The sequence below is a fragment of the Lemur catta genome, chromosome 4 (genome assembly GCF_020740605.2).
Source record: "Lemur catta isolate mLemCat1 chromosome 4, mLemCat1.pri, whole genome shotgun sequence".
NCBI lineage: Eukaryota > Metazoa > Chordata > Mammalia > Primates > Lemuridae > Lemur > Lemur catta.
The window spans coordinates 80,345,500-80,576,930 of NC_059131.1; the positions used below are offsets into that span (position 1 = coordinate 80,345,500).

At 38.4% G+C, this 231,431-nt stretch overlaps 3 protein-coding genes, 1 non-coding gene and 1 pseudogene across 12 annotated transcripts; 4 read left to right on the forward strand and 1 right to left on the reverse strand.

Moving 5' to 3' along the window:
• The first annotated feature begins 805 nt into the window (after positions 1-805).
• On the forward strand, positions 806-11,662 carry SULT1C4 (sulfotransferase family 1C member 4). Its single transcript, XM_045550354.1, has 7 exons — positions 806-1,166; positions 6,763-6,888; positions 7,380-7,477; positions 7,770-7,896; positions 8,098-8,192; positions 9,313-9,493; positions 10,410-11,662. Exons 1-7 carry the CDS (start codon positions 998-1,000, stop codon positions 10,520-10,522), a joined length of 909 nt encoding a protein of 302 aa, XP_045406310.1. The 5' UTR covers positions 806-997; the 3' UTR covers positions 10,523-11,662.
• Positions 11,663-34,698: 23,036 nt separating this feature from the next.
• GCC2 (GRIP and coiled-coil domain containing 2) lies at positions 34,699-77,076 on the forward strand. Of its 2 annotated transcripts, XM_045550356.1 has the most exons (23): positions 34,699-34,784; positions 35,146-35,202; positions 35,981-36,065; positions 37,183-37,250; positions 44,677-44,781; positions 45,354-47,831; positions 48,551-48,623; positions 51,051-51,151; positions 51,255-51,353; positions 55,610-55,729; positions 56,170-56,334; positions 56,639-56,743; positions 57,708-57,870; positions 58,329-58,429; positions 58,525-58,602; positions 59,218-59,355; positions 60,389-60,510; positions 61,963-62,139; positions 65,558-65,775; positions 67,740-67,934; positions 69,043-69,182; positions 70,927-71,128; positions 75,453-77,076. In XM_045550356.1, the coding sequence occupies exons 1-23, from the start codon at positions 34,779-34,781 to the stop codon at positions 75,521-75,523; spliced, it is 5,067 nt and encodes a 1,688-aa protein (XP_045406312.1). In that variant the 5' UTR covers positions 34,699-34,778; the 3' UTR covers positions 75,524-77,076. The 2 variants fall into 2 exon arrangements, with proteins under 2 accessions (XP_045406312.1, XP_045406313.1); XM_045550357.1 differs by lacking the exons at positions 69,043-69,182; positions 70,927-71,128; positions 75,453-77,076 and having other exon boundaries at positions 65,558-65,779; positions 67,740-67,905.
• A 17,901-nt stretch (positions 77,077-94,977) lies between these two features.
• Positions 94,978-227,494, forward strand: LIMS1 (LIM zinc finger domain containing 1). 8 transcript variants are annotated; one of them, XM_045550365.1, is made up of 10 exons: positions 94,978-95,135; positions 208,543-208,702; positions 213,468-213,534; positions 215,045-215,165; positions 215,595-215,744; positions 217,582-217,732; positions 218,153-218,245; positions 219,525-219,573; positions 221,242-221,317; positions 224,810-227,494. In XM_045550365.1, the coding sequence occupies exons 1-10, from the start codon at positions 95,104-95,106 to the stop codon at positions 224,922-224,924; spliced, it is 1,014 nt and encodes a 337-aa protein (XP_045406321.1). In that variant the 5' UTR covers positions 94,978-95,103; the 3' UTR covers positions 224,925-227,494. The 8 variants fall into 8 exon arrangements, with proteins under 8 accessions (XP_045406321.1, XP_045406320.1, XP_045406322.1 ...); XM_045550364.1 differs by lacking the exon at positions 224,810-227,494 and adding an exon at positions 221,494-221,683; XM_045550366.1 differs by lacking the exons at positions 94,978-95,135; positions 224,810-227,494 and adding exons at positions 146,544-146,882; positions 221,494-221,683.
• LOC123637658 lies at positions 127,867-127,973 on the reverse strand. Its single transcript, XR_006735006.1, has one exon. It is a non-coding gene; the product is annotated as a small nucleolar RNA U13 (small nucleolar RNA).
• LOC123636651 lies at positions 141,113-142,718 on the forward strand (annotated as a pseudogene).
• Positions 227,495-231,431: the final 3,937 nt, after the last annotated feature.

Here is a 231,431-nt window from a genome sequence, read left to right on the forward strand (position 1 = left end):
ATTAGAGTGTAAGGAAGGAGATAGAAAATGCTAATAAGTAAACAAGAAAAACCAAAGTTTGATAGCTGCTCTAAAGGAAAGGTGCCATGAGCAAGGAAATAGGAGGGACCTAGTTGAGATGAGGTGGAAAGTGAGGGAAGGCTTCTCCAGAAAGACAACATGTAAGCTGGGACCCGAAGAAAGACAAAGAATCACACGAGAGCCAGACACAAGAGCCAAAGAGAGTTCCAGGAGAAGGAAGGCGGCATCCGTGCGGGAGGGAGCCTGGGGTGCTGCCAGAGGGAGCCCGTGTGGCATGACCTGGGGTACATGCGTGAGACATACATGTTTTAATAGCTGTGATGACACGCCTACTGATATTGTAGACTAGCCTACAAAAGGAAGGGAACCTTCTCCAGTGGAGCATTATTTATTTTACTCTTAAAAAATAACAAAGTTGCCCCTTTGGGGTGTTTGTGCTAAGAGCTCCAGGCAGAGGGCCTCACTGTTAACAGCCCACACAAAGGTCCCTGCAGCCTTTCAGGGAAGGCTTTCTGTGTTGAATCTGTAATTCCACAGGCAAGTACCCTGCAACTTTTTAATTGCTTAAAATCAAACAATTAATGAAAGTATTGGTGAACTATTTTATGAACACAAAGAGGAGGGATATAAAAACGTGGCACTAACTCTTTTTAACTGACAGAGAAGAGCAGGGCTGGAGCACTACTTAGCCATCAGAATTTGTCACCGCCTCTGGTGTGATGTAATAGCCAAGCCGGGCAGAGGGCTGGGGCTCAGTAGGAAACACTTGTGCAACAAAGTCCTAAACAACAGTTATTATCTGGAGCTGGAGCCAGGAAGCCTGTAGTTTTCCTTCCTGTTTGCTGGCAGGCAGCAGACGCTCCCAGACAGGACTGGCCTGAGTGTTGCCTTGTCCAGACCATATCAAAAATGCAGCTTTGTGCTGACTGAGAAGTAACTTCTTTTCTGGAACAAGATTCTGATTTTTCTGACACTAATGACCTCAAACAAGATGGAGGATTTGAAATTTGATGCAACAGAGCGCCTCAGTTTTGACTATGTGCAGGGAATTCTTCAACCCACACCCACCTGTGACATCTGGGATCAGATCTGGAATTTTCAAGCCAAGCCCGATGACCTGCTTATTTGCACCTATCCTAAAGCAGGTAAGTGGAAGGGTGTGGAAGGGAAGGGGAAAAGTTAGGAAAGTAAGTGGGAAGGATATAATATTCATAACAAAATAAATAAGTTGATCTGGGTTTAAGTGGAAAACTGTTTATTGGACAGAGTCCCATGGCTAAGACAAATTACTTGTGGAAACCGAAACTACACAAAAAATGTTAAAATGACCTACAAATTTTAAGAATTTAATTTTTCCTGTGATGCACATATGTTTTTACTTACCCAGGAGAGAGTAAAACAGCCAAGAGCAAAAGGGTAGACTTATTTATTTATTCGTTCCCAATCTAGGCCATTATTGCAGATCTTGCAAAGAGCTTTGGGTGTGCAAGCTAGAAAGGGGATCCTGAGGCTGATTTGGGAAAGAAATAGGGGAGATTGGGTTCTGCAATGCTGATTTCACCTCAGTGGCCCTCAGGAGCCCGCCCAGCTCAGGGTCGGAGAACTATTCTGATTTCCACCTTCCTTCATGGTAAGTTGTAAACCTACTTCCTTATTTCAACAATCAGTTTAACAAAGTTGTCTGTAGGAGTAAGACTAACTTGAGCCCAGCCACATCATGAAAATTTGGGGAGGAGCAGGGGGAAATAGTTCTCTATAGATATCTGTGCATATCTACGTATTTACTAAAAATACAGTATTTGATCCACACTCAACTTGCATATACATTTGCTCTTCACAAAATCAAGCCTGCTGCCAATAATTCCTGTTACACATATACACAACCCCCAAAAATCTAAACCTCAGCATTTTCTGAGACTGTTCAAACTCCTTTTATGTCTTTATTTCTTGAGATCCTAACAGAAGACTCTGTAGGCATATGGAGGCCTTAGTCTCCTCTCTGTCCTTTGGTTTCATATTGGTCCTAATTTTCCAATCTAACTCATCAAGAGCCCACTTAGGACCAAATTTTTTTCCAGCTATTTGTTTCTCTTTATTTACAGTTTGTGTTCTATGCAAATCAATTCCATAACATAAGAAGTTACTATGACTCAAAGCATAAATATACAAACACAATATACAATCCCAAATATTATAGATGTAAGGCATCCAGATACACATTCACACACATGGTAGCTTCACATCTGTTCCAACTGGTTGTTCCCATGTGGGCTTTTAAAGACAGGAAAAAAATGACTTTGGTCATCAAAACTACCACAGCCATGTTAGATGCTGGAACATCTAAGCATCAGTGTGTGATCATGTGAACAAAAGATTTCAAGGAGTGTCTATTTTTTAAAAGGTTCCTGTGTGTTGAGGCAGTTGTAAAAGATTCACTGCAGAGGCTGGCCATGGTGGCTCACACCTGTAATCCCAGCACTTTGGGAGGCCGAGGCGGGAGGATCACTTGAGGCTAGGAGTTTGAAACCAACCTGAGCAACATGGTGAGACCTCGTTTCTACAAAAATAGAAAAGTTAGCCAGGTGTGGTGGCACATGCCTGTAGTCCCAGCTACTTGGAAGGCTACTTGGGGCAGGAGGATTACTGGAGTCCAGGAGTTTGAAGTTGCAGTGAGCCATAATGCCCCTGTACTCTAGCCTGGACAACAGAGCAAGACTCTGTCTCAAAATAAATAAATAAAGATTTACTGCAGATTTAAGCCCACTTTTAGGCTTAGGACCAGGTTCTAACTACCTAAAAATATTGACTGATAATGAAAAGCACTCCAAGTGCTGCTATTCTGATCCATAGTTGTTGTTTAAAAGAAAAAACAAAACAAACAAAAAAGGCATTTACAGAAAGAGTATAAAAGTTTTCATGAATTTCATGCAAGTTGCCCTCCAGTCTTTACTTCCTAAATACTGGGTTTACAGTTTTTGGCTCCTTCACATTTTTGCCTTTTTAATTTTCAAACATATGCAGAAATAAAAAGCACTTTGAAATTAGTTGAGGTCAATGCAATTCTACTCTTTGGAATCAGTGTAGCTAAATGAATCTGGTGTTCTTGTTGAATGGCAGTAGGTGATGGGAAATGCCTACCATTTGACTCTATAAGGATAAGAAATAGGTGCTCATGATGCTTGGACTTAGGGTAGATTCCAATCTATCACTGCCCCGGCATATCAATTACTACATTGTAAAAGGTCAAATCCAATGTCAGCTGCAAAGTCTCATAGGAAGAAGAGTTCAGTTCCCAAGAGAACAGCGATAGCTTAACAATGTAAAACTTCATCTATACAGGCATTAAATTAGTATTGCTGAAACAGTACATTGCGGATTTACAGTAACACCTGGATGATCCTTCTGATGTACATATAAATAGAATCATGGAAACTTTCTGTTTTACACCCTTACAGAATTAATGGACCAAATGAAAACAGACTCTCTATTCCACATCACATACTTTATTTCTAGACAAGATAAAATCTATTCTTATTTTAAGGTAGTTTGAAGTGTCCATATTTCTTAAGGCACATTCAAGGAAATCATGTCTTAACGAATTTTGGATGCTGCCTCTCTTCATCTTATACATGAATCTCCAGAAGACTTAATATTGGCATATATCATCTAGTCAAACCCTTTACATGTTCTTCAAACCAATCAAATTTGGGACTCTCAACATTTTCTGTGTCAATAAAAAAAGGCGTGGAATCAATAGATTCAAGGAAGACCTGTTTTTTTCCTTGCCACACTGGACTTCTAGATGCCATTTGGATTGGGTTTAGAAAATGGGAAAGTATAGATGTTTCTTGGCCTGAGTCTTTTACTAGTAGAGATGTAGAAGAGAGAGTGAGACCACGAGGAGTCTGGCTATTGATGGCAGGGCACAGCCAGCCATGTTGCTGGTGGCATTAGCTAGATTTGGGGCAGCGGAGGTACTCTGGGAGGAGTTACTTGAAAATGTTACAACAGTTGTTTGATTTGAATAAATCTGTGTGGGTAGGAGCAGTGCCAGTAGCAGAAGGTCCAGCACAAGCATAGCCACAGTTGCTCTGCCCATGTCCCCTTTGTTGGTGCATCTCGTGGGATGCTGACTGGGTGGAGATCCACTGGTTTTGAGCAGGCACAGGCAAGGTGCCAGTTTCAAATTTCTAAGTGTAAATGTCTAAAAGTAGCCACTAGTGAGGATCACATCTCACTGTCTTAATTTCATCCACAACTTGACTTGATTATCATTTCAGTACACTGTTTACTAATTAATCTTTTCTCTACCTGCCAAATGCGAGCATTAAGATCTGGGTCACTTAAGTTTTTCATGGCATTAATGGAGTTTCAGCAATTCAAAAAACACACTCAAAAAATAAAATGCTTCCCATCTAAAGTAATATTTAATCATCACTAAAACCTTACACATTAATGAAGGCTATTTTTATTAGAGGGAAGAAGAAACAAGCAGAGATGGCAAAAATAGTCTACCCTAAATTTCTAAAAGAATAATAAATACTCTGAATGAACCAAGAAAAAAATATATCATAGCATCACTGACCTCTAAAGAATGAATTGAGAAGTCATTCAATTCATTCCTGAAACTCTAGTGATACTTGAACCTGCCCTCATGTTAATTCATGGCTATAAATTCAGAGTAAACACAGAAAACTAGTATAAACAGCTGTAACATTCTTGGAGTAGACAGCGAAAGAAATCCTAGCCCTGTGCTCTGTAATTAAAGTTAGTGCCAGAAAATATAGGAGACTAACTCATCCAGGATATAAAATGTAATTTTTTTTTTTTTTTTTTTTTTTGAGACAGAGTGTCTCTTTGTTGCCCTGGCTAGAGTGAGTGCCGTGGCGTCAGCCTAGCTCACAGCAACCTCAAACTCCTGGGCTTTAGGCGATCCTACTGCCTCAGCCTCCCGAGTAGCTGGGACTACAGGCATGCGCCACCATACCCGGCTAATTTTTTCTATATATATTTTAGTTGGCCAGATAATTTCTCTCTATTTTTAGTAGAGATGGGGTCTCGCTCTTGCTCAGGCTGGTCTCGAACTCCTGACCTCGAGCGATCCACCCTCCTCAGCTTCCTAGAGTGCTAGGATTACAGGCGTGAGCCACCACGCCCAGCCTTAAAATGTAATTTTTAAATTGTTTTCTAACCTATGCCCTTATTGTAGACCTTTAAAAGCACTGAATAGAGGATATGGGAAAGGAAGTCTATAATGAGAGTTGCTGCCAAAGCATATAGGAAAGATCAACCCAGAAAACCATCCTAAAATAACCCAACATCCTCCCAACCTGGATTTTGCCAGAATGTCCAGCATAATAGATCTTCATCAAAGGGTGAAGATTCAGTTGGTAGCATGGTATCACTATACCAGTCAGGATCAGGGTAAGACACAGACAGATTGAAGCTCAGGGACAAAGGCCCTTCTACTTGTGGCTGTAATGACAGTGGTGATGCACCTTCTTGGGTTTAGGGAAGTGGGCTGTGGAACTTGGAATGGCCTCTGCAAAATTTCTATCTGTTGGAGCTACCATCAGCAGCCACCACTTAAGGAAGGATGACATCTACCTACCTTCTGCCTTCCAAATCTCAGGCTAATTAATGCAACTCATTGGCAGAATCTAAACAGCAATCAGAATCTTAGTGGCAAAGGAGTCTAGGGAAGACACTTTTTAGCCTTTCAGCCCCTGAGAGAAGGCGAAATCAGAGAAAAGAGTGAAAATGGATATTTGTGCTAATGGTTAATATTAAGTCCAAGCACTAATCATTCATTCATTCAGCCAACAAATGCTAATATGCTTAGGAAAAAAGACAATTTGAAAACCACATAATCATTACTCTACAGGAGATTACAATCTGGTAAGAAAGACCTCTTATTCTGCCTTTCTTTGTTTTTTTTGTTTGTTTGTTTTCCCTATAATTTAGCTGCATTGTCCTTAAGAAAGGCAGAATGTCCATTGCCTACAGCAAGGATGTAGAAACAACCCAAGTGCTTGTCAATCCATGAGTGGATTAATAAAATGTGGTGTATGTATACAATGGAATACTACTCAATTATAAAAACAACGGTGATCTAGCACCTCTTATATTTTCCTAGATAGAGCTTGAGCCCATCCTTTGAAGTGAGGTATCACAAGAATGGAAGAATAGGCACCACATGTACTCGCCATCAAACTGGCACTGACTGATCAACACTAAGGTGCTCACACAGTAGTAATATTCTTTGGGGATAAGGGGGTTGGGAGTGAGTAAACTCACAACTAATGGATGTGGTGAGCATTGTAGGAGGGGAAGGGCACGTCTCAAATCATGGTTGGGATGTGGCAAAGTCATAACATGTAACCAACATGTTTGTACCCCCATAATTTCCTGAAATTAATTAATTAATTAATTAATAAAAAAAGAAAGGCAGAACGTCATGATGGAAAGAATATAAAGATGAAAAAAAGAAACAATTAAAATTAATGGTTGTGACAGAAAAAAAATAAATGTATATTTATCAAAGTCCATGCCAAATTGGAATATGTGTATAAAAATTCATATTATGATAACATAAAATATAAATAGGAAATGATCTCTTCTGAATTCCATTATAAACCTAGCTTTAAAATTCACATAGATGTTCTAACAAGTATTTGATCATATTTTAAAGAATGTAGTATACTAAATGTCTATGCATTTGTATCTTATGTGTGGAATAAGGAACAACATGGACTCAGGAGATGGTGGACTTAATACAAAATGATGGTGATGTTGAGAACAGTAAACGAGCACCTATTTATGTACGATTTCCTTTCATCGAATGGATAATCCCATCCATAGGATCTGGTGAGTATGAAACAGCCACACTTAACTATAATACTTAGAGTTTTTACTACCAAATTACACTTCTCAAAATTCTAGGCATTCAAACAATTATTGATGGGTTTTGTAGCTTTGTGGTTTTTTAACTGTGTCTGGCCATTGCTATATTACAGACATTTCCTAATGGAGTTATTGTTTATATGGCAAGTTAAATTTTTATTCTCTAATTAGAAATTAATTTTATTTCACAAGGATGAGCCCAAATAAGATAACCATGGTAGAAGGGTTTGAATTTTTTAGGTTCTTATTTATTTGGTTGATTGTGATGGAGAGGAATTGTTCTAGCCAAAACATGTGTTCATACGCTAGACTCATTCTCTCAAATCAGATCTACAGATAGTACAGTATTCTTGTAGATGCCTTGAATCGTTCCTAAGGTAGTAATAATGGAAGCTGCAAGATTTTGAAGCAAATAGAGAAATATAGTAGAAAATGATTGAAAACCAATTTTGCAGGTTTGGAACAAGCTAATGAAATGCCCTCACCACGGACCCTGAAAACACATCTTCCCATCCACTTGGTCCCGCCATCCTTCCTAGAGAAGAACTGTAAGGTGAAAAACAAAAGGAATTCAGAGTTGTACTCCTTAGAACAACCTTAGAGTAATCTTTAATCAATTTCCTTTTAAAACACTTCACTTGTTAAAAAAAAAAATCCAGCTCCGTACAATAATCAATATGCAAATTGACATAAATTCTTTACATCTCCCATAAAAGCCAGGATCACAAGAATGTAACATCAGAAAAACTCATTTGTATGAAATGTATCCACTCTAATGTCTGGGCAATAACTGTATATAGATCTAATCCTGTTTGTGCTTCTTCCCTTTCTCCCATCATTCCCAGATAATCTATGTAGCAAGAAATCCCAAGGACAATATGGTGTCCTATTACCATTTCCAAAGAATGAATAAAGCACTTCCTGATCCAGGAACATGGGAAGAGTATTTTGAGACTTTTCTGGCTGGGAAAGGTAAGAGAATTCAGCTTTTATTTCCTTCCGTTTTCAAAAGCCTCAAACACCCTACAAGGAAAGAATCATTTCTTTAGACCAGTAGGGGTCTGCCTTCTTTAATGTGATACTCCCTCTCTCTTCAGGGATTCTCCTTGCAGTATAATATTTGTGGGGCTGACTTCTGTGATTCATTGCCCTGTTTTTCATCCCATCTTCCAGTGTGCTGGGGCTCTTGGTATGACCACGTGAAAGGATGGTGGGAAGCCAAAGACCAGCACCGCATTCTCTACCTCTTCTATGAGGAAATGAAGAAGGTGAGGGCAGTGCCATCTAATACGTTTATCAGGGGTTCCTGACGTCCCCGATAAAGACAGCATCCCCAGGCAGAATGCATTGCAAGAGATGAAAGAAACACAGACACAGACCCAGGAATAATTTTAAGAGTGTGGGGAAATCAGGGGGCCACCAGCACTGCAGTGCCAAGGTGGTGCTGACTGAAACCCAGCACTTGCTTTTTATTCTCTTTGCCATGCTGCAAAATACAATGATCTCATGTGAAAAAATCATGGGATACAATGAACAAAAGTCTTGGGGCTCCCCCAAAAATCACAAGGTGTCCTAGCTAATTACCTTCTCCTTTCTAGAAGTGAAAACACATAATTCTTTAGTAGATACAACCCTGTCCCAAGGTAAACTAACTAATTTTATCCCAAACACATGCTATGTACATAGATAGCAATCTTTAACTTCAGTAGCTGCAACCCGTTTGATCAAGGAACAAAGAAACTACCACTGGGAGACTAGTTTTACACTAACTGAGGCATTGTGGAGAGAAAGGGAGAGAAGGAGCTTGGCCCAGTGTTCTAACAATGGAAGCCTTAAGACCCTTCTCTCGGGCTAAAATATTGCAATCTACCTATACAGCCATGAGAAGTTTTCATGTCAGGCCACTCTGTGGCTTTTCAGGCATGAGACCCCTTAGGCTCTGAGGTTGGAGCATGCTTTGATGTACCCCCAGATCGCTGATATACGTCCCCCAACTAGGCAGTTAATATCTGCCCTTATTTCAGGCTTCTGCTCAGGTAATTCCTTCAGCTCCTCTCCTCTCACAGCCTCAGACATAATATCCCTAAATCCCAGTGGTCTTAATCCCATCATATGTTCTCATCGAACTGTAAAACATTTAAGTCATAATGTGTTGACCCCATCAGGGACTCAAAGGAAAAAACGTGTAGTAATTCCAATTAATAAAAAAGAGAACAGATAGGTCATCATGTTAAAATGACTCATTTCTGGAAAGTTGAGCATTTGTATGACTATTTTTTTAAAATATTAATACATTCCATGTTACTGGTTACTGTCATTAATGCATTTTAACATTCTTTTTAAACTAATTATATTAACTGTTCACTTTTCTTTTGACTCTGATCATAGAACCCAAAACATGAAATTCAGAAGCTGGCAGAGTTTACTGGAAAGAAACTAGATGACAAAGTTCTAGAAAAAATTGTCCATCACACTTCATTTGATGTTATGAAGCAGAATCCAATGGCAAACTATTCTACAATTCCTACTGAAATCATGAACCACTCCATTTCTCCATTCATGAGAAAAGGTTTCTATATTTTCTTTTGGTCATAATCTTAAAAGAATTGTCCAATATTTCAGAGTATTTGGGGAGTTTTCTATGGTTAGGAAAAATAATATCTTTAATGAATGATTTGGGGAAAAGAAGTATTTAAGAAACCACCAATGAAATGAAAACAATATTTAATTAGCCACTATGGGAGAGTAAGATTTAGTGTATAAATATAACCACCTAAGTTCTGGCTGATAAGGTGAAAATACACAGAATTAAGTCAGATGGGTTAAAGAATCCATTTTATAGGAGGCCCTATGTTATCAGTTAGAGTCATTCATTCACAAGGACTTACTGAGGGGCTTCTACGTGCCAGGCACTGTTCTAGGCACAGTGTGGAGAGGTGGAAAAAACACAAAAATTCCTTCTCTCATGGAAATTATATTTGAGTAATAAGAAAAATAAGGAGAATACACAGGATGATAGATGATGGTAATAAAAATAAAACTGGAAAAGGTAACATTACAATTAGAAAATCTGGGGACTCTTCTTTATTCTTCCTCAAAACTATACCTCAAGACCTCCCAGAAACAGGCCCTTCTTGATCAGCTTATAGCATGGGAGCTACAGGCATGAGCAGCCACCATGATTAGATCTGCAAGAGGGCACAGAGAAAGATGAGAAAGCCGCCCAGGCCTGCTGTTTTAACATGGTGGTCTCGTTCCCTGACTAATGTGGCTAGGCAGGTAACAGGTTCTCCCTGTCTCACAAATCAGACAAGAAATTCTTCTTCCCCTTCAGCATAAGAAAGTCACAGGATAGCAAGGGAAATTTTTTGTCCAACACTGCCATTCCTGGAAGGTGGAAGAGAAATGACCACACAGAAACAAGAGGATAGAGAAGCACAAACTCCTCCAACAGCTACTCACTCTCCCACATGACTGTGTTTCAGGAGCAGTGGGAGATTGGAAGAAACACTTCACTGTGGCTCAGAATGAGAGATTTGATGAAGACTACAAGATGAACATGGCTGACACCAGTTTAACTTTCCATTTCCAACTTTAGTAAGGAAAAAAAAGAACTAAACATTTCCTGGTTATTATCCAGTATATTTGGGTAATAACTCAAACCATAAAACTCAGACCAACTGATATTGGATTCAGGTTCTCAGACTAGTTGCTGATTGTGTTTGCTCTTGTTCACTCTACTAAAAAAATAACATAAAATAAAAAGACAAGTGATAGAGGTAGCAGAGGTTAGGGGCAAGGTGGAGACTGGAAGCAGGGTGGTGATGTGGAGGGAGGGAAGCTCAATAACTTACTAGCTACCATCCTGTATCACTGCCAATTAGCATTACATTTAAGTTTTCTACAATCATGTGTTAACATATTTAAAATGCTTCCCTCCTCATATGAGAATATACTAATGTTTTCAGATTAAGTTTTGGTTCAAGTTAATTTTTTTAAATGCACCACTAAAATGTATAAATAGTGACTATTTCTTCCAGAAATTTCTTGGTAGCCAAGTAACCATCAAGTGACTCAGTTTCCTCTTGGAACCTTCCAATTCACTTCAGGGCCCTAGTGTAATGCATCCGTCCCCATCCTCACCAGCCTATACATTAAACTGAACTCACTCTCCCACCCCCAGCTAATGTTACAGTCCACTCCTGGAGTCACCTCTTGGCTCACGTTTCCCATGCCTCCACAATCATATTCTAATCCATCAACAATATCTGTCAGGTTTAATCTATGAAGTCTTTTATAGTATTTTCATGTAACCATTCATTGTTTTCCTTCTATTTATATAGCCATCCTCCTGGTTCAGAAACTTCTTACCTCTTGCCTAGACTAGTTTAATGGCTTCCTAAGTCATTTCTCTGTTTTTCACACAGTTAGTAAAGTAATTTTCCTAAAACAAGATTCTAATTATGTTGCTTTTTAGCTCAAAATCCTTCAAGGACTGAATTTTCACTACCTGAAAGATAAATCCCAAGATTTTATCCATGAATTCAAAGGTGGCTATAACTACACGACTCTAACCTTCCTTTACAGCTTGATTTCATCTTCCAAATCACTCCATATTTCAGCAAATTAGCCTCCTCCCTGGGCCCTGATCATATCTTCCAGGTTCCTACGCCTCCTGTTTTATTTACACCATGCCACCACCTGGAATTTGCCTTCCTTTCTTTCTACCTATCCAAAACATATAACACACTTCAATAACCAGCTCATTCATCCTACAAATACTGGAACCTGAAAAGCATGCTTGCTTCTCTGAAGTCCTCTACACTTGAGATAATTATTTTGTGATTAAAATTATATTATAGCATTATCTTGTATTTCTGTATTTCCCTCTTACACTTATTTAAATTTTCATTTGTTTATTTTTTTCTCCAAGATAGGTCATTACTGTATACCTCACTGCATATCAAACAGCATATAACATGCTCAAATATAAGTGGCTGAAAAAACATATCAGTCAAGGAAATTATAAAAAGTTAACTTTTTATATTCCAAGTAGTTTCTAATAACTGCTATCATCAATAGCCACGCTATCCAATATACTAGATAATAGCTACACATGACTATTTAAATTTAAATTAATAAAAAACTAAATAAAATTAAAATTTAGTTCCTCATTTTCACCAGCCAAATTTCAACTGCTCAGTAACCCCATGTGGCTAGATGCCATTATATTGGACAGTGCAGATTCTAAAACATTTCTATCATCAGAGAAAGTTCTATTGGATAAGCCCCTTTTTTTTTTTTTTTTGAGACAGAGTCTTACTCTGTTGCCCGGGCTAGAGTGAGTGCCGTGGCATCATCCTAGCTCACAGCAACCTCAAACTCCTGGACTCAAGCGATCCTTCTGCCTCAGCCTCCCGAGTTGCTGGGACTACAGGCATGTGCCACCATGCTCGGCTAATTTTTTCTATATATATTTTTAGCTGTCCATATAATTTCTTTCTACTTTTTTTTTTAGTAGAGACAGGGTCTCGCTCTTGCTCAGGCTGGTCTTGAACTCCTGAGCTCAAACAATCCGCCCGCCTCAGCCTCCCAGAGTGCTGGGATTACAGGCATGAGCCACTGCCCCCGGCCCCTTTATTTTTACAACAACCCTTTGAGTTTGGTATTATTATTCTCACTTTATAGCTATGAAAACTAAAACTAAAGTTCAGAGGTATCAGGTAAGTTGCTCAAATGACAAATGTTGGAACCCAGTTTCAAACACAGCTCCAGTGGCTCCAAAGCTTGGGTTTTTAACTGCTCACAACAGAGTTTCTCCCTCCTGTTCCTGCTACAGTCTCACCACAGGTGTCCATCATGACCACTGTTCACTAAAGACTGCCCAGCATGGTCCCCGAGCCAACGAGAGTGCGTATGGGCAAGATGCTGGCTATTCCCTATTCGTGATCAAGTGAGCTTAGCAATAGTCTACTCAAGGGCTACACCATTCCCAATGTCTAAATGCTCTGAAGTAGACAGAGCCCTAAGTCCACAGCAGCCTCTCACTTGGCACCTATTGCATGTGCTCACTTTTGAAATCTGCCCTTTTAAACCTTTATATCTCTAAGGTTCCCCCCTGGAATTGGGTATAGCAGAGATCTGCAGAACCTGATCTCAATGTGGTGCATTCTATGGTTGTGTGCCAGTTCTCCCCCGTCATATCACCACTCTCCAGGACTTTAAAGTCCATGACATGACCTGCCTTTGATAGACAACTCAGGGGAAGTGGGCTGGAGTTCAGCCAGTGGCTTTTAGACTTTTGACCTTACTCTCAGGCTACACCTCTTACTTTCCTGCAAACCCCCTCCATACTCCCAGCAGGCAAACCAATCTCTATGCTTTGGTTACTTAGCTCCAGCCCCAACTAGACCAAATCAAACTGATCTTTACTTGGCCTGTCACTCAAGTCTTCTGAAACTAGTGATTAGCATATTATACTCTAGATTTATTCAAGATTATTTCCATTTCATCAGAGAATTACAATAATGCATTTAGACTTTGGAACCCTTCTAATAACACTGAGTCTGTAAAAACAGGGTGTACATCCCCTGTTTTGTCACACCTGAGTAATAACCTTCGACCCTATGGAGGAAGTCTGGACTTGAACCAAGAAAATCAAAGCTCATGTGTAGAGATGCAAAAAGTAAACTACTGCAATAAAATATCAGTATTATGATTCTATGTAAAACATTTTTAAAAACCCATATTCTTTAGCAATGCTAAGAGGAAATTTGGTGTGACTAACAGGCCTCATGAGGTCACCTGGCTCCTGTCTACTGATGAAGATTATAATTTTAAAAATAAATACATGTCATACTAATTCAAACTTAAATCCAGTGTCACACAAATAAAAATTCACCCTACGATTAGAAATATACAATGAAACAGAAAATTAGAAAGCAGATGGTTTCTGTATTACCTGACTTGAAGCGCTAACAGAAACGGTAGCATACTTTGGAGGCCAGGTTGGATGCCACTGAGAACAAAGGAGGTTGTTACAGCACGGGAGAGATTGCAGTGTTGGAGAGAGACACCAGGGGGAGCAAGAGGTTAAGAGTTCCTGATTTAAAAAAAAGAAAGAAAAACAGGGACAAACCTCTTTAACTGGGAAATTTCAGAAATTAAAGTCTGTAAAACTGGAAGAGATAATAGTTTTCTTTAATGTCGAAATCTCAACAAAAGATCACAGGCATAAAAAGACACAGGGAACCACAGCCCAATCAAAGGAACAAAATAAATCTCTAGAAACCAAACCTAAAGGAATGGAGATCTATTAATCACCTAAGAGAATTCAAAATAACCATCTTAAATATGCACAATGAGCTAAAAGATAACACAGAAAGACAATTAAATAAAATCAAGACAACGATGCATGAAAAGTAAGAATATCAACAAGGAGATTAGAAACTATTATAAGAACGGAACAAATTCTGGAGCTGAAGAATAGAATAACTGAATTTAAAAATTCACTTAGAAGGGTTCAAAAGTAGACATGGTCAGGTAGAAGAAAGAATCAGTGTAATATATATTAATATAAAGTGTACATATAATATGTAGCATATTTTATATATATATATATATATATATATATATATATACACACACATATACTATGATGTTTTTACATCTTAAAAAACCTTCCTGGCTGGGGAGAGACTGCCCCTCCTGGAGTAAGCCAATTCTTAGAGGTAACAGGGCTCAGCCAGGAGAGTACCTTTGATATACAAACTAATAAATCCAAAGCCATGCCTTCTCTATCTGGCCCATATACCACAGGAGGCAGGATTCCTCTGCCTTAGTCATCCAGGGCCAGGTACCAAACAACTAGAGACCACCAAATAACTTAGATATCACCAAAATTATTCAAACTAGCAAAGCTTAAGCTTCTTATTCTGCCCTGCCTTGTCTTTTTGGGGTAAATAAACCCCAATAAAGGCTCTGGCCTAAACCTTCCCCTCACTCCTATTTTCTGCCTCCTGACCACCTAAGTGGCCCTGCATGGCATGCTGTGCCCCCTTTCCTAGAAGCTGTGAATATAATAAGACTTGTTTTTCTGAGCCTCTCTTGCATCAACTCTTGTGACCATATCTGACTATCACATAAAAGAATACAAAACAATCAGTGAACCTGAAGATAAGTCATCTGAAATTATTGAGTCAAGGGGCAAGAAAGAAAAAGAATGAAGAAAAGTAAAGACAGCCTTAGAGACTTGTGGGACTCCGTTAAGCACAACAACTATGCACTATGAAGTTCCAGAAGTAGAAGACAGAGAGAAAGAGGAAAAGAGATAATTTAAAGAAATAATAGCTGACAATTTCACAAATCTGAGAAAGTAAAATGAACATACAAATTCAAAAGGCTCAATGAACTCCAGCTAGGATAAACCCAAAGAGATCTACTTTAAGACATATTATGATAAAACTACCAAAAGTCACGGACAAAGAATCTTGAATGCAGCAAAAGCAAAGCAACCCATCAGATACAAGGGAACCTCTATTAGATTATCAGTAGATTACTCTGCAGAAACCTTGCAGGCCAGAAGGAAATACAATGATATACTAAAATAACTGAAGGGAAAAAAACTGCCAACCAAGAATACTATACAGCACACTGTCCCTCAAAAATGGAGAAATTAAGACTTTCCCAGAAAAACAAAAGCTAAGGGAGTCCATCATCACTAGACTTTCCCTAAAAGCAATATAAAGGAAGTCCTTCCAGTTGAAATGAAAAGATGCTAGTCAGCAACACAAAACCATATGAAAATACAAAGCTCATGGTAAAAGTAAACATATAGGCAAATATAGAATCCCATAGTACTGTAATGTTGGTGCGCAATTCACTTTTAATTCTGGTATGCTCTTTAAAAGACAAAAGGAAAAAAGCCTATAAATCATTGTTAATGGATACAAAATATTAAAAGACATACTTTGTGACATCAGTAAATAAAGTAGGAGGGGCACAGATATAAAGGAGTAGAGGCTTTTATGCAATTGCAGTTAAGTTTTTTATCAGTTTAAAATAACAGATTGTTATAACTTTAAGATGTTTTATGCAATCCCCCATGGTAACCTCAAAGAAAATATACATGGAAGATACACAAAAGAAAATGAGAAGGAAATCAAAGAATGGCGCTACAAAAAAAAAAAGAAAAAAAAAACAACAGCAACAAAGCACAATGGAAAGCAGTAAAGGAAGAAAAGAGGAACAAAACAGCTCCATGACATACAGAACACAATTAACAAAACAATAGTAAGTACTTCCCTATTAGTAATTACTTTAAATGTAAATGAATTAAACTCCCCAATCAAAAGACATACATTCGCTGAATAGATAAAAAAAACAAGGTCCATCTTTATGTCCTGCCACCACGTGGACCCAGTCCCATACCATATCTGATTTGCTTTGTCGCTTATTCTGGCCCCTCTCAAACCACAGAGCCACACAATACTGGCCAGGTAGACACAGCCCAGCTGAGAGGCCAGAGAATAGGAAAGCCCTTGACGGTTCTGGCCTGAAGGCTGCATCTGTTGCATGGTGGCCACAACTGCTCAGGCTTCTGAGCTTATAGGTACACTACCAGGAGGAGTGTTATGAAATGAACATTGGTTGCCAGTCTCTGTGGGGAGGCAGTTTGGCCTCAAGTGGGAATGGCTGGGGTTTGGGTGTTGCCTTTAAAAGAGATATCTACATGTCTTGTTCCAGTTTGCACTGGGAAGAATTCAAAAATCTACCTGGCTCCCTTCACTAGTTTGCCCTATTTGTTTGGGCTCATTCTTACTGAAATCTTGTCCCATCAGCTCGGGAATGGGATTCCCCTGGGAAGAAAGCATTTTTCTGTTATGGGAAGCCCAGGCCATTCATCTTATGGCAGGCAGGTAACAAGTGCCTGGTGAAATTGCCTGAAAACAATCACCATTTTTCCATCTCCCGCCCCCTAGCCCTGTATAGTGTAAAACTTGATTAAAGTGGCATTTGACAACCATTTGAGAGACAGAGAGAGAGAGACAGAGAGAGAGAGAAAGGCCAAGAGAAATTCATTTCTTGCCTGCCCAGACTATGGGTCACTTCCACGGTTAGACCAATGACACAGATATATTCCTCTACAATAGCATAAGCCAACAAGATTTGTAAGGAAACAAATCTAAACAAACCAGTTCAATTTAAGAATAAACACCCAACAAAATAAAGCCAACTACTCAGTAAAACTTAGGAGAGAAAAAAATTAAACTGAATTACTCTGAACTTACTGAATAATAAAACCAACTGTATATGTCTTGTCAAAGTGGGTAAAATGATATTTATTTTATAATATAATTTATCTTCAGAAGCAGAACAAGAATGACCTGGCCTTTTTTTCTTGTGGCCAAACAGATTTATACTGTGTCTAAGAGGGTCAATGACAATCAACGTGTACCTGAATATGGCTTACATAATAAACAATCTTGACTTTACCTTTATGCAAGAATGGTAGCTTGCTAAGAAAAACAAAAACCTGAAAAACAGGTTCTTGTGAGAGCCAGGTGTCCAGAGCTAGACAAAAGGAGAATCACGGAGGATAGATTTCAGTTTAGATTAGGACAAAATCCTGAACCAAAAGACTGAAAAGATAGTTTGGGTACTTGAACAAGTGTCGTGGAACCAGAAAAGACTGAATTTGGAAACATGATAAAAATGTCAAAACCAAACCAGTAACAGCTGATTCTAAAGTCAATCTTTGAATCACTTCCACATATGATTACCTAACAGGTATGGAGTTTTCACCAGTAGACTAGAATCATCATTGTCTCTAGAACTGTATTTAATATTGTTTTCAGAAGGCTGTATTCAGGCCAGGCGCGGTGGCTCACGCCTGTAATCCTAGCACTCTGGGAGGCCAAGGCGGGAGGATCGCTCGAGGCCAGGAGTTTGAGACCAGCCTGAGCAAGAGCAAGACCCAGTCTCTACTAAAAATAGAAAAAACTAGCCGGGCATGGTGGCACATGCCTGTAGTACCAGCTACTCGGGAGGCAGAGGCAGGAGGATGGCTTGAGCCCAGGAGTTTGAGGTTGCTGTGAGCTAGGCTGACGCCACAGCACTCACTCTAGCCTGGGCAACAAAGCAAAACTCTGTCTCAAAAAAAAAAAAAGAAGGCTGTATTCAGCCCATGCTGATACAATCAACAAAATAAGAATAGGAAGTCTGAATAGGGTGAGGCAGGGAGCCTACTACCTCTTACAACACGTTGTATGCCACATTGTATGCATCCTTCATAATGTTGGATTTAAATAAATACATACAAGCATGCAAACAAGAGACCCCCACGTTATTCCCACAAGAGACCCCCAAATTCTCCTGATCTGAATGTGATGAAGGAGGTAAATCAGCTGGCAACCGTCCAGAAGACAGTCATCTGCTCACACTCAAGGACACTCTTTCTTCTTTAAATTACTACACACACTCCAAAAAATCTTGCATTGTTTATACCATATTGTTTTTAACTATTACTCCAGTTGTTTAGAAATGCCTTTTTTTAGGCCTACTGAGTTTTGATTTACAAATCACACACAACCACAACGTGTAAATACCACATGCAATTTTAGATCAGATGGTGTCACAAATAATTACCAAAGTGTCTTACTAAGAATAAATAAAGTACATTAAATGGACAAATGTTCCCCAAGAATCTGCTATGTGCAAAGAATTGTGTGGGGCTATCCCAGATATGAAGAAATATCAACAAGACAGATACGGTCCTTACCTTCATGGCTCTAAGTGCCACCTACCTGGGGAAGTTCTTAATATTATTAGAAATCATTATGATTAGGAAATGAAACCAAGATTTAAAAAATATAGAGGAACCTAACATGGATGTAGTTTGTTTTATACTAAGATTACATGGCAGAATCAGGACAATAAGCTTTCCTACTATAAGAAAGACAAGAAGTGATAAAACAGGTCAATAGTAATTTAAAGATTTGAATCTCATGCTCCTAACATTAAAATTACCAAAGTATTAAAAGTTTAAGTTTATGCTTGTTCCTTTATTTTGAGCCAGTGCACATAAATGTACTTGATCATAGCCAAAATACTGCATGTGTAACTCTTGCTTTTCCAGGCCATACCAACTAGGGGGAGAGCAATTAAGGAACAGCAGTGGCAGTATAGGAGGTAACTAAACTAATTTTGTCTCTGAATCACTTTATTACTCTGTAGCTTTGAGTAACTTACTTAATCTTTTGTGAACGGTTTCCTTGTCAGTAAAATAGGAACAATAACAGTGATTAAGAAAGAATACAGGCCCTGACACATACTGAAGTATTTAAGAGTGAAATGATCATACCTGGAATTTACTATAAAATATTACAAGGGAAAAAAGGCACATATAGGAACCGGGTGACAACAGCCACAAGTTGGTAACTTGTTAAAGCTGGGTGATTGGGTATGTGGGAAATCAAGTTTTGTGTATGTTTAAAATTCCATAATAAAAAGTTAAAATAAATATACAACACTTAATAATAATAAAGCAGGTTCTGGGGCTAGACTGGGTTTTAATCCTAGCTCTTCTGTTTGCAAGCTTTTGACTTTAGGCAATCTACATGATTGTCTTTAACTTTCCTCCTCTGTAAAAGGAATATAACAATAATACCTACCTGGGTTTTTATAATTATTAAGCTAAATGAAATAATCTACTTGGAGTTCATAGCACAGTTCCTCGAAAATAGTAACTGCTCAAGAAATGTCATTTTTTCCCCCACCAATACTAAGACTATTTTACTAGATTTTACTACATTTACTGGGTTCTTTTAAGAAGATTTTTTGACTGTGGAGATCCTATTTTGCTGGGTTTGGTAGTGGGATGCAATGTGGGCTGTGAAATAGCCCTTAATTCCCAAATACAAAATGGACAGATTGGACAAGACAACAGGTAGGGTCCTTCCAACTCTTACATTTTACGACTCTCTGTCTAGGTGACCTTTGGAATTCCTTCCAGTTTTAGCCCACGTGTTCTGCTATGTGTACAGTATTTATGGGAAGCAACTTCCTGTTAATCTCCCTGTATTTTTCTCCAGCATCCACTATAATACCAGTCACATTTAATCACTTGTTGAATAAACGAATGAACAAATTAGTGGAAAGAGTGACAAATGTAATCTCCTTGTAAAGGTCCTTTGTTGTGGATGTCTACCAGTAAATTACCAGAATCTAAAAATCATTAATATTAAATGTTAGTTGTAGTTGTCAGTTACAGGGTGTATTTTGACACCAAAATTTGTATGTTTAATTCCTAACCCCTAATACCTCTGAATGTGACTATATTTGGAGATAGGGTCTTTAAAGAAGTAATTAAGTGAAAATGAGGTCATTAGGGTGGGCCCTATTCCAACATGACTGGTGTCCTTATAAGAAGAAGATAATTAGACACAGGCACACATAGAGGAAAGACCATGTGAAGACACAGAGAGAAGACAGCCAGCCATCTACAAGCCAAAGAGAGAGGCCTCAGAAGAAACTAACCCTGTTGATACTTTGATCTCAGACTTTTGTGAGAAAATAAATCTCTGTTGTTTAAGCCACTCAGTCTGTGGTATTTAGTTATGGCAGTCCTTCCTAGCAAACTAATACATTGTCCAACAGTGAATTAAAGAATCTAAAAATTGTTAATATTATATGTCAGTTGTATCAGTAAATATTGTTTTGAGCTGCAAGTAGCAATAGCACCTAACAGTGGCCAAAGCAAATAGATTTTATCTTTCTCCCTGATGGAACATCTGGAAATAAGTAGATAACAATTTGATACCAAGGCTAGAGTCTCAGTGATTTTCTTGGCCTTCTCCTCATGATCAGGAGATGGCTGCCATAGCTCCAGGGAAGAAAGGGGACACCAGTCCCATTTATACTCTCCAACAAAAAAGCAAAATATTTTCCAGAAACCCTCCCCAAACAGACTTCCTCTTACACCTCATCCCCCAGAACCAGGCCACCCTAGTTTTAAGGCTTAGACCATTCATGAGCCTGAGCTCTGGGTACCCTAATCCTGAATAAGGTTGGGGTTCTCTTAGCAAGGACAAGAGGTAGAGATAACAAGCAGATAGCTGACAATGTCTGCAACCTGCCTTTGTCATCTGCAGATGTCCACACTGTTCCTCTGCCTCACCACTTTCCTCTTTGCTGCACCCTCAGGATAGATGCTTCTGGTGCACACTAATGACCCATCTAACACTCTGACCTCACAGATCTGCAGCCTCCTCAACTGCAGTGACCTTCATCAGCCCTGAAATTCAGCACCCCATCGACTCCTAATCACTCAGAAATGCCTCACCCCAATATTCTGAATTCTGAGCTTTCTCGTCTGGGATCACAGTGTCCTTATTTTCAAAATTTATTATTCCCACACTCTTAACAAAACCCTCTTTGCCTTCTTTGGATCTCAACTGTATCGATCCCTCCTTCTTTTCCTACCCTCATCTCCATTTGGCTTCTTTCCCTAACCTGGGTTCTGTGGTTTGTCCTTCCAAAGGTGCCTTAATCACCACGCTGGACTCCTATGCCTTTACCATTTGCTAGGCCTACTTTGTGAAACTATAAAACTGCACAGTACCCACTCCCATCACCTTTCAGCTATTAAGACTTGTTAAAAATTATGCTGTTAAAAATTATGCTAACGGCCCATGACTGTCTTCTATCTAATTTCAGTTGGAAACTTGCCTCTCTGCAGTCCTTTCATTTATCACCTATCAATTCTCTATCAAATTTCTCACAGCAACTGTTTCAAATATTTTCCACTCATTTCAAGGCTTGAACTTACTCAAATCAGATCACCTTGCTCCCATTTTATTGAAATCAAAGCATACAAGTGCCCACAACTCATTTTCCAGAAGGGGTCTAGCTATCCCCCAAACTTGAGACATATATCCACTGTCTTCTTGGCCTCTCCATTTGGATTTGGATGGCACATATGAAATATCCTATACAATTATTAATATTTTTGAATGTGTCTTATGTCTCCTACTGTTCCTTGAGGGAGGAGACCATATTCTACTCATCTTTGGATCTTCCAACAGTAACTAACATAACAATTAGTTAACTACCAAACTAAATTCCTGCTTTTCTCTCAATTCTACTCTCTTCCCCCAGCCCCCGTCTTTGTTAGTTTAGTACATGAAAATGCCATTCTTCAGCATGGGTCAACAAAGTTTCCATGGGCATTAACTTTCCAACACTTCCCAGCTGTGCATGCGTACAACACATGCTGAGCAGGTTCCTGGAGCAAGAGCATTTTGGAGAAGCCCTAATGCAGGAAGTAAGAGGTATAGCAGCACAGGTCTGGCAACAAGTTGTCAGGCTGTACCCATGCAGAGGTGTTTGAAGTCTGCATGATACTGATGGCTGCATCAGGGGCTGAGTACAGATGAAGCTGGAAGGATTGGAATGCACATGTCAAGAACTGTAGGTTTGAGATTTTATCCCACTTACTAGCTAAGTAATCCTGACATGGTTTCATAGACACTGGTGGAAGACACCAGACTCTTGCCTCAAAGACAAAGGACTTTTTTTTTTATTAATACTTACAGTAGTAACCAGAGTAACATTTCCCTCAACCCCAATTCCCACAGGCAGTGAGAAGACTAATTCTTAGCAGTGGGTTGTATTATAAGCAAGGATCCCCTGAACTTAAGGAGCCCTAATTTTTTATAGTGGCCAGTAAGTATGCCTGCCCTTTTCTTCAGAAAGAGACATTATCTCTCTTTTAAAGCTGTTCACCATACATTCTTTAAAAAAACAATCCAGAACAAAGGCACATGTCTTATAAAAGGTGTAGTACTGTGAGACCCATAGCCCTAGTTACAATAAACAGAATCTCTCTCTTTTTCTCTTTCTCTCTAAACTTCTCCTGCCCTCCTATCACCTGCCAAAGGAGAACTCTAACCTGCCTGTGGGTCACAAGACCCTCATTCCAGAGAGGGCTCTGCCCCATTCCCTAGGGGAAGGAAGGCTGCATAGAGAGACCAAGAAGAATCTGCTCAGACAGGACTCGCTGCATTTCCCCAGTCTATTAGCATTGAATCATACCCTTTATGTCCACTCACATTTTGACACAGTTGTCCGTGCTTCAATCGTGCCTATCCAATAGAATGTCCATAAAATGCCCAAGAGGACAGGGTTCAGAGAGCTTCCGGGCAGGTGAACAAGAGCTCACCCACACGCCAGGAGGGTGGCACACCCCAACTGCACAGGGACAGAAGCTCCTGTGCTCAGGGCAACTTCCAGACCTCGCCCAGTCCTTTAAAATATCCTTTGTAATAAATGGGTAAATGTAAGTAAATGTTTCCCTGAGTTTTGTGAGCTGCTCTAGCAAATTAATCAAACCCAAAGAAGGGGTTATGGGAACCCCAATTTGGAGCCAATCTGTCAGAAGTTCCAAAGGCCCAGAGTTGCTCTGAAGGAGGGGGCAATCTTGGGACAGCACCCTCAACCTGTGGGATCTGAGGCTGTCTCCGAGTACATAGTGTCAGAAATGAATTGAATTAGAGGACACCTAGCTGGTGTCTGCTGCTTAGCCTGTGGAGAAAAACACACACGTTTAGTCACAGAAGTCTTCTGTGTTGATTGTTGTTGTGGAGTAACAGAACAGAAAAAAAAGCCTTTGTTTTTTCCTCTCACAGTGGGGGGGCTAGAATAATCCCTATGGTGTGAAAATGGAATTTTAGGTATCAGTATAAACTCATAGTTTTTACTACACAAATAATAGATGCCAGTGTGTGTGTAGACCTATATACACAAACACATATAAATACACACATATACACATATTTCCTACTTCTGTATTAGTTCCCTATTGCTGCTATAACACATTACCACAAACAGTGGTTTAAAACAACACAAATTTATTCTCTTACAGTTCTGGAGGTCAGAAGTCTAAAATCAAGGTATTTGGCAGTACCGTCTGGGGACTTCAGAGGAGAATGTGTTTCCCCATCTTTTCCAGCTTCTAGAGGTTCCCTACGTTCCTTAGCTTGTGGCCCTCTTCCTCTGTCTCCAAAGCTAGCATCTTCTCTTCTCTTTGACTTCTTCCCTTCCTCTTATAAGGATGCTGTGACTACAAACAGGCCCACCAAATAAGCCAGGATAATTTTCCAACTTCAAAATCCTTAACCTCATCTGCAAAGTTCCTTTTGAATGTAAGGTAATATATTCACAGGTTCCAGGGTTAGGACATAGGAAACCATTTTTCTGTGTACCACAATGTGTGTATACTTATACATACACATATATACACACATACATATATTCCCTAGTTATTCCTCTTCTAGGCTGAGAGGTACTAGAAGCAATGACACCCAGTAGCAGTGAGCACACTGTTTCCCCAGCTCCTGGTTTTTAAATACTGTACTCCATTAAAGGAACCAGAGCTCCTCAGAAAAATGCTTGATTCCAGGACTGGGGTGTGGGAAGTATAAGGTTAACCTAGACTATCTTTTTATGCCAGAAAATGAGAAAAGGATCTAACAATGATGGTGACATGTAAAAAGGACATGGAAGTGTGAAAGGTCTCCCACTGGTCAAATCTGGTACAATTCAAACATCAAAATAAATAGCATTAATAATAAATCATAGCTCATAGAATAAAATAATCCATGAACTCATAGTATTATAAATAAATTAATAAATAAGTAAATAAACAAAGAGGGGAGAGGGAAAGCTCTTTCCTGCAGTAGAACGACTAATAAATTTAGGAAGAATGATGAAATCAGAAACTCACCGTAAGAATAATAAGTATTTCAGGCAAGAATTGTCAGGAGGTGCTAAAACTGGTGTATGAAAGTTTAATGAGACACAGGATATCTATATAGTGTCAAAGCATCTCCCACAAGATACTTATTAAGTACAAAAGAAGGCTGGGTGTGGTAGCTCATGCCTGTAATCCCAGCACTTGAGGCCATGAGTTTGAGATCAGCCTGGGCAATATAGCAAGACCCTATCTCTACAAAAAATTTAAAATTTAGCCAGGCATGGTGGCACGTGCATGTAGTCTCAGCTACTTGGAAGGCTGAGGCAGGAGGATCACTGGAGTCCAGGAGTTTGAGGTTGCAGTGAGCTATCATGATGCCACTGGGTGACAGAGTGAGAGCCTGTCTCTCTCTCTCTCTCTCTTTCTCTCTCTCTCCCTCTCTCTCTCTCTCTCACACACACACACACACACACAAAGGGGAAAAAAAGTAACTTTATAGTGAAGAAAGCTGATAGACACTACCTTAACCAAACGGTCACGGTTAACATCAGCAATAATGAGACATATTGCATATGCCTCCTGACATGACACAACATGGCTTCACTGGTATTTCTGACAAAACTGCATAAGGAGTGAGGAATGAGGCCAGGGACAGATCCTTCCCTCACAGCCTCCGAAGGAGCCAACCCTGCTAACACCTTTGGACCTTTAACCTCCAAAACTATGAGATGATACATTTCTGTTGTTTAAGCCCCCGTCTGTGGTGTGGTACTTTGTTAAAGAAGCCCTGGAAAGCTAATAAAATAATTATATAACCTCATATGCTAAATGCATAGAGGCTCAAGTAGAAACTAGAATTCACCAGTGTGAACACTTAAGAATCATGGATATTTCAAAAGTGTTACAAAAATTTACTTAATAAATTAAAATATAACGCAGGCTGGCTAGAGCATGTTCCTGTGACTCTACAATATAACACCATGTAGCTAATATTTTCGTGTCACAGAGAAGGCATTGCACTGAGGGTCAGGAATCGTCAGGTACTGGTACTGGCTCTGCCCCTAACCATTTTGTAGTCTTTAACAAGTACCTTAAACTCAGTTTCTTATCCTGTATAATAAGGGGCAAGAGGTTAGATCAGAAGAATTATATTCACTTTTAAGTAGTAAGTATATTAAAAGTAAATTAAAATATATGATGTGGGTTTTAGCCATATCAATACAATTTGTGATGTACTTTTTCATGCTTACCTTAAGAGTTATAACTGAAGCTCTAGAAAACCAAGGACTGATTTTTTTTTTAAATAAAACTCGTTAGTATACTAACAAAAAAAGATCAAGTGTCTCTCTGGGCCCTAAGTAGCAGATGCATTTTAATAAACTCTTCTGGAGAAAATGGAATGGTAGCACCATGCCAAGCTGGTAAAGAAGATACTTAGGCAAGGCCTGGCAATGTCCTCAAATTATGAGAGTAGTGCTGGTTAACATAAAGCAGTGTCCGTCTGGTATACAATGTGCCCAGTATAACATATATTATTGACGAACACATTGTTCCTATTTTCTATTTTCATAACATGTTCAAGGTGATTTTTATTGTCTTTTTTAAAGATTTTCCTATATTTTCCAGATGTTCTGCAATGAACCTGTTACTTTTGCAATTGGAAGGAAACATATTCATTAAACAGGTAATGGTTAGGCTCATTAAGGTAATATGTATCTTAAAAATGTGAACTAATCTGTTGTCCAGAAAATGTGAAATATAAAGAAGAGGTTTTTTTCTAAAATCTAAATAACGTTTTTGCTAAAAGTTTAAGAATATGAGAAGATTTCAGAGTGCTCACAATCACTTCATAAATAAATATTCACTAATTTGCCTAAAGTATAAAAAATGATAAATATATTTACGGGATTTCAACACTCACTGTAACTAGTGAGGTAAGAAATAGACAATTTTTTTCCTTAAGAGGAACAATAGCAGAGGCTCTCAGGTGGTCAAGAACATTATGCCTGCCTCCATCAACTCACAGAATAAAATCCCTAAACTATGACAACCAGGCAGGCAGATGGCAGTGAGCTGGAGCTGTGCAGGAGGTTGCTGGTGACCTGAGGGTTAGGGGTACACTGGCCTTCCTCCTCCTGGGGACCCCCAGAAAAATACTCAATTATACCCCACCTGCCATTGCAACTCAGGACAGTGTTCCCAACACAATGCAATGGAGGACTGTGTGAGGGGAGGAAGATCCAAGGGAAGAAAAGAAAGGCTCCTTCAGTTTCTTTTTTTTTTTTTTTTGAGACAGAGTCTCACTCTGTTGCCCGGGCTAGAGTGCCATGGCGTCAGCCTAGCTCACAGCAACCTCAAACTCCTGGGCTCAAGCAATCATCCTGCCTCAGCCTCCCGAGTAGCTGGGACTACAGGCATGAGCCACCATGCCCAGCTAATTTTTCTATATATATATTTTAGCTGTCCATATAATTTCTTTCTATTTTTAGTAGAGATGGGGTCTCACTCTTGCTCAGGCTGGTCTCGAACTCCTGAGCTCAAACAATCCACCCGTCTCGGCCTCCCAGAGTGCTAGGATTACAGGCGTGAGCCACTGAGCCCGGCCTCCTTCAGTTTCAAGCGTGAGAAGGTTTCTACTGTGAGAACATCAACTCTTTTGTAGCTATTCATGTAGCCGCATTCCTGGAATATAATTATTTCTTACTGTGTTTCTCTGAGAAATTTTTATGGGATTGGAATGAGTGCAGTATCTGGTTAACCCACTATTTTATTGCAAGTGATTTCTTCAAGTTATTAATCAAAATGGGAATCTACCATAGGTTTCTCATAACTTGAGGCACTATTTTGCCATGGCATTAAAGTAATTTGGGCCATTAAAAGCAGTGTACACTTTGGGATTATGTGTATGTATATTTATATATATATACATTTATGCATAATATATATGTTATACACGCGCACACACACACACACACACACACACACACACACACACACACCCGCTGTTTACTCTAACTTCACTGTGCATGCCCCTCAGCCCACCAAGAAAGCTCATAAAATCAAAGCATTCATTGTATTCCCTTCATCCCAGGAACAGTGAGTCAGGAAAGTTAAGGGGTTAAAAAAAAACCCAACAACTCTTTTTTTAACTTACTTTTAGAGATGATGCTGTTTTATCCTCAAGTATGAAGAACAAAATTTGAAGGCACTGGAAGATTAGAGGAGTTGAAAAAGAATGGGATGACATACTGAATAGCTTTCCAGTCCAGCCTAGTGACATGTGTGTGTGTGTGTGTGTGTGTATGCATAGTTTCAATGCTATATTTGAATTGTCAAGTTAAAGCAAAAAAGCATAAAAATATTGTAAAGTTACCTTGGAATGATCGTTGTGTTGGAGCAATATCCACAGATCATCTCAATTAGTATAAGAAAAGTAGCTGTAATATGTAATTTGGGGGCCTCTTTGAATGAGGAGAAGAAATGAGCTTCAATGGAAGAGAAGGGAGATTAAAGCAGCTGACTTCTAAGGTATCATCCAATCTTGAGAGTGAAACACCGAAGGTCTGTATAAAAGGACATGGCCAACTCTAGAGCCAAATTAAAGAGGCTCCTTCCCATAAGCCAAGAATGGAACAATCTGAACACTGGGAAGGATAAGAGCTGAAATGGACTGACATTCATCAAATATTTCTAACCCTATGAATGTTGAATGATTTAAAAAAAAAAAAAAACCCAGGTCACTTTTGGAGAATTGCTTTGAAATTCATTGCTTTGAAAACTAGTAAGTAAAGTGACAGTCAAACATTGATCCTCAGAGTAACAAAATTATTAATGAGGGGAAGTTTCTCCCTAGAGAAATATCTCAGCTAATAAATTAATAAAGAATAAAGAATCAGAAAATCACCATTTTGCAACTCCTAATGAATTAATGGATTCAGGCATTGATCATCAGTTATTGCTCACCTTATAATACAACAAATTTTAAACATCTCCTGATGGAATTATATCATCAACTCTGAAGTATTCTTCACACACACACACACGTGCACACACACAAATGAGAGTCTCATCAAGCCTTTAAATTTAACTAGTAATTTATAGGAAAAGGGGCATGGTAAATGAGACCATGGAGATACGATCAGCAAAATCCAATTGTAAGAAAGCCTTCAGGACAAATGACTCAACTTCTTTAATAACAGCAAGGAATAAAAAAATACATAGGGAGAAACTTCAGATTAAAAAAGACTTAAGAGATATAAATCCAATTGCAATGTATGGGCTTTGCTTAAAATCCTAAGTCAAACAACCAAGCTCTAAAAGAATATTTTGTTAAGAAAATCTGGCAAATGTGAATACTAATTTGATGCATGATGATATTAAGAATTCACTGTTATTTGTATGATAGTGGTATTGTTCTACTTTTTAAAAAGTGTCTTTGTCTTTTAGAGATACATTCAAAAATATTTATAAATATAAAATGACACGATGTCTTGGATTTATTTCAAAATAATGTAGGAAAATTCAGGAGAATAATAGATGTGCATAGAGGTAAAACAAGATTGGCTACAAGTTGACAATTATTGAAGATAGAAGATGAATATAAATGAGTGAATATACATATATTTGGGAAGGTAGAGAGAGAGAGAGATGGATGGATGGATAAATGGACGGACAGATAGATAAAAGGATGTGGCCATCTCCTTGGCCATGTTACCCCAGTGGAACAGGGACCCTAATAAACAATACCACGTCTTTTGGGGCCACATTTAAAGACTTAAATGTAATTAGAATGTCATCTGAGGGTACACAAAGTAAACAAAATTAGCCATTTAATGATACAAAGGGAATACAAAAAGAATAGGGGAATTTTCAGAAATGTAGTGGACTGAGGCAAATCATATTTTTTTATTTCACCAGACCCTCATTTAATTTTTATAATAAAGATATACTGGTGTTATAAAAGCAGAGGGCTTTTTTCATTGCAGAGGCAGAGGCTTGATAAAGGACATCCCCACAAAACCTACAGCTAACATCATACTCCATAGTCAAAGACTGAATGCCTTTCCCCTTGGATCAGATCAAGGCCAAGAATGTACACTCTCATACTCCTGTTTAACATAGTATTAAAAGTCTTAGCCTATGCTATAAGGAAATAAATAAATAAGTAAAAGTCATACATATTGGAAAAGAAGAAATAAAACTGTTCCTCTCCTTAGATAACAACTTTCTACATAAAAAATCCAGGAAAAAAAACTATATTAAAAAAAAAAACCTCCCACAACTAATAAGTGAGTTCAGCAAGGTCACAGGATACAAGACAATTTGGCATTTCTGTACATCTTTCAAGCAGAGAAACTCATTTTTTTATCTGGACTATCTTTTCAAGGACATTATACAGCTGAAATAAATGGTGTTCTCAATAAGGGTACAGAACTTTTGGTGGCTCATAACACTAAATATAAATTTGGTTGAGCCCCAAGCAGTCACCACTCTACTCAAAACACAATGGAATATAATATAATGCCTGTCTTCTCAGATGAAGCCACTGTCTGTTCTATGCCACTGATCCCTCCCTCCTCCTCTATTCTCTCAGTTAATTTTGTTGTCATGAAGGGAAGCAGCCTCCATCTGGAAATACCCTTGGGTTTTAGACTCATTGCCTCCCTAGCATGGCTACCAGGTGCATCCCTCTTGAAAAGCAGCTTTTAGCTCACCACAGAGCTCTGGTCAAATTGAATGCCCCGTGAATCTCTGACCTGATACTCCCATTCATGGGTGGCTCTATTCAGACTACATAACTAACAATGCAAGAAGGCCCACAAAACCTTGCTTGTCAAATGAAAATGCATATTCAAGAACACAGGTGGCCTGGCTCCACTGGCTGTAGACTTCATGTGAAAAAGTGGCAGCTATATATATCTTGGGAAAATTTTACCCCACTCAGCCATATGAGCCAGTGCACTGGCTCAATGGGGCCTTCAGTTCACAAAGATTCCCCTAAATCCTGAGCCTGGCTTGGCTAAGCTGAAACTTTGTGGTTTCTATGGAACTGCAATACCTTTCAATCTCAGTGCCAGCTCTGCAGAATCAAAAATTGATGTGGTACCTCCACTCAAACGAAAGAACTCAAGGCCCTTATCAGAGATCTGGCCAATACTCCCTTGATGAACTTTGCTACATGTTTACTGACTCTTGGGCTACTGCCAAGGGCTTAGCCATTGGTCCACCTCTTTGAAAACTACGGACTGGCAGATTAAAGATACCCCTGTATAGGGCTGTGAACTGTGGAAACAAATTACAGCTCCTGATTAAACTTTCAGGGGCCCTCCTGTAGATGCCCACAGGAAGGGCCCAATGTCTGATCAGACAGACCAGAATCAAGCTGCTAATTGAGCCTGCACTGCCCTGGTTGCTAATTTACTGCTGCCTAGATCCATCATCACATCAGACATGACAACATCCACCACGGCAGACAAAGCACAAAGTAAAGGACACTGTTTCTCTGCAGAGGCTGTCACTGCATGGCAGATTGTGGCTCCTGCCCAAAGTTGTTCTGGATCATAAACATTAAACTGGCAGACTGACTATATTGGAGCTTTGACCCCTCCCTGGCTATCGGTGGTGCCTCATGATCATTGACACTTTCTAAGGTTACAGTGATGCCAATTCATCCAATCAGCTAACTACAATCACATTTTTGTTGCCCTGAAACTAATATTAATATGTGTCATGTGTCTGGTTTGTTGGACAATTTGATACCTGACCAGGATACAGATTTTATTGCAAAGCTACTCAACAATGTGTTGATAGTCAAAGTATCCAATGAACCTTCCATGCTCCCTGCCATCCATAGGCATCTGGCATTGTTAAGCATTGGAAAAGGGTCCCTAAAAACCAACTCAAAAAGGTTTTTGATTGCTTCCCTCTTCTCATGGTCTGCGCCTCTTACTCAATCAGTTGGTCACCAAATACAGCTGTCCCCAGAATTAGATCATCTCCTCTCAGTGGTATTCTGAGTAATAATCAGGATGATTATTAGAGTTAAACATATACTTACTACAGAACTTAACAAGTCCCACTCCTAGATATTTACCCCAGAGAAATAAAAATTTATGTTTGCACAAAAACCTGTACATTAATGTTTATAGTGGCTCTATTCATAATCACACAAAATTTAAAACAAACGCAAATATCTTACAGTTGGTGAATGGATAAAGAAATTGTGATACTGGTCAGCCACAATGGCTCATGCCTGTAATCCTAGCACTTTGGGAGGCTCAGGCAGGAGGATCGCTTGAGGTCAGGAGTTTGAGACCAACCTCAGCAAGAGTGAGACCCTACCTCCACTAAAAATAGAAAAATTAGCCAGGCATGGTGGTGCACACCTGTAATCCCAGCTACTCAGGAGGCTGAGGCAGGAGAATCACTTGAGCTCAGGAGTCTGAGGTTGCTGTGAGCTAGGCTGATGCAAGGCATTCTAGCCCAGGTGACAGAGTGAGACTCCGTCTCAAAAAAAAAAAAATTGTGATACATTCATACAATGAATATTACTTAGCAATGAAAAGGAACAAATTATTAATAAATGCAACACCTGGGATGAATCACGAAGGCATTGTGCTGACTGAAAGAAGCCAGTCTCAAAAGGTTAGTACCGTATGTTTCTGTAAACTAAAAATAAAATCCTAAGCCCCTTCCCACACTGACTGAACGTACCACCTCTTAGCCAAGGGAACCCCAGAAAAACCTTAAAACTGAGTTCTCAGCCATGGAAGGGAAGGGAGATAAGACACACCTCCGTACGCTCCCATTGATTTAGAGTTTAGACTCAACAGCATTAATGTTAAAATAGAGATCACAAAAATGACAAAACAGATTCTTCCTGGAAATAAAATACTAAATTACAAACAGGACTTAAGGCCATGAAAGGCAAAGGTTAAGTCAGTCCTTATAAACCGTAAAATCTCATTAAACACTTTTTTTTATTAGCCTGGTATAATGTGGCTTACTTCCCAACCTGACTCTGGTATAGCATCACATGACAGATAGTAGACCTTCTTCTCTCAACTCAAGCATTCCTTTCTTCTAATTCTAAGCTTTATGCAAAGCTTCATCTCCTTAACCAATTGCAAATCAAAGAATCTCTGAATCCACCTATAACCTGTAAAGCCCCCCCCCCACTTTGAGATGTCCTGCCTTTTCAGCTGAACCAATGTATACTTTCCACATATTGATTTATGACTTTATATGTAATTCCTGTCTCCATGAATGTATAAAACCAAACTGTAACCCAACCACTGCAGACACACTTTCTCAGGCACTCTTGAGATTGTGCACTTCCAGGCCATGGTCACTCTTATTTGGCTCAGAATAAATCTCTTTAAATTATTTTACAGAGTTTGGTTTTTTCCATTAAAACTTCCATTTATGTGTTACTCATGATAAGACCAAACTATAGTGATGAAGAATAGATCATGGTTTCCAGAAATTAGATATGAAAGGAGAGTGTGGCTATAATGGACTAGTGTGGGGGATTTGGGGGCATAATAGAGCTTTTCTGTAACCTGATTGTGCTGGTGGTTATAAGAGTCTATATATGTATTAAAATTCAAAGAACTGCATGCCAAAAAGTCCATTTTACTACATGTTAATTGAAAAAATAAAATAAAAGGTGGGGAGAACTATAGTCTTCAAAAATGTTAATTGAAATGCTCCAGATTAAAGGAGCCTGAAGAGATAATGACAATTAAATGCAATACTTGATCCTTGACTGAATTCTATACTGAAAGGAAAAAAATGCTATAATGTCCTTTATATCAACAGATAGAACAAATATCCCTGAAGCTTCCACTCTGAGCTTACTCAAAACCTGGAAAAAAATTAACTAGTGATCTTAAATTCTTTTCTACATTAATTAATAGATTCAATTAAGTATTCATAGAGTGCCCAATATATACAGGTAATGTACTTGATGGAGATGAGACACCAGAAAATCCTCTTTTCCTCTAACACTGCTCAAAGTCTTGAATTTTTCCAATACTATTTGCCAAATCACTTATCCACTCTTCTTTAATAGTACTTTCTGCCATGAAAACATTACAATTTTAATTGGCTCTTAAGAGTTAAGTTTCTAAAAAGTTGTCCAAGACTGTTTTTCCAGTCCAGTAGGAAAGTTATCCATTTTACAACATTGCACAATGTCTGGATTTATGGACATTTTCTCAAGCCATCTCATTACAGAGAGATTTTTTTTTTCAAGTTGGAAAACTCTTCCTCCCAAAATATGTGCATGCTTTACAATAACAGCAAACCCCAATGCTAACTGGCTCACTTAATAAAAGGAATTTATTGACTCACTGATCACTGATCAGGACTCCAGTTTCATTCCTCTGCAGCTGCCTGGGCTCTGCCTCCTCCCGCTTATCAATTTCCTCCTCAGGCTGCCTTCTACTGTAGTGCCAAATGTCTGCCAACAGCAATTAGGGCCGTATGTTTCTTCAGTCATATCCAAAGAAAGAGAAAACATTATCACTGAACCAAAATATTTACCAGAATTCCAAACCTCCTGACTGTATGTATGTACATCTTAGATCATATACCATCCCAGAACCAATCCCAGCCAAACAGCAGGGGCGCTACATACTGTCAAAGAGAAATAGATGTTTAGTGAGGAGACTGGTAGACACCTTTTTGGGGAGACCTGTCCTCCAATACAATGTTCTCATCACCCTTCCAAGATTTTACAGATGTGGAAACCGAGGCCCGAGGGGTAATCTGCCCACGTTCCCACTGACAATAAACGGCAGTGGCAGGCTTCAAAGATACCCCATGGGCCCAGGGCGGCGGAGCGCTCACACTGCTCCGGCCCGGGGAGGGCGGCTGCGCAGAGAGGGCAAGGCTCGTACCGGGAACCGCCTGCCGGACGCAGAGGCGGAAGCGGAAGCGCCGCCGGGCCGTAGCCATGGAGATGCGGGGGGCGGGGCCGCCCCGGAGAGCGCAACCTTTGACCCGCAGTCGAAGCGACGTCAGAGGTGGCGGCAGACTACAGTGCTACCGCGACGGCGGCCGGGCTGCGGGGGCTCGGGACCGCGGCGGGTGCGAGGCGATGGAGGTAACAAGGCGCGGGCGGCCGGGCTGGGGCCGGGGCTGGACCCACTCACCAAGCCTTCCGTGTCGAGATGTGGGACGTGGGAGCGGGCCCCGCGGGAGGGCACGGCATCCTCGCCCTCGGTGCCCGCCTCCCCTTCCGCAAACTCTGCCCCTCGCGATTACCTGTCCCCGTAGAGCCCGGTGGGTACGGTTTTGCACAGTGACAGTCACTGCCCTCATTCTCTTTCTCACTTAGAAGCCTTTCCTCCACTTCCTTCCACAGAAGGGTTTTTGTTAATACCTGTTAGGTTCCACGCGTTCTCTCTGGAATTATTAATAGGAAAAGAGTTCTTCTGACACCTGGGTTTGATTTTGTTTTGCAGGATCCTGTTCAAGATGGGGTGGCTTCACCAGCCACCCCTGGGCCCGGGAAATCTAAGGTGAAGAGAATACTTGACTAGCAGACTCCCCGAAGAGTGGAAGGGTGATGAATTGGAAAACTTTGGCATAGGAAGAGGGCTGGCCTATTTTTAAAAAATATAGCCCTACTCCAAGGGATCTCAATTTTGATTTACACAGTTACCCATCTATTTCCTGTTTCCTCCTTTCTTTTTTTGAGTCTCCTGATACGGAAAAGACTTGACTTTTTGTTTACTTCCTGCTCCTAGTTCACACTGCTGAGAGATCCTGCAACTTTTCAAATACTAAACAAAGCAGTCTAATTTATGAAGGTTTATATAGTGGTGTGATGGAAAGGAAAGTGACATAGGGTAGAAATCAAGAGACACTTGTATAGGCTCCAGTTCCTACATTGTGAAAGAGAGTTGAATTAGTCAATTCTTATGGCCCTGTACGAAGTTTAACATTCAGCGATTCAGAAAGATAGTGGTTTATTGCTGAGGTTTATTGTTTGCGTTCCACGTTTCAGGCATTTGCCTAAGCACTAGCTAGGTTACTGCATTTAAGCTTCCTGGTAACCATGAGATAGATACTGTTGTTATCCTCATTTTACAGATGAGAAAACTGAGACCTAATAATTATTCAGTTGAAGTTGTATTTGTTAATTTTTTAAATATGTGGAACGAAGTACAGTATTTGGTTGGCATAAAGATGTATTCAGTAGAATGTTTTTATTTTTAGGCAGACCTTATGTTTCTTTTTTGTGGTATACTAGAAGCATGAGTTATAACAAGATGGTAACATGACCGCATCTTTCAGCTGGAAACATTGCCCAAGGAAGATCTCATCAAGTTTGCCAAGAAGCAGATGATGCTAATACAGAAAGCTAAATCAAGGTGTACAGGTATTGGGTTGAAAATACTCACCTTGGCCACAATCTCATTAAATCATTCTTTAAAAAAGCAGGTTTTTTTTAATAGTGCATTGGCTTGTTTTCTTTATTTTCCAGTGCTTTCTTTATACATTTTAGACAATTTGGTAGAATCTGTTATTACTTAACATCCTAACCATATACGTCTGATTTTTTAATTATCCCACATCTCTAAACAGCAGTTACCTTTGGGTTGTTAAAATAAAGTAAGGGAGGAAGATTTTAAAAGTTTGTTAAGCATTTTTTTCCTTCATAAGGATTTTAGATTCTTCTGAGTAAAATGTTTTTTTCTAGAGGAGTCAGTTGAAATGTTAGAGACACAAGGTTGTAAGCCCAAAGAGATTTAAAAAAAAAAAGGAGTCCTCAAGTTAGGTAATAAAAGATTTCCATTCATGGAAATTTGAAGTATATTTATCTGATAAAGTTGATTGATTCCCTGTTCAGTTTCCTTTGCTTTTTTATTATACATGGGTGAGCTCTTGAATTTCCAGTGACTTACAAAATGTTAACTGCTAAACCTAAAAGGTAAAACTGACTTTGTACTAGAAAAGGACAAATTATGTTTTGAGAGGTTGGATCACCTTGTAATAAAGAGGATAATTTATTTGGAAAGATGTCTACACAAGATGTAGACATGTGTTGATGAAATATTTAAATTAGCATGCTTAATATGGGGTTGTTGCTTTAAGATTATACAGTAAAAAGTATTTACAGCTGAAATAATATGATGTCTGGGATATAATTCAAAGTTATCAGGATGGGTAAGAAAAGCAGAGAAAAAGAATATGACTACTGGTTGGGAGAAAACAAAATTGGCCATGTAATAATGCTGAAGCCTAGGAATGAGTGCAATAGAGATTAATCATACTATTCCCTTTAGTTTTCTATTTGAAGTTTTCCATAATAGAAACGAAAAGAAAAGGTAATATTATTCTGTGAGTGAAGCTAATACTTCCTCAAAGTGTCTGCTTCTTACAGATATTCTAATTTGTAGGTTTTGGGGTTTTTGTTTTTTTTTTAGAATGTACTTATCAGTTTCTTAGTAATTATTTTCTTCATTTCTGAACTGGAATCATTTATAATTGTTTAGAATTAGAGAAAGAAATTGAAGAACTCAAATCAAAACCTGTTGCTGGAGGAACTGACGATATTACTAAGGTAATGAAACAGCTGTGAATATTGTTTTAATTGGTATTTATTTACTTAGAGGAAATGTCTAATGACAAATAGAATTTCTTTGAGAATTGCCAGCCTGCTAGAGGCTTTCTGGCTTTCTGTTTCTGCTCTACCACTTCCTTTCTGGCCTTCGTTGTTTTTTTACCTCTCTGATTCACCATAAAAACAGAGGGTTAATGACCTCTAGGTCCTTTTCTTTTCTTAAATTATTGTTCTTTCTTTTTCTCACATACTTTCTAATTGTGGTGGTTTTCTGTCATGGTCTTCCCCACCTCCCCTCAGAAAAACTGGCCACACTTAGGACTTCAGTGATTTGTAGATATACTGTATATAATTCTATGTATCCTGAAACATGACTACTGACCTAGATCTCACAGTTGCATTTCTAGCTGCCTGGGGAAAAAAATTCCACACGGATTTCACTTATCATCTCCTCAAACTCAACACAACCATATCCTCTCCCCTGTTTGGGTTAGTGGCACTACTGTTTTTCATGCCTTTTAACATTAGAGTCACTTTAACTTTCCTATGTCCTTTATCCTGTACATGTGTTAGTCACTAGAAACCTATTTGCTTTAAGATATTGCTCCAATTTATCTTTTTCTCTCCATTTGTATGGCTGTAAAATACACTGTGTCTTACTTGACCTATTAATATTTTAATAAACATCTAAATGGGGTTTCTTTCTCTTTTTAGTCTTACAGACTCCTGCCAGATCACAAAATACTTTTCTTATTCCCTGTTTAAAAACCCGAGTTGCTTATTCTTATTTCCATTCCCTTAATGCTAACTAAAATACTTTTTCATTCCTCCACTTCGCCTAAGCTTCCTTAAAGTTTCTTTTGTTTCTCAGAGCTCTCCAATAGTGTTTTGCATAATATCCTTTGATTATATATTATCTTATTTTCTGGTTAGGTGGCTTCCAAGTTGTGAGCAGTGGGCCACTGAAGGACTCTCAGAGGGTTGCTACAAAGGGTCTTTAAATCCATATTCCCACGCTATCATTTTGTTCTTTATTTTGCTACAACAGTATATGAAGCTTGAATGAGTGCGATTTCAATTCATGATGTATGGTTTCATTTAAGTATTACTGTGTTCACTGTTTTGTTTCTATATTTGGTTATTATATGTTTTCTTAATTGTTGATAGCTAATATACAACTATGTGTTAGTTGAGGAAGAGTGCTAACTCCACCCAGACTGCCTGACTCAGGTCTTTAAATCCTTGCCTTTCCACTGATTACCTATGTGACCTTGATTAAGTTTTTTAATTTCTTTCTCTATGACTCAGTTTTTTCATCTGTAGAATAGGGATAATAATACCTACTATTTGTAGGGTTGATGTATTAAGTTAATACATGTACAGCACTTAGAACTGGGTCTGTCTCATAAGTGCTCAATAATTGTTATCTCATTATTATTATCATGTATTATTTCTGAGGGATGTGTTTTATACACACATGTATACATACATACATAAACACACACTAAAAGGAGGCCTTTATATTTTATAAAAGAACCACAGAGTCTTTCCTGATTTTTTTTGTCAGTTAACTCTAAACCCTTAAAATACTTTCTATAAAATTGCATTTCAGAATAAGAACATCTAAATATCTGCCCTGTTTCCTTCTTGTCACCAATCAATGCATTCTCATTGACAGAGGAGCTCTCTCAAAACTACTCCTAAAGACAAAACTAGAAAATTTCTTCAAGCTAGCAAACTTTACCTTTCAGGTTATTTTTTTTTTTTTGGATATATTATATTTGTATATATTTATGGGGTACGTGTGAACTCTTATTACATGGGTAGAATGTGTAATGATCAAGTCATGTTATTTAAGGTATCCATAACCCAAATATTTATCATTTCTATGTGTTGGGTACATTTCAGGTCTCCTAGCCATTTTGAAAAGTGTAACACATTGTTGTTAATTATAATCACCTTACTCTACTATCAGACATTAGAATTTATTCCTTCTATCTAACTGCATGTTTGTATACCTTAACCGATCTCTTTTCATACCTCTCTCCCTATACACCCTTCCCATTCTCTGTTATCTGTCATTCCACTCTCTACCTTCATGTGATACACTTTTGTAGCTCCCATATATGAGTGATAACATGTAATATTTGACTTTCTGTGCCTGGCTTATTTCATGAATACTATTCATGGCTATATAGAATTCCATTGTGTATATATACCACTTTACTTTATCCATTTATCTGTTAATAGGCACTCAGGTTGATTCCATATCTTGGCCGTTGTGAATAGTGCTGCAGTAAACATGGGAGTGCATGTATCCCTTTGATGTATTGATTTCTTCTCCTTTGGATAAATACCCAGTAGTGGGATTGCCGGATCATAATGGTAGTTCTCTTTTTAGTTTTTTGAGAAATCTCCATACTGTTTTCCATAATGGCTCTACTAATTTACATTCCCACAAACAGTGTAGGTAGACATTAAGGATGTTCTATACATCCTTACTAACATCTGTTATTTTTTGCCATTTTAATAATAGCAATTCTAATTGGAGTAAGATGGTATCTCATTGTGGTTTTGATTTGTGTTATCTCTAATGATTAGTGATGTTGACCGTTTTTTCATGTATCTGTTGGTCATTTGTATGTCTTTTGAGAAGTGTCAATTTATGTCCTTTGGCAATTTTTTAAATGGGATTTCTTTTTTTTTTTTTTTTTTTAACTGTTCAGTTGAGTTCCTCATATTTTCTGGATATTATTCCCCTGTTGAATGAGTAGAAATGGGAAATAATTTTTCCCATTTAAGAGGTAGTCTCTTGCTGTATAGAAGTTTTTGGGTTGAACCCCCTGGGGTTTGTGGGACCCAGTGTGAGCTCTCTCTTTGGAGCAATGCCTTCATGTGGCTTCTAGGAAGCTCCCTATGTTAGTTTTGGTGCCCACAAGGGTCAAGGGGCTCTCCGTGGCTAGGACTGTAGAAGTCCATGGCAGGAATGTGAACCACTGGGGTCTCTCACTTGCCCATTCCCCACATTAGGGAGTCTCTTCTAGCTCCTAGCCCCCAGCCAGTCTCTGCTTAGCAGACTGCCTCACTTCCTTCTCTTTTCTTGCTTTAAGTGTTTTCTGTCACTTCTCTGTTGAATTCCAGCATTCTCTCTCTAAAGTTTCATTGCCAACCTGACATGTTTGACTTTTAAATATTAATAAGAAGAATAAGAAACCATTGTTTCCTATCTCAAAATTTGAGGTGCATGGTATTATAGTCAACTTTTGTGCTGCTTCTAAATGCAAGAGGCAGACAAAAATTACATGTTAAGAGACCTGAATTTCTAGTACATGTCACTCTTAATTTCTCTTTTTAAGTTAAAATCAGATTTGTATTTCCTAAGAAATATTGTCCATTCTGTGCATCTAATCTTTAAGGTTTTTATAGCTGTTTTCATTTAGCCTCTCTCTATATCTCCTAAAACTAATTATTTAATTTAGGTTTCTTCTACTTACCAATCAGAAGTTTATGTTGTAATACTATATATAAATTGAAACAACTAATTTTAAAATTAAAATTGTTTTAACCAAAGTAATATGCACATGATTTTAAAATAATAGTAAATTCTATATAACTTATAATACCAAATAACTTCTGGAAATTATTTCTGTATTTCTAAATATGCTTGTACTGCTATTCCTTGATTTATCAATTTTAGACATTTATTAACTCTCTTTTATAGCAGATGAAAATTTAGCTATCTTTCACCACCACTCCTACTTTCGAAATAATCAAACAGGTCAAATAATCTCTTTTACCTTTTCTTCTGGGCATCTGCCTTCTGAAGCTTTCTGTCTTCCTATGCTAATTAGGTCTGGATGTTCTCTAGATCTGCTGCACAAATCTCTTGGATCTGGCGTTTTGTGATACTCCTATGAACTTCTACACTGCTTTCCTATTTTGTCTCCACTATTTGGTAGGTCGCGTCATCACTTACTGAGTTAAGCATCTCATTTTGATAGAGCTCATCTTTTTGTAGCTTCCTAAGAATGGATACATGGAGGTAAATGTTTGTGTTGTCTTGTATTTAAATGTTCCTTTTTTCTACTCTCACGTTTGAATGATAGCTATTACTTGATATAGAACTTTAAATTTTTCTACATGTTTTGGTTTTGTTTTTTTAAACAACAAAAATTTTTTTATTAGTAGTATTTATTTCACATTAGAAGTTTGGAGGTAGCAGTTCTCAGGCTGGTCCAATCTCCCAGTGATGCTATCAGGACACAGATTCTCTTCATCCCTGTCCTCCTGCATTCTCATCCTACTGACCTAGGAAATCAGGAGTTTAAGGTTTTAGCTTCTGTACTGTCCCTTGAAGAGGTAGGCAAGGAAGAAAGTGTTGATTATAGAGGTTGAAGGAGACAGTCTAAAGAGTATGCCACCGAACTTCCTAGAGCATTCATCTAGAATTTGTATTTTCATTCCAGTTTTCCAGTTTAAGAAATGACGTCAACTTTTAATTTTTACACCATTGTATTGAAATTTCTATTTCAGTGTGAAATACTTAATTTCAAAGAGGTCATTCTTTTTATCTGAATATTATTTTTCATATTATTATTTAAAGATTCAACACATTCTGTTATCTTTCTGAGGAAAAAAATTCATGGTGTCTTCAAGTTCTGCTTCTTTTGCATTGTTTCTGTTTCCTTCATATTTAATTATTTTCAATGTAATCACCTGTGATCCCCAAAAAAGCTAGGATCTAAAGATAATATACATCTTTCATTGTAGTCTCCACCCACTTCCTATTCCACCCTTCTAGTTTCCCTCACCCAAGGTAACCATTTTCCTAAGGCCCATGTTCATCATTCCTTTTTATTTCCTTTTATGAAGTCTTATTGCATTTGTAAGTATCATTTTATATTTTTTTATTTTAATTTTTAACTTCACTGAAAGAGTATCATATTGTTTGTAATGTATTAGGCCTTAATACATTAATACTTAATATTTTTCTAAAGCTCATCTGTATCATTGCCTGTTACCATTACTGCTATAAAATATGCCATTATATTACTGTAACAGTTTATTCATGAACTACACTATTGATGGGTATTGGGATAATACCCAAGTTTATACCATGGAGTACAGTGCTATGAACTTTCTTATATGCATCTCCTTTATAAATATGCAAGGGATTCTCATAGGTAAATGGGTGGAATTGCTGTATCAAAAGTTACATGAAGGTTCGGCTTACATATAACATGAAGTTACATGAAGGAGATAATGTCAAACCACTTTATAAAGTATTTGAAATAATTTACAGTTCCACCAGCAATGTGCAAGAGATCCTATGGATCTATATGTCTTCTCTAGCACCAGATATTGTGCATTTTCATTTTTGCCAGTCAAATGTGTGTAAAATAGGTCACTGTGGTCTTGATTGAAATTACTCTTTCTCTGTCCAACAGTCATTTTCTCAATGGGCCAGTGAGGCTCTTATTGGTTTGTAGAATTTATACATACATACACACACACATACATACATACACATACATGTGTATATATATATTTTTTATATATATTCTTGGTTATATGTGATGAACATCTTCTTTACTAAGAATTTTAAAGCTATGTTTTTGACATTTAAGTCTTAATCCATTTGGAGTTGATTTCTTTTTAATATAGTATAAAGGTTTTTTAAAATATCAATAACTTGTTTTTCAACCTTAATTATTAATAGTCTTTCCCCATTGATCTAATATTATAGTTCAAAACATGCTTGAATCTGTTTCTGGATTCTTTTTTTTTTTTCTTCCTATTCTACTGGTTATTTTGTCTGTCCTTTTGCCAATACTATATTGTCTTCATTATTTTTCTATAGCTTTATAGTAAATTCTGATATCTGGGAGAGTAAGTCCTCTCTCTGTTCTCTTGTTCAAAAGTATCCTGGCTATACTTGGTCTTTTACTTTCCCATATACATTTAGAATCATGTTGTCAGATTCCATGAAAAATCTCATTGCAATTGATTGGAATTAGATGGAATCTGTGAAGTTTTATAATGTTTCCTGTGGAAGGCCTTTACACATCTTTAGGTAAAGTTATTTCTAGACTCTTCGTATTCTTTGATACTGTTGTAAATGGTGTCTTCTTTTTACTTATGTTTTCTAATTGTTTGCTACTAGTCTTCAAAATGGAACTGACTTTTGTGTATTCATCATATGTCTAGTTACTTTGTGAAACTATTAGTTGTTTCTAATTACCTATAGATTCTTCTAGATTTTTTGTATAAAGGTCATATCATGTGCAAACAAAAATTATTTCTTTTTTAATCTTTATGCCTCGTGTCTTTTTTAAGCTTTATTTCACTGGGTAGGATCTTTAGTACAATGTTGATTAGAAATACTAATAGTGGACTGTTTTATTTAGGATTTTTTCGTCTAGATTTGTGGTAAAAGTGGGTCTTTGATTTTTCGTTTCTGTAAAGTGGATATTGGTTTCAAGTTATGCTGATTTTGTAGAATAACTGGGGAATTCTTCTTCTAAACGAGTTTGTATGAAATTAGAATAATATGTTCTTGAACATTTGGTAGAACTCACCTTAAAACCATCTATTCCTCTTGTGTTCTTTGGTGGACAATTTTTAATTGCTGGTTTGGTTTTTAGTAGTTTAGTATTATGCACTTTAATTTTTTTATTGAATCAGTAAAGGTGTATTTTTCTAAGAATTTTTACCCATTTCACTTCAATTTCCAATATTATTGACAAATAATTGTTCAAAGTATTCTCTTTAACTTTTTAATCTAAGATTTATATGTAGATGTGTTTCCTTTTTAGTTATATTGTTTGTGACTTCTGTCTTTTGATTAGTTTTACTAGAGCTTATCTATTTTGTTATATTTGTTTCAGAGAATTGACTTTTGGCTTTTTAATCTCTTTTCCATCTCATTAACTTACTCTTCTGTTTAATTTCCACAGAGAATAAACCTGTCGCTGAGGGAGGACAGACATAGGTTATTTCCTGCCTATTCTTCTGACTACTTCCTATTCAAATTGTTGACCAATCTCCAGTTTTTGAGCCCCATGCTTACACCACGTTACACCTCCCTTGACAATGTCTGGTAGCTCCAATTCCTGAGCATTTCCTTTCTGAAGAGTATCTTCCAGCTTCTCATATGTGTTTTCCTTGTGTAGGCCCTGAGATTATAGCTTTCTTCCTCTTTCTGATTCAGTTACTTCTCCTCCTTCACTTTTAGTTTTCTAAAAATGTGTTGAAATTTCTCCTATTCTCTTGCCTTTTTTCTTTTCTGTTTGTTCTTATGTTTATGCCTTTTTAAATCTTTTATTCTCCCTTTAGCATGGTTTAGAAAAGGTCAGGAGATAATTATGCTTATGGTCAATCCATTATTTTTGACCTCAGGCAAACAAATCATCCTATTCTAAAACAGGCATTGACTGAACGTCTAGATGCTATTCTTCTGGAAAAAGCAGAGACTGAACAGCAGTGTCTTTCTCTGAAGAAGGAAAATATTAAAATGAAGCAAGAAGTTGAGGTAAGGTAACATTTTAATGTTTTTTCGTTTTTTACTAACTTATATGGTGTAGTCATGAATTTTAGAGCTAAGAAAGAACTTAAAAAAGCATCTAATCAGATTTTAACTTTTTATGGACAAAGAAACAGAGATTAAGAATTAAAAAGAAAAATAACTGAAATCACCCAACTGTGCAGAGATAGAGGGAACATTTACTTGTTGCATTGTTAATCTTCCTATAGTTGTAATGTCATTCTTTAATAAAAATGAAAAAAAATAAGTTGATTTTCACATATGACTCCAAATACCATTATATATTTTAGTTCTAGGATACTCAGAAGCATGTTTCTATTTTCTTGCCTATTAGGTCTGACCTAATTTGAGTAATAGATTTAGTATTGCTGATATACAGTCGTACTTAAGGTAGGCAGAGCCTAAGCAGAATTTTGGGAATCTGGGTATCGTATTTCTCTAAGTACATTACTGCTCGTTTACTTTGCTTTGTAGTTAGCCTGTGGCTAATTATTTTTCCTGAGGGCAGGGGTTTCTTTTGTCTTACTGAAAGAATTTCATTGTGCTTATTTTTGTAATAGGATTCTATAACTAAGATGGAAGATATGCAAAAGGAGTTTGAACAATCTCATAGAAACTATGTGAAAGAAATTGAAAATTTGAAAAATGAATTGATGTCAGTACATTCCAAACACAGTGAAGATAAAGCTAGCTTACAAAAGGAACTGGAAGAAGCAATGAATAAACAATTTGAGCTTTCAGAACAACTTAAATTTCAGAGTGGCTCTGAAGGTGATCTTAAAAGACTACAAGAAGAGATTCAGAAAATTAGGCCAGCCTTTGAAGAGGAAATTTTATATCTGCAAAAACAATTAGAAGCTACCACTGATGAAAAGAAGCAAACAATTACTCATCTCCAAAAAGTCATTGAGGCCAACTCTCAGCATTATCAGAAAGATATTAATAGTTTACAAGAAGAGCTTTCACAGTTGAAAGCTACGCACCAAGAAGAGGTGAAAGAATTGATGTGCCAAATTGAAGCGTCAGCTAAAGAACATGAAGCAGAAATAAATAAATTAAACCAGATAAAAGAGAATTTAGTAAAACAATGTGAGGCAAGTGAGAAGAACATTCAGGAGAAATATGAATGTGAATTAGAAAACTTAAGGAAAGCCACCTCAAATGCAAACCAAGACAGTCAGATGTGTTCTGTGCTCTTGCAAGAAAATACTTCTTTAGAACAAGTAGTAAGTGAAAAAGTCAAACACCTAGAAGATGCCTTAAAAGAACTGGAATCGCAACATAGTATCTTAAAAGATGAAGTAACTTATATGAATAATCTTAAATTAAAATTTGAAATGGATGCTCAACATATAAAGGATGAGTTTTTTCATGAACGGGAAGACCTAGAGTTTAAAATTAATGAATTATTACTAGCTAAAGAAGAACAGAGCTGTATAATTGAAAAATTAAAATCTGAGTTAGAAGATTTAAATAAACAATTTTGCTGTACTGTAGAACAACATAACAAAGAAGTGCAGAGTCTTAAGGAACAACATCAAAAAGAAATATCAGAACTAAATGAGACATTTTTGTCAGGTTCAGAAAAAGAGAAATTAACATTAATGTTTGAAATACAGGGTCTTAAGGAACAATGTGAAAACCTACGACAAGAAAAGCAAGAAGCAATCTTAAATTATGAGAGTTTGCGAGAGATTATGGAAATTTTACAGACAGAACTAGGGGAATCTGCTGGAAAAATAAGTCAAGAGTTTGAATCAATGAAGCAACAGCAAGCCTCTGATGTTCATGAGCTCCAGCAGAAGCTCAGAACTGCTTTTACTGAAAAAGATGCTCTTCTTGAAACTGTGAATCATCTCCAGAGAGAAAATGAAAAGTTATTATCTCAACAAGAATTAGTACCAGAATTTGAAAATACTATAAAGAACCTTCAAGAAAAGAATGAAGTGCACTTACTTAGTCTCAGTCAAAGAGACATCATGTTACAAGAATTAGAAACAAAGATTAGTTCTCTTACTGAGGAAAAAAATGATTTCATAAATAAACTAAAAAATTCTCATGAAGAAATGGATAATCTCCATAAAAAATGTGAAGGGGAAGAAAGGTTGATTATAGAACTTAAGGAGAAAGTGGAGCAAACTGCTCAGTACAACAATGAACTAGAACAAAAGGTAAATGAATTAACAGAAGGACTAGAAGAGACTTTAAAAGAAAAGGATCAAAGTGACCAAAAACTAGAAAAACTTACGGTTCAAATGAAAACTCTCTCTGAAGACCAAGAAGCATTGTCATCTGAAGTGAAATCTCTTTATGAGGAAAATAATAGACTAAGTTCAGAGAAGAACCAGTTGAGCAAGGATTTGGAAGTTCTTCTGTCTCAAAAAGAAGGAGATGTTATCCTTAAAGAACATATTACTGAATTAGAAAAGAAACTTCAGTTAGCTGTTGAAAAGCAAGATAATTTAAATAAACTGTTTGAAAATGAGCAAGTTCAGAAGTTATGTGTGAAAACTCAGTTGTATGGTTTTCTTAAGCAAATGGGGTCAGAAGTTTCAGAAGAAACTGAAGAACAAGATGTTGTAAGTGTCTTACATGCTGTAGGTGAATCTTTAGCAAAAATAAATGAGGAAAAACACAATTTAGTTTCTCAGTATGACAAAAGGATATTTGAGTTAGAAAAAGAGATTAAGTGCCTTCAAGAAGAGAGTGTAGTTCATTCTGAAGAACTTAAGTCTTTACTAAGAGACCATGAGCAAGAAAAAGTTCTCTTAAGAAAAGAGTTAGAAGAAATCCAGTCAGAAAAAGAGGCCCTACAATTTGACCTTCTAGAAATGAAGAATGCTAATGAAAAAACAAGGCCTGAAAATCAGAATCTTTTAATTCAAGTTGAAGAAGTATCTCAAACATTATATAGCAAAAATGAAATCCATAATGAAAAAGAAAAATGTTTTAAAAAGGAAGATGAAAACCTAAAGCCATTATTAGAACAAAAAGAATCTGAGTTGCAAGATTTGAGAGCAGAGTTGAGATCTTTAAAGGTACTACTAATTTGAATTTTTTTGTTTCAAATAAATTCTTAGTTCCAGTCATAGACTAGAATATATATGTTAACATTTTTACATTTCAGTGTCAGAAGTGAATTTTTAGCATTTAAACTCGAATGATAAATTTCTGAAAGTGTATTAAAGATTTTCATGTTTTATATCCTGCTTATTACATTGATCATTTTTTTGGTTTTAGGTCACTTTAAAATCTTGAACTTACATAAGATTAAATGATGCATTTGGGGTTTAAATGTCTTGGTCAAAAGTATATTAATCACTAGCAAAACTACAACTAAACATGAAAAAACTTGAGTTTCAATTCTTGTGTGATATACATAGTGTTAATATCTTTCTTAAAGAGCACAGTTAAGCAAAAAGGTGGGCTATAGTGGTATTTTCTTTGGTTAAAATTTTAGGGTTTTTCTCAAAAAGTCATATTTTGAAATTATGGTAAACTATTATTACATATGTATTTGATGTGTGTCAGGTTGTTCATCTTTGCCTTGGGTACTATTGTTTACAGTAAATACCATATGCCTGGTAAGGTCAGTATTACCTGGTCTATCAAGGGAAGAAAAAAAACTGTTGTCCAAATTACTTTTTGTAGAAATTCTTTTTGATGATGATTTTCTCGTGCTTAACATGATGGGTAGTTCGTCATGGGAAATGAATTCTGTTTTTGGTCTTTGTTTTTTTCCCCGTATAAAATTTAGGATTCCTTAGGGAAATCACCTTCTGTAAAAAGTGATCAACTCTCTTCAGTAAAAGAGCTGGAAGAAAAAATAGGTAACTATGGTTTTACAATTAATGTTGTCACAATTAATTAGAGAAAGTTGTTTGTGTTAGAGTAGATTGAGAACTATAATAGCCAATTGATGAGTTGTTAAAAACGCAATAAGTAGCTGTCTTTTCCTGATGCTCCATTCTTGCCCCTCTGCCATCTGTTTGCCTTCCTTTTCAAAAGCTTCGCTTTCTATTGTTTGATCTAAACAAAAGACTAGTGTGTTTCCATTTATAAATGGTTCCTTGATTGTGTTTAGACTTTTCATTCGTTTAACAAACTTTGTTTGAATACCCAACTATCTTAGACACTGATTAAGGTACAGACCATGTGCTCAAAGTGCTCACTGCCAGAAGAGGCTGTAATTACAGTAGTTTGTGATGTTGGAGTGCTGACAGCACAGGAAGTTGCCTCTTTTGAGTTAGGGAAAACATCACACAATAGGGTTTTCAGTTGGATCTTGAAGAATGAGAAATTTGACCCAAGAAGAAAGGCATTCTGGCAAGAAGGAACGGTGGGTGCTTATATGTTGACAAGTGTAACATCAAGGAGCATACCAGAGAAGTGCAGAGAGGTAGAAGCATGCTCATAAATGCACAAATGCGATTGATATGCAGAGGAGTTGGGAATTTATCTTATCCATTTGTTCCTCTTAGTAATATTATTGGGTAGCTCTTTTATTCCCATTTATAAATGAGGAAATGAAGACTTAGAAGTGTTAGGTAATATGCTGGTAATTACTCAATTTGATGCTCAATTATTTTGGAGTAGTGGGGGAGTTGAAGAGTTTAGAATGGGCCAGTGTTCTATTAATATGATGGGTGATTGGGGTGCTCAGTTTTAGACAAATTAAGTTTAAATACCAATCCAAGTGGAGATGTCTTATAGAAGTCTGTGCAAATCTGGAGTTAAGAAGAAAGAGCTGGGCTAGAGATAAAAATTTGTAGTTAAGTAGGGAGCATTAAAAGCCAGGAGATTGAAATCATCAAGGGAGTATAGAAAAAAGATGAGGACCAGAAACATTTCTCCATCGTTTAAAGATGGAGAAAATAGAAACAGCAGAGGAGTTTGAGAAGGAGCAGCCAGTGAAGGAGGAAAACCTGGAGCGTAAAATGTCTTGAGAGGTAAGTCAAGTGAAATGCAAATACAAGAAGGAAAAAACATTTAACCAAGGCTAAAGTTGCTGATGTGTCAAGTAAGGTGAGCACTAACCATTAGTATAGCAACATAGAGGTCAGTTACCATGATGTGCTAGAGCCAGAGCTTGATTGCAGAGGGTTCTAGAAAAAAATGAGGGAAAGAAAATTTGAGAGCATGTATAGACAACTCTTTCAAGGGGTTTTGCTATAAAAAAAAGAAGAGATGGGACAATATCTAGAGGGCAGTATGGTTCATTTATTTTTTTTAGAGAGAGAATAACAGCATGTTTGAGTTACTTAATCTGTCTCATCATGATCTCTGCCCTAACCTTTTTCACTGCTTTCACTATTTGTTCCTGACCTTAATTTCTTGATGATATTTTCCTTGTTGCATGTTTAGAAACTGTTGGGAAAAATCCACTAGAGAGGGGGGAATTGCTGCAGCAAAGGGGGGAGAATTGCTGCTCTGATACCTGAGTAGGTGAGGAGGTGTGGGATGAAATGCAGAAGTGGAACAGTTGGCCTTTGTTACTCACACAGACACCGTGGCAGCCACAGGGAAGGTACAGGTGTGAGTAAATTAATAGGCAGGTACAGAAATTAAGATCATAACTGAAGTTAAGCAAAGATACCAAGAAGTAAAGTCCTGAACAGTGGAGTTCAAATAGGGGAGGTGGCTAAAGAGGTTAAGGGAGAGATCAAGATTGGATAGGTGAAACATATTACAGATTTAATCATAAAAATCAGACCCATCAACCAAGAGGAGGAGGAATGTGCCTGTGGAGCATAAATGTTCATCTGCATCTGATCTCCTCTACTTGATCTGATTTGCAAACTGTCACCTAAAGTCCTAGCATACCTGCATTTCCAAGAAATTTAATGTTAAAGGTGTCCTAAAAGCCTCCTCAATTTCTAGAAATTTATGAAATGGCTAAAAATAGTAGACTGTTTTGGAGGATTAAAGAAAATGGAAAGAGGCAGGAGATTCATTTGAGCCCAGGAGTTCAAGGCTATGATGAGCTATGATTGTGTCACTGTACACCAGCCTAGGCAACAGTGAAACCCTGTCTCTAAAAAAAAGAAAATGGAAAATTTTTGCATTGTTTCCTCACATAATGAATAATTTTCACTTTTTAAAAAGGTAATATTTTTGCTGCTTATTTTGATTTCAAGTTGCCAATTTTGTATTCCAGAATAAAAGTCAATTTCTAGGGCTTAATAAGCAAGTAATTTCAATATTTTCCCTTTTTTCTTTTTGTGTTTATATATAATCTTTTCATTTTCTATTTTTAGGAAATCTGGAAAAAGAATGCAAAGAGAAGGAGGAGAAAATAAATAAGATAAAATTAGTTGCCGTGAAGGCAAAGAAAGAACTAGATTCTAGCAGAAAGGAGGTAAGCTGACTTAAAAATGCAAGATTCAGGAATCTCATATTTTAGGAGACTAAGAGTTTTCTGTCCCCGAAAAACTCTTAACTTTACTGTGTATTTGAAATAGGTCCAGACTGTAAGGGAAGAACTTGAATCTGTTCGGTCAGAGAAGGACCAGTTGTCTGCTTCTATGAGAGAGCTCATTCAAGGAGCAGAAAGCTATAAGGTAAAAATAGTCATTCTAATAACAAGTTATGTTCACAACTTTTAAATCAAGGAATGTACTAGAAATGTAAAACTCTTATCCATAAAATAACTCGGGGTTTTTTTTTTAGTAAATCTTTATTTTTTTCTATGTTTTGTGCAATGTAGTAGAGTCTTAATATCAACATTTTAAAGTAGTTAAGCTTTAAATAGTGCCATTTGACTATTTTTTTAAATAAAATTCTATTTTGGGATTTCCTAATAAAATCACTAACAAAAAGATGGCTATTATCACCGTAATTATTTAATATCATTCTGGCCAAGTAAATAAACATGAAACTTAAACAAGCTGTCTCACGGGAAGGTGAAAGCATTGTTATTTGGAGGCAATATGTTTGTCTACCTTAATAACATAAGGATCTATTATTAAAAATATAAGAATTAAAAGTACAATAAAATCACTAAATGTAAGATAAATGTCATTACATTTCTTCATGTATTTATTCATTTGCTGCATATTTATATGGTGAACTAAGTTCTAAGTACTGGGGTCGATGGTGGTCCACCAAATAGACTAAATTCTTATCCCTTTAGGACTTAAATTCCAACAGCAATAACAGGAAAACAGACAAAAGTACAAGATGCACACTTGTAGAAAAGTATGGTATGTAGGGAGAAGAGAGTGAGCAGTAATCAAGTGGAACTTAATGGAAAGAAGAAAATCCCATAGTAGCCAAAAAATAAAATTTTAGGAAGACCTTTAATGAGAAGTTTTGGCACTTAATGAAGAAAATTATGAAACTTATATAGGATGACAGAATATTAGTTGAAGTATTAGATCCCAGATTGGTTTTAAATTCTAAAACAATTTCATTTAAAATTCTAGGGTTTTTTTTTTTGGTAGGATCTTGACAATTCTAAGTTTTAAATGGAAAATAAACTAGCAAGAACAGCTAAGATTTTGAAAATGAAAAGAGAAAAGTGTTATGTTGCTCACTAGACACTAAAATTTATTACAGAGCTACAGTAACACAGAATTCTGATGCAAGAATCAGACAGATTAATGTAGCAGAAGAGATAGACACTTCTACATAACAACAGCAGACACTTACATGCCAGGCTCTCTTCTGAGCACTTTATGTCTTAATATGCTTAATTCTCAAAACAACCTGAGGATGTATGTTAGCATCACAACTTCACAGTTGAGGAATCTGAGGCACAAAGAGGTAAAGGATTAACGTCCCAGACTCAAAGTTCTTAAGAGATTTCAAGATCACAGAACAAGGAAGAGCAGAGCTGATTTGAATTCAGGCTGTCCTGGGATCTGTTTTTTCATCAGCTATAATAATACTATGTCAGTAAAATTTGGAAAGGGAAGCCAATGAAGAAAGAATTAGAAATTCCTTCTCGGGAATTAGTCAGGTTTTTATTTTACTCCACACACCAAAGTAAATTCTGCATGGATTAAAAAATTTTGTAAAGAATGTTTAAAACCTAGAATAAAATACTTGATGCTTTAACTGACTTCTGGATACAAAAGACATAAAAGCAATTTAAGTAATTACAAAGGAAAAGATTTATATAATGGATTGAACTTTATGAAACTGGTATACTTGATCTACCTCTAGCAGAAATTAATAAATCAGATTATAAGATCTCCTAAAATGTAAAGAAGCAAGCTCCTAATGTAACTTGCTCTAAAAGACAAAGGAAGCCCATGTATAATTTTTTTTTTTTTTTGAGACAGAGTCTCACTTTGTTGCCCAGACTAGAGTGAGTGCTGTGACATCAGGCTAGCTTACAGCAACCTCAAACTCCTGGATTCAAGTGATCCTCCTGCCTCAGCTTCCCAATTAGCAGGGACTACAGGCATGAGCCACTATGCCCAGCTATTTTATTGTTTCTATTTTTAGTTGACTGGGGGGGGGGGGGGGCTTGCTGTTGCTAAGACTGGTTTCGAACTCCTGACCTCAAGTGATCCTCCCACTTCGGCCTCCCAGAGTGCTAGGATTACAGGCGTGAGCCACCGCACCCAGCCACTATGTATAAATTTTAGAGAAGTGTTTTTTAAAAATGAATTTATAAGATTTCTCTATGTATTCAGCATACTAATGCTTTATTGTATTTTCATGTAAATTTACATTTTCCTATTTTCATATGAAATTTACAAATGAAATATGACAAAGGATTTAAGGTAGAGTCAGAGGTTCAAGAATGTTGATCACTTTTTAAAAAATATATATAACTAAGCTCTATTAGGTTCCTCAGGGAGCTGCTTTATAAAGATACTGAGTAATTTTGTGATTTACTTTTTTGTTAAATCATTTCTTTTCTCATTGTTTATATCGCTTATAATAATTTTTATCAGTTTATTAAAAGATCTGAACACACAAGAGTCTTGAGAGACAATAATTTGTAATTATTCAGATGTTTAGAAGTATCTACCCTACAAAGCATCAAGGAAAGTAGACCATTGCATGCATAATATTCATTTTTTGTTCCAAGACTCTCCTTAGGAATAATACGTGATTAAAGTCAGAATTTCCTGTAGGGAGCCATTATTTACTAGAATCAGCCTTGGCATAGCAATTCAATTTTACAGCTATTGACAACTATTAGAACCATAATGAGTAAAAATGAAGAAGGCTAGATAGAGTATAAGATAATAAAGATCTCTGATCTTTAGAAGATTCCACTACACAAATACAAAACAAGTACAAAATCTTCTCTCTACAGAAAAGGAAAGATACTAATGATTTCTCAGCCCTGTATTCATGTGTACCAGAAAGTAACAGAATCCTCAGACAAATAAACATGGACAAATGAAAATATAAGCAAGATTCTAGATTGCCAGTTCCTGTGTTCTGCCACTCAAGTCACTAAATGGGCAAACCATAAAATCAAAATTCAGATTCTAACACTCAGCCCCCAGCTGAGTCAATTAATTGACTATGTATAAATCAGAATTGGAAACAGACTGGGCACAGTGGCTCATGTCTATAATCCCAGCACTTTGGGAGGCCAGGGCAGGATGTCTTGAGGCCAGGAGTTCAAAACCAGCCAGGAAAACATAGCAAGACCCCCGTCTCACAAAAAAATGTAAAAATTATCTGTGTGTGGTGGCACATGACTGTGGTCCCAGCTACTCAGAAGGCTGAGTCAGGAGGATCACTTGAGCCCAGGAGTTTGAGGTTACAGTGAGCTATGATCAAGCCACTGTACTCCAGCCTGGGTGACAGGAGACCCTGTCTCTTAAAAAAAGAAAAGAAAAAAACAAAATTACCTTGGCCAAGAATCAGATTTGGCAAGCAAGATCCAGAAAGAATGTAAATGCCACACTAGACCACCAGAGAAGCCTGGGAAGGTAAGCCAAAGACTCTGTGGTTCCAGGTCCAGATAAAGTCTACTTCCAGGCTTCACAATCCTTGGTTCATGCAGTTTCTTGTGTTTTACTTGTAGCATCTCAGTGGGACTCCCATCTCAAAAAAAAATAAGTAAACTTTCCATGAAAACACAAACATTTTGCTAGTTATTTTGCATGCACGTTCATTTTATGAGAAGAACAGTCAGAAGTTGTCTAGAAACAGAGGCAAAAACAGGATTTATAAGGAAGAAGGGAGGAAAACAAAAACTATAGGCAGTCCGGAAACAGTGAATCTCTTTTACATATTTGAGGGAGTAAACTAATCAGCTAATGTGTAGCAAAATTCTGGGCATTCTGTCCTTGAGTAGGGCAATGAGGAATGTCAAAGAGAAAAATTCAGCTGGTTTTGGAGTCTTCAGATAATATTGAAAGTTTTGCTGCAAAGTGTGAGAGACTAAATTTATGTAATAAATCCCAGTGTTCTTCCATTAGCACCTCCACCTTATATTAGACCAGGCCTGGAATATTTGCCTCATCGGAGTTCTTCAGGTGGAGTTAATAGGTGTCCAGATTAAACTTTTTATCCTCCCCCCTTAAATTTTATTTGCATTTCAGAAGTTCATTTTTGTTGATAAGTAGAATATTTAACCTTGGAGCTATTATATTGTGTATGTTTAAATTTTTTCCCCTTTAACATATTCCTCCCATTCCCCAATACCATAAGTCATCTGAATTGTGCTAATTTTATTATCTAATGTCAATTAGGTATTCTGTCAAATGTTGAACTTGGGTAAATATTTTAAGCATCTAGGATGGACTCATAAACCTTGTATCAAGGTGGCTTGATAATATAGTCTGACCTGTTGAATGCATAATAATATCCCAAAGTTAAATCCTTCTGTCTTTTATTAAAGAATCTTTTATTAGAATATGATAAGCAGTCAGAGCAGTTGGATGTGGAAAAAGAACGTGCTAATAGTTTTGAGCATCATATTGAAGACCTTACAAGACAATTAAGAAATTCGACTTTTCAGGTAATTTAAAATTGAGTAAGTTCAGAAATGAAAATGATAATAAATATATTTTAATGTCAGTACTTTTTGCATAAAAAATTAATAAATAGCCAGAAACAGAATTTCTTCCCCCCCCCAACCCCTGTTGAGAAAAAAATATAACAAACAACTAGCAACCATTCTGTCTCACTTATTACTCTAATCTCACTTCCCCTGGGTTTTTTGTTTTTTTCACTTGTACTGTTTGCTCTGCTGGTGCATCTGGTCTCTTATAAGGTCTGCCATGTCAGTATTATGATGATAGTTTTTTAAACTCATTTTTAATTTAACATTCTGTGGAATTGATTTTGAAATCTTCATTTTTCACACTATGCCAATATTCTTATTAATGTACCTTTTTAGTCTTCCTCTCCTGTATATATTTTTGCATGTTTACGGTAATGAATGATTTGTAATTCTAGTGTGAAAAATTAAATTCTGATAATGAAGATCTCCTGGCTCGTATTGAGACATTACAGTCTAATGCCAAGTTATTAGAAGTACAGATTTTAGACGTCCAGAAAGCCAAAGCAATGGTAGACAAAGAATTGGAAGCTGAGAAACTTCAGAAAGAGCAGAAGATAAAGGTAAAAACAATCCTGTGTGTGATTGATTCACATATACATAGTGATGTGTTTATCAAAATATTATTTAAATGAAGGAAACACTAAAAAGTAACATTTGTGAATACAGGAGAGTTCATTACTTCTTTATGTATGCCACCTACAAATTTGAGAATACAAGCTGTGGTTTTGGTGTGTATATATTTTAAATATTGAAATATTACCAAACTTTTTGTATTTTAGAGTGTCTGATTTATTTATAGTCCCTTACAAATACCTTTTTTAATGTCTATTGGATTGTGGAAGTTGTTTTTATTTTTAATTTTAGGAACATGCCGGGACTGTAAATGAACTTGAAGAACTTCAGGTACAACTTCAAAAAGAAAAGAAACAGCTTCAGAAAACCATGCAAGAATTAGAGCTGGTTAAAAAGGTAAAATAAAACCCCAGAATCAAAACTGATATCAATATTCACATTGTTAAACTATTCTATATACATTGAAAGGAAATACTCAAAAATGTTATTTGTGGTACTAAAATAATCCTTTATAAATTGCCTCAAAAAATTGAACATTTAACTTCTTTATCTAAATACCTGTCTTTTCAGAAGAATCTAGGTTCACAGATTCCAAGATTTTGATTTGGTATTTCGTTTTCTGTACGTGGTTGTCAAAGTTGCAGTTTGTGTTATACTTAGAACTTTGGCTAATTTTTCTCTGCTTTTTCAAAGATTAGGCTAAAAAGAAAGGTACTGTAAGTGCCACTTAAAATACTAATATTTTATAAATATTATAGTTAACGAAAGTTATAATGAAGTATAACAAAATTAAGAAAGTTGAGTTAAACAATTAGAAAATACTTTATTTTATAAAATTAAAAACAAGGGCCAGACGCGGTGGCTCACGTCTGTAATCCTAGCACTCTGGGAGGCTGAGGCAGGCAGATCGTTTGAGCTCAGGAGTTCAAGACCAGCCTGAGCAAGAGCAAGACCCCATCTCTACTAAAAATAGAAAGAAATTATATGAACAACTAAAAAAAATATATAGAAAAAATTAGCTGGGCATGGTGGCGCATGCCTGTAGTCCCAGCTACTTGGGAGGGTGAGGCAGGAGGATTGCTTGAGCCCAAGTCTTTGAGGTTGCTGTGAGCTAGGCTGATGCCATGGCACTCTAGCCTGGGCAACAGAGTGAGACTTTGTCTCAAAAAAAAACAAACAAAGAAAAAAAAAAGAACTAGGAAGTATCCAACTTCTCATTTCTTTATTACTGTGTAAACTATTTTTGTGTTACAGAGAAACATAATAGAACCTGTTTATTCCTCTGGCATCATTTTAGCAATTTCACAATGAAATTCAATGATCTGGTATCATGTAAATCTTTTATTTATAAAATGTGCAGGATGCCCAACAAACCACATTGATGAATATGGAAATAGCTGATTATGAACGTTTGGTGAAAGAACTAAATCAAAAGTTAACTAATAAAAATAGCAAGATAGAAGATTTGGAGCAAGAAATAAAAATTCAAAAACAGAAACAAGAAACCCTACAAGAAGAAATAAGTGAGTTAAACAAAATTCTCTTTATCTTATATTTATTTCATCATAACAGAATTTTAGCGGGGAGGGCATTAGTTATTTATTTCACTAGTCTTTGCTAATCAGGTATTTAACACAGTGCTAACTGTTAAGGACCAGAAGGGGTGTCAAACCATTTGCCAGTAAGATGTTTATAGTCCACATTCACTCACTTAAACATTTCTTAAGTACTTTGCTGATTCCTGGTCCAGGTGACATGAGATTGGCTTTGTGTTGGTAATTGTTAAAGCTAGGTGATGAGTACAGTAGAGTACTATTGTACTATTACCACTACTGTCATATATGTTTGAAATAGTTGATAATAAAAAGCTAAAACAGGTTTCTTTTAAAGGTAAATTAATATAAAGAAAAGACTCATCATTCATATATTTAAATTCACTCATAAAAATTTTCATCTCTTGTGAAATTATTTCTTATGCTAGCTTCACTACAGTCTTCAGTGCAACAATATGAAGAAAAAAACACCAAAATCAAGCAGTTGCTTGTGAAAACCAAAAAAGAACTGGCAGATTCAAAACAAGCAGTATGTTAATTTCTCAGTTTCATATTTTAGTACTTATTTCATAGTTTATTTATGAATAACTTTTTTTTAACTTAACCAAGATTCTCATTTTGTAGGAAACTGATCACTTAATACTTCAAGCATCTTTAAAGGGTGAGCTGGAGGCAAGCCAGCAGCAAGTAGAACTCTATAAAGTAAGTTTCTTTTTACTTTTTAAGATTTAAAAAAAATTTCCATGTAGAATTAAGGTACCACTTAGGTATTTTTCTAACTACCCTATGAAGATTTATTCTTTAAGGATATTTAGAAAGATTCCTCAACATTTTGAGGAAATAGAAGCACTAAATCAAGTGTGGCATATAACTGGAGTATACTGTTTAGCTCAAGCTAGATTATTTTCATGTATTTGAAAATTTGTAATACACTATACTATAGGGCAAAATAAAATAAATATGTATCTGAACTTAATGATTATTACAGTCATAAGTTTATAAAATAGCTTTATAAATTTATATTTATATATTTTAAATATAATATCTTGAGGTATTTAAATGTTAAATATGTAATCTAGAATATTCTTCATGATTTTTTTTTGATTAACGTTGGTTTAAGAAACATTTTAGTGAGAAAATGTTCTACTCATATTATCTGTACTCTTTTAATAATGATAGGTAAAAATATTCTGCTCTTTAATTATGTCCCTTACATACACTTGTGTCTCAAACCTCAAGTTTGAGTTTTAAGGAAAATCTCTTTAATCAGTGAAGATCTGATTTGCTAAGAGCTAAATTTAAAGATTTTGTCCCCAGATTCAGCTGGCTGAATTAACATCTGAGAAACACAAAATCCACGAGCACCTGAAGACCTCTGTGGAGCAGCATCAGCGCACGGTGAGCGCGTACCAGCAGAGAGTGACCGCGCTGCAGGAAGAGAGCCGCGCTGCCAAGGTGTGTTCTTCAGGGCAACAGTGGCCGCCACGGGTGTTTTATTACTGGCCGTGAGCCCTTTACTCGAGGGCTGAGCTCTCCCCTTTTGGTGTTTTGCTGTTAAGAGCACTTACTAAATGAAGGCCTGGTTCAGCTCACCTGATTCTAACCCCAGTCCCATGCCAACCCTAACCATCCCTTGGATCACTTTTTTTGCTAAAAGGAAAAATGAGCATATTTCCGTTTCAGCCTTATTTTGCAGTTTGTGTGAGAAAGTTACTCGTTTGTAAAACTTTTTTTTATTAGAAAAGTGTTATAGTTCTTTCTGAGTGCTGAATGATTATAAAGTAACATTCTAATATTAATAGAATGACTGTGGGGTCCTGCTTTTTCATCTTCAATATACAAAACAGTAGTTAGAGGTGCAGATCTTATCTAAGCAATCTTGGCAAAAGTGTCATGAGAGTCTACAGATCATTTCAGGAAAGTGGAAGACCTGGAACTTAACTTTTACTGCCCTATTTTGAAAACTGAAGTTCAAGTAACGTAATTTCTTTGGATTAATTTTTCTCATCTTTATAAAAAGAGGGGGGATATCATAAGTTAAAAATCTATATAAAGTTCCAAAACCACATAGTGCCATTATAAAATTTATGGGTAGTAAATTAATCTACAGGGTAGACCCCATGGCAGAAATATGTCAGTTGTCAGAAGCTTTTAAAAAGTGTAAGACCTCCCAACATAAATGATAAATGTTCAAGGTAATGGATATTCTGATTACCCTGATTTGTTCATTACACATTGTATGCATGTATCAGAATATCACATGTACCCCATAAAGATGTACAGTTATGTATCAATGAAAACAAAACTTTTTAAGTGCAAGGCCGACAGAAGTGTACTTTTCAGCAAAGTTAATCAGGGGGTTAAAAAGAATGTCAACCATTTTCCTCATTTTCAAAAACAGATTTTCATCTCAATCTGTTAATCTCTGAGAGAAAATAGGAGGGTTGTGTTAATAGAAAATTTTTTCTCTCTCTTTTAAATGTTATAGGCAGAACAAGCTACTATAACCTCTGAATTTGAGAGCTACAAAGTCCGAGTTCATAATGTTTTAAAACAACAGAAAAATAAATCTGTGTCTCAGGCTGAAACTGAAGGAGCTAAACAAGAAAGGTAAAGTCTAAATTAAAAGAAACATGCAAGGTTTTCTCCCTGCAGTGCAGGTTCTTCACGATGTAGATTGAAAATCCTATTTTGAGTTTTTAACTGTGGAATTTTACATATGATTACCAATGAGAACAGACTTTCTTGTTTTCACTGCGCCTCCGGTTAGTAACAGGGAACATCACTACGAAGGGCACTCCTGCAGACTCTAAAAGGTGTTAAAGTGAACCATAAGCCAGGATATGGATGGTCTCCGACATACAGGATGAAAGCTCAATCTTGTCTTAGTAAGATCTGGTCATAGTAGAAATACAGGCATTAAAATTGTATTATGACTAGTTTTAACAATTTTGTAAATTTAGAAGTAAAAGAAAAATACTTTCTTAATATATTTACTCACCATTAATTAGATTACACAGAAGTTGCTTAAAAATATTTTACTTATTTCAAAAAGTTTTAAATTAAGTACTAAATCTTGGTCTAGAATTAAACTTTTCTTAAATTTATGGCCATCTCAATTCTATTTGAATAGTATATATTGTTTGCGCTACTTTAAAACTGGCATACGAGATCCCTTTTGTAAATTAATAAAAAACATACTGTAACAAAAGATAGAACATTCCATGATATTTGTGGTGTTTTTATGAGTTAGGGGTTCAGTATTCAAAGCAGTTTTACACCTGGCTCCTACTGTTCTAAATAATATTCATTTTTTCTGTAGTGTTTGTATGTTTGTTTCTGCTACTTTTCGTTTAGGAATCTATTAAATATGGGTACTATAGACTGAAACCGTCACAGATTATTTTCTCTCCAATAGCTCATTATAAAGTTAAAGTTGAATAAATATAAAAATGTCACCATTTGCAAGAGCCATTTTTGATCATGCCCAAAATTTGGGTTCAAATTATTTGAATGTAAATGTCTTATGTTCCTTCTACTTTCTTATAAATTTAATACATTTTGTAAAAAAATAGGCTAATCATGTACTAATTATGGATTTTAACTGTTTCCAGTTAGTTTTTTATTCTAAGTGCAGAAAGACTTACTGCTTTTCTTCAGGGATTATCTTTCACTGTAACTTGGTCTAACATATTCTCATAACAATTAGCTTAGAACTGTGTGATTCTATTTTAACTAATGACATAGTCCTATAAGATAAAATGGGCTATTTCAGTGTCACTTAATGGTCTACTACATTTGAATATGAACTTTTAAAATTTAGAGAAATTTTTTGTAGATTTGTGGTGCCAGATATTTAAAATCTGGCTATAACATCTTTTGTATTATATTTAATCTAGTCTCTGAATTCCTCTGATTATTATATTTCCTTTACAATTATCCATAGTAATAGTAACAGTATGACATTGAAATATTAAAATGATTAAAATATATTTATTTGAAACTACAAAATCGGGTTCACCACTTTCAAAAAATTTTTAAAGCTGTTTATTTCTGTTTTAGGGAACATCTGGAAATGCTGATTGACCAACTCAAAATCAAATTACAAGATAGCCAAAATAACTTACAGATTAATGTATGTGAACTTCAAACATTACAGTCTGAACATGATACCCTGCTAGAAAGGCACAACAAGATGCTGCAGGAAACCGTGTCCAAAGAGGCGGAACTCCGGGAAAAGTAAGGTTGCTGGCAGCACTAACATTGTACCGGGCAGCAGCCTATTTCTTTGTTGGAGCTTTTAATATGTTGCTCCTTGGGGTAAATACAGATTTGAAAATAGAAAATAGACATTTCTAAAGGCTTGGTAACTTTGCTTTATCTAACTTAAAGCTTCCCCTTTGAATTGCTTTTGTAATTTGAATTTTTAAAAACAATTAATGTTTATCTGCTCATCCAATATTGTGCCTCTCCCATAGCCTTCATGGCCAGGATGTTTCTTAAAAAAAACAAAACAAACAAACAAAAAACCTCACTACTTTCCAACCCAGGTATCAAATTATAAGCATGTTTCTTTCTAGGGGAAAACATTCAAATATCTGCTGACTGAAAAAGAATATGTAACTTATCTTTGCAACTCTGTCTTCAACTTGTCTTATTTTTTAATCATTATAATACTCTAAATAGACATTAGGAGTATTAGCAGAATAAATAGATTATTGTGAACAAGAAACTTTGAACTCCTGTGATAAAGAAATTGGATAGTAATATTCATTGTATCTTTGAGGAAAAAAATTCTTCATTTGAGCATTTTTCATCAAGGGTGTTAAAACACTTTTCACATCCCAGATATGCTTATAATAAATATCTAATCTTATGCTAATCTGAAAAGGGAAAGCACTTGAGTTTCTTGGGCTACACTATTGAAAGGGTGTGGAATTCATATGTTGGGGGAGAAGGATTTCTCACACAGAGATTAGGATAGAAAAAAGTACAAAGTTTATTAATTTCTCCATGAGAGAGAGAGAGAGAGGAGGGAGTGGCTACAGCACATGAATGAAGAAGTGAAAATCCCAGGGAGCTGAGGGAAAGTTATTCGGAGTTTTAAAGGGTAAAAAAATAGCTTTTTTTTCTCTGCTTCAGATAATAGAAGTGGAAGCAAAGTTGTTGCAGGTGTTCTTTATTTTTCTCTTCTCTCTGTGAGCCTGGCTTATCTGAGTCCTTGGAATCTGGTTTTTTGGCAGGAATTGAGGCAGAGAGCTGGAGCAGGGAGTTTGTATCCCTACTGTCCACTTAGGGGTCGCTCTTCAAGGCTGTGAAAATGAACTCTTACAGATGACAAGTTAGGCCACAGATGTTTAATTAAAACAAAAGGCAGTTGTGCTTTGGGTTTTCTCTTCAAAGGGACAATTATGTGTTGTGAATTTATTTCTCTTTCTGTTTGATAATTTATTTTTCTGTTAGATAGGTTATTAGTAAGGCCACCTTTCAATTATCTGTTACCAGTATAATTTACATGTTAATCATGTAAACCAAAAGCTTCAGGGAAAATCTACCAATTTTCTAACTATCACCAGGGTTTACCATGAGATTAACTTAGACATAGTGATGCTTGTGTGATACTTACATAAGAAATTTTTAACACTTATTCTTCACTCTAGAAAAGTTACTGCAAATTACATTTCTAACACAAAGTACAATTGATGCCTCTAAAGTAATTCAATTATTCAATAAATATTCCTTCAGCACCTAAGTGTCTCCTGTAGGTACTGGAAACTTTTCACAGCATTTTGAGGTATCTTTAGGAATCTCTTTTTCCTCTTCTTTGGAAATATTAAAAACTAAGTAGTATTGTTACTGTCTATGCCCTAGTATGAAGAAATAGCCTTTTCATTATGTATTTTCTACTTTTTAAAATTTTTTATGTTCCTACTTTCTCTGTGTGAGATTGTAAAAATGACTCTAGGGGAATGTGCTAATTATGCCAAACAATTAATGTCTGCATTACCCAGAGGCTTCAGTTTAACACCCCAGTAACAACAGGAACAAAGCAGTGACCATCAGCACAGTCATTCAGATGCCAGATGGCAGGTTCAAGCATCTAGCTTTCAAGTAGGTAAATTCAGAAATGTTGTTGGTACTGCCTGAAAACTAGAAGCTTTGCCTTACCTCTAAAATGTAACTTTTATCCTCCTTAGAAAATTTTTGTGATTGCCAATGATCCTTCCTTTACTTTGTTGGTAGATGTTGGAACAAAATGCTTGTAGAAAAATGTATATACGCATTCTTTAGACTCATTAATCAATATGAACTTGGCAATTAGAATACCTTTTCTAAAATATATGGTATTTTCATTGCATTTCTCCCTTCAGCCACTAAATCCTGTTTTAAACGTTGTGTGATATGCATATGTGTAGTAGGTAGAAAAATATCTTGGAAAGGCACACGCCAAACTGTTAACAATGTTTATTTACCCCTGGAATTGGGATTTTACACTGCTGGGGATGGGAGTGACTAAAGAAGGGCTTTTACTTCTTTCTCTAAATACTTCTGAATTATTTGAGTTTTTATGAGAGAGTACTTGTGGATCCCTTATGTAAAAAGGAAGAATCTACACCAAACATATAAAACATGAAAACTACAAGTAAACCAGTAAAAGTAGTGATTCCCCAATTGTAGATCCACTGGCTAATTTCAGGCTGACTCCATAAAAATCACATTGAGAACTGCTGAAAGTGAATCCTAGGACCACCAGTGGAAGTTCTGATTCATTGGCTATAGCCTGAAAACTAGATGTGTGTATTTCCAACAAGGAATCCCAGCGATTCTGATGTACAGCAAGATTTGGAAATAGCTATAGTAAACCAAGTCCTTGGGTTTGTTTGATGTTAATTAACTTAAAAATGGGTACTTTATTTTATTTTTTTTTTTTTTGAGACAGAGTCTCACTTTGTTGCCTGGGCTAGAGTGAGTGCCGTGGCGTCAGCCTAGCTCACAGCAACCTCAGACTCCTGGGCTTAAGCGATCCTACTGCCTCAGCCTCCCGAGTAGCTGGGACTACAGGCATGCGCCACCATGCCCGGCTAATTTTTTTGTATATATATTTTTAGTTGGCCAGATAATTTCTTTCTATTTTTAGTAGAGACGGGGTCTCACTCTTGCTCAGGCTGGTCTCGAACTCCTGACCTCGAGCGATCCACCCGCCTCGGCCTCCCAGAGCTAGGATTACAGGCGTGAGCCACCGCGCCCCGGCCGCGGTACTTTAAAGTTGTTTTTTTTTTTATGAATTGAAAGAAAGTGGGTTTTTTTTTCATGTTTTCAGAGTAAAATTAATTTATGCTATAAATATAGTCATATTTTCTGATGAATCATGAAGGAAATTCCTTGTCTGAAGAATGCAACACAGTTTTTTAAGTGAGGTTCTTCATCTGAACTGTGGGACATAGAAAACAATTTGAACTAGATGACAGCCGGTGTCAGTTCTATTATACGTAAGTTGTTACGTAGCTAGTACATTATAGATATTTAGGAGAGAAATTGATTTATATATTCAGTAGATGCCTTAGAGCTGTTATAATTCTCTTGCAGAACTCAGATGAGAAAGTCAGTATATAAAGTTGAAAGATCTTATATGAACTAAGTTCCTCTCACCTTTCAGGTTGTGTTCAATACAATCAGAGAACATGATGGTGAAGTCTGAACATGCACAGACGGTGAGTCAACTAACGTCCCAAAATGAGGTCCTTCGAAACAGCTTCCGAGATCAGGTGCGGCATCTGCAGGAAGAGCACAGAAAGACAGTGGAGACTTTACAGCAGCAGCTCTCCAAGGTGGAGGCACAGCTCTTCCAGCTGAAGAATGAACCTCCCACAAGAAGTATGTATGTACCCAAGGAAGTGTTAGTTCATGTTTTCATGTGTTTACATCACTTAAATCAGTGGTCCCCAACGTTTCTGGCACCAGAGATCAGGTTCATGGAAGACAATTTTTCCACGGACTGAGAGTGGGGGAGGGCAGGGGGGAGGCAGAAGTCAGGCAGTGATGCAAGCGATGGGAATGGCTATAAGTACAGATGAAGCTTCACTCACTCGCCCGCCTCTCACCTCCTGCTGTGTGCCCTCCATCCCCACCCCCGTTCCTAAGTTTCACGGGTGACAGTTTTTCCAACGGACCAGAGCTGGGGTGGGGAGGGGTGGAGGTGTGACAGAGCTCTGCGGCCCGGGCCCAAACAGGCCACAGACTGGTACCAGTCCATGGCCCAGGGGTTGGGAACAGCAGACTTAAATACATTCTTCACAAATTCTTAAGAAAGTAGAAAATTTACTAGGTGACAGCCAATGTCAATTCTGTGATAATGAATTCCAAAATTTGCTTACTGGGAAGATATTTGAACCATTTGAACCCTTCTTGATTATGCTTATAGAAGCCTGTATAGCCTCTGAGAATACTGATTTTCATGTATTTATTACCCTCCATGTAAAGGAATATGTCTTTTTCTCTGACTTAAACATACTCTGTCAGTCTCATATGTCCTAATTCTAGTATTCACTGTGTCTGTTTGGTGTTCTCCATTGTTAATCATCACATATATCTATTTTTTAATTAGAAACATTAGGGATAAAACAAGGAATTTAGAAACACTCAAGCAGTACTAAGCTTGTAGAATTGTTTGGCCAATACAGCTTCTTCTCTTCCAAATTTCTAACTAGTTGGAATTTTAGTTCAGCTATACCCAATATCTTCCATTCTACAGAAACAGATGGGAAAGTGTCAGGCATGACTATGCTATATTTTAGTAGTAAGTTGATAGTGTTTTGTTTCCCATGGAAAATATTGTCACTAGAGTGTTGGCGGCTACAGGTCACTTGTCAGGGTCAGAAACCAACTTCAGAAAAATTTAACGTATGCCAAGGATCAACAAAGGAAGTAATCATCCAGGGACGAACAGTTTACACAAGAGATTATAATCTAGGAATCGACAGTGGAATATGCAGTTAGCAAAGTATCAGAAACCCAGCAAATGCTTCAGAAAAGGCAGCTAAGGCTAACTAAGGTTTGAAAGGACAGAGGAAGCAACTTTATGGAATGGAAAAATAAATGAAATTTGAAGTTAAAAAACTGGGTTGGAATTTTGGCATCTAACTCAGCTGTGAGACCTTGGGCAATGTCATTAAATTTCTCTTAATTTCAGATTTCTTGAGGTCAATAAATGAATGTATTTGAAAGTGTCTTAAAAACTTTACAATTCTATGCAAGTATTCAGTATCAGCAAACAGGAAAGTCTTGCCCAGGTGATGTAATTGATTAGTTCCCTGGATTGGATTCTGGACTCTTGTCTTAGTGCTGTAGGTGTAAGTGGCAACATTAGGAACCAGCAGAGGTGAAGGCTGGTGATTAAGAACGTCTGCCAGGCAGACTTCAACAGGTGTGTTGTGTCAGGAAGCATGTAGCAGTCTAAATACCAAATCCAGAAAAATAACTAGAATCTAGTTTTTGAATTTCTACCAGAATTTGGCAATAGTATGTTCTGCTACCCTAAATTAATAAAAATGAGTAGTAGTCTTATGAGCTTTGTGTTATCTAACAGTATATCTTAGCTAGCTAGTAGCAATTAATTTATAGCTTCTACTGAAATGACTAAAATGGTTAAAAGTTCAATGACTAAATTGTAAGAACTGTTTTAACAATTCTTTCTTCATATATTATTTACTTATCTTCTAATTATTTAATTTCCCTACCCTATCATTTGACGTTTTAATTTTATTGTATATCTCTATTAAGGCTGAATCCGTCAGTTTGAACTATCTCACACTTACCCTTTAAAAAATTGTTTTTAATAGGCCCAGCTTCTTCCCACCAACCTTTGAAGAACCTTCGAGAGAAAAGAAACACAGACCTCCCACTGTTTGACATGCACACCGTCACCCGGGAAGAGGGGGAAGGGATGGAGACAACTGACACTGAGTCTGTGTCTTCCACCAGCACACACACACAGTCTTTAGAGCAGCTGCTTAATACTCCTGAAATGAAACTTGGTATGTTACTCTGCCTAAATATGGTTTTTTTCTTTCTTTCTTTCTTTCTTTCTTTGTTTTTTATTTGTTTGTGTTTATAGGACTCTTTCACGAAGCACAAAAATGTTTTTCTTATTTAATTTCATTTTCTTCATTAATATTACTCTAAGTCATATATGCTTTTTTTGAGCCACTCCAATAAAATTTCTTTTCACTGTTCTAGCACCTGTTCAAATGGAAATATTATGAAACAAATCATTTTTTCCTAGGCTTGAACCAGAAATAGGTGGTTGGAAGTTCTGTAGTGGTATTAGAAAGTAGGAGGAACTATTCTCTCACCCTTTCAAGAAACTGACAATTTCCACTTGTTCCTCTTGATGAAGTAATGCTAAATTTGCATTTTTAAGTAAGGTAAAGTTTTGGCATATTTTATTCTTACCTGTAATGAATATTACTGTTCATGATTCAGGAGGAATCTGCTTGTCATCTTCCTGAAGTTTCAGGATCATTTGGAATAAAGACCATTTGTATCCATGGTCACTGACCATGTGGGGTGGAAATTGCGAGTTATGGTTCCTTCAGGCGAAGTTAATAGTGGTGTCAAGGAGGCATCATGATAGAGTGGCAACAGACTCCAGAATCAGACTTGGCTTTGTGATGTTTGCCAAAATTTCTTGACAACTCAGCCTGTTCTCTCATCTATAAAATTTAAATAATGATATTTACCCTATCACAAAAAAGATGAACATGAGAGTCCGTGATAAGTCACTAGTAAATGTTAATGCTTCCCTCATTTAGAAGTGAAATGACATAAGTTCTTGAAATATTAATAGATGGGAAGAGGATGCATAATGAAATGGTCTAAAAATGCAGTCCTGACATTGGGGCTCATAGGGCTTGTATTTAGTTAGATTACATGCTTTACAACAGAGATACTGTCTTATTTGAGTTTTATTCAACATGTAGCCCTTTAATTGAGGCATGTTGAATAGATGAATTGCACAGAGATTCAAAGAAACCTATATAATATCACGGAGTAAGAAACTTTTATTAAAATGTTTTTCTTATTTAGAATCTTTATCTGTAATCTCTGATTTTGAAAATTAATTCTTGGAACAACATCTTGCAGAGCCTCCTTTATGGCATGCTGAATTCACCAAAGAAGAACTGGTTCAAAAGCTGAGTTCCACCACAAAAAGTGCGGATCACTTGAACAGCCTGCTGCGGGAAACAGAAGCAACCAATGCAATCCTTATGGAGCAAATTAAGGTGAAGCCAAAAAACCTGATCACCATGAAAACCACCAGTTTGGTTTTCTTGACATTCCATACATATGTGCCCAAGTTTAACAATTCACATTTCAGATGTATCCATAATGTCTTGATTCTTTATATTAGATTCCTGACAGTGAGAAATATTGCTTTTATATCTATTATATAAAAACTATTTTTTAATTCCTACTTTTTCTAAGAAACTATAATAGATTCAGAAACTAGAGAGATGTTCACAAGTCATTGTTCTATACATGCTTAAATAGAACTTAACACAGGTCCTTAAATTCTAAAGATAAACAATGGAGCATTTCTAATTCAAACCATTCATCTGATGTTTATGGCACTGAATTACTTAACACAGTTTATAGGTGGAGATGGCAAAGTGGCATAGGAAGCTTTTCCTAATTAAAGTGGACACCAGGAACATCTAGGAATGTGGTGGAGCAGTTGAGGATTACTCAAGTGAGATATTTCCACCCTGGCTCGCTGGTAAATCACCTCTCAGTATATAGTCATTCTGTTATTGAGCAGTTCTGATGAGCAAGGCCCTGGGCTTTGCATATATTATCTTATTTAATCTCATAATCGCTGGCTGAGAGAAAATTGAAGCTGGTAAATGGTGGAGCAAAATTCAAACTGATGTCTACCTGAAAAGTGCATGCTTTTGCCCCTATACTTTGCTGCTCCAAATAAATCCATCCTGCCTCTGTGTAGGGCCACCAGCTGCCCTTGTCAGGTTAATTTTTCTAGAACTGAATTATTCAGTTATTTACAGTAAATTATATCTATGATGGCATCCCACCACTAAATACTTCAGTATGCATCTCTGTAAAATAACATTTTCCCACTAGACAAAACATTATCACATCTAACAAATCACTGTCTAGCCCGGGGAACCTAAGTGACTTATTTAAATGTTATATTTCCACAAATATATACTCTCTTACATAATTTCTTAGTCTTTTTTATTGTCACTTTTTTAAATGACCGTAGGTTTTAGGACAAAGTTAGCTAACTTTCCTGGGCTAACTTGAAATAATGAAAATACAACAAAAGCCACAGCTTTGTTTCAACCCAGAAATCTTCCTCAAAGACTTTAATGGGCTATTACCTTTTTCATATCATCTTTTGCCCCATTTTTCTGACAGTATTGTATATTATCTTACATTCTTGAATTTTAACTGTATCCTGAACTCAAGTTTTGATTTACATAAGTGCTGTTAACTGTGGGCATCTTAACTGCCTGGGGCTGTGGGAGTGGGGCAGGGGTCAGGGCTTGTTTAAGCTGTGGATGTTCACTTCAGCCCGTTTTCAGGCTCATTCACACTCCTCACAGTGTGTCTGTTATCCCAGAGCCCCCGAACTCTGCTGGCTCAGTTTCTAGAGAGAGTAGAAGATGGAGGGAGCATCATGGTACCAACCTATGGCTCCAGTTGCTCCTTATGTCAATTTCCCATCAGTCCTGGAGCTTTCAGCCCCATTTCCATGATACCCTAAGCTTCTGAGGCAGGAACTTATTGGTATTTACACAGGATGCGTCCTGTTCTCTTGGTGGTGGTACTTTGTAAACTGCTGAACTGAGTCACTTTCACTTCCTCATCTGCTTCCCGGCTTCTTTATTGACATTTGTAGGGGGGAGAGCTTTCATGGAAAAGAGAGGGAAAATGCATGTGTTCAGCCTGCCATGTTTAACTATAAGCTGCTAAAACCTATTTTTAACTCATTTCTCCTAACACCAGCTTCTCAAAAGTGAAATAAGAAGATTGGAAAGAAATCAAGAGCGAGAAAAGTCTGTAGCTAACCTGGAATACTTGAAGAATGTCTTGCTACAATTCATATTCCTGAAACCAGGTAGTGAAAGAGAGAGGCTTCTTCCTGTTATTGATACAATGTTGCAGCTCAGCCCTGAAGAAAAGGGAAAACTTGCTGCAATTGCTCAAGGTGGGTGAAAGCAGAGTCGTACAACTTCTGCTTTAGATCTTACATTAAATGTTGGCCTTTTGGTTGAGAATTTGCATGTGTGCTTACAATCTTTTTCATGACACTACAACTTTTAAATTTTGCTCCTTTGGATTGGTTCTGTCATATGTGTAAGCTGTGACTAGATTTGAAAAGCTGACTTTTTAACATTTGGAGGCAACTATAGTACATTTATATAATTTTAACATTCAGCAAAATACAATACAATGAATGCTTAGTTTGATCTTTGAGCTCTTTGAAAACTGGATTTGTATCCTGGTGTTGAGTACTGGTGTTGAGCTCAATATGGTTTAGTTTTGTATCATACTTTTAACATGTATTGGCTTGTTCCTTTCCTACCTGAGCCCTGTTTCTGCTTCCCAGATCATCTAGGGATCCCAGAGTCATATAGCCCAACATTTGGTCCATATCCAGCATTCCAGTTTCCAGGCAAATGCAGCTTTAAAGCTGTCTTGTATTTGGAGTTTAGATTTTCATGCCAAAAGACTTAATACTGTGATGCCATAAACTCTTTTGTAATGCTTCACATATAGCTGCTGTAGTTCCCTCATTTCAGACTGCGTTTAAGAATCATGCCTTCATTTTTGTTTTAGTTTTAAATGTTTTCATTGTTGACATTTTGAAGCATACAGGGAAACTAATGTCCCTTGTAGTTATCAGTTATTTAACGGCTGTCATCTCTAATAGTTTTCAACTCATGAGTAATATTTTGGCAGGGGTAGGGGAAAGCTAGAGATTTTAAAGCAAATTCTATACATCATTTCATTTTCCCAGTGAATATCAGTGTTTATTGGATTCCTCTATCATCTATACCTAGTTTATGTTTATTGTTCCTGAATTATCACAACTGTCTTTTTACAATATCCCAGATAGTGCTCATACATTACATTTAGTTGATGTTCCTTAAGCTTTGTTTTGTTGAGGGGGTTTTAGTGATAACAATTCCATGTTCCTTTTTTAAATATGCCATTTATTAATTGAAGAAAGTGGTCATTTGTCGTATAGCAGTCCTGTATTCTGGGTTTGGTTCTTCAAGGTAGCATTGAACTTGTTCCAATTGCCTATAAATAGGAAGTTAGATCTCTGATTAGATCCAGATATAATTGGGCCAGGTGGGGGACAAAAATACCTTATAGGTAGTATTGTGTACTTTTTAAGACATCGGTAGACCCGGAATGTCTGGATGTCCTACTTTTGACTAACTGGCCTCATTTTGTTGGTGCTCTTTGACAGGTTTCTCCTTCCCCTGTAACTTCTAACTAAACAGCTAGATTAGAGTCATCCTAAAATTGAGCAGGCATGAGAATCATTTGATCATTAAAACTCCAATTGCTAGGTCCCACCCAGTTTCTGACCCAGGATTTTGCATTTTTAGTAATTAGATGCTGATACTCCTGGTCTAAGGGCACATACCTTGAGTATCCCTGATCTAGAGGACTGATAAGATTCAGGCTTAATTTTTTTGCAGAAATACTTCATAAGTAGTATTGATAGTTTCTTTGAATCTGTTTTCTGAATACATCTTTGTAATGTTGAAGAAGGAATGATCTGAATACCGATAGTAATCTCAATTTTGCAAACTACAGGGTACATTATCATAGCCATAGTAGCATTGTTGTAACAAGATCCAAAATAAGAATACATCGTGTATATTTTTAGTAATATAATTATTCTATGTTATTATTTGCTTTTATATATTTTTAATTTATTCTATCAAAACTAAACCTATTTTTATCACTATAAAATTAACCAGGACTTTAAGAACAATATATGTATTTTTACATTAAAGCATAGCTTTCCATGGAACAGTGATATGATTTCAAAATATTTAGCATGTCTCTCCTAAAAGCCCACCATGTTTAATATAATGTAGATGTTGCTAACACCCAAGTGGCTCCTATAAGTTGAGGGTCCACTGATTGAAAGGTCTAAAAGACTAACCTAAGGGATCCCAATAACAGATATTTTTAGATAATTTCATAAAAGATATATATACACACACACATAGAGAGAGAAGTTCATTAGAAACCCAGAACTCTAAAACATGCTTTTTCTAAGGCTTATAAACATATAGGGAAAACTCCACTTATTAAATTAAATTAGTTTGCTTTTTAAAGGTTATTACTTCTTATCTATGTGAGCAAATAAAAGAGAACTTATGAAAATTAAAAACAATGATGGTTTAGCAGCAAATTTAGATATGGCTTAAAAGATAATGTAAACTAGAAGATATGTCAGAAGGAATTATGTAGAATTCTACATGGAAAAACAAAAAGATGAAAGAAACAGAAAGGTAAGTAAAAGATACAGAGGATAGAAAGAAGACATCAATTGTATATTTACTAATTGAAGTTACAAAGGAGAGGAAAGAAAGAGTGGGGCAGAGATAATATGTGAAGAGAATGGCTGAAAATCTTCCAGAATTGATGAAGGATATCCATCTGCAGATTTAAAAAATGAAAATCTCAAGCAGGAACAAAAACAAAGAAGTCTACCTCTATTCACATAAAAGTGAAACTGCCCCCCAAAAACAAGATGAATCTCAAAAGCAGCCAGGGAAAGAAGGCACATTGCTTCACCTTTGCAAGAGGAACAGACCCGCAGTCGACTTATCAACAGGACTGGTATAAGACTATCTCCCGTGTGCTGAAAGAAATAACTGCCAGTCTTGTAAAAGTATTTTTCAGGATCTTTTCTGACAAACAAACTTCAAGAATTTGCCTCCATTGGAAATTCTCAACAGTGTACTTCAGGCAAAAGGAAAATCGCCTAGCTAGAAGGTATAAGGTGCAAGAAGGAAAGACATGCAGAGGAAACTTGCTGCCACATTACAGATATGAGTTCAAGGCCTTACTGGGGCACCAGGGACATTTCATTACCAAGACCCTGAAGATAATAACCAATGTTGCACACATGGGATGCCAGAAGAAAGAATCTGAGAGCCACTCTGCCTGGCACTGAAGCAGGCAGGACCAACAGAGCAAATGACACAAATACCTCCTGCCCCCTTATCTCCTTGGAAACAATGTTTGTGATCTCTAATTTTGTGTAAAGTTTATAACTGTTTTTCATTCCGGTTGGTACCCATTAGTGAATACTGAAATTAATTTGGTGGATCACATCCAAAATATTTTTTTTTTTAATAAAAAGAGAAAGTCAAAGACTATGATGAATCTAGTAAAGTTAAGAATTGTTTCTTGAAACTCTGGGTATATACATGAGTGTTGGTGTCTGTCTGACTGTATCAGATCCTGATGTAAAATGTTTTTCTTTCTATGGGTTTTGGTATATTTGTGAAACATTAGCTAAGGGAGTAAAGCAGGTTACCTAACTCTGATAAGCAACATCAAACTCCTTATAATAAACACCTATTATGGGCCCAACTTAAATTTCAAGCAGGTGTCACGAGCTGCTCAGAGCAGCTTGTCAGCCCTCTGTGTAAGGTAAGACAGCTTAGAGTGCAATAGTAATCCCCAAACAAGTAACATCAAGGAGACACTGCTAAGAAGTATAGGTTGCTGCTCTGCTTGTGTCACAAATGTTAACTCATCCTGCCCCTGCCTGTTGAATCCACACAGTTCACTAATTGGGTGTTTCTTTATCTGAGATAGAACTTAGGGTGAGTCAGCTTTGCTCCCCAGATAGGTTAGCCATATAGTACTTCTCTATGCAAAATTGGAATCTCAAATTTGCTACTCAAGTAAGAGCTAGAAGCTGCTTCTCTTCATCTTCTTTACTCCCAAACTAGGTTACAGTTTCCAGGACTGAATATTATCCCTTAGTACATCATACAGATACCAAGGTCAAACAATTTTTAGAAGTAAATAAAGAGAAAAAAGGCCACCAACCCAATAGGAAAATAGGCCAAGCCTATCATAAACTTTTTGATCATCTCCAGACTGGCAGGAAGAGAATGCATGCTCACATGCCCACTGCAGGTGCTTGATTTGATTTGCAGAGGATATAGAACATTATCAGGAGAGAGTAACCTCCAGGGCAAGAGCAAATGTGTCTTGTCTCATTTGATGATTAAGTTCTAGATTGCTTCATGTTGCATACAACTGTTTTAGAGTTAAAATATAAAACGTAAAAGTAGCTATTAAATTGATTCAACTAAGGAAATATAATATCATATTCTTAAAAGAAATTTAGAATAGTAATTTGTGTCTAAAGGATGGTATATAATTGTCAATAAGATATTATTTGCTTATATGGTAGAGTGATTCTAGAACATAGATTTCACATTGAGAATATTTGTTTTGTTTTGTTTTTTAACTTTCCAAAGGTGAGGAAGAAAATGCTTCCCGTTCTTCCGGATGGGCATCCTATCTGCATAGTTGGTCTGGACTTCGATAGATTGATGGAAAGAAAATTCTTCATTGACCAAATAGAATCCATTTTGCAAAAATAGTTCATGTATATTACTGTCATTCTTTTGTCAAAAAGTGTGTATATATGTTCACATCTACATATATTTGTACATATATATGACAGATATATTTTTAAAGTCTCAGCTGGAAGTAAAAGTACAGCAGCTTAAAGAGTTGGTACCAGTCCACAGCCCTCTGTAACTCACGTGCTCTCCCCTGCATGCTGCCAGAATGAAAACACAAGGAATGAATTCACTGCCCCTTCTTTGGAACCTCAGTACTGTGAATTTTGAAGTTAAACTAAATTTTGGTCCTGTACCAACTGGAATTTAGGTTTTTAAAATAGTGTTTCAAGACTATTTATTGCAAAGTCAGATTTGCAGATAGATTGTTACTAGTTATAAATTGTTGAGATAATTTGGTGACTAGAATATGAAGGAAAATGCTTTATTGTAAAGTTAACTTACGTTATTAAGCGGCTGTGAAGTAAATATGCTATAGTTAATTATGGTAAGTTAAAATACACTTTAGTTATTTAGTTTAAAATAAACTGGGTTTTTTTTCTCTAAAATGTATTTGCTCAGAACTCATGTTGTCAGAAGCCCTAGTACTGGCTGGTATAACACTAACGATGAACAGATGAGACCACCACCTCGATGGGGTACTTTCATGGTGTCTATCCAGGCTCTTGGTGTGGTACCACTACTTGCAAGCTATGAGTCTGTTTTAAGAATTCTGTCCATCTCCCCAAATAAAAACATCACAACAGTGACTGTATTTCTCAGCATTGTATCTAAATATGAAATTGGTGCTTCTAGAGTTTGGCAGATAATGTTGTTCCATAAGCTTTCCTTCAGGAGGGATTTTAGAAGGACACCGCTAGGTAACAATATTACTTGCCTTTGATGCTTCTGATATGTTTTAAGAACTAGATGAAAATGGTGTTCTTAAATCAAAAATTTGAGAATTCTATTTTTAATACTTGTTTGTTAATAAATCACCACACAGTACGCTCTCTGAAGTCCTCTCAAGCCTTCCGATTTACACTTTGATTTTCAGTCTCACTGGAGAACTTTGTACTTTGGTTATGTAGAACTTTGGTTTCCAATTGAGTTTAACTGAAATTTACTGCTGACATGTTGAGTTTGTTCTTTAAAAAATATTTCATTATCTCTTTCCTCCTGTCTTAGAAGAACAGACCTAACTAGTGAATATATTAATGAAAATGCATCTATTTCAGATCTGACTTTGAGTTTAGTTTTTTTTACTTTATAAACTGTGAATGTGAGTATGCCAGCAGCATACAATGAAACTGTAATAGTATTTAAATAAATTTCACTTTCTCTTTGAGTGTAGGCCTTTTGAAATCTATATAAACTTGTTTTGAAATACAGTCTCTACTTATGAATGTAATAACAAAAATATCTTTTGCATGATTAAAAATTATTACTTTGATTACAAAAGGCATATTCTTTCATGGTTTCAACAATGAGAGGAGATGTAATATTTTAATATTTCTATTAAATATGTTTAACTGTATTTTTACGGCTGCTCTTTTTCTGTCAAGTACTGTTTCTTTGGGGTTTAAATTGGTTTATAAATTGGAATTGCAACATCCTTTTCTACTGACACCATTTGGACCTATTAGGTGCTTGAGAGAATGTAGACCCTTTGGTGTGTGCCATATAGACCTGCCGTTTCTGACACCCTCCTTCCAGCTGAAACTAGAAGCAACACTGGGCCTTTCTTCGGGCAAGATAGGCACGGATTCGGCCAAAGCAGTTGTCTAGCTTAGGCCGCCAACCTGGTGGCCTTAGATGAAGGGCTTTGATCAGTTAGAGGCAGTGGTTTGGAGTTCTTTGGAAATTTGGACTGCGAAATGGAGAGAGGCAGAGAGAGAGAGAGAAACACAGATGCCACAAAAAAGAGGAACCAAGCTGACCCAGGAAATGCGTGGACATGGCAGCCAGACTGCAGGTGGCCTCTGGTAAGAAGGAGCTTTCCATCCCTGGGCCGGGTGCACTCATCACTCCTTGATTTCTTAGGAGCTGAATTCCTACAGTTCCTGAAGAGTGGGAACTGATGCACCATCTCTAAGTTCCAGACCATCTCTGATTTTAAGACATTTCTTCTGTACAATGAGATTTGCTTGTGCTCTGAATAGTGTAAGGTTGAGAATTATATTCCATTAAACAAACTTTGGCAGAATTATAACTGAACCACAAGCAAAGTTAAGGCTTACTAAAGGCATACAGTTCTTTGTATTCTTTTTAAATTCCATGTTAGCTAATGATATAGCTGGAAATGTATAGTATTGAGGGTGTGAAGCTTCCCCTAAAGACAAATTTTGGTATTTGGTGAATGGTATAACACACCAAAAAAGTGTTCATATCCTATGATTAAATTGTAATGTAGTGGTTTCAACTTGGTCAAAGACTCTTATTTTGCCTTGGTATCTGAAAGTCAACTTGGCTTCAAAATTAATACACACCAAGGAAAACAACCTGATACAATTTTGCAGGCATCTTTGAGCTAATTCTCATTCATGAGTATTAAAAAGCATTTGGTTATTTATGTATAAGTTATATGTAGACAAAACCCTTTTTCACCTGCATTCAAAATATGATTACATTGGCCGGGCACGGTGGCTCATGTCTGTAATCCTAGCATTCTGAGAGGCTGAGGAGGGATGATTGCTTGAGGCCAGGAGTTTGAGATCAGCCTGAGCAAGAATGAGACCCCGTCTCTATAAAAAATAGAAAAAATTAGCTGGGGTGTGGTGGTGCACTCCTGTAGTACCAGCTGCTCAGGACACTGAGGCAGAATCACTTGAGCCCAGGAATTTGAGGTTGCAGTGAGCCATGATGATTCCACTGCACTCTAGCCGGGACGAAAGAGCGAGACTCTGTCTCAGGGGGGAAAAAAAAATGTGCTTACATGAAAAAGAACCAAGTTGTGACCTTCGAATTGTCACTTTGAAAAAATAGGAAATTTGAATGAATAAACACTGAATGTGGTTCCAACCTTCCCTAATGGAAGTTGCCAACTTGGTTTTCCTTCGAGGATGGGCTCAGTCTGAACATGTAGTGGTTACTGCTCCAGATGTCTGGCTAGCATTTGAGATGACAGCAATCCCCTCCACCCCTGCGTCTCTGGGAACTTTGCCCCACCACTGTACAGAGGGGCACGTAGGCCCAGCCATAATCAACTGAAGCAGATAAAGAGTTCTGACCCAGGCCTAGCAAATTGGGTTCTCTTGGGAAAATGGACTTGGGACTAAAGAGTCAAGTCAGTGTCTTTCTGTTACTGGAATTGTAACACACAAACACAGAAGCTTTGAAATGCCTGGGAAGAGCAGAGAAAGCCAGCCAACAGAGAGTGCAAAGAAACTTAAGCTGACATACACAGATAAACAGAATCGTGGGATGAGAATTCCAGGGACCTGAGAGTCAAGTGACTGGATTCTACTTAACATCTCTGCACCCTCATAGTAAACTTTCTACACGTGCCTTGTAAGTGAATATCAGATGTTTCACACAGCACAATGGTGAGAGTGTGAACTCTGAACTCAAGCAGACCAGGGCACAATATCTACTTCACTGGCTGATGGCTTGGGGTGAGTTCTTGAGTGCCCTGAGCCCCCATTTCTTTATGGGTAAAAAGGAGATAAATTAGACAGCTGTGAGTTATTAGATGACATCACAAAGCCCAGCACTGAATAGGCACACCATTTCCTTACTGCATTTTCTTCCGTTCCTAGTCCTGACCTCAATGCATGACAGGTAGCACTAAATAAATGTAGTTCATGAGTAAGGAATGGATTAATCAGTAAATGCACCTGATGTTTACCTACATTCTGACCTTAATAATTTATTTTTCAAAACTTTACATCTGTCCAGAGCTGGGACTAGAATCCAGATTTCCAGCCTGAGCCCAGAGTTATGACTAGTGCTGGACTTGGTCTACAACATTTCTTGAAATGTCTTTGTAAACACTTTTAGGCCCCAAAACTATTAACTAAGATAAATTTATATCATCAAAATGCATTTTTAAAGGAGACATTTAAAGTGACCGACATTCTGTTTTTCCCAGAACAGCAGTGGTTTTACACCAATTATTCTCACAGTTATTAATAACACCCATTTTCACTCTAAAAAGTCCCAGCTAGAAAGATAAACATTAATGCCACCCTGCCAATACAAGGAGTACACAAGGGATGAAGAATTTTTAAGTAACAAGATTGTCTCGAGGGTATTCCCTCCACCTGTACATCCTCCACCTGAACAACCTGGCTAGAAATAACAAAGCTAGGCCGGGCGCGGTGGCTCACGCCTGTAATCCTAGCACTCTGGATGGCCGAGGCGGGAGGATCGTTTGAGCTCAAGAGTTTGAGACCAGCCTGAGCAAGAGTGAGACCCCGTCTCTACTAAAAATAGAAAGAATTATATGGACAACTAAAAATCTATATAGAAAAAATTAGCCAGGCATGGTGGCGCATGCCTGTAGTCTCAGCTACTCGGGAGGCTGAGGCAGAGGGATTGCTTGAGCCCAGGAGTTTGAGGTTGCTGTGAGCTAGGCTGACACCACAGCACTCTAGCCTGGGCAACAGAGTGAGACTCTGAAAAAAGAAAAGGAAGGAAGGAAGGGAGGGAGAGAGAGAGGAAGGAAGGAAGGCAGGCCAGCCTTTGAATTAATCTGCAGGTTACTCTTACCAGGAAAGATACAATTATGGTGATTTTTTTTCTTTCGTTTAACTTTTGTTGTAAATGACCATGCATATAAAAAAATGAATATAGCGTGTATACATAATGAAGAATAGCTTAATGAACTCACACAGACCCACCGCTCAGCTTAAAAAATAAAGCAATACCTTTGAAGTACAATACCTGTGTGCCTCTCCCAGATTACAAACTCTCAAGGCTCTCTTATGTAACCAGTACCCTGAATTTAGTATTAATCATTCCCATGCATTTGTATATATTATTGTTTTCTTACTTTTGAGCTTTTTAAAATCTGAATTATACACTGAATTTTCAGCTGATTTGCTTTCTAACTCAAGAATGTTATTTAATACATTCATATTGATTCATAGAGCTATAGTTCATTTGTTTTCATTGCTGTATGGTATTCCATTTTATCAATATACCACAATTTATCCCATCTATCAATGGCTATTTGTATGGTTGCTATTTTTTTGTTTTTACAAATGATAGTGCCATGTACGTTACTCTACATGTTTCATGGTACTTATGTACAAGAGTCTGGCATATGTAAGTGTGAACTAAAATAAAATCCTAAGTCCCCTCACCAACTGACTGGACCCCCCTTGTGGCCAAAGGGACCCCACAGAAGTCTTAAAACTGAGTGCCCAGCCATGATAGGAAGGTCAGACGTGCCTCTTTACACCCCCTTCCTGGGTAACAGCCAGCAGGCTTCTTCCCTAAGGGCTGAACAGAAACCAATCTTGTGATGCTCCTCCCTTTTTGAGTTATGGGCACTACAACTGACCAGCGTTCTTTCCTGATAAGAGACCACAACCATAGAGTAGTTCTTATCAGTCCATGGAATCTGCACAGTCAGGGTTTTCATGTCCTCTGCTTCACCTTTTGACATCAGATGACCAAAAACTCCACCCTTGGATCATGCTAAGGCCACCATTTTCTGAACATGGATCCCATGAAAGGCCCGAAGCTCAATTGTGTGTGCACATATTTCTCCTTTAGTAGAATATTCATGACTCCTCCTATGGTCTGTTATTTTTATAAATAGGTATATTTGGCCACCCCACTCAGCATAAATTCCTGTTCCTGTTGTCCCTCCCCTGAAGTATACGCTCTCAGCTTGTGCCCAAGGCTATGCTTCACAGCCTGTAAGATGGCCAGCCTGCAGGCTGCAACCCTTTATGAGAAATAAATGTAGGCTCCCCTTTCCGTCATTTCGTCAGCTGGCATAGGAGTGGAAATACTGGATAATAGAGTATACATGTGTTGAACCCTACTAGATAATGCCAAATGGGTTGGTTGTACCAAAGTGCTTTTTGATAGATGGTATTTGAGAGTTCATGTTGCTCCCACATTCTCATCAACAATTGATATTATCAGACTTTTTAATTATTACCAGTCTGGTGGGTAGAATCTTACTGTGATTTTAATTTACAGTTTTCCCATGGCTTTAAATTTCTTGCTAATTACTAATGATGTTGAGTACCTTTTCCTATATTATTAAATATTACCCATTTCTGTTTCCTATTCTGTGAAACGTCTGTTCATTTACAGGCATATACCATTTTATTCTGCTTTATTACACTCCACAGACATTACATTTTTACAAATGAAAGATCTGCAGCAACTCTGGGTTGAACAACATTATTGGCACCATTTTTCCAACAGCACATCTCTGTGTCACATGTTGGTAACTCTCACAATATTTCAAACTTGTTCATTATATCTGTATGGTGCTCTATGATCAGTGATCTTTTATGTTACTTTTGTAACTGTCTGGAGGTGCAACAAACCATGCTTATACAAGAAGATGAACTTAATAAATGTTGTGTGTGTTCTGACTGCTCCACTGACTGCCTGTTCCCCCATCTCTCTCCCTCTCCTTGGGCCTCCCTATTCCCTGAGGCATAACAAGGTTGAAATTAGGCCAAATAGTAACTCTACAATGTCCTCTGGGTGTTCAAGTGAAAGGAAGAGTCACACATCTCTTACTTTAAATCAAAACCTAGAAATGATTAAGCTTAGTAAGAAAGTCATGTTTGAAAGCCAAGATAAGCTAAAAGCTAGGCCTCTTGCACCAAACACTTGGCCAAGATGAGAAGGCAAAGGAAAAGTTCTTGAAGGAAATTAAAAGTGCTACTCCAGTGAACACACAAATGTAAAACAGCCTTATTGCTGAAAGGAAGAAAGTTTGAGTGGTCTGGGTAGAGTAAACCAGATATAAGATTCGAAGTATAATCAAAAGCAAGGCCCCTAACTCTCCTCATTCTACAAAAGCTGAGAGAAAACTGCAGGAAAAAAATTTGAAATTAGTAGAGGTTTGTTGGTGAGGTTTAAGAAAAGGAGCCATTTTCATAACATAAAAGTGCAAGGTGAAGCAGCAAGTGATGATGTAGAAGCTACAACAAGTCACCCAGAAGACCTAGCTAAGATCATTGATGAAGGTGGCCATTCAACAGATTTATAATGCAAACACAACAACCTTCTATTGGAAGGAGATGCCATCTAGGACTTTCATAACTGGAGAGAAGTCAATGCCTAGTTTCAAAGCTTCAAAGGCCAGGCTGACTCTCTCGTTAGGGGCTAGTGCAGCTGGTGACTTTAAGTTGAAGTCAGGATTCAGTTACCATTCCAAAAATGCTAGGACCCTTAAGAATTATGCTAAATCTACTATGCTTGTGCTCTGATAAATGGAACAACAAAGCCTGCCCATACTGATACTAAATCGTGTACCAGATCCTAGAAAGAGTTACCCTTTGATAAGAGCACTGCTTGTTAACCTAGGCTTGTAACCATAGTTGACTGCTTTAGATGTCTAGTGTGTACACAAAAGCATGATTTTTATTCCTTCCCTTATAACCAAAGTAGAATTCAGACCTGCTCTGAGAAATCTGACAAGTGGTTTATATTATTTATTTCAGTGCAGTTTGAGATTACAATTCCCAAAGAGTGAAATAGAATTTTTCACAAAGTATGGAACTGTAGTAGTCTAGAACAGTGTATCAATACACCCTCTACATGAAGCATAATTAGGAAATCTCTGTGTTTGGTGGCAAATTTGGTTTGGTAAACCAAAAACTAATGCTGAGCACTGGACATTGTCCAATGTTTAATTCATATGATTCATTCTGAGTTTCTGACTGAGATCATTGTTTCCAACTATGTGCATTTCTCTTGGGACCCATCAAACATGCTGCTAACTTAATTTCATTCTTACTTCCTTTCCTGAAAAAGGAGAAATCATTCAGATCAGTTTTCAAATTGCCTTATAGACTACAATTTTGAAATATTTTTAAAGGAACTCCTTTGTTCTAGAAGTTGCTCTAATGCAGTAGCTACAAGTGACATGTGACTATTGAAAGATTGAAATGTGGTTGTTCCAAATCAAGAGGTACTGTAAGTATAAAATACACACCAGATATCAAAGACTTATGTGAAAAAATATAAAATATCTCATTCATAATTTTTGTAGTGATTATATGTTGAAATTTAAAATTGTGAACATATTGGTTTAAATAAAATACATTGCTAAAATTAACTTCATCTGTTTCTATTTACTTCTTATAATGTTGCTACTAGAAAATTTAAAAATTACTTGTAGTGACTAAATTTGTGGCTTGTATGATATTTCTGTTACATAATAGTGTTTTAAAGAGACACTCGGTTCAGCTCTGAAATTAATTCCAAATACCTTCCTGGAATAAGGTGCCAAATTAGCGGTTTCCTTGAATTTCAACTTCTAAAAGCCAGCAAGGATGAGAAATATCTTCTGCTTTGAAAAATATTCACTTCTCAACTCCAGTACACCAATTACATATTATTTTGCAGCTACTAATCCCTATTTTAAATGCAAATTGAAGAAATTAGGTCAGCATCATTCCCATCTTATGCCAATTATATAATCAGATAATTAGATGACTCTTTCCTTAAAACCTAGCAAGACAAATTAGTTCTCAGAGAACTACAGGACCCCTTTTGTAATGTGATTCTTGAATTACAGACTAAATTAAAATCTCACCTTCTGTTGAACAGTAGAAAACATGTGAAAGTTCTATGTGAGCCCTTAGAGTAATTAAAAATTCACAAGATTTGAAATAAATATGCAGAATAAAATCATTGCATTTTACAAAACAAAATTTTAAATTGGCTTTGTAAATTCTGCATAAGATAATGAAAGCCAAGTTTCTCACTATCAGAGAAAGGAATAAATTGTAAATAAGCCAAGGGGAAATTCCAGAATGAATCCTATGGTGCCAGATTAGAATCAGAGGTATCAGTATAAATCATGTTTTAAAAATAAATATGGGCCAGGCATGGTGGCTCACACCTGTAATCTCACAACTTTGGGAGGCCAAGACAGGAAGATCACTAAGGCCAAGAGTTTGAAACCAGCCTGGGCAGCATAGTGAGACCCCTGTCTCTACCAAAAAAAAAAAAATAGCCAGGTGTGGTGGTACATGCCTGTAATCCCAGCTACTTGGGAGGCTGAGGCAGGAGGATGACTGGAACTCAAGAGTTTGAGGCTTCAGTGAACTGTGATCCCACCACTGCACTCCGGCCTGGGCAGCAGAGTAAGACCCTGTCTGTAAAAAAATAAAAATTAAAAAAATATATATCTATGAGATAGAAATATATTATTAAAACATGTATTAATATTTATTTATGTCACATATTTAAATAGATGCATATGATATATATACACACATACAGATACAGAAATATAGATAAGTGCGTATACGTGGGTCAGGATGCATACATGTATTTCTTAGCTCAGTTGCCTGAGAAGGCCTAGATGAACACACTTAGTGCTCAGTTCTTGGTTTTTAAACATTATACTCCAGTAAAAAAAAAAACAGGGTTCTTTCCAGGTCTGGAACAGGGAAAATACAAGATGAGCCTGAAGGATCTTGTGGTGCTAGAAAGTAAGGAAGTGCTCAAACCACAAAAGGATGGGTGTGTCAAAGGGACACAGCAGCCAACATGGAAGGGCTCTCAATGGCTACAGCTGGAACCATTTGAGATTCGAGCAACAAAATAAATAACAATCGTGCATCAGCCCCTCTGTATCCTTGGGTTCCTCAGGATTCAACCAACCACGGATCAAAAACATTAGGGGGAAAAAACAATTAAAAATAACAATACAACAATAAAAATAATCAAACAAAACACAGTTTAACAACCATTTACATTGCATCATGTATTAGAAATAATCTAGAGATGATTTAAAGTATATGAGAAGATTGTGGAGGTTATATGCAAATACTACATCACTTTATATCAAGAACTTGAGCATCCTGGGATTTTGGTATCTTGGGTGGGTGGGGACGAGAACCAATCCCCAGTGGACACCAAGGGAAGACTGTATTGGATTTTAACTCAAAGGATAAAGTAAATACCTATGAATCCCATGGGTGAATAAAAAAAAATATGGGGGAGAAAGGACAACTCTTCAATACCGAAGAATTCCAATTATTAATAACACATTTGCTAGGAGTGAGAGATATAAAAAACATCACCATTAGAATATGAAAATTAATAATTGCTTAGGCAAGACCAAACAATGAATGCTAAACCTAGTGGACAATAGCTTAAGAAGAAACAGAATATTGCATAAAGTATCTCCCCCAAAATATGTGTTGACTACAAGGAATAATAGCGACTTTACACTAGAGATCTCTGGCAGATACCACCTTAACAAGGAGACCAAGGTTGGTAACACCAGTCATAACACACATCAGTGTCAGTGCTGTGTACCCCTGGTGTGACGCACTGCGGAGGGCAGTCCGCTTGAGGTATCCCTCCCCCAAATCCATGGCTTCTACCTAATCATGAGAAAACCTCAGACAAACTCAAACTGAGGGGCATTTGACAAAGTACCAGGTGTCGAGGATCACGGATTGAATCCTGAAACAGAGGAAGGAAAGGGGAAACCTGACTGGAGTCTGGAGTACAGTTAGTGATACTGTATCAAGACTAATTTCTTAGTTCTGACAATTATACCAAAGTCATGTTAATACTGGGGAGAGCTGTGTGTGGGGTGTGTGTGTGCTTGCTGTTCTATCTTTTCAACTGCTCTATAAGTCTAAAATGATCTCAAAATGAAAAGTTAAAACAAAACATCTGCATGATGTTTATCTAGCAGGTAAGATGGCAAGGGGGAGCCTCACCCACTGCACTCAGGGTGTGCTGATCTGGAATGGCCTATCCCCCGGACATAGAAAACCTGAGTGTGTCATTTGTGATAGAAGAGTACCGTAGTGTCCCCTTATCTGTAGTTTTAATTTCTGCAGTTTCAATTTCCGTGGTCAACTGTGGTCCAAAAATATTAAGTGGAAAATTCCAAAAATAAAGTATTCACAAGTTTTAAGGTACTCACCATTCTGAGTAGCGTGATAAAATCTTGTTCCATCCTGCTCCGTCCCGCCTGGGACATGAATCCTCCCTTTATCCCGTGTGTCCACACTGTAGATGTTACCTGCTTGTTAGTGCCTTAGAGCTGTCTTGGCCATCAGATTGACTGCAGTCATAATTCAGTGCTTGTGTTCAAGTAACTGTTATTTTATCATTAATGTCCCCAAAGCCCAAGAGTGGTGATGCTGGCAATTTGAATATGCCAAAGAGAAGCCGTAAAGTGCTTCCTTTAAGTGAAAAGGTAAAAGTTCTCAACTTAGTAAGGAAAGAAAAAAATTACATGCTGAGCTTGCTAAGATCCAAAGTAAGAATGGATCTTCTATCCATGAGATTATAAAGAAGGGAAAAAAAATTCACGCTAGTATTGCTGTAACAACTCAAACTGCAAAAGTTATAGCCATAGTGCATAATAAGTGCTTAGTGTTTTTACTCTCCTACGACTTTTCTGACTCCTCCAAATACTTCAGGCACTTTAGTAATTGCCTTGTGTATTTCTCTAATTGTCTCACTAACACTATCCCTCTCCCCAGTTAGTTTATTAGATCTCTGACTCATAAAACCTCAAGTTTGTGATAGTTAAATCCATGTGTCCTACTGCATATTGGATGCACCACAAACCCCTCAAACGTGGTGAGTGTGATATCAGATGTACCATTTGCTAGTCCCTGCTCCCATTTTCAGATTCTGTCCACACCAGGCAACCACTTGGGCGAGTCAGAAGCCTACAAGTCATTCTGCACTTTTCCTCTCCACTGAATTTGTCCCTCATGTTTATTCCATTACCTCAATATTTTGTATCAGCTCTTGTCATCGATCCTCCTCTCCGGTGGCCAGAGTCATTCGCCCATTCCCGCCCATCAGCAGAGCTCACCTGGACTTCCCTGACTGCCTACCAACAGGTCTCCTGCCTCACTTCCACTTCTTCCTTCTACACTTGGGAACTATGAGACATCTTTCTTTAGCATTTTTTTTCTTAGTTTATTTTTTGTTGTTTATTATAAAAATACTACTTGTTTATTGCAGAAAGTGTTTAATAATAGATTTTCCACATTGTCCTCTCAGACAAAAATTTCATCAAGGATATAAAAGATCTAAATGAACAATCTTGTCCTAAGGGACATATAAAGGAGGCTGCATCCAGTAATTAGAAAACATGTTTTTTCTCAGGCAGCCTCAAGCAATAATTAGAGACTATATTTTTGGAAAATTTATAAAAATCGATCATGTCCATAAAGAAAACCTCAACAATCTTCACAGAATAAGCATTATTGAAAATTAGATCTCTGATTACAACACACTTAAGTTAGACATAAAAATAAGACAAAAATATAATACTGTATGGTTCCATTTACATTAGGTATTTAGAGTAGTCAAATTCATAGAAACAGAAAGTAGAATGGAGGTTGACAAAGGCTGAGGGAGAGGGGAATGGGGAGATGTTTAATGGATACAGAGTTTCAGTTCAGTAAGATGAAAAGAGTTCTGAAGACTGGCTGCACAACAATGTGCAACACTACTGAACTGTACACTTAAAATGGTTAAAATCGTAAATTTTATGTATATTCTACTACAATTAAAAATTTTTTTTAAATCAACTCTAAAGGATTAGATGTCAACAATAAGACTTTAAAGCTCTTAAAATACACAGAGGACTATCTTTTTTTTTTTTTTTTGAGACAGAGTCTTGCTCTGTTGCCCAGGCTAGAGTGAGTGCCGTGGCATCAGCCTAGCTCACAGCAACCTCAAACTCCTACTGCCTCAGCCTCCCGAGTAGCTGGGACTACAGGCATGCGCCACCATGCCCAGCTAATTTTTTCTATATATATATATTTTTAGTTGTCCAGATAATTTCTTTCTATTTTTAGTAGAGATGGGGTCTCGCTCTTGCTCAGGCTGGTCTCAAACTCCTGACCTCGAGCGATCCACCCACCTCGGCCTCCCAAAGTGCTAGGATTACAGGCGTGAGCCACCGGGCCCGGCCAGAGGACTATCTTTTAAAACTTGAGGTAGAGAAGAATTTCTTGAAAAAGACTCCTAAGACATTAAATATTAAAGAAAAAACTGATAAATCTGTAATAAGATTTTTTTATTTATCAAAGACACTTTAAAGTAAGTAAATAAGTTACATACTGAAAGAAAATATTGACAATAATAAGCATAATATCAAGAATATAAAGATCTTTCAGATCAATAACAAAAACACAAACAATCCAATAAAATATAGGCAAAAGACGTGAGCAGATTCATCACAGAAATGAAACACATAAGGCCCACAAATACATGTAGAGATAGTCAATGTCATTACTGATCTGGAAATTGAGATGTATATTTTATACCCATCTGACTGGCAAAAGGAAAGGTGACACCACCAAGGGTTGGAGAGGCTGAATACCCGCAAGATCTCTTATATTTTGCTGGTGGGAGTGTAATCTGGTGCAAAACTTTAGAAACTGTTTGCCCTTATCTTCCAAACCCACCCCAAGATATATATATAGATGAGAGAGAGATGCATACTTATATACAACAGGAAACATGTTCAAGATGTTCTTAGGAGAACTATTCACAATAGCAAAAACCTAGAAACAATTCCAATGCCCACCAATGGGAGAATGGTTAAAAACTGCGGTATATTCACATTGTAGTTAAACAAATTAACCAAAGCAACATAGAATAATATAAAAAAATCCTAGCAATATAATAGCAACTGAAAAAGTAAGCTTTAACAGATTTTATATATTATATGCATATATATTATATATAAATCCTTTATATAAAGTTAAGCCAAACTAAAATTAAATGTTTATATATATATACACACACACCCTTTGCTTGCAAATATGTGTGTATATATATATTCAAGAATACATACAGATACAATAAAACTATATACAGTTGACCTCTGAACAATGCAGGTGTTAAGGGGCACTGACCTCTCATGTAGTCAAAAATCCATGTATAACTTTTGATTCCCCCAAAACTTAGCTACTAATAGCCTACTGTTGACTGGAAGCCTTACCAATAACATAAACAGTCAAATAACACACATTTTATATGTTATGTGTATTAATACTGTATTCTTACAACAAAGTAAGTTAGAGAATAGGAAATGTTATTAAGAAAATCATAAGGAAGAGAAAATATATTCACTGTTCATAAAGTGGAAGTGGCCCATCATAAAGGTCTTTATCCTTGTTGTCTTCCCATTGAGTAGGCTGAGGAAGAGGAGGCGTAGGATGTCCCAGGAGTGGCAGAGGCAGAAGAGGTGGAGGAGGTGGAAGGAGAGGCAGGCATACTTGGGTAACTTCTACTGAAAAAAATTTGCATATAAGTAGACCCGGGCAGTTCAAACCTGTGTTGTTCAAGGGTCAACTGCCAAAATAAAAGCAAGGAAATGGTAAACAAGGAATTTGGGATGACAGATGCTTGGATAGACAGGCAGGGGGATAGTCCCAGTGGGTGACCATATATTTATGTACATTGCTGTGAAGGACCTAGCTTTATTTTGAGGCGTATTTCCATGGGTTCTTATTACATAAGAATAATAATCAACTGCCTAACAAAACAAAACAGTTAACTAAAAGTGAGCCATTCGTGGACCAGTGATAAAAGAAGGTCATGAACTAAGAATTATGATTAATCCAACTTCCCCCTAAAGTTAAAAAATACAAAAAAGTGTAAAGGTCTCTCAGAAAAGTCATTAGCATTTTGGTATATTCTTACCAGTGTTTTTCTTTATGTACAGTACATGTATACATATCACTCATTATTGATGTCACCAGCCCCTTTCACAGTAGTGGAATAGTGGGATAAAAATCACCAGGGATACAGTGAAGTCAGAGTGAATTCTTGTGAGACTTTACTGATCTTATGATGTCTGACAGCATCGTGGGAGTGGGTGATGGGATCGTTGGGGTACAGCTCAAAGAAGAAAAATGTTAGGAACATTTATAGAAGCGAGATCCTCCTTTGCTTTGCAACACCTTGGACAATATTTTCTCTTACCAACATGCTAAGCAACTGGGGCCATTATCAGGAGAGACTCGGCACAAACCTTGGAGACTTATCCACTGATGCCTGGGGCCCATGATTGGAAGGAGGCAGTGGCCGTCAGCATTACAAAGCTCCTCAGGGTTCAGAGAAGCTCTGTTTTGGCCCCAAGAATGCTTCTCAGAGCCACACCTATCGGTTCATCTATGACCAGTATCATGTACAAGGTGAATATCAAAATCGTAAGGATCCCATGGAGCAAATGTAGGAAACGTAAAGAATGACAATGCTGTGTACACTTTAAGGAGACAGTAAATCATTTCTAAAGATCAAAACCCACGTAGAATATGAACTGAATGCAGACAGTGATGCATAAGGGTGTTTGAACCCAGGTCAAGACTTCACTTTGAACTACTACATAATACTGTCTCACCTTACAGTATAACTTTTCTGCTATGTAAACAGAAAAGAGATGAAAATATATTCAAAATCAATTAGTGCTGAAGAAGTAGGAGAGAGAGAGTTATCTAACTAGTCTATTATTTTGGGGCAGGAAAACGCTCTTTCTCCTGCCCTCTTATTATGTGCTCATCTATTAGAAATTAATGGAGGTGGAAAATAAGAGAAACCATATTAAGTAAAGGTTTCTCGTGAATACAACCTTGAAAATATTTCCAGTATTTTGTGTGCTCTTTTGTGTGTAAGTGTATGTGTGTAAGTATACACATACACATAATACCAAATTTCATTTTTGAAAACTGGTTAATGAGAGGTTTACTCATGAATGAAACAGTCATGGAGACGTATGTGTTTGCAACCTGAGAAATTCTTTAGAAAGTTGAGCAGTAAGAAATTAAATTTTGCATTCAAGATCAATACACAATATTTTATCCAAGTTTTCTTTGTGACCGACATTCGTCAACCACAGAAGCAGACTTACCCTGACAGCACATTCCACAGACAGGGTAATTATAATGACAATGCATTACTACTTTAAAGCCACCAATTAGGAACCAAGAGGTAGCTGCAGTTGTTTGCCAAGTATCCTGAAATGACAGCAAGATTAGCTGATAATAAACTACAGCATGTTGGAAGTGAGCCATGGTGAAGAAAACCCTGATTTATAAAATACAAGCATAATAACCACCACACCAGGCAATTTTGATCCAGTAATTAATCTTTTACTTTACCTTAATAAAAGGGAACATTTGGCATATACATGCAAAAAAAAATTAACTGTTATTCAAAAAGAAGTTGGAAGAAGAAAGTTATTGGAAGACAAAAGATCAAGACATATAATTGTCTCTAGATTTTTTGGTGTTTTTCTCTAAAAATGAACACAACAGAGCAATGTAGAAAAATATATCATATAGACTATTCCTCAAACAAAATGCAACTACTGTTAATATTTGAGCATTTTTAACCTAATTTTGAATCATATATTGTATACGAAAATTTTAACTTACCCTATACAATTACCATATTGCATAATCCTTAAGTCTGTAGTCCCTTTCAAATATAATTTTATTATATATTAAAGACAGAAGAATGTTTACATATAAAATACATGTTTGCATGTGAATGAAAAAAGTATGACACAACATATACCAACCTATAAATAATAGTTATCTAGGGAGGGAGGTGGTCTTAGGGTACTTTTAGTTTCTACTGTGAATAATGCTGTTCTAAACATGGGTGTACAAATATCTTGAGAGCCTGCTTTCAATTCTTTTGGATATATACCCAGAAGTGGGAGGGCTGGATCAAATGGTAATTCTACTTTTAATTTTTTTGAAGAACTGCGTATGGTTTTCCACAGTGACTGCATCATTTTACATTCCCACCAGCAGTGCACAAGGTTTCAATTTCTGCACATCCATGCTAACACTTATTTTCTGTTTTTTCTATAGAGGCCATCCTAATGAATGGGAAGTGATATCTCATTGTGATTTTGCTTTACATTTTCCTGATGATTAGTGATGTGAACCATTTTTCATATATGCTTGTTAGCCATTCTTATTATTTTCTTAATTGCTGCACAGTGTTATATGTAGAAACCATAATTTATTTATTCAATGTCCTGGCTAAATAAACTTTCTCAGTTGCTCTTAAAAATAAAACTGCAATGACTCCCCTTGTACATTCTTCTGTTTTCCATTTTAAAAATCTTCTTATTACATACACTAAAGTAGACACTCTAATACAAAGAATACAAAAGGATCGCTTCAGCCCAGGAGTCTAAGGTTGCAGTGAGCTATGATGATACCACTGCACTCTACCCACTGTGACAGAGCGAGATTCTTTCTCAAAAAAAAAACGAAACAAAACAAAAGAAAACTAAAAACCAAAACCAACCAACCAAACAAAGAATACCATGTACTATGAGGCAGTTTCAACAGTTATCAATTTATGGCCAATCTTGTTTCACTGATACTCCTACCCACATCCCCTACTCCCACATTTAATGTTAATTTTATTTTATTTTGAGACAGGGTCTCACTTTGTCGCCCTGGGCAGAGTACAGTGGCGTCATCATAGCTCACTGCAACCTCAAACTCCTGGGCTCAAGTTATCCTCTTGCCTCAGCCTCCCAAGTAGCTCTGACTACAAGCACTCCACACCTTGCTAATTTTTAAAACTTTTTGGTAGAGATGGGGGTCTCACTATGTTGCTCAGGTTGGTCTCAAACTCCTGCCCTCAAGTGATCCTCTCACCTCAACCTCTCAAAGTGCCAGAATTACAGGCATGAGCCACTGCACCTCGTCCCCATATATTATTTTAAAGTAAATCTCAATCATATTATTTAGTTTTGAAATAGCTCCCTGGGTATCTTTAAAACTTGTACATTCTTTTGGTGTACACAAAAGGATACATCTGTAAGCTAAATTCCAAAATGGTGATATCCTAAGTCAAAGTAGAGCTGAATTTGACATTAATAGATATTGCCCACTTGTCCTTTACAAAAATTGCATGGATGTATAGTCTCACCAACAGTAAATCAAGGCACCTGTTTCCCTGTATCCTCATCAAAATAGTATATCATCAAACTTTTAATCTTTGCATGTGTGAAGAATGGTATTTTATTATTATATTTATGATACTGGATGCCTTCTTCTACTTTAAAAAATCATTTATTATATATATTTTTCTGTGGAAACCTATTTCTATCCCTTGTCTATTTTTCTCTGAGTTGAGCATTTTCACACTGATACCTTTTTATAATAAGGAAATTAGACCTTTTATGTCACATATCTTACCAATATTTTTCTCAGTTGGGGTTTGTTTGCTATGCAGAAATTTTACATTTTATTTGGTTACAATTAACAATCTTTAATTTTACGCATTATATCCTATTTGGAAAGTCTCTTGCCACTCCAACCTCAATTTCTTTCTTCCATGTTTTCTTTTAGTATTTTTACAACCTCTCCCTTTTTTTGAACATTTAAGTATTTGCTTTTATTTTGGCACCAGAATTTGATACGAGGGTGTCAAACAGATCCAGTGTTTCTCTCCCACATGCCTAGACTCGTAGGAGACACGTTTTCTTTCTATTATTAGAGAGTAGTTATAGTCACAAAATTATACACCCTGAGAGAGATCATTTGGGTAAATAACCTATATCACCTATATTAGATCCTTTGCAGATTTCAGGTTTGGACAGGTGGAATGGGCGATGAGAATGCAAGCACGCAAGGAAGGAAAGGATGCAGAGGCAAGACTGGGGTCTCTCAACGGAAGGTTCCCATTTCCCAACTCACAACCTACAATAAGCAAAGTGAAAATGCTAGCGAGCAGCACCCCAGGCTCCGCAGAGCGCAGCGATTTAGCAGGGACCAGTCCAGACGAGCTCTCCCCGCCAGGAAATGCGGCTTGCTTGCTACCTCTCTCCCACGGAGTCTCCTCGGCCCCTCTCCAGGACGGGGCGAAGCCCGTGGAGGCCCCACGCCCTGCGCCCAGAAGCCTGTTGCCACAACCGCGCGGTCCACGCCGGTGGCATCAGAAGCCAGTCTTACCATCTCTGATGCTGGGGACACCCGAAGAAACCCCGCCGCCCACAGGCCTTTGTGCCCGCCTTCCCGGCTGAGGCACGGGCGCGCGGCGGGGGCGGGGCTTCTGTGGGGGCGGGGCCTCTTGCCCGCCCGGCCCCGCCCGGCCCCATCTCGCCCCGCCCCGCCCCATCTCGCCCCGCCCCCATCTTGCCCCCGTGCCCCGCCCCCGTATCGCCCCGCCCTGCCCCGCGCGCGCCCCCGCGCGCGCCCCCGCGCGGCCGTCCAGCCATTCATCAGCCGTGGGCGGGAGGCCGCGGTCGTCTCCCCGCCCCTTGCCCGCCTCTGCTTCCTGCTCTGCGCCCGCCTGAAGCCGGCCGCGGCGGCCAGGGAGGAGGACGCGGCTGGAGCGGCGCGGGGAGCCAAAGTGGGGACAAACGGCGGCGTCCGACTGCGGAGAGATGCTGGGCGTGGCGGCCGGAATGACCAACAGGTACGGGCCGCGCCCCACCCGGCGCCCGCCACGTCGGCGCGGCGGCTCCCCGCGGGCCTTCTCGCCGGGCCCTGGCGCGGGCGGGCGGGCGGGCGGGCTGTCCCCGCCCCCGGCGGCCTCCCCGCCGGCCGAGCCCCCAGCTGGCCTGGCCGGGCGGCGGGCCTGGGGACGCCGCGACCCCCGGTGCGCGCGTGTGCTCGCCGGCTGGCGGGCGACGCTGTAGTAGCCGCTGCTCTTGTGTCGGATACCGCACCCGCGCTGCGGGCACACGCCGCCGCAGGGCTCGCCGAGTTCCTCAGAACAGATAACACATTTGCTGAGTTCATAGTGTATGTTCTGCCAGGTGGGATCTGATACAGATCAGCGGGTCTCAAACATTTGGGTCTCAGGACCCCTCTTAAAAATAGAGGACCCGAAAGAGCTTGGGCTTGTGTTGGCTGTGTCCAGAGACGTTTACTGTGTTAGAAATGAAAACTGAGGCATCTCAAATATTTATCAATTCATCGAATATATATACGATATATTAACATACACGTTACATTTTAATGAAATGTAGCATTTTCCTAAAACAAAAAACTTAGTGGGACTCACGGCATTATTTTACATTTTGCAAATCTCTTACCTTGGCTAGGTAGAAGACAACTGGATTCTCTTATCTGTATTGTCTGTTGCGATATGTTCTGATCGAACTATTTGAAGAAACTCTGGTCTTACACAGATGTGTAGTTGGAAAAAGGAATATTTTAATAGCTTTCTCACGTAATTAATTGCGCGTATTTGTTACTACACCAAAACGACATAAGTAATAGTGTCTTAAAGGTTAGTTTGGATGTGGAATCTGAAGCCATTATCAGTGGACTTTCGCACTCTGTTGCATTAAAATTTCTTGCTCTGTCTTGGAGTTTGAATGGATCTGTTACCCATTGTAACATCATATGTTTGTCATTTGGAAAATATTGACTCACTGAGTCAGGCATATCCCAAATGCTGACGCATTTCATTAATAGCACTAAATTACATCCGTTAACATCACCACTGATTTGATTAGGAGAGACTTTAAGTATAGGAAGCTGTCGAAGGCTGTGGATACAATAGCAATTTTCTTACATTCTCATTTTCACTTGAAAACTTAGTTTTTATCATTGGCAACAAAATATTGTAAGTTGTTTTCCTCAAAGTGACAGGCTCACTTTGTTCAGTTTCAAGGAAATGTCTGCCAAATACAGGTCTATATAACCATAGATTGTCAGTTCTTTCCAGTAAAAATGGTATTTCGTGAAATAGGCATTTGTTTCAGCTCATCTGCTCAATCATACGTGTGCTTTTCCTTGAGACAACCAACTTGCTTACAGAAGTGCTTTATGCCTAATTGCCATTTTGTCAAAAGTAAAAAAGGTCAAGGGTTAAAATTAAATAACATTGATAATTTGTACTGCTTCAGCATGGACACTATTTTGTTTTTTAAAAAACGTATTGACTATTAAGTTGATATAAAATTTGACGTATATGTGAGATATAAAGAATAATGGTTGTGCAGTTTAAGTAAATGATATAGTGGGTTTTCTTAAGACCCTCCAACCACTTTTCGATCCAGTGTCCCTCCCAGTTGCCCATCCCCTTCCAATTCTGAATTTACCGTTAGCAATCTCTTACTTTGGGGGGGCTGATATTAAGTACATTCAAACTGATGTGCAACCATCACCATCATACAACTCCAGAACTCTTTTCGTTTTGCAAAACTGAAACTCTGTACCTATTAAACAATAACTCCTCATTCCCCCCTCCCCCTTCCCCCTGGTATTTCACATTCTACTTTTTGTCTCTATGATTTTGACTACCCTGAATACCTCATATAAGTGGAATCATATAATATTTGTCACGTTATCATAGTTTATGTTTGTTATTGAGTAGTACTCCATCATATGGGTGTACAACAGTTTAATTAACTGTTCACCTGTTGAAGGACATATGGGCTGTTTCCAGTCTTGGGCTATTGAGAATAAAGCTACTATGAACATTAATAGACAGGCTTTTTATTTTATTTTATTTTATTTTCGACATAGCTCACTGTAACCTCCAACTCCTGGGCTCAAGCGGTCCTCCTGCCTCAGCCTCCAGAGTAGCTAGGCCTATAGGCATGTGCCACCATGCCTGCCTGATTTTTTTATTTTTCTATTTTTTGTAAAAACGAGGTCTCACTTATGTTGCTCAGGCTGATCTCAAACTCCTGGCCTCAAGCAATCCTCTTGCCTTAGCCTCCTACAGTGCTGGGATTATAGGTCTGAGCCACCATGCTTGGCCTATAGACAGGTTTTTATGTGAACACAAGTTTTTCATTTTATGGAATAAATTTCCAAAAGTGTGCAATTGCCAGGTTGTACAGTAATTGCATGTTTACCTTTTTAAGAAACTGTCAGATTTTTCCAGAGTGGCTGTACCATTTCATCAAGGACAGTTAAGGTGGAATGGCATTCTTTTCCCACCTCCCTGTGGAGGTGAAGAGAATTTGGTTATACTACCACCGCCTTGATTATTGCTTAAGAGGCAGGCAGGTACAACAGTAGTTGTACCCACTATTGTTTTTGTACTATCAGTGTGTGAACACAGGGAAAAAGGCTACAGTAACTTCTTGGGAATATCTTAGCATTATTATTAAAATACCTAGTATTATTATGAAAATAGTTTTGATCCCACTGACCACACTTTGAGAACCAGTGTTTAAGACATAATCCTAAATGACAAGGGATGTGCAAGTATTGGGGATATTTCAAGAGGAATATATACAAAGGCTTCTCTTAAAAATATTTCTTGACTGCTTGTTGTAGTGTGTGCTTTTTAGTTTCGGGGAGTTTTAGTAGGACTTAACCAAGACTTGAAGAACCAACCATTATAGAAAAAGCAACTTTCTGCCCTTAAGGATTTTCCCTGATCTGGTGATGGCCAGTGCCATTATGAAAAGGGAAAATGTCATGAGAGTGAATGGTTTCATAAAACTTCAGTGCTCTATGCCTGATTGTATGGTGAGGAAACTGAGCTCTTGAGTTTCAAGAAAGCTAATGAAAATTTCATGGTAGAAAAGGTAACTTCAGTTCTGGTTGTTCTGTTTCCTGCAGGCTTAGAGAAAACTATCAGGGTTGTGGTGTCTTTATTTTATTTTATTATTCCCATCCTTTCCCTTTGTGGTAGCCCCTTGAACCATTTCCTAGGCGGCACTTTCTCTTGTTAAATGTGAGTACAGTGAGTGAGCTTTCCTTTCCTTCCAGAGAAGGGGCCTTAGCCCCTCCACTGGATCAGAGAAACTTCAACAACTTTAACAGATTGGTAAGGAGAGGGCAGAGCTTTACTGTTCTCTATTTTCAGTAATGTTGTGTTTGTTCAGATAATCATTTAAATAAACTTCAGCATAGGTCATGTTCTTACCTAGGTTTACACTTAAATAGGAGAAAAAACATCTCAAACCATTTGTCTATTTTACAGTTCTTGTAACCATGCTTTAAGCTGTGGTTTCCCACCCACAGGGATCTCATCTACATTACTTGGCGGACTGTTGCCACATTGTCTTCCAAAAATTTCAATCTTAAGGTACTTGAGAAGCAAGAGCTGCACTATCTGTTGCCATATACTGTGCATTCTCTAGCAGCGGAGATTTCATTCCCCCTCTTCTCCACATCATCTCATCTCTTTTATTTGATCGCATCAGACATTTCCACACTATAGCTTACGCAAGGGGAAGGTGGGGGGAGGAAGCATTTTCCTGCATCTTTTTTTCATGTTGGAGCATGTTTTGGAGCTTGATGAGTCTGCAGTGACATTTAGCATAGGGCTGGGGAAGCTGTGCATAAAGCAAGCTCTGAATATTGTGCTCTGTGAGAGGCAGGAGAAAGGGTGCTAGGAATTAGTTTGAATGCTGACAGCATGTGCCTGGCGGTGGAAGACTTGGGACTCAGCATCAGCACTTCCAGGAAGTTCGAAGGTCAGGTAAGATAAAGGACAAAAACACTTACAAAAATGTTTACTGGCTGGGCGCAGTGGCTCACGCCTGTAATCCTAACACTCTGGGAGGCCAAGGTGGGAGGATTGCCTGAGCTCAGGAGTTTGAGACCAGCCTTAGCAAAGGCAAGACCCCGTCTTTACTAAAAATAGAAAAATTAACCAGGCATGGTGGCACATGCCTCTAGTCCCCAGCTACTCAGGAGGCTGAGGCAAGAGTATTGCTTGAGCCCAGTCTGTCCACAGTGACAGAGCAAGACTGTCTCAAAAAAAAAGAAAAATGTTTACACATACATCCATTCTCTTTATACAAAAATGAAATCATAGTTGTACTGTTCTGTAATTGCTGTTTTTAAAGATTTTTAAAAAATTGTAAAATATACATAACATAAAATTTAGTATTTAACCATTTTTAAGTGTACAGTTCTGTGGCATTAAGTCCACTCACATTGCTGTACAACCATCACCACCCTCCATCTCTAGAACTTTTTCATCTTCCCAAACTGAAACTCTGTGTCTGTTAAACACTAAACTGCTCATTTCTTGGAATTGCTTTTTTAACTCAACAAGCTGTCTTACTGGTTTTCCAGTGTGGCATATCTGGGGTTACTTTATGTTTTTTAACCTTAGTTTCAATGGTTGTATAGTATTTCACAACATATTTGTGCTGTGACTCATATAACCAGTCCTTGACTAATGGGTGTTTGGGTTCCAGTTTTTTGTCATTACCAACACTTTGAACATCTCTGTCAGTTTTTGTAGGAGATTCCTGAGTGTAGAGTCTTATGAGCATGGATGGTTGGGGCCCATGTTCTAATTCCAGTTCTGCCCCATCGTGGCCCAGTCAACTTCATTAAGCCTCACTTTCTTACTTTATAAAGTAATCCCATGTATCTCAGAGGTTGTTGTGAGAATTAAATATTAAGGGAAATACAAATATTTCTGAAAGGGTACAAATGAAATGGTAAATAATTGTTGTGTCTAGAGAGGGAGTCTAGGAATCTAGGATGAGAGGAAAATTTTTTATTGTATAGCTTTTTGTACTGTTTTAATTTGTTTAATCATACGTATGTGCTGATTATTAAACCATTTAACATCATGCCAGGAACGTAATAGATGCTCAGTTCCATGGTTTCTGACCACCCTGGTTCTTTCCTCCAGACTTACAACTTCTGTTAATGGCCCATTGGGGCCATAAATAAGTTGCTTTTACTTTTTCCTTCACTCCCTGTGTCAGCTTCCTTGATGAGTTCTTACCAAGAATGTTCTCTTGAATCTATCCTTTTCTTTTTCACTCCTTTCTTATCAATTTTATTTCCACCCTGGTTCTGAAAATCTTTCAAGGTAATGTAAGATAGCAATGTTAAGGCTGGGAAAGACTTGAGAAAATGCACATCTAATGCCTCGTGGACTGTAGTGTTAATCCATGTGGCTGGAAAAATCCGTGCTCATATTAAACACTTGGGTGGAACAAACTTTTTTCTCTGTGTTCCTGTTTTTCATCTAAATGTTATTAATGTACCAATTCTTTTATAAAGAGGTTATGGCATTTGTGCTAGTATTTTTTTAATACATGCTTTATCTGTTAACATGTTAAAAAGGCAATTATGGTAAAAGATCTAAGAAAATTGAACATTTAAAAAATGTCTTTGTATGTGAAAAAATTGGAACCTTCTAAATTAATGCACGAAACACTTTAGTGGGTCCACTATAAGTAGCCCACTAAACTGTTTCTGTATTTTACAGGGCAGGAGTTGCCTAGAGACATAAACTAGTTTATTCAAGGCTGCAGAATGAGTTAGAAGCAGGATTAGGAATAGAGCCCGGCTTTGGATGTATTGTGGGGTTGGTCGCATCTACTGTGCTATACTAGTTTGTTCTCTTACTTTATATACATTGCATTGTTTAAGCTTGTATATAAATATTTTATCTTTCCATCTATGCTATATTGTAAACACCTTGAGGACCAAGAACTTGTCAGGTATATCTGAGCCCTGTTAACATAGTAATTCTGGAAATGTCTGAATGAATTATGAAATACTGCTCCAGAATTGTTCTATTACAAAGATCATGGATGTCACTCTCTTTCAACTGGATTCCTTTTGTGATATGTGTTCTTGGGGATGTGGTATTCCTAGCCACATGTGTTGGTATTTGTAATTTTTCCACCCCAGAGACCTAAGTCTTTTCACCTACCCATGTCCACTGTTCCCACATGGTGCAGTTTGAGCGATTGCTTCCTATTGACAACCTTCATTACTGATGTATCAGTTAAGTGACAGATGTTGCCAACTGCTTAAACAGATTGTAAATTTACTTCTCATTGGGAAATATAATTGTTGCTTTGTGTTTGTTTGTTTATCTTTAAAGCTGGGTACATTGCTGCCCCATATAAAATTTACATATTAACATAGTAAGGAGAGGAGGGAGAATGGACATTGGGTAGGCAATTGCAACCTCTGCCACAGCCGGCTGTTCTTCCTTCCCAATGCAGTAGATGCAACAGAAGTTTTTTTTGTGTGCAAGGCACAGTGCAGGTACACCTGAGGAGATTCAAAAGGTGAATAACACAATCAATGGTCCCTGCTCTTGAGAGTCTTTTAACTGTTATATTATTCATGTTGGTTACAGATTTTCCTAAAGCACCACTTAGGTCATATTACCCCTTCTTTTCAAAATATTAAGAAGCTCTTGTGGCCTGTTAAATAGGACCAAACTCCAGAGCCTGGAATTTAAGGCTGTTTGTAATGTGGCCCAGCCCATCTTTATAGCCTTGTCACATTCTACTTCCTTAGGCTATGTTTCTCTAACCCACTGCCATTTTCTGAGAATGTTGCTTTCCTACCTAAGTGCCTATGTTCATGCTGTTCTCTTGGCCTGGAAAATTATCTTCGTCTGTGTTTTCTTGGCACTGGGGCCAAACTGCCCCTTTTCTCACGAAATAATGAGTTCCTGGAACTTTATTGAGCCCCTGCCACATCCTAGGGAATTAGGGATTCAGAGCTTTTTCTGTTCTCCCAAAGCATTTTGACTTCTTTTTTCATACTTACCAGTTTCTATTTTGTATTATAGTGTTTTTGTATATATGTACAAGGTTTTCTGCCAAATTATAATCTCTGAAAGTAAAGGAATATCTTAATTAAATTTGTTAAATGTCCGAAGAAAAGCAAATTGGATTTAAATAGGCTTTTTTTTCTCCTTTTATTCTCTCATTTGTTAGTGAATTGAAAAGTTCAGGACTAGCTCTGCTTAGTGTTTGTAAAACTGTTTGAATAAACTCACAAAACTTTGAGTAAGACAAGGTAGCTTTCACAGGCCTTTTTTTCCTTTCTAATATCATTTTTTTAAAATGTCAGAATATTATGGGGGTACAAATATTTAGGTTACATATATTGCCTTTGCACTGCCCGAGTCAGAGCTACAAGTGTGCTCATCCCCCAGACAGTGGGCACCTCTTCGATTAGGTGTGAATGTACCCACTCCCACCTCCCCCCCCATCTGCCCGACATCCAATGAATGTTACTTCCATCTGTGCACATAAGTTTTTTTTTTTTTTTGAGACAGAGTCTCACTCTGTTGCCCTGGCTAGAGTGCTGTGGCATCAGCCTAGCTCACAGCAACCTCAAACTCCTGGGCTCAAGTGATCCTTCTGCCTCAGCCTCCCGAGTAGCTGGGACTACAGGCATGCACCACCATGCCCGGCTAATTTTTTCAATATATATTTTTAGCTGTCTATATAATTTCTTTCTATTTTTAGTAGAGACGAGGTCTTGCTCTTGCTCAGACTGGTCTCAAACTCCTGAGCTCAAACAATCTGCCCGCCTCGGCCTCCCAGAGTGCTAGGATTACAGGCATGAGCCATCGCGCCTGGCCTGTGCATGTAAGTGTTGATCAATTAGTACCAATTTGATAGTGACTATATGTGATGCTTGTTTTTCCATTCTTGTGGTACTTCACTTAGGAGAATGGGCTCCAGCTTCAACCAGGATAATACGAGAGGTGTTAGTTCACCATTGTTGTTGTGGCTGAGTAGTACTCTGTGGTATACATATACCACATTTTATTAATCCACTCATGTATTGATGGGCACTTGGGTTGTTTCCACATCTTTGCAATTGTAAATTGTATTGCTGTAAACATTCTAGTGCAGATGTCTTTTTTATAGAATGTCTTTTTTTCCTTTACGTAGATGCGCAGTAGTGGGATTGCTGGATCAAATGGTAGGTCTACTTTTAGTTCTTTGAAGTATGTCCATACTACTTTCCATAGAGTTTGTACTAGTTTGCTGTCCTGCCAGCAGTGTATGAGTGTTCCTATTTCTCGGCATCCGTGTCAACATTTGTTGTTTTGGGACTTTTTGATAGAGGCCATTCTCACTGGAGTTAAGTTATATCTCATTGTGGTTTTGATTTGCATTTCCCTGATGATTAGAGATGTTGAGTATTTTTTCATGTGTTTCTTGGCCATTAGTCTATCTTCTTTTGAAAAGTTTTTGTTCATGTCTTTTGCCCAATTTATAATGGGATTGTTTGATTTTTTCTTGTTGATTTTCTTGAGTTCTATATAGATTCTCATTACCAGCCCTTTATCAGATATATAGCATGCAAATATTTTCTCCCATTCTGTAGATTTTCTGTTTGCTCTAGTGATAGTTTCTGTGGCTCTGCAGAAGCTTTTTAATTTGATCAGGCCCCATTTATTTATTTTAATGATGCTGTGATTGCTTTTGGAGTCTTCTTCATAAACTCTTTGACTAGCCAATGTCTATAAGAGTTTTTCCAACCTTTTCTTCTAGAATTCTTATGGTTTCATGCCTTAAGTTTAAGTCTGTTACCCATCGTAAGTTGATTTTTGTGAAAGGTGAAATGTGCAGATCCTGTTTCAGTCTTCTACATGTGGCTATCCAATTTTCCCGGCACCATTCATTGAATAGAGATTCTTTCCCCCAGTGTGTGTTTTTGTCTGCTTTGTCAAAGATCAGATGGCTATATGAGGATGGTTTTATATCTGGGTTCTCAGTCCTATTCCATTGATCTATGTCTCTGTTCTTATGCCAGTACCTTGCTGTTTTGGTTACTATAGCCTTGTAGTATATAGCTTGAAGATTGGTAAATTGATGCCTCCCAATTTATTCTTTTTGCTCAAGGTTGCTTTAGCTATACAGGGTCTTCTCTGGTTCCATATGAATTGTAGAATTATTTTTTCTAGATCTGCTAAAAATGATGGTGATATTTTAATAGAGATTGCATTGAATCTGTAGATCACTTTGGGTAGTATAGACATTTTAACAATGTTGATTCTGCCGATCCGTGAGCGTGGTATGGTTTTCCATCTGTTTACATCCTCTGCTATTTCATTTCCTTCCTCAGTAGAGGTCTTTCACCTCCTTAGTTAAATATATTCCTAGGTACTTTATTTTCTTTGTTGCTATTGTGAAAGATATTGAGTCTTTGATTTGGTTCTCAGGTTGACTGTTGTTGGTGTATATGAATGCTACTGATTTGTGTACGTTGATTTTGTAACCTGAGACTTTGCTGAACTTATTTATCAATTCCAGTAGTCTCTTGGCAGAATCTTTGGGGTTTTCTAGATATAAGGTCATATCATCAGCAAAGAGCAATAGTTTTACTTCACATTCCCCTATTTGGATGCCCTTGATTTCTTTCTCTTGTCTGATTGCTCTGGCTAGGACTTCCACCACTATGTGGAATAGAAGTGGAGATAGAGGGCAACCTTGTCTGGTTCCAGTTCTAAGCAGAAATGCTTTCACTTTTTCCCCATTCAGTGTGATGTTGGCTGTGGGTTTGTCCTGTATGGCCTTTATCATTTTGAGGTAAGTCCCGTCTGTGCCTATTTTGTTAAGTGTTCTTATCATAAAAGGGTGCTGAATTTTGTTAAATGCTTTTGCTGCATCTGTTGAGAGAATCATATGGTCTTTGTTTTTACTTTTGTTTATGTGGTGAATTACATTTATAGATTTGTGTATGTTGAGCCATCCTTGCATCTCTGGGATAGAGCCTCCTTACTCATGATGGATTAGTTTTTTGATGAGCAGCTGAATTTGATTTACTAGGATTTTATTGAGAATTTTTGCATCTATATTAATAAGCTATATTGTTCTGTGGTTTTTTTTTTGTTGTTGTTGAGTCCTTCCTGGCTCTGGTGTCAAGGTAATGTTGGCTTTGTAAAATGAATTGGGGAAGATTTCTTCCTTCTCAATGTTGTGGAGTAATTTCTGCAGGATAGGCACCAGTTCTTGTAGGTCTGGTAGAATTTGGGTGTGAAACTATCTGGTCCAAGACTTTTATTTTAGGAAGGTTGTTTTTATTGCTGCTTCAATTGTGGTACTTGATATTGGTCGTTTAGGAGTTCTATTTCTTCCTAATGGAGCCTAGGGAGGTTGTCTGCTTCTAAGAATTTGTCCCTTTCTTCCATGTTTTCAGGTTTATGTACAAAGAGATTTTTATAGTATTCAGAGATGATATTTTGTATTTCTGTGGTATGACTTCTAATTTCTACTTTTTCATTCTTTATTGAGCTTATTAGAGTCCTTTCCTTTCTGTTTCTGGTTAATCTAGTGAGAGGTGTGTTAACATTATTTATCTTTTTAACGAACCAGCTTTTTGTTTCAGGAAACTTTCTTATAGTTCTTTTGTTATTGATTTCATTTAGTTCTGCTTTGATCTTGGTTATATCTTTTCTTCTGCTGGGTTTCGGACTGGTTTGCTCTTCTTTTTACAGTTCTTTGAGACAATTCATTAGATTTGATTTGTGATCTTTCTATCTTTTGGATGTAGGCATTTAAGGCTATGTATTTTCCTCTCAAGACCTCTTGAGCTGTGTCTCACATATTTTGATAACTTGTATCCTCTTTATCATTTAGTTTGAAGAATGTTTTGATTTCCATCTTAATTTTCTCTTTCACCCAAAAATCCTTCAGCAAGAGGTTGTTTAGTTTCCATGATTTTGTGTAGACATAAGTGTTTCTGTTGGAGTTGATTTCTAATTTTATTCCACTGTGGTCTGAGAAAATGCATGATATAATTTCTGTTTTTTTTTAATTTATTGAGACACATTTTATGGCCAGTGATGTGGTCAATCTTAGAGAATGTCCCATGAGCTGATGAGAAGAATGTATATTCAGTGGTTTTTGGGTAGAGAGTTCTGTAAATATCTGTTAGGCCCATTTGTTCTAGAGTTCTGTTTAAGTCCATTGTTTCTTTGTTTATTGACTGTTTGGAGGATCTCTCCTGTCCTATCAGAGGGTGTTGAAGTTCCCAGTTAATACAGTGCTGTTGTTTATCATTTTGTTTAGATCAAATAGGATTTGCTTTATGAATCTGGGTCCACTTGTGTTGAGTGCATAAATATTTAGAATTGTTATGTCTTCTTGTTGAATTTTCCCTTTACCATTATATAATGATTATCTTTGTCTTTCATTACTTTTGTTGATTTGAAGGCTAAGTTATCTGAAATGAGAACTGCTACACCAGCTGTCTTTTGGCTTCCATTTATGTGGAATATTGTTTTCCATCCCTTCACCTTGAGTCTGAATGAGTCCTTGTGGGTTAGATGAGTTTCCTGAAGACAGAAGATACTTGGTTTGTGAATTTATTCATTCGGTCAGCCTTTGTCTCTTCAGTGTGCAGTTCAGGCCATTCACATTTATTGAAAGAATTGATAATGGGGTGGATTTCTGTTCACTCTGTTGAATAGAACTTAGTTGCTTTGTTTTATCTCTTGAGCCATTGTGGTATGTGGCCTTTGACCTTTAGCTTTTGGATGATTTTACATTGGTGAGTGTCTATTGTGCTGATGCATGTGTATCGCAGTTCTGAGTACTTCCTGCACAACAGGTCTTATTTTGGCAAATTCCCTCAGTGGTTGCTTGTTTGAGAAAGACTTTATTTCCCCTTTATACATGAAACTTAGTTTTTGCAGGATACAAAATTCTAGGCTGAGCATTATTCTGTTTAAGAAGCCTGAGAATGGGGCCCCAGTCCTTTCTGGCTTCTGAGGTCTCAGTTGAGAAGCCTGCAGTTAGTCTGATGGGCTTTCCTTTGCAAGTTATCTGCTGCTTTTGCCTTATGGCTCATAGGAGGGCCTCTTTCGTGTGTTGGCCAGTCTGATAACTATGCGTTGTTGTGTTTTCCTCTTTGTGATGAATCTCCTAGGTGTCTTTTGAACTTCTTGTGATTGGATATCTGGATTCTAGTAAGACCAGGAAAATTTTCCTCAATTATTCCCTCAAGTAGATTATCCAACCCTTGTGTGTTTTCTTCTTCATGCTCAAAGATGCCTATGATTCTTATGTTAAGCCTCTTCATATAATTCCATATTTCTTGTAGGCTTTGCTCTTTCTCTTATTTCTCTGCTCTTATCTCTTTAACTGACTTGTTTAATTCAGAGGTGTTGTCTTCAAGGTCTGAGATTCTCTCCTCTGTCTGATCTAACCTATTCATAAGGCTTTCTACTGTGTTTTTTAATTCTTTGAATGAATTTTTCTTTTCCAGAATTTGTTTAATTTTTCATTAATATTTCAGTTTCTTTAGTGAATTTTTCATTCATTTCCTGAATTCTTTTTGTGGTTTCTTTGTGTTGGGTTTCCATTTTATCTTGCATTTCATTGAGTTTCCTTACAATCCATGTTTGAAATTCTTCATCTTTTATTTCAATGTTCTGATTTTGGTTGGTATCCATTGCTAGAGAGCTGGTGTTCCCTTTTGGGAGTGTCCTTTCGCTTTAATTATTCATGCTCTGGAGTTCTTTCACTGATTCCTTCTCATCTGTAGCAACTGTTGCTTACCTTGGGATTTTCTTTTCAATTTCACAGGCTTTTAACTTGACTATACAGTGTATTATAGACTGATGGCAGAGACCCAACATCCATGAAACATTGGGAAAAAATTCAAATGATATTTGAGTATCCTTGTTTAGTTTATTTCATTTTCCTGCCAGACCACTCTTAAAAACTTTTGTAGTATTAACCATCTTTTATTAATTATCTAGTTTCACACAAATACTTTAAAGATGGTGTTTTATATACTGAATCTTACTTTCACAGCCACACCATGAAGTAGGATCTATATGCCCATTTTACAGATTAGGAAATTTAGCTCAGGTGTTCAAGAACTTACCGGCTCACACAATTAGTGATCCCTGGGGTTGATCCTGAAGTGTCTGTAGAGCCCATGTCTCCTAAGTTCACAGAGCTGGTCAAGAAGAGGTCACAGTTTCTGACTTCATTTTCTAGGTTTCAAGGCTTTTTCTTCACGTGCCCAACCAACCTATCCAGTTTTATTTACTCCTCTTAAGCTTACATCATCTATTGCAAAATATATCACAGTCCTTCTTTCTGAACTTTATTTTTGTTACTCATCTACCAGGAATACCCTTTGCTTTTTTTTTGAGGGGACAAGAGTTCCCAAATATTACTCTCAAGGCCCTGCTTAAGTTCTGCCTGGAAGATGGCTTCCTTGACTGCTTTGACAAATGCTAGTCTTTTCTTTCTTGTCCTCCTGGAGAATGTATTTGGGTGAGATTCAGTTCTTTACTTAAATTCAGTGTGTATGTATTTGTGTGCAACACACAAACTTATATTATTATTATTATTTTTAACTCTTGACTGTGCTTGCATATGCTAAAGTGACAATTGCAGATTTTGGAACACATCTTCCAATTCAGTGTGTATCCTTCATTATGTATAGTATACTGTGCTATAGGATGTGGAGCATATAATTATAATAGAATGAAGGATCAGACATTGTCTATCTTATATTCTACTTATATATGTATACAAATACAAGGAGACTTTTTTTTAAGTCTTTTAGAAATTTAAAGGAGGAAATGGTAATTTGTCACTAGTTATTATAGATGAATTTTTATTTATTTAAGACATTAGGACTGGTCAAATGTTTACTGGGTTCTTAGGAGGTAGAGATGTATCCATCATGGTAGTATTCAACCAGAGGTCTGACTTTTTGGGATGTTCTAGGGGAAATTAATGAATCTTAAAATATGGCTGCAGACTACTCATGGCATGGGGTTTGTACTAAAAGTGCAGATTGTTCAGAGGAATGTTATGAAATCTATGCTTGTTAATTTTTTATGAAAGATTTCCAACATGTACCTATCTCATAGAAAGAATAATATGTCTCCATGTACTACTACTCAGCTTTAATAATTGTGAACTGATGGTAAATCTTTGACTGAGGGCCAACCTTTTTTCACTCTTCTCTCCCCTATGTCATATTATAAAGATTTTAATATGTATACTTAAAAGATAGGACTCTTCTTTTTTCTTTTCTTTCTTTTTTTTTTTTTTTTTTTGAGACAGAGTTTTCTCTGTTGCCCAGGCTAGAGTGAGTGCCGTGGCGTCAGCCTAGCTCACAGCAACCTAAAACTCCTGGGCTGAAGCAATCCTCCTGCCTCAGCCTCCTGAGTAGCTGGGACTACAGGCATGCACCACCATGCCTGGCTAATTTTTTTCTATATATATTTTTAGCTGTCCACATCATTTCTTTCTATTTTTAGTAGAGACGAGGTCTTGCTCTTGCTCAGGCTGATCTCGAACTCCTGACCTTGAGCGATCCTCCCGCCTCAGCCTCCCAGAGTTCTAGGATTACAGGCATGAGCCACCACACCCGGCCCAAGATAGGACTCTTCTAAGAAAGTTTTTAAGCACAGCCTCATTATCATCACTCCTGAAAAAGATTAATAATTCCTGATAATATCAACTACACAGTAAGTATTTAAGTTACTGTTTGTCTCAAACATCTATTTTATTTTATGGGTTTCCTAAATTGGCATCTAAGGTAAGGTTCACACATTTTGTTGGGTTGATAAATCTTTTAGTCTGTTTTAATATGTAGGTACCCCTTCCATCTTTTTTTTTCCTCTTGTGATGTTATTGAAGAAAATGGGTGGTTTGTCTTCAAGAATTTCCTACAATCTGGATTTGGCAGATTGTATCCTACTGGTATATAGTTTAACATCTTCTGTTATATATCCTGTAAATTGGTAGTTGGATCTAATGAAGTGTTTTTCAAACTTCTTGGTCTCGGGACCACTTTACTCTTTTAAAAATTATTGAAGACTGTTGTGTATTTTGGAAGTTGGTAACTTGTTTGATTTCACAGGCCCATAGCTGGAGGGCAGTTTGTATCAGGATGAATGGTGTCTTGAATCCCACCCATATCTGATTTAGATGAGACTCTAGACTTTGGACTTTTGAGTTGATGCTGGGAAAAGTTAAGACTTTTGGAGCTACAGGGATGGAATAAATTGTATTTAGTATTTGAGAAGGACATGAGTTTTTTTTTTTTTTTTTTTTCTTTTGAGACAGAGTCTCACTTTGTTGCCCAGGCTAGAGTGAGTGCCGTGGCGTCAGCCCAGCTCACAGCAACCTCAAACTCCCCGGCTTAAGCGATCCTCCTGCCTCAGCCTCCTGAGTAGCTGGGACTACAGGCATGCACCACCATGTCCGGCTAATTTTTTCTATATATATTTTTAGTTGTCCAGATAATTTTTTAATTTCTATTTTTAGTAGAGACAGGGTCTCACTCAGGCTGGTCTTGAACTCCTGACCTCGTGCGATCCACCCGCCTCGGCCTCCCAGAGGGCTAGGATTACAGGCATGAGCCACCACGCCCGGCCAGGAAATGAGTTCTGAGAGGTCAGGGGCATAATGCTATGGTTTGAATGTTTGTCCCCTCCAAAACTCATGTTGAAATTTAATTGCTATTGTAACAGTATTAAGAAGTGGGACCTTTGAGAGATAATTAGGCCACGCTTCTTTGCCCCTGTGCCATGTGATTACACAGCAAGAAGGCCCTTGCCAGATGCCAGCGCCTTGATTTTAGACTTCCCACCCACCAAAACTGTGAGAAAATAAATTTCTGTTCACTTTTTAAATTTATAATAATTTATATTATTAAAATTATTAAATTTATAAAAGTGGTAATGAACAGAAAATAAATTTCTGTTCATTATATATTACCCAGTTTTCATATTCTGTTATGGTAGCACAAAACACAAGGACCCCGAAGAGCTAATTGATAATTGTTGTATTTGAAATTTAATAAACCTTTATGTTAAAATAAATAATACATTTTGTAATTATTTTCCAAACAAAAAAAATTTGAAGAGTGGCTTTAAATTTTTTTTTGTAAAACCCTTTAATGTCTTACAAGAAGAAAGCTGGCATTCCGTATGTTGTAATAGTTCATGTTATGTATCTTCTAGAAAACTCTACTGTACACTTATGAGAGAATAAGAGTGAAAAAGGCAAATAACATCTTAGTGTTGCTATGAAAAATAGTTTTGACCTCTTAGATTGCCTTGGAAACTGCTGATCTAGAAGGAAGTTTGATAAGATTCAGGTTTGATCCCTGTCCCATCCCATGACTATGCAATAGATGGTATTCGGTTCTTCCCTCAGGAGGTTGTCAGCAGCTCTTGATGATCAGTGCCTTAGAAGTTGGCAAACTTCTTCTCTAAAGGGCCAGATAGTAAATATTTTCAGCTGTGTAGGCTATATGGTCTGTCACTACTGCTCAGCTGTGCCAGTGTAGCTCAAAAGCACCCACCAACATAAGTAATGAACATGGTTGTACTGTGATAAAATGTTAATTATAGACACCACAATTTGAATTTTATGTAATTTTCACGTCACAAAATATTATTATTCTTTTGATTCCCCCCCCCCAACCTTTAAAATGTAAGAACCTGGGAAAGTGAAGTAGATGTCTTTTTTTCCCATTCTTTCCACTAAGTACAACTAAAAATGTTGGACCTTATGTATAAAACAAATGTAAGACTTTGAAAGGTCGAGGGAAGAAAGCAGACTGTCTGGGAGCCATGGGACATGATGAACAACGGGGTGGTGGGTTCCCTGGGTGTTCTTTGACCTTATATATCCTGGACTTGGAGCTGAAGAGTCTAGTAGTTCAGAAATGCCAACAGGTACAGACAAAAAGAGCCCCCACAACAGACTGCTTTCTCTAGCCAAAGAACAGGAAAGACAGTCTAGTGAGATAAGAATAGTTTAGAAAATAAGTTTAGAAAATAGTTAAGAAAATAAGTTCCAGTCCAATGCCAAGAAAATACTGTGGCCCCACCTCTACCTATGTTAGCAGTGTCCAGTTGGTGAGCCTAGATTTTCTCCCTCACCAGACTGTAACATGACACCCCAGCAGCCCTGTGAGAGTGGTGTCAGGGAAAGCCAAGTAGGGAGCCAAGATTTTCATCCTATTGGCCGATAATGACTGCCACTTTTCATCATCACAATGTCAGTGGAGATGATATGAGGAACAAGAACTCTCACCTCAGCCCAACAGTAATGACGAGTCCCACTGTTGGGTGTCAGTGAGGCAAAGTAGGGAACCTGGACCTCTGTCTCCATGTGGCAGCAATGAGCCAGCTCCCCTGCCAGATAAAGCCAGTTGAAACAGAAAGTCAGATGAGGTCCAGTATCATATGACAATACAAAAATGTCCAGTTTTCATTAGAAAATCATTTGACATATCAAGAACCAGGAAGATCTTAAAGTGAATGAAAAAAAAATAGATAACAACACCAAGATGATGAAATGTTAGAATTAAAGCAGTCATGATATCTTGAAACAAATGAAGAAATAGAAAGCCTTAGCAAAGAAATAGAAGATATAAAGAACCAAATGGAAATTTTACAACTGAAAAATTCAGTAACTGGAAAAACAAAACAAAACAAAACACCACCATCACCAAAAAAACCCAAACTTGGTGGATGGACTTAACCAGAGGGAACAGAGGAAATACTTGGTAAAATGGAAAGAAAATAATAGATTTACCCAATCCGAACAACAGAAAATAGACTGGGTTTGGGGGAAGAGTAAAGCCCCAGGGACCTGTGCAACTATACCAAAAGGTATAATATTTGTGTCATTGGAATCCTGAAAGGAGAGGAGGAAAAGAGGTGGGGCTAAAAATGTAATAGAGAAAATAATGGCTGAATATTTCCCTGAGTTGGCAAGAAATATAAACCTACAGACTCAAGAAGCTGAGCAAATCCCAAACAAGATATACCCAACGAAATTCAGGACAAGACTCCTAATGTTAATTAAACTTTTAAAAACTGAAGATGAAGAAAATCTTGAAAGCAGCCAGAGAAAAATAAAACCTTAACTATATGGGAAAAAATTCAAATGACAATAGGTTTCTCATCAGAAACCATGAAACCCATAAGGAAATGGCACAACATTTTTCATGTGCAGGAAGAAAACAGTTGTCAACCTAGAATCCTATATTCTCTGAAAATGTCCTTCAGGAATGAAGGGGAAATCAAGATATTATCAGACAAAGAAAAAAAAAGAGAATGTCACTAGCAGACATGCTTTTAAAAGAATGGGTAAAAGAAGTTCTCTAAACAGAACAAAATGATAAAAGAAGGGTCCTTGGAACATCTAGGAAGAAGAAAACACAATAAGCAAATATAGATAAATACAATAGACTTTTTTTCCTTTTTGAATTTTCTAAAATTATGTTTGGTGGTTGAAGTAAAAATTATAATGTGGTTTTAAATGTATGTAGAGGAACTATTTAAGAAAATTATAAACAAGAGGAGCAAAGGGATGTACAGTGAGGTAAGATTTCTATACTGTACTTAAACTGGTAAAATGATGACTAAGTTATTAATACATGTATATAATCTTATACCTAAAGCAACTATTAAAAAGCTATTCAAAGAGACATTCAAAACTATAGATAAATCAAAATTCAAAATTCTGAATTCTAAAAAATGTCTATGTAACCCACAGGAAAGCAGGAAAAAGAAAATAGAAACAGAAAACAGAGAATAAACAGAAAAAATAAAATAAAATGGCTGACTTAAGCCCTAATATATTAATAATTACATTAAATGTAAATGGGCTAAAGACACCAGTTAAGAGAGTTTGGTAGTTTAGGTTTAAAAAATGACCCAACTATATGTGTCTGCAAGAGGCTCATTTCAAATATAGTGATATAGGCAGATTGAAAGTAAAAGGATGGAAAAAGATATATTATGCAAATGTGAATCAAAGGAAATGAAGAGTGACTATATTGGTATCAATAGCTGTTAATATAGATATCAGATAAAGTAGACTGCAGAGCAAAGTAAATTACCAGAGACAGAGGGATGTCATATAATGATAAAAGGACAATCCACCAAGAAGACACAACAATCCTAAATATACATGTACCAAACAACAGAGCTGGAAAACATGAGAAGCATAAACTGATAGAACTGAAAGGAGACATAGTCAAAACCACAGTTGTAATTGGAGACTTCAGCACCTCTCTCTCACCAATTAGAACAACTAGACAGAAAATCAGCAAGGATATAGAAGAAATCAACAAAACCATCAACCAATAGGCTCTAATAGACATTCACAGGACAGTCCACCCCACACAACAACAGCAGAATACACATTCTTCTTAGGTTCCCATGAAACATATGCCAAGATAGGCTACATTCTGGGCCTTAAACCTCAACAAATTTGAAAGAATTGAGATTTATATAGTGCATTCTCTGACTACAGTGGAATCAAACTAGAAATCAATAACAAAGATAACAGGAAAATCTCCAAATAATTTGAAATTAAACAGTACACTTATAAATAATTCTTATGTCAGAGAAGAAGTCTGAGGGAAAATAAACACACTGAACTGAGTGAAAATGAAAATACAACATTTCAAAATTTATAGGCCATAGCTGAAGCAGTGCTGAGAGGGAATTTTATAGTACTAAATTTGTTAAAAAGAAAAGTCTCAAATCAGTAATCTAAGCTCCCATCTTAAAAACCTAGACAAATAAGAGGAGAATAAATCCAAAGCAAGCAGAAGGAAGGAAATAATAGCCGAAATCAATGAAATTAAAAATAGAACAATTTTAAAAGTCAATGAAACAAAGAATTGGTTCTTTGAAAAGATCAATGAAATCGCCAAACGTTTAGCAAGACTGACAAAGGGGAAAAAAAAAAACAGTAATCACCAGTCTCAAGAATAAAGCAGGGGATATCACCACCCTATAGACATCAAAGGGATAATAAAGCAATACTATGAATAACTCTACTAGTATAAACTTGACAACCTAGATGAAATTGAACAATTGCTCAAAAAGCATAATTTGCCACAACTTACCCACCACAAAATGTCATTTGAATAGCTCTATATAACTATTAAGGAAATTAAAAGATTCCTAAGAAGGAAATTTCCAGGTCCACATGGTTTCACAGGAGAATTCTACCAAACATTTAAAGAAGAATTAACACCACTTGCGCACAGTCTCTTCCAGAAAATAGAATAGGACACTTCCTAATTCATTTTATAAAGCTTGTATTATCCAGATACCAAAAGCAGACAAAGTACAAAAAAAGAAAACAACAGACCAATATCCTTCATGAATGTAGATGCAAAAACCCTTAAAATGTTATCAAATGTAATTCAACCATATATAAAAAGAATTATGTACTGTGACAAAGTGAAGTTTATTACAGGAATGCAAAGCTGGTTCAACATTTGAAAGTCATTGTAATCCACAGTATCAACTGGCTAAAGAAGAAAATTCACATATCAGCGCAGAAAAAACATTTGACAAAATCCAATACTCATTCATGATTTTAAAAAAAGAAAAGATGTAGTAGACAAGTTATTGGGCCCCCAAAGATGTCCATGTTCTAATTCTTGGAACCAGTGAATATGTTAGGAAGTGGATCACTCACTCATTTCTTGTTGGAATGTAAAATCATACAGCCACTCCAGATAACAGTTGGCAGTTTCTTAAAAAACAAAAACAAACAAACAACAAAAAACACTGTGCAACTTGACCTAGCAGTCACACTGCTGATCATTTATCCCAGAGAAATAAAGACACATTCACATGAAAACATGCACATGCATGTTCATAGCATCTTTATTCTTAATACCAAATACTAGAGACAGCCCAAATGTCCCTCAGCAGGTAAATGGTTAAACAGAGTGTGGTTAAATGGTTAAACATCTGTATCATGGAATACTGTTTAGCAATGAAAGGGATTGAACTGTTGATATGTGCAACAATATCACTTGGATGGATCTGAAGGACATTATGCTAGTGAAAAAAATAAAGCCAATCTTAAAATATCACAGTTTGATTCCATTTATATAACATTCTTTAAATGATAGAATTATAGATGGGAAACATACTAGTAGTTACCAGGGGTGAAGAGGGACTGGGGCTGGGAGGAAAAGGTGGAAGGGAAGTAGAGTATGATAAAGGGCAACATAGGGATCCTTGTGATGGAACTTTTATGTATCTTCACTGTATCAATGTCAGTATCATGATATGGTATTGTACTTTAGTTTTTTGGAGATGTTACTATTAGGGGAAAGTGTGTAAAAGTACGTGGGATCTCTCTGTATTGTTTGTTAGAATTGCATGTGAATTTACAGTGATCTCAAAATGAAATATTTCATTTAAAAATGCATATTTTCCTGAAATGTCAACAGCTGTCTTCTTCCTACCTATGCCCCATTGAAAATTTTATCAACTTACTATGCCAGTGTAATTTTCCCAGATAATTCCTGATTTTCACTAAATCCCTTCAGGAAAGTGATTTTACCCCATTCACTTTTGTGTTCCAATATCTATTAACAATGCCTGGCATATATTAGGTGCTCAGTAAGTAAATGAGAGTAAATATGAATATTCTTATTTTCACATTAAGAAATTTAAAAGATGTACTCATAGGGTGCAAAGCCAACAGAGGGAGCAGCTGGAGATGAATTCTAGTATTGTGACACCAAGGATAATGGTTTTTCACCTGGAGTGCTTGGTGCTTTGGGCTAAGTTGTGCCGTTACCAGTTCCACCTTATTAAAACATGTGAAAGAGCCACATGTGGTCACTGGAATATGTTGATTGAATATTATAAATGGGAAACAGCACACACAGAGGTTGAGTGCGTTGAGTCTGGAGCTAAATTGTCTGTGCTCAAATCCCAGCTTCTTATCTGGTGGCAGTTGCCTGACTTCTCTCTGCCCCATGTGTAAAATGAAGATAATAGTAGTTACTCATCTTGTATGGTTGTCATAGGGTTAAACAAGTTACTATGTGTAAAACTTTATAACAGTGCCCAGCACATTAAGAACTCTGTGTGTTTACCATTATTATATATGTTTTTTATTACTAAAAATGGAGAAGTAAAGACTTCCTTAATAAATGTGAAAATGTAAGAACTATTTTAGCTCACAAGCTGTACAAAAATGGGCACAGGCTGGTTTGGCCTCTGGGCCTTCTTTTACTGAGAGTCTAAGATCTAGGCTTTCAGTCTAGATTATTGTCAATTTATTAGAGGATTTGTAAGATGGTGATATTCTTAATTGTTATTAATATTTGAGATATTTCATGTCTTAGCTGCAGTGCTTCTAAGAAGAAAAGTACTACTTACTGACTATTCAGTATTCTGAACATACAGTTTGACATATTACAGATCACTTTTATGTTTGTTATTGTATTAATCCCATATAGTTCCCTACTCAATAATATGTGTATTGCCTTACTCTATATCACTTTTATATAATAGTGGATATAGAATCTTTGCTTAAAAAAGTACATTGTCCATGGTGTCTACATAATCCTTCACTTTTGTATGCTTTAGGTTTACAAAGTGCTTCAAAATTAGAGTTGGGGGGGGCCACATTTTCTCACTTAGACTGGTGATTTTCCCTTGCTCTCAGGTGGTCTCCCTACCCTTGTATTATAAGCTCCTTTGGTTTGCATGGCGTCCATACTTCCTGGAAGTCCACTGGAGTGGGAATAACTTCCTACTCACATCAACTGATCCCTGTACATTTGCTGATTGTTATTCCATTGACGGAGGTAGTTCATGTTTGATTCATTGATAGATGAACCAGCAGAGCCATTCTCTAGAAAACTTGTCTTTAACCTGGGTAACCCTTTTTTTAAGGTAGTGGTATAAATAGTTCTATGTTAAAAATGTCGAGTTCGTTGAAAGCTGTGGAAGGAAAATAATCTCTAAAGGGCAAAGTTGCTTATGGCGACTTGAAGACCACCTGTAAATTATTTGGTTGTTAATGGTGTCCATATTTTAAAAATTTTTTTTCTTTTTTTTAAAAAAGCCTTTCAAATGGTTAATAGTATCCATACTTTTTAAAGGAGAATAAAGTTTCCCTTAATAATTCATGTGTTTGAATTATAATGTTTTTCATTTCAGTAATTGTCTCCCATACTATAATTGTGTCCCTGTGACCTTAGTCTGTGACTGAGGAAATGAAATGACTGATGAAGAGTTCTGATTTCATTACAAGAAGAAAGGATTATGGAGTTCTTTAAATGGAGCTGTGGTTTGAAGTTAAATTTAAATTGAATATAAATTTTGAATAGTTTTTCCTTCGCCCTGTGGGTTACAAAGTAGCAGTTAGACTGGTGTGCTTCCATACTTAATGATAGTGTAGTTAAACTTTAAGTTGCTGGAAAGTAGGCCAAGTCATATTTCAAGGTGGTAGATGACCAGGCAGGACATCTTTGGGAATTGTCTGTACTCTGTATACTTCACTGAAGAACAGTGTCGGGCAGAGGTGGCATTTGATGTCTTTCTTTTTCAAACTCTTAGAACATGATGGTGAGAGTATCTCCAGCACAGGTTAGCTTCCCGACTGCTGGCTCCAAGAGATTGGACACCCTCTTGGGTTGCAGTTCTCTCAGACCTGGGCTCACGAGACGTGCAGAAAGAGTCAGGTAAGCAGGACATGTGCTAAGCTGGTAATTACCCAGAATGGGCCACTGGCAATTTGACTTACATCTTCTATCCAGTTTAGATTTATTCTTTGGTTGTCCTACAAGCTAAAGCATTTAAATATAGGTTAAAATTTAGCCTGCCTCCTCAGGCTTGTGTTGAACACTTCTCTCTGTTATTCTAATGGGAAGTTTTAGAGCAAGAGAAATATTCATCCACCACTTTCCAATTTTCTCATTCAGAGAGTGTGTAGGGAAATGGTGTCCAAAATATCAGTTTAAGATCATTGCCTTAGAATATGTTGGTTCCCTTGGGTTTTAACGGGTTGCTGTCAGAATAGTTCTTTCTTTGAAATACAATATAGGCTTTGTCAGAGTGAAGTATGTTTTAGGGAATATAGAGTAGTCTTCCATAGAATCTAGAGGTGGAGTGATTCATCCATGAAATGAGCAGTCTTTTGTTTTAGAAATGTGGGTAGTGATATTTTTATAATAATCATGAAACCTTTGTAAACATTTCTAGAAGCTGGTTTTTCTCTTTTTAAAAATGAGTCCAAGAAAGTGAGAGCTTTGTGACTAGCTCTGTGGAATCTGGAAAGTTGTATTTATACTTAGCCCATTTCAGGTCATATTTATATGACTAAGGATAATGAAAAAATGTGGTTAAAATTTTTGAAAAGATATATGTGTAAGACAGTAGATTATCTGATTTATAAGATGACCCAGAATTACAATACTGTAACTTTGAGGTGGATGTGAGGGTAATTTCTGAAATATTAATAATTTAATGGTTTCTGGACTTAATGTACTTTTTTGTTTTTTTTTTAATGCTGGCTAACCCACATCAGGAAATGAGGACATTTTTTTGTTTTTTGGGCATTTGCCAGACCTGTACAAAGCATAAAACATCTGCAGATGTCTGTTTAAGGCAATCGCTTTATGCTTTGCAATAGAATGTTTTAACCATGAGTATATATATGTTTTATACTGTATGAAAACTACTTTATTTTAGATTTGGGTTTTCTAGTACTTGTCAGGTGCTTTCCCTTTGGGAATGGTGTTCAGACCACAAGAGACATTAATGAAGTATAGAAAGTGATGCTTAATTTTAATACAGAGCTCTCTATTGAGTTTGACTAAAACAAAAAAAGTTACAGTGATTCCTCAAAATTTCAGAGGTCAATTTTTTTCCCAACGAGTCATTTTTGAGACCGTGAGAACAGACTTAAAAAGAAGAGTTTTCCAAACTTGAGCCCTTTTGATTTTTAAAACAGAGAAAGAAAGAAAGAAAGAAAAAAAAAACCCACATCTCTTTTTGATGATATGCTGGGTCAGTTAGAATGCTTTCTATGAAGGAAGTTGTGGTGATAGGTTCTGGAATGTGGAGGGTGATGGGAACTCCCAAGAATGTAAAGCTTGGGAACTTTTTAGAAATGAAGTTTTCTTTTGCTCTGTCATGGTTAATTATGCTTTCCAGGATAACACATTGCTAGAGATTAGCTGAACAAATGGGATGAAAGTCAAAATGTAAGGTTGGATATCTTAGATAAATTTTGGTAAGAGATTAAGTTCTAAGAATGTACCGTTTTTCTACAAAATGCTACTTACGCCTTTTGAAGTATTTATGTGTCCCACACTCATGTAACAATACATGGCACATAATAGGCCTCAGTAAATATTTGTCAAATGAATAATGATGCAATACATTTAATTTGGTGTATATGGTTTTTTGTTTGGTTCAGTGAAGTATATTTCTTTAAATATTGCCATAAAATAGTATATGGGTAGATGTTAGTAAGGTACCTTTCAGTTGGCATTAAATTAGACTTGGATTATTTCAATAATAATAATTTTAGTAATACTGTGCAAGTACAATATTTCTTTTCTTCCTTAGAGGGTCAACGTAGGAATAGTTATTTGACATGGGAAGATGCTATAGTCTAGATAAATGAAGTTTTCAGGTGATTGGGTTAAATCGCTTAGATCAAATAGTAACGTCTTTAACTTTCCATATTAATATATAGCTTCAGTATTATTAATCAGAATTTTAGGTGGAATTCTTTTGGTAAAATGGGCAGAGTAGTCCTGAAGTTTCTTGGGAAGAATAAACAGGAAAGAATAGCAAAGAGCTAAGTATTAGAAGGAAGGGTAAATTGATAAAAATCTATCAATAAAAGAATTTGGCAGTTTATATCAAGTCTGAAATGATATATAATTTGTAATGCACAATTTCCACTTCTGTTAATCAAATCTAAGAATGTGTAGAGAAAATGGGGTGAAAAAATTTTGGCAGCTTTATGGTAGCAGAAAGTTAGAAATTACATAAATAAACAATAATAGAGGATTGTTTAAAATGATATTCTAAAACAGTGAAATTATATAATATTTAAAATGATACTTATTAAAGCTTTGTAATATTACATCATGATCATTTTTCATTGTGAATAAGAAAAGCAGTATGTGAAATTATAAATGTGGTACGATTATATATAATATTTAAGCATAAAATGGCTAGGAATAATAAAAAGTGCTTATTTATTTATTTATTTATTTATTTATTTATTTATTTTTAGAGACAGGGTCTCACTCTTGCTTAGGGTGGTCTCAAACTCCTGACCTTGAGCCATCCTCCTGCCTCAGCCTCCCAGAGTGCTAGGATTACAGATGTGAGAAAAGTGCTTTTTTAAAACACAGCTTTATTGAAGTGCAGTGAACATACCATAAAATTCACTTGTTACAGCCTGAGCAAGAGCGAGACCCCGTCTCTACTAAAAAAATAGAAAGAAATTATCTGGCCAACTAAAATATATATAGAAAAAATTAGCCAGGCATGGTGGCTCATGCCTGTAGTCCCAGCTACTTGGGAGGCTGAGGCAGTAGGATCGCTTAAGCCCAGGAGTCTGAGGTTGCTATGAGCTAGGCTGACGCCACGGCACTCACTCTAGCCCGGCAACAAAACGAGACCCTGTCTCAAAAAAAAAAAAAATTCACTTGTTGTAAGTGTAAAAGGTTTTTATATATTTATAGAGTTGTGCAACCATCATAACAATGCTGTTTGAGAATATTTCCATCACCCCCAAAATTTATTCTTCCATGTCTCTCACCCTCAGTCCTAGGCAAACAATGATCTGCTTTCTGTCGAATAAATCTGCCTTTTCTGGACATTTAGTATGCAAAGAATTATATGTTATGTAGTCTTTAGCATTTGACTTCTTTTACTTGCCATAATGTTTTTGAGGTTCTTCCATGGTGTAGCATTTATCAATAGTTCCTTTATATTGTTGAGTAGTATTCTATTGTATAGATATACCACATTTTCTTTATTCAGTCACCAGTTAATGGACATTTGAATTGTTTCCAGTTTTTACCTATTATAACTAATGCTGTTGTGAACAGTTGTGTACATCTTTGTATGGACAAATGTTTTCATTTCTCTTAGGTAGATTCCTAGGGGTGGATTTGTTGTATCATATGGTAGGATTTTGTATAAGAAACCACCAAAGTGGCTGTTTTTTGCAGTAATGTATGAGGGGCCCACTTGGTCCACATCCTCAGCAACACTTGGTATTTATTGTCATTTTGATTATAGCCATCTTTGTATGTGTGAAGTGGTATTTAAATGTGCCTTTAATTTGCATTTCCCTAATGACTAATGATGTTGAGCATACAAAGTGCTTTTAAAAATTCACTTTTTTTATCCTTTAAACTCTGAACTGTTACTGTTCTCAGTATAATCAAACAGGAGAGTAATTTGAAGAATATATTAACCAATGGGTAGGGAAGTTAATGGGCTCTGGATGGAAATGACAAGAATGTGAATAGTTGCTAAAATGAATATATTTATTATAAATAAACATTAATTCAGGCAGTTGTTTCTTTTTTGTTGGTTTAAAATTAGTGTGATTTTTCAGTTTTCTTCTTATTCCCTGGCATTTCCCTTTTATGCTAAAAAACCACGTAAGGTGGTTTGAACCCTGAATAGAAATGGATCACAGAGGAGTCTAGTTATCCAGATAAGAAGATTAAACTCATTAGGAAGTTGCTACTTTAACTCCAGGAGGTTTGGTTGATTGTTTAATAAGCATATTAAGACCCTGGATCTTCTTGCTGGGCTTGTTTAGTGCAATGTTACTTTGTTACGTTAACTCAGAGTATATGGTTTTTTTTGCATATGAAGCAATCAGAAGAAAAGTCTTCTACTAGTTAGTTAATACTTTTTTCTTAGCAGATGTCTATAGTCTAACCCAGCCCAATTGTACAGAAGTAATTTAGTCAGTTTTGAGAGCTATGACTGTCATTTATCTATGTTGAGAATGGGAAAAAGGAAAGTTTTTCTCCAGCAAGGCAAAATTAGAAAGTAGGCCACCAATCTCCTCTTTCTGTATCTTCCCTCATCCTGTTTTCTGAAGAGTCCTTCCATTTCTGCTCTTGATCCGGTTTCTCTCAGCTTCTTGAGAGAACTTGTCTCTATAATTCTCCTTTTCTATTAGTTCTTCCTTTAACTCTAGCATCCTTTCTGCCCCACGTTTTGCCTTGTATTTAGACACCTTCCTTAAATGAATAGTCTCCATCTAAGGTCTGTCTTTTTCACCTTCTTTCCTCCCAGATTAATCCCAGAAGCTTTATTTTCTCCATCAAGATGACAGCCCCTAGGATCATTAATGACCCTTTTCTACTAGGTCTATGTAATTTTTAAAGTGTTTTATCTTAATTTCCCCCCTAATTTAGTTATTATTTTTATGTGCCTATTTTTATGCCAGTACAACCACACTGTCTTGATTATTGTAGCTGTATAGTAAGTTTTGAAATTGGGAAATATGAGTACCCCAACTTATTCTTCTCTTGCAAGGCTTTTATTTTTTTCTGGGTCCTCTGCTTTTCCATATGAACTTTAGAATCAGTTTGTCAATTTCTGTAAAAATGCAGGCTAGGATTTTGGTAGGGATTGCATTGAATCTGTAGATAATTTGGGGAGTATTGCTGTCTTAACAGTATTAAATCTTCCAATCCGTGAACATGGGTGTCTTTCCATTTATGTAAGTCTTCTTTAGTTCCTTTTAACAATGTTAAGTTTATTCCTAAGTATTTTATTCTTTGTGATGCTATTATAAATGGAATTGTTTTCTTCCTTTCATGTTTGGATTGTTCATTGCTAGTGTATAGAAATACAATTGAATTTTTGTATATTCTTATATCCTGCAACCTTGCTGACACTATTTATTCTAATAGAAAAAACTATTGTTTTTTGTGTGTTTATGTTGATTCCTTAGGATTTCTTTATGCAAGATCGTATTATCTGCAAGTAGAGGTAGCTTTACTTCTTCCTTCCCAATCTGGATGCCATTTATTTGTTTTTCTTGCCTAATTACCCTGCCCAGAACCTCAATGTTGAATGGAAATGGCTTCCTTGTTTTGTTTCTGATTTTAGGGAGAAAGCATGCAGGTTTTTACTATTAGCTGTGAGTTTTCAGAAAAGTCCTTTATCATGTGAAAGAATATCTCTTTTATTCCTAGTTTGCTTAGTCTTTTTATCATAAAAAGGTGCTGAATGTTGTCAAATGCTTTTTCTATATCCATTGAAAGAATCAGAGTTTTTGTTTTTTATATTTTAGTCTATTAATATTATGTATTACATTGATTGGTTTTGGGATATTAAACCAAACTTGCATTTCTGGGAAGAATCCCATTTGGTCATGGTTTGTAATTCTTTTTAGATGTCTGCTAATATTGTTTTTTAGATTTCTTCGTGGTTTTTTTTGAGGATTTTTGCATCTATATCCATAATCACTATATTCTGTAGTTTTTTATTTTGTGACGTCTTTGGTTTTTGGTTTTAGGACAATATTGAACTCATAGAATGAGTTGAGAAATGTTCAAGAGCTTTCTATGCCATAAATTCTTAACATACAGCTTTTGTACCTCATTCTTCTTGTTATTGTGCATCTCTGGATAGAGCAGGCTGGAATTTCAGTTGAACCCAGGTGTCTTTTTCTGTGGCTTTCTTCTTTTTCTGATGATTTTCCTTTGCACATCCGGAGAAGACAATTCTGTTTTTAGAATGTTTACTGTGCTCAAATTGCTCGCTAACTCTCATGCCAAGAGCCTTGCCTTGTTTGTTTACAACAATGTCAACAGTGTGCAGGTATACAGTATAAGCATAAAGGCTAACACTAAAAAGTGTTTAAGCCCCTGACTCTAGGAGGCACTGGGTTGACATGGAGTTGATGTAATTCACTCCTTTGTAATTTTGCAATTTAAGTACAAACACCAAAAAAGTTCCTTTGGTGCTTATGCTTGTCGGGCATAGAGATGGATTGAGGGAAAAAGTTATTCATCTGAGACTTCTATGTCATGTCCATATCTAATGAAAAAATAAAGCAAGTTTAATCAGGTGGGCCCTGAATGTACCTGAGCATCAGAAATCACTGCTTGCACTAACAGGCTGTTAAGGGAAACCATCAGAAGAGTTATAATTCATGTGAGCCTCATCCTTCCAATGAGAGAATATGCTGCTGCTTTCTGTTGGACCTCCCTGCTTTCCTAGACACAGTTTGTAAGGTTCAACCTGCCCAGGTGCAGCCTGACTGAGCAAATTCCTTCTGAAGGAGAGAATTAGTAACCTTCCTGGGTTCACGGCCATTTGAGTGCTTTTAACTTTTGGTTCTTTTTAAAAATCATTGCTCCATGATCGAAGCAAATGGCCCATGTTAACTATTATATAAATGTAGAGAGCCAGTTGAGGACAGTGGCTAATAGTTGGCAGGATTAAATGGGGGCCATAATAGAGGCTTTGTCGGCAGTGGAATCTGGGCTAAAGTTTCTCTGAGGCAAGGCTCAGGGTCATGGAATCCCTAAATGTTAGAAGAGACTCAGAGAACTGTGAAGTTCTTTTTCATTAGAAATAATGACAGTTTGCATTGACATTACAATTTTGTGGTATTGTCTCTGCTCAGAAAGACAATCCCTCATTTTGTAAACCATGCTGATTAGTGTCATAACCTGCTGAGGAACAGGAAATTCCAAATTGCAGGCTAGCACAGACCCATCCCAGCTTTCCCAGAATCTCGTGGGAGCTGGCTTTGGGCCGCACACCACCAGAACTGCTGCTGAGGACTCTGATGCTCATTTATAGTATATGGAGTTGTCATGAGCCAAATCCCTTTCAATCTGAATGGGGAGAATTTTTCAGAATTACAGAGGCCTGTGGAACTTGGGGAAACCCGGGAATACTCTTGTGCCATACCATGAACTTTGAATGATAGTGGCAAACATTTGTATAGTGTTTCATGATTTACAAAAGACTTTTCTCCTATGCCATTTTATTTAATCCCCACAACCTTTATAGATAGGCATGATTATCATCATTCTCTTCTTCAGCTGAGCAAACTGAGCCTCAGGAAATGCTTGTCTAGGCACGTAGCTGGTTAGTAAAGTGGCAGAGCTGAGCTTAAGACCTAGGTCCTGGAATTCTAAAGCCCATGCACTTCTTATGGCTTTAAACTTCCTCTGGGAAATCCATGCAGTGGTCAGGAGCACAATCTTTGACCTGGTTATTCTGAAACCAAGGAAATTGCCAGGTGTTTACAGGGTTTCACCGGCTTCTGAGGCAAGGATAGAAGAGGTGAGGGAGGAACGACAGCTCAAGGTGTAGCCAGATGGTATTGAGATGTTGTGGAAAATCTGAGAGATGCTACTGCTTATTTCCTGTGTGTTCTCTTGATACTCACCTCCCTTCCTTTTTCTTCAGAATGAGCCAGGCCAACTTATGACTCTACTTTGTGCCTCTAGAATCTACGCTCTGATTCCCAAGGACCTATCACTTCCTCCTTCAGATTTTAGCACTGAGTCCTTTTGATTAGTGTTGATGGAGGATAGTCTTTCTCTGAAGAAGTGTATCTTCTTTTATTCTGGAGGTAAAAACTGTTATACAGATGGGGTGACAAAGTACAAGAGATTCTTGATGGCTTGCCATTACAACTAGAGTACATTATTTATCACCATTGATTATTTTGCCAAATGTTTTGTGTAAAAAGCTTCTTAGTTTTTGGATGCCTCAGGATAATTTGTCACCTACGTTACTCAATATTGTGGCATTACAGCAGAGAGGATTGTGCTGGCCTCTAAACTCCAGAGCCCAGTTGGCAGCCAGCCTGACCAACTACACAGTGCAGTGATCTCAGGAGGTGGCCAGACACTCTGGTAGCTGGAGGAGATGAGTTTATGCCAGTTTGACTTTGGGTTTTTAAAATTTCTTGCAGCTGAAAGTTTCCTAATATACTCAGTCCTGGAAATGGATGCTTGTGCACAAGATGTTGTATATGCTGATCCTCCTGTAAAATATCTGTTTTTTCAGATGCTCCTACATTTTTCTCCTCGGCTTGCAAATTATGCTTTTACCCTGTGGTGATCATTATGTCATTCATACGAAGGTTGACATAGAGAGAGGAAAGCTATGAGAGAAGAAAGTAGAACTGGGAGACTGTCCTGAGAGAGGGCAAACTTGCACTCTGGGTGATGTATTGATGCAATCTCCAGGGGAAGAATTAAGGAATCCAACTGTGAGTGTCTTCTATGTCAGCAGTTCTCATCTACTCTTCAGATCATTTTTAAAATATATATTATTTATACCCTCATTTATATAGATGAGGAAACTGCCTTTCAGGGTAAATTGCCCAAGGCCACACAGTAAGTGGCAGAGCTGATAGGGTTTGAAACTTGGATCTATAAAACTCAAACCCATACTCTTTCAAGTATATTATGCTGGGTTTTTTAAAAATTAAGGTGAAAAAAGAAAAAACTCACGTCTTAAAATTTACCATCTTAACCATTTTTAAGTATATAGTTCCATAGTGTTTAGTGTATTTATATTGTCATAAAACAGTTCTCCAGAACTTTTTCATCTTGCAGAACTGAAACTCTGTACCAGTTAAATAACAATTCCCTCTTTGCCTCCAGCTCCTGGTAATCACCATTCTACTTTCTTTTCTCCACATCAAGTGGATAATGTGCTGCTAAGGTCATAACAAGGTTTGAGAGAGGCACATCTCACACATGAGCATAAAAACCCAATTATCACACTTATGAACTACAAAAGTATCCTCTACTTTCTATGTCTATAAATTCAACTATAGCAGATCCTTGAACAATGTCATTTCATTCACCATAATTTCATTATAATGTTGATAAGGAAAAAAAATTGATTCCTGGCCAGGGCCGCTGTCTATGTGAAGTTTGCACATTCCTCCCATATCTTCATGAGTTTTCTCCAGATACTCTGGTTTCCTCCCACATCCCAAAGATGTACACATTAGGTTAATTGGTGTGTCTAAATTGTCCCAGTCTGAGTGAATGTGGTGTGAGTACATCCTACGATGGGATGATGTCCCCTGTCCAAGCTTGGTTCCTGCCTTGTGGCTTGAGCTGCCAGCATTGGCTTCAGCCACCCACCACCTTGAACTAGAATAATAGGGTTGGAAAATGAATAAATGAATGTAAATTATTGCAAAACAAAAATTCATAAATTATACAATAATCATACAAATGTATGATAAACGATGTGATACAAAAGTGCTCAGCTAGCCTGCCATGTTATTGTTTGTTTTTGAACTTCATGGTGGTAAGAAGTGCTCCTTACAATTTTCTCTTTGCAAATATTTATTCCTTTTTTTAATCCACAACCAAAAAGACTGCCGTCACTAACTGATTCACCAAAAATCGGGCAAATAATTATCTCACCTTTTTTTTTTTTTTTTGAGACAGAGTCTCACTTTGTTGCCCGGGCTAGAGTGCCATGGTGTCAGCCTAGCTCACAGCAACCTCAAACTCTTGGGCTCAAGCAATCCTACTGCCTCAGCCTCCCGAGTAGCTGGGACTACAGGCATGTGCCACCATGCCCTACTAATTTTTTCTATATGTTTTTAGTTGTCTGGTTAATTTCTTTCTATTATTTTTAGTAGAGACGAGGTCTTGCTCTTGCTCAGGCTGGTCTCGAACTCCTGACCTCGAGTGATCCTCTTGCCTCGGCCTCTCAGAGTGCTAGGATTACAGGTGTGAGCCACCACACCCAGCCATCTCACTTTTTTTTATTAATCTTTCTTAAATGTATATATAGCTCACATTTATTTCAGTATTTAGTATTAGAACTATGTTTTGAATCTTTATTTAAAGTTTGGTGATGTTTGCCATAGGAACTTAACTCTTATTTATATCAGTTGGCCTGTGATAAAATTGGTTTCATTATATGTCCTTTACTTAAAGTCACAGTTTCCAAGAACCAATTGATGACATTGAATGATGATTTACTATACTTGAGATACCTCATATAGGTGAAATCATATGGTATTTGTCCTTTCATGACTGGCTTATTTCACTTAGCATAATATCCTCATGTTGTAGCTTATGACAGGGTTTCCTTCCTTTTTAAGGCTGCATAGTATTCCATTGTTATGCATACCACATTTTGTTTATCCGTTCATCTGTTCATGGGTACTTGAGTTGCTTCCACCTCTTGGCTATTGTGGATAGTGCTATTGTGAACATGGGTGTACAAGTAACTCTTCAAGACCCTGCTTTACATTATTTGGGATATATACCAAAAAGTAGGATTGCTGGATCAAATGGCAGTTCTGTCATTAATATTTTGAAGAACCACCATGCTATTTTCCATAGCAACCGTACCATTTTATAGTCCCACCAACAATGCATAAGGCTTCAGTTTCTCCACATCCCCACTTGTTATTCTCTGTTGTTTTGTTTTGATAGTAGCCATCCTGATGGGTGTGAGATGATATCTCATTGTGGTTTTGATTTGTATTTCTCTGATGATTCGTGATCTTGAACATCTTTTTATATGCTTGTGGGCTGTATATCATCTTTGGAAAAATGGCTATTCAAGTCCTTTGCCCGTTTGTAATCATTATTTAATTTTTTTCATTTGAGTTACAGGAGTTATTTATGTATCCTGAACATTAAGCTCTTATCAGATGCATTATTTGCAAATATTTTCTCCCATCACATAGTTTGCCTTTTCACACTGATTGTGTCCTTTAATGCACAAAGGTTTTAAGTTTGATGTAGTCCCATTTATCTATTTTGCTTTTGTTGCTTGTGCTTTTAGTGTCATATCCAAGAAATCATTACCCATTCCAGTGTCATGTAGCTTTCCCTTATGTTTTCTTCCAGGAATTTTATAGTTTGGGGTCTTATGTTTAGGTCTTTAATCCATGTTGAGTTGATTTTTGTGTATGGTTCATTCTTTCGCTTGTGGCTATCCTGTTTTCCCAGCACCATTTGTGGAAGAGACTGTCCTTTCCCATCATGCCCTTTTTTAATGGTAAAGGAGAGAGAGTGATGAGAGGGCACAGACATTTATTTTGGGGGAAAAGTAATACTAAAGTATTTTTTAGCTTTTTTGCCACTACGTAAGTGGAGAAAGGTATACGTAAAACTTCGCTAGTGTGATATATTCACAAGAATTATGGAGGACTTGGAAAAGGAGGAGGAAGAGAAAAAGAAAGGAATAACTGAGAACTTGTTTTCTAGAACCAGAGGGAGTTTAACTATTATTTATGTTTGTGTGGGGAAAGCAAATCAAGACGTTACAGTAATACTGTAGTCTCTTTGGCTATGAAGAGACCAACTTTCCAGAAGTTGCTGGCAGGTTGGTGGTGGGGGAGGGAACATTTTTTAATGGCAAACTAATGAGGCCCTGAAATCTCAGAGGCAAACAAACACGGAAGAGAAAGAAAGCCATCCAAAGAAATTGTAGTCTGTATAGTGTGATGGCTTAATTCACAGAGGGAGCAGCAGTGTCTCGGAGGGCACGTGGCCAGGCTGGGGAGGCAGCACAGAACCAGAGGAGTGAGCAGGGAGAGCTCCGCCCGGGGTCAGCAGCGCTGAGAGTGGGCTGAGCGGCAACCTTGAGGAAGAGGGACCAGACTGAAGGTACTGGCTGTGCAGTCCTGTGGTGGAGGGGGCGGGAGGCAAAGACCACTCCTCCTTCCCTGCAGTGTTAGCCCTTAGCCAGCTAGAAAAAAATCAGAAAAACTTTGTCTGTAGCTAGCTTTCAACTAGCTAATTGAAAAAAAAAAAAAATATATATATATATATATAAATATATATATATAGAGAGAGAGAGAGACAAAGAGAGAAGGTGCTTTTTTTCCTAATGTGGTAACATTTCTCAGAGTTACTTAAAAACATTTCATATGTCTGAGGTTCCTGTTAAAGTCTCTGTCTGGGCTTTAATCTGGGTTATGGAAATTCTGTTTGTATCTTTATTTCCTTTCCTTTCTGTAGCAAATATTATTAAGTATCCGTGTCTGTTGTTTATTGTGAGGGACATAAATGTTGTGCATCCTTCCCTCAAGAAGCTTATAGTGCAGTAGAGAAAACAAAATGTTTATAAATAATGGTAATTATTTTCCATACCAATGGTAAGCGTGGGAATAACAAGACAAAAGCTTGTCTTTTTAATTATCTCTAGAGGTTATCTACAAGGAGAAGAAAGATCTTTTTAAGGATGGAGAAACTGAGAGCCAAATAGTATGTAAACTTTACAGGTCTGGGTCCTCCGTGACATTACATCTTTACATGGAAATAGCAGGAGGCTCCATGGAAGAGATTCTGTCAGTCACGTTAGTGTGAATAGTGATTGTGGGTGTTTTGAGTCACGTTCCACTACTTTTCCAATAAGCTAGACATTCTCTTTGAGGTATTTGCAAACAGAGAACATACACCTCTTTGAAAATAAACATGGATGTACATAATTGCACATTATCCACATTGCTCATGTAAAGTGGAACAAAAATAGTCTTAAAAAAATGTTGTAATACCTTACATCGTAATAGCATTCTGTGGTGAACAAAGCAGTCTCACAGAATATATGAATACTATAAATGCGTAAATGCTTATTAATGCAGTGATAGAAGTAGGAATAATAGGTGTTTTAGGCAATAAAACTAAACATTTAATCTTTCTTTCAAGACTCACTTTGCAGTTTCTGACAATTTAGCACCTAATCCTACATGATAAGAAAATACAGATGGAGGGGCATGGGCTTAATGATATTATTTAGGAGAGCTGTTTGATATAGGGAGGAGGCAACTGAGAGACTGTCTTGAAATTTCTCATTCTGTACCACCTGGTCTCCGGAGCTCTACCAAACCTGACAACAGCTGTCTCCAGTCCAGGAACCATGGACTCATGTTTTGCAAAAGTTGGGCAAGGGGATGATCTGTTGGAAAATGTGAATTCAGTGTAACAGTGGCAAAACTGTAATAAAATATTCATAGTAAATACATATTGAGCTTATCTGGTTGTATTATGGATGACCTATTACAAAGCCACTAGAAAAGTTATTTTGAAAGAGGATTTCAGGGACTGAGCTTTTTTATCATGGAATTTATATCCTAACCCTAACTTTGTATCCGCATCTTTTGTCTTACTGCTTTCCTTTGCCTTCCTTAAATTTCCCTTCATTGAAATATAGTTGACATACAATAAGCTGCTCATATTGTGTAAGGTTTGACTCATGACATTGTCACCACAATCAAGAAAACAAGCATATCCCTTTGTAATCTCCTCTCTCTCTCTCTCTCTCTCTGTGTGTGTGTGTGTGTGTCTGTGTGTGTGTGTGTGTGTCTCGAAGACTCTTTCTTGTCTTTGAGGTGTTTGGGAAAGCATTCTGAGAAACAGTGTCTTGGGGAATTCTCTTACATCCTGGAACTGGCCTAGATAGATCTAATTCCCTGAGCCAAGTCCTGGCCATTGGACCTGCCTCCTCACCCACCTCTCTTTCACATAAATGACAGTTCTGAATTTGTGGTGTGAGTTAGCTTTGCTGGTGCTCTGCAGCTTTCTGGGCCACATTGGACTGAGTGTATGTTTGGCCAGGTACTTCCCACACTGTAGTGAAGAATGAGGATTTAAAAAAAAATTTCTAGTCTATTGTGAAGTGATACTTCTGTAAGAGACATTTAAAATGAGTTATTAGAAAAATGAAAAAAAGGCGTATGAATATAAATCCCAATTGTTTTCTCTTTAGATTCAGCAGATATAAAATTCCTCTGTCAAATTGGTAAGTTTCTAAATACCTATTCTTAATTCCTGCTCTGATTCCATTACAGGTTTTCAACGAAACCTTGTGACTCATGGGCCCCGTTGAGTGGCACTGACTGGCAGTCCTGCTTCTCCTATTTTTTTCCTACTGGGTATAGTGATCTTTTGGCCATGCGTTTAGAGTTTCCTGCTTGAAATGTTCTGCAACTTTTGGCCATTTTGGTTTAAGAAATGAAAGGAAACTAGCAGTTGTTGAGTACTTACGATATGCCAGCATTTTTATTGTTAATTTCTAGGTAACCCTCAAACAGCCCTACAGAGTAGTAATACTAGCTCCACTGCAGGGATGAATTATTAGTAACTCACATGTATTCCGTATTAACAAATATTGCTGAATGCCTGGTAGAGACTAGGTGTGGGCTGGGCTCTGGGGATACAGCAGGAAACAGAGCCGACAAAATTCTTGTCCTCATGGCACTTACATCTTTTTGGGGGAGAAGGTAGACAAATCATAAACAAATAGCTAAAGCATGTAGTATATTAGATGGTGTGAAACAGTGTGGAAAGAAAGGAATTAGAGAAGGGTATGGGGATAGTAGACAAGGATTGCACATTGAAGTAGGGTGGTTGGAGAAGTGCTCTCAGAGTTGAGCCCAGATCTGAGGGGCCGAGGGAGAGGGAGTCAGTGAGCAGCAGAGGTAAATGTCCTTTCTCATGCCACCTAGCTAGTGAATGGCTGATAATACATGTGGCTTTTTCTATTACACTTTACAGTCTTTATTCACTCCCTATGCTCCTGGTTTGAAAGATGCCTGAATCCAAAAAAAGTGGAATGGGAAGGTGTGATTTATGTGTGGTAGGGAAACAGACTGAAAGTCTGCTCTTGATGTGGATTTTGCTTTTGATTAGGTCTGGATATTTTCCAAGGCTCTGAATATCCTTTTCCTAACAGTACAAAGTACATGAGTTTTGTAATTGAGTTTCCATTTTTAAGTGGATGAAATTTCTCTAGGGGATGTGGAAAGCTAGACAAAATCAGGGAAAGGATTTTCAAAAGAGAAGAGATTAAAGCTTTGGAAAGAAGGCATTGCTTTTGTGTAAGTACTTTGAAGTTAAGGATTGTGTAAGTCATTCTGTGCTGTGAATGACCTGGTACTTAGAGACAGCTGTCTTGGCATTTGACAGCACCCTTTGCTGGGGTTCTTTTCTCATCTGTCTGCTCTCTATTGCCCAAGACTTCCCTTCTGCAAACTCCAACAGCTCTCATCCAAACGCTTCACTTGAGGTCCTGGCTACGGAACCTCCGACTGCCCCTCTGCCCTCTCACCGCCTCCACCAGGATTGAGTTGAGAGGAGATGGAGTTGGGATGATGACTATTTATGACCAGCAGGTATTCTAGTCTCATTTGAGCTTGGACACCACGTGACATTGGCAGGACAGGTATTCCTGTACTTATTATACAGATGAGAAATGTGAAGCTCAGAGATATTAAATGATTTGTCCAAGGTCATCATCTCCAGTAAACCAGTTTAGAGCCTTGAACCAAAGTCTTAGTTTCCTGTGTCCCTTGACTGCTGCTACTCCATCTCCTTTTCAGCTACATTTTGGATTAAGCAAGTTTTTGTGGGTTAGTCATGATTTTAGTATATGGAATGTATTATATGGCTTCTATGGAAAATGTGTTCCAGAATTGTAAACTTAATATAGATTCTGCTTCAAACTTTTGGTAGTTAAGTTTGGAATTAATTAAATATTATTTTGATTTTTACTATGTGTTGTGATTTTTTATGTTGAAATTTAATAATTCATGTAAGTGTGCTTCCAAATTTGGTAGGATACTCTTACTACTCTGGAATGTGTATTACCTGCTGTTCTTTGCATTCCTTGATGACAAGCCTTAATACCCTTGGAATTATCAATCATGTTAATAACTGCTCACATGATTTTTTCCCTGACTAGTTTGTTTTCTCATTTATCACTTCCCCTCCGAGGTTGGGGGATGGGAATGGGATTTTTTAAACCTGGGGTAATGTATTTGTTGATCCTCTTACAAACATAGTTATATGCTTTTTAGAATATGAACTAACCATACTTTAAAAAATGAAAAACAGAAGTTAGCCAGCTTGGTATTGATGACTGTGTGGTGATATCTGAGTCCTCCCAGAGTTAGCTTGAAATAGGGAAGTTTTGCTGCCCTTAGGGCTCGCAAAGAGCTCCAGCACAGCAGCAGGCACAGATAGTACCTCTTTGTTCAGAGCTGTGTGGGCCTTCCAAATGTTTTTGGCTCTTCCTTTTTCATCAGAGAACGTTCTTCTTGAAATTTGTGTGGAGGCCCCTTTCCTCTGATGCAGTTCCTTACTTCAGATTCCCACATGTGTCACCATTTTGTTATGGTCAGGCTGTTGAACAGAGGGGGTCTGGATTGAGCACTGACTTTTACAAGTGCAGGTTTTGCTGCAGCCCTCCTTTTCTCCAGCTTCCTTTTAGGCACTGTTTATTTTTAATTCTTTAAAGAATTTTGTGTTTTGGTTTGTAATGACTATTGCAGAAGTCAATCCTGAGTCATCAGGGTTGTTTAGTCTTTCTCCTTTTGTATATGTGTGCACATGTGGTAGTATTCATTTTTGATATTTGGGTAACATATGATATAGTTAGTATTCTTGATTGTGTAGCTGAAACCAAGCCAAAAGAGGTTGCAAACAGGATAGAAAAAACATTAAGATAATACTAATAGGCACAGGTGCTTGCTCCTGCATCAGGAAACAGGTGACTCAGGCCAGGTTTGAAGTTTTTCTACAATTGGTAGATGAGACGTAATATGAGCAGAGGGTTTGGTAGTGGAGGAAGGCCTGTTCTTGATGTTAATGTCAGTCCTGTAGCAATGACACAGACTTATCATTTATTGTTTTTTCCTAATCATTTTAGCTCTGTTCTTTTTTTTTTTTTTCCCCAAAGCAGAGTCTTGCTCTGTCTCCTGGACTAGAATGTAGAGTACAGTGGTATCATCATAGCTCACTGCAACCTCAAACTCCTGAGCTCAAGTGATCCACCCGCCTCGGTGTCCCGAGTAGCAGGGACTACAAGCATGTGCCACCACGCCCCGCTGATTTTTAAAAATTTTTTTCTGGAGACAGGGTCTCACTATGTTGCACAGACTGGTCTCAAATTTCTTACCTCAGGGAGCCCTCCTGTCTTGGCCTTCCAAAGTTCAGGGATTACAGATGTGAGCCACTGCACCCGGCCATAGTCACCAATAATTTCTAATTATGATTCATTTCAACTACCTTCTTCAATTACATTATTTTTAACAGAGTTTGTGCTTAGCGTTTGTATATGTAAAAACTTGTTTCATATATTTCTAATCTGTATATCCATTCCTATTTTGTTATACTCTCTTTAAATGTAGGTACTTTTATTTTGAAATAGTTTTCAAATGTTAAGCTTAATATAACTTGGTGGTATTATAACATATGCAGAAATGAATATCTATGCTTTCCTCCACCATTACTCTTTGAGAATCCTTTAACTTGAAGGCTAATGTCTTAGCTGAACTCTTAAAAGCATTTCAGTATCATAAGCGTGGGAAATGTTTATTTTAGCTCATGAAATGTAAATAATTTTTAATCTAGTTTATAAGAAAAATGATGTAGGGATATCCTTTCTTTGTTTCTCAAGAATAAATTTAATCTTGAATTTCAGGTTATCATCCTGAATTCATTATCCCATATCACTTTTTGGTATGCATTCATGGGAGTTTGTAGGCAATTTCATGCCAAAGTATTCCAAAATCTGATTTTTTTGGAACGAGTTCAACTAACACTCACTTTGAGGCGATTCAGAATTTTGTAACAAAAACATCTTATGTTTGAATTTCTACCTTTATGATTTCATTTTATCTTTTCCATAGCCCTGAGATTTAGACAGAATGGTTATTATCCATCTTTTATGGATGATAAAGCTGAATATTAAGAATTTTACTGAACAAAGATGTCACAGCTAGTGAATGGTACGATTAAGCTATAATTTTACTTGTAGTCAATATATCTTCTACCACTGTATGCATATGAACCTATTACTAGCCTATAACTGGTTTTCAGATGTGTGAAATGTATTTTTAAAAATTTTATTGATGTGTAAAATATAAAAGAAGGGCTGGGCATGGTGGCTCACGCCTGTAATCCCAGCACTTTGGGTAGCTGAGGTGGTAGGACTGCTTGAGGCCAGGAGTTTGAGACCAGCCTGACCAACATAAATAAATAAAATAAAATACAAAATAGTGCACAAATCTTAAGTATAGAGCTTGAATTTTCACAAAGCAAACATAATTAAATGATTTTAAGAATGAATTAATGTTAAAATACAGTGAATTTGTAATGAATTTTGTAAGAATTGGATATCCAGAGCCTCTTGATTCCAGAGAAATAAAGTTATTTTTAAACTTCTGTTATACTTCCCTGAATACCAATTTGAATTAAGTAGGTTTCTAATTTCCTCATTTGTTCATTATTTGAGACAGTATTCACTGAGAGCGTACTCTCTGCCAGGCGTGTGCCTATGTGTGGGGGATACATCTGTGAATAAGAATCACCTCTTGTAAGAAACTTTTACTTGGGGTCAGACTGAAGAGGAATCAGGCAGATTTCTGTGGGAGCATGAGTGTCCAGGCTGAGGGGCTCTGGGAAAACGTCCCAGAGGAAGGAACATCTTGACTGAGTCCATATATGGGTGGAAATCATCCAGAGATGGCAACCTAGGGAGGAAGAGCAGAAGGCAGAGGCTAGAGGCGGCAGCACGCTGAGCTGTGTGGGGGAGCTGCGTGGTGGGCTGCCACTGTGGGGCAAGGAGTGGGCTGGGAAGTGCTGGGGGCAGCAGGGCGGCCAGATCCGGTTTTTACTGTTAATGTAAGTTCCCTTGGTTACAAATAGCAGGGATCCACTCTGGCAAACAGAAGCTAAAAAGGAATTTGTTGGAAAAAAAGTGAGATGGCTCCCAGAATTGAAGAAAGGGGCTAAAAATATAGATCTCTGAGAGGGCAAATAACTAGGGCAACTCCTGGCATCTCGGCAGAATGTGTAAGGCAGTTTGGTTAGTTGACTGCTTCTTACTGTAGAGTGTTAGTCTCTACTCAGGTTTCTATAATAGTTTTTGAGAAATAGAACCTAATTAACTTAGTTCAGGTCCATCACCCAAACCAGGACCAATTATTGTGGCCATAGGACAGAAACAAGCCCTATCCTCAGTCAGGGTAGGTGGCTGTTATATGGTCAGGACAGCTAGATTTGTTACCCAAAACAGAGAGCGGGGCACTGCCCAGAGGCAGTGTGCAGTGGCTTGGAGAAGGGCTGGCTTGGGAGCAGTGATTAGGAAAGAGCGGACATTCAGAGACCAGTTAGAAGGCTGTTGCCTTAATCCGAGTGAAAGGTGACAGTGCCAGAAGTAGGCTCTGTCCATAGGGATGGAAAGGAGTGAATAGATTCAGAGATATTTAAGATGCAGAGAAGAAAGGACTTTGCAATTGGATTATTGGGAGATTTGTGAAGAAGATTAAGTTGGTTAGGATGACTCCACATTTCTGGCTTGGACCAGAACCGTTGGGTGAATAGTGGTGCCTTGTGTGGAGAAAAGCTAGTTTCAGGAGCGGAGTGGGGCTTTCATTCAGTTTTTAAGTGTTGAGTTGGAGTACTGACGCAGACCACATTTAACTGAAGAATACTTGGGTGTGAACAGCTCTTCCTCGATGAGTTGTTTCTGGTATTCAGACTCTGCCATCGGGGCTCTCTCACTCCAACATAGTGGCCTGTGCCATTGTTGTCCTTCTTTAGTGTCCCTGGCCTAACAGTGAGAGTCTTCCCACAGTAGTGCCGTGGGAATTTGAAAACTGCCTCCTCCCTCCTCTGCTCCCATACTTCGGGCAGGTTCAGGTCTGAGTGGGTATTGGGGAATGGCTATTGTTAAAGTAAATTAAAATGGAGACCAGGCCCAAAGATCCCTGAGCAGAAAAAACCAGTGATGTCAGCTTTGTTTAAATTGTATACATAAGCAAAACTTAACTTGGGTTATTTCTAGTTAATGCTTATGTTAGAAATAAAACTTAACCCCAGCCAATCATAAACAGCCAACTAATATGACTGTGTGACTAGGGACTTTCCAACAGGGTAACTAAGAAAGGGCAATTCTGTAATTACAGACCAATCAAATAGTTTATTTTGCTTCCACATTTTCCCATTAGATGCCAGTCTCTGACGTTTTGTCATTGGAACACTAAACCTCATTCAGTCCGGTATTCCCCAGTGTATGAATGGCTTCTTACTCACATAAACTCTTTAGAATTGTATTTGCCTCAGATTGTTCTTTTGTAGCTTGCCGAAGTTCAGAAAGGCTCCCAGAGCTTAGGTACATTTAGGACCAAGTGCTGCTATTTAGGGCTCTTTCTTTGGTGGTGTTATGGTTAAAAGAGGCTTACTGTTTTATGATACTGTTTTCTGGACAGAATTTAGTCTGAGTTTGAAAATATTTTCAAATGGGGGGCTTCTTTGTTTAAAAAGTTAAATTTACAGTTGGAATTGTGTTAGTTACAGTATTTTAATAGTGTTCATTGTTGTATATTATTAAATGAGTCAAGTCTAAACTCCGACAAGTGGTTCCTTTAGGTACTTGAATCAGTGCTTTTGACATTAGGGGGCTTAATGGTCTCAGAAATCCTCTGGGTTAGTAGTCCTCAGTGGAGCTGGAACTGTTCCCTAAGGAGCAACTGGGAACTTATGAGTTAACTTCTAGTTATCTTGATGGTTTGGGGCGAGGGGTACTACCATAGGCATTAAGTAGGCTAGGGCTAGAGATGCTGAATGTTATGGAGTATGCATCCACAGGACTTTAGTGCTGGTAAAGAAAGAAAGAGAGAGGGAGGGAGGGAGGAAGGAAGGAAGGAAAGGAAGGCACCTTTGTATTGTCTAGTGTATTATTTGAGCATGGAACCTAACTTTATTTTAGATATGATTATGAAGTACTTTTGTACAGTTTCAATAAACACTGAGTTTTCTGGGAATACCATGAAATTATAAATTGAGTAAAGAATGAAGTTTGCTTGGTTCTTTACTCTCATAGGTGGTACTAATTTGTTTTACCATAATTGTCCTTTTTTATCTTATTCAGAAGGTCAAATCCTTTAAGACAATGGTTAGGATATATTGAAAGTTTTTTTGTTTTAGAATGAGGGATGGTTGGCAAACTAAAGTAATACTTTCTCATGTGAAATAGGGTAGAGACTGAGGAAAAGTATATATAGAGAGAGATGAATATGATGATGAACTTGTTGGGTTATAAATGTGTTTCATAATAAGGATCTATGAAGAATATAAGGGCAGGGAAACTGAGTAGCACTTTAAATTGGGTAAATCAGGCTGGGTGAAATTACCCCAGATTTTTTTAAAGGCCAGAAAAGATTTGCAAGTATACTGGGTATTCAGCAAGTTAAAAGATAGATCTATGTCCATTCAGCGTATTGTGTGGAAAACATTTATTCTGATTTTTTTGTTTGTTTCTATGTGAGACTCAAAGGAAAAAAGAAGTATGGCAAGGAATGGGTGGAAAAGGCTGGTTCTTCTCCCAGGGTGCTCAGAGGGTAGCTGGAGATGACACAGAGCTGTAGCTCCCCCTGCTGGAGAGAAGCAAACCCACTGTCGCAGGTGTGGCCTCTGCAATCACAGTGAGCCCACCCATATTTACTAAAGGACCTACTGTGCACCCGGTAGCACCTTGTCAGGCTCTAGAGTTACAGAGGAAAAACATAGTCACCTTCCTTGCTTCCACCATGCTTAGCTCTGAGAGGCCTTCTGCTATCAAGAAAAGGACTTTTAATTTAGCTGGCATGCTGTTGCATTCTAGGTTCTCTTCTTAGACTTTTCCTTGGGTGACTTTTAAAGTCATGTAATCTGGGTCCGAATATGAGTCCTGTCTTCTTGCCTTCCTCCCCAGACAGCATGCACTTCACCACTTGCTCCACCCCCTTCTTCACCAACTACCAGTCCCTGGGATCTGTCCAGTTGTCCAGGCACATTGTCCAGCCCACCGGCAGCATGGCCAGCATCTGTGTAGGTGTCAGAACCTTGGGCTCCTGGATCTCTATGTCCTGCTCTACCAGCTTCTGGGGCAGCTGGGGGTTCAGGGCCCAGGCTGTGGGGATGGCCAGGAGTCTGGCGGGATTGGAGGGCATCCAGACAGAGAAGGAGACCACACAAGACCTGAATGGCCACCTGGCCTCCTACCTGGACAGAGTGAGGAGCCTGGAAACTGACAGTCAGTGGCTGAAAAGCACAATCCAGGAACACCTAGAGAAGAAAGGACCCCAGGTCAGAGACTGGAGGCATTAACTTCAAGACCGTTAAGTTCCTGAAGGCCTAGATCTTGGCAAATTCTGTGGACAATGCACACATAGTTCTGCAGATTGACAGTGCCCGTCTTGCTGCTGATGACTTGTCAAGTATGAGACAGCTGGCCATGCACCAGTCCGTGGAGAGTGACATCCATGGGCTCTGCAAGGTCACTCGGGTATGGCTGGAGGCAGAGATTGAGGCTCTCAAGGAGGAGCTGCTTTTCATAAAGAAGACCATGAGGCGGAGGTAAAAGGCCTTCAAGCCCAGATTGCCAGCAGTGGGTTCATGGAGGTAGACACCCCAAATCTCAGGGCCTCAGCAAGATCACGGTGGACATCCAGCCCAGTATGACAAGCTGGCTCAGAAAAACTGAGAGGAGCTGGACAAATACTCATCCCCACAGACTGAAGAGTGTACCCAGCAGTCACCTCACAGTCAGCTAAGATCCAGTTGTAGCTATTTTCCTAAGTGAGAACTCCCTTGGCTTGGGAAGTCTAATGGCATCAGGCGTTTCAATTGGTCTGTATTGCTTTCTCTTTTTTATTTCAATAGATTTATGGGGTACAAGTGGTCTTTTGTTACATGGATGAATTGTATGGTGGTGAAGTCAGGGCTTTTAGTATACCCATCACCCTAACAGTGTACATTGTACGTGATAGGGAATTTTTGACCTCTCACCCTTCACACACTCTGTCTCCTTCTGAGTCTCCAAAGTCCCTTATACCACTATGTGTGACCATGTATACACATTGTTCAGCTCCACTTATGAGTACATGCAGTATTTGTTTTTCTGTTCCTAAGATACTTCACTTAGGATAATGGCTTCCAGTTTCATCCAAGTTGCTGCAAAAGACATTATTTCATTCTTTTTTTATGGCTGAGTAGCATCACATGACATATATATATACACACTACATACTCTTTATCTACTATCAGTTGATGGGTAATTAGGTTGATTATGCTAAGGTGTCGCTCACAGAGCTGAGACATATAGTCCAGTTCTTGGAGAGCTACCTGGACTCCATGTGAAGTCTGAAGGCCGGCCTGGAGAACACCCTGAGAAAGGTGGAAGGCTGCTACACCATGCAGATGGAGCAGCTCAACAGGGAGGGTCCTGCTGTACCTGGAGTCAGAGCTGGCACAGACCGGGCAGAAGGTTAGCGCTAGGCCTAGGAGTACGAGGCCCTGCTGAGCATCAAGGCCAAGCTAGAGGATGAGATTACCACCTACTGCCACCTGCTGGAAGACAGGGAGGACATCAGTGTTGTTGATGCCTTGATCAGTAGCAACTCCATGCACACCATCCAAACGACCACCACCTGCAGGATAGTAGACAGCAGGGTGTTGTCTGAGACCAATGACACCAAAGTTCAGAGACGTTAAGGCAGTGGGAGCAGGAGGCCAATAAAAAGTTCAGGGGCCAAAGAAAAAAATAAAGTCATGTAACTTCTCTCTGAGCTTCATTTTCTTCATCTGTAAGGTAAGGAATTACAGTGCCTCTCCTACAGGCTTCAGTTTAGCTAAACTTTATTAAGTGTGGATGCCTAGTGTGTATGCTAGGCACAAGGGGCATAAAGATGAGTAGGAGTCTAGTTCCTGCCCTCAAGGAGGTTAGAAAAAGAAGCTCATAAAATGATCCTTGCAGTGTGAATGAGAAGGCATTATAGAAGCCCTGAGTGGGGGTGCCAGATCCAGACGGGAGGGTGGGACTGGGAAGCGATGGACCAGGTTTTCTGAAATCCTGATGCTCTAGCTGTGTTGTATGACGACGTTAGAGTTAGCGAGGGGAAGACAGAGGAAGACCTTCCAAGCTGAGAGGTTCATGTAAGCAGCAGCAGCAGTGAGATGAGGGCCTGCATGGTGTGTGTATGTCACTGTTAGGTGCATAAAATGAGTGGTGCGAAGTGTCCAGAGATGAGGGTTTGGGGAAGTAGGTGGAGTCAGGTGATGTAGGGTTTTGTATGCTATCTTTAGGGGGTTTTGACTTTATCCATAATGCAATGGAGAGCCATTGGGGAGTTTAAACAGGGGAATGATAACAGATTCCTTAGAGAGATCACTGGCCAGCTGGGTCTGCTGGACTTTATTGAGGGGACCAGGCTGGAGACAGGGAATCCACCTAGGAGGTTGCGGCAACGGTCCAAGTGAATAATGATGAAAGCTGGACCGCAGCGGGGGCCAAAATGGGAGTGAAGTGGGGCAGAAAGATAGATTTGAGAGGTACTTAGGGCTAAATCTAGCCACAATGGGTGATTGAAGATAATAAGTCAGGGATGATTAGGAGACTTCTAGCTCGGGTGACTGGTTGGCAATATCATTACCTGAGAGAGGGCATATTAAGAGGAAGAATTGGATTTGGGCATGGCGGAGGGTGGGGGAGTGGTTTGTTTTAGGCATTATGAATCTGAGTTGCCTGTTAGGATGTCTGCTTGGGGACATCTGGCAGACAGCTTGATGTATGATGGTGAAGTTCAGGGAGGTCCAGCTGGTGCTACTAACATGGAGGAAGTAGATGAACCATGAGAAATATTAAAGGCATCAGGAAGAATGTGCACAAAGAGAGGAGCAACCATACCTAAAGGCAGGCAGGAAAGGAGGCCTACAAAGGAGGCCATGATGAGATGACTAGAGAGAGAGAAGTATGTTGGTACAGAAGTCAGGGGAATCAAAAATTTCCAGGAGGGCATCATTTAAAATTTTCAAATATAAGATAAGGACTGAAAAATGTATTCCAGGATTTGGCTTTTAAAGAGATGACTATGACCTTAATAAGAGATGTTCCCAGACTGCAGTAAGATGTGGTGTAAATGGGAGGTGAGACTACACTTAGAAAAATGTGTCTGAAGAGATGAGAGGGGTGTGATCATAGAGAGTGACTCAAGATAGACTCATTGCAAGGTAGCAGAAACTGAAGCCCGTTTGAAAACTCTTGGTGGGAAAGAGAAGGAATTGGCTGTCTGGACATGGGTGTAAGGATTGACATCAAGCAGGCCTTCTCTGGGACTGAAGCACCGGAAGCAAGAGTAAGTGGATGGGTGGGGGGTAGTTGAAGGAGAGCCTTCCAGGAGAGCTGTTTTCTTCATGAAGAGGTAAGAAGGTAATTTTATCTGCTGAGAGAAGAAAGGATGAGGTTGGTTATGGGAAGATGCTTAAGAATGGTAAAATAGTTCTGGAGGAGAGTGGGGCGTGGCTTCAAGAGGAGGGTGGACAGAACCCAAGCAAGAGTAGAAAAGTTGACAGCAGTGCCAGTCTGTGCAGCATGGCCTGCTGCTGAGCACCAGCTGGGTGTAGGAGTTGAGAAATTGGGTGTAGCATGGTTCCAGAGTTAGAGCTCTGTTGGGCTTGGTATATAGCATTAGATGTTAGGAGTTCAGCTGCTTGGTAGTGGAGTCCGGGCTAAGTAGGAAAGAAAGGAGGAGGCCTGAAGAGAGAGAGAAAATGGGTGATCCTGGGACTGAGGTCTTTCCATTGGAAGGTCAGAAGTAGTAGAAGTGAGATAAGAAGTAGAAATATGGAGGAGCAGGAACTTCAAGGCCACAGTCATTGGGTGAGTTGTTGTATGGGTGTTCACATCCCTTAGGATTATGATGGTTGTGATGGAGAGGGAGGTGATGACCCAGTCATGCAGTGTCCAGGCTTGGAGGCTCAGAGGTCACAGCGGGGATGGTATTACGTGACAAAACAGGATGAGCTTCGCTCTTCTCTGCCTAGAACTTTCTACCCTCAGTTTTTCTCATCCTTTTAGTCTCAGCTTAAATGATCCCTCTGAGAGGCTTATCCTGGTCGCCCTACTAAAGCAAGCATGCCCCCCTTTTTCTATCACTGTACATGATGATCAGTAAAGAATTGGGACACAGAAAACATCATCTGTTTCTCTACTTTGGATTTTACCTGCAATAATATGAGCTACCTTCTTTGCATACTTGGGCTCTAGTTCAGAACACTTCCATTTTCTTTGCCCTCTCCCAAGAGAGAGTATGGCTGCTTTCCAGGGTCTGTCTCTGTAGTATAGGACCATTCCTGGTAGGAATGGGGCCAGGGGACTGCTTCTCACTTTCAAGCAGCCTTTTCACTTCCAGCTTCCTTCTACCTTCCACTCCTACCTCCCAGGAGAAAGTAAACAAATCAAAGCCAGAAAAATATTCTGGCTAGAATGTTACTGCATTGAGTAGTGGGTGAGAAATCCAGAACCAGCTCTGATGGTTACGACGGGAAGGTGAAGCCTGTGAGGTGTGCACCCAAGGAGTGCTGGACAGAGCCCTGAGTTTTAGAACTCACTGTGTCTCTAGCTGATCTTAGACGAGCTCTTCCACCTCTCCGAGCACTAAACCATTTCCTGTAGACGGCACTCCAAGGTGCCTTCGGTCTTACTCTACTGCTTATCCCCAGCTCTAAGTGCTGCTACTACCCAATCTCAGTTGTTGGATAACAAGCAAAGGTGATGAGTTGTTTTCTTATTTTTCAAGATTAGCCTCAGGCCCTAATTACACCTAGGAATGCCATTATCATTGTAAAAATGTCTGTTCTCTAATAAAGAAATTGGGTAAATGAGCTTTCTTGTATTCTTGATGAATCAGGGCAAGGAATCCTTCACTCATGGACAGGGAAAGCTGTATTAGTTGCTCTCAGGTTCTTCCTTAGCCTCAACCAAATATCCCTTTATTCTTCAGTGGAAACTTGGCCCTGAGGAGTTGTGGGAGGTGACTCAGTCAGGTGTGTGAGGCTGCAGCACCGCTGGCCGCCTTCTCCTCTGCACTGTGTTTGTCAGGAATAACTGGGACAGAAGGAACAGTTTCAGCTGCTCTGCCAGCCAGAGCCTGGCATGCCTACTCTAAGCTGGCCCGGACTATGCCACCAGGAAGATGCAATAGAGACTAGCTACTTGACACCAGAGTGATACAGCGTTCAGAGGAGACAAAGAAGCTCTGTTAATTCAAACATGTAGGTATTGTCAAGATCCAAAGTGGTAGGGGCTATTGTTTTATGAAAGTTCACCTCTTTTTATGCTGATCAGTTATTCATTTTTCTAAATATTTGTCTGCATATAACAACTGCTTTCAATAAGTTTGTGGATGAATTTCTTAACTTTGTAAAGTATATAAAACAACAGGATATGAGTTATGACATTTAGGGGTGTTGTCTTATTGCTTCAGAACTGTGAGGTTTTCATGTTAACACACCATGTCACATGATTTGACTAAATGAAGGGAAAAAAAAAACCCTCAACTTGGTTTCATTCGCTCAAATATAGTTCAAGGCAACAGATACAAAGTTAAGATGAGGAAGTTCTATGCAATGTAGGAAATAGAAGCTTTTAAAGATAATTCGCTGGTGTGAAACTGGCTTCCCAAGCCCTGATAAATGAGTTAAATAAGAGTAGAACTACCAGAAGGCGGAGGTTCTTTACTACTTGGTTAAGAGAAAGAGAGCAGCGAGGCACCTTGAGTAAAGTGCTTAGACTTGCTGTTGCAGAGGTGGGCCTGTATGTGTGAAGTGACTAAGACGGAGGAACGGACGTTTAAGAGAAGTTTAAGAGAAGAAGTGGACACAATAGCCTAAACCAGCCAAACATAGGGTATTGTTGTATTTCTGGATTTAATTGTTTTCCTTATGACCTATTTTTCTCAGTTATTTAAAAGCAAATATAAGAAATATTTGTCTAAACTCTCTATGAAGTAAGGGTGTTAGGCAAGTTGTAGTAACCTTTAGCCATGCTAATTAAAATTTTTTTTCCCCGCTGCAAAGGTGATGATTGTGGGAAGGTATAGGGAAGATATACCCTATGTTTGCAAAGAAAAAAAATATAAAAATAGCAGTTGATAATGATAAGTTTATGTCCTGCAGAGACTTATATTTTAAAAGACTTTAGTAAGGCTTTTTGGCATTTTTGTTTAATTTTTTAAATATGAATTCTGCCTAGGATCTTGGGGGAAAATGTACTATTTAACAATATGTTTAGGTGAACTTTTGTCCTGCCATGGTAGGGGAAAAAAAAAAATGACAGCTAACTGAAGAGTTACTGTTATTCATTAACCTGTATAGCTCTGTTAAAAAAAATTTTGGCCATTTTTAAATTTTATTTTTAATCGACATATATATATTTATGGGGCACAATGTGATGTTTTAATACATGTATACATTACAGAATGATCAAATCAGAGTATTTAGCATATTTATCAGCTCAAATACCATTTCTTTTGTGGTGAGGACATTTAAAATCTTCTCTTTTAACTATTTTGAAATATACAACTGTAACTACCTTGCTGTGCAAGAGAACACCAGAATTTATTCCTCCTAATTGTAATTTTGTACCTGTTGACTCTTAGTTTCATTGATTCTATTGTTTTTGTAGTCTCTATGTCATTTATTTTTGCTCTGATATTTGTATTTCCTTCCTTCTGCTAACACTGGGCCTAGTGTGTTCTTCTTTTTCCAGTTCCTTGACATGTAACATTAGGTTGTTTATTTGAGATCTTTCTTCTTTTTTGGTGTAGGTGTTTATTGCTATAAAATTCCCTCTTAAAACTGCTTTTGTTGTATCCCATAGTTTTGGAATGTTGTGTTTCTATTTTCATTTGTCTCTAGATATTTTTAAATTTCCCCTTTAATTTCTTTAACCCAGTAGTTGTTAAGGAGCATATTGTTTAATTTTCACATATTTGTTAATTTTCCATAAGGAGGAAATAGTTATAGTGATCAGGAGAACAGAAATTTTTTCAGGGATAAGAAAAAAAAAGTCAGAGGATGATCACTTTAATTTGGTCTTTCAATTGATTAAAAAGGATACATACTTCAGTTTGCAAGCAACAAGGCACTGTACGCAGCTGAGAGAATGAAAAATGAGTAAAATATCCTGGATGAACATAGACACTTAGTGGTATAAAAAAATGTACAAAATAACTAAACATCAGACTATCATAAGTGATGTCAAGTTTTTGAGGATAAACAAAAGGAGAAGTGATCTGTAATTCTTAGGGATGGCACAATTGAGTTATCGACTTCTGAGTTGAACTTCGAAGAATCTGACAAATGATGGAAAGAAAGGGTGTTGTTCTAGGCAGAGTTGGCGACAGCTTGAGCATAGATTTGCAAGTAAGTGTTACTTCTCTGTTCGCAGTCCTCCCTTGCCTTTCCATCTCACCTACAATAAAATCCATCGAATAAGAGAACTTTAAAAAGTGTTTTTATTTTTTAAATGCGAGGCCTTATAGTGATTGTGAATTAGGTCTTACCCAAAATTTCTTAGCAATATGTTGATTGATCTATTTGTTTTCAGAAGAAAGCTGTATAAAGGAGCATTGCTTTGTTTTAGCTCTGAGTCAGCCCATTGCTGCTGGGGCATAGATTGTCAGAACAGTTACAGAATGAGTGGTTGATTGAATTAAATGAGGTGGTGTGTGGGAAAGTATTTTATACCCCAAACATTGCTACAAATATATGGTAGTATTGTTGGGGGAAATAGATACTTTAACATCCCAGTTGAGAGTTTCGGATAGGATATATAGAATATGAAAAATTGAAAAATAACTTTTATCAGAATTTTTTTTGTGGTGACAAGAGGAAGATATTTCCTTAACAATGTATTTATAGAACTTAAAAACTATGCTAAAATAAAGCTTATTTGCAGCCTGGGAAGGCATTTAGACCACCTAGTTGTTGTTTTTTTTTTTTTTGAGATAGAGTCTCACTTTCTTGCCCAGGCTAGAGTGCGGTGGTGTCAGCCTAGCTCACAGCAACCTCAAACTCCTGGGCTCAAGCAATCCTCCTGCCTCCACCTCCCGAGTACCTGGGACTATAGGCATGCACCACCATGCCCAGCTAATTTTTTCTATATATTTTTAGTTGTCCAGCTAATTTCTTTCTATGTTTTTTAGTGGAGAAGGGGTCTCATTCTTGTTCGGACTGGTCTTGAACTCCTGAGCTCAAACGATCCACCTGCCTCTGCCTCCCAGAGTGCTAGGATTACAGGCGTGAGCCACCCCACCTGGCCCCTTAGATCACCTAGTTGTTTAGGTTCAGGTGTTGATGGTCTTTCTTGTCACTTATTTGACAGTTTCAGACCTGTAAAGAGCCTATACTTTTCTCATTTTTTTCTTTATTTGTTGAGCCTATTTATATTTGAAATACTGTGGTATAGTTGAAAGATAATGGGTTTTAGAACTACCAGTTTTGGGTTTAAATCTTCTGGCCAGGTGCAGTGGCTCATGCCTGTAATCCTAGCACTTTGGGAGGCCAAGTCAAGAGGATTGCTTGAGGCCAGGAGTTTGAGACCAGCCTGAGCAAGAACAAGACCCTGTGTCTACCAAAAATAGAAAAATTAGCTGGGCGTGGTGGCATGCACCTGTAGTCCCAGCTACTCAGGAGGCTGAGGCAGGAGGATCGCTTGAGTCCAGGAATCTGAGGTTGCAGTGAGCTGCAATGATGCCACTGCGCTCTAGCCTGGGCAACAGAGTGAGACTCTGTCTCAAAAAAAAAAAAAAAAATCTTCTGCTACTTGTATGATTTTGAATGCATTATTTAATGTCTGAGTTGCAGATTCCTCATCTGTAAATGGCAGTAATATTTAATCTGTAAATAGTGAGAATAATTTGAGAATGTATGTAAAAGGATTCTAGCTTGATATTTGGTGGGAACTAGGTGGTCAACAAATGTCCCTCCCTTTTATTGTAGTAAAATAGTTATATAACATAAAATTTGCCATTTTAATTTTTTAAGTGTACAATTCAGTGTCATTAATTACATTCATGATGTTATACAACCATCACCACTATTTCCAAAACCTTTTACCACCCCAGATACTTTGTAACCATTAAGCATTAACTCCCCATTCCCTCCTCCTAACTCCTGATGACTTTTAACCTACTTTCTATAAATTTGCCAATTCTAGTATATTTCGTATAAGTGGAATCGTCTGAACATGATCTTCTACATCTGGCTTCTTTTACTTAGCATAATGTGTTTGAGTGTCATCTACAATGTAGCATGTATCAGAGTTTCATTCCTTTTTATGGCCAAATATTATTCCATTGTGTACCACAGTCTATCCATTTGCCTGTAAAGGACACTTCCATTTCCACCTTTGCCTGTTGTGAATAATGCTGCTATGAACATCGGTATACAAGTGTCTGTTTGAGTCCCTGTTTTCAATTCTTTTGGTTATATACCCAGAACTGGAATTGCTGGGTCATATGGTAATTTTGATTAACTTCGTCAGGAACCACCAAACTGTTTCTCACCTTTGTTTTATATTTTACTCCACGTTTTTCATGCATATCTCATTTAAGATCCGGACCTATTAGAGCTCGGGATTGAAAGCAACCAAATTCTCTTTAGTATGTGATAATCTCATGGTTTTTCTCCCCTTCCAAACAGATGTCAACCTCTTCCAAGCCTCCCACTGCCTGACTGCTACTGCAAAAAAAGCCCTTTTTCTTTTTCCTTTGCTTTTTTTTCTTTGTTTTTTATTTTTATTTTTTTGGAGACAGAGTCTTGCTCTGTCGCCCTTGGTAAAGTACAGTGGTGTCATCACAGCGCACTGCAACCTCAAATTACTGGTTACTCAAGCAATCCTCCTGCCTCAGCCTCTGAAGTGGCTGGGACTACAGGCACATGCCACCATGCCTGGCTAACTTTTCTATTTTTAGTAGAGACAGGGTCTCGCTCTTGCTCAGGCTGGTCTCAGACTCCTGAACTCAAGCGATCCTCTTGCCTCAGCCTCCCACACTGCTAGGATTACAAGTGTGAGCCACCGTGCCCGGCCCCTTTGCTTTTTTTTTCTTTCTTAAATCATCTCTCCTTCTTCTATCTTTTCTTTCTCTCATTAATTCTTTCCATTACACCCTTTGCCTCTGTTACCATTCCCCATCTACTATAAAGGGGCACCAAGGAGGAAGTCTGGCAGGAGTTAGTCCTTCTTCCCCATTCCCCAGCCCCACGTAGACCTGAAGTTGCTGTCCTCGTGGAAAGGGACACAGAGGTCCAGAGGCTAAATTGCATCAACTTACAGTAAACTTTAATGTAAACCAGACTTTCAACGATTAGCACTTATACTACAAAGTATACTCATACTACAAAGTAATTGTTTGGGAAAGGTTGGTTGGGGAATGACAAAAATAGCATCAAAGTGAATTTTCCATAGAAAAACCAGCCAGAAATAAACACCAGACTGTCAAGTCAGATGTGATTTCTTAGTCAAAGAAGGTACTTTTCATTCCTGTAATCCTGATTGGCCTGGTCAGTAATTAAAAGTCAACATTGTTTTATTTTACTTATTTCTAAGGCTTTTAATAAGGGTCTTCAGTCATGACATATCTGATGAGACCCTAGTGGGAAATAAAGGATGTATCCACACATCTCAGCGGAGTGAGCGTACACACATGAAATAGAATTATAACAAGGTTGCACTTAAATTTTGGCACTAGCAGTGAGCTATTGGTAACAGCCCTAAGGAGAAAATGAGCAGCAGCTAGAATTTGGAAACTAATTTTAATAACTTACTAATGCATGGACCTGCAGAGAAGAGATGGGATAGATATGGTGAATGAATGGTGAAAATAAATAATACAGTTTTGGGGAAGGGGGTAGGTTTTGCTTAGAAAGCTCATCACACACTACTGCCCTGTAAGAGTGAAGTCTGTGGAAGTGATTAGAATGGAGAAGGAGGAAAAACAAGGCTTGGAATATTAGTTAGTGTCATGGTTAACCCCAAGATGACTAAGTCAGCTGCTAACATATCCACAGAAAGGGAAGTAACTTTTATTGAGAATACAGGCTAAAGCCTTCTGCATTTGCTGAAGACTAAAATGCTTTCCTTGTGTTTTCAGTTCTTACCAGCCTGTGAGGGAGTTTTATTTTGCCCTCATTATAGATGGAGAATTTGACCTGCAGGTGAAGAAACTTGCCTGTCTTCTAAGAGATGGAGCCAGAATTCCAGGGAGCTGCTCCCCCTAGCTGCATGGTTGGAAATGAAAGGATTCCAGGATTCCTTTCCCCTGAGTATGAACAGAGTCTGCCTGAGTTTTCAGTGCCTCCTCTTCAAAGTGCTTCTGGGCTACATTTCTTTATTCTGTAAATGGGGCTTATTATATTATCTAGAATGGTGTTATTCAATAGAAATGTAATATGAGTCCCATGTGTAGTTTAAGATTTTCAAGTAGCCATGTGCAAAATGAAAAAAAAAACAAAATTAATTTTAGTAATATATTTTATTTAACCTAATATGTTAAGCTATTATCATGTCGAACCTATATATAGATCATATAATCCATATTTTAAAATTACCAAAATAATCCATTGTGTATTTTATACTTAAAAGCACATCTCAATTGGGACTAGCTATATTTTGTTTTTTTTTTTTTTTTTTTTTTTTTTTTTTTTTGAGACAGAGTGTCACTTTGTTGCCCGGGCTAGAGTGAGTGCCGTGGCATCAGCCTAGCTCACAGCAACCTCAAACTCCTGGGCTTAAGCGATCCTACTGCCTCAGCCTCCCTAGTAGCTGGGACTACAGGCATGAGCCACCATGCCCGGCTAATTTTTTTGTATATATATTTTTTAGTTGGCCAGATAATTTCTTTCTATTTTTAGTAGAGACGGGGTCTCACTCTTGCTCAGGCTGGTCTCGAACTCCTGACCTCGAGCGATCCACCCGCCTCGGCCTCCCAGAGCTAGGATTACAGGCGTGAGCCACCGCGCCCGGCCTAACTATATTTTGAAGTTGCTACATGTGGCTAGTGGCTACAGCATAGCTCTAAGAAAAAGGTAGAGAGTCATCTTCAAAAAAACACAAAGGTAGAAGCCCTGCTTTGAAGCCACTGGGAGGAATTGTGGAGGTGCAGGAGAGCAGCCTCACCTGAAATGGAAAGCTCTGTGGAAGAAAAGTACTGCACATAAAAGGCAGAACTATACTTTAAAGGAAAGGAAAGAATGTGAGCATATCATGGAAAGACATTACTGCCAGAAGGGCTATTTATGGGAGAGCAGAGGTCATACCGACCTTTATCACCACCACCAGGAATGACCACAGGAAGACTCTGCGGTGTTGACTGCTAGATGCTGAACCATATTTGGGCAGGGGGATGTGTCTTAGCAAACCTAACCATTAAGGATGGAAACCACAACCTTTAATGTATATATGGATGTAGTTGCCAAAGAATCTTTTCCTTCAATGCCTTTTTCAGATGGGGAACTATAATGTATGCTTGAGGAAATAAACATGAAAAAACTGCCTTATATGGGAATTTCCACAGACCTCAGTGCTACTCAGAGCAAGATAAATGATAGTTTCAAACTTCTATTCCAGCAAAACAGAGACCATCCTATATTTATAAGATCTTTAGTCATTTCTTCCCTGCTTTTTTACTTTAAAAAATGTTCTTGGTTAGCACTGGGATTCTGGGAGAAAAAAAAATGTTCTTGGAATTTCCCTTCCATCCTCTTTCTATCTGCGATCCTGCCTACTTTGTTGTCTTTGTCCACTTAACTTTCAGTCTTTCACCATTATACTTGCTTTTTGTGGGTTTTTTTTTTTTGGTATGTGTGTATGTTTGTTTTTGTAGTAAACTATGTATTAGCAATCATTGTGCCCCCAGGTACTACTCTTGGCTCTCTTAGCTGACAGATTTTAATTCTAATTCTATTCCTTCATCTTAAAAATGAAAAGGCTTAGAATTAGAGTCCTTTATAATCCTTCAGGGTCCTCACTTTGCAACTTAGAACTTTATTTTTTTAATTATAATAAAAATATATAAAATGTATCGTCTTAACCATTTTTAAGTGTACAGTTCAATAGTGTTAAGTACATTCACCATCACTACATATCCCTCTCCAGAATTCTTTACATCTTGCAAAACTTAAACTCTGTACCCATTAAATAACTCCTCATATCCCGCTCCCCAGCCCCTGGCAACCACCATTCTAGTTTCCGTGTCTATGAATCTGACTACTCTAGGTACCTCTTTTTTTTTTTTTTTTTAATTTCAGCTCTTCATGGCGGTACAAAAGCTCAGGTTATATACATTGTCCATGTCCCGCCCATCCCCCTGAGTCAGAGCCTTAAGCGTGTCCATTCTCCAGACAGTACGCCTGGCACTCACCATGTAGTCATATACCCATCCCCTTCCCCCCCAACCCCCCCACCCCCGTCTCAGTCTGATATCCAATTGGTATCCTTCCCCTATGTGCATTTAGGTGATGATCAGGGAAACCAATTTTCTGGTGAGTACATGTGATGCTTCTTTTTCCATTCTTTGGATACTTCACTTAATATAATGGGTTCCAACTCTCTCCAGGAGAACCAAAGAGATGTCGTATCACCGTTATTTCTTATAGCTGAGTAATACTCCATGGTATACATATACCACAATTTACTAATCCATTCGTGAATTGATGGGCATTTGGGTTGTTTCCACATCTTTGCAATTGTGAATTGTGCTGCTATAAACATTCGGGTGCAGGTGTCTTTGTCATAGAATGACTTTTGTTCTTCTGGGTAGATGCCCAATAATGGGATTGCTGGATCGAATGGTAGGTCTACTTGAATCTGTTTAAGGTATCTCCATAATGCTTTCCACAGGGGTTGCACCAGTTTGCAGTCCCACCAGCAGTGTATGAGTGTTCCTGTCTCTCCGCATCCACGCCAACATGTGTTGTTCTAGGTACCTCTTATAAGTGGAATCAAGTAGCTGCGTCTCCAACCCCGGGCTCCAACCCCCAGGGGGCAGAGCAGCCGGTTAGGGACCAAGCTGGAGAGCTCCGCTGCACGCCGGCCCTCCCCACCAGCAGCTCCTCCACCCCACCACCGCCCCTACCCATCCGTGGAAAAATTATCTTCCTTGAAACTAAGGACCTCCTCCCGCCACCCCCCCCAGCACAGCAGGAGGTGAGAGCGGGCTAGTTTTATCTGTATTTACGTATTTACAGCCGCTTCCCATGCTTGCCTGAGCTCCGCCTCCCTGCCCACTCCGTGGAAAAATTGTCTTCCACGAAACCAGTCCCTGGTGCCAAAAACGTTGGGGACCGCTGTCATATAGTATTTGCCCTTTTTTGTCTGGCATATTTCACTTAGCATACTGCCTTCCAGGTTCATCCATGTTGTAGTGTAGCATGCATCAGAATTTCCTTCCTTTTTAAGGCTGAATAATGTTTCCATTATATGTGTACACCACATTTTGTTTATTCATTCATTGATGAAACCTTTGGCTGTTGTGAATAATGCTGCTGTGAGCATGAATGTACAAATATCTCTTCGAGTTCCTCTTTTTAATTCTTTGGAGTATATAGTGTATCTGGAAGTAGAATTGCTGGACCATATGGTAATTTTATTTTAATTTATTTTGGTAATTTAAAAAAATTTTTTTAGCAACTGCCATACTGTTTTCCATAGTGACTACATCATTTTACATTCCCACCAACAGTGTAAAGGGTCCCGATTTACCCATGTCCTCACCAACACTTACTATTTTGCTTTTTTGATGGTAGTCATCCTAATGGGTGGTATCTCATTATGGTTTAAATTTGTATTTGCCTAATGATTAGTGATGTAGAACATCTTTTCACATGCTTGTTAGCCATTTATATATCTTTGGAGAAATGTTTATTTAGGTTCTTTGCCCGTTTTTAAATCTAGTTCATTTTGTTGTTGAGTTGTAGGAGTTCTTTAAATATTCTAGATATTAACCCCTTATTAGATATATGACTTGCAGATATTTTTTCCTACTCCATGGGTTTTTAACTCTGTTGATTATGTCCTTTGATGCACAGAAATTTTTAGTCTTGATGTCCAGTTATCTAGTTTTTATTTTGTTGCTTATGCTTTTGGTGTCACATTTAAGAAATCATTACCAAATCCAGTCTCAAAGCTTTTCCCGTATGCATTCTTATAAGGGTATATTTTATAATTTTAGGTCTTATGTTTAGGTCTTTGATCCATTTTTAGTTAATGTCTGATATGGTGTAAGGGAAGGATTCAACTCCTTTTTTTAAATGTCAGTGTCCAGTTTTACTAGCACCGTTTTTTGAAAAGACTATTTTTTCCCTGTTGAATGGTCTTGACCCTTATCATTCGACCATATTTGTGATGGTTTAGGTCTATGTGTCTGTCTTTATGCCAATACTACACTGTTTTGATTACTATAGCTTTGTATTATGTTTTGAGATTAGGAAATGTGAATCTTTCAACTTTGTTCTTCTTTTTCAAGATTGGTTTCCTTGAAATTCAATGTGAATTTTCAGATAGATTTTTCTATTTCTACAAAAATCTAATTGGGATTTTAATAGGGATTAGAGCCTCATTTTTGAACTTTGTAAAGCAGGGGTGACGTTTTTTGCCCAGTGATTTAATTCATGGCACAAGAAGTTTCTACCTATAATAAGATGTCAAATCAGAGCTGGAGGCTTGGGGAGAACCTGAGGTATCCATGGATGCTGCGAGGCTCATGCTAGAGTAGTTCCCTGAGAGTAAAGATTAGGAACAAGGGTGACCTGGTATGCATTTGCAGAGGTGCCCTAAGACATACTGCAGGAGGATGCCAGGGACTTGGGCTTTCTGCTGCAGATAGAGTAAGAGCTGATATTAACAGTATTTTGACTTCCTACATCCCAGTAGCATTATCCTGAGGCCATACCAGTATTTGTGTAGTACTTTATCTTTCCCAGTTTATTTCTAATTAACAACCCTGTTTAATCCGTATAAAAAGATTGTGAGATAAATGAGCATATGCTGTCTTTGATTTACAGGGGAGAAAAAGGAAGGATCTTCGGAAGATGAGTTGGAGGTCACACAATAGCTGAAATGGCAGGAATGCCAGAGGGAAGCTCAGGAGCCCCTGGCCCAGTCTGTTCTCTGGGGAAGTGGAGTGCCTCTACCCTGTCCTCTCGATTGGCTCCCTCTCCTGGCTTCTCTTTCCACCTGTTAATCATGTGAGATAGAAATATAAATAGATTTTTATTTATTGTATTCTTTGACTAAAATTTTATATATAGTTCTTTTAATATAAACAGCAGATGACTTGAATATTATATAATTCTCCCTTTAAATAATCACTTAAATTGCTTTCCATTTCTTTAGTCAGTGATTGGTTTTAAAAAAGGAATTTGTGCTTTTATTTTTGTAATTTAGAATGTTTCCCCATTTATAAATGAGTTGTTATAGATACCCTATGATAAGGAAAGAAAGAACAGAAAAATAATTTATTATTCAATAGCAGTCTTCAATATAAACCTTAAAATATAGCTTTTAAAAATAATTGTTTATCTCAGCAGTTCTTTGCAAGCATGAGAATTTTTAATCCAACTTGCTTTCCCTTTTTTATGAAGTAATTTTGAACAGTGTGCAGCCTTTGAGGAATAATGACTATATTGTTAAGCCTCCTCTCCAGCCAGGATATGAAGAATACTCATTTCAGTTAAAGTTAACAGACTTCAGACATACTTTAGCTGTTTCTGTTTTGTGTTTTTGGGAGAACTTAATCTTACTGAACCTCAAATCATAAGCCCAGAAGATGATCTTTAAATTCAACTTTTTGAATCCATCCTAAAGGATTATATTCCGGAATGTGGGTTTACAGTTTAATCCTTCTGGAGACGCCACAGATCATGTCTGTTGAAGGCAAGAGAGCCTCCCTGGCCCCTTCTGTCAGGTCCTGGCTTTGTCATCCTCTTCTCTCAGTCTTAAGATGTTACAGTGATAGCTTGGTTGAACCCGTCAGAAAGGTGTAGTTTTCTCAGATGCACATTTGAGAAATGAAAATTTTATTTTGTGAGATTAGAAAGCTACATTGAAAGGGACAATTACTTGATATATATGACAACATTCTAAAAATAAAGGATGGAGAAAAATGGGAGTACCCTTTAAAGAGGGTTAACTTAATGTAAAATAACTTAAAGAGCAAATCATTGAGTTTCAGTTAGGTCTCAGATTTTGTATTCCTTATTAGGGGTGTACATAAAGAAAGGACACGTGGAGAAAATAGGAGCTTGGTGTACTTGGAATGGTTCATTAATTTCCCCACTGGTGAAATGTCTTAATTCAACCTTTTTTTGGGTTACAGATCATTTTGAGGCTCTAAGGCTTATGATCTTCATAGAAAAATGCACAATTTTAATGGCCTGTTATAGAAAATTTTTCCTATAATTTCAGGGAATACATGCCCCACCCCCTACTACAACACACGATTGTAATGATGAGTGCATTTCTGAAGGCTTTGTAAAAGCCTTTTATTGGATAGAACAATTAAAATACTGTTAATTCTTGATACTTGAATAAGCAGCAAATTCACTAGTAGTCACTAGAGGGTGATGTTTTCTAATACACACCAGATCGGGTTCTTTCTGGCAGGTTTCCAGTATGTGCTTGCCTGAGATCGGGGGTGTGTGTGTGTGCATGAGAGAGACAGAGAAACACACACAGACCCTCTCACTCTCTCCACCTGCACAACTAGAAGTAGTTCTTTGTGCACATTTCTTTTTTCTCCCTTTTATTTATCCATAATACAAACTGAAATGTACTTTTAAAACCTTCTCTAAGGATTTCTTAGATATCCTTATTTATCATCATTATATTTAACAATAGCTACCAATTGTTAGAACCTACTGTGTGGCAGGCTGTGCACTAGGTAGCTTATGAATTTTCCTCTAATCCCAGCAAGAGCTCTGCAGGGTATGCTGTTTTACAGATTAGGCTTGATGTTTAAATAGCTGGCTCAAAGGCCCCCAACTAGTAAATTTGCCTGTATATTAGTGCATAGTAAACTAAAACAAATATCTACTTTCCCCAAACTTACTAGTTTATAAGTGGATTTTTTTTTCACCAAGCAGGTGAGAGGTCTTGGATGTGATTTGAGAGGCGTAGAAAGCTCTTTCTGCTCAAAAATATCTCCCACAATTGTTGAAGTTTCCGTGTTCCCAGTCAAAACATTGAAGGTAACTGTCAAGTGAAGATGTTTTGTGGGGAGTTACAGTTTCAACTATTAACATTTTCATTTAAGTTAGTTTATCAGATTTTTTTTGTTGTTGCCACGGCTTTAATAAAATTGAAGGAAACTTGTGATTTATAAGCTAGGAAGAAGGAGAGATTGTACTGTATCTGGAAGGAGAGGTTGAAGATGGGGCATCTTGGTGGTTAGCATTGAAGGTATCAGGTCAGTGAAGGTAAAATGCCTAGTTTGATATTTTGTTTAGGATTAAGCCCTGATTGCTGAGTACCAGCAATCTGAGGGTGGGGGAGGAATCCTTTGGGTAAAAACGAGAGGATGGTATCTGTTCCCTGAGAGCAGCAGTTTCTTTTCCTGCCCAGGTGTTTAATAGCTGTTTCCTTTCTCCCTGTGGTGGTCATCTCGTGGGGAATAGCTGGCCAGGCAGATGCATGCCAGTCAGACTCTCTGTCTGTCTTGTCATTTGTGCCAGTGCTGGCATAGTGGAAGCTGAGTGTCTGTTTTTCCTATCATTGTAAACCTAGCCTTGGTCCTTTCAAAAAACTATGATTGTGTGGGTCTTTTGGGTATTCTTTCAGGAATTGTGGCATCCAATATTTTGTTTGAGGAATTAGCATCTCATCAAGAAAAATCTTTTTTTCTCAGGCCTCGGTAGTAATGGTATTTTGTTTAAGTTCTTCCTGTTGAGCAAGAGCCTGCAAACTTCAGTCCATGGACCAAATCTAGCCCGCCTTCTGTTTTTATACAGCCCGTGAGCAAAGAATGGTTTTGAGATTTTTAAATGGTTAAAAAAATACTTTATCCCAGGCAACAGATTTAAATAAGTAAATTTACTTTAAATAAGTAAATAAATACAATTAAAGGATGATGTAAAAATTATACGAAATTCAAATTTCAGTGTCCATAAATAAAGTCTTCTTGGGATGCAGCCAAACTTATTTATTTGCTGTTGTTTGTGCCTACTTTTGAGGCATAGGGGCAGGGTTGGAGAGTCACCATGAACACTGTATATCCTGGAAGGCCTAAAGTGTTTACTCTCTGGCCCTTTACATAATAAGTTTGATGATCCTGCCATAAAGGAGTTGTAGCAAATTTGAAAGCATTGCTTAACAATGTCAAATTTTAGGCTGTTCCTACATTCAGATCTTTTATCCTTAGCCTCTCAAATTAAATCCAGTTCTGGTAGAAACGACTAGATATTAACATATTTTAATTCCATACAACAAGTTTTAACTTGCTCCCCACCCCTTCCTCAAGAGTGGATTTATTATAACTAGCACTAGTTAGCTTCCTTTCTTTCTGTCATGGAAGAGCAGTAGCAAATTGTCTAAGGCCATCCCCACTGCCCTCTGCTCCTCAGAGTTGGGTGAAGGGGGAGCAGGGGAACAGGCAGGAGTAGGGTCTGCTGGACAGACGGGAGGTCAGCATCTACGTTGTACAGAGCACTTGGCAGTCTGAAATTTGAATCTCTACCAGGTCAGAACAATTTACCTGTGGGAAAGATTTGATGGGGCCAAGGGAGGCTAATGCTACATAGTTTTTTTTTTTATTGGAATCTGGGTGTTTGGTAATTCCCCACCTTATGAGTCTCAGCAGTATACTGAAGCTTGCTTCCTGTTGAGAAGCTGAAAATGTCAGATGCTTGCTTTCCTAGCCTCCCCTGCAGCTAAGGCACGGCACGTGACTTAGGCCCTGGCTATCAGGTGCACTTGGGTTGGACTTTGACCTAAGAGCTAGAGATGCAAAGAAATAGGGATTGCCTGGAATCATTTCTGGAGAGCACGACTGTAGTGGCACCCACAACACCCATGTCATCTAGGGGCAGCAGCTGAACCCAGAATGAGCAGCACAGCCCAGTGTCCAGCATTGGTCCAGAGGTGCAGGTGTGGTGACAGACCTCCCCCGGTTAGGCAGGGTGTTGTGTCAGCTGGGTTCTTTGTTGATCCTGCAGATTCTGTGAGCAATCTGTATCATTTAGTAAACTCTTCTGCTTAAAGTTAACCTAAGGTGATTTCTGTTGGTTGCATCTTAGAAATCTGTGTGTGTCAACCTATATGAAATGGTCACTCAAAATATCTAATTTTTTTTTGTAAATTTGAAAAATTTCCTTATTTTGAAACTTATTGAAATTTATTCTTTTCAACATCTTATGTTGTCCCTCTTTTCCTCTTTATTTATTCCAAAAATATCTGCTGAGTATGTGCTACATGCCAGGCACATGGTTCAACATAAGCAGAAGAATATATCAGTGTTTGGATTCTAGTGATGCCCTCACTTAGAGAATGCCATAAAGTATAGTCTTAATTTTTGTAACCAGGTTCTTTATATCTATGTATTGTGGACCATAATTGAGGATTATAGTGAGGAACCCAAGAACAATTTGGGGAGAAAGGAAGTCAGATTACCCTCTGAGAGTCAAACTTTAACATCATCACAGGAGTAGAGCTCTATAGTCACCTAAAGGGGATGGAGTGACTTTGGATATATATATGAAGAAAGAATGTGGCCATCTGAAAGGCCTGGGGAATGTGGAAGAAGCAGACATATAGGAAGTCACCGAGGTGAAGCTTGGCAGCCAGGCTCCAGGGGCCAGGCAGCTGTGGCCCTCAGGCCCAGGTACCAGGTTTCCATTGCCAACCCTACCCCTTTGGAGGGGAGTGAATCTGGCTGTCTTAGTCACTGAGTGTTATATATAACTCCCCTTTTTATGAATTCATGTACTCCAGACAACGGATTATAATCTGGATTTTCTTTTGGCCTGTACCTAGGAGAGAATGGCTACTTATAAAAGCCAGATATTTTAGTTTGCCTGGCAGTTACAAGTTGAAGTTCTGGCTTTACATATCAGCTGTAAAACTTAGTAAATGAGGACTCCTGAGAGGTGGATCTAATTTAGGTATGCTGACAAAATTGATTGCCCAGCTTCGAAAGCTGAGGGTCGAAGGTCACACTTTACATTTTTAAAACTTTATCAAGGTAAGGCTTCTTTACAGGAAGCCAGCTACCTTCTCCAGCAAACTCTGTGTCACTGTGAACCAAGAACTTTTTTTTAATAAATTTTCATGATTGTACATGTCTGTAAATATATGTGTATACATTAGTAAAAAAAAGTATTACAATTTTGTAAGATACTTTAAAGAAATTTATAAGTACTCTTTCATGTTTCTATGAAGTTTCTGAAATTATTTCAGTCATTCAACAAACATTTCTTATGTACCTAATGTTTGCCAGGCTCTGAAGAGCTGACATTTCAGTTAACATGTAAACAACATACAGTGTGGCAAGTGCAACAGGATATTTGAAGGTCAGTAGGACCCCAGAGACGAGGACAGTTTCCATTGTCTCCTTGGAGGAGCTCTGGAAGACTCCACAAAATGGAAATGGTGTGGGAACCCAATATAAGGAGAAGCTGGAAGTTCATCCTGGTACAGAAATGCCAGAATCATGGAGAAACACAAGAGTGTGCTGAGTCTGGCAACAGTGGTTGGGGGAAGTGGATTAGTTGTTGGAAGGGAAAAAAATGACTGGAAATGAGGCCAGGCAGGTGAGTAAGTTGCGAAGGGTGTTATCTCCTATGCCATGCTGCTATGGTCTGAATGTTTGTGTCCTCCCAAAATTTATATGTTGAACTCCTAACCCCAAGGTGATGGTATTTAGGAGGTAGGGCCTTTGGGATATGATTCGGTCATGAGAGCAGAGCTTTCATGAATGGTAGACCCATGAGAGCCTGTTTGCCTCTTCCACCACATGAGGACACAGTGAGAAGGTGCACCCTATGAGTTTGGAGAGTTGAGTTCAGACAGCCAGGTGACCAGGGATGTGTTGAATCAAGATAAATGACATGGTAGCTGCTGCTATATAATATTCAGCTTTTCCTCCTCCAAATGAAATTTAAATAGAACATAATTGAGTGTGCCAGTTGTCTAGTATTTTCATCACATAAGTAGTACATGTGTGCACATATACACATAATTTTACACAGGATGTATTTTTATACATCTATTAGGATTCATTATGGTGTAATTTTTAGGTTTATTTCTCTCCAACCTGGATCTTTAGAAAAGGGATATCAATCTCTCTAGTCAATTTTGCTATTAAAACTAGCTAAATTTGCACAACAAAGTGACTATAATCAACAATTTAGGGTATACTTTAAAATAACTAAAAGAGTGGAATTGGAATGTTCTTAACACGAAGAAATGTTAAATGCCTGAGGCGATGGATACCCCAATTACCCTGATTTGATTAATTCACATTGTATGCCTGTATCAAAACATCACATGTACCCTATAAAGATATACAACTATTATGTACCCATAATAATTAAAAATAAAATTTTGTAAAAATTACTAAATTTTTCAAATGAAATTGATACCATGGACAGATTTCCTTTTTACCATTTTCTTTCTGCTTATTTACTTCTAGGTTTGGAAGTCTGTTCACAGGTCCTCGTTTATCTATTAGGTTGATTGTGCCTGAAAGCCAGCCTTTCCCATCTGGTTTTGCTAGTCTTATGATTTATTTAATCTCTCATGTGTCTTACATTGATTCTTTTCTTTTTCAGTTTATATCTAGTTCCTCTTTCACTATTGTCTTACTTTGAATGGGCTCCTAGGATAATGTTTTATGTCTTCTGTTTTATTAAGCATTATTTGGAAATGGCTATGTTTTTAATATTGGTCATGTGTCAGTTGGTGGCTCCAGCTTTCGGTTACGTTCATGTGATACTGACCTAAGAATTAACAATGCCCCCTTCTTTCATCCTCTGAAAACTGTGTGCCTGTAACACCTTTAGGAGCCACATGGTGGCAGACATAGTGCTTTGAAACTTTGTGGACAAACGTACCCTAAGAGAGCAGGGTATCTGTATCTTCATATTTCTTTCTTTTCTTTTTTTTTTAATTATGAAGGTATAGAAATTAATGGAAGGAACCTCCGAATATCCACCATCCACCACAAGAAATAAAACATTACAAATACAGTTGAAGACTTCTTTCCTCTTCCAGTCTTCCCTCTTTCAGTTTTTCCTCCACAAGGAAACCACTTTCCTAAATTTCGTTTGGCTCACTTCTGTGCATGTCTTTATACTTTTATTACACATTTACATATTCTTAACAGTGCATAGGATTGTTTTTTATGTTGTAGATTTTATATACTATATACTATTTGTGTTACTGTGTGTTTCATTTTTCACTCAGGTTATTCTTTAGATTTGTTTATGTAGATTTCTGTAGCTTTAGTGAATTGTTTTTCTTTCACACCTATTTAACATTCTGTTGAAGGGATCACAACTGTAGTAGCCTATTCTCTTGTTGGTAGACCTTGAGAGGGACGGTGTGGTAGAGTGATCACAGATGGGCCTCTGGGCGTCGGAGCACCTTCTGATCCCTGTGCTCCCACTGACAGCTGTGGCCCAGTTTCTACTCCCGTAAAATAGGGGTGCTGCTCATTTCTCTGGGTGTTGGGAGAATCGAGTGACAGTAATGTAGACTCAGCACAGAGCTAATTTTGTGCTGTATATTAAATTTCACTGGAGTAGAAGTCATCCTGAAGGAAAGGGGGAGAAGAGTGAAAACAGGGCTTGGAGACAGTGGAGGTGGCCTCTTTCTGCAGACCTGTTTTCTCTAAAGTCAGTGGGTTTGTCTGGCAGTGGTGTTAGAAAGGGATGGTGGGACCATGATTTGAGAGTACTGAGGGTTTGAGGTGGCCTTGTTTGGGATGTGATCTGGCTAGATACATGCAAAATAATTTCCTGTGTAGGTGTGTGTGCTATTCTTATTTGGGCTTTTTTTCTCATTAGCTGTTTACTTGAAAAAAGCATGAAGGCTCCCCCTCCACTCTGAAATCTCTCTCCATCCCCCAGCCTGTCTTGCTGCCTGGAACACCTTCCACAACTGGATGTCTCCAGGCTTATAGCCCTCCCCACCTGACTTCAGACCGTTTATGGCTTATCACACGGCACATAAACCCCTTGCGAGGCATTGACAGTCTTCAAAATCTGAGTCTAAACTGCCTTGTCTCCTACCAATCTTCTGTTTCTGCTATGTTTCCACAAAATGAGGCTGCCCAGTGTTCCCTGGGTCAGCTTCTCCACCTTTCCATGCTTTTGCTCTCTTTCTTTTTTCTCTTCCTAGAATATTCTCTTCTCTTTCCCAGTGTCGTCCTTGCAGAATGTCACATATGCTTTAATGTACTTTGTATGATCTCGGGCAGTTTATTTAACATTCCTCAGTATGATGTCCTCGGATCTCTCATTAGGAAAAAAGCATCCAGGAAACCCAGGAATCTTGCCCTGATACCATCTGTTTTCTTGTCATGCTGTTCTCAAACTGGGCATCAGTGTATTGTGTTCTGGCTTCGAGGAAATCATACTTGTTTTTATCCTCATTGGTTACACTGTGTTTTTTGTTTTTGTAACTTAAAAAATATTTTATTATGAAATTTTATTAATAATATAATAGAAAAATGACCCCCAAATACTCATCATCTAGATTTAATTACTATATTGCCATATTTGTTTCAGATATTCTTTTTTTCTCTCTTAGTTAAGAATTTAGGCCAGGCATGGTGGCTCACGACTGTAATCCTAGCACTCTGGGAGGCCGAGGTGGGAAGATTGCTGGAGCTCAGAAATTCAAGACCAGCCTGAGCAGGAGCGAGACCCCGTCTCTACTGAAAATAGAAAAATTATCTGGGCGCAGTGGTGTATACCTGTAGTCCCAGCTACTTGGGGGGCTGAGGCAGGAGGATTGCTTGAGGGAGGAGCTTGAGGTTGCAGTGAGCTACGATCACCCCACTACATTCTAGCTGGGGTGACTGAGCGAGACTCTGTCTTAAAAAAAAAATTTTTTTTTAAAGCAAATCCCAGACATCAGGTCACTTCATCCCAATATACTTCAGATTTGGTCTTTGAGAAGGTGGATATTTTTTTTTTCTTTTTTTTTGAGATGGAGTCTCACTCTGTTGCCTGGATAGAGTACAGTGGCATCATCATAGCTCATTGCAACCTCAAACTCCTGGGCTCAAGTGATCCTCCTGCCTTAGCCTCCGAGTGGCTGGGATTACATGTGTGCACCACCACGCCTGGCTGATTTTTTCTATTTTGGTAGAGATGGAGGCTTGCTGTTGCTCAGGCTGGTCTTGAACTCCTGAACTCAAGTGATCCTCCCACCTGGGCCTCCCAGAGTGCTAGGATTACAGGCATGAGCCACTACACCCAGCCTTTAAATCTCTTAATCTACAGGAAAACCCCTTCTCTGTTTTTCTCTCCTGTCATTGACCACCAAGTTGGAGATACCAGCTCAGTTGTCATGTATAATAGAATTAAAATTCTGAATTTTTAAAGTAAACTTTATTTTGGAATAATTTGAGATTTGTAGAAAAGTTGCAAGGGTAGGGAATTCAGAGAATCCTCACATACCCCTCACCCAGCCCTCTTGTCAGCACCTTATGTTACCTTCAAAATGTCTTTTTTTTTGGTCCAGCATCCAGGCCAGGATACCACATTGTGTTTAACTGTGGTTGAATTGTAAGATAATTTCTGATTATAAGCTTTATAAGCTTTATTCTACTGCTGAGAAAAATGACCATTTTCTGGCTAGGAGACAATACAGTAAAATGGTTTAAAATCAGACATAAGGCCAGTTTTCAGATTTTCACTCAATTATGTAATACTTGTATAATTACTTATACCTTCCGCATATGTTTTGTCATCTCTCTCTCTTTTTTTTTTTTTTTTTTTGAGACAGAGTCTCATTCTGTTGCCCAGGCTAGAGTGCCATGGCGTCAGCCTAGCTCACAGCAACCTCAAGCTCCTGGGCTCAAGCAATCCTACTGCCTCAGCCTCCCAAGTAGCTGGGACTACAAGCATGTGCCACCATGCCCGGCTAATTTTTCTATATATATTTTTAGCTGTCCACATAATTTCTTTCTATTTTTAGTAGAGACGTGGTCTCACTCTTGCTCAGGCTGGTCTCGAACTCCTGAGCTCAAACAAAATCACAATCCACCAGCCTCGGCCTCCCAGAGTGCTAGGATTATAGGCGTGAGCCACTGCGCCCAGCCTGTTTTGTCATCTTTGAAATGAGAATAATAATAGTACTGATTTCATTACTTCATTGTAAAAATTAAATTTGATAAATGCCTACAAAATGCTTATCACCGTTCCTGGCACATAGTAAGCACTCAGTAAACCTAGCTCTTGATGAAGATATTATATCCTAATCATAGTGAGCCTCAGGGAAGACTCATTTTCTTCCCTGAGGCTCACTATGATTTTAAAAATAAGACATAGGCCTGGCACCATGGCTCATGCCTGTAATCCTAACACTTTGGTAGGCCAAAGTGGGAGGATGGTTTGAAACCAGGAGTTCGAGACCAGCCTGGGCAACACAGCCAGACCCTGTTTCTACAAAAAAATTAAAAATTAGCTGGGCATAGTGGCACATGCCTGTAGTCTCAGCTACTTGGGAGGCTGAGGCAACAGGATCACTTGATCCCAGGAGTTCAAGGTTGCAGTGATCCCACCACTGCATTCCAGCCTAGGGGACACAGAGAGACCCTGTCTGAAAAAATTAAAAAATGAAACTTTAAAATGCATAGATGTTTTCTTCCATTTGCCTTATAAATAGTGCCTTTTCTTTGGTTCTATGTAGTGGATATTTCACCTGTATTTTGGGGATTTTTATTCAGTAGAGTATTATTTATTTCCTTAGTATGTTTCATCAATCAAATGTTGGCTTTAAGGGTCTTTTTTTCCTTTTCTGAATTGTCTTGTGGGGAAAAAAAGAGTTTTTTAAATCTTGGCAGTGATTCTTAAGATCAGAATTGGAGGATAAAACTGCAAGCCTTTCTTTTCTTTATTAGTCTTACAGAGTAGTTTGTTTTGTATTTTAGAATCACTTTATATACCACTCTTCTTTTGCATAAGGTTATGTAAACAAGTGGCTGTTTGAATGACTTAAACTCTAAAGGGAGTTTGCGGTATGAAGTGTTCTCAAAGGAACTGAAATTGGTTTGGTCACATTATCACTGCCTCTTTGTACACCCACGCTCTCCTAAAGTCTGTTGTCTGTGCTACTTCTAAAGCCTGTTGCTATTTAAACAATACCCTTGGTTTCAGCAGAGTTGCTATGATAAAGAAAATCTGTTTTCATTAGAATCCTTGCCTTTTTTCCAGAACTCTCGGAAACATTTAATAATCACATGAACTCTAAAAGGAAATAAAGCAGTTTTGGTACACTGGACCAAACACTCCTAAGGAATACAGGAATTCAGTTAAAATTGAAGGTCACCAGTTTGACCCCTTTCTTGCCATTGGCTTTTGCTTCCAGACCTGTAGGAGAAAATCAGCCAAAGAGGGAGATACATATTCATTGAGAATTGTACATGAGTACCTCACCGTCTCCTTATAGAACTCTCAAACTGACCATTCACAATATTCACCTATTTCTTCCCTATGAAAATAGTGGAAAAAAAATAATAAAATAATAAAAAAATTCACCTAGAACATAACTAGACTAGGTCTTGTTCATTTTGAGGGGAGGGAAGGATGAGCTGACTGAGGTGACTTTGTGATTTCAGTCTCTTCCTGGTCTGTTTACGTGGAGGGGTTGTCCTTTGGGCTTCTGTGCCTGTCACGCTCCTGAGTTTCTCAGAAGCTTCCTGGGTTAGGTTTGTCGGTGTTGAGAGGCAGCTCTAGCTCAGAGTTGACCTTTTGATGGTCTGTGGGAGAGAATGTTTTAGACCCTGAGACAGTGTAGTTTAATGGCTAAAACAGGAATGTTTGAGTCAAATAGACCTGGGTTTGGATCCACACTCTCTTTTTCATTGTGTTGTTTGTTCAAGCCATTTAACTGCTTTAAGACTGAATTTCCTCATCTGTAAAATGGGAACAATAGGGATACCTGCATCATAGAGTTGAGGTAGAGATTAAATGCGATAGTACACGTAATGTGCTTGGTGGCACTCAAACCTCAGTTGCTAGTAATAATTATGTTAGATAAATAGTTGAGAGACAGAGTTTAACAATAGTGTGAGGTGAACATTTTTGTGTTCTAGTTTTTTTCTTTGGTAATCTCTTCTAAAACTATTCTGTTAAACTCAAAGTCAGTTTAAAGTGCTTGCCTTTCTGTGGGCAAGGTTAAGGCAGCGTGAAGTACACACAGCTCGTGCCATACTTCACCACGTCTGTTTTGTTGCTATGTCAGTAAAAGAATGTGGGGGAAAATGTTAGCAATATCAGTGCTTCCTATTCCCCACCCCCAACCCCTGTCTAGTCTGTCCCTTTCTCTGCCTCACTTCCTGTGTACCCCTCAAACCTGCTGCCCTGTCTGTTGTCTTTCTCCCCACTCCGGCTGGTGAAGCCGCTGTCTCTTCCCTGGACGGCCGCATGGGCTCTCCACTGCTCCGCCGGGGGCCTCACCCCACTGCCCCTGTTGCCACAAATACATTTGATCTTGTCAGTGCTCCGCTTCAAACAGTGGCTTTCCGTTGCTCTTGGGATAAAAAAGCAGGCCCTCTGACATGCCACTGCCTGTGTCTCTAATCTCATCTTACCTCCCAGCCCTGCCCTCGGCCACATGGTTGGTGCCCCACACCTCAGGCCCTTTTGTTTTAGTGCCTGCTTGTCCTTCAGGTTTTCAGGGTATCAGATCCAGTGTTTCTGTCTCAGAAAACTTTCCCCTGCTATCCTGTCCCTCTCCCCACTGTCAGCATTCTCATAGCACCCTACTCCCACATTACTTGACATGTTTCAAAATACGTATGTATTTGTGTGATTATACAGTTAATACCAGCGTCCCTACCAGACTACAGGCTCCAGGAGGACAGTGAGTCTCGGGTGCTCAGAGGGGAGCTGGTCCACGTCAGATGCTCACTAACAGTGTGTGACCCGAGCGGCTGGGATGGGCGGCGCTGGTGCATTCCTCTGCGCCTGTTACTGAGCCCTGCCCCACCTGCCAGCCGTGCTGTGATTGTGTTGTGTGTGTGTGTCTCCCCTCCCCTTCCTCACGACAGCCTCAGCTGGACCCTCATCTTACAGGACTTCTGGTTTTTTCACATTCGCTTGAAACCTCTGGTTCTGGTTTGGAAGATCCCTAGCTCTGCCATTCTTGTTTTTGCCAGGTCCAGGTTTGTTCTGTCCGCGTGCAGTGAATCAATCACTGTGCCACAGGTTTTGCGAAAGAGAAAAGATTTAATTACAAGGCTGTCAGGCGAGAAGGTGGGAGAACAGCTCTCAAACCCAACTCTCTGAAGATAAGGCTTAGGGATATTTATGGGTTAGGGGTGTGGGATGGTCTAAGGCATGGAACTGAAGTGACTATTACCATGGTGTAACTTACCAATGTTATATGAAGGAGCCAGTGAAGGTTAAGTTTCAGCGTTCAGTTGCATGGCCTACAGCTACGGAGGCCTTTACTTTTATGGCAAAAGGGGAAAAAATAATAAAAAGCGAGCAACCAAAAGTAAGCAGGGCAGGCAGCCTAATCAGATTAACCCGTCGGTTTCAGTCTCATCATCCCCTTGACAGGTCCTCACACTGCCTGGCGTCTCTTCCATCTGGAGTGTCCTCCACTTCCTCTCCCCCTCACCACCTACATCCTTCCTAGTCTTATACTTCTCACCAACCACAGGTATTTTGTTAAATACCCTTCCAGACTCTTGGGTGTGCATCTATGTGTATGCACACGATACATACATATGTGGTCTTTTCGTGTGAAATAGAATCTCATAGTGTACTGTATCCTGTGGTCTTTTTTTTTTTTTCACTCAACGGTGTATCATGAACACCTTTTCATGTCAAATAGATGTCTACATTATCATTTTCAGTTACTCTGGAATAATACTACTACATATGAAATAATTCCCTTTTTGAAATAATTATGTCTTTAGGGCTAGAAATCCTTTCTTAAATTTCTAAATTCTATTTTTATCATTGAATTGAACTTCTTTATCAGAGTTAGGGAGAAAAAAATAACAGTAAATAAAGGGATAATATTGATAACAGAAATGAGGCAGCACACCCTTTTTTTTTTTTTTAATATTGCTGCCTTTAAGCTTAGACTTTACATAGAACCTGGTGAATATTGTAATAACCTGGGAAAAATAATTTTGAAGTGAAAGCTGATGTGTAGACAGTACTGATGACAGTAATGAAACCTATACTGGGGTGGAGCAGAAATGGTGGTTTATTTTTTAGGACACACCCCTTGAATTCCAGGGAAGGGAGAAGAAAGTTTATTCTTTCAGGTCTTCAGAAGCTCAGAATCGCTGGCTGGAGACTGCTTATCTTGGAATGTGAAAATAACTGTTTCTTCTCTCCTCTCACACACAAGTACTTCACCTATTGGATTTTTTTTTTAAAAAATGAGGGCCTAGTTTAGAAATGTGCTCAGCAGATATAGATATGCTATAAAGTATATGGTAGGTGGATAGGCAGAATGGGTAGAAACAATATTTGTGGCTATGTTCTCTAAAAAGTGGTATCAGTACATATATGTTTGTATCTTGTTTCAAGTCAAAGTATGAGAAAATCTGGGTTTGTAGAAAGCTCTCCTTTTTGAAAAGATTACCACAATAATTCCTTTTTAAAACAAGTTCATTTAGAGAATGAAAAATTCTCTTTATTAAAGTTTAACTTTCTGTGTAGTTTTCCAGAAACATACTGCACTAAATGAGGTACCCTACGATTTACCCTCCGGGAGGAAAAGTGCAATCCTCTGGCAAACGTCTGTCTCCTCATTCCTCCCCTGAGGCTTCCGTGCACTGAAGGAGGATTCTTTGTCCTCATTGTGGAGGGGGGGTGTGTTGGGCTGGGGAAGGTCGGCATGCCTTTTGTCTGTTGTACACTATGTAGCTCTCATCCTTGGAGCAGCTGTTGGGCCACAAAGAAGGTGAACTGGGAGTGATGATCAAGAAGAGCCCAGAGACTGCTCAGTGTCTGCCTCCTGTCTTCCTGCCTTCGTTTTGAGGGCCTGGCATATGCGAGGCCTTCAGAAAATGTTTGTTGAATAGCTGAATGTGTAAAGCCTGCCCTTGTGTTCCTCTGTTATTCAGGAATGAGATTTCTGGGTAAAGCCATGATGAAGAAGTCAAGCATGCCCAGTCAGTGAGTCTGGTCAACATGGGCACAACATGTTGCATATGTCCTTTCTTAAATCAAGTAATCTTAATCTAGGAAAAAGACCATTGAGATCATCTAATTTAGCCACTTTTGTTTCCAAATGGAAAAACTGAGAATGTTGATAGTTAAATGACTTCCTGTGTACTTATACGGCAATCATGGCAAGTATTAAGTTTCTGAACCAAACATGGAACTATAAGCTCAATGTCTCCTGATTCCCTCTGGTACCCTTCCATCAGCCTGCCGTGTACCCTCCCTCAGCTCCTTAAAAGTGTGGGATTGGACAGGTTATTTGAAGTTTCATTCTAGATTCTGTGGAAATATGCCAGGAAAACTTGCCATATTGTGTCAGTGGCTTTTGAGAATATTTGTTAATTGTTTAACAGAGATGGCAATGACCCAATGTGTGCGTGTGTGTGTGTGTGTGTGTATGTGTGTATATTATTTATATATATACATATATATGGGGTTTTTGAGAAAAGCACACAATTGAAGAGAAAAGAAAAGTTTATTAGATTTCACTTAGCATAAAAGATTCTAGCGTATTGGGAAAAGCGAAGGGTTGGAAGGAGATCCTCAGTCACTAATTAGCCTTGGAATCTTGTCAAGCCTTGTCACCTCACTAATCTCTATCTACTCACCTCCAAATTATAGGAGAGGGGAGTAGACTGGATTTCTGAGTTCTGACTGTGGAGCTCTGCGCAGCCCCAGCTATCCTTTCTCCTGGCAGAAAGTCACCAGCAGCTGCACTTTTCAGAACCATGGGCGTCACGGGACTTGTCTCTGAAGCCACCAGGCAGTACACCTGCAAACGCAGATTGTACCTGGGATCTCTTTCTTCAGCTGCAGGTCCTCAGGTGTTACTGGCTCAGGACACTGCCCTCCCTTCTGCCCAGCAGGCCTGATTCTTCCGCTACAAGTGTCCCTCCAGCAAAAAATGGTTCCGAGGACCTGCACACACTGCTCAGAGCCCTAGCTTGCAACCCAGTACGCCCTAACAACAATGTCAGGTGCTTACGTGGAGACCACCTTCTTTTTGAGGACTGCCACCGGCGCCATGGCCTTTATTAATCCCCTGCCCACGATGGACACCACCAAAATCGAGATTGCATACCTTCCATGGCCGCGCGGGACTGCCCAACCCACATGCTTAGTGATTGCCCAGAGAGATCATACTACTGCGCCTGCGCACCCTCTGGGCAGGGAGGTGCACGCAGCCCCGGAGAAACGCCGTCCCTTAACTAGTAAAGAGCTCAAAAGGGTGGGGAGACTGCGGGACACACGAGAGAAGGGAAGTCGAGCAAATCGGTGATGACTGGCTGGCGGAATGATTGACTGGTCGATGACCTGGTATTGCTGGTTGTGAGACAGATTGCTGTATGTTTCTGATTCAGAATAACATGGTCACGTTTGCGTGAGCTCTTGATGACAGCTCAACATGTATCCACTTGGATGTGTCAGAGTTACAGAAAGGCTGACTAAGGAAAAAGTTAAGAGGAGTTTGTAGACAGTTGCAATGTCATCTACTTGTGAATGGGACCATATCTTTGGTGATTCTTTTCCCCACTCTAGACACTTTTCTGAACAATTGATTCTGCCTTCTCATATTCTTGCTCTAGTTAGTCTGACCTTGAATCTACTCACAATGGTACATGGTTATTTGTACTTGTCTACAGCAAATGACCAGCATTGGGTCCTTCCTTCATATTGGTAGCCCAGAGCACTCTTGAGAGGCCTCATTTAGGAAGATAGTGTGGCTGGCAAATTACATGTTCACAGGATAAAAGTGTGTTGGGAAATGTGTAAGGATATTCTTGCCTTATTAGATAAAGTTTCCTTTCCCCTGTAAATGATTATTCATGAGGTAAAACATAACTGAAAGTGATTCATTTGCATCAAGTTCAAAGTTAGTTGCAAAACATAAAATACTTTTCTTATTATATCTCACAAGAAAATAAATGGCCTGGTTGCTCAAAAAGGTACTGGTAATGAGCCCCAGTTAACTATAACTCTGCCAGGGAAGCTACTTTGCAGCTCTCTTCACTCTGTATAGGAGAAAGAATTGATGATTCAGAAACATTAATTATCAGTTTTAGGGCTTGATGTTCAATTAGATTTCTTTACTCGCTTATTTATGCCTGAAGGGGTTACTTGCAACAAGATCCTAAAAGCTGGACGATGACAACTTTAGGCAAAAATCTAAGCTAATTTTTTACTTTTATCCCAAATGAGAAGTGTTTATACTTATGAACCATACTGTTCAACTCTACAAATATAAAAGCTTCAGAGTTTTTACAGTCTCATTGAGAAAGTAAATTTTTTCAAAACTATAGAATAGATGAGTCTTTTAAATCTCATTTAGGTAATGTTGAGTGTTAAATGCAAAAATAAAAAAAATTTTCAAAACTCTGGAGATTTCATCTTAAACATAGCATCGTAAAAGGAGTAAGCCCTCAAAATCAGTGGGTTGGACATCTAAACCAAAGAATTTATTTATTTAACAAATACGAATGTCTACCATGTAGACACAGTGGTAGGCTGGATGTATTGCTGCTCTCTGGGAGCAGTATGATCCTTGCAGTGGGATGATAAAGAGGTGGTCCTGCCAGAGAGCCTTCTTCCAGTCTTACAAGCTGTACATGTGAAGGCCAGGAAGTGAGGGGAAGCACAGTCTGCCCTGGGAACCACCTGGAGTCTAGTCTGCTCAGCTGGGGTAGGGTGTGGGGCTCAGCTGGCCCATATGGCCAGGCCTTGTTCCCCTTATTTGGACTATGTCATGAAGGCCATGGAAAAGTTTTTAAGCGGGGTCAACACAGGCCCATTTACATTTCAAAAGATTTCTTTGAAATGTGGAGGATAGATTAGAAGAGAATAAGATTCTTGGCAGAAAGATCAGTTAGGAGACTGAGAGAAATTAAAGGGAGACAAGAGGAACTTTTCTGAAATAGCATCTAGCCCATTGCAGGGCACAGAGTAAATACATATTAAATGAACAAATGAGATTTAAAGTCTTACACTGTGTTAAAATTTTGTGCTTATGTGCATTTCTGAGAGTCATTAACTTTCATCAGATTCACAGAAGGTTCATGACCCCCAGAAGATGGAAAACTACTGGGTTAGATGATAGCCAGGGAGGAAATAGACATTGTGTGGTGCTCCATAGAGCTTTGTATGAAGTCATTTCAATGAAGAGCTTAAATGTATAGAAGAAATTATCATCAGCTGTGCTGATGACATTGAGCTGGAACAGATACCTGATTATGCCAGGAGTCAAAGTAAAGATTCAAGGAGGACCCAACAATTTGGAAAAAAGACAGAAAGTGGTAATTAGGTTCACAGACCAGTTGCACTATAGTGGAAGTAGGATGGAAGATGTGTGCCTTAATAGCCACCAGGCATTGGGAAAAGCGCCAGGAGTCTCATTACTGGAAGTGTCCAAGAAGAGGCAAAAATCCCAGGTCATGGATAGTGTCCAGGGGGTGAGAGCATGTGAAAAATGAGGGTGGAGAATTCTGCATTGAAGGGGAGACTGACTGGCCTTCAAAGATTTTTTAGAGTGCTAAAATGAAAAACATCCTATATAGAGACCCTTGGATAATCCACTTTTACAGGCCTCCCTCTATGCTGTCACAAACATGCTAAGATAGTTATTTGAAATTTAAAACTGTTTAAATAGACTCAATCTGAGAATTCAGGCACAACTGATAACTCCATATCCATGGGAAAGTATGTTTGAAAGGAAAAAAAGGAGACCTGAGACCTCCTCTCCCTGTCCCCGCCCTGCCGTGTGCCTACACGGAAGCACCTTGTGTTGTGGGGGGCGGGAATTGGCAATCCGGCTGCAGCCTGAGCTAGGCAGTGGCATATTTTGCAGCACAGGCTAGTCTCAGTGCACATTTGAAGGGGTGCTGGGGAGAGAGGTCAGTGCTCTTTCTCTGTCTCTGTCTTCAACGAAGATAGTGGTTAAAAGAGCCTTCCCCAAAGGCCCAGAATTTAATTTTACTCAGTTGTGGCAGTTTCATTAGAACATAAGCATTGGTTTACTGAAATTCCTATTTATTAGTACAACCATTGTGAAAGTCAGAGGGCAAGAATTGTTTCAGCTTGTTTGTTATGTGACTTGGGAACTGGGTTTTTCCCCCCTCTCTTCACATCCTTTTAACCCTAGACTCGTCACATGCAGGATTTGTCCTACACAGTGAGGTGTTTCCTGTCTGGTTAACCTCTATTCGTCACCAAGCTCTTTTCCTTTGTCAGCATGCTACATTAATTTTTTGAAAACTCTTTTAGCAATAAAGGTATTAATTATATTTTTCTGTAGAAACAGGCCTATTTTATGTTGGAATTTCTGTGTTTGCAGTGAATATAGAATTGATTTGCATTCATATTTTATTCATTATGCTCTATTCTGTTTTTATGCCAAGGCAGAAAAAAAAAGTTTAGTGGCTGTTTCTGTTCATTTGTTTTTTAAACTATCTTGATAAAAACTGAGAGAATTAGATACTTTAGGAGTCCTGGTTTTATATGTTTCTATTACTATAAACTAAATTGTTCTGTATTTTAGGTCTTAGGATCCTAAAGCTTTGTATAAAATACATATGTAAATCTCCTAAATTATTTTTATTTGTTTGTGAATAGACGGTATGGTCAAAATTCAGAAGGTGTAGAGTGGTGCGTAATGAAGAAGCTTTCTTGTGCCCCTGTCTCCCAAGTCCCTCAGAAGCAACCAAGATTACCAGTTTTTCGTATATCCTTCCAGAGAGAGAGAGAGAGAGAGAGCTGTCACCTGATTTTTTTTAAACATGTTTCATCGCTGATTACATCTAGTGTAGTGACAAAATTGGTAAACATTTTTTTCCTGCATCTTAAAAAATGTATGCTGTGTTTTCATGGCAGCTTTAAAAAGTCATCTGTTTTCCACTGGAACGAGGGTGACGAATGGCAGCCCTAAGGGAGCTAGGATCTGTAAGCAGCACAGACCTCCCTCTCCCTGTGGGCAGATACTCTTAGAGAGGGGAATATACTAACTCTTTAACACTGAGTATAAGGAAAATATCAGACCTGTTTCTCTGTGCTCTTGTTGTTGAGGGGACTCTAGAAGGAAAAGAGGCTGGTACAACTTGCCCAGAGAGAAATTACTAGAACCATGAAGTCAGACCGTTGGCTAAGAACTTGCCAGGATCTAGCCTGTGTTTGTGATGTGGTGCTATGTACTGAGTGGGACTGAAGCAGATGGAGGGCGGAGCCGTGCCTGCTGTTGGGTAACATCATTTGGAGCTGGATGACAAAGCACTTGCCCCATATTATCCATCTTCCATTATCCACATCCCAAACCCCAAACCACCTCTTTAACGTTGTCACCGTCTGAGGTCAAAGATACAGATATATACAGGGCTTGTAGGTACCCATGACTCCCTAAAGCCAACAATGTTGACTGAAACAAAGTGGCATGTCCTGTGAGAGGCGATTGTTGACAGTGGGTAGTTACAGATTCAGAAGGTCATTGAATGCAGGTTGATAGAAGAAACCATCTTCCTTTCAGCTATGATTTTTTTTTTTTAGTAATATTTAATGAGGGGAGGGAGGGTGGACCAAAGACACTTCCTTTCCTTCTAAAGAGGATTTAGAGTGGAGTGGTGAGAGGGAGGAATTGGACTGCTTCCCTTTAGAATTCTGGCCTTTTTTTCTAAGGAAAATGTCCACAAGAGCTCACTATGACCAGGCATTTCTTTAAACTGACAGCTGCCTATGAAGTGTTAATGGATTTCCTGGCAAATAACACAGGAGCAGGACCCTTCTTTAGTCATTACCTTACTGGAGCTTTTTAGCCCAACTTTAGTTCAGAATCATCCCAGAAAGGTTTATAATGGAGTTGGTATGATTATTTGTAACAGTTAAATTTTGCTTATTGGTAAACATGTGAGTAACCTGCCTTCTGGGTCACTGACTCCCCCCTCCCCAAGGTGCAAGGCCCAGAGAGATAAGGCAAGTCATGCCTTGCTGAGGAGGGTGTGTGCTAGTGAGAAACAGGAAGCTGTGCTTCAGCGGCCTGGCCTGCCTGGAGGTTTCTAACTCAGAGTCAGGTGTGCTGAGGTCGGCCGGCAAGGGACACTGCCTTTCTGAGCCCTGGCAGCCACACTGCTGAACGTAAATGCTTTAAAGTGTCAGTAATTGATGTGTAGAGAGAAGTATGACTGCATTACAGCTTAAAGAGCTTTCACACTCAGGTCTCTACAGGAGAAGACGAGATCGTCCGGAGAGTTTGAGAGTAAATGGGTTACCAGAGGAAGAGGTAAGGTGAGTGCAAAGTCATGATTGGCTAAAGGTCAGGGCACTAATAATTGCAGCCGGGATTAATTACTAAGTGGATGTAGTAATGGGAAGTGCATATTGAGAAGGAACCTCTCAGTCTGCACTTAAAGGCTGAACACAACCAAGACTGTGCTTGATTGGAACTGTGCAAAACCAGAACTCTTCCCTGTTTCTTCACAAATCCTTTAAATTGTTTTAGCTCTTTCCCAAATTGGTAGTGTTGTTATATCTTTAAAATTATATAATAACCAGAGTAATATTTTAAACTGGAAGCAATTTATTTTCCCTTTAGTTTAAAGAGAGCTTGCTTTGGCATATTAGAATATGTTTCTGTGAGGAATTTTTCTTTGAGTTTTGCTGGTAGGCGTAGTTTGTGGTGTTTTGGGTGGGGATTGGGGTATTCATGGAGATCCTTTGTTATTGAAATATGCAACAAAGGAATGCAGTGGCACTATTGAATATAACCTAGGAAGGAAGGACACCAAAAATCTGGAGATCATTTTAGCTAAAAAGGTTAGAGTTCTTGGCTTTCAAAGTTAATTTGCCTAAAACAGCACAATTTTAGTCTTTTGTTGTAACTACTGAAAATTTCTTTTAGATCTGAGGTTCTGAAAAGTCCCTACAACATTAAGCCCATGTGTTAAAATATTATGTTAACTGTGAAGGGTTCATATTTTCTCTGTTCCTGAAATGAAAAGTGCTCCTGTTTTAGTGCTGACAGAAGGCTGTAGTAGAGACTTTTCTTTTTATTACATTTACTGTTTAGTACTTTTTTTTTGTTTTCGGAGTCTTGATTTAAGTATTTGAATATTCTGATTAGATGGTGGGAGGGCTGTCTGCAGGTACTATTTCTCTTTTTCCTACAAACTCATTTTCAGAATTTATTTTACATTCTCTATTTAAATTTGACAGGAGAAAAATTGACAAGCTTTTAAAAACTTCTTTATTAAATTTGTATTTGTCTTACAGACAGCTATACCACAGGAACTGTACTTTGGGAGGGAAACATTTATTTCAAAATTATTGACTCACCAATTTTTGAAGAGGATAGTAGAATTAAAGGAGTATTATTGATACTAACATCATCAGAATTTATTGCCTATTATGTTAGGTGTCTCTTAGCTACATTTAATGTATTAACTCTGAATTGATTGGATTAAATAATTTGAGAGCTTCAGAGTTCGAATTGTTAAAAGTTTTGTATGTGAGGTTAGTGAAAATATTGAGTTCTGTATTTTTAACCAGATAGGCTGTTGAAAGTGACCTCTGAAATCAATATTTATTTGTAGACTGCAGTCTACAGTGGATCAAAGAGTGAAGTTACCACAAACAGTTTTAATTTTAGATTTGTGGGTTCTGAGGAATTTTCTTTTTAAAAAATTAAGATCTACCAAACAACCTTCTAAACCAACCCTCTTTTACTTATTTTCAGACAATAACCAAGGTGCTCAGGAATAAAATCACCTATATGTCAAGGAGGTAGTTATTTATATAGTTACAATGGTCTTTAAAACAACTAGATTTTTTTTTTGCCTAGAATTTAAATGAAAAGAGGGAGAGTAATTAAGTATTGCTTGTTCCAGTGGGTTAAAGAGCAATATTTTCCCAGCCATTCCAATGAGATAGTTACTTGGTGATATAAGGGACTTGGGTTTTTTGCCATTTCTTTTGTCCCCTAATGCAGAGAGAAAGACTATTTTTCTTAATTTATGAGTTTTATGAGTACATTTTAGCTGACAATTTGGCAATTGTCTGTTTGCCCATGGATTCTTGTTTTTGGTTTTTTTTTTTTTTGGAGACAGTCTCCCTCTGTCACCCTAGCTATGGGGTAGTGGCCTCACTGTATGTCACTGCAACCTCAAACTCCTGGGCCCAAACAATGCTCCCGCCTCAGCCTCTGGAGTAGCTGGGGCTATGGGCAGGGGGTCACCATGCCCAGCTAATTTTTTCCTTTTTTTAGTAGAGATGGGATCTTACTTTTGCTCAGGCTGGTCTTGAACTCTTGAGCTCAAGAGAGTGCTAGAGTGCTAGGATTACAGGCGTGAGTCACTGAACCTGGCTGCTTAGATTCTTTAATCAGTTTAGAGAGGTAGGATTTTTCACCCTGCTTGTATACTCAGCCTGTTTCAGTGTTAAATGAGATTTCTAATAGGAGTCAGGGAGGGTGAGGCTTTTGAAATTAAGTACATCCAAGCTCAGTGCCGCTCAGTTGGACATATTATATTGTCTTTTTGAGCCTTGGTTTGTTCTTCTTTAAAATGGAGATAAAAAAATAACTACCATTTTGCTTATTGTTATTCTCTCACAAAATTCTAACCACTGACTCAGTGAGGCAGATGGCATTATTATCTTGTGAACAGTGACATAGAGTTAATAGTGCCGTAGGGTAAATGCATCATTTAACCAATTTTCATTGAATGCCTACTATGTGCAAAATAAAGATGCAAAGGTGAATAAAACACAGTCCCTCCCACCCAAGGAATAACTGTGTTTTGGCACATTGAATATGACCAACAGATGTTCTCCCTTTTAGCAATTATTTGACTTTGAATATATGTACTATCAAACATCTTTCATGCTGTCTTAAGTATTGCGTAAGACCCACTCCTGCTCTCATTCCTTCTTAGTCACATGTTCATTTTCTTGCCATGTTTGTGGACTTTAACAAAATAACTTGAAAAGGGCCATGCCCACTGCCAGAAAACATTTTTTTTCCTCTTAAGCTTAAATAAAAGGCTGTGTTCTGAAACATAAAGTATAAGTATTTAAAGAGCACTGTAATACACATGAAAATAGTCTGGCTTCAAACTTGAAATTGTCCAAAACAGACATGTGTAAAAGGCAGTGTGACAAACACTGGGCTTTATAGATTTTTGTTTAAGTATTTAATATGACCTGAAACTTACATTATTCGCATACTTTGTACAGTGGAACTTTACCCACTGTGTTTGAGGGTTATAGTTTGAGTGAAGTAACTCACACTTGTTCCAGTGGGCTCAGAAATAGTCCTAAGCTTCAGAGCTTTACAGAGAATTGACCCTTTTATCCCTGAAATCTTTGATGCCCCAAAATAGCATCTAAGATATAACCCACATGTATGTATATTTACTCCTTTAACTGTTTATTCTATCTTTTAAATTATGTTATGTGTTTTTTGAAGATACCTGAATGACAAACACACTTGAACTATTTCCTCCCTTGAAAATTCTCAGAGTCCCTGTTGCTCTGCCTCAAATATAAGGGATCCATAAATAACTGACTAGGGACACCTCAAAATTCAAATCTTTCCTGGCTGTTCAAAGAATAGTTTAACACAGGGGTTGGTGAACTATCATTCTCGGGTTTATATGGCCCAGGAGCTTAGAATGGACTTTACATTTTCAAGTGGTTGAAAAAAATAATAAAAAAAATATTTTTGACATGTGAAAATTATGTGAAATTCACATTTCAGTGTTCGTAAATAAAGTCTTATTAGGACACAGCCATGCTTATTTGTATGTCTGTGATGGTTTTGTGCTACACTGGCAAAGTTGAGTTGTGACACAGATCAGTGTGGCCCACAAAGATAAAAAGTATTTATTATCTGGCCTTTCACAGAAAACCTGGGCTGACCCCTGGTCTAGCCCTAAGATAAAGAACCCTTAGATCTTTCCCTGTTATTACTTTGGTTATACTTCTGCCCTCCCCACTCCCCCGCCTCCCAGTTAGATTTATCATGCCAAGATAAAATCAGGGCTGTGTTGGCCATTTGAAAAGAATGTGAACCTAAAAAATGTACTTTGGAATTTGTATTCCTAATAATTTAGGAGTATAGTGAAAACGTAAAGTTGATGGACAGTAGCAATGAGCTTTTCACGCCTTAGACTTTATTCATGTCCTCCTTTCCTGCAGCAGTGGCCTTGAAGTGTCCTTCTGATTCCTGGATGGATCAGGATAATCAGGAATGGAAGTGCAAAGAAAAAGTAGCCTTTACTTTCTGGTTGTTAAGTAAGCTTTCCAAGTTCATATCTTTCTAGATAAAGCATATAAAATCATTTTTAAATGGTGGGAATGTCCTTGCCTTGGTTTGAGAGTGAATACTCAGATCATGTGTTCCTAATATATTACCATTTATTGAGCCCTTGTTACGGGCCAGGCACTGTGTTAAGGACTTTCCTGCACTGGGATCCTGTAAGGAAGGAAAAAGGACTAGAGGCTGTAAAATCCTGTCCTTGATTCAAATAAGTTAGTATTCAGAATTCAGGTGAAGTTGGAGTAGGTCAACCTAGGATTTGAGTCTTCTTGCATACCTGTTTTGCAATTTGCTGATTGTTTTTTGGCTTATCTTTTGACTAACTATGTTGGAATTTTAGTTTTAGAAATACAGTCTATTAGACAATTAGGGGGATAAAATTGCAGCTTTGCCATTATTATCTGTTCTTTTTATTTGATGGTTCAGTGAGAGCACATTTAATCTTCCTAACAATGAACAAGCACATTACACAATTAATAAAAAATATTTTTTTCTATTTGGTATGGAGAGCCATCAATTTGCTAGTGTTGTTCTTTAAAAGTTAGTAGTGCTTTCTCGTATGTGTTTGATTGTAGGTACTCATATTGTAATAATTGGTGTTGCAGGCAGCTCTCCTCACCCCTTCTCACATCGCTCCCCTACATCACAGAGAGGGGATTCTCCAACACCAGAGGACTTATCTTATTTCCTTCACATCTCTAGCACCTACCACAGTGCCTCATAGGTAGTCACTGTTCAGTGTCTATTTCTCATTGAACAAATAAAGGAATGAAAAGCTAAACTGGCTTAGAGGTACCTCTTTTATTCTAGATTAAACTTTACACTCTACTTTTCTAGTCTTTGTTATTAACTTATAATTTATATAGTATCACATTGAGAGATGCCTAAGAGAGGGATACATATACAAGAGTATAGATTATGATTATTTTGTTCTTCTCATTCAATAGTTTTGGAAAGATTATTTTCTGAAGGAAAGTATATTTTTCTGTCTGTCACCTAAAATATTTCTACATACAGTTATGTGCTGCATAATGATGTTTTGGTCTACCTATACAACAGTGGTCCTGTAAGATTATAATGGAGCTGCCCTATACAGGTGTACTATTTTTTATCTTTTATATCATGTTTTTACTCTTCTTTATCTATGTTTAGATATGTTTAGATAGACAGATACCTGCCGTTGTGTCATAGTTGCCTATAGTATTCAGTACAGTAACATGCTGTACCGGTTTGTAGCCTAGAAGCAGCTAGTCTGGGTGTGTAGCAGGCTGTACCATCTAGGTTTGTACAACTATACTCTATGATGTTTACACAATAATGAAATCGCTTGACAACACATTTCTCAGAACATATCCCCGTTATTAAGTGATTATGACTGTATTAGTGGAGTGTATGCAGAAATTAAAAATAGCACTGTTAATTGCTTAAAAATTAGATCTGTTAAAGAAATAATAAAAATAAGTGAAAAGTTTTTGGTAAGGATTGTTTTTCTGTTTTTCTGCACTGACTGAGAGACTTTTAGGAATGAACCAACTTCACCTTTAACAGAATCAATCTATAAATGTGTTGTCAATACACATTAAATTTTCTAAATGATTTACTATGACAGTTAAATTTTAAGATCTTAATAATTGTAGTTACTTTCATGTTGGTTTTTAAAGAAAATCTTCAAGTATCAGGTATAAATCAATTATAAAAATTAAAAAAGACAGTTGACCAAAACTTGTGTTTTACCTATAATACTTTGGTAGATGCTATTAAAATGAAACAGTACTATTTATTTTATATATATTTATGTATCTTGGAAACATAGCAATTTATTATATATCTGTGACCCAATGGCTATTCTGTGATTAAAACAAACTTTGGACATGAATATTCTGTTATAAAAAAATCTTTTAGAAATAATTATTATTAAATATGTTTCACATAAATACTAAACTCCTTTGGTTTTTTTTTAATGGTTGTATTTGTTTCCTAGGGCTGCCATAACAAAGTACCATAATCTGGGAAGCTTCAAACAACAGAAATTTGTTGTCTCACAGTTCTAGACACTAGAAGTCAGAAATTCCCTCAGGATGGCCATGCTCCCTCTGACACCTGAAGGGGCGATGCCTTCCTTGCTGCTTCTATCTTCCAGGGTTTCCTGGCAGTGCTCAGTGTTCCTTGGCTTGGGGATGCCTCTTCACTCTAATCTCTGCTTTTTTTTATCACATGGCTGTCTTTTCCCTGTGTGTCTGTCTTCACCACAACTCAGGTTACTTTCCCTTTATTTCTTGAAATTTTTTTTGAAGCAGGATCTCACTTTGTTGCCTAGGCTAGAGTGCAGTGGCGTCATCATAGCTCACTGCAACCTCAAACTCCTGAGCTCAAGCAGTCCTCCCACTTCAGCCTCCCGAGTAGCTGGGACTACAGGCACACACCACTGTGCCCAGCTGATTTTTCTATTTTCTTTTTACAGAGATGGGATCTCTCTCAATATGTTGCTCAGGCTGGTCTTGAACTCCTGGGCTCAAGCAATCTTCCGACCTTGGCCTCCTAAAGTGCTAGGATTACTGAGCCAGTATGCAGTCCTCCTTAAAATCTGATAGCAATAATACTTAAAAATTCCTCCTCTCTTCCTCTCCCCAGCACTGCCTTTTCCTAGTTTTCCTAGTAGTAGTTAGTGCTTCGTTTCGGTTTTTCCTTTGTCTTCCCTTCAGCTCTTCCCAGAGCTCTTCAGTGTATATGGCTCCAGGTACCATCCATGTGAAGGTGACTATCAAGTAAGTCCAGGTGTTAGGAGTCATTTCTGACTCTCATTTAGCCACAGGCATGGTTTAATGGATATCCAGTTAACACTTGTGAATGAATAAATGAGTAAAATGAGCTATGAAAGCAGTTTATTGGATCATTTGCTGTATAGGCAGTGAAATCAGAATAGAGTATTTGGATTTTTTTCCCCAAATTAAGCCATTAAAAGATAATAGAATGTAGCATAAATAGGGATTTTAAAAATAAGATTGTAAATATACCTCCTTCAAAACCCCACCCAAAGTAAAGGTTCTTGTTATCTATTTGAAGTAGTGCAGAGTATGTTTTGATGTATTTTAAAATGTTGAGAAAAATTTCAGTGCATCTATTTTTGAAGATAAATATGACAGTAATTAGTTTTATAAAGTTTTTTTTTTAAACAGAATTTTTTTCATCGTATGTGCTTTAAGCAATATTGATAGTTTTGGTGACCACGATAAGCAACTGTGCAACTCAGCAGACACTTCTTGCCATCATCTTTTGGCATCTCTGTATTGCCATCTGCTATTGTAACTATTTAAGGAAGATACTGTCGAATGGTATTGAGATGAAATGGCACATTTTATTGTCAGAATTCTAATTACTCAGAGGTAATGAGAATGAAAAAAATGGCAGGTTTGCAGGGAAGAACTGTGAGCATGCATGGAACTATAAGTAGAGCACAGCTTAACATGTAGGCTTCTGATTTGTAATGTTTCAGCCATGTTTGGGTGGAAAAAAGAAAGACTTACAGGATTGTTTCTCAAAAAGTTTCTTCTCTGTATTGAACCTAGGATGGTCTTTTGAGATATATAGAAAGAAAGAGAGGAGACAGAGCCTTGAGATTGATTGATTCAGCTACCAGTGAGCTAACTTTCACTCATAATAGAAATAGATCTATCAATAATAGACCATTTCAGAAACCCAGTGAATGTTTTTAGAGCTTCTGATTGTCATAAGAACAGACAAAAGAATGAAAATATGAGTTACATAGCAGACTTTCTATTTGAGAATCTCAGAAAAGGAGTAGGTAGTTACTATATTTGTTTGACATTTCGTCTTCTTATGACTTGCGTGAGCTCATTTACCACATGAGGAAGTGGAACTGTAACTTGGGCCTCTCTGAACCTCAGTTTCCTCCAGATGTAAAAAGAAAGGGTTTTTCAAAGAGTCATTTTTCCCCAGACAGGATTTTCCTGGGGACTCTGGTGCATGAAACAGAATCACCGTGCTCTGCGTTAGTGCTGTGAGGAGGGGAGGGGTGTGGTGGCCAGACTGTAGATTCTTTTCCTGGTGACCTCCCTTTGTCCTGTGGCAGCTGCCGCACCTTCTCAGCTTAGAAGAGCATGATTTGAAAGCCTGTAGAGAACAGCCTGCCCTCACTTAAGAGTGTGTGATTTTGAAACAGTGGAATTTAGGCATTGCTGTACTGAGTCTCCTTCAAAATTCACAGTGCTACTGTATACCACTGTAGGAAATAAAAACTTAATTACATCATGCTTACATGCTGAAGAACTTATGGATCAAAAGATGTAATGTATGGAACTAGCCTCAAAATATTTTATGGTTGAGGAATGGATAAAACAAATTGACCATGATTGGATACCTGTTGGAGCTGGGTAATAGTTCAGTGGGATTCATTATACTCACCAGTTTAATACATGTTTGGAGTCTTCAGTAATCAAAGGTTTAAGCACTTTTGAGATATGTATCATGAATAATACAGTTTTAACCTTTTCCTCTTATGTAACTATCATGTTGTAATTTTTCGTTTATTTGGGGCTTATCAGTGATTGTGACCCATCATGGCCACCTTCATGTCAGTTGGCTTATAAACCAGACTGGGACTTTACCACTTGTGGCTCTGGAATGTATAATTTTGAGGATGAGTGGGAGAAAAAGGATAGAAAGAAATAGAGGATCCTTTACCTTAATCTAGGATGTCTGCCTATGGTAATTATTAACCTTTCATATTTTGTGTTGAAAAAGAACAATGTTTCCTAACATTATTAAAGTGAAATTTCTCATAGTGTGGTAGGGGTAAGAGATTGGATTCAGAAATATGAACATACCATGATCTCCATGAGCAGAGATGGAATTATTTCATTTGTAAGATAATTTAAATTTATCATGAAAAGATGAGCTTGGCTCACAGAATGTGGGGCACTTAAGATAACTGTGAAGAGTCTGGGTGTAGCCAGAGACTGAATCCAATGTCTTCGATTACCACTTAGTAATTGACTTTTACAAGTCAGTTATTTCTAGGAGCTTGAGTTTCTCCATTTGCCAACTGAATATGATTTTTTAAGGAGAAAATGTTTTGCTATTAACAGATGTAGAGCTACTCAAGGAGGATTTATTGTGTTTCATTTTAAATATCAAATGATTGGATGCTTTCCATTTTTACTGTTTGGAAAGCCACATATGTTTGAAAAGCAGAAACTTAATTGCTCTTTGCTTCCTATAAATACCCTGTGTCGGTGATTTCATCTGTTGAATTCAGCTATCTTTTCTGCCTTAAAGACACAGTGTTAGAAGTTAAGTGCTCGAGTATGTAAGATATAGGTAGGATCAAGGTGTCTCAAGGTCACATAAAGACCATTCACAGAAAGTGTGATGAAATCATGAAGAAAAACCCAAGGGAGCGTGTACTTAGAGTCCTGGTGATCCTGGACAGTTTGTTCTTTGTCAGGCAGTGCCAGACCTTACGTCACAAAATGACGTTTAGGGCCAAATGAATGGTAAATGGGCCAGAGAAAAAGCCTCCTGACTTCTTTCTCTGCCTCCTTGGCTTTGAAAATATAAGAAGGAGGCCAGGCGCAGTGGCTCATGTCTGTAACTCCTGGAGGCCAAGGTGGGAGGATCATTTGAGGTCAGAATTTCAAGACCAGCCTGAACAAGAGCAAGACCCCGTCTCTATTAGAAATAGAAAAAATTAGCCAGGTGTGGTGACACACATCTGTAATCCCAGCTGCTTGGGAGGCTGAGGCAGGAGGATCACTTGAGCCCAGGAGTTTGAGGTTACCGTGAGTTAGGCTGACACCACTACACTCTAGCCTGGGTGAAAGAAAGAAAGACAAAGAAAGGATGTAGATATTATTGTAGAACCAAAATGTGAGTTATGGCATGACATAAGCAGCTTCTGCAGAGCTGTACACGAGCCCCTGGGATTTTGGCCTTGGAGCACTGAAATGCTGACTCAGGCTGCCTAAATTTAGATGAAAATATTAAACAAAAAGGAAGGTAAATTGACCTTTAAAAGTCTATTTATATAAGCAGTTTACTTAGAGGCAATCTGTACCTGAATAACAAGTATACACATTGATTTCTGAATGAGAAAACACTGACGTAGCCTTATGAGCCATTATAATATTATTCTTCTGATTGTATTTGTGCTCAGGTTAATAAACTGTACCAGGCGATTTCCTTTCTCCTTCCCCCTCCAGTCCAGGAAGCATCCATGCATCCCATGTGATTATTAAATGTTTGATCATAACAGCAATATAAAATTTTGATTTTGCCCTTTCAAATTGCTTCCTGTTCTTTCCCTCTGTTTTTGCCAGCATATTAACTCTTAGTGATTGATTTAGTGAGGGTTTTTTTTTCCTATTTATTCTTTTAACACAGAATTTCCTTTTTCAGAGCAATTTATCTAAAAAGGTAAAACTGTCTCTTGAAATAGTCATGTGGTCATATGTCCCTAATAGATTAGAATATTGCTATCTATGGAAGAGTAAAAATGACACTGCTTTTAAATAGGATCAAATCGTGGTCTTTGATACAACCAGTAGAGATACTATCATTAGGAGGTTAGCTCTTCTGCTTATATTCAGTCCATATGATTTTATTAGTTTATTTGAACCATTCTTAGTGTTTCAACATTTGATTTGTTTTCCTAATATATTCTAAGCTCTTTGAAGCTCAGTTATTTGCTCTTTCTGTTTTCCCAGCGTAGCAATTTGGCCTCATGACAAGTTAGTTTTGATTACATTTTTGCTTTCTTATTTATGAACTGCTGTGAAGGAGATTGTTCTGTTTTGTGCCTTACTCATGCTTGGTTAGAGGTTTCAATTAAAGGACTAGGTAGGCCCAGAATTGTGCAAGTGCACATTTGCCATCCTGGGCTAAAACCTCTGGCGACAGTTCTGTTTATAAAAGGATTAGAGCAGGGAGTTTCATTGCCCTACGGTCAGGAAGGTTTCAGGTTCATTTTATGTTATAATATTTAAGTAATTAAATGTTAAGAGGTACAGACACATGTGTATGTGTGTCTGTCTTTGTGTCTCAACTACAAAAATAACTGTCATAAAATAATCTCCCTGAGCTCCATGGTGGTGTTTCTCTCCCCAAGCTTTTCTCTTGATTCTCTCTTGCATGCTATTCTTTAGAACTAGTATTTCTTGGAGGTTTGTGATTGAGGTGGGTGCTGGATGCTGGCTATGCCCTCTTTGTGGCATAGAAGAATAGAAGCAAGGCTCCAAGGGAAGGAGGAGGGAGCTATGTCCTCAAGGATTCCTGTAAGAATGGCGAGGGAGGAGGCAAGCTGAACGAAGCTCAGATGGAAGTCAGTTGATCGCTGGCCCATTTCATTCGGTCAGGGTCTTATTCTACCAGGATGTCTGTAAAGGGAAGGGAAGGGTGACTAGGGGCTAGCTGCTGCTCTCTGGTGTGGCCACTGCCAGCTCTCATGCTGCACTCATTTTCAGTGACTCACGTTAATTCAGCATGCCCACTGTTCAGTTTAATTTTTATATCTATGAGGATTGGGAGAGAGGTAGAGGCTAAGGAAAGAGAAGAGATAGTGAGATGGCATTTCATCTCTTGAAAGCTCATTTTGTAACAGAAATTGTCCAAACTATTATTGTATTAATATTATATTTTAGATATTGCCCAATCCCCTCAGAAAAAACAGAAGCTCATATAGAACATTGCCCTTGACGTTGGTGTGAAGCAAGTCCTAGAGCCCTCCCAGGGCTGGCTTTCAGACCCCCAGGATCTCTGCCTTTGACGCTGCCTGCTTGTCATGGGCGCACCTCTGGAGAGATGCCATGCACGTCAGTGTTAAAGAGGTCCTTTCATCACAAATATTCTTAAATTGAAGGGCTGTTTAGAAAGGCTGCTGCTTCATTATATTGCAAGAGTAATATGGCAGGAAGCGAAACCCAGGAATGGCTGTGTTAAGAAGGCATGTGTAGCTCTCACAGTAAAGCAGCCCAGAATACCTCACAACCAAGTGTGTCAGTATACAGAGAGTGCTCGAGAAGCTTGCTGTTCTTATCACCCTCCTTATAATCTTTGAGAGGAGTAAGAGCTAACTGAAGACCTCAGGTTCCTTTATTCTCCTCTTGTTTCTTAAGGATTGACATGGGATGTATGTCCCTGTTTGCCTCTTTGCTAGGGCAACACAGTGTGTAAATATTACAGGAACCCACATTGTCTGGCCCCCAGACAGGCCACTAGTGCCAGAGAGTGCCATCTGGAAGGGGTGCCTGGTCTAGACTCTGGGGGTGTAGGGCTGCCATATCCTCTGGCCCTGGGTTGAACAGTGAGTCTGTTTCTGGCCTCTGTCTTAGAGAAACAGATTATGGTATGGACTGACTTGAACTCCCCTTTAACTGACCATTTTATTACACTGTACTTTTACTTGCTAACCCAGTCTTTCCCCTCATCCCTTTCTAGTTTCGAATGCAAATAAAGATATTTTAAGTTGCTACGTGAGACACGTGCCTCACAGCAGAGGAGGGCCCAAAAGGTCTAAGAACTATCAACGACAGAGTCCTGACATACGCCTCTTCTACAGGTCTGGGTCCAATCAGTAGAGAAAACTCACACAGTAATTTAAACAGGAAAGGTTTAATATAAATATAGAAAGAATTATTAACTCTAATAGGATATTGGATTAATAAGGGATTGGATAGTAAGCAGAGAAAAAGCAAGAGTGTAAGATTAGCTGCTGTAAGGAGCAGCCACTACCCCTAGGGCTGAGTTAAAGCACTGAAGCAGGAGCCCCTGTACTCCGCACCCCAGGAAAACACTGCCAGGCCTCTCTGAATGGCAGAGAAGTAGGTGGTGCAGCTCACTGGAAATCCTCCCTCTAGGGTCCAGGGAAGGCTGTTCATGGTGAGGTATCTCACCTGAGGCACCCTCCCCCCTACAGAACTGAATGCCAAGGGGGTGGGTGCTGCTGGCTGCCCTGCACCGCCAAAGCCTGCGACACCCTGCTGCAAAACCACCGACGGGCTGGTGCCAGGGAAGATGCTGCACACCATGGGGTGCACACCATGCCCTGCAGGAGCTGGTCACTGAACAAGCTGTGGGTGCTGCAGGAGCCTGATGCCTGGAGAATGCCTTGCAGGGCAGGAGCTGGCAGGATCTGGAAGCAAACCCCTTCCTCCTACAGTGTCTCTCCAGCGCCCTCTACTGACGTAGCCTCTGTGCTGCTCGCAGGGGAGAGAGACTCACAGAGGCAACAGTAACTCCATCACCAGTGCCCAGAAATATTCCAGCACTTCTCCCTAAGGGAAATGAGTGGGTCTGTCTGAGATCATAATTACCATAATTTTTATATATTATTGCTAGATTTGTAGAATACTTCTTCTTGAGAAGAACTACAAAATTGAACAAAGAGCTTCCTGTGTAGCCCTATGAACTGCTTTCAAAACCCAGAACTTCATTCTGTGACAGAGGATGGTGAGCTCTGTAGGGGAAGAGGAAGGCTGAAGACAGGAGAGCAGAAGAGCTTTCAGAGGCTCCCAGGAGAAGCTGCAGCCCTGGGTGGAGCTGGCTGCTGTTACATGGGCACCAGCTGCTGGTGGTCGGACCTCCTGGGACCCTACATCATTTCCACATCTCTTTTCTTTTATGGCAAAATCTAAGTCATGCTGGCTAAGATATTTCCTTGCCTTTCTGTGTACATACACTTCAAAAAATTTGAAGTTGAAGAGTAGAAACATTTTTAACTTTAGCACAAAAATATTATTTTTAGTTCCTTTGCTTGATCCTGGCCAATACCTTCAAATGCTGTTTAATGTACTCAGATATACTTAAAACATGATCTATGTCAGAAAGAAAATAACTGCAAGGAAAGATATGTAAATTTGAATTTGAAAGTGTTCATTGTTTTCACTTGACTTGAGTAAAATGTTTTCTATTCTTCCATACTGAAATTCTCAGGGTTTTTTTTTTTTTTTTACTTTATCATTGAGGAAAGTGGACCCCATGTTAAGCTTAGTCACAAATAAAAACTCCCAGTGACTTCCTCTACCAACGTAGTTCAAGGTCAGTGTCCAGGGAGATAGCCTTGGCTGAATCAGACCTAAAATAAGAATGTAATTCAGAGCCGGAAAGTCTGGTGTCGACGGCCACCATCCCATATTAGGAGCTCCTGCACACACGGGAAGAGTTTTCCTGGTAATCTGGGCATTCTCTTAAGTCAACATTCTTAGCTAAAAATACTGCTGTTCTATATTGGAAATACAAGGCTTCCTCAAATTTGTCTATTTGCTCAGAACACAATAATATCTTTTTTAAAGATGTTTAGGGGTGAGAATATATGTTAGTAGGTCACAATAAGAACAAAAGGGAAAAATGATTTGAACATGAAGGAACTGCTACAGAGACAGTTTCAAGAATTTTTTGTTTTAATTGACCAAGCACTCTGCTTATTTGAGTGACCACAGGGAGAAAAAAACTTGTGAGAGGGTTTATTGATTTCAAACCACAGGGATTCCAGTTGAGTGAGCTGTCTTTCCTGAGGAGGGAAAGTCACACTGAAGGCCATGAACTGGACTGAGCTGCCTGGGTGTCTCGGAGGGATGTGGCCCTCTCGCTGTGCCCTTGGCTAGATGCCCTCTGCAGGCTTCCTCTTTGCCCTCTCCGGTCCTGCTGTCTAGCGGCTTCTTCCAAGATGTCCATTTGATTAATTGCACAATGAGAGCATGCTTGGTGCCATCTGGGTGTAAAGACTTGATAGAAGTTTTTGCTTTAAGGGGCTTGTGGTGTTGTTGAGGAGATGAGGTAAACCTTTGTGATATACAGAACACAATGTTCAATCTGACTGAGATCTTACCCGCTTGCTGAATGGGACACGCAGCGAGTACTGTAGCTGCAGAACAGAAGATCAGTAAGGGCTGGAATGCTCAGAGACGGCCTCTCAGAGAAGACCCTGAGCAGACATTTGAGGACTGGGCAGGTCTCAGATAGGCAGAAAATTCAGGAGAAAAGGACAGTGGTTTTCATCCAAAGAATTTTATATCTTTTTATATGTAAAGTACTAGATATATTAATCATCACTATTAAAGATAATTCTAAACATTCACCTTGCAACAATTGTGTTTTTATTTAAAATCATATACATGTACATGTATTTAAAAAAGAATAGAGATCAAAATGTTAAAGTGCTTGTCTCTAGCTGGCAAGGACATGAGTGATTCTTCTCTGCCTTTTAGAAATTTTCTATAATAAGCTATATTACTGTTAGGCTAATGGGGTGGACACATTCATCCTACCAAACCAAAACAGTGCCATCCAGTGATACTGTCCCAGAATCCTTACACATCCATAGATCAGGGCTTGCAGCAGACTGAGGCTGCCTGTTGTTCATACCATTTATTTATTGGTGCCCTGCAATGAATGAATGAGCCCTCTTGCTGCATGTTCTGCTGCTTTCCTGGTCTAGCCTTGTATCTTTCTTTCTGTGGTGAGATGCCTGGGTGATAAGAATGTCTCCCTTACGGTAGAGACAGGGTGGCTAGTTGCAGGCAGTGAGAGTGCCCTGAGAGTGTCAGAGGCACTCAGAGAGCATCATGGAGAAAGGGGAGAATGCTGAGAGGAGCTTCACTTCCATCGCTCTCCTCCACCCTCCCCAGGCTCTCTGTCCTTCACAGAGCCCTTTGTGGGTGGATATTTGTTGGTTAGGTCATGTTGAGAAGCTTTTGTAGAGATCTTCCAGAAATAGGCCTCTAAGTAGGCTGTCAGTATTTTTGTTTGTTTGTTTGTTTGTTTTTGTTTTTAACACATCTGCTACAGATGATATGTCAGTATTTTTTAAATTGGTTAATACTGAGTAACTGTACTATTTATTTGTAATAAATTGTGCCTGTTGTGGGTAGTATCTCTGACACTGCAGAGTGCTTCCGGGACCTGGTTTGTGTTACAGGATCCTTGTGGGCCCTGAGGCAGAGCGAGGGTGGCCCTACCTTTTCTGGTCTGTCCCCTGGTACACCTCTTCCTGTGGCTCCTGTGATTGGCCACCTCTCCTCTGCCGGTAGGCTTCAAGAATACAACCAAGGCAGTCTTTCTTCACATGCCAGAGGAGGAATTTTTTTGTTGATGCGTAATAATTATACATATTTATGGGGTACATGTAATATTTTCATACATATAATGTGTGATGATCTAATTGTGGTAATAAGCATATCCATCAATTCAAACATTTATCATTTCTTTGTGTTGAGAACATTCAAAATCTTGTAGTTATTTTGAAATACACAATAAATTATTGTTAACTGTAGTCACCTTACTGTGCTATAGAACACTGGAACTTATTCATTTTGTCTATGTGTACCTCAACCAACCTCTCTTCCTCCCCCACCCGCTTCCCAGCCTTTGGTAACCATCATTCTCTTCTCTACCTTCATGAGATCAACGTTTTTAGCTCCCACATGAGTGAGAACATGCAATATTTGTCTTTCTGTGGCTGGCTTATTTCATTTAACATAATGGCAGAGAAGGAATTTTTGCCTCATCCTCTTTTACTGGAAACACTATATATTTTTTCCTTTTAGTTTTAGTTGACATGTAATTATTGCATGTTTATGGGGTCTATAGTAATATTTTGATACATGTATACAGTGTATAATGATCAAATCGGTTTAATTAGCATACCCATCACTTCAGACATTTATCATTTCTTTTTGTTGGGAACATTCAAAATCTTCTCTTCTAACTTTTTTTTTTTTTTTTTTTTTTTTTGAGACAGAGTCTCACTTTGTTGCCCGGGCTAGAGTGAGTGCCGTGGCATCAGCCTAGCTCACAGCAACCTCAGACTCCTGGGCTTAAGCAATCCTACTGCCTCAGCCTCCCGAGTAGCTGGGACTACAGGCATGAGCCACCATGCCCGGCTAATTTTTTTGTGTATATATATATTTTAGTTGGCCAGATAATTTCTTTCTATTTTTAGTAGAGACGGGGTCTCACTCTTGCTCAGGCTGGTCTCGAACTCCTGACCTCGAGCGATCCACCCGCCTCGGCCTCCCAGAGCTAGGATTACAGGCGTGAGCCACCGCGCCCAGCCTAACTTTTTGAACATATACAATAAATTATAGTTAACTGTATTCACCCTACAGTGCTGTAGAGCACTAGAACTATTCCTCCTACCTAGCGCTGTGATTTTGTATTTCTTGACCACCCTCTCTCTGTCCTTCCCTCCCTCCTACCCTTCTCAGCCTCTAGTAATCATAATTATGTTCTCTACTTCTGTGAGCTCAACTTTATTTTTAGCTTCCACATACGAGTGATAACATGTGGTATTTCTCTTTCCGTGCCTAACTTATTTCACTCAATATAATGTCCTCCAGGTTCATCCATGTTGCCTGGAATGACAGAATTTCAATCTTTTTTCATGGCTGGATAGTATTCTATTGGAAACACTGTATTTTAATTGTTGATTTTAGAACTAAGGCCGGGCGCGGTGGCTCACGCCTGTAATCCTAGCCCTCTGGGAGGCCGAGGCGGGTGGATCGCTCGAGGTCAGGAGTTCAAGACCAGCCTGAGCGAGACCCCGTCTCTACTAAAAATAGAAATAAATTATCTGGCCAACTAAAATATATATATAGAAAAAATTAGCCGGGCATGGTGGCGCATGCTTGTAATCCCAGCTACTCGGGAGGCTGAGGCAGTAGGATCGCTTAAAGCCCAGGAGTTTGAGGTTGCTGTGAGCTAGGCTGATGCCACGGCACTCACTCTAGCCTGGGCAATAAAGTGAGACTCTGTCTCAAAAAAAAAAAAAGAACTAAATTTGGGCCTGCTCGTTTGCTGCCTGAAAATTTTCAACCTGAGATTAAATAGCATTTCATACATTTTCCTAATGAGGGAAATGAATGTACTTCTTAAAATATCATAAAATTTGGGATGCTATAAATCTATCTCCAACACCAAAGATGGACTTTTAGATAAGTTTTGTTTCAAAGGGATCATCTTGCAAACAATGAGATGCAAACAGTGTTCACCCAGTGACAAATTTATTGTAATTTCTGGACTTTGGTTGAGTGTTTGGGATGGTTTGGGCCCTAGGATGGGGCATTAATGGTACATAAGGGGATAATTTGGTTTGGTCATTTCATCTTTGTTAAGTGATAATTTGTATTTTTTTTTTACTTAGTCTCTGCAGTTATCTTTAACATACTATAACAAAGCCAAAATGGCTCTGCCCTACTTAGATAATAATTCTAGTAAGCAACTGTGAACTAAATAAAATCTTAAGCTCGTCCCCCAGCTGACTGAATGGACCCCATCTTGGCCAAGGGGACCCCAGAAATACCCTCCAACTGAGTTACTGGCCATGAGAAGAGAGGTCAGACATGCCTCATCATGCACCCCTTCCCCTTCTTGGAGATATCCTTTGTAACTCATTAACAGGCCTAAGGCTTTGCAAGACTAACCTGCAGGTCCTCAATTTACATAACAAATCACCTGAGCCTGGATATCTGTTCCCTGGCTTGTCTCTGATTAACAGACTTCCTTATCTTAGCTTAAAACATTGCAAGCCTTTAGACAAAGCCTCATTTCTTTAACCAATTACAAATCAAAGAGTCTTCAAACCCACCTATAACCTGCAAGCCTTCCTCCCACCTTGAGATGTTCCCACCTTTTTAGGCCAAACCAATGTATGCCTTCCATGTGTTGATTTATGACTTTACACATAATTCCTGTCTCCCTGAAATGTATAAAACCAAACCATAACCCAACCACAGTGAGTCCACTTGCTCAAGGCTTCTTGGGTGTGGCTCTGGGCCATGGTCCTCAAATTTGGCTCAGAATAAAGAATAAACCTCTTTAAACTATTTTACAGAATTTGGCTTCTTTTCCATTGACACAACACTGGTGCAAACATGTAAAAAAATGGGCAGTTTTCTTTATTTTAAGCTAATTTGAGAAAATGCACCTTATTTCTTTCTCACTCTCTTGCCTGCATGGTTATGAATAATTTCTTTTTGCTTATGCAATCAAGAATTAGGAAAAAATTTTAACAGACAAGGCAAACTGGCATATTCATTACAAATTCATGTCTTTTTCTGGCCAACCTTTGTCTGATTCCTCACTGTCTATTGAAGGCAAACACAGTACCTTTGTCCTGGAAGCTAGGAAATGGGAAAGAACTTTCCAGCTCCATTATCTTTACTTGTATTTCATGATTATTTTGTTTTTATTAATGTAGCCCAGAAACCAGATTAAATTTTCCATTTGAATGGGATAGAGAATTATGGTGGAAACAGTTCATTTTGCCATATAGTAATTTAACCAGGCAACCCCAGCAATTTGAGTACGCCAGTACCACACAGAAGCCTTTGATTGCAGTTGAAAAAACTTCATTCTAGTAGTTGGTATTGCCAAGTACTTGGTTTAACCATCAACTGTGTAAATCTACTTGTGGAATGGAGGAAAGCATTTATTAGCAGTCCTCGTTTTCTGTGTTAGAGTCCCATGTTTTAGGGGCAATTGGTCAAAATTTCCAGTTTGGATTTTTTAAGCCCTGCCAATGAAATATTTGGTAATGATACACATAATTCAATCATCACTACTTGAAAGAATTTTAATTTAAAAATACCAGCTATTAAAAACTGCTTTTTAATTTTAACAACTATACTCATGATTATATTTAGGCTTTAAAGTGTTTGAGCTCCTGGAAATAGCTTAATTTTTTATATGATATCTCTAAGTAAGTTACTTGTCTTTGGCTGTGTGTTATGTCAAATGTGGAGTTTGTTTTGGCTGAAATCATGGAGTTAACAGACTGATGGAATCTGAAGCTCTGCAGCCATCTGGATAGGACACTAGAGTGGGCCAACTTAGCATCACGTGTGCAGTGTGTGGTTTGTCCCTTAACAAGCTGTCAGGCCCTCTCTGCTGAGGTCCCAGATCCACCACAGTGGATCAGTCATTCAGTAAGTGATAGAGTTTGGCACACAGTAGATGACCAGAAAATGATGAGTTCATAAACTGTTTTCATAAAATAGAAATGTCTCCTCTTGGTGGATTTAAGACCTGGGGTTCAGACCTGTCCTGTGGGACCTCCCAGAGACTCAGATTAGCTGTGGTGATAGAGGGTTGATTAGATTATAACTTTAGGAGTAACCCACGGGAATTGAGAGCCTCAGGCAAAAGCCACCTAACAGAACCGCAAGGCAAAACTGACATATTGGTATTCTTTAAAAATAGCCTCCTACATTACTTCAAGGGCTATTTTGATGCCGCTATAGTGGCAGCAGTAGTTTGAATCAAGGGAGTTCCCATAAAATTTTTTCTGAAGGTTACAATCACAGTCTCAAAGGACTGTTTACATTTCTTAGAGTGATATTATTAAGTACCAAAATGGTTTAAAAGTAATAAAATGCCTGGATATAAAATTTGAGCAATCATTTTTATTTGGCCTTAAATTACTACCTTGATCCTCTTGGTAAAATAATACACATTTCTTTTAACTTTGCTTTTTGGTAGCTAACTGACAGAAGTGACTGCCTGCATATAGGAGAGTGGTGCCCCCTAACCTTTCTGTGGCCACTTGGTTACTTATCCTTTTTCAAGACACTGGTGGCATACCAACACCCTTGTTCACTCAGCACTGGGCACTGAACTAGAATCTGCATCATTATATGCTTTCATATGGCCGAAACCACGTATATCTATGTATTGTTTCCCCAACTACGTTATCTGTCAGAGCAGCAGAGGCTGTGATTTGTGTTCGCTTGTAAGGATGGTGGGCTAGATACTTCAGTGCCCTGTTGGGTCTGTTGCATCATGAGCACATAGTACAAATTCCATGTTCAGGCATGATGTAAAGTAAACAGTGCAACAATGCTAACAATTACTTTTCAAGAAGAAATAGACCTTACCAGAATGGTTGCCAAAGAAAGGGCAGCCCACTCGTGCTGTCCCTAGCCCCTAAAATCCCAGCGCTTGTTTACTCTCACGGTTGCAGTGGAGGACACATGTAAGCCTCCTGGTCGGCTTTGAACCCTCACCTTAGTTCCTTTGTTGTTTCAGGGTAAGTAGCTTGTATAAGGTGCAGAGAATTTCTTTGCTTTATATTATTTATGCCGAGAATCAACTGGTTAGGTCTTTAGCTCTTAAGGAGAGGCTAATGGGAAGGAGATAGAGAGTGATAGGAGATGATCTAGCTCTTTCTTGTCCATCTTTTCTCCTTTCAGAACTTCAGCCTCCCTTCTCCCTGCAGGCACCCAGTTCAGATATTCGTAAGTGAAAGAAAGGAAAGGAGGAAACAATGAGATCTGGCAAAACTGTAAACAAAGAGACAGAACAAATCTGTTTTATAGCCATATAAATGCTGTTACCCTGATTGATTAAACAGTTTAAAAATATTTTCATAGTATGTGATACCTTTGATCATGAAACCAAACCATATTGAGGTGACTTCTATTGAAGAGTTCTATTTAGGGTTATTGTGTGCCAAGAACGCTCATTAACATAGTCCTAGCTGCAAATAGAGGAAACCAGAAAAAAGGAAGGGCTCCTATCTGCTTTCCCTTAATAATGCTTACATAGCATAACTCGAAGAGTTAAGAACAGCCAGATGGAAGAGATGCATAGAGCAAGGTATGGGGAAAGGACGTGGAGCTTCCAATCCGTCTGTAGGAGTGCCCCCTCCTAGTACCTCCGTGTGTTTAGTAACTCAGAAGCTCCCCAACCCTGTCCTTCTGGGGTTTTATGGAGGCTTTATTAGTAGTCATGATTGATTAAATTACTGACCACTGGTGATTGACTCAGTCCCCAGCTCCTCTCCCCTCCTGGGTTGATGCTGGAGCTGAAAGTTCCAACCCTCTGATCACAGGGTTGTTTTTCCTGGCAACCAGCCCCATCCTGAAGCTATCCTGGAGCCTTAGCCACCAGTGAGATTAGCATACAAAAGATACTTATTGTTTCAGAGATTCCAGGGGTTTTAGGAGCTGTGTGCCAGGAAATGGGGGCAGAGACCTAATATATATGCCTTATTATAAATCACAATATCATAGGCAGTTTCTTTAAAAAGTAAACATGCACTTACTGTACGACCCAGCATTTCCACTCTTGGGTATTTATCCCAGTGAAAACTGAAAAACTTCTATACAGCTTTATTCACAATGGCTCAAAACTGGAAAGTACTTAAATATCCTTCAATGGGTGAATGGTTAAATACTATACATCCATACCCTGGAGTATACTACTAGGCAATTAAAAAAGAAAAAACAACTATGAACATATATAGCAACTTGGATGGATCTCAAATGGCATTGTGCTGGGTGAAAAAAGTCAACCTGAAATCATCACATGCAGTATGATTCCATCTTTGTAACATTCTATAAATGACAGAATTATATAAATGAAAAACAGCTTTGTGGTTGCTGGAGGTTAGGAGTGTTGGAGTGGGGGCTGGGGGGTGGCTATCGGGAATAATGTGAAAGAGATCTCTATGGTGATGGATAGTCCTGTATCCTGATTGGGGTGGTGGTTACTGGAATCTGCCCACGTGATGAAATGATAAACCTGCACACACACATCGTATCAATGTCGGATTCCTGGTTTGGCTCCTGTACTGTAGGTAATTCAGGTGTCATCACTGGGGACACTGTGTGAAGGAGAATCCCAGCAGGAGGCATGTGTGGTTCCCCACCCTGCCATGCTACCCTTCACTCACTGCCTCATGCTGCTGGTCTCATACTCAGCCTGTCTCTGTCTGTCTCCTCTGTGCATGGCACGCAAGCGCATGTGCGCTCGTGCTCTCTCTGTCTCTCTCTCTCTCTCTCTCTCTCTCTCTCTCTCTCTCTCTCTCTCCCTCCTCTGCCTCTTTTCTCTGTTTCAATGTAACAGAGGGAATGGCCTGAAAAAAAAATGGCAAAAATATTTTCTGTCTCTTTAAAATATTCTCCATTCCTTTTTGAGAACTAAAACCTGCATCCCTGCCTCAGGCCAGTGGTTGGGAACTGCAGGTTAAGTCTTTTGGTATTTGTGCTACAGGAGATGGCTCAGCCCTGGTAAAGACCTGGTAAAGGGAGGTCCTGGGTGGAGGTCACAGGATTGTTTTCAAAGATGAAGAATCCTCAACTGTAGTTGAATAGCAATTGCCTGAAGCTGAGAACCCACCCTTTAAAAGCTCTGTAGTTCTGCCTATTGGGAGGACCAAGGACATTTCAGACAGGAGTCTCCATCCTCCTACTTTGCCAGCAAAGTAATAAACTTCTCTTTCCTTCTCCTCAAACCATTTGTTCTCATTCTTCTGATGTGCCCTCAAGGACAAGTGCTGAGCTTTCTGTAACACACATGGTCATTGTAAAAAAGAAACCTAAAAACTAAAAAATGTAGATAAATAAAAAGGAAAAACATTAAACCATGTGGTTGTTTTATCAACGGAAAAGAAGCCACACTCTGTAAAATAATTCAAAGAGGTTTATTCTTTATTCTGAGCCAAATTTGAGGACCATGGCCCAGAGCCACACCCAAGAAGCCTTGAGCAAGTAGACTCACTGTGGTTGGGTTATGGTTTGGTTTTATACATTTCAGGGAGACAGGAATCATGTGTAAAGTCATAAATCAACACATGGAAGGCATACATTGGTTTGGCCTAAAAAGGTGGGAACATCTCAAGGTAGGGGGAAGGCTTGCAGGTTATAGGTGGGTTTGAAGACTCTTTGATTTGTAATTGGTTAAAGAAATGAGGCTTTGTCTAAAGGCTTGCAATGTTTTAAGCTAAGATAAGGAAGTCTGTTAATCAGAGACAAGCCAGGGAACATATACCCAAACTCGAGTGATTTGTTATGTAAATTGAGGACCTGCAGGTTTGTCTTGCATAGCCTTAGACCTGTTAGTGAGTCACAAAGGACATCTCCAAGAAGGGGAAGGGATGCATGATGAAGCATGTCTGACCTCCCTCCTCATGGCCAGCAACTCAGTTTTAGGGTATCCCCTTGGCCAAGAGGGGGTCCATTCAGTCCCCTGGGGGGAGCTTAAGATTTTATTTTAGTTCACAGTTTCTTTCCTATTTAAAAATGGTGATTCCCTTGTTCTAGCAGCCATAGGCTGTGGACCTGGGAGGGTCCATAGCCCACAGCCTTTGAGTCCCTGACCCATACTCTGAGATCTTAGGTTCATAGTGGGAAGACTTGATCCCATTTTCTGCTTCTGGTCCCATTTTGTACCCAATACCTGATCTTTTCTGGTTAACCTTTTGCTTCCCAGTAATTATGTTTAGCTATTTTCTCACACAGGCTCTAGAATCAGGCTACCTAGGTTTAAATCTTGACTCCACCACCTACTTACTAGGTATGCAATCTCTTTGTGCCTCTGTTTCCTTATTTGTAAATAATGCCTATCTGAAAGGGATGTGGTGGGGATTACCTTATTTGAGGGGAGGCACTTACTGGCTCTTAGGTGTCGTTATTTATAATTATTTCTTGGAAGTCTCAGCTGTGTTTTGTTTGCCTGCTGCTGGTTCCACGGCTCTCCTATCTCTGGTGTGACCTGCTCCGTCCAGCAGTGCACCCTGTGCCTGTTCTGTAGATTTTCTTTCTCAAGCTCCCTTTGGTCTCTTACTTTTGGTGGGATGGCACACTGTGCAGAGGAGACCGGGCCCTGAGAGAGATGCTCAGCCTTTTGTTGGCCTTGGTGCTGCATCATCTTTGTGGTCATTCCTGACATGATTGTAAGAGACTGGAGTGTAGACTGGATGTGGCAAGAATGCCAAAGCCTATAATGGCTTCCTTAGTCATGTCATGAGAAAGGCCCAGAAACATTGGCTCACCTAAGTTACAAGGTCAGCTGGGGTCAAATAGAAGTGTTATAACTAAACTGCAGCTCTTTTGTATTTCCACTTGTTTCCATTCATTGAAGCATCCTTGGACTCTTGCTATGTGCCAAGAGTGAAGTTTCAGAGGCTCACAGACTTCTGGAGGAAGGCAGCCGTAGGGTACAGCTGGCAGCTATGCCCTGGGATTGTGGAAACTCAGGTCAGGGAAGGGTTCAGAGGCTCCTCAGAGTGTGCCAGCAGTCTCAGCCTCACCAGGGAGATCACTGGGATGTGTTTTACAAGCTTCCAAAACATTCTTTCCCCTACCAAAGTCAAGAAGCACAGTGCTCGTGTTGAAGCCTGGTGCCAAATACCCAGGGCATGTGAATATTTCACTCTCTTGGAGACCTAAAAAGCAGCCCTCTCTTCCTGTAGTAGTGTTTATAGCCGGAGTCCACTGGGAAGGCTGCTCTGACAAAGACTCTGTCCCTAGGTTGTGGAGTGTTTTTTAGAACTCACAGAAAGCCTCAGTAAATCCGGACTCCTGTGCCAACTGATGTTGTGCTGCTGAGCTCTTAACGTGAAGCAGCAGTAGCGACCCTGGCAAGCCAGGGCTGACGTGTGTGGGAAGAGTGGGAGTGACCCTGGCTGGGAGCGGGGGAGGCCTGGATATTGTTTCTCCGTCTCTGTGTCCTGCCACTCTCGGCCCTGGGCTCAGAGCTCTCAAGCACCCACGATGGCCTTCCCAGCCAGAGTGCACCCCTGCGTCATCCCTGAGAATGAAGAGCTCCCCGGAACTGTCCTTAACAGTGTCCACGAGGCTAATGGGAATGAAGACGAGAGGGCTGTGTCCAAACTGCAGCGCAGGCACAGTGACATAAAAGTCTACAAGGAGTTTTGTGACTTTTACGCGAAATTGTGAGTGTCTCCTGTCCTGGAGTGGCCCTCTTCCAGATCTTGGGTTCATGAGCTCTCGATCCACAAGCCTTTGTGACCTAGCTAATGCAGTGTTATTTACTGGTCTTTGGGTGGGGGTTTTCCAGCGTAATCTGGGGGCTCTGAGGGCAGCTCACAGCACAGCATGTTCCAGGGAGGCAGAAAGGTTGGCTCGTCGCTTAAAACTTCCACTGGAAACATGCGGATGTGAGGGGAAATGCTACCTTTGCAGCCAGAGTGCAAAGTCTTTGTCTCCAGTAGGTTTCTGAGAGCAGTACATTTTCATTGTGTCAGACGTGAGGGAGGTTTAGAGGTTTTGTTGTTAAGATTGTGATGGATAAATTTGGTACTCTAAAACTTACCGAAAATAAGAGGCAGTTTGAGTGAAACAGTGAAAAATTGAATTATATATTGTTGATAAACATTTTTTGTTAAGTTTAATAATTAACAATTTGAAGTAGGCTAACTGGGTTTCTTAATACTGTCTCCAGAGGATTGAATTAATAAATAAGGAATATTGTGTAACTAGCAAATCAGTATACATGTAGAACATGCTGTTAACTCTAAAAAGTTAGTCTAATTTATATTATTAAATGAGTTTTAGGAAACCGATTTTTTAAAAAAAAGTGCAGAGCAGCCTGCAGAACAACTCAAATAAGATTATGGACTTCATTCATAGTCGTGAGCTTGGAAGTATTGCAAATCCTCAGTTTGTCAAGTAATTGTTAAGGGCATTTAACTGACTAGCTTCTCCATTGTGGAAGGAGGTCTGTTCTGTGTAGTATTGCAGCAGGTGTCCGTCATCTTCATAGCTCATGACCAGCTCTGGTTGAGAGTAATTAGGGAATTGTTATAAAACTGTAACTAATATTTTTAACTGCTTCAACTCTCAAGATGACTTTTGGATTTACACATTTTTACATTTTAAGACCAAAAAATTTGTTTCACATATTACGATGAATGCGGCACTTGAATAATGGAAAGCTACATGACAGCAAATTTGCTGTGCAAGGTCGATTTGTGGATGTAGATCATCTAAATCTGTCATGACTGGCCAGCTATGAAGATTCTGTACTAAAGGCTTTTACATATATGCATTCCCCCACTTACATATTTCTTGTCATCAGCACTTTTTAGTGAAAATCTTCTGAAAAATTAGCTGCTTAATTATAACTAATGTAATAAGAGCTGTAGCTGTCGTTCATGACTTTTAAAAAGTAACTTCTGTCAAATGTAGTATTTAAAAGAGCATAGTGCCAGAGGGTAAAGACAAGAGAGGAAAGGGAAGTGTGAGCAGTTCAGTGGGACTGTGGGATGACTGTTCTGTTTCCTCCTCCCTCCCCCCGCTTGTTATTAAAAGGAATAGAATACTTCTTGAAAAATACATATTACATTATCTCTAAAACTAATTTATTTTTCCTGTGTATGGGAAGTATGTGCTTGTTTTTATAATGTGTCTACCTATTTCCTAATTCCTATGTTCCCCTATTTGAACATTTGAACTTGAATATAAACAGTCCATAGTATGAGTGTAAACAGGTCAGTGACAAACCTTTTGATCTGGGGACCTCTTAACACTCTTAAAAATTATCGAGGTCCCCAAAGAACTTTTGTTTATCAGTATTTATTGTCTGAGAGATTTAAACTGAAAAAATTTTAAATAGTTGTTATTTTGTTTAAAATTAAGCCAATTACATGTTAATAATATTAGTGAGTTGCTTAGATTAATATTTTTATGAAAAATGACTTTTCCAAAATGGAAAAAGCTCAGGGGGAAGAATAGCATTGTTTTACATTTTTGCAAATCTTGTTAACGTCTGTCATAATAAAAGAATTTCTCATATCTGCTTCTGCATTCAACCTATTATAATATATTGTTCTAGATGAAACATGTAGAGAAAATTAGCCTCCCATAGAGATGCAGTTGGAAAAGAGAGGACCTTTCAAACCCCTGAAGGGGTCGTGGTGACGCCTACACATTGAAAACCACTGGTTTAGGTGATAATGAACCAGGTCATTCTAGAATGTCCTTTTCCAACATTTTTGGAGTTCCATTAAGATCATTGAGGTTTCATGAATCTTTTGAGGGGGTGTAGAATGAATAATAATGCCATATATTTGAGTAGCATCTTGTGGTTTCCAAAGTGTTTTTATATACTTTTTCTTCAAAGCAGTACTGAGAGTTACAGGCAGATGTGGAGCTTACTGTGCTTTACCATCAAGGAACACCTGTGGACTTTGGTCAGGAGAAAGGAAGCAGCACAAACCTCTCCGGAGCTTTGCTAAAAGTGCCACAGTTCATCAGGGTGATGGCAAAGCTGGGTAAAGATGGGAATTTTACAGATTTTTCCCGCAACGCACAATAATTTTGGGATGACTAAATATAAATTCATTTTAACATGGGGCTTAGGTCAGGTTTGCCAAGCAGTGAGGCTACCTCCCTTTCTCCTTTATTATTTTTTTTTGTGACATTTGAATTCTGTATTCAAACCTATTATATGAAGTTTTGTTTTGATTGGTGATGAACATGGTATTTCTCCATGGAATTATTTATGTCAAGGGTACAACATAGGATTGCCATTCTTTGAAACATTTGGGGGAAGAAGGCAAAGTACACAGTTGTCTTCTATTGGGTTGGGTGGAAGGTGGCGTAAGTGTGACGACTTTTGCTGAGGAAACAGCAAAACTTGGAAACTGATGGGGCAAGGCAGTTGGTTAATCTGTCTGTAAAGTGAAGACTGTCCACCTGTCTGCCTCATGGAGTGGTTGTGAGGATTCAGGAGAACATTGGTAGTAGCTTTACAAGGTGGATTGATTAAATATCTGGGAGGTCAGAAGCTGCATTGGGGACCAGACATGCTGGTAGGGCTTGTTCTCTAAGTGGGCGTCTGAAAATAAACTTGCCAAATTGCAAAGGACTGCTTGGCTGGTGACTGCTCTGCATAAGGGACCTTCTCTATTTCTAGGACTTTGAGAAACAAAACAGATCTTTATGTGAAATTCTCATCTAATTATTTGCTTGTCAAAGCCATGTTGCTTTTCTTCTTTGACACTGTGCAGTGGTTAGAGAGAGCTTGGGGTCATTTGTTGAATGCCTTCTGTGTGCTTTAGATACTATGGGGTCACTGGTGAGGGAATTACCCAAACCACTGGGCTCAGCGGGAGATACTTGGCTGTTTGGCTTTGCTCTCTTGACCTACAAAACGTGGTGTGTCCCTGTCACGTCCTCTCAAGTGTCTGAAATTAGTGTTGTAATCTGTTTTGACTGTGTGATTTTATGGGGGGGGGGCATGGATTCTAGTCCTATGTCTTCCATTAACTAACTAGCTTTGTAATGTTGGGCTAATCACTCCACCTCTGTGAACCTGTTTTGCTATTTGTAAAGTGCTATTTATAATGTAAAATTCTGTGCTTTTAAGATATATTTTAAACTATTAATATTCAGTGTTTATCTTACAAATTAGTTAATAGGACTGGGACATCTTGGCTGCTTTTAAGAAGTACTTCAACAGTTGCTTTGAAAAGGAGAACCTGTGTCTGAGTTATGACATGACATTCAGTTAACACGCAATTTAGATTCTGTTCTCAGAAAAGAAAGAAACTGGCTTTGAGATGTTGACTTGTGGATTTTTTTTTTTTTTTTTTGAGACAGAGTCTCACTACGTTGCCCAGGCTGTTCACAGACTCACACTACCTCAAACTGCTAGCTTCAAACGATCCCCCAGCTTAGGCCTCCCCTGTAGCTGGGAGTAGCTGGAACTACAGGGGCAGCTCCACCCAGCTGACTTGTGGATATTTTAATAGAGCTATTTATCAAGTTGTAAGCCCAGGTTCCTTGAGGGCAACTCATGACTTTCATCTGTGTCCCTAGTGCCTAACACACAGTAGGCACTCACTTGCAGTGTATTTAACAAGAAGAATGCCAAAAGTGTTAGACAAACAGGATCAAAGCAGGAGGCCCTTACACAACCTAAGATCCTAGGGTAAAGAGACTGGAACAGTTAGAGTACTTAACAAACAAGCAAGGAATTGAACTTTATAGATAAAATATGATTTTTGTGATCAGATATAATTTGCTCATCAGCTTGTCATGTCGTTTGGTCTTAAGTCGAAGAAAAGTTTGACAGTCTGTGATTTGCTGTCCTTTGTGTGTTACAGCAACATGGCCAATGCCCTGGCTAGCGCCACTTGTGAGCGCTGCAAAGGAGGCTTTGCACCTGCTGAGAAGATCGTGAACAGTAATGGAGAGCTGTACCATGAGCAATGTTTCGTGTGCGCTCAGTGCTTCCAGCAGTTCCCAGAGGGACTTTTCTATGAGGTAGGTCAACCAGGACAGAAGCAAAGAGGCACCATTCCCTCCCTCTCCTCCCTCCCTCCTTTTCCAAGGCTACCTCCTTCACTTTCAATTTCATTATCAGAGATTATATTGAAGTGCCAGGTACATGCCAAGTATTTGGTAGCTGTCAGGTCAGAGATGGTGTTATGTATGGAACATGTGGGCAGTGGCTTAGATGGGCTGCCTTTACAGACCCCACCATTTAAATTGCTCAATTCATTTTCCTATTTCAGATGCCACATTACCCCACGACTCTGCCTTTCAGCCCTAAGCATTTCAGCTCAGCACACAAAATCCTTTCAAAATCTTCAGCCACAGTTTTTCTGGCCTCTCCACTCAGGTACTTGCTTGCCTCTGCATATACCTTGCTGATTTCTGCCTCTATGTCTTTCCACCTTCTCAGAGGACCACGGGACATGCTTTCTAAAGGACAGTGTGTGGTGTGTCACCTGCTTCATGACTTCCTAGCCACAAGGAGGCATTCCCATGCATTTATTTTCTAAAGAAGATCTTGTTTGGACATGACCACTTTGTGGAACCATACTGTCTATAGTTAGACCTTCTGTGTATCTGTGTTCTTTTCCAGATGTTTGTTTTTCTTGATCTTCAAGTGTTAACATAATGGTCTACCCTTGCTTTGTAGTATATTCAGTATTCTCACCATTACTGAAAACCCCCTTCTCACAGTAAACATGTATTTGGGGGGGATAGTCTAGGGAAGCTGACCCCAATCTGTAAATGAAGACAAGTTTTGTCCGGATGTACGTGTGTGTCACAGAGATCAGTTAGGTAATTTACTTTTACCACCTTACTCCTTACATATTTGTGTGTATATGTACATCTATCTCTATATGATAATATATGTATGTGGAATTATTTTATAGCCAGAAATGGCTGCTCTTTTAAATTTTCCTGTTCTACAAGGCCATGCCTGAGGAAGGAAAGGTAGTTTACAAAGGTCATTAGTAAGTCAATTGTTTGCCACTCAGGCAGCATTTTCCCATAGAAACAATCCTCATGGGAGTGAAGTTCTCAGGCCAGCCTGCAGAAAAGCGATTTACCCCATCATGGGGACAGGAGATACACAACTATAGCATGAAAGTTGTAATGTGACTCTGGGAAGCAGCTTTAGGAGGTGGGTTAGGAGATGCTGTTGTATTCACTAACACACATTTGTTTGAGCTCCTGCTGTATCCCAGAAACACAAATTGCCTACAACAAAAACCTCAGCAGTGGGAAAAGGACTTTGTTTTCTCTTCCAGTTCTTCCCGACTCCTTCCTGGTCAGTGGGAATCTCTTTTTTTTTTCCCTGCCAGGGATGATGGCTCTGGGAATGGGATGGGCAAGGGACCATTGTGAGGTGGGACAGGAGCAGGAGAGAAGAGGATGGGAGAGGAGCTCCGGGCGGTATGCATGGGGGGCATCAGGCCTAGAGACCCTGCTGAGGCTGTAGTAGCTGGCCTTGGTAAGAAGGAGAAAAAGGAAAGCTCTGGGCTCTGAGGCAGCAGGAAGAGAAGGGGAGTTTGCTGGTGGTAGTGGTGAGTGTTACTCAATTTGGGTAAAGGGACCTAAGGACCCACTTCTGTAGAGTCCTGACAAAAGGCTCTCAAATCTCTAACTTGGCTGCAGTGGGGGCGTGCTGGGAACACTGAAGGAAATCCTAGAAATCTGGCTCTAGGGGGAACATTAGTCTTCATACTATATAAATCCCTTCTTTAGCCCTCCCTGTTTTTCCCTCTTAGGGCCCAGAGGGGTTGAATTGTCTTTGATAACACAGCAGGTTTGAAGCACAAAAGCGATTAGAACCTAATTGGTCTCCTAATACCTGATACAGTATTCTTTCCTTTACATATTATTTTTAAACATAAGATATTTTTATTGAAGTGGGTGATTTTGGCAAAGGCCTCAGGAGAGAGTCCAGAAGAGCAATATAGAAGAACTCGGAGAGAAAGAGTGGCCCTGTTTTCGCGAATATTTTCCTTACTTCCTGGGCCTCCTGCTCCCTCTGGGAGCACCCGGAGCTCCATCCCTCCATCAATTTCTCTCCCCCGTATTGTGTGTTGTTCTTTTGCCTGCCACGGGAATGAATACTACTGTTAAACTGCCTTCATTAATGAGCTCGAGAGCTCGGCCGCTTCCTAAGCTCCTGGTGCCGCGCTGGGCCTGTCAGCCGCAAGGCCACTGGTGCTGAGTCAGAGGCAAAGGCTCAGTAACAGCCTCACGCAGAGCAGAATAAAGCATGACTCATCCTGTCCTCCCGCCCACCTCACACTGGACTATAAATAATACCTCCCTGGTCTATCTGGCGTTATTCGAAAAGATGCTATGAATACCCAGAACTAGGCTATTAATGGGCTGCTGCCCAGCTTGCGCTCTCTTAAGAGTTCTATTTTAGCTGCAGTGTTTACTGTTTAGACCCCTTTTCCAGGCCAGGCATTTGTAAACCTGCATGTGGAGAATAAGAGCTTTCCTTTTGGTCGAATGATATTAGAGAAAAAGCTATCCAGGGCTTCTAACAGATAATCTGCATTTTCAGTTATGTCCAGCAATAAATTGTTTTCCAGAAAAGGAAGATCAAAAACTTCCATTTGAGACACAACTTATGTGTTTCATTCTTTGTCTAATAACAAATGCATCTTTCCCACTCTACACCTTTGTTATTGCTTTTGTCTCATTATTAAAACATCATCCTTCCCTGAGTTCCACTCTAATCTTTCTTTTCTCTGGAAGACTAGCTGTGAAGGCTTATAGGTGGGTCCTCTGCACTCACTTTCCCTTGAAAATGTGCTTCACTTTTACTGAGGAACTTTCTGATAGTTTGGCTTAATCAGGACATTCTTCCCTCTGTCCACAGAGGCAAGTCTAGAATGAGATGCTTTTTTCTTAACCACTCACTAAAAGGTATGTCTGGAGATGGGAGCACTGGTATTTCTGGCTTGGCTGCAGTTCCTCCTAAGAGTGATATAGTAGCAACCAGGATTATTGTCCTTATTGACTCCTTACTCAAGGTGAACTTGAATCCCACTAGATTATGTGGTTTAAAAAGTGAATTTAGGCCGCGCGTGGTAGCTCACGCCTGTAATCCTAGCACTCTGGGAGGCCGAGGCCGGCAGATCGTTTGAACTCAGGAGTTCGAGACCAGCCTGAACAAGAGCAAGACTCCGTCTCTACTAAAATAGAAAGAAATTAGCCAAATAACTAAAAATATATAGAAAAAATTAGCCAGGCATGGTGGTGCATGCCTGTAGTCCCAGCTACTTGGGAGGCTGAGGCAGTAGGATTGCTTGAGCCCAGGAGTTTGAGGTTGCTGTGAGCTAGGCTGATGCCATGGCACTCTAGCCTGGGCAACAGAGTGAGACTCTGTCTTAAAAAAAAAAAAAAAAAAATTAAAGAAAAAAAAGTGAACTTAAAGTCTGTCATTAAGATGGTCATCCATTCCCACTGAAAAATGTAAGGTAGAATTATTGATTCCTGTGCTCTGCAGTATCTGTCATTAGTAGGGAATAGTAGTTTTGCCCTGGGTGTCTCTTATTACAGGACATCATTAATGGTGTTTTCAGCCTAATCTCATCTCTTTCGTTTCATTTATCTTCTCTGAGTCCATACGGCAGTTTGTTTATATCTCTAGCATGGAGAACATTGACCATACTTTATTGTAGATATTTATTTATATGTTTGTCTTCTCATCTAACTTTGAATACCTCTGATGCAAGGACTGTCCAAATTAATTTGGTATCTCTAGTACTCATTTAGTATCTGATGTATAATAGGTACTTAATAAATACAATAATATATATACAATGCTTGGATGGTATAGACTACGAGATAAAATGCTAATGTACTAACTAGGAACTAAGTTAGACTTTTTCTAACATAAACATTTGCAGGCTATACTTCAAAATCTTGGTACTCTTTACTTATTTCCTATTGTTCATTACACAAATATTGTCTGAGCTTTATCATGCCTGCATGCAGTGGAGGTGAATGAAAGAAATGCATTTTCTTTCCTTCCTTCCTTCCTTCCTTCCCTTCCCTTCCCTTCCCTTCCCTTCCCTTCCCTTCCCTTCCCTTCCCTTCCCTTTCCTCCCCTCCCCTCCCCTCCCCTCCCCTCCCCTCCCCTCCCCTCCCCTTCCCTTCCCTTCTCTTTTCTTTTCTTTTCTTTTCTTTCATCTCACTCTATTGCTAGAGTGCCATGGTGTCAGCCTAGCTCACAGCAACCTCAAACTCCTAGGCTCAAGTGATCCTCCTGCCTCAGCCTCCCAAGTAGCTGGGACTACAGGTATGTACCACTACACCTGGCTAATTTTTTCTGTTTCTAGTAGAGACAGGGTTTTGGTTTTACTCAGGCTGGTCTCGAACTCCTGGCCTCAAGCAATTTTCCTGTCTTGGCCTCCCAGAGTGCCAGGATTACAGGCATGAGTCACTTTGCCCAGCCTGTCATCAGCTTCTTAAAGGTAGAGTAGGTGAGCCAGAAACAGTTAAGCACAGTCAGAGGCCAGGTCACCAGTCTCTGAGGTATAACGTTCATCCTAGTCTCAACTCAAGGTATCTTTCCTATACCAACATGGAGGTGTATGGAAGGTACCAACGGATATCTGGTTTTAAAAATCCTGGTAGAATTATAAATTCTTAGGGTAGGACTCTTGGTTCAGAAACATCTTTTCCTTTCCTGTATGTCTCCACTGAATAATTATATTCCTCCTGTGACTGTTTCATATTTGTAAGTTAACAGTACTTTCTCTTTCAGTTTGAAGGAAGAAAATACTGTGAACATGATTTTCAGATGCTCTTTGCTCCTTGCTGTCACCAGTGTGGTAAGTTTTGCTGCTGAGTGTAAAGTAAAAAGTGAGTTTCAAAATCACTTCAGTCACTTAACATTATTAAAGATATCAATGGTAAAAATAGTTTTTGGTGCTCACTATATTAAATAATTGGTAGGTACTTTATCAGTCTTCTTCTTTATTATTAATATGTAACAAATTGGAAGAGTACCAAAACCTGGAGAGAGTTGATTTTTTTATTTTTGAGACAGAGTCTCCCTCTGTTGCAGTGGCGTCATCCTAGCTCACTGTGACTTCAAACTCTTGGGCTCAGGCAGTCCTCCTGCCTCAGCCTCCAGAGTAGCTGAGACTACAAGCCCACGTCACCACACCCTGCTATTTTTTTTCTATTTTTATTAGAGACAGGGTCTTGCTGTTGCTCAGGCTGATCTCGAACTCCTGATCTCAAGCAATCCTCCCTCCTCTGTCTCCCAGAGTGCTAGGATTATAGGCATGAGCCACCGCGCCTGCCAAGAGAGTTGATTTTTAAGGACATCTAGAGTATAGATAAAGGTATTTAGAGAAATAGGACTTCTATTAGTTGGTCTTTTGGAGTGTTCTTTTGTTACCGTAATCTTTTTTTTTTTTTGAGACAGAGTCTCACTCTGTTGCCCGGGTTGGAGTGAGTGCCATGGTGTCAGCCTAGCTCACAGCAACCTCAAACTCCTGGGCTTAAGCGATCCTACTGCCTCAGCCTCCCGAGTAGCTGGGACTACAGGCTATGCGCCACCATGCCCTGCTAATTTTTTCTATATTTATTTTTAGTTGGCCAGATCATCTCTTTCTATTTTTTTAGTAGAGAACGGGGTCTCTTGCTCAGGCTGGTCTCAAACTCCTGACCTCGAGCGATCCACCCGCCTCGGCCTCCCAGAGTGCTAGGATTACAGGTGTGAGCCACCGCGCCCGGCCTGTTACTGTAATCTTTATCTAGCCTTTGGATTTGCCAGGAAAGAGACTGGGAAGATATCAGTGAGGTACTTAAGATGCTTACAGATGCTTAGGGTTTGCTTTGATGGTACAAAAGTACTTGACTTGCTTGCGTTTTAGCCACTGCACCGGTTGCTAATACCTCTTTTAGGTTTCTAGAGATTGAAGAGACTGAGTAGAATGTTTTAAAGGTTTAGTGAAAAAAGAAATTAAATATGGGTTATAAGAAAATATGCAGTAGATTTCTGTGTCAACACTGACCAGAAATAACCAAAAGGCATTCAAGAGAACCCAGTACATTGTTTGGAAAAGGAAAGCTTGTTCAGAGATGTCATAAAACAGCCCAAAAATATGGCTATTGAATCAAAAACAAGGACTCAGGTGAAATAAAAACCATTTTTTTCTAATGTGGTACTTACTCTGATAGACACATAAATAAATAAAAAGTCCCTCTTTATGGAGAAAGCTTTAAACACATTTTTTCCTTACTTTTTTTTCCTTTCTTTTAATAAATAAGGTGCCACACTTATTACTTAGGATTTACAAGTGACATCCTGTGTGTGTTGCTTTCCCACAGGTGAATTCATCATTGGCCGAGTTATCAAAGCCATGAATAACAGTTGGCATCCTGAGTGCTTCCGCTGTGACCTCTGCCAGGAAGTTCTGGCTGATATTGGGTTTGTCAAGAATGCTGGGAGGTAGGAGTTTTCTACCCTTGTTGGATGTGGGTGGACAACATGACTGTTACAGGGTTGTGTGTGTTTTCCCTGTGGGATGTAAGACAGTGCTCTGGGACACTGAGTTTAGGGCTTGGGAACCAAGACACTGAAGTGCATTGACTCTGTAATGCACGCTAGGACAGGGCCCTGCAGTTTCTGTGCTCGGGGCGTGACTGCTCCATGCATGGCTGAGCCACCAACAGGGGAGGCATACATAGATGGACTTTCGTGAAAATCATGTTTCGGGGTTGGAACACATTTTCATGTAGCTTGATTCTTCTCTAAAGCACAGGAGTGATTTTTAAGAAATGGTTTCCTTCATTTCTTTTCAGAGGTATGGGAAGCATATTTCTTTTTAATTATTAGAACAAAACTAAGATTTTTCATTTAAGTTTTGGCTCTGTCTAGACACCTGTGTCGCCCTTGTCATAATCGTGAGAAAGCCAGAGGCCTGGGGAAGTACATCTGCCAGAAATGCCACGCCATCATCGATGAGCAACCTCTGATCTTCAAGAACGACCCTTACCACCCAGACCACTTCAACTGTGCCAACTGCGGGTATTTGGATTTGTTTCTTTTTTATTGCATAAGCAGTGGAAATAAAAGATTACATTTATCTGTATTTCTGTTACTCCGGCAAACCAAATTGTATTTCTCCAACTTTTAGTCTAGAAAATTTTAAACCTACAGAAGGGTCAAGACAATGATATGATGAATACCTTTTACCAGTTAATGTTTTGCCACACATTTTTCACTGAACAGTTTGAAAGCAAGTTGTAGACATAATGACTCTCAGTATACATCTAAAAATAAGGGCATTTTCCTATAAAACTACAATACTCTTATCATACCTAAAAAAAATTACCAATAATTTTTTAATATATCAGTCCACATTAAAATATACCCATTTATCTCCAAAAGTGTGTTTTTCATCACTATGTTTTTCTAATTCAGAATCCAAAGACTAAAAAAAGTCTTATCTCTGTATATACATAACTTTTACAGTTGTAATAGAGTGTTATCTTAAAATGTATTTAATTATATTTATTTAATTTTGCTTGATTTATTATACATCTAAAGGGTATATATTTAATTTTTTATCTTCAAAAAGTTATAAATTATTAGTCTATGAATTTTCAGAATTTGCTACCTAGTATAAAAATTTACTGAAAAAAAGGTCTTTACTATAGTCAGTATGAGCTTACATGCTAAATTACAGAAGGGAGGAGAAAAAACAGTAGATTAAAGATTAAGAAAACAGTTTTGTGGTGTAAGTCCAGCCACCTCTCATCTTTTGTGATTGAATTATCAGTTTATGCCTTACCTAATCTTCTTGCCTATCCTTCCTCTTGCAGGATATTTCTCTGTCCACTTTTCATTAGCGTCTCTCATAGAGAATTATTTAAAACAGATGAAATTCAAACAAGTCCATTTGGCTAATTGGGGCCTTCTCTGGCCAAATTTTTATGGACATAGGATACTGAAAATAATAGCTAATTTGAGCATTTGGAGAAGGAAAATTATGGGCATTTCATTGTTTATTTTCTATTAACCCCTAACTGTTCTTAACAGCTTGTGACAATTTAAATAGCTGTTAATAAATGGAACTAGTCTCCAAACTCCTCAGTTAGTTTGGAAAGGTAGTATCTTAGTCCATTTTGCACTCCTAGAATAGAATACTACAGACTGGGTAATTTATAATGAACAGAAATTTATTCGGCTCATGGTTCTAGAGGCTGGGAAGTCTAACACTGAGGGGCCAGCATCTGGTGAGGGCCTTCTTGCTGTATCATAACATGGCAGAAGGCATCACGTGGATGAGAAAAAGAGGGAGGGAGGGTACAGTGCTGAACTCATCGTTTTATAAGGAACACACTCCCTCCATGATGGCATGAATCCATTTATGAGGGCAGAGCCCACATGACCTAATCACCTCTTAAAGGTCTCACCTCCCAACATCTCTGCATTGGGGATGAAGTTTCCAACACATGAACTTTGGGGGACACATTCACACCATAGCAGGTAGTATTACTGTGTCTACCCTTAGCAATGTGATTATTCCCTGTAGCTTTTTAAGAAAGACAAATGGATTAAAATGTAATGTGATGATATGAGGAGGAAATGATAAATATTGGGGTGGTCATATATATCTGACCTATTCTTGTATCTTATCCTCATTACAAGATACTGATGTTTGGATGGGAATCTGAAACGTGCTCAAGCCTAATAATTCAGGTTACTCTGGTCACCTCTAAAGAAGGAAAAAGAAATTACCAGGGATGGTCGCAATATTATCTTTCAGAACCTTATAAAAAGTGTGCAAGCCAGATTGGTTGCCTGTTCTTTCTCCCTCTCTTAGTAGTGGTATTCAGTTGGGTGTCTTTCTCATGGACAGGAAGGAGCTGACAGCTGATGCCCGGGAGCTGAAAGGGGAGCTGTACTGCTTGCCGTGCCATGATAAAATGGGAGTCCCCATCTGTGGCGCTTGCCGACGGCCCATAGAGGGGCGTGTGGTAAATGCCATGGGCAAACAGTGGCATGTGGAGGTGAGTTGTAAGTGGCATAGGGGTAACCGGTACTTTTGAATGTCCATGGTTCAGGTATGTTAGCAAGATTAGGAGATTCTAAAGGTTAAAGAATACAGAATGCACACTGATTTTGTGATCTCTTAGTAAGATGTAAGATGTGCACTTTTGTTCTTAAATCCTTCTTGAAGCAAGAAGTGTCATGGTCTTCTGCATCCAGCAGCAGCTATTTACAGATGCTATTAAGATGTTCATCTCTTTTCTCGTTTTGTGTTGTTTGAATGGGCTGGGTTGTAAAGTAACCTGTCAAAGACTCACAGACACCTGAAATAAGACTGTAAAAGTATTACAGAGTTACCTATGGCCAAATGAACACGTATCTTCTCTGAGGATAGGTTAAAATATGGCAATTCAAAAGTGACTTATAGCAATTTTTTCCAGCATTTTGTTTGCGCCAAGTGTGAAAAACCATTTCTTGGACATCGCCATTATGAGAGGAAGGGCCTCGCATATTGTGAAACCCACTATAATCAGGTATTTTACTCATATACTTTTATGAATTTAATCTTATCCATATTTTAGCTACAAGGAAATGTCTTAGAAAATGTACGTTTGTCTATAGAGATTTATTTTTAACTTTTTATTTGGGAAATACATTCAGACTCAGACAAATTGTAAAATAAAAAATACAAAGAATACCTATATACCTTTTACTCAGATTCACCATTTGCATCATCATTTGCATGCATTAGATCTTGCTTATATAAAAACACTTACATAAATACACGTATCTTTATATACAAACACATGCAAAGTTTTTTTAATGAAGCATTTGACAGTAAGTTTATCATCATCCTTTACCTGTAAATACTTCAATGTATATTTCCCGAGAACATGAGACTCTTTTATTTAATTGTAGTTATCAGTATTGATACAATAATCCATTTATTTAAATTTTATCATTTGACCCAATAATGTCCTTATAGCACTCCTGGACTAGACCTAGTCTAGGATTGTCATGTTTCTTCTTTAGCCAGCTTCAATCTGGAACATTTCCAGAACCTTTTTAAAAATTTTTGATGACATTTTTAAAGTCTGCAGATTCCCATGCCCCCTTAATAGACTGCTTTGTACTTGGGTTCATCTGCTGGTTTTTCATGATTAGACAAGATAACGGGCTGACACGCTCTAGGCTGCAGCACTGTGCAGGTGGTGATGTGTCCTCTCAGGGCCTTGCTTCTAGAGGGCTCTGTACTGATCTCCTTGACACTGGTGGTCACCCAGGCACAGGCACGGAGCTGGCTCGTATTTCCACCATGAATTACTATTTCCCTCCCTCTCAGACAAGTATTATAATAAACAATTTATGGGCACTCATTTTATAACCATGTAAATGTGCCCCCGCCTTCAATGTAGCACCCCGTGATAATTCTTGCCTGCTCCAGCCCCACACCCCACACTTAGTTGGTTCTCAGCGTTCTGCCTGAGCAAGAGCCTATTTTCCTCTCCCATCTATAGGTTTTTTTCATTTATCTTTCTTATCCATATGGATTTACAGGTTTCTATATTTTTTTATTACTCAATTATTTGGATGCTCAAATCATCATCTAGAAAGATTTTTTTTAATGATGAAAAGTAAATTATTTTCATTATAAGAAGTAAAAACTTGTCAATGAGCTTTTACTAATTTTCTTTACTAGTAGGAAATTCTGGATTTAGATAGTGAATTATTTGTCTTTAAGTGATAAAGAACTGAAATTATATTAACTGTTCAGTGTTCTAAAATTTAATTCTAACATATCTTCATTTTCAGCTATTTGGTGATGTTTGTTTCCACTGCAACCGTGTTATAGAAGGTGATGGTAAGTTTCTGTGTGGATTTTATATGGCACCATTTTAACACAAAAACACTTAGGTAATGTGAAAATTGAAAGAGGTTGGTGATTGCTATTGTTTGAAATGGGATCGTTATCAGTTACTTTTTCTCTTTCTTTGGCATACTTCCCAAGTCATCTATAGTAGTGATATAATATCTGAGAGTTGGATTTGTTACTTGTTTGTGATAATACTTTAGGCCACTGCCACAGTGCTGTTATGCTAGCAATTGTGGGAACTCTTCCTGGTGGACCCTAAGACCTGTTTCTATTTCCGGTTCCTGGAAGCTCTAGAGCAATGTTTATTGGGAACAGTTTAATCTGCTGTGGTAGTTGGGAAGAGTCCCTTTAACCTGCACATGCTAAAACCTGGCAGTTATCAGCAAGCATACCTGGGACTTACCACCCTTGTACTGAGGTAATTAGGCTGGGATGACTGACTGGAACAGAAAGGAAGCAGCTGTGTTTGGTAATCATTACTAGCACAATTCTGCCAGAGACTTCCTGGCAAAGTTTTAAACAATCCTGTTTTCAGCATGATTCATGGTTCTCAGCAGACTTCACCTAATCCAGGAAATACTTTCTGAAACACTGTTCATGTGTAGTTTGTGAAAAGGTTAGTTCAGGAAAACAATCTTTGGTGCTGTTGAAAATAAAACTCATCTTCCTCCTGTGTGAAACAGTTGCCAGGCAAAAGAAGCTATCAAGAGGCTATTTTCTTACTGTTAGCTTTGGAAAAAAGACTCATATGGGCAAAGAAGTTAATGTCTGGACTTTAAAAAATTATTTATCAAGTTCATATTTCTTTGTTGGGCCAATGGCAGTAGGGACAAAAACAGCAGAGAGCGTGCTGATCGGTCAGCACTGTGCCAGAAAAGCTGGCCGGAGCTACATAATTCGTGTGTGCATCACTGTGTTGTCCACAGAGCCGAGGGGGCGTAGTTGTTGGTATGAGATGTGGTATGTATCGTCAATATGCCTCACAGGTTACTTAAGGAGAGAGAAGAATTAATTACAATTGGTCCTCTGTATCTGAGGATTCCACATCTGTGGATTCAACCAATCATGGATAGAAAATATTCTGGAAAAAAATCCAACAACAAACAAAAATAAAAATGCAAATAACAAAACAATAAATTATAACAACTATTTACATATCATTTACATTGTATTAGGTATTTATAAGTAATTGTGTAGGAGAGGATATATGTAGGTTATGTGCATTTTATATCAGGGACTTGAGCATCTGAGATTTTGCTATCATTGGGGGGTCCTGGAACTAATCCCCTGCAAATACTGAGGGACAACTGTATAAATAAAGGTTGAAAAAGGTAATAATAATCTTCCCTAAATTGAAGCCTACAGTCACAGAAGACATAAGTGTTTGGTTTGCATATTTATTTAATAGTGTGAGAAAAATAGTCCTAATAAATTAATAAAATTGATTGACTCGATACACGTTAATTAATGGCACTGAGCTTTTTAGCTATGTTATTCTTTTGCAGGTAAAGAACCTCTCAAGAAAGAGGTTCTTGAGAACCTCCTCCAAGTGACATGGAAATAGCCTTAGTTCTGTTTTAGATTTGGCAAATTTAAGCTGCCCCGCTTCCTATACCAGTGTATCTGTGTGACCAGATCCTTCTCCTCTTTTTCTAGTGGTCTCTGCTCTTAATAAGGCCTGGTGCGTGAACTGCTTTGCCTGTTCTACCTGCAACACTAAGTTAACACTCAAGTAAGTCTATGGTTTAATCCAGTGTGAATCCTAAGACTGAAAACTTTGGGGTATAGAATTTAAAAAAAGAATTATTTGATTCCTTACTTCTTTCTCTTCAGGCCTTCTGCAAGTAAAGTTTCTTCCTTTAATTGTTCCCTGTTCTTTATTCTGTTCCTTCTTTGTCCTACTCAAAGGGATAAGTTTGTTGAAATTGATCTAAAGCCAGTCTGCAAACACTGTTATGAGAAAATGCCAGAAGAATTTAAGAGGCGACTTGCCAAACGGGAGAGAGAAGCAAAGGATAAGGACAAGCAGAAAAAGAAAAAGCCAGTCTGTTTGTAAACTTTTCTACCCTTCTGTCATCATTTTCACTGCTTTCTTCTTTGGTTAGTCCTTTGGAATATGTTTTTGTTCTGTTTCTGTCTTTTGCATTCTCCCTATCACCTCCCACCCTGGCCCCTTTTTGTCATGTATTTGTAGGTGTCAGAGATTGAAATACAAGCATTTGTCCTGTGTAGAGTTGATCCTTTTGCATAGTTATTAAAATTATAAAGACTGAATAAGTTACATACTTAATACCAGCATGTGCTCACATATTTCACTTAATCTGTAGACTCACTCACCTTTTTTTAAAATCATAATATGGTATAGATATCTTTTCTTTTTTTTTTTAAATAATAGATTCAAGGGGAAGAATTCCAATCTCTTAATAGACACTAAGAAAAGTTTTAAAGTATTTTTATCTGATAACTACAGCTTTTAAAATCCTGGTCTTTGGTTTCTTTGCCTAAAATCATTTAATTGATAGATTCTAAGTGTTGTTTGATATTTTTAAAAATGCATGTGTTGTAAGTTCTATATTAAATTCTTTTGCCATGTTTCATATCTAAGCAAAGTCCATCTAATTTACATAAGATATCTGCTCTCTATGATTTTTTTTTTTGAGACAGAGTCTCACTTTGTTGCCCAGGCTAGAGTAAGTGCCGTGGCATCAGCCTAGCTCACAGCAACCTCAAACTCCTTGGGCTTAAGCAATCCTCAGCCTCCCAGGTAGCTGGGACTACAGGCATGCGCCACCATGCCCGGCTAATTTTTTCTATATATATTTTTAGTTGTCCAGATAATTTATTTCTGTTTTTTTGGTAGAGACGGGGTCTCGCTCAGGCTGGTCTCAAACTCCTGACCTCGAGCGATCCACCCACCTCGGCCTCCCAGAGGGCTAGGATTACAGGCATGAGCCGCCGCGCCTGGCCTCTGTGATGTTTTTATATGCTTTCATACAATGTCCATATGCTACAATTTAAGAATTCATTTCCTTGATGTTTTCAAATTCATTATTCCTCAGTTTCAAGGGAAGTATTTCAGTCTTCCAAATTCTGTTGAATTACTGGCATGATTTTTTCCCCCCATGATTACTATTGTGTTTAGAGCTCTAAAAATTTCATAAAGGGGAATTAAAATGCAAACATAAAATGAAAACAATGGAAGGCTTGCTAAGTAGTCTCTCTGAAAGCAGGAGTAAATTTTTTCTTTCATCAAAAAAAAGGCAGTTTTAATAGCTTTTGTTCTAAGTAGATCTTGACAGAAATTAACGCAACTGTATTATTTAAATCAAACTGCCCCCTTGAAGCATTTGATCTGCCAGTTGAAATGTAATATTTGAATTATTGTCAGCATAAGGGTCTCTGTGAAAAACAGCTATAAAATAATTCCCAGTGTGGTGTGTTAAAATAGAAGATTTTTCATTTTATCTATGTAGGTAGAAATTAACTTTGTTATTAACATTGTTCTTTAAAATGATCTTGAAGCAAAAATCTAGTTTAATATATTTGAAAAATACATTAAAAATTATATCAGCAAATTTTATAATTTTTGTCATAGATGACAATGTACCACTAGACTTGGTCCACAAATGCTTCCTAAATATAATTTCACAGATAAGTTAAAAAGTTGTGTATTAATTCAAAATTAAAGACCCCGAATTCAAACAGTAATAAGCTACTGTAATATTGAAAATGCATTACCAGTGGTCAGGAGGCCATCTAAGAAGGTGTCTTCTTTAGGACTGTTTTATAAACAAATTGATAATATGTATTGCTCTTGCTTTTAAAAAGAATAATTGAGTTCTCCAAACAGCTACCATTTACGATATAACCATGAGTGATTTAGTTACATTTGTGGGGGTTTTTTTGTTTTTTTTTTTTTTGAGGCGGAGTTCTGCTCTGTCACCCTGGCTAGAGTGCCGTGGCATCAGCCTAGCTCACAGCAACCTCAAACTCCTGGGCTCAAGCAATCCTACTGCCTCAGCCTCCCAAGTAGCTGGGACTACAGGCATGCACCACCATGCCCGGCTAATTTTTTCTATGTATTTTTAGTTGTCCAGCTAATTTCTTTCTATTTTTTAGAAAAGACGGGGTCTCGCTCTTGCTCAGGCTGGTTTTGAACTCCTAAGCTCAAACGATCTGCCCGCCTCGGCCTCCCAGAGTGCTAGGATTACAGGTGCGAGCCACCGTGCCCGGCCATACATTTGTGTTTTTTAAGAGTGATTAAAAACTTGCTTATATCTCCCTTCCCAACCTTTCTGTCAAACAACCAAAATAACCCATTATGACTTAAGATAATTTTAAAAAAGATTTAAGGTGATTTTTTTGTTGTTTTTGGAGATAAGAGGAAAACAATTTTATAACAGGAAGGATGAAACCTCGTAGCTACTTAATTTAAAATACTAAGTAGGCCAGGCACGGTGGCTCACGCCTGTAATCCTAGCCCTCTGGGAGGCCGAGGCCGGAGGATCTCTCGAGGTCAGGAGTTCGAGACCAGCCTGAGCAAGAGTGAGACCCCCGTCTCTACTAAAAAATAGAAATAAATTATCTGGACAACTAAAAATATATATAGAAAAAATTAGCCGGGCATGGTGGCGCATGCTTGTAGTCCCAGCTACTCTGGAGGCTGAGGCAATAGGATCGCTTAAGCCCAGGAGTTTGAGGTTGCTGTGAGCTAGGCTGATGCCACGGCACTCACTCTAGCCTGGGCAACAAAGTGAGACTCTGTCTCAAAAAAAAAAAAAAAAAAAGAAAATACTAAGTAAGATCGTTTTACCTCCAATAAAGAGATCATTCATACTACAAAAATATAATTCTTTGCTTTAAGTAAATTTATTCTTTAAGGTATTCTCATGACACTTTAAAATGTGATTGAATTTACTTACCTAAATTATATTTACATTAGATTTTCTGTTAACTTTGCACTACGTAAAATGTAATGCACAGTCTTTGTTACACAGATAGATGTATAGGACCAATGTATAAGGACAATTTTTTTGAAACAATATTGTGAATTTTTTACATTTACCACAATAAGAATTGAGACTGGAATTACAATTCTTTAATAACATGAATATAGATATTATCATGTACTGTCTTCATTTAGTTCAGTAAAATTATTTCACATTATTTATATATATATTGAATACATTTCCACTGATTTCTCTTTTTTTATAATTATCTTTAGGAATAAATTTGTGGAGTTTGACATGAAGCCAGTCTGTAAGAAGTGCTATGAGAAATTTCCATTGGAGCTGAAGAAAAGACTTAAGAAACTAGCTGAGACCTTAGGAAGGAAATAACTTCCTTTATATTTTTTCTCTTCTATACAAAAATAAGAGTTTGATTTGATCCACCCTTATTTATAAAAGCTTTATCTCAAAGCAGTTGAGAGCAAAGAGGACCTAGATGCCTACATGAATGGTTTTCTTCATCTCCTTTTTCTCATTTAAAAAAAAGATTGTATAATCATATTTAAAATACAGATGAAATCAAGATTTGCCTTTATTAATTAACCCTTATCAAATTTGTTGACATATAGACTATATAGCAAAAAAATACATGGTCAAATGTTAATCTTAAGGCCCCAAAAATTAAATATAACTTTTTAAAAATCAAAGGAGTCAGCTTTTACATGACTCAGGTAAAAAACAGTGTAAACATTAATTTACTTTATATTCAAAAGAAAATTACCTCCAACTGCTGTTGAGGGAGGATATAGAAAAGAATAATAACCAACGAAGAAAAACAAATCTTATACAATCTTAGTATGTTTATCAAACTAGTAGTTATAAAATGAATGAATACACACATTACTAAGAAAAGGAACAAGTGTATTCAGAACTACTTGATTTGGTTTTTTTAAATGCAATAATTATTATGCTTAGTTTTGTATTTTGCTCTCTTTGTGAATTCTTCCTTCATGTGATTACTTAACACAGTAGTTATAGCTAGCTAATAGTATGTCTTAAAATTTTGTGCAAAAAAATTTATACCAGTTATTTGAAAATACAGTATACTTTACAATATTGGAAAAATGAAGTATTTTTTAATGTATTACAGCAATTATGCCTTCTAAGCTTAACGTCAAATGTGCAGTCTTAGAATAGGACATGAAATTAAATTGTATGTGGCTTGGAATGTATCACTTCAAAAAAGTAAATATATATTTTGGTCATATTACCTTTATAGCCATGCTAATATCTATGCTTTATACATAATCAAACTTGCCTTGCTTTAGAAAAACACATATTTAATCAGGAATTCTAGCCATTTCATACAATACCAACCAAAAATAAGCGCATGGACTGAGATTGGTAAACCCAAATTCATTTACCACAGCTGTAATTAAATTTTTAAAAAATTTTTTTCTCCTTTTTCTGAGGAGACCTATTAAAATTAATTCCTGTCATCTTAATAGAAGAGAATAATGTTGATAAGTGTTTCAGGTTTTCCATTTCAAATCTTAGATTTTATTTACTATGAGTATAAGGTATAAAATTTCACCTTTAAATTGGAAGGGGGGAGTGTTTTAAGGTCAATTTTAGGTTAAAATTAGTGAATTATTTTCATAAAGTTTTATCCTGAAATTTCTGGACCATCCTTTCTGGATAAATTTATTATGCAAAGCAAGCTTTATGAACATTTTTAAAATGTTGCTGCTGTTATTTAAAAAGAAAATTGCCAAGATAGACTCTTAGGGGAAAAATTATTGGTTTTTCCAAAAATCGCTAAAATAGTTTTGCCATAAAATAAATCTCAGGATGCCACCACTCTGCCATTAAAATATTTGTATGCATGCATTTTTTTAAAGTTTTGTGCATGTACTCTACGGAATAAATTCTATTTCTGTTTTTAGATAACTTATAATCAATAATTTTTTAGTGTTTAGAGTTAAAAGAATTATCACAAATGTTGAAAATAATCAATATATAGTTTGTATGTGCTCAGTAGTTTAAAATAATTTTTGCATTTGATAGAAGAATCCAAATCCCTTCAGTGTGCCTTTGTCAGCTAATATATGACCAGCAATGAAAACCATGGAAGTATTTATTAATTATACTATAAGCAAAATAGGACAGGGTTTGCAATAGTCTTGATACTGTGTTCTTGTATACCCCTACACTAGATATACAGAGCAGAAAAGCAAGCATTTGCATATTTCATCCTCACTGTGAAGATGCATGGCCTGAACTTGACTGCTTGCATTTACATTTCATACACAGCCAGGCACTTCCTGTTGTCAGAGGTCCCCCTGCTGTCTTTGCTCAGTCTTCTCTTAAAATACGCATTAATAGTTTCTGGAAGTTCTACTTGCTAAGCCTCTAGTACTTTAGGGTAGTTTATCTAGTAATTTCTTCCTTGATGGGGCTATCATTGGAGCCCTCACATGTGGGAAAGAAGGAAGAAGTTGCAAAGTTTTAAGTGGAATAGAAGACAAACTTTATCTGGTTCATAATATTTTTCAGGAGGCTTGCCCTGGCTGCATGAAAACTCAGGTCATAAGCATCTCTGAGTTTTAAAGTCCTACAAGGCAATTTGAAATAAGTCATTGTTCTTACCAAATTTCTAAGTACTTTTAGCAAGCCTAATATAATTGGGAAAAATGGGTGCAAGTAAAACATTCTTCGGATCATATTCAAAGCCTTAACACTATACGTGAAATAATAGGTCATGTTGCCTCCTCCATTTGCTAAAATAGCCATTTCTAAGTTCAGGAAATTTTGAGGTAGGCTTATAGCATTCTTCTTGTGTTTCATTTTAGATTGTAAGCTCAATGGCAGGGATACTACATCAATAATTATGTTTTCATATAGCAACCATTGCAGTATACTCTTGGTGCTTAATAAATGTTCATAATTATTAACAATAACCTCTGTGTTTTGTTTAATTTGAATGGCATAAACATGAAATACATGTATATATGAAAATTTAGGTGTTCGTGAGTCACCGTGTGCAGTGTGTTGGGAAGATGCTGCCAGGGCATTCCTCTTCCAGTGCTTGGTCCTCCCCTGGCTCGCCACCCGCCTTAAATGGAGATTCCTGGGGGCTCTGTCTGAATTGAGTCTTGCACTCCTTTTTCTCCCCTAGGGACGTAAGACGGGTAATTTTACCTCCGTTTGGGAGCTGTTGTGATGGGATGAGCACAGGGTGTGCAAGATCACAGTGGAGGACCCCAGGGAAGGGTGGGAAGGCTTCCTAAGGAGCTGGATCTTGCTAGATGATCACGTTGTTCAGGCAGGGAAGGAGGCTAGCAGGTGGGCAGCCCAGACCCTCTTCCATTCCTGATTTCTCCATTTCCCATGGTGGCTTCACCATCTATCCCAGCTCCCAAGCTAATAACAAGTTGACTTTGAGTCCTCACTCCCATGACCGCCATCTTCCGCCACCTCTAACTACTCCAAAATCCACCACCTCCACTGTGGAAAGGCCCCAAAACATTTCTGCTCCTAACTTGCAGCTGCTGCCTGCCTCAGGCTGTCCTCACTGTGCACCCGTCAGTCAACTTGCCCTTGCTTATTAACCTCACTGAAGCAGGAGAAAGTCCCAACTCTTTCCTGTGGCACCTGTTAAGTCTGTTTTTCTCCTAATGGCCAAAGTATATGCCACACACAAGTGTTTTCCCAGACCCTGACTGGCCCTTTTGTAATAAATATGCCTTTCTCACTTTTGAGACTCAGCTCAGATTCATCTCATTTGCGAAGTCTTTCCTGATTTCTTCAAGCAACAATTCACTCTCTTTCTTTTTTGCCCTAGTTCCTTGTGTGTCCCTGTGTCTCAGTAGTCATGATGTACATTGTAAGTATGGGGTTATGTTCCCATCAGAAGGTTGGGTCTTTGAGGGGAAGGACTGTGTTGTCTTTATCTTTGTATCCTCTGTGCTAGTCTCAGCGCCCAGTAAGGAGCTTAGTGATTACTGACCAGTGTACGTTATACCTCTACCAGAATCAAGTATTCTGTAAAGCTATTAGAATTGTTTAAAGCTAAAAGCCAGCACAAAGACCACAACCAGGGTTTTCATTTTGATAACACAAATGTCATCTCTTCTTGCTTAAAAAATATCTACATGGGAAATGCCTGTAATAAATATTAAAAGCAAGATTCAAAATCTTGTACAGGATCATAAAAATGTGCAAAAAGGCATTTTAAAAGATGGACAAAATATACCAAAATGTTATGAAAATGCTTTTTAAATTGTTTGAGGTTTTTTTGCAGGGGACTATTCAGGTGGTGTTTTTCAATTTGCCAAAATAAATGTTACACTATAACAACAGGAAATGCTGACTTTATTTTTTAAACATGTTCTGTTAAATGACTTAAATGTGTGTCCTACAATATTGTTTTCATAATTTTCTCCATAGATGGAGGAATGGTGAGCTAAAAGCAGCTTCTGTCTCAGTTATCACAAATACTAGCATAGCAGAGTTGAAAGTCAAGTTTTCACTTTGATGAGCCAATCACCCTGCCTGGTAAAATTTTAGATTTAAGAAGCCATTTGCCTTTCCAATAAAGATTAGTGACATTATGTGGAGAATCTTCTACTTGATCCTGTGGCATCAAAAATTCTAATATGACAGCAACATTAGAAACGAAAGCAGGAAATCCCAAGGTTTTAGACGTGAGGAGAAACTACCTCTTCTCTTTCTAAAACGCTGAGCTCTCCCTGAGGAGAGACTGACTGTCAAGGTGCCGGTCAGGACACAGTAGCCAGCTCACGTGTGCCGCCCAGTGTGCACTGGGAGTTGTGGAAGTGGGACAGGTGTGAGTCTAGGGCCACTGAACTCTTGATCTGCTGGGAAAGGCTTTAAGCTTCGGGTGGTCACAATGTGGTATTTGGAGCACACTTGAAACAAGTTCACTACTAGAAATGTAAGTTTTATTTACCTGATCCAAGAAGAGAATTTTAATCCCAAAAATATTAGCAACAAGCATCATGCAAAGAATAGCTTATTAAAAGGATATTCCTTTGCCAAATGTTTAACGTAATATCAGACCACATAAGAGGGGTATTGAGTCAATGACACTAATATTTTGAAAATTATTTGTACTGTTTTCAATTAATGATCCTCCCCCTCCAAAACTTCACATTCAATCAGGAAGTATAGTTCTTGAAAATTAGTCTCTATTTCTAGAACTTTTACATGGATATTTCCCTCTCTTAAGGTGTAAATTCCCTCAGAAAGACAGCTAGGGTCTTCTAATTTTGTGTACGCATAGTGAGACCTAAACTATTTGGATCTGATTTTCCTGGCAACTTCTATCAGGACACAGGCAAAAATCAGGAAATAAAAGCCTTAAAAAGACCAAAACATATACCAAACTGCACATACTAAATGTTCATATTTTTACTCTTAGAAAAACCCTTCGGGCCCTTGCTTATCACCTGCTTACTCTAAATTTATACATAGTTCTAACAAGCTTCCTGAGTTTCCTGCTCCAGATAGAAAGCAGCAGACTAGAGTGGGTAGAGGGTAGACTAAAGGTAAGCAAATTAAACATTTATGAATGTCAGCTGTTATCAGCCACTGTGCCACCAGATGGTTGAACAGTGATAAACATCTTCAGTCCCTGGAAACCTCACAGTTTACCAGGGGCCATAAAAAATGCATCAGAATATAGTGTGATAAGAACCAATATTAGAAATGTGAACATGGTACAGAGATTGTTCAGAGGAGAGAATGGGTAAAACTGTAGGGTGTTTACAAAGATTTCCAAAGGTGGTGATGGTAGCACTGGGGTCTGAAAGACATGGAAGGAGGGAGAAGCTTTTCCAGAGGCAGAAGCGGGAAAGGGGCTTTCTAGACAGAGACCACCGGCCTATAAGAAGAGCCTGGTGTGATCAGAGGAAAGTGAGAATGTCCATTTAATTGAGGCAAAGTTATGGTGAGGGAGATAAGATTGGAGGAGGCTGGTTAATGCGGGCCTGTGCCTAGCACAACACCAGACATGGTAGAGGCAGTCAATAAATATCTGCTGATCAATTGTCAGAGACTGATCAGCCTTTGGGCTAATGGCAATTATCCCAAAAGTGTCTTGTAAGCCAAGGATCAGGCCCGGTGTGGTGGGAATTTCATCAAAGCCATTCTATACCCTGTGAGGTCCTGCCAAGCCTCTCCAGACCAACCAGCCCTTTACCTCACCAGGCCGTTCCAACCATTAAAAAAGGAATAATGCAAGAAAGGATATGAGCTTCTATATGACTGATGCCAGAGGAATGGGACATGAATGTGATGGGAACTCAAAGGGTAGAAAAAGTGGTCAAGGAAGTCTTCCCAGAGAAGAAGGATTTGAGCAGCTTGGAATAGTGGGGATACCTAGGGATGGAATTATTAATACACGCATGGGGCCGAGTCTGAGCAAAAGATTCACGTCCCGATATTACACATTCGTGTTTCCTACATAGCTATTGAGGTCATCTTTTAGTAATGCATTAAGTTCTTTATTTTCCAAATCAAATTTTGTCTACATCTTTGCCCAACTATCCAGATCTGATGCTCAAGCTTGGGCTAATATAATGGGATTGGAGGAGGCCTAACTTAAGGTTTAAAATTCCAAGGACTGGGCCAGAATAAATGAGTTTATTTACCCAGAGAAGAGCAAGGCAAAACCAGAAAGTCCAAATCGTGGAGGCCTCAACCAAGGTGAGAAGGAAAGTTAGAGAGCCTTAGGGAAGCTCTGAGCAGGGACCCCAGTTAGATGGTCATTAGTTAGGGTATGAAGTGTGTCCAAGTGAGCACTGTGAGATCAGGACCACAGTTGCTGTGAGGGACACTCCAATTTGGTGCTGGCAGCATGCTGTGAAGATGACC

What these genes read in the sequence shown, in the direction of transcription:
- GCC2 (XM_045550356.1), top strand. An exon ending in CTGGGCCCGGGAAATCTAAG is followed by an intron (nt 35,203 to 35,980) that starts GTGAAGAGAATA and finishes CGCATCTTTCAG; the next exon opens with CTGGAAACATTGCCCAAGGA. An exon ending in AAATGAAGCAAGAAGTTGAG is followed by an intron (nt 44,782 to 45,353) that starts GTAAGGTAACAT and finishes TTTTTGTAATAG; the next exon opens with GATTCTATAACTAAGATGGA.
- SULT1C4 (XM_045550354.1), top strand. Translation starts at nt 998, where the DNA reads ATGACCTCAAACAAGATGGAGGATTTGAAATTTGATGCAACAGAGCGC. An exon ending in TCCTAGAGAAGAACTGTAAG is followed by an intron (nt 7,478 to 7,769) that starts GTGAAAAACAAA and finishes CATCATTCCCAG; the next exon opens with ATAATCTATGTAGCAAGAAA. An exon ending in TCTATGAGGAAATGAAGAAG is followed by an intron (nt 8,193 to 9,312) that starts GTGAGGGCAGTG and finishes CTCTGATCATAG; the next exon opens with AACCCAAAACATGAAATTCA.
- LIMS1 (XM_045550358.1), top strand. Translation starts at nt 204,185, where the DNA reads ATGGCCTTCCCAGCCAGAGTGCACCCCTGCGTCATCCCTGAGAATGAA. An exon ending in CAGAGGGACTTTTCTATGAG is followed by an intron (nt 208,703 to 213,467) that starts GTAGGTCAACCA and finishes TTTCTCTTTCAG; the next exon opens with TTTGAAGGAAGAAAATACTG. An exon ending in GCAAACAGTGGCATGTGGAG is followed by an intron (nt 217,733 to 218,152) that starts GTGAGTTGTAAG and finishes AATTTTTTCCAG; the next exon opens with CATTTTGTTTGCGCCAAGTG.